Source organism: Nipponia nippon, unplaced genomic scaffold, assembly GCF_047370975.1.
Source record: "Nipponia nippon isolate SJK-2023a ecotype South Korea unplaced genomic scaffold, ASM4737097v1 scaffold_12, whole genome shotgun sequence".
NCBI classification, from domain to species: Eukaryota; Metazoa; Chordata; class Aves; order Pelecaniformes; family Threskiornithidae; genus Nipponia; species Nipponia nippon.
Window position 1 is genome coordinate 21,910,333 of NW_028262313.1, and position 286,481 is coordinate 22,196,813.

At 41.9% G+C, this 286,481-nt stretch overlaps 3 protein-coding genes and 2 long non-coding RNA genes across 23 annotated transcripts; 3 read left to right on the top strand and 2 right to left on the bottom strand.

Annotated features, from left to right (window-relative positions):
• Positions 1-1,156: 1,156 nt before the first annotated feature.
• POU3F4 (POU class 3 homeobox 4) lies at positions 1,157-7,222 on the bottom strand. 2 transcript variants are annotated; one of them, XM_087748128.1, is made up of 2 exons: positions 5,615-7,222; positions 1,157-3,225 (listed from the first exon to the last, which is right to left on the bottom strand). In XM_087748128.1, the coding sequence occupies exon 1, from the start codon at positions 7,150-7,152 to the stop codon at positions 6,034-6,036; it is 1,119 nt and encodes a 372-aa protein (XP_087604254.1). In that variant the 5' UTR covers positions 7,153-7,222; the 3' UTR covers positions 1,157-3,225; positions 5,615-6,033. The 2 variants fall into 2 exon arrangements, with proteins under 2 accessions (XP_087604254.1, XP_087604255.1); XM_087748129.1 differs by lacking the exon at positions 1,157-3,225 and having other exon boundaries at positions 4,007-5,810; positions 6,262-7,222.
• An 876-nt stretch (positions 7,223-8,098) lies between these two features.
• On the top strand, positions 8,099-51,544 carry LOC148056748 (uncharacterized). 3 transcript variants are annotated; one of them, XR_015702745.1, is made up of 4 exons: positions 8,099-8,454; positions 33,827-33,964; positions 43,425-43,552; positions 43,684-43,822. It is a non-coding gene; the product is annotated as an uncharacterized LOC148056748 (long non-coding RNA). The 3 variants fall into 3 exon arrangements; XR_015702746.1 differs by having other exon boundaries at positions 43,435-43,552; XR_015702744.1 differs by lacking the exons at positions 43,425-43,552; positions 43,684-43,822 and adding an exon at positions 51,417-51,544.
• A 1,014-nt stretch (positions 51,545-52,558) lies between these two features.
• Positions 52,559-97,278, top strand: LOC148056749 (uncharacterized). Of its 16 annotated transcripts, none has more exons than XR_015702740.1 (10): positions 52,559-52,751; positions 59,733-59,812; positions 61,528-61,600; positions 62,278-62,442; positions 66,414-66,595; positions 67,653-67,868; positions 88,397-88,700; positions 88,806-88,869; positions 91,322-91,405; positions 94,858-97,278. XR_015702740.1 is itself a non-coding variant. In XM_087749161.1 (6 exons), the coding sequence occupies exons 1-6, from the start codon at positions 52,588-52,590 to the stop codon at positions 94,864-94,866; spliced, it is 474 nt and encodes a 157-aa protein (XP_087605287.1). In that variant the 5' UTR covers positions 52,559-52,587; the 3' UTR covers positions 94,867-97,278. The 16 variants fall into 16 exon arrangements, 2 of the variants coding, with proteins under 2 accessions (XP_087605287.1, XP_087605286.1); XR_015702741.1 differs by having other exon boundaries at positions 66,414-66,521; XR_015702737.1 differs by lacking the exons at positions 62,278-62,442; positions 88,397-88,700 and adding exons at positions 73,997-74,183; positions 76,086-76,116.
• Positions 97,279-98,020: 742 nt separating this feature from the next.
• On the top strand, positions 98,021-168,210 carry LOC148056750 (uncharacterized). Its single transcript, XR_015702609.1, has 4 exons — positions 98,021-98,086; positions 163,769-163,830; positions 166,288-166,401; positions 167,171-168,210. It is a non-coding gene; the product is annotated as an uncharacterized LOC148056750 (long non-coding RNA).
• Positions 168,211-261,252: 93,042 nt separating this feature from the next.
• Positions 261,253-277,611, bottom strand: LOC104012853 (transmembrane protein 182). Its single transcript, XM_009465262.2, has 5 exons — positions 277,411-277,611; positions 274,797-274,914; positions 272,630-272,728; positions 269,836-269,973; positions 261,253-262,009 (listed from the first exon to the last, which is right to left on the bottom strand). The coding sequence occupies exons 1-5, from the start codon at positions 277,561-277,563 to the stop codon at positions 261,780-261,782; spliced, it is 738 nt and encodes a 245-aa protein (XP_009463537.1). The 5' UTR covers positions 277,564-277,611; the 3' UTR covers positions 261,253-261,779.
• Between the last annotated feature and the right edge of the window lie 8,870 nt (positions 277,612-286,481).

The window sequence follows — 286,481 nt, forward strand, 5'->3', positions numbered from 1 at the left end:
CTCGGTAGTACCAGGGGGGAGAAGGGCTGCTGCCCAGCTTCTCACCGTCACTGCTTGAAATATCCACACTTTAAAAAACCCTTTTGCAGCAGCAGAGTCCTCGGTGTGGTTTCAGCGCTGCTCTGTGCCGGCAGAACACTGACCAGGAGCGGCACGGCGCTGCGGAGCCAGGACCCCGCAATCGATAGCGCCGCAAAACCGGGGCGGGCAGCGAGGATATTTGCCATCAGCTTTGTAACTCCTGGTTGACAGGCTCTTACCCATGACAGCTCTTCCTCGCTCCCCTCTTTCTGTCCCCTTCCAAGATTTAATACTGATTTACCATTTTAATTAAGGACGTGATTCTACAAATATTTACAAGCCGGTGTAGCACGTAGCACTGGCTGTGGGTCAGTGAGCCACAGATCCACGTACAAATCCCTTCACAAGCGTGGGTAAAGGGTGGCACCCTTCGCATCACCACCAAGCAAAGGGGTAGTTTTAAACCCTCTTGCTTACTCTGCTCTCCCGAATCTTAAAAATTCAACCAAAAAGCCATTTGGGGTGAGACTCCACATACCCGTCCTCAGCATAGAAGTCTGGCTTGCTTTTCCTTACATTAAAACAAAAGTTATTGAGTTTGGTCCTTTCCATATCTTACAGTGTTAACAAAAATAGATGCTTATTACTTTAGTAAAGGTTTTGATTTGGAAACTATTTACCGTGTAGACTTTGTACGCTCTAATTGCTGTTGATTCTTCAGAATATATGTAATGGAAAGCAGCTGAAAGACTGGGGTTTAAAAATGGGCTCTTGCACATTTGAAGTAAATTTTATCCTGCAATCAGTCGTAAAGATCTTAACCGCAGCTCTCCCATATCCTAAACACGCAATCGCTGCGGAGCCTTTCCAGTCCCTTGGGCGCAGGGCGCTAGAAAAGGGGGAGAGCGAGTACAAATGTGGGCCCTGATCTCTGGGGGTATTTCAGGGGATACTCAGCGGGACGGGTCACCGGCCTAAATCTTGCCTCTACGTTTCTTCTAGGATGGAGCCTTGAATGAGACTGTGCAGGGACGCAAATGAATAATTTCATCTGCATGGAGGAGCCCAGCGAATTAAATAGAAGCGGCTCTGGTGAGTAAAACGATGAATTGTGGCTGGGTTTTGGGACCGGCCCCTCAGCCGAAGGGCATCCCCCCAGCCCCGCGTGCTCCCCGGCTCCTGGGGGAAGGGCTTGCTTTTTAAACGTGCCTCCATCTACATGGGCATCTGCCCTAAAAACGCGTGGTGATTTTGGTCCATCGATGCAGGCCCAACAGGACCAGGTGCTCTAGGCTGCTCTGCCTGAACCTATGGAACTGCGACTTCAAAACAAAGAAAAAAAACCTCAAAATACTTAATTTTGAGGGATTTTAAAAGCATCTCAAACGTAGTCTAGGTACGGATTGACTGGTCCATCTTCTGAATGATCTATAAAGACCACTATGAAGCCAGATAGCATCTCTGCTCACTTGTAGTCATTTTTGCTTTCGAGCGCGCCCCCTCCCGTGGTGCCGGCCCCCTCTGGGGGGGAGGAGAGCACAGCTTGAGAACACTGGAAATTTAAATCCGAAGGAAGCCTCAGGTTTCATATAGCACAAAAAGCAAAGGAGATTCAGCCTCCAAAATTGTTAAAGATGTTTAACACTCTCCATTAAAATCACAAAAGCGGTGTAATTCATTGTTATCAGAGAAACGCTTTCTTTCAAGCCTTTCTTCTTTAAAGGACTGCGTGAGATATTTCGGTACTAAATTAGTATCTTCCATTAGCGGGAACGGCTGCTAAGTACACACCATAAATTCTTCGTACCGGGAGCCAGCCACGTGTGCGTGAGGCACGCAAAGGCAGGGCCGCCCCGGGCCGCGAAGGAGCGCCGGGGGAGAAGCTGCCGCAAGGCCGGAGGCTTGCGGAGGCTGCTGAGGCAGGCGCTTGATGGCGGGCAGCTTATCTAAAGCCGGGATACGTTCGCTCTGGATTTACTTTGTTACAACAAAGACCAAATTTGGAGTCTCTCGTTGTTACGATTATACCTCGTGCTTCTTTCCACCCTCTCTTGAGTTCATGTTTAATGATTTCCTAAACTCAGAAGGTTACCTGACCCATGACTGTGACGCTGAAGTTGTTTCCTGCCCTTGGTCTGGTGGGCCCTTTGGATGCCGAGCATCCCCAGCCGCCCTGCTCGGCACCCGCGGCCTCCCCGCGCACACGGTGTGCGACGGGCAGCAGAGAAGACGACAGTGATCTGTACTTAACATTAGGTGGCACAAAAGAGTTTCCTTTTGCTCACAGGAATACTGAAATACATGGGCAATAACAAGCCGAGATTTTCTTTTCTTTAAACGAAATTCTCCTTCCCTGTATTTTCCAGCTTTCAAGTCATCTTTGAAGGTCTTCTGTTTATCAACTTACCTGATTCCGCCTTTCATTGCGTCTCTTTTGTCTCTTAACGTAATTTGTTTTAAAATAATGCGTAACCCAGCCCTCGCTGTAGTTGTATTTACAGACCAGCCAAAGGGCTCTAAACCAGGCTCCTTTCAGTGCAGCGCCTTCTGTCCTTCCTCCAAACCGGCGCTGGCCACAAGAGCTTTACCCCTCAGCACCCCGCACGCTGAGAGCCAGCGCGGCCACGCAGGGTGCGGTTTAACCCGAAGCTTTTCCTCCGTGTCCTCAGCTGGGGCTGCTCACAGACGCAGCCATTGACTCCTGGTTTGGTACCCGCACTACCTGGTGCACGCTTATTTTGTTTCTGGAGTTGACCGAGAAACGCGGGTTTTGGGGCTCTATTTCCTTCTCCTTCCGTTGTAATCCTTTCCGAAGCAGTTGCAGGTTGTCATCCCACTGCGGAGGCAGCCGGGCTTTGCTGCGCCAGCGCGGGGCCAGGCGCAGGCCCCTCGCCCCCAACGCCGCCGTGTCTGCGCTCTGCTGCAGCTCGCGAAGATTTGCAAAAAAATAAATCAGATTTAGGGTTAAGAAACAAAGCATCGCCCACTGTTTATGTCCCAAATCCCTCTTGCTAACAGGTACAGGACTGTACGTCTGTTGTAACCGGCGTGGGAAGGCGCACGTCCACTTGTGCTCTGGCTGCTGCCGGGCGATTAAAGGCGAGGGAGCTCGCTCCGGTCGCTTCTCGGGACGCATAAAGGTAAATTTTCCCCTCCCCTAAACTATTCGCAGAAGGGTTGGTTATTGTTTTCTCCAAGGTTCAGCTTCAGAAGGGGGGAAAGAAAAAAAAAATAAAAGGCCATTTCGCTGGTGATGCCGTGACGTTTGCCGCTTCCCTGCCTCCCCCCCGGCAGCCCCCTCCTCCCCGCGCCCGGCCCGGCTGCCGGAGCTTCCCCGTTTCACCCCATTAGATGTGATTAACTGTTATTGTTCCTCCCGAACACGCCGCTTCCCGCCCGGGGGAGCGGGGGGCGGCCCGGGGGGGTCGCGACCGAGGAGCCGCGGCCCGGCCCGGCCCCCGCCGCCCCTCCGCTCCCGGCGGCGGAGCGGGGCGGGGGGCGCGGAGGGACGGGCGGAACAAAAGGACCATCCTTCGTGCCCCGTTCCCGCTGCTCGGGGCCCGGGGGGGGGCCGGCGGCGAGCGGGGGGGGGGGGGAGGCGGCGGCAGCGCGGGCGCGCAGAGCCGCGGAGGCGGCGCTGCCGGCACCACGCGCTCGCATACGTTAGCGATACGCACATCCACACACGCGCGCGAGTATTCCTGCACCCCGCATCTCTCCGCGGCGCAGAAGCCCCTTTTCCACCCCAAAACCGAAGCGCCTGGCGCGGCGGCGCGGCAGGTGGAACCCGGCCCTGCCCGGGGAGGGGGAGCGGGGGCGGCCGCGGCCGCGGAGCCCCGCCGCCCGCGCCCCCGGCCCGGCCCGCGCCCCAAGCAACGCGACGTCATTGTTAACCTTTTTTTTTCTCCTTTTTTTTTTTTTTTTTTTTTGTAAAAATGTTTATTTAAACCTTTTTTAAATTTTTTTTCCTTTTACAACAATAAAATATTGCGTCGATATAAACCCCTTGACTAAAACTGGTCGACAACCAAACGTTACAGCGACTCGTGTGTTTCGTTATTATTTTTTTTCCGACACCCATTTAGGCGCTTTTTTTTTTTTTTCTTTCTGAAGCGTTTTTTTTTCCTTTTTTTTTTTTTAAACATAATGAGGAATTTATTGAAAATAAATAATTGTTGGCAACTGCAATAGGCAATTTTGGATAAAATAGTTGAAAAAAGCAACCTTTAATGAAAATAGCGTTTATTATACATCAGTTACTAAATGAATAAACTAAATGATCTTTCTTTAAATTAATAACTTCCAAAAAACGTTTAATATACAAAACTGTACAGTTATAAAGTTGGCAGAAATAGGCAGGTCCTCAGTGTCGAGTTTATTTTTTTTTCTTTTTTTTCATTTTTTTTTTTTTTAGCGCTTACTGAAAAATACTTGAAAAATATAAATGTCGAAAGGAAAAGATCTGACCGCCGGGGAGGGAGAGGGGCTGTGCGGGGAGCCGCGGAGCGGGGCGCGGCCGCGGAGCGGGGCCGCACCGGGCCCGGGGGGGGGGCCCTGGGTGCGGGGGAAGCCCGGCCCGGCCCGGTCCTGCCCGGCGGCCCCGGGAGGGTGCGGGTGCAGGGAGCGAACTCGGCCGTGCACACACACACACGCACACACGCAGCGGTTCCCCTTGGCGAGCGGCTGCGTGGGTGCGTGGGCGTTGCACCCCCGTCCTGGCGTCCGACACCTCCACGGACGGGCGGAGGAGAGGGGGCGGTTACAGCTCAGCACTTCCCTGTGCCCAAAAAATGGTCATGGTTTTAGCGATTTCGTCTTTGTTTTGTTTTTCTCCCTGTTCGTTTTGTTTTTGTTTTTTTCTATAAAAGCTTTTCAACACACCCAGCATCTCCCTGTGACGCGGAAATAAGCTCAGCGTGAACCAAATGCGGGCGTTTTCCGTCCCCCTCCCTCCCCCCGAAATCCGTGAGAGCCCTCATTCCTCTTCACCACCGAAACAAAATACAGAGAAACCGATTTCCGAAGCCAAAGCGCAGAAGTATAAAGGTGTTTTACTACAGACCTCTCAGTCTGGCGCTGATCAAAAAGCCCAACTCATCTTCGGAAAGAAAAGGACTGGCCAATGCCAGGGTTTTGTTTGTGATGCTTAATTTCGGATCAATCGCTTAGAAAGAATGATTATTTTTATTTTTGGTTTTTCCTTGGGAGAAGAGGGGGGGAGGTCAGGACTGCAACCCGACCGTTTTGCGGTGTTGGGAAGTTCTCGGAAAAGGCAGAGAAAAGCTGCAACGAATAAGCGGGTTCCTCGCAGCCCTGCGGGTGCGGCGAGGTTGCGCGGGGCTCCGCGGGCGCGGAGGGGGACCCCGTCTCCTCGGGGGGGGGGGGGGGGGAGGAGGCCCGCGGCCGCCCTGCCCCGTCCCCGCTGGGTGACATTGCCGGTGCGTGGGGAAGGGAGCAACGGTTTGACTGATCAATTCGATACAAATTAGGTCACAAATATTGTGTACAGTTTGTAGTAAAACACCTCAGACATTTAAAAACGCTATATAAGTCTTTAAAAATGCAAAACTAGTCTATTGTAAAACAGATTCACCTGAAATACAGCTGATATAACCAAGGCGCTGGAAGGTTATTCATAGGCACACATCTGTCTTTCCTTTTCTGTCGGTTTTTTCTTTTTTTTTTTTTTTCCTTTTTCCCGTGGGTTTTCTTTTTTTTTTTTTCTCCTTTTTGTGTGGGTTTTTTTTTTTTTTTCCTTCGTCCTAGCGGAGACCGAAAACAAACCTTGTCTGCGAGTAAACACCGTGTACTGATCAGCGGAAAGGTCGGAGAGAGAAAAAACAGAAAAAACAAACAAACAAACAAAAAAACCAACCAAAAAAAAATATATATTGCCCAGGCGGGGAGCGGGGAGCCCCCGCTCCGCCTCTCCCGCCTCTCGGAAAGCATAAGTTAAAGCCCCGGCGGAAAATCCGCGCAGCCCGCAGTCCTGCCTGCCCCGCCGGCCCCCGGTCAGAGGTCGTGGCAGGCCGTGTCCGTTTTCACGCCGTGGGAGTAGACTTCGTGCTGCGGCTGCTCGCCCGGCGGGGTCATCCGCTTCTCCTTCTGCCGCCGGTTGCAGAACCAGACCCGCACCACCTCCTTCTCCAGCTGCAGGCTGTCTGCCAGCGAGGAGATCTCCTGGGCGGCCGGCTTGGGACACTTGAGAAAGTGCGTCTCCAGCACGCCCTTGACACTCACCTCGATGGAGGTCCGCTTCTTCCTCTTCCTCCCCTGCGCCGCGATCTTGTCGATGCTGGTGGGGCTGCCGGTGGAGGAGTCGGCCTCCTCCAGCCACTTGTTCAGCAGCGGCTTCAGCTTGCACATGTTCTTGAAGCTGAGCTGCAGGGCCTCGAAGCGGCAGATGGTGGTCTGCGAGAAGACGTTGCCGTAGAGGGTCCCCAGGGCCAAGCCCACGTCGGCCTGGGTGAAGCCCAGCTTGATGCGCCGCTGCTTGAACTGCTTGGCGAACTGCTCCAGCTCGTCCGAGGTCGGCGTCTCCTCGTCCGAGTGGTCCTGGCAGTGGTGCCCGCCCAGCTCGCCGTGCTCCCCGCCGCCCTCGCCCCGCAGCCCCGGGTGCAAGCCCTGCGCGGCGGCGGCGGCGGCGGCGGGCGGCGGGGTCAGCCCGCCGTGCTCCAGCATGCCGCCCACCGCGAAGCCCGCCTGCGAGTAGACGTTGAGGGGCTGCCCGGCGGCGGCGGCGGCGGCGGCGGCGGGGGCCAGCGAGGCGCTGTGGGCCGGGCTGGCCCCCCAGGCGCTGGGGTGGTTGGCGTGGGGCGAGTGGTGGGAGACGTGGGGCGAGCGGTGGTGGATGATGGCGCCCAGCTGCAGGTCCTCGCGGCCCGGCTTGACGTCGGGCTGCTCCAGCGGGCCGCCGGCCAGCGCCGAGGGCCAGGGCCCGCCGTCGCTCAGGCTGGTCACCCAGTGGTGCCCCAGCGGGTGCCCATTGCCGGGGACGCCCTGCAGGTACTCGCTCTGCAGCAGCTTCTGCGGGTTGCGGAAGGGGCTCCCCTGCTGCATGCCCGCGCCGTCCGCATGGGCGAGCGAGCCGGAGCCGAGGAGGCTGTAGGGGTTGGAGGCGGCTGTGGCCATGGCCGCCGCGCAGCCCCCACGAGTTATACTGTGGCGGCGCCGCCGCTTCAGCCTTTGACATCCACCGGCACGGCGGCCCGGGCAGCGGCCGACCGCCGACTGGCAGCCGCGCCGCCCAATGGGGCCGCGCCGCCGGCGGGGCCGCGCCGCGCGGGCCAATGGGAGGGAGGAGGAGGCCGGCCGCGGCGGAGAGGGGCGGGGCGAGAGCGCCGGGAGCCGCGCGGGCCCGAGGCAGGAAGTGAATCACTCCGCCGGCACCGGGGGCCGGGCGCGAGGCGGCCCCGCCGCTTAACTCCTTCCGCGCCGGGCTCCGCGCCGGGCGGGGAGGGCGGGGGGGGGACGCGGGGCACGGCTTAAATGGGGAGCGATTAGCGCCGGGGGAGAGCGCGGCAGAGGTTAAACGGCGGCGGCCCGGCGGCAGCCCTGCGGGACCACCCCGGCGCGGCCCGGCCCCCGCCGCGCCCCCGGGGCCCTCCAGCCCCGCCGGTCCGGGCGGGCTCCGCCGCTCGGTGCGCGGTGTCCCCTCCGCTCCTCTGCTGCCGCCGCTCCGCTGCTCCGAGCCGCGCGTCTGCCGCCCGCCCCGGGCCGTGCGCTCCCGCCGTGCGCGCCGAGGAGCAAAACCAAAAAAACCCCAAAGCCCCCAAATAATAAAAAAAAGCCCCCAAAGGCCCCCCCGACCTCCCCGCCGGTAAATCCCGGCGGTGCCTCCCCCAGGTTTGCGATGGGAAACGGGCGGGCGCCGCCGGTGCGCGCCGGGCGTGCGGTCCGCGGGCGAAAAAAACCGGGGGGGAAAGGGGAAAATCCCGGGGGAAAAGGGGAAAAACCCGGGGGAAAAGGCGCGAGCGGCCCCGGGCCCCGGCGGGCGGCGGGGGGAGGAGCGCTGCGCCCCCCGGCTGGCCCGGGCCCGGCGGGCAGAGCCCCGCAGCCGGCCCGCAGCCGGCGAGCCCCGGCGGGGAGCGGTGGCGGGGCTCCGGCGGGGGGGAGAGCCGAAGCCCGCACCTCCGAACCACTCCCGAGTTAAAAAATGACCTTTCCCTGCATAATTTTGGAGGTAACCTAGCTGCGTAATTATATTTGCACTTACAGAAGACTGCATCAGAGTTCCCTTATTGGTTTGAAATTCCATTAAATATATTGCAAGAGCTCCTAGGTTAAGCTTGATTTAAATTTGCATACATTTTCATATATTTAGCAGAAATAAAAGAAGGCTTGCAGCTACCAGAAAGTCATTAAGGCATTAGTTTCTCTGAGAAGACAGATCTGAAGAAAATTCAAGAAAATGAGAAAATAGATAGAACTAAGGTGAGCGCTCCTCTGATTCCTTCCTAGCCGCGTAGCATCGCTTTCCTCATTATAATAATAATAATCACAATAATTTCTCGCCGGGGCTCGGGCAGGGCGCAGCGTGCGAGAGGGGGGCAAAGGCAGGGCTGGCCGGTAACGAGCAGAGCGGGGTGGGTGGCTGGGGGTATATCGCGATATATCGGGGAGGCTGCGGGTCTCCGAGCGCGTCCCGGGGCGGGCGGCCGCTGCGCTGCGCCCCCGCGCCCGCTCCGCGCCTGCCGCAACCCCCGGGAACAACTTGGGGAAAAAGAAAAAAATAAAAAAAAATTTAAAATAAAGGAGAAATAAAGTTTGCAGGCGGCGGGGAGCGGGGGGTCAGGAAATGAGCAACGTCCCCGGGAGAGCCCCGTCCTTGCCGGCAGGGCCCGGGAGCGGAGCGGCGGCGGGCAGCACCGCGGCCGAGCCCGCCGCAGGCGCGGGGGAAGGCGGGGAGGGCAGAGAAAGAGTTATATTAGCAGCTCTCTTTCTTTTTTTCTTTTTCCCCCCCTCCCTTTCTTTCCTTCCCCCCCCCCCCCGCCCTCCGCCTTCACACGCTTCTCGAAATAAATATCACCGCAGCCCGCGGAAGAAGAAGAAGAAAGAAAATAATAAAAAATCCGCACTGTAGAAAAACGTAACTAAATTATTTAAAATTAATTTGCACTTGAACTTCCGAAACAATTTTTCAAATCCCATTGCCCGTGAAAATAGATGTTCAGACCCGCCGTTTAATTAAGGCAGAGTCTCTAGCAGGGAAATAAAACCCCGAACGTCCCATTTCATATTTGTTGCAAATGTGTCTCCGGCAGAGCCCGGCTCCGCGGCGCTCCGCTCCTGGCGGAGGAGGCTCTCATCTCGCCTAGAGGAGAGTACGGTGTATTTTAAAGTGTTTTTATCTGCATATAGTTAAATCTTCTTGCTGTTCTAACTAATCTGCTGGAGAGGGTTTCTTTAGCTCTTTCCTGTCAGTCTAACTTCCCAAGTGTAACAGATGCCGCTCTCAAGCGGTCCTTTCTGCTGCTTTTCTTTATTCAGCCTCGCATATTTCTCCCCATGATCTGGGTTTCCATAGAGAGAGGAATAAAAGGGGGACCATGGCCACAAATCCCCTGCCCCATGCAGAATAAAAGAGCCTTATTCAATAGACGACCCCGTCTGGACATGGGAGAAAAATAAGTACATGCAAAGCTACTGTTGCAAGAATTTGTAACTTATTTTTCATAGACTGAAACCCATTAAAGTTTTTAAAAAAAAAAAAAAAAAAAAAAAGTTTGGGGGTTTGGACCGTGCGCTCCAGCCCTCCGGCTCCGGGCGCCTCCGCGCTCGAGGGACCAGCGTTTCCCCAGCAAATAACTGCCTTTAATATCTATTTTTTTCTTTTCCCCCTGCTAAATCTTCGGCATGAAAAAGATCGCACAATAGCTGAAGGCAGCCTACCGTCTTGGGGCAGCTAGAAGTCGCTATAGAGAAAACCCCCGCTTTGAAGTGGAGGAGCTGCGATTGTGGCGAGTCCCCCTCGCCCGGCGGAGCCACGGGCGGGACCGAGAGTTTCGGGGGGTCACCCGGGTGCGTGGCTCCGAGCCCCCCTTCCCTCCGCGGGCGGGCGGCGGCCCCCGCGCCCGGGGCCGGCGGGGGCGCGGAGCCGCGGCGGGGGCGCGGAGCCCCGGCGGCGGCGGGCGCAGCTCCGGCGGGGCAGGGACGGCTCTCCCCGGCTCCCAACCCGCAGATTCCCCTTTAAGAGCCATCACTAAAACGCGGGGTGCGGCTGGGCGTGCGTGGCTGTGTTTCGAAGCGGTTCTATAGGCGCCTCTGGAGGGGTAGGGACCCTCTCGATGGGAGAGAGCGAGCCCAGGAGCGGAGGAACGGCTTTATTGCGGCGGCAGAGCTGATTTTATTATATTTTAGAGATTTTTTCCTCATTGTTCGTCTGCGGGAGGGGTGGGGGGGAAGGTCTAAAAGGGGTTCGTTTTGATTGTGTTTAATACAGCATGAAGCTCGGAGCGGTAAGCTGTGGCTCGGTGTCATGACCTCTATATTGAAAACTTCACCTTCAACACAAGTTCACTTCAGAGACAGGACGAGTTGGATTGCGCTTGGTGGGAACAAGTGCAAATTTAAAACCAGAGTCAGTCCTGCCGGGGGTGGGGGCTGGGAAAGGGCAGTGTCCCCGTTTCTGACGGCAGGAGCTGGGGGTTGCATTGTGGCCACCGCGGCGCTGGCGCTCCCCCGCAGCCCGGCCGCCCAGCGGCTCGGCGAGCGGGGCTGCGAAACGGCTCCTGGATCTCCGGAGATGCTTTGTGAAAGCCTAACCTGCGCGGGGGAAGGTTAGGAGGGAAAGAGGAATTTACAGAGTATTAGCAGAAATTAGCCAATACCGACACAAGCTCAATTAGCTCCTTTTTTTTTTTTTTTTTTTTTTTTTTTTTTTTTTGGTCTCTGTTGGCTGCTCTTGAACGTGAGTAAATGCTGTGCAGGGAGAGAGGAGGGAGAGCCACAGCCACACTGCCATCTCAGAGCCACAGCCAGGAGCTGGACTGACAGATTGCAAATTAAAACACTCCTAATGTAAGAACGAACGCAGCCCCCCCAAACCTCTCCGAGCCCCTTAACAGTAAGCCCGGCCCGGAGGGAGCGTTGCTGCGGCTGGGCTGGTCCTGCGCCCGGAGAAAGGCTAGGGAGGGACAATAAAGCCAGTCCCGGGCAGAGAAAAATCACAAGGTAAATGGCATTTGTATTCTAACTGCTGCGGTTTCCAAAGCGTTTTGGGCGACTCCTCTCTCCTCCGCTCGAATCGCCTGTTATGATGATGATGATTATCTTTTTTTTTTTTTTTTTTTTCCACGTTGGTAATATTTGAAAAATGTACTTGCTGGGGGAAAAAAAAAAATGTCGTTCATTTGTGCACTACCACGTCATGTTCAGGTCACTGTTATTTTTTAGCTGGGTCGGTTTGTAGCAGGTCTTGTCTCGAACATTTGGTTGATTTGCAGTCGAGAGCAAAAAAAAAAAAATATTCCGGGAAGTCTCTCCAAAGTGCACATTTTTTTTTACCGTGGGACCGGTCTTGCCGTTTATTAAATCCACGGGTTGAAACGTCGGGTTTTGTTGTTCTCGATGGAGAAAGAGGGCTGGCGAGCGGGAGCGGGGGCGCGGAGGCTGCGCGCAGGGTTCAGGCCGGGCGCCAAGGGAGCTGCGCGGCGTGCGGATCCCTGCCGCGCAGGCACCGTCCTCACCGGGCCGCTCCCACCGGCGGGGCCGCAAGGGTCCGCTTCTTTCCTCCCGGACCGAAATCCCGGGCGTTTGGGGTTTTTTTGTTTGTTTGTTTGTTTTGGGTTTTTTGTTTTTTGGGTTTTTGTTTTTTGTTTGTTTGTGGGGTTTTTTTGTTTTTTTGTTTTTTTGTTTTTTTTTGCGGAGGTGGTGCCTCCCAGCGAACAGGGGCGATGCGGTCACGGGTGGGCGGCCACAGCCCCTCCGCGCGGGGGGACGGCACCCAGCTCCCTTCCTAAACCAGAGGCCACCCCGCTTATATGCTAGCAATAATTCAGATACAGTTCCTGACCGGACAGATTTCTGCTCAGACATATTTAAAGGGAAGTGGGTTGGATTTGAAAACGCACTAAATGGCATGCTATTTAACCTCTGTTGGCTAGTGAGACATCGAAGACAAATAGCTCTATTCCTTGGGTGACAAATACCTGCATTGTTGTTTGTCAGCTTACTGAACAATTTCAATGTGGTTTTTTTTTTTTTGTTTTGTGTTTTGTTTTTTTTTTTAACTCTAAGTTTTTCCAGCGTTACCATTCAGCGTGCCAAGCACCAGGTCCTGATCCCGCAGAAGGATCTAAACGCCTCCTGCACTCGTCATTCCTAGATTTACATTTCTAAATACGTAGAGGGCACTGCTAATTCTTTGTTTTCTCACAGGCGAAGTGTTTACGGCTTGGTGGAAAGTTTACTCCCCGTTTCATTCAGGTCGCGCCAAGCAAAGCTGTGATACAAATCTGAACTTTCAGGCCAGGCTGGCTCGCTGGAAGGTGCTTCCTTGGCGGATCGCGATGGAGGGAAGCGTGCCGGGGCCGTTCAGGTCCCGCCGGTCCCAGGGGGCCCCGCCGGTGCAGGTGGATGCTCTGCGCCGGCCCTGGTTCCCCGCCGCCGGGCTCCGGCGTGGGGCCGCCAGTGGCGGGAGCCGCGGCCGGGTGGGCGCAGGGCGCCGGGGCAGCGGACAAAGGCTTTGCCGACGCCTGAGCTCCCCGGGAAGCCCCAGCCTCGCATCCCCCCGCCCCGAGCGGGGATGAGCCTCCGGGGGCCCCGGCGCCCCTCGGGCGGCCCGGTGATGCCGGGGGTCCCCCTCTGCGCTTCGATCTGCCTCGGCTTCAGCTTCCCCCCCCCGCAGAAAGGAGCTGCGGGGGCTGACCCCTCTCCAGCCGCTTCTCCCCCAGCCTGCGAGGTCCCCTGGCATCTCCTGGCACCTTTTCTCCCCCCCAGCCCAAGGAGGAGGCCGGTTAAAGCCGCGGGAGGCTGCACCATCCCTTCCTTCCCCTCTTTGCCCTCCCCGGGGCGGAGGAGCCGCGGGGGTCCCGGGCACGGCGGGGGCTGCCTGGGGAGCGGGGGAGAAGTTCACGGGAAGGCGGGCGGGCAATAAATCAGCGCGGTCCGCAGGACAAATGGAAGCGCACACGGGAAAGTCGCCATCAAAGGGGGAGAGGCAGCCCCTCGGCTGCGCCGCCTGCGAGAAAGAAATAGGAATAAATCAAAGTCGGGGTGCTCGGGGCGGGAGGGGGGGGGAGGCTGCGGCCGGGCCCGGCCGGGGCGGGGGATGCCCGGTGCCGGCCCTGCTCCGCCCGGCAGCGCCGGAGCAGAGCCGGGGGCACGCACTCGGCAAACTTTTAATGAAATCGCCGGCGGTATCGATTTTTGGGGTTGGTTTTTGGTTTTGTTTTGTTTTTTTTTAATCGTGCTTCAGCCATTGGGAATTGTCCCTCTCGGGGGTGGCGGAGAAGGGCAGAAGGAAGCGAGGCAACGCGGACTCTATTGGACACGGAGTTATTTCATGTTTTAGAAAATACACGGCGTGCAGGAGGCTCTTCCAGAGAGCAGGGGGGCTGCGGGGTGAGCCAGCCCGGCAGACTGGGGGCTCGGCCATGCGGGAGGTGCAGGTACCGGTCCCTAGGCCCTCGGGGAGCCCTGGCCGCGCTCGGTAACGAAGAGCCCCCGGGAGGGCCGGCTCCCCCCCTCGGACAACCCGTTTCTGAAGTGCCACATTCAAGTATTTCCTATTTGCTTCTTCTCCAAACTGTTTAGAAATTACTAGTAGCGGATAAGTAAATTGCAAGTAAACCTAGTGAATTAGGATGATTCTCTATCAGTTTAATTTATGTTTTATAGTTAGTTTAGCCTTCTGATTTGATTGCCTTAGTAACGTGAATTGCCTACAGCTGCTGATGATACAGCTTTAATTCTGTTTTAAAGGTCATGTAAACATGTGCCTGTAGCATAAGGAATGCAAATTCAATTCCCTTTTAATGCTTCCTCACATTCACTTCACAGCCTTCACCTAGAAAATTAGCAGGATTTAATAGAAAACCGGCTGAATGTTATGATTTCATTAAAAGCCCCTCGCCCTCCCGGGCGCGGCTCCCCCTGGGCCGCCCCACGCCCGTGACGCGGCCACCCGCGCCCTTCCCACGCCCGTTTTGGCGGAGATCGAGGCGGTCCCGGCCCCGGGCCGGGCTCCTCGTCTTCACCCCGAAGCTTGGCTTAGCTGTGGGTAACCAACGCAGGGCTGGAAAACCCGGCGGCACCGCGAATTAACCCCGCAAAGGGGCGAGGACGCCCTGCAGGTGTGCAGCGATGCGTTAGGCTGTCGTACAGCTGCGTGTTTCCCTGACGTCACGGGGAAAGATGGTGCTGGAGAAGAGAAATTGGGTAAAAAAAAAAATATTTGGGTTTGGGCGAGGGGGGATGCAGGGGCTCTCCGCATCGGCAGGAGAAGCTGCGCCGAGACGCCAAGGTGATGGGCTTAAATGCGAGCCGCCTGCGCCTCCAAGACAGGCATTTTCAAATTAATTTTTAAACACAGCCAGGCCTGAGGTCGTGAGAGATTGCTTCACCCTACTGTACTCCAGGAACAAAAAAAAAAAAAAAAGGAAGAGCCAAAAAAAAAAAAAGGAAGAGCCAAAAAAAAAAAAATATCCCTCCCTTCCCCATGTTTCAAAGGGTTTCAGCGAAGTTGCTGGGAAGTTTGGCCGGGGAAGGCTTTGAAGGGACAGGCTCTAACGAGGGGGGAAGAGCGGCAAAAAGGGCGGCTCTGGAGGCGCTTTGAAAGGGGAACGATCTGTCGCTGCAAGGCGAGAAAGGGCCAGGCGATTTCGGAGGCTCCGGGCCCCGGGCGAGCGGGACCGGCTGCGGGGCGAGCGGGACCGGCTGCCGCCCCGGCGCCGCCTTTCGCCCCGACGGCGCTGCCGCAAGAGGCTTTTGGTAACGGGGTGGTCCCCCGCGCTCCCCAAGCGCCTCCCGGCGGGCTGCGGGCAGCATCCCCTCCCTGCCTCCGCCCCCATCGGCCCCCCGTCCCTGCCGGGGGCCCCCCGTCCCTGCCCACCCCCGGAGGCGAAGGGAGCCGGGATGCTGGAAGGCACCTGCCCCCCGCTTTCCTTTCAGTGGCGGTGGGGAGCCCAAGCTGCGCCCGTCTCTCTCCTGCGGGAAAACGAGCGACTTTTGCAAAAAATCTTAATACTTGTGGTAATAGCTCATTGGTGATTCTGTTAATGTTGCACACCTCATTAAATAGCCCCAAACATAAGGAGGTTTAAATGACTTTATTGAATTAAAAATAGCATAGGAAATCACCTATGGTACTTTCATCAAATAATTAATGTAAACTGTATACATATAGCGAGAGATTCCTTTTCACAGCTCTCCTCATGAAAGGCGGGGGGGTTTACTTAATGGCTGAAATAACTTGGAGCAGCACAACTGGCTTGAAACATTGAGCCACGCTCGTGCGCTTCCTAATATGTTCCTGTATGTTTCCCTGAGTGTTTTTCTTCCTTATCTTTTTTATATCTGAAGTTCTATTCCCCTCCTCTACTCCATGTATTTGATCATTTTTTCAAGTCCCTTGGCTGAACCAATCTCTTTTCATGCAGAGGATAAAAAGAGAAAAACTTCAAAGTAGGTTCAGGTAATTAACAGCTGAGGGGAATATAATCTAAACCATAGGCCCTGCTTTGCACCCAGGTCTGCTTTCAGAGCCAGCCGGCAAGGGAGTGCCTATTCCCTATAGCATCCAAATCTGCTTCCTCTGAACAGCTTTGCCAGGCCTCCAGTTATCACATCTGCATTTCAAACGCCATGGCTCTGGCATTAATTATTAATTAGCCTACAGTCACCCCAGAGGATTTAAGTTCCAGCCTGCACATACTTATTCATTGACCTCTATCTTAGTTTTTGTTGGAAAAAACCCACTAGAATGCTTAATAATTTCCTTTCTCTCAGACCCTCTGTTCTAGTTTCATGGAGGGGAAACAGTATATTTTCAGAGCTGGAAAATCACAGGGTTGCCTAGAAATTTGTTTAGAGCAAAACGCTATGTCAAGAGTTTGAACAAACCATTTCAAAAGATTTAGAAGGAATTTTGCTTAAGTATTTTTACCTTTGACAAATGAATTTATGGATTTCCCAGAACTGAGAGGTGGCGGCTGCAAATACAGTGCGGTTTGGCTCTATGCGGAATATCGCTTTAAAAATACAAACTGGATTTAATTACGGGGTAGCACACTTACATGATCAAACTAATGCAAACGTTTATTTGAAAGCTCTGGGGTTACCCCGCTATTGACACTAGGAAGAATGAAAAAAAAATGCTGTTGCAAGGCACGTTAGTACTTGGGCATTAAATAGTCCTCAGGAATATGGAACTGAAGAAGTATATTTTGTAACGTTTGCGTCATTCCCAAGGTAGTTTGGAAGATGCTCTTTAGCCATTAGAATAAGTACGCATCTTACTCCCGCTTTCTTGGCCATCGTGCATCTTGATGCTAAGGTTCCAGAGGTACAAAAATCGGAGTAATCAGGTAGGAACTAGGTTATATGATTCTCTTTTTCGCAATGCTACGTGAAATTCAAAGTGGTTGTGACAGTTTGGATGAGTTGTGTACTGGATACTGCCTTTTGTTAATGCATTTTAATACTACAATGTCCCAGCCCCCGAATGAGCCCTATTTTAACGCCTCACGCAATTATCCGTAGATAAACTTCCTTAAATATTGCCATGGTTTCTCATTTTTATATGTGGTGGTACTATCTCAAATGATCATTGAAACATAAAATATGCTTCCACTTTGTTTCCTAAGGAAGTGTTTAGTCTGTAATCACGAGCTCAGACTGGTTAACTTCTATGCCAGCCTAGAATTGATTTTTGAAAGCCTTTAATCTACGCCTAAGACTCTTTTGAATTTCTATTTAGTGAAGACTATGGAAAAGAGGTCTGATGCACAAACATACGTAGGTAAACTGCCGGGCTATCTCAGTAAACAAAAATGCATTTTTCCAAAATTGCAGCTAAAACAGCCCTTTCTGTAAACTCATAAGCCTCGTGTGCCTGCGCTTCAGCAAATGCTCACCTGAAAACAGATGTAGGGACTAATGCTGTTGGCTTCCGTCAGGGATCTCTCTCCTCGACTTCCCTGAGAATTCTGAAGGTTTGCCTTGTTACTGCTTTTTTGATTATTTTCACATTTTATGAGCAGATCGGGGGAGTGCTCAGCATTAAATAACAAATATTTTTGCCTCTGCTTCAAATACTCAGAATAATTCTTACATATGGTTTTAACAGCGAAAGTACCTCTGTTTCAGAAGGAAGAGAGGATCGGCAATACTTCAAATTTAATTTCCAGAAAGCTTATTCCTGTTTGTAAAATAACAGAATGTATCTTGATGCCGAAGAGGGGAGTAGATCTCGACTATTTTAACAAGAAGTCCAGGACCTTTTAATCACTTCTACAGTGATACTAATACCAGTAATAACAGTGATAATGGAAAAAAAACCTAGTGTGAAACCAGGGCTGGAATCTGTTCTTCGTAAATGTCAGAATGTTTCTGAAATTAAAACTTAGCTGTTAGTGTAGCTCCGTGCCTTATGAATATTAAAGAGGAACAAGGACTAAATTTCTTCCACAGCGGAGTAGAGTGAGATGTTGGTTTAGAAAACAAATCACGCGGCAGCTCGACTTGCGGAGATAGATCTGGCGTGTTTTTAAAGGCTGGCTAAGGCCGAGGGCTGCTGGGTTGGGGTCTTGCCGGTTTGAGCCCTCTGCCGCTGTCTTCCCATCTTCCCTGCGGTTCTCATTTATTGACTGGGATTGCAGGTTTAACCAGGCTCTTGAGTATAGGTCCCATAGCCCAGGACTGCAAAACTCCTGTTACCAGTGCTGTCAAGTTACCTTTTTTGTGGTTATAGTGCCAGGAGGGAGGAACGCATGGATGTACGTACACAGCGGGTTTGACGTGTTCGGAAATATTTGTGCCGTTCTTGTTCCGAGACATGAATTTCCAAAATCAACCTATTTTATGGTTCGTTTTATATATATTTGCATTTATAGTTTTCCATTAAAGCTTAAATGTTTTATTCCATTGGTAAGACCTAACCCTTGGCAAGTCTGGAAATGCTTTGACCCCTGTTCTTATTATACCCTTCACGTTTTTCTTTTAAAATAATGCATGCAATAATTTTACAGTAGTGACTAGCATCCACCAAGGACGGAGCTGTAACTGCATTTTGTATTTTGAATGTTTCGCACAAACATGTTTTGAATTCAGATTTGTAGGTCGCAGATCACTTTTTATTTAGAGAAGCCACATGGGTAATTCTGATTTTAAATTACTTGAAGAGTGATTATAGTAAAACACTGTGGATTTCTTGTGTGTTTGAAGTCCATGGGCATCTCTTGGTAAAGCCCTGGTTGCTGTGTTGAAGGAGTCTTGCCCACCTGTGCACTTGTAGGTGGAAAAATCTTACAGAACGAAGAGTAGGTGAAGGTGGAGATCACCGTAGATATTGCTGTGTCGGCAGAAATGGGTTCTCATTAGATTAAGAAGAGTATGTGGGGCCAGACCTTCAGTTGACATAAATGGGCAGAGGGGTATTGACATTCGGGGAGCTAGGCTGAGTTACGCGAACCAGAGATGTGCTTAGTCTCAGCAAAAGATTGCGTCAGTGACACCAGAACTATTCTGCGTAATACCTGGAATAATCTAAGCCCACCTAAGACAGTTTCCCTTCTTCATGAAGGGAATCGTAATGATGCAGCCTGACCTCCGACGTGCAGAGGCTGTAGCGTACCTAATGAAAGGAGTGCGTGAACAGAGCTTAGCAGTGAGGAGCCAACAAACGCCCGTGACGTAGGAGGTGTCACAGAGATTCAGAGCGTGTGACAACAGCGAGTCACTGGTGACTTTGGCCTGGTGACCACTTCCTGAGGTACTTCTGCAAGTGCTGCATGCGTACCGCGAGCACCGTCTTCCACCTTGAATTCTCTGTAAGACCACGTATCATGACTGTCCTCCTAAACTTTGCTTTAAGCCGTCTCAGTCCTAAAAAACCCCAATGTAACGTCCTTAGGCCCCTTGCTGACCCCAGCCTGGCGCTTCATCGCACAGCGTAAAAAAATCGCTTTAACTATTTCTAAAGAAGCGGTGAAGTGCATTCGGGCTCAGCCTGGCCGCGGTCCAGCCTGCAGCCCCCCTGCTTGCTCTGAGAGCGACCTGGAGCCGGGGTTGTGTGATGGCTCCTGCCGGGCAGCGCCCGGGTGCGGACCTGTGGATCCTGCCTCTTGACCCGCCAGCTCCACCCGAAGCGCCCGGGCACCGTGCCTGGGGCGGAGGGCTTGTGGGGCAGCGCGGTGGCGATCCTCCGCAGCCTTCCCCTGCCTGCCGGCTCTCTTCTTGGCGGTGCCTGTATGTAGAGTTTCAAAAGACTTTATAGAGTTTCCCTTCCTCCACCATATATATTTTCCTTTTTTCTTTTTTCTTTTTTTCCTTCTTTTTTCTCTTTTCCTTATTTTTTCTTTTTTATCTTTTTTCCCTCTTTTTTCTCCCTCCCTCCCTCCCTCCCTCCCCCCTTTTATTTCCCTGCTTTTTTATTTTATTTTTCCCCCTCCATGCATAAATCTCCGGAGCTTCATTTACTTCCTTTGCTGTGGGCTTGAGTTTGTCATGAAATGAGTTAACGGGGCCAGGCTGACACTTAAGGTAAATTGTCACAGTTTGGGTGACTTTCTATCAGCTGGGACCCCAGCCCACTGCTTGCAAATAACACGCTTGCTGCAATTAAGCACGTCATTGCCAAAATGTGAACGGCATATTTAAAAATTGTTTGTATACATAGAACAGTGCACGCATTCTGAAGAATAAGAATGATCTTTGGGAATTTTTGCCTATTAGTATTGTTACTGTAAGTTTTTAATCATAAAACAGAGTGTATGTGTGTGCCATGTAGTTGCTACCACCAAACCACATGTAACACTCGGTGGTAATTGTGTTCATAATTACGGAGTTAATTGAATTTCTGTAATAGTAAAAACTGACATATAAAAAGTCTCTCAAGATCAAATGTTTTAGTTAGGGAAGAATACCCTCATTTGGAATATTTAATAAAAAGAAAGCAGTTCTCATATGCAGGTGAGCTTAAGATTAACAAAATAATCTCCCCAAATGAATCTTCTCCATAAATGCTGTTCCAAGCAAAATGTGGCATCACACAAACCCCGTGCTTTCTTGCAGTGCTCCTGTTTTGCCATTTGAAGGAAAAGCAGTGTGCGCTGAGGTGTTGCAAACTGGAGAGAGATGTTAAAGGAGCCTTCTGCTGCAGCTTCAGCCTCTGCATCTGCCCAGCGCCCAGGGTATTACAAGTGCACTGTGGCAGTATCAGCACCGCTGTTAGCAGTTTAATATCGTAACAACACCAGGTTAGAAAGTAAACTTTTGCTTAGTGTTTGACCTTAAAGGAGCAGTATCGTTCATTTTTTTTTGTGATCCATTGGGTGTTTCACTGCCACTTTAGGCTAACTTCAGGGCTGATTTACAACTCGCCGATTCCGCAGGGGAGTCACAAGATGTAATACAATACAGAATGTGGGCCTGTGTGTCTACTGTCTGTCCTGTGTATTATCAACTGATTTTTTTTTAAAGAAAAGAGTAAGAAAGTAAGGGTAAGAATTCCCAATTTCTAAGATATTAAACCCATAGATCTACCCATGGGCAGAGTCATCCTCCTGAAAATGAGAAAAGGAACGATAAGAACGTATTGGAATGCTTCTCTTCTCTTCTCTTCTCTTCTCTTCTCTTCTCTTCTCTTCTCTTCTCTTCTCTTCTCTTCTCTTCTCTTCTCTTCTCTTCTCTTCTCTTCTCTTCTCTGCTGTGGACAAAGGAAAAACATAAGGGGAAAACATGGCTTTACTTGTTATAGCTCCAGATTCAGCTCTCATTTAGCATCACTAAGAAAAATAACTACTTCTTTTTTCTAGGCAGGAAAGTCTTATTTTAAGTATACTTATTGCAAGAACGATGGCAATTGAACATTTTTAGCAATGAAATAATACACATTTTGAAAAAAGAGCCTCAAATGTCAGCTAACAAAGTAACGACCTGGCCCTGTAGGAAATCCAGCCTTTATACCCCTTTTCCAAAAGATCACGTCTTGAGTTTCATTATTTTCTGCTAAGATTCACGGGAGACTGTTTCTTTTAATATCCTGTTTTTACCTACTGAAGAGATTGGCTTGAGCATGTAAAATATAAAATATTGATAATTAGACCTCAGGTCCCTCATCTTTGGTAACAGAGAGTTTCCATTCACTGTTCTTTTTGTTAAAAAGTTGCCTGTTCGTATTCAGTTACTGCGCTATGTTTTAAGTATTTTTGATGTGAGTTGATGTAATAAAAAAATGTGAAGTCCCCCCAAACTAACCCAAAGTGCAGGGGCTTTATTTTTGTTATTTCTCCCTTCCAAGAGTCGCTCCCCTCCCCCAGCAGCCGCACTACAAAGCTTGTTGTACAGGGACTCCATTAATCCTACATTTCCTAGATGGTATCTGAGGCACAGTGGGTTTCCACAGAAATTAATTTGTCCTGACAACAGGCCTAAAGATTGGAGTCCAGGGATCACTTGGCAAATTCCCTTTAAACTGAGCACAATAATAAACAGAAAGCTGATAACGACAGTTCTGAAAGACCACACAGAGGAAGGACCCTGAGTAGAGTAGCTCGGTGTGGATCTGCGAATACCTCCGATAACCGGCAGCCAGGAGCTTTATGCTCGATAGGAAAATGAGCGCACTGATTTATGCACATTTTAATATCGCAGCACTGGGCAGAACTAGCTTCCTCTAGCAACGTACATTTTTAACTCTTTTCTGGAATAATAATAAAAATTCAGGACCGATCTGTTTTAGACGGTTCTTATTTCATATTTGTATTAATAGCTCTGTGGCCATTTTTCCTGTCTTTCGTATTGCAACCTAGCTCTAATTTTCTCAGTACGTCTTACATGTGTAAACATTTAAAAAAAGTTGAACAGTGGGCAACATAATATTTCAGGGAATGAATCCGGAAAGTTCACCATCTTTTCTAAATATATTTTCTTGGTAACCTTCAAGATTCTGCTAGTTTTTGGGTTCAATCGTCTTCTATGTAGTAATTCTTTACTAGGAATAGTAAAAAGCATTTTAGACAGTGTTATTGCCTCTTTGCTTGTTTTTATTTATCTTTGCCTTTGGTGCATATTTAAATGTTGTTGTTTTCCCAAAGTTAAGGCATGGAAAAGGGCGGCGTTGGAAATGTATACTAATATAGTAAGCATATAAACAAACATTCATTGGATATTTTAGAGCTTGTCTAGATAAGAGCATTTCAACCTCTGATTTTTGTCAGTATAGAATTTAGAGTTTTAATGATAATTAGGATTTGTGGTGTGTCAGTAAGCCTCTGCCAGTTACATTTCTGAAAAAAGCCATCATAATATTAAGAGTTAGGACTGATGGAGTGATGTTAAGTAAGATATATGCTGCGTAACTTTTCACCGCTTAAGTACAGGGTATGTAACAATTCAACTAATGAATTTAAGAAAGGAGGACAATTTAAAAATATGCACAGAAAATGGATTTTGGTTATTGAAAGATACCTTGAAAGTAATGTCTAATTTTCTTTTCAATGTCCAAAATACCTTATGAAATAAGAGCCTCTTGATACAGAGAGGACTATGTAACTATGCTAAAAGAAGGCAACTGGTGTGCTTGACAGGTATGGTTGTACACCAAAACAGCAGGAGTCACGTTCGATCACTTCTAATAGCTGAGATGTTTCTTTTAAGATGGAAATTTGGCAGCGGAGCTCTCCATGATATATCCAAGCTCAGCAACAATCCTTAAGCGCAACGCCGCCTCCGCAAACTTCTCCACGTCCGGACATACGCATAGGCTGGAGATGGGCAGCAATATTGAAGCTGCAGACGGGCCGTGCCCGGGGAAGGCAGGGGCGCGTGGGTGACCCAGCGCCCGTCCCCTCCATCTCCACTCCGTGGCAGGGTGGCAGGATGCCAGCGGCTGGGTAGTTACGGGCTTGGAATTCCGCTGCCCTCGGCATCTGCCATCCAGACAGTTTAATATAAAAAAAAGTTGTGTCTTACATGCTTTTCCGGCACAGCTAACGACAAAACTACCATTGACTTCGGTAAGGGCAGCATCAGACTCGCTATTTAAGGGCTTAACGAGCTGAGAGGTGGGGCTCTATTATACTGCTTGGAGTGGGGTGTGTGCACCACACCTCCTCGCTGAAAAATAAAATCTTTTGCTCTCATTATTGGCTTTAAATTAGTTTGTACACTATGAATCAATCAATTACAGCCAACGTACTTTGGAAATGAAATTCAGGATGAGTAGCACAATTTGTATTTGTCACACTTAAAGAACTCTTTTGTACTGAAACACGGAGGATTTGAAAACAACTAGTTTTAATGCTCTCCAGCTCCTCTTTCTAGAGTCTGATGCAAGAACAAATTGACTTTCTGTGCCTTTTAGTTCTGTAAAAGAACAAGCCGAAATACTCCCCTTCACTTTTTTTATCAAAATCACTCTATGCATTTCAGCGCACAGGCTATTAGTTTTTTTGAATTTGGATCAAATCAGGCATTTTTCCCCCAGCAAATAGTTCTCTAGCGTGCTTTATACATTTGATTTGAAGGACTGTGTATTATTTGATGTTCTTAGGAGATAAACAATAAACTTTTGAATATGTTTTTTCCATTTGAATACAAGCCTAGGGATGCTTCACCCTGCATCCTAAAGCCTGATTTCCCCTGGGACTCATTATCATGCAGCTCACATGTTCAGTCACCTACACTGTTGAACTTACTATCAAATAACCTTCGAAACGTTACTAGTTATTACATGTCAGAGGGCAGATTTATGATAAACTAACTTTGAAACAAAATAATGAATTCTCAGCATTCGGTTTCCAGCAGCATTTCTGGTAATTTTCTTGGATTTAAATTTTAAAACAGTAAGTTGCCTTTTTCTCTTATTCTATCATATAAAACAGCTCCCTCCCCTCATGAAATTTCTCCCTCCTTAAATATGGTTTATGATGATTTGAGCACTGCCTATAAAGAATAAAAATGAGAACATTTGTCTGTGAGCTACCAAACTGCCCACAGGAGTTCATCTGCGATTAAACTTTCATAGCTTTCTAACTTGCTGAAAGTTAAATTAACTTAACCCTTAGCACAGTGTCCAAAATACAGCTGGGCAATAGGTGTTGTCAAACAGAAATCTTTTCTCCTTGCGCTTTTTGCTGCCAGTATTTTGAGGTTTCAAGCGAGGTTCTTGCATTAGAGTGACAAAAATCAATAGCGTCGTCTTCTCAGAACAGAAACGTGATTTATGGCAGATCAGAAAGGCTGCCCAAAAAGGTTTTCCAAAAAGGTATCCTGAATTTCTGTCCCCAAAGTCCGTATTTAGGGATATAAATAATTGGCCAATTTTCAAGAAGGCTGAGCATGACTTCAGGGGTCTGTAGGCACTTGGCTTCTTTTAAATGGCAGCCAGAGCGATTGTGACTTTTAATAAGATTGTATCACAGGAATGAAATTCAGGTAGAAAAATGCTATATAATTGTTTTGGAGGTGATTAGAATAGCAAACACCTGCAGATGAAATTTAAAAGTACACTATATCAAAAATTAAGTCTGGTTAATTTGGAGAAAAATCGATGTAGCTCTTCTTGGTATCAACGGAAATTTTTTTTGTTGTATTTCAGATGGGTATCAGGCAGATTAATGTCCATAGGATTTTCATCTCCTACTAGAGAAAGTCTAGGCTTTGAGATAGTGCTCATCTGTGCTACTGCACGGCAAGTGCCTGACCTAGGGTAGCCCTGTGAAGCGGGGGGATAGAGCCACCATCTTCAGTGCACTCTCTCATCTCTTTTGCTCCACTCGCTGTGATTGTGGTTCTCCAAGGGCATTACGGGCAAAAGTTCCATATCAGGCTGTCTATTAATATTTATGCAGCAATTCAGGAGGTAATGCATTGTTAAAATACAAGTTGGAAATGCACCAAATTTAATCACTTTTAGTACTAGAAATTATCTATTTCTACATCAGATAAAGGGGGGCGGGGGCTATCATTACAACATTTTTTTTAACCATGTTGTTTGCCAGTTCTAACATGGCTTGAATTAAAAGGGTAAGAAATGCTATTGTGCAGATGAAGTTTTTGAAAGGAATGCAAGCTATATACGTGAAATTTAATGTGAGGTGCTAAAAAATATTTAAAGTAAATACATATTGTGTCAGTATGTCTACTGATCAGTGGTGCCACGTCAGTCAGTCACTGTAAGGACTGCTTGCATGCACGGAGGCCAGCGGGATTTGCCCTGTGCTACTATGCAATTCCTCCTGCCTAAACGTAGAAAGAATATTTTTATCACTGATATCACTTCATTTTTGCAGCTGTCTGCTCGTATCAGGTTAGTAATATAAACTCTGTCAAAGACCAATCTCTCCCTTCCACAGGCTACAAAATCCACAATTATTATTTGGAGTTAACCTCCTAAGAAAGTGTTTGCTATTTAAACTGTTCAACCCCCAAAAGAATTGTTAGCTATTGTTATCTGAGGACCTCCTACAGTCTTCCCTTGGTCAAATAAGGCTCCTTTTGTTTTCAACAGGAGGTTTTTTTCTGAGAACAAGCTCCAAGCTTTCATGCAAGCAAAATAAATCCAGTGAAAGTAAAACATTAATTAAAATGTATAAAAAAAATAAAAAGGAAAATGTTCAAGAAGAGCATGGTGCTCAAATCGAGCACTTTCTTTTTCAGGTCACTTGGCTTTCTGATGTCATTTCTGGCAGCTTCGTTAGCCTGGCTCCATCACGTTCTGTTCTGAACCATAACGTGATGGGAGATGATCAAAGTGAGAATGCTAAAGGCTCAGGACATTTAAAAAATGTTCTATTCTGGAAATTGTTCTTTAACTATAAACAGATTACATTAAAAATCTGTGTTACTGAACATGGTTGCTCATCATCCTTTTTTAGAAGGAGCTATTGAGAAGTTTGGGTAAACAGCCTTGAAGTCTTTATGATGGCAGGCTGAAAATTTCTCCAGAGTTTTAGGCAACGCAAGCCTCTCTGAAATGTAATATAACCCATTTCTGCTGTTAGGCGTGTTGTTTTAATCTTTATACTTGAAAGCCGTAAGCATATGGGTCAGATCACCCACTCCTGCTAATGGACACAATTCCGTGGACTTCGGTGTCCAATTATGCCAGCTAAAGATCTGACTGTTCTATGTTTTATTTCCTTATTTTTCTTGTCTTCCTGATCTTTGACCCTTTATCAAAGGAATGCCGTCTATAATATGATAATAACATGAAATCCCGAGCTCACTTTCTAACAATATATATCCCAAAGAATTGTAGAGATGCTCACCTTTATACGAAACGCAGCTGATGAGCTGTTTCAGCCTTGGGATTGTCTTTGCTTGGCACAGGGGCGAGACTCAGGTACTTCTGCCTGGCGTTGCAGTGGAATATTAAACATTTTTGCATTTCCATGAAACAATTGCTCTGCAGGATGAGTGAGTAAATAAACTCATTGGCAAGTCAACAAAATGACAGGAGGTTATTTTTCCTAATTTTAGATGCTCAGGAAAGTGAGAAATTTTTGAGTGTTTGAGGGCTACACACTCTGGTGCTCTCCATCAGTGCTAGGATGTGGCTGAAGCTGGAGGCAGAAATATAGAGGCAGTGTGACACCTTAGGCACATAATGGAGCTACACAAGAGTGTAAGAAGGATTTAGATCTATAAGCAGGATTTGACTATCTATTGTGATTTATGGGCTGAATATAAGTGTGTATTTTAAGGAGCCATTAGAGTTTGTGATTTGAAATATGCAGAGAGCAGGCTTCCCCTCAGCCTTGTGTAGGAAAGGGCGACGCAGTCTTCTCGCACAGGCACACATGCTTCTTTATAGTAGAGAAAATGGCAGAGAATAGTCTGTAGCAAGAAACCTCTTTGCTTCAGACTCTACACAAAAAAAGTGATGGAGTGGTCAGGAATGGCGTGATCCATCACTTGCTGTGGTGCTGGCTGAGAAAGTAGGAAAGGAAAAAGAGACAGGGAATACCTATGCTGTCCTTCACTGTAAAGCGTGTATGCCACGTGTATTTTTAATGTAAATTAGCGTTGTCATTGTTGATAGGGCCATACAGATGCTTGAGAAGGGCTGGGACTTGTAGGTGCAAATAAAGAAAGGCATGGCAGGAAGGAGTAGCTGCTGGGGCACTCAGCCACAGCGTGGCTAGAAACTCGGCTCTACAAGAGGTTGTGAGAGGCATACCCGGGTAAGCACTTGAGAACTGTAGCGAGAAATTTTGGCACCTCCCAGCCTCCCCTGTCCTCCATCCTGCTGCAGACATGGAGCTCCTCTCCTTGGGTGGCAACAGCAGTTGCAGCTGGTGACCCTCATTTGATGCCCTCTGGCTCTGCCTTTGCTGCAGCTCTTATCATTTGGGCAAATGCTGCTCTTGTTTACAATAATGTAAGTTTGGAGTAACCCCTCTGCCATTTCTCCAGCGCAAATATTGCACTCTGTGTAATTCCCGTCTCCTCCTTCACCCAGATGGAGCCTGGGAGGCAAGGGAGGAAGGCTGCTCTTTCCGAATATCCGTGCATCGATCTTTTCGTCTGCAAGCCCCAGGTGACTGCGCCGGCCATACATTCAATCTATGCAGATATGGGAGCTACTGTTGGCCTTTTTTTTCCCCTCTCGACTAACAGCACTTCCTTTCCCAGCTCTAAATCCAGCTGTAATGCAGGAACCATGGATGCAGCCCGCAGTTTCTTTACTGCACCTCATTACTGCTGCTCCAGCCCTGAGAAAAGGCTGCCTGGCCATGACAAACTGTGCGCTGGCTCTGTGATTTGTGTAAGCTCAAATTTTCCACTAATTCACTTATATATACTAGATGGAAAACACAGCCTCAGGGCTGCTATAAACCATGCTGCTGTAGCCACAAAAGGCCGTCCTGCCAGCTGGGGAATCGCTGGAGCATGCCGTGCACGGAGGAAGGAGTGAAATCGAGTTTATGCACTTGCCAGAGGAGCTGTGGCGTGGGAGCGGCTCCGGCCCCTCCGTGCAGCGGTCACAGCCCCGACGGCAGCCGGGCGGCACGGCCCTGTCGGTCTGGGACCCTGCACCTGAGCTGGTGCGGGAGCACGCTGGTTGGATCATGGGCAGGAGCAAACGCCGTGTCCTGGCCGCCGTGCCGGCTCTGGATGAACACTGGCTGCCTAAAACCAGGCAGCCTTTTGGGCTGCTTGTTGGAAAAAGTCGTGGCTTGCTCTCCTTTGCTCTCCTGCAGCCTCGATCCACCCCAGTGCTTTGTTTTGTGCTGTGGTGTAATTCTGCAGCTTTAATTTTCTGTATAACCCACCGATAGATAATTTCAGAGCGTTTTCTTTTAAGAACAGCAAGAGTGCCACATTGGCTGACTCCCCAAACGATTGCTTGTCTTGTTACAGATAGCTGTTGACCTGTTCCTTTCATGTTACAAGTCTGCATCTAACCGCTCTCTTAAGCCAACCTACTTCTTTTTAATGAAATTGTCCCTTTAGCCTTTTTCCTGGGCTGCCTTTTCAACAATAACATTAGAAACAGTCTGCTCAGTTCTTTCCTCTGCTAACACCTTGCCCAGAGCTAACTTGCAGCTTCACTCTGTCAGCTGTAAGATATAGATATACTGTTGTCTTAATTACTCATATTTCTCCTGCTGCTCATAATTCTGCTTGTTCCACCAAAGAGCTCTTCAGAGAGCTTTACTGCTTCCCTTTCCCTTTCTTTGGGGGTTTAAAGGTTGTCAGATATATAAATGATCCTTGTTGCAGAGCTTTGGTGGTGACAGTGTCCTTTGTGGAGAAGATTTAGGGGGATGGGAGGACTAAATACGAATGCTTTTAGACTACATCTCTGTGGAAGGAGAGAATACACACAGTACTACCTTGCATAACAGAGCATCAGGGAGTGTGTTTGGCAAATCCCTTCTCTAATGAGCAGCTAGGCAGCTGTTTCTTCTGCAGCTTAAAGTGTAGATGCTGATTGTCAGGAGCAGGGTTTTCTTTACTCTCTCTCCCTCCACCACTGATTATCCATGGCTGTATCTGTCCAACTGGTATTCCTCTAAAAATACTGTTGAAAAGGGACTGGACACTTAAAAAAAATACCGCTGGGCTGTAGGGAAACTGTGGTCCTTTGTGGTTTCAGCTCTCTCCTTTTATGATCATATGCTACAGTTTCTGATATCTATATTAATTAATCTGTCTGCTGCCGCAAGTATTGCATGTTGAGTAACATAGAGCAGACCGACAACATGAAGTCCATGTTTTTTTGGCAAAGGTTTGAACAAGTTTTATCATAGAAGTGAGCTCTCTAGTGGGTTACACCTTTGGCCAAAGTCCTCACTCCTGGCTATTTGGGGTCCGTTCTCAATTTTAACAGACCTCAGCTCTACACAGTATGATAGTTCAATGGCAGAATATATCTTGGTATTCAGCTGGTTGGCTTAGTTCAGCTGGCTGACAGGTTCAGGAAGCAGTACTGTGAGTTTATTGTTAATTGAATAAATTACGAACCTGTCAAACTGCTGTGGTTGAGCCTGTTTCCATCATAAAGCTTGTTGTGCTGGTAGTGCGGTTGGAGGTGGGACCAGGCAGGGTGTGCTTTCCACAAGTGGGGCTTAAGCCCTCCACTCCAAGTTCTGTTGTGGTTGCTTTTTAATAATTATCTGGTGAAAATGCCGTGCAAGTATATAGGAAGAAATGTTTTGGTATCAGAGCAGTGAGATACAGCAACACCAAATATAACACAGAGCTCTTCAAGGTTTAAACTGACCTGATAGCAGTAACAGGCAAATAAACAACAGGCTGCAGTAGGTCATGACCAAACTCTTCCAGTAGCACAGATGTGACTAAAGAGTCTGTTAGAGGAAGCAAATGGAAATAGATGAGAGAACTCGGTGAGAGGAGTTAGAAATAAAGAGTAATTCTGCTCTACGTGGAGGAATAACATGGAGAAAATAGCTCTTCAAGTTAGTGCCTTGCTCTTGAAGAGCTGAAAGGGATCAGAGTAGCTGTCTTGGACAAGTCCAGTTTCAGGCAAGGTCATGTGAGTTAGGACACATGGGAAATCCATGCAAGTGGTAGCTCATTTCAGACCGGTGTCTGTAGGTAGCTCGTAGTCAGGGAATACCATCTGAATAACACACAGTGCAACTCCAGTCCCAAGATAGGACAAGAGGACTGGTGAAGTTGGCCTTGTTAAAAATCCAGGTTCCCTGATGTCTGCCACAGAAATGTGTTTGTTGCAGAGCAAACGGGCACACGATCTGTGACGCTTGGCATAGGCATCTGCACTGCTCCCATCTGCAGGGTGAGCTCTGCCTGGGGGCAGTCTGCCCAAACAGCTCATTTGCCTTTGCAGAAGAAGGCACCGGGACTCCAGAAGGAAGGACTCTGGAAAGCTGGCGAGGCCCTGGGTCCATCAGTTCAGCCTGATGCTACTGCGAGGGCTGATGGTGTAGCTGGAGGCTGCAGAGTGCGGGTGGCGAGCAGGTATTTCATAGAACCATTTAGGTTGGAAAAGACCTTTAAGATCATCAAGTCCAACCGTTAACCTGGCACCGCCACGTCCACCACTAAACCTAAGCGCCACATCTACACATCTTTTAAATACCTCCAGGGTATTTCGCTCTATTTGCTCAAGGTTTCCTCTTGGAGTTCCAGCACTGTCTCCTGAGAGTGCCTCTCAGGGCATGGTGGCTGGTTAAGTAGGTGGTCATGCAGCTGCTTTGGCACCTAGTCCATTCTGGCATCTACTCTGCAGGGAGCAATTTCCTGCTCTGCGTGTCTTCTGCAGTGATGCTGGACAAACGACTTGACCTTGTGCCTCAGCTCTCCAAACATAAGGATGTTTCCCTATTAACTCCTCTCTACAAACCCAAGGACTGTTAAAAGAAGTAGGTCTCATGACTGTGTGGTACTTGGATGCCATGGTAATGTAATTAGCTGCACAGCAATCTTACTAAAAATGTCCTTGGTGGAGGAGAGCATGGGGTGGGGAGACTCGTTTAGAGGATGGATGTTCAAGGGGAGGAAGTTTCCAGACCTATGCCTTCACCACAACTTGACTGCGTAACACAGGTCCTTCAATGCAGATGTGAAGCCAGAGGTTGAAAGCATTGTGTTTACTACACGTGGCCGTATGAGATATAATGCAGCACAAACTATCTGAAGTGCTAATAGATTATGTAACAGCTTTCCACCCCCAGCAAGCCTTTTAAATTTTTGTATGGTATCTTGGGCTGAAAATCTCTTTGAGCTGATGTATAACTTGCAGTAAACTTCAGGAAAGTATTCCTGTTACCATTACTTTCCCTTTTCCTCCCTCTTTCTCTTCAAAGTTATATCTGGATCCAGGGACTTCTGGGCTGCTTAATCCAAAGGAGAGAGGCACAGGGTTCTGCGCGGAAATCTGAAAGCCTCGGTGCAGGAAAGCTGTGCTGATGATTAGTTTATCTCTGTTACTCTGCCAGACCCCCAGACTTTGGCAGCCTGGGTCTTTTTTGCCTTTTTATATCCGTTAGGTCTTTTGCCTCCCTACCCTCAGAATGACCTCTGTAGCGATGGTTGCCAAATGTTACCCGTATTAAATATGAGGACGTATATCAGCATCCACAAGGCACGCGCTCCCGAGCTGTTAAAGCCCTTCTGCTGGAGCAGCAGCCTGTGAATTGTCTGAAGCTTTTGGAGTTAATGCTTTAGCTCTGGTTAGCTGCAAGTTATTGTAGGATCGTGTCACCAGATTCTTTTCTCAGCTGTATCCTCACTGCTCCAGTAAGGAAGAAATTTGTGTCTGTCATTTATGGTTAACCCTACTGTACATTTATACAAGAATTTGTTGGTTAAATGGAGACTAACCATAGTAATAAAAAGTAAAGTTTCACAGCAATATTCAGTGTATTTTTAAAAAATTAGGTGAGATAATGCAATGCTGTAATGAAGGGAAAACTTGAATTGGGTGGGATTTTGGCGGATTTCTTTATTCAGACGTTGTTCTCCTTTATTCAGACGTTGTTCTCCTTTATCCGGATTTTCTTGCACGCTAGGACAAGGCACAACCAGCCATATTTGCCATCCTGATGAATGAAACAGAGCTCAAGGAGTTTAGCTGAGATTCGCTTCCCCTGCAAGCAAGATTGCTCTTTCTTGCCTGACTCATAATTTTAAGGCATGAAAACTATTCATCAGGAAAGCAGCATTTTAACTCCTTACATCTTGCAGCCTGATCTTTGCAGAGCAAAAAAAATCTTCCTCCACTGAAGTTGATCAGAGTTTGCTCTGAGTTGTAATAAGTCTATAAGGTCACCTTGATTACTGTACCTCAATGTGGTCCCAACAGTATGCTCTTGATAAGACAGCCCATTGCCGTGATTTAATCCAAATCTGTTTAATCATATATAATCCACATAATTCAAATATATTCACCAAGGATCCAGTTTTATAGCTGTACTGAGGGGAGGGAAATCTTGTGTTGTCACAAGTCATGCTGACATCAGTGGGGTTTCTTATTGATGTAAGACTTAGTGCTGGCACATGCAATTACAGCAAAATTTGGGGTTTAGCATATTTGCAATTTGATATATTTTTAGGAGGCAGTTGCTTTGAGGTAAGTGAGTAAATGAACTCTGGGCCATGTCCAACAAAATCTCTGAAAGAGTTGTGCCCAGTCGTCATTTCACAGAAAATATATACAATAACCTGAAATTATTTGTTGTGCAATTAAAAAATCATAAATGTTTCATTTATATTTTTGGCTTAGGAATTTCACTTTAGACAAACTATATAAAAAAGAGCCTGTGCTCCTCCCAAGGCATTCTTGCTGTTTCAGAAATGTTTCAACAACAAAAAAAAGAGATATTTGTCAGCCTAAGTAATACACAGACATTTTTGCAATGTTACTGGTTACAATTTTCACATTGAAGATACCAGTATCAGAGCACACTTCATTTGCATAGCCATTTGTTAAGATGATGCACATGCAACTCTGTGGCCTAATGCCTTATAGCCCTGAATCTGAAAAACCTGCTCAAACCCACGGGTAACAGTAAACATCTGAGTAATTCTGTTGAAGCCAGTCCATGCATCCATTAGCTGTGCAAACTAATCCTTAAAAAAATTATGAAAAGGGCAAAAAGAAAACACCATGCTTTCCAAGCCAATGAAACTCCATACGTGCTTAAAGTTAAGTACTGGAATAAATAAATAGTGCATGATCTGAAAGACTGAATCCGTACTCGTAACCATGGTTTATTGGTTATCCGGAGAAAACATAATATAAGGTGAACTTTTTTCAGCTTGCATACTATATCCCTTCTGATGCATTTCTGACTTGCCTTTTTTTTCTTTGTAGCCATTTTGCAATTTTCTGTGGATTTGTTTTGATTGTAAATAGGCATACATGTTAGCCGAAGCCAGATAATTTCTTCTGGCCAGCTTTGCCAGTAAATCACTGAGCTATGTAATTGGGTTTGTATAAAATTATGCAATGTGAACTTGGGAATAAGTAAAACACAAACAAAAAGTTGATTTTTGTAAATAGGGTACTTTCTGTGCAAAACTTTTGTTTTGACCCTGCTCTTCTACTCCCTGACTTGATAATTTTGATCATTATTTCAGTGTTGAATGAAAAGCAAACTACGGAATAAATCCAAGCAAAACTGGTAATAATTTCTGGTTTGGCTTGTAGGTGGAGTTGAATACAATGCTCACATTTGTGGTTGACTACAAGCAATACATTGGGAAGATGATGGTATTCAGACACATACCCCAAAAATTTGATTCAGACAAATTGGATACAGGACTTTGACCAGTATGAGAAGAACAGGTGAGAACCCTTGAGAATGAAGCTGCAATAATAAGTATTCTGATGGTCAGGAAAAATATTTCTCCAGTAACACAATAGATCTTCTATTAGAAACTCAAAATACTAATTACAATCTGCCTAAAGACTTATTATAAATGAAGTGGAGATAGAAACATGTTTATATTATGGGGAGGCTTATTTGCAGATAAGCAGGAAACCAGTCACACATCTTCACAAACATAATTTTAGCTGTTTTAATTAGCAGGTTTGCTTTGATTTAATTTAATTCAGTGATTCCTTCTATCTTTACTGACACATGTGCAAATAAAATGTGCTGACCTGACTTTTGACATCCAGTTTCCTTTTTCATTTCTGTTTTTGTTGTTGTTGATTTCGGCAGTGTTTACGGTGAAATGATGGGGTCAACACTTCCTAACAGCATGGCCAACAGATGTAGCGTGGGGATGACAACTGTACATTTGAGTGGTCTTTTGTTACCCCAGCACTGACTGATTGCTGAGGTGCTGGAAGCCAGGGTGTCAAAGGCCATCAGAAGTCCTAATAGCCTCTAGATCCCAATTCTATTAAGGGTCGGAATGACAAAAAATGTGCCTTTTTATGTAGTTGCGTGTAAAAGTGCAGCGAGCTTTTTTGCTGGAGAATGAGACCCTAGAAAGAAGCCCCATGTGTGCCTTTAGCAAGTTATTGTAGCGTGTGCATCAACTTTGGGCTGAAAAGCAAGGTTTAAAAGCTGCCAGAATTCATATATTTAATGTTTGGAGATTTGGTGTTTTTATTTAACAGTGAAAGTAGTTATTGACAGAATAAAAATGCGTAGTCCGGAATAAAAATACCACAGAAAAAATCTGTGTTGACTTTGCTGAGCTTTTCGTTGATTTGAGAGCTTGGTAACTATTTTTTCTTCTTTATGTCAGAAAAACAATTGCTAATACACCAGGTGTTGTGCTCCCTGCTCCCTCCACCCCCCCGTTTTGCAGTGTCTCACAGCTGTATGATAGGTAATTAAAACAATCACTGAAATGTTTCAAAGCTGTTGTAGCCTTTAGTTGACTTTTAAAGTTCGTATTTGAAGAAGAATGGTAAAATTAATTTGTATCTGGCTCAGAAAAGTGCTCTTTACTTGAGCAATGGTCTTTACGACATTGCCAACAAAAAGAATGAAATTAATATTATACTTGCCTTTATCTAGGGTTATTCTGTTAACTGTTTTATACTGGAAATTAATTTCAATATCATACAGATGTCTACAAGTCATGAATGCAGCAGTTCTAGCATGCAGTCAGATAGCTCTCCTACTTCATAATCGTGGTAAAAATAATAATCCAAAAGGAGTAAACTTGCCAGGACGATTAAATAATTCTGCCCCTAGATAATGGAAAGACGAAGTTTGTATTATTGGGCTGTAAAACATGTAAGATTGAAAAGTGTTATTAAGGAAGTATTATGTGGTTATTTTGAAAAGAGCGGTAGTTTTACAGGTTCATCTTTCTACTGAGAAAAAATACTTTAGAGACTATGAGAAATGGGGACTTCTGGATAGGCGTATTTCTGATGTTGAGACACTGTTCTGTTTTTCTTCCCTGTCTCTCTTTTTTGTATTTCAGTTCCCTGCTTCAGTAGTAGGCATTAGAAAACTTGTAATTCATTCATTATGGAATGCTTGGTCTACACGACAGGATTTTATTCTTAAAATAAACTTCCTTGTAATATATTCTTTTTGATCCTTAAAAACCCCTTCATCTTTACAAATGAATGTGTTACGTCAGTATAAAGTGGATCCTTTTCTCCCTTTTTGCCCTCCTTTTCTGGTTTGTCCCTCCTTGGAGGTTGGTACTTCCCTGGCATGGGCAGGAGCAGTGGCAACTGCCGCATGCAGAAAAGGCAAATTCAGGAATTTTCAGTATGAATGGAATTGGTTCAGGCTTCAAAATTACTACTACTAATAAAAAAAGCCATGTAGGATGAAAGGTTTTGCATATCCTTCATTGGTTTGTGGGGAATCCTTGCCTGGTATGTACGTCAGTATGCATATAGAGCAAGTGCTTTTACATGTGTACTTTTGAAAATCTGTCAATTACCAGGGAACCAAAAATATCAATACTAACAAATTAAAATAATGACTCTTCCCCATTAATTTTAAAATAAATACCTATTGCTATTTGTGCAAATATTTCCTGTTGATTAAAGACAGCATAATCTCTTCCTCTTTCTTAGCTCCTTTGTGAATGTTTCTAACCACACACAAGTATTGCAAACAAATTTACAAATGTGGATAAAAACAAGACTTAAATACTCATCTGCATCTTTGCGTCAACACAACTCAATTTGACAGTAGATTTTTTGCCAGGTGGAACAAAGAGCAATAAATTAGTTTTGAACATTTATGATCTTGCATTGTAAAGACTGCAACAGACTGTGTTCAAAATCAATTGTCAGAGTGATGGGGGATTAATAACTCTGGTACCGTAACCTTTTACGTACCTGCAGACCGGGTAAGGGCACATTTCAAGATCTGCTGCCATATTTCATTATTGCAACTTATATTTGAAAGACCTTTTCGATGCTTAAAAAAAGAAACAGATTAGTTTTTAGTAGAGCTGGATGAATAACTCATAATTAATAATTCAGTCAGTGAAGTTTGCCTTTTATTCTGTGGGAAGAATAAAAAAATAGTTGTCAAAATTTTTCATGAGTTCTATTGACTAGTTGGTTTTTTTTAATGAAAACTAGAAATCAGAATTCAGGGCGTGTTACTTATTTGTGATTGATAAGTCATGTGGTATTGGTTTAATTCCCCAATTAGTTGAGGACAAATATGCGAATACATTTCATGATTAAATGTTTGAGGAGACTGTGTTTAAAAATCCCTTTCTACACGCATGCAAGCTTAAAACCAATGTTTGAAAGTACTACTGAAAGTAAAAATCCAAGTGTATGAAAATTGTTGGGAAGGAAATGCAAATGAGGCAGGAATATGGCCAAACCAAGTTCATTACGAGACACAAATGAGTTTCTGTAGACTCCTACAGTGTTTCCCAGCTGTAGTTTTCCCTCCTTAAATCCAGTACCCATTTGGAGAGAAGACCACTAACTATTGGGAGTAAATATGGGAGCAAGGTAAATGAGAGCTTTATTGCATTTCCCTAGCTCCCCAGCTACGGCGTTGTATTTTACGGTAGTGAAACGTTTTAGAATAGTGAAACCACATGAAGAGTTGTCATCTTTTGGCTTTCTTCACCTGTCAGCTGGCAAGTTTGAATCACACCAATGCAAGCCCTACTGGGCTAAGAGGCATCTATGGATTCTTCTGCATTTTTTTCATATATGCACTTTATTTTGGTTTCTTCCTAAATAGAGGTAAACCAGTTAAATATTTCCCAACAAAATACACATATGTAATCTCAAGGGCCATGCATACCATCTAACTGTCATTTCCTTTGATTAACCTTCACCTGACCTCCCTCCCTAAGGCAGTTTCAGATCCTTTTGTTCCTCCATTTAAGTATTGCGCTCTATCAGGTGAGTACATCTGTCATTCAAGAGCTGGCCGTTTTACTAGAGAACTCGGTGGAGATGTTGTAATGGAAAACTCTCTGCAGAATCTGTCACAGATTAGACAACCCAGTCTAATGTGCAGAGCTGGTATTGCTCGCTGGATGTGTCCTTTAGAAATGTAAAGGAAGCAGAGCTTGCATAGACACAACTGAAGGTAGCTGAATTTTAAGAGTGTATATTAATTGTTTCATGAATATTATTAAATATTTAAGATTAAAAAAGGATCATGACTGAGATCAACAGGGCTTTTCTGTTGCAACTTCTTAGTGTTGTCAGGAAGTGGCAGTTTGTGGAGGATAAAATTGCTAACAGGAGAGGATCAGAGTTAATGAATCACCTCCTTTACAACAGTAGAGTTTGGAAATTGCCACAGTAGTCGATTTTAGCATTTAGAAACCCAACAGATCTGTGTTGCATCTCAATTTTTTTATCTATAGATAGCAAGAAAATGAAAATTAAAAAGGCCAGAAGAAAGAAAACATTTCAAAATGATTTGTGCCTATAAATTTTAATGAATCCAAACGGAACTTTTTTGGATGGCAGTTTGCAAGAAATGTTGATGCTTTGTGTCACAGCCTGGGACAACTTTTTAATTTTTTTTAAATCCTGAAAATTCATCTAAGGTGAATAATACGAAATGGAGATATTATGAATCCAGTCAGATCACATATTTGGCTGACAGCAATGAAGAGCAAAGCCTGCATTGAATCCATAGCTTCTGCTTATGTTATAGAATATTTTTTGGAATGATAATAAAGGCCCTGTGTGATGAAGTATTTCTTCATCCCAAAGTAAGCTCGTACAGTGGCTCATGGTGGTTCCTGACAGCTAAAACAACACACCTTGATTCTAGGCTTAATTTGACTGTTGTATCTCATATCTTTTCCTGATAGATTAAAAATGTGTTATCAGAAGCCTCAGCATCGTATAAATTCTTATGGATGAGGATTGACTCATCCCTTAAGTCAGTCTTTGATGAACTATATAGGTGAGAATTCCTTAATATTTTATCATCCGGCATATTTTACAGATCTTATATGATTTTTGTAGATATTTTTTGTCCTTTCCTAGTTTGTCCTTTTTTTTTTTTATGATACAGTTTAAAGTTTGAAGAACAGAGTCTAAGTATGCAACATTTCATAATTTCTACTTATCGTCCAAGATTGTGAGACCCATTGAGAAATAGTGAGTTTTAAAATAATAAAGAATTGTGCTGTAAGATTTCTGTGCAAACATTGAACCCTGGATCCATTCCTTCTGCAGAGAGTTTATAATCTATTTTTTAAGCTTTTATTCATGCTGGCTTTTTTCCCATTCTAGTGGGCAAGTTACATTTTATAACTCATGTGGAAGCAGACATCGGTACAGAGGCAGAGCAGAGATGTTGGTGAGAACCATCAACATGACGGGGTTGGTGAGTCTGTACCAGCCAGCAGCACCGAGGTCCCGTTCTGGTGTAAACTGGGGTAGTTTGCTCAATTATGTTTTAACTAATACCTAGAAAAAGTCATTATATAATTCCACAGGGATTGTAAAAATCCCAGTTTTGGAGTAAATGTGACCTGTTATTCTCCCTGCTACAGTTTTTGCAAATGATTCTCCAGAGCAAACATTTTCTATGAAATCCTCTCCTAAACCAATCTGCTCCCTGTGAATATTCTGTAGTGACGGAGATGTACTCACCTGGTGTACTGAAGAATTTAAATGGAAGAACAAAAAGAAACTGAAATTGCCTTAGGGATTGAGGTCAGGTGAAGGTTAATCAAAGGAAATGACAGTAAAATGGCATTCATGGCTCTTGGTACATTTTTAATCATTCCGCTCTCTCTCATAAAAGACACAAAAGACGTACAACTTTTTACTGTTTTATTTAGTTAGGGATGATTTTTATTTTTGTCTTGATTATTTTAAAATATCCTTTCTTTTAGATTTCTCGCATAGATTTAGCTCCTGAAAACTTGCATTGCAGTGCCTTAAAAATGTGTGTGGGAAATCGAGAATGTGTGTGTGGGGGGAAGAAGAATGTTAAGAAAGGGGAGTAATTTTCCCCAGAATATCTCTCATTTTATCTTCTCCTTCTGATGTGATAGATTTTGAAGGATTTCTAGAAGTCATGAGTGTAGGGAATAAATACTCAGAAAAGCTAAATATTCACATTATTACACAAGTGTCAAGCTAAATGAAGTCCATGAATGCAGCTACTGGAAGCAAGAATAGTTTCTTTCAGACTCTGCTAATCTAGAATTAATTACTCTGATTTTAAGTATAGATGTTTTGTGTATTTTTAAGAAAAATCTCAGAATCATCTTTATGATTACAATGAAATTCTGAAGTCACGTCTTAGTTTGTGGGCTGTCGGTTATATTCTGATTTTGTGTGTGTGAAAAGGCCCCATTTAGGAACCTTTATTTTCCAAGTTTGGAGTTGTCACTTTATGCTAGTCACCTTAGATAACTTTGGCATAACTACAACAGGAGCAGGAGCAACTTTATGTAACTTATAACGGCCTGAGGCCGCTTTTAAAAAATGTGAGCAATGCATTTTTTTTTTTTTCTCCCCAAGTCTATTTATATAGCTCCCTTCCCCCTGTAATGCAGAGAATCCTAAAGGGTATATATTAAACCCAAACAGTTCTCAACTGGGGTAGCTTGGCTATAGCAAATATATTCTCCCTGCTCTTTAGATCATACGTTACAAAGCATTATGCATCGAGTACCTTCAGCGATGCAGCTGGGAGCCGAGCTTAGGCGAGACATTGCGGTGTTAAGCCTTCAGAGAGGAATGGGTGGCTTAAAGAAATCTTACTGCAGACCCATGCTATATTACCACCACTGCGAGTTGCCGTAAAAAAAGTGATGTTTTATACATACACTTTCTCCACATCTCAGGGAAAAAAAAAATAATCTGGAAGTCATTTCTTTGTCTGTTGCGCTGTTTATGGCCGTGATTGCTACTGGTAATGTGGCACTTTTCTGCTAGATCCCACATAGCAAACGCTGTCACATGGATGCCAGATGGGCTGTTTGCCAGGGAGCTGGAGGAGGAGGGAAAGCCCCACTCCGCCCTGCAAACACTGCCGAGAAAAAGCCTGCCAGGCAATTATTGGAAAAAATAGAGAATTGGTCAAAAATGGGAAAAATATATCTGAAGTCATTGGGTGGAGGTTGAGTCGAGTTTATGTCTCAAAACCCAAGGCTCTTCAGCTATGCGGGGAAGGGAAGAGAAACACGGCTGGGAAGGCTGAGCTCCAGTAGTTGGCGTGTAGTACCGCACAGCAACAAGTGATTGACTTTGCAGACATAGATAGACGAGTAACTTGAGTATTTTCACATTTACAGGACTTGCCTCTGTGATTTTATGATGCTGTAACAATGTCAATGTTATGTTTATGGAGGGGATTTTTCAAAGGTTCTCAGCATCAGCCCGAGCAGCTGACTATCTCACCCATAACTTCCCTGTCCTGTAAAATTTCTCTATTAGTAATAGACATACAAATAATTTTTGGTGTATATTTGGCAAAACAGGAATATCTGCCTAAGGAAAAGAAGAGTAAAATGTGAGAGAGATAATTTTAAATGAAAACTGAATATCTGAGTTGAAGACAGCATTAACTGCTGACAGCTGGAAAACTATTGGACTGAGAGAATATGATTTTTTTTTTTCATAAACAACAATATGACCTCAGAACTTTTCTGAAGTACATACTAAAAAATCATAGCCAAATCATATATCTATTTTTAAAGCATCCATTAAAAATATTCAAACTATTATATGCCCGCATACCCAAATTATTCAAATACAGGAAGTATTAAGTTAGTTTGAGCACTTTTATTCCAACCATTCAGACCAGCTTCCAAAACATAATTAGTAACTTTCTTTAAAGGTTTATTTTCAAAAGTGGCTGAATTTCTTCAGTCTTTTGTTTTTCCAAAAAAAGCAGAGTTGACTGGAAAAGGTACCAAGTTCCATGGAAGAAACTGAGGATGAAATGAAATCTCCCAAATGTGGTGTCCAAACGCATTTAATTGCTGTGCCTGGACTGGCAGTCAAAATCCTGGGGGCTGGGAAGGGATTCAGCCCCGTACCTCTGGTCTCAGTATCCCAGGGAGCATCCCATGCCCGTGGGGTGGGAGGACCGCTGGGATCATCGCTCCCTCTCCCTCCCACGGATCCCATCCCAGATCAGGGCTGCTTGTGAGGACCAGAGCTTTTGATCTGAATGAAGCTGGATTAATGTTTTTGGGTGTTGTCCATGTTGCAAAATGACTGCGGGATAAAATATGAGCGTTTACATTTTCCCCTGTGGGCAGAAAATGGGGTTTTGTGTTCGGTCTTTGCTGAAGCTGCGGTGAAGGCAGTGAAGTAGCTGAAGATCAGAGGGGAAGCTCTGCTCGGTGTCTTGCAGTTTTGCAGGCTGGTTTTTGCATCTTGCACCAGATTAACAGTGCACCTGCCCTGAGAGGGGAGTTTCAGAGTGAGGAAGCTCATTTGAACAGCAAAGTAATATGATAAAAAATGATGGAGGAAATAACCGATGCTTTTGCGTTTCCTTTCGCTTTCTGTTTTTGGAGAGAAACCTTCTATGCAAGTATTCTCAGGTGATGTGTTGGTTTCTGCTGGAATAAATTGGTTGTCTCTGATCCCCAAGTCTTCTGATAAAAATAACATTTTCTGTACCTTATTAGTAGCCTCGTTGAGTCCAAATCCTGACAGATCTTTGCTGTGTGTGAGGGATCATCGTAGGGCAGTGATGTGCTGAGTACAGCTACGGGCTCGCGTGCCCGTGGTGTAGGTGTCCTGCTGATAAACAGAGGGGCTTGTTTCTGGTCCTCTCAGCTTTCCACCTTCATTTTCCACTCTTCCACCAAGATGCAGAGATGCTTAGGAGGAAATTCACGCTGTCTAATTTCAGACATCCAGTTGAGGTTGTTTCTGGCTGTAGCAAAGTGCAAGCTCTGCTTGCTGCAAGTCCAGAAACGTTTCTTCAATTGCAGAGTCAGCTTCTTGCTTAAGCCTAATGCTGGGTATGCAAAAGGCACAGCGAGGAGCGCAGCTCTGCGACGTCTCAGCCAAGGCTGTTCCCCTGCCAGCACTCCTACCGGGCGACTGGGCTCTGACCTGAGCACCTAAATCAGATCTCTTGTGGGTGCAGAACCAGTCACTTCAGGGAAGTTCATTTTTTGTAAGGGTTTCTGTGCTACATCCTCAATATAATCAAGGTTTGAAAAGGAAATGGGCCAAAGTCTGTGAAAACATTTCTAAGTGGGCAAAGTTTCATGCTGTCTTTGGGGTGAACCACAGGTTTCACCAGATGCCAAGTCAGTTGGGAATAAGCTGTGTGATAACCTCGTGCCAACAGGGTCATTGCTGGTCATTGGATGGAGGCTTCTCCAGGTGCTTTGCACCACTGGTCCTTGCAACACTGGAGGTAGCCACAAGCAGAAGGTAGCCAAGTCTTTTGTCAAATTAGGTGATGTAGATACCCTTCCTGAGGTTATTTGTTGTGTCACGTGCAGTTAATTTAATGCTTAATACATATCAACATGGGGGGTAACCTCTGTTGACAGATTTTAATCTGAAAATGCTCTTAGAGCAGTTACTCCCTTGCATTCTCTGCTGCAGAAGGATGGGCATTATCTGAAAGAGGGCATTAGAAACGGTGACATTTCTCTATGGGGCTAGTTTAGAAACATGAACCACAGCAAGAGCTGGCTGGAAGGAGGTAACTTAGCAATCAGGGATGTTGTCTGTACCAGAATCATCAGAAATTTAGGAGAGTCGTGGCTGCCTGGGCAGCCCTGAGAGGCTTTGGACAATTTGCTGTGGCCACCTGTGGTTATTAGTTTAGAAAATGTGTCACTATTTTACTCTGGCATCTGTTCAAAGTACTAATTCTGTGGATCAGTGTCTTTCAGATGAAGAAAGTGAAATCCTTTTTGGCCCCTGGTGTCTGAGTAAATTGATATCAAATACTCTAATGAAAAGACAACTGTTGTCAGTAGAGGCAAGCAACAAGAAAATCTGGGACGGGAGGTAACTTCATGATGGATTCTACATCCTCAGGGACTTTCTGGGCTCTGAGGATTAATTTTCTATTACATCCACGTGTGGGGCTTTTCTTAAATACACTTCCACTAACAACTTAATACTTTTTTCAATTACAGTGTCATAAAACACTACAACTTTTTGTCATTCTGCCACTTAGAGGCCAGTGCTTTCATCGTCCTGACCGTTGTTGCCATCTTTTACTTTTCCTTAAATGAAGCATCTTTTTGCTGCCCCGCTGAAGCCATGCTTTTGAAGAGAATGGATACTCTGCACAGGGCAACAGCCCTCTTGGGAACAGCACTTCTGTTTGTTAGTGAACTCTCGTTTCCATGATCACTGGCTTGGTCTCCTGCAAATACACCTTATGGACTTGAGAAGCCTTCACCAGAAGTGCCTCTTCTCATTATTTCAGTTCAGTTGGTTCAGGTTATTTTATGATAGTTATTTTATTATATTTATTTATATATTATTTATTGTATTATATTTATTTCATGTATAATAACTCTAAGAATGCATTCACCAAAAAATGGGGCATTTTTACCTGCCAGAATATCCACACACTTGACTACAACAGAAGACAGAGCAAGAGCATGACAGAGCAAGAGTTTGCTGCAACAACCTTGTACTGCACACAAAAATGAATCGTACAGGGTATGACAGCATATGAGCCAATGTTTTATAAATAAGTTGGATTTGGATTTGGATTTGGGTAACAACGGGTTACAGCCTATTGTAGGAAGGTGGTCAGTAGCTAAAATAGCTTGGAGTTCTCCATTCAGAAATGTAGTGGGTTGGACAAGGGAAAATAGATAACATAAGGTGTCTGAAAATTACCTGTGCACTAAGGAGAGCCTAAAGTGTTTGTGAGGCTGTCTTCACCTTCTGGAAGATGGATCAGTGTTGCCAGTCACACACTATCACTTCTGGTAGAACAAGGTTTTAGAGGGCTTGGGGGACTTACTGAACCATTTTGATTTTGTTGGCACCAACGAGGAAGAGATGCATTGATTTTACAAGTCAGCTCAGAATTCTTTTCTTTGGGAACTACTAAGCTAGTCGCCGCCCAAAATAATAACTTGTTTGGTTTTTTTTCTGATTTTATAGCAAACTGTATTTTTAAATCCAGAACAAAATGAACTGAGAAGTTGGAGACAATGTCTGTAGGAGGGACTGGGCAGATACGGAGGTGCCCATGGGAGAGCTTGCTGCTGCTCTGGGTAGAGCAGAGGGTCCTTATGCAGGCAAAGGGCAGGCTGGGATCGGGAGCTGCATCCCCCAGCTGGGATAAGGATGGGTCTATTGAACTGTTGGTACCTGCTGGAAAATAAGGCTGCCCAGCTGCTTTCCCACACATTTTCTACCTCTTTCAAGGAGGAAAAAAGGTAAAATTCTTTCTGAGGTGATGTTCATAAGAAACTGCATCATCATGTGTCAGTGTTCAGAACATAAACTGATCTGAGTTAATCTTTGTTTTCTTCTGCACCTCCATTTTATAAAATAAAATTGGAAGAAAATCATGGTCACAAAACCTGATTTTTGCCTCAGTTCTGGTCTTCAGTACAGAACCACCTGACAATTAATATTTGTGTATACCTTTTGAAATATCTGACCTTTGGGGAGTTGACAGAGCTATAATATTAGTCTTTGTATGCTAGCCTGGCTTTTAAACTCCCTGCCTAGTGGATGTAAGTTCAGTGGATACAGATCTGAAACTTGATTTCCTCAGTATAGCTGCATTAGCATTCAGCTGTGGGTATGTAAGATAATAGTATTAAAAGCAACCTTCCATCCTGTTGTCATGGATGCAGCACAGCCCAATCCCGGTAGCAGTATACCACCAGTCTTTGTACAATCTCATTTTTATCTACAAATTTTAATTTAATTATACCAGAAATTCTGTAGCGGTATATAATATATGATTTTATTTTCTGTTTTTAAGCATTAAAATGTAAGAATTGAGCAGCTCGTGTTCTTTGTCCAGTGCTCATTTTTTTTGCATTCCAAGTATCTGTCAGTATTAGTTATGAGACTGTGTGAAATAAGTAGCCATGAAAGATGCCTGCTTTTATGACAGAATGAGTGGTTTCATGAATTTTAAAGGAGCACATTTGTATTTTCTGTTCTTGAACTACATGGGCTACTCACAAATATGACAGAAGATAATTGTTTGAGGAATTATGATGCCTTTCAAGATTTTGCAGGATATTACTATTTTCATAATCTTTCATTTATCAGGTTATATGGCTTGATTTATTTATGTATGTAATTTGGAAATTAAAGTACTCCCATTCTGTCAGCATAGGTACATGTTTTCTTCGTATAGCTCATGCTCCTGTTAGCAAAAATAATGAATGTGCTAATTTTTTTGTCAGTTTCTAAAGAAACGTGTCAGAATCAGAGGGTAGTCAGGTATTATTCTGGGCCACGTGAGACAGTATGGAACGGTACGTATTGCTCCGTCAATGCCTTAGGATGGCGGGAGCGCGTATTTCAATATATAGCACTAACTGTGCCACCAGGCAGTGTGTGCACTGCAGTTTGTTAAGATTTAAATGAATGCATTGTTAGCACCGACTTCAGCAGGGATTTTGTGTGAGTGAGTAAAGGCTTCAAGCCTTTAATTGACTAAGAAAATCTTTTTAGTTGTGATTAGAGGGACAGATACTCAGCTGGTGAGAACTGATGGTGCTCCATTGAATCAATTTTCATACCCTGTCTGAAGTCAATGGAGCAGTGCTCATTTATAACCCGGTACCTGGCCCGTTATTATAAAAAAAAAAAAACGTTTCAAGTCTGATATTGAGTGGTACGGTAACCTTTTATCGGGGAGCTGCTTGACTTGATTTAAAAAATTTCATCAAAATCAGTGGTAAAATCCCTGGGCTAATAAATTCAGTGTCATGAGCTATTTTCATTCGGTTGGGAGTTTGAGTGTAGAAACCTATGACTCTGTCCTGTTTGCTTGAAAGCATGATGGCCTATCTGCCATACATTCATATTTAGCATACGGTTGTCTTTTTAAAGACTAAAATGAAGCATCTCTATATCTGTATGAAGCATCTCTATATCTGTATGAAGCATCTTTTAATGACTAAATGAAGCGTCTCTATACCCTTTTCTGTTTCAGTCATGAAGTATTTGTATTTTTTCTCTTGATAATTTTATCGCACTTTCCATCCTGTGATAACTGCATAGCAGGATTTTATTTTATGGTAAAAAATTCTGAATATCTTTATGTATTCAACTTGTTCATAACATCTGAATTTTGTTGCTGAAAATCCCCTCTCAAAATTCTGTGCACACCCATAATTAAACTGCTCTGAAGGTGCAGTCAGGAAAACCAGGCACCAACATTATGGAGTGAAAATTAAAGAGGCAAAACATCAGAGTGTCTACTGTATGTGCCTGCTGTTAGACACTCAAGCATGGAGAACAGGATACACCTCTATGGATGGATAGCTTTCCTTATTAAAAAAACACAGTAGGATGCACAGTAGGGGAACACACTAAAACAAGGCTTTGTAGTAATTTCCTTGAAAGAAATTTCCCAAGATAGCAACTTGAAAAGCTTTTAATCTTATGACTAGCTATATAGTGAGTTTTACTGTAGGTGGTATAAAAAAGACCATTAGATTACAGCTGATCTGGTAGAGTTGGTCCAAAGCCTCTTCCCTTCTAGCCTTCCTTCTCAAGGAAAGGATTAGACTTTCCTTGCACCAAAATGAGGGTTGAATAGATTGATGTGACTTCTGGCATATTTAAGAACTTTAAATACCTGTCTCTCAAGTCTGAAATTATGTTAGAAAATAGAAAACCCACCTTCACCATCTGAAATACTCGATCAAATATGCTGCTTTGCAACGCTGAACTGGTTCATTAGATCAAGGTTTCTTCTACAGATCTAAATTTGAAACCACTGTCACTCATATTTTTGAGCTGACATTTTAGTTTGGGTCTCTGAACAGTGTCCCTTACTACCTGGGAGGAACATAAAGTGTTTCTCATAAACTCCCGAAGAAGTATCCTACGCGACCGTATCCTGCAGCAGCTCGGTGTGCTGCGGTGTACCAGCAGCCTACTCGCTTGACTTTGCTTGATTTGTGCTATCTATTCCACACAACTATTAAACCTCAAAGTAAAAAAAAAAACAAACAAAACAAACCAAAACAAAAAACCTGGAGAAATTCCTGTGTGAATGCACCGGAAGGCTGTCACGTGTGTTATGGTTACCTGATAACCCTTACACCAGCGTGCCTGTGGGCTCCGTGCTGCACTCAGTGCCTGTTTAACGTGTCAAGGGCCATACTCTGAAATCCTGCAGCTTTTCCTCAACCATATCTTCCCCTGTTTTGGTGTCCTGACTACGAGGTTGTGGCCCAGAAGTTCAGTACAAGGAGCTGGAGGCTGTAGGTGCAGGAGGTGCTGCCCACCCTCTCCTCCCACCAGAGCCGGCAGGGACCAGCGACCCAGCACCTACATGTGTGAGCATCAGCGGAGATGCCTTAACATCTTGTACCTATCTTGTGTCAGCCACTGCGAGCTGAGAACAGGGAACGAACATGTCTGATAATGTGTTTCACATTGAAATAATTAAAGAGAATTGTTGCTGGAGGGAAATGTGCCTTTAAAAATTAACCCTGACATCTCTCTGACAATTTGGCTTATTACAAGAGAGTCTTTTTTTCCCTCTTTTTTTTAGTTTTACTAAACTTGATATGCATTTTTCAGTACCTTAGAAAATGTAGAGCCTTTGAAAACTTCCTTGTATGAGTAGTCTATACTTACATGAGCAGTCCCATCTATTTTCCACTGAACTACTCGTAGGACTGATGTTTAAAGGATCGGGTCTGAAGTAAATGACACATTCTGCTATGCCCTGGAGCCTGTGCTAGTTATTATTGTTTGAATCTATCTCTTGATTGCATATATTGCAGTCTTCTATCACACGGGGTGCCAGTTTTGAAATCTGAATGTTGTTCCTCAAGTAGCTATCGAGCAGCTTGCTTTTTTATTTCTTCTTATGGTGAAAGAAGTCCTTGGAAATGGAAAGTAGTAATTTCCATAAAGCACTAAAAGTTTAAAAATGGTTTTCTTGATGGAGCTAGAGTATTTGAAAACAAATGTAAATGCCTACAAAAGTGGCATTATTTATTTTTAAAATTCTAGATATGACAACAACAATTATAGGAACTTTTTTGTGATCTATAGGAAGTTAAGCATACGGCCAGGTATTGGTGTTCAGGAAGTTTAGTTTCTTCCTGCCATGGCTGTAACAGTTATTTACCAGTTCAAGAATTGTGCAACTTTTTACCGGGGATGAATTCCAGTATTTTCAGTTCTCCATCTGATCAAAATTTGTTAGTCTGGGGATAGGAAATTTTGGGTTTCTCTCAGTTTGTTTGATCATTTTCTAACTAATTTTAAGCTGCATCTAGAAAGTATAAAAAGGGCGTACGAGGTGGCAGGACTGGGCGCCTGATGCTTTTCATCCATTTGATGTTGCTTGAACTGCCTCGGACTGTGTGGGTTGAAAAGGCTGCCTTCCTCCTGCGCGCCTGCCAGTCAACGGGAGGAATTCCGAGCGCATTATTCCAGCCGCGGTGGTTTGGAACCGTGCGATTCTCTGGCCTGAGGAGTGGCTGAGGTGCTGCTAAGGCATTTCTCACTTTCAATCCTGCAACTAAGAAAACAGACATGCAAATTTTCCTTCTGATGCTGGAAAGTTTTGGTGTTTTGTTGTTTGGTGTTTTTTTGTTTGTTTTTTTTTTTTTTTTTCTTTTGAATAATGTCTGACCTCACGGGAGGAAAACACAGTAAAATATACAGGAGCAAGCACATACTTTTAATTTGTGTTCTGCAGTTCTCAGTTTGCAGGGCGGGTTCCTGGTTGACATGATCTGCACCCGTCGGTACACCCCCATTTGGTGTACTGCTGGTTTACCCCAGCGGAGAATTTGATTGCAGGAGCCAAACCCTCTTTCCTTCCTTAGTCAAGGGGAAAAGATTCAGCCCCGTATTTCCTCTTCCACTGAACTTTTAACAATTTGGTGATCTTGGGCACAATCCTTCAAGACGCTGAGTACCCCCATGGGCGCTTAAATCAGGATAGCAGATGGCTCGTGATACTTCTTAGAACTGGGTGCTTCATTAGCTAAAATTTAAAACATAAAATACTTTAAAAACACTTCTCAAAAACATTTTTCTTGGCTTGGGAAAGATTTTTACCCTTTTTATAAAAACAGCAGCTAAAGAAATATCTGTTAGTTGCTGTGACATTTGCTATAAACCTAGCTGTACACTGCGTTGCTGGTACGTTCTTTCTGGCTATTAAAGGCTCATTAAAAAAATTAAGTCTCCACAATTTACAATATTTTCCATTGAAATAGCATGTTAACACATTTCTTTAATCAGTGTGTAACTGTCAAGGGAAAGAACAATTCATCTAGTATATGCATACATTAGAAAAAAAATTATCAGATTTAATTTTATTTGTTTTATATTCAGGGCTTTTTTGAAGGAATTCCTGCAGGGAAATGGTTAATCTATTTTTAACTAAAGCTTACTTTTGTAATCTATCCAGTGCTTAGAGTTCTGTCATTGATCTATGATTTATGTGATTTAAACCACCTCTTGGCTGTAACATTGGTTTCTATCCAAGATGCTGAGCTGAATACTAATTACGAGATCAAATTTATGCTGTTGGGCTAAGCAGCTGAAGGAGCTTTCCATGCAGGACTCCCTTAAACCATGCCACCGCTGAGCATTAGTGAAATATTTCGGGGGGGGGGGGAGGGGGAAAAATGCTGGAAAAGGGAAAAAATATTGCAGGAAAACTGAAGTGTCCTTTGAAAGCTTTATTTTTAGTTCTCCTGAATGACTGTACAGTGCTACATGCAGATATTCAGTGTGTATAAGCCTGTGAATATGCACATGGTTATGTTTTTACAGCAGAATCTCACTAATTCACCCTAACGATTGGGAAACCCACTGAGAAAAGCCAAATGGCATGAGTGAGCAAACAAATAAATAAGATTGAGGATATTTTATTCCAAGATGTATTTTATGCCTTTATTTTGACAAGTATCATGTTGTCAGAATGATTTATGGTATTTCATAGCATACCAGTAAATGCACTGTAGTATGGTTTCTTACAGTAAGAAAGTCTTAGTAACAATAGCTTTGCTTTGCTTCTCCTTAAAGCATTTTTTCCGAGAAATAAGCTAAGACCACCAATTTTATAGAAAACATAGGTCTTAGGCTTTCCTTCGGTAAGAATGAGTAACACTCTTCCATTTGCCTGCATCACCTTTGCAGAGGAGGTCAGAGTGGCAGCAATTTTCTTGGGTATAGGTAGTCAAAACATGTTCAAACAGCTCTGAATCTGAAATCCAGTTTGAATAAAAATGAAATTTTTTATAGGAACTTTGTTGATTGTAATCAGTTTTGAGAGACGTGTTCCAGTGCATCATTGGACTTTCATCTCGGTTGGTATAATGTTGAAGTGTTTCATCTTGATGATGTTGAAATATTTTAATTTGTTCAGGTTTCTGGTGGTGGGGTTTTTTTTTTTATTTATTTATAGTGTAGTTCTCATGTTTACTATATGCTTTGTCTTATATTTTGTTACATTTGGGTAATTTTAACATTTTCAGACTACCACTGCATATTATTAAAATGTAACATTTCCATAAAATGTCTTTGTAACTTCGATTTTGCAGGAATATTTTAAGATTTCATTTCACTTCTGCACTCATGAAAATATTGGAATTTCTCACAGAATAGAAATTCCAGGTTGTGACTATTTCTCCTGCCTTTTTTACTTTGGAGTGGTGTCCTGTTCTGCCCTCAGGGATCTGGAGATGCAATCTTGGCCAAGAGATTAACGTATAGGATGCAGGTGGCGTCATCAGACGTACACAAGGAGAAGGATTCGGATCGTCTTTTTTTTTCGCTGTGACATCTGTATTGCCATCGGTGAGAATCATTGTCTTGAACCTCGTTCAACGGGATGTGTGTGCTCACATGCCTTCCCCCTCGCAGAGGTTACAGCGTTGTGGCTGGAGTCAGCAGGCCATCCCGCTTGGTCCGTAGGAGGCCCTTTAGTGGGGAATTAGTTTCCTTTTATCCTTATTCTTGCTCACTTTAAAAACAAAACCCAAAACAAATAAAAAAACAGAAACAGAAATAAAACAAACAGAAATCCTTGAAAAAGTTTCTTCCAAGGGCATTTTTAGACTAACGATCTCTGGTTGTGTATCTATTGCTTGCTATCTTCCTCATTTCTTATTTCTCTCATTTTCTAATGTGGAGAAACTCATATTTCAGTTAGATTTTTTAGCTTTTTAAAAACTATATTTATTTATACTCCATTTGATGTCATATTTGCTTCTTAATGCGCATTGTTATAAACAAGTTCATGCAAATAATACACATTGTGTACATTTGGGTAAAAGTTTTTTAATATATGCATGTATATGTATGTATATGTAATACTGAAGTGGGATGTGCTTGGGAACAGTTTTATTAAGAGGAGCCACAGTTCACAATCCCATTTGTGTATATCGTTCTCCCGTGATGCCATCCTTACCGGCCTCATCTATAGGTGCAGTAGGTTACATACCTAAATGCTGCCAGTAGTAAACTCAATGAATTGCCTTACGGTCTTATGTCTACAAAATGGAGGCTATTAAAAAAATCAGGATGAGCCCAGGGACGCTGATGAAACTACACATTGTGGCTGTAATTGCAATCAGGTCACTTTGCCAGCTGACTGTAACCGCTGGATGTGAGACACATTCCCTTATTGCTTATGCAGGGAAATAATTTGCACCATCAGTGATGTTGTTGATCTTGAATAAGAGTAGGTAAAAGAACAAAAGTGAAGATGGGTCTTGAGTTAATTGCTGTCGTGGTCTGAGGGACTTCAAAGGAATTATTTTACTGCAAGCATCATTAAATGGATTGGATATTTTACTATGCTGAACAGGTGGCTGAAGTGCTCCAAAGGGAAGTGTTTGAAGATGGGAACCACCTCCCGGACTCTCTGTACCCATGAAGCTGCCAGGGTGGAGGCGACCTCCAGCTCCAGCGACATCCAAGGTGGGCCAAGGCGTGACCATGTGGCAGGAAGGCTTGTGGGAGCTGCGGACACCAACCACCCCAGTGGGGTCCACACCTTGAGCAGGTGCTTCCCTATTTTGCTTTTTCTTTGAAGCGTGGGCTCGCGGGACTGATGCTGTGGATGCCACAGGGGGCTTGCGTGGCCTCAGGGTGGCTGTGCTGCACGGCCAGGGCTCTGGATGTGATGAGAGCCTTTCTTCCCTGCACCAGGGCTTGCTCTGACTTACACTGTGCCTCTTACGCAGCTTTTACAGAGCAAAAAGTCATTGAGAAGGAGAGAAGTGCTATATAAAATCTAACAAAGTAACATTCTAGAGGAAACATATACAATATTTTGAATATATGTATATATATATGCTAAATATTTGTTCTGCTTTTCTTTATTTGCAGTAGAACTGTTAAATTAACAATTGTGGCTTTGACAATAATGTGGGGGCATTTCCCCTGAAAGTACAAAAACTGAAACCATGTTGATTTAACACGTACATGTGCTTACACATGTCTATTTAAAATGTGATTTATGCATGCGAGATAAGTGGATATTTTATATACCTTTATATATATAAGTATATAAATAGTATACAACATAATTTATGGGAGGGGAGAGCATTTTGGAAAACTGTTGTGGATGGCAGTTAACTCGTGCTGCCTATCGTCTTGATGATGCTAGAAGGCTGTTATGTGCCCTCAGGAGAGCCCCATTATATCCCTGATAAAGACACTTCTCCCTGGAGAAGAGGAATATGGCTGCAGCCATTCTGAGGAGTCTTGCTCAGTTTTGTAGCTACACCACATGCATGCACGCATGCTGGGACGCGCTTGCTGGCTGCTGTCGGGAAGTCTTTTGCTGACATCAAATGTCCCATGGCTCCATCCTCCCTCTAAAATTTTAGCCTTTTCCTCTCAGAAGCCTTGTGTACGTGAGCTCTAACGTGTCTGCTGAGACCTTTGCTGCTCTTCCCACCAAATACCAGTTTGTGTGCACAAAGCTCTCCAGTCCCCAGTGACAGGTAAAGCTTCGTTGAGCTGCCACACTACCCTACTAAAATACTGTGATTTTCTTTACCTCACTTCAGGAAAAGTTTTGGAATGAAATTCCTGTGAACATCATATTTTCTGTTCACCAACAGCCCTACAGCTCGGGTTTGGATAGTCTGCTGAGTGGTTTGCCTGGAGTGTGCTGCTTTCTGTAACGGCCAATTCTGCTGGCTCTTCCAAAAATTTTGTGATTTATGGAAAAGGGAGCAAAACCCCACACTGGATGGCGACAGCAATATGCTGGCCACCAGTTTTCTCTTCTTCTCTGTCATGACAAGGGAAGTTCAGATTTTGTCTGTCTTTGATTACATAGAGATGCTTACTAATCCCACAGATGTAAAATTGTTTGAAGAGTAAAAGGTTTGAAGTCAACTCAGGCTGCTGAACACCCAAAAAGAGAAAGACTCACCATGCAAATCAGTTGTTTGCCCTTGGGAATGCAGTTATCAGCAACAACAAAAAAATGCTTCACCTTAAGTTTAAATCCCAGCAAACAACAGAGAAATCTAAGCTAGAGGCAACAAGGCAAGATTTGGGATGCCCTTCTTATGGAAGTACCAGCACCAGAAGACCTAATGTATCTCTAAAGCACTGCTTGGTTTTCACAGAAAATGGATATAAGTTAGGATATCGTTTATAAATAAGCATAAGAGGTCTGTAATTTCTGCAAACCAGTGAAAATTAATAAAACCTAGGGCTAGCTATTTGATAAAACTGAGCAGACAAAGTGTGTGTAACTATCCGTAGAGTGGCTGACATGATGAATGATGATGGATCCAAACTCATCTGAAGTTCTGTAGGAATAATAGCAGCATAAAGTAATTTCTACAGGGTACTTAAATGTGCCTGAAACAGAACAGTATATTGAAGGTTGCATATTATGCTGAGAATGACAAATATTTATGATTGGAAGGTCTCTGTGTCAGGATTACCGTTTTTTGTATACATTTTCTCTGTTCTTTAATCTTTTGACTTAAAGAAAGACTGATCCGGAGATTAAAAAAAAAAAAAAGCTGATTCCTATAATTGTACTACAGAGATAGTAAATACCCTCTTACCTCAAGAAAATCAGCAGTGCCTGATACTACACAGGTGTTTTTCTTCTGGAGTAATGAACGTCCTCCTTGAGGAGCAGCTGGTGAGAGAGGTGCCTGAGTGGGAGACAGGAGGGTGGGCTACAGCTCAGCTCAGCTAAGCTCAGCTCAACTCAACTCACATCCTTCCTATGAATGGGAAAGAAAAATCCAGCACATAGTGCCAGTTGTGTCATGTGAGTTTTATGTTAATGCAATTGCAGATGTAGTCAAGGAAATTGAAAAAAAAAAGTTGTTTTTTACTTTATGGTCACAGCACTTGGGGCTAAATGTGGCAGCTGAAGAAAAATATGGGAATAAGTATACTGAGTTGACAGGGTACTAGAAATCTGTGTAATCACAAGGGGGCCGAAGTGGAGTTTTAGAAGTAAAATGCCCATTCTGCAGAACTTCTGCCTTCCAGTTGTCTTTGTATCTCTGGAGTGTTGTAGACTTGTTCAAAAGAGAGCGAAAGATTTTGATTAAAGGTTGTTCTAAAAGCGTGATGATTCCAATCTGCATTTGTCTCAGGTTTGGAAGAGGAGAAACTTTTGTGCAATACACAGATTGATTTGCAAGGCCTTAAGGTTTTCAGCTTTCCCTAACCTTTGCTAACATACCGCAGCAATCTGTTCTTTGAACGTGTTGATCCTCCTAGGTCTATAAGAGCCTTTGAGACAGAGCTAATTTTTTCAGTGTTGACTATAGAGGCTTGTGATTTTAGATCTGAATGTCCCTTTTTCAACCCTGCTACCAGTGACCCACTGCATAGTAAGTGTCTCACATTATAAAGTGGTTATTCACAGAGAGCTTTGACCAATGCTATCTGGAGGGTGGGAGATGCTTTCCTGGCAATGGGATGCGAGCATCGTGGGGCAGATTTTCAGCCAGGATAAAAATCCCGCTTGGTCGCTGCAGCTCAATGGGCGTCTGTTAATTCATGTGGAGAATTCGCGACCCCAGCGAGATCACAAAGTTCAGTGTCCTTGACTGAGTGCAATACTTTGTAGTCAAGATTGAAATGTCTTTCTTCCTATAATTCCCTTGAATTTCAATTGTTCTATAATTCCTTTAAATTGTTTTATACCAAAAGCTATGATATTCTCCATGAAACCTTTGAAGAATGTTCCGTGAGTTCTTCCTTTCTCTTTTTATTAGGTTATTGTATTTCCATACGAGTAGGAATATGGAGCCCTGAGAGCTCACCTGGATCCTTTGCTCATAGGCTGTATTCATTGTGTGTAGAGGTTAAACTCTGCTGATTCTTGTATGGCCATTATTACTGTAGTGACGATTCAGGACTTTATTTGCTTATTCTTGAAGAGCTTCGATCTTTTATTTTTAATTTACTTACATCGAGATTTTGAGGAAGCTCTCCTACCTGAAGGAGTGCCATCTATCAGCCGTGTCTGGAGGACAGACCGGGGGGCTGCTTTGCCTGCCAAGGATGTGCTCTGGGCACTTTTCTGTTGTGTTTTGGTGGTCAATTGAAAGGTGGAATTGCCTTGTGCTGGAACGAATCCCATGAGCAGAGGATTTGCAGGGCTCCTTTGCATCGGTGCGGTGCAGCCAAGCACTCTTCAGGCTGTGCAGCTTTCCTCTTCTCCTTTTGAGAGCAAGCAAGGTATTTGGAAAAAAGAATCATCTGCACTTTGCATTCAGCCTGGCGCAAATTCTTTCATCCCTTTCTATAGCAGTATTTTTCTTCTCTTTCGGGCATCAGACTGCAATTAATACTGTAGTTGTTGTACACCTCTCAAGGCAAAGGTAATTTGACTTGAATTAAAAACACAAAACCAAGAGGGTAAGATGCTGTTGAGGAGAGCATTAACCTGGCAACAGTAGTGACCATCAGCATCACTTTGCACTTGATTATGTGTGAATTGGGTAAATGTGTATGAAGCTTTGCTGTTGCACCATAATGCCTGTTTTCAGCCAGCAAACAAGCCCTTTGTCCATCAGTCAAACATGTCAGCTGAGGATCTCCCTCTTCCTTTGTAATCCTCGGTCCCGATCCCACCAACGCTGGAGGCAAAACTGCTGATGGCGTCGGCGATGGCAGGCGTGGAGCGCAGTCCCGCGAGGCTCCCTGACTCCTGTCTCATTAACACCTGGATTACTTCACCCTTTAATCCAGCCATCAGTACCCAAGCACAGATGTGTTTCACAGCTTTACCATGTTTGATTGGTTCTGTTATTTGTATATGCAGCTGTACCACTTCTTTTTTATTTTTTTTTTTAATATATTGCACAGATGCATACAAATGTATCTCAGAGGCTTTCCCCCCTTCCCAGACAACTTCTCATCATGCCTTCTACTGGGCAGTCAGGCAAAGTTATCTTTACTACTGTGGATTTTATCAACTTGAACTCTAAAAAATTAAAAAGAAAAGATGCAGTTTCAGACAGCAAGGTGGCCCTTGAATGCCTCAGTCAAGTTTTGCATTTATGCACTGAATTTTTCATTTCTTTTTTACATGATTTTTCTTCCACTTGTTACTTTACGTGAGTCCATATAAAAGATGAAATGGACTGTTGAGGAGGAAATGTGAAAGCTGTTGGTACACAAAATGCTGTCAAATGCAGAAAGCAAATAAATGGACAGAGGTTTAGCATTTCCCTGCCCATCCCTTCCAATCTCTTTTATTAATGACTTTCCTTATTGCTTAAAACAATTGCAGATTTAGAAAACAGCAGAAAAGCTTAACTTTAGAAATTTGACTATTCAGTGTGCGTGTAAACTTCGCCCTTGGAAAGGTCTGTCACCTTTCATGCAAAGATTTGTCTTAAAAATGGTATCTATATGGAGTTCATCATTGAAAAGCTGTTGGGAGCATGTCATAGTCACGAGCGGTGTGCATTATAAATAGCTATAAGGTTATTGATAAAAAGATTTGTGGGTGGTTGTTCATAAACAATCTATTGCTCTATGGGACCTCAGAAAAGACAATTAAAAAAAAAGATGTCTGTTTTTCCCATGTTCAACACTACCTTTCATCTTGGGTGGCAGGACGTTGCTCAGCGGTGACGAGGTCTTCCCTGCTCAGCTGCGGGCTGTGTGCAGTGATGAAAATCACTCTTAGCAGACAGTGAGCACCCACTGCTGGGAGGGGAACCTGCTCTCTGCTGTTCACAGGTGAAAGGTTCTGGCTGGGGTGAAAACCTATCCCTCGCCTGCCGCTGCCTCGCCATGGCAGTGTTTCCCCCTGTCATCCTGGCAAGTCACATGGGACATCTGGTGAGGCCATGTCCTCTACCTGTGCTGCCCCTGTCTTGCCATCAAGTCCCTGCTCTGGGTTGGATCAAGAACCTGAAAAACAAGATCTGTTCCTAGCATAAGCCCATCAAATATAAACCCCTGTACTTATTTGAGAGCCATTAGTGTCATTAACAGGATACTTAGAGCCAACAATTTTATCTGTAGGCACATAACTACCCTTTTCCCAAACACGACCCCAGAGCATGTATTCTGCACGGCAGTGCTCTCTAGGTCTTCCTCCTTTTCACAAGCAAGAAGCTTTAGCTCCAAGCCAATGTCAACCCTGCTGTCTTTCCTAGTTTACCTTGTATGATGTATTTTCTTGTCTGTGCTATTTTGACCTTCTCCACCAGAAGGTGCGGTAGCCCTTTAGTGGAGTGCTGTGGAAGTAGCCTTGGGTCCACCTTTCTCAACCGATGAGTGCCCTGCTTGAGATGTTGGCCTTTTCTGTTGGCCTAAAAATAAGAATTACATTGCTCTGTTGCAGTCACATCTCTTGGTCAGTAAACAGAGCTTCTTGAAACCATCAGGCTATACTGTATATTCAAGCTTCCTAGATTCCATTAACATTTTGTTAATGAAATAGTGCTTTGTCAAAGAGTCTTGAAAACTTAAAAGGGTATTTAAGCTTCTTCCATGAGTCAATACCATGTAATGTCAACATTACCACGAAGGGATAATTCAGAGATGTCACACAAAGCATGTGTTATGCCATTTGCAGTCTAGCAAAACAGCTCAGCATTTATGTTGTTTAATCCATCTTCAAAAATCTTTTGTTCTGAAAAAGTTTGAGATCAATCTTGTCAGTATTTACTGACACAAAGCTGATGTAAGTCACTGTGCTCCTATTGACTTCATCTGAGTTGTAACGATTTACCCCAGCCTCGAATTAAGCCCAAATTAGGCATATGAAGAACTTGATATCAAACTTTTAAGGAATATAGAGCTGAATGGCACACATCCCGCAAATGAAAATGCAGATAAAAATAGAGTGAAGTAAATGGTTTGCGATGATCTGGGACAGTACAGGCACAGTTTGAAGAGACTTAAAGAAACGCAACATTATCTAAGACACTGTATTTGTGAAATAATGTACTTCTCTGGCTAGAAGTAAATAGGAAATACAGAAATAGAGAGTTCAGATCTGAGTTCTGGCAATGAGGCTGGGGACATGGAGGCTACTTTCCAAAACACATGTGCTGCAGCATCCCAGGTTTATGTCCCTGTCGCAGTGAGTCTGGTCAAGGTATATGAAATCCCTCCTTCCATTTCTCCTTCCTTCCTTTTTTTAGTAATTCTGTAGCTGTACCTACCATATTAGGAAGTCGTTTCATCCTACTGGACATTGCAGTAATGCTGTTCCTTTTACTTTTGTACTTTTTAATCCTTTTCCATTAAAGTTCTATATAATTGATGTAGTTGAATGTAATGAAAGGTAGCCTCAGCTTTCTTTGAAGAAAATAGACTGCCTTACTTCATACTTGGCTGAATCCGAAATGCTTTCCTGTGATTATTTCTTAGCTGCATTAAATCTATTTCAATTTCAGACTTCCCAGATATATGGGGTCAATTCTGCAATACGTAAAGTGATGTAAAGTTCCTTAAAAATAATTCACATATTTTGGTGGCAAAGCTTTGTGTTTCATTCACATTCAGGATTTTTCTTTCAAACCAGGCACTATGGAGACAGGCAGCATTACAGACCTGTTGGAGGAGCTCAGCAGGAGAAGAGCCAGCACTGCACCGACGACGTGAGTGAGTGGGGGAAAATGGTCCTAATGTTGTATTACTGCTGGTGGGTCAGGTACACCGAGGTAATTTGCAGGTTCCTTCTGAGTAAGGGATACTTTCTAGCTTGATTGCACACAGCAGGAAGAAAAATAGTATGAGGCTCTTCATTTGTACTTTTATGCTGTTTTACAACCTGGGAAACATATGGGGCATAAACCAATTGCTCTTTCTGTGAAGACCTATGGAGGGCTTGCAGCTTCATTGCTCCAGGTGAGGTCACTGCAAGAACAACAAAAGTGAGAATAAAATATGGAAAGAAGGAAGCACATTGCAAATACAGGCTTTGAAACCTTCTGAAAGCAGATTGTACAGCATAGTGTGTGTTCTAGCAGCCTTATGGTATGAAAGGGTCTCAAAATGGTTAGCTCTTCTGGAGAGATGCCTCATAGCAAATTAAGCTATATGTCAGTATATGTAGTACATGCATAACTTTGCAATTAAATTAAATTTTGGAATTATCTTCCAGATCCCAATATATTTGATCAGGTGCTTTAAAGGAATAATACATTTGTTAAGTAGGAAAATTTGACAAAAACACAAATGTTACCTAAGAAGCGGAATCAGATATGAAGTTTATGATCCATCTTGGCCTGCTGTTATAAACCAAACTTGGAGTATGCATACTGAATCTAAAATACCACAGTCAGCACTGCAGCAAAATGAAGCATGTGGCAATGGAGGCAATGTTTAAATTGAGTTTAAAAGAAAGACAAACCCAATTATTTCTAATAATAAAAAAAAAAGATATGGAGAGTAATGTAACTGTATATGTGAAGTGCCATTCAGACAAAGACTGTCCCAAAGGCTTTGCAGATTTTAATGAGACAACTACAGTGGAAATCAGAGGAGCCTGAGAAAGGAGGATAGAGGCTGGAGCGTAGGATGCTGTTTATTTTAACCTATTATTAAAAAAAAAAAGTCCTTGAATACATTAGATACTGAAGAACTGGTACAGCTGGTAGAAACTGTATACAGAGATGGGGTTTGTATCTGCAGTAGTCAATGTTTGAAGGAAGAGGGAGGTGGCTAGTGCCAGATGTATGATGGCCGTGGGAGCAGGGATAGACCCCGCTCACTCGGGACAGTGGGATTAAATCCCATAGATGTAACTGCCCTCTCTCAGTAGCCAATATGAGACTTCCTTGCAGATGCAGAGCTCCTTACATCTTATCAAAAAGCAGGCGTTACAAAGATTTACTCTAAATTGTTTTAAAAAGAAGTCAAGTGCCTGATATGAAGCCTCCACAGATAATCTGCAAGACTATTACACTTCTGTTTCACTTAAAATTCCACTTCTGATTTCCTTAACATCATCGGTGACATTAAACATCTGTTGATCTGCTTGTGCCTGAACCCTGCATCTCTCCTTGTCTCAATTCTCCATGTGTAAAATGAAGAGAGCAATCCTTTCTTCCGTATTTTTCTATATTTCCCATGTAGATGATAAATTCTGGGGAAAGCAGCTCTGTATTACTCTGTGTTTAGACAGTGCCCATCCTAGCAGAGCCCTTATATTATCCAGGGGCTTCCAGGTCTGACCACAGAACAGGTAATTGTAATTTCTGAACCAAGCAGACTATTTCCTCTCTATGGGCTTAAATTGGGTAATTAAAAGAAATAATTGTTTTCACCACCTTATCATGTATTAAACAACGGCTTATTCTCATTTCCTTAAACAGAGGTCTGTGGTGGTCCAGCTCGTTGGAAACTTTTGTGCTCAAACCAGGAGGATGCTATAGATGGAGCTAATCTGTAAGTTTTCTGGAGGCCATTATGTCTCCTACAGTTTTGGGTTTTTTTCTAAAGGAGACATTGCTCTGTGTGTGTCTGTGTGTGAGGGAGAGAGAGAAAGAGCATTGCCTAGAGGGTTTCAGTTATCACACTGTCTAAATATCCCTTATTTTTAGTTGGAGTCTTCTGAATATGAGATCCCACTACAGGTAGGTGAAGTGACCTCTTCGGTTTTGAATCTGCTCTTCTCTGGCAGATGCAAGGCTGCAGCTTTGAACAGGAACCCCCTCCTGCTCCACGCAAAGCTCTTTGAATTGCCCCTGATATGCTTCTAAGGCTCTCCGGTTGCGTGTGAGGCACTTTGAAGATGAATGCCCCAGCATAAGGAAAACATGAAACAAAACTTACTCCCTTATGTCAGAGTGTGCGGCAGATTTCTCAAAGATCTTCAGTACAATGGTTGTTCTTTGGTGGGTGAGAGGAAATAGGCTGGTTCACCAGCTTGTAAAAGCAGAACAAAATTGCACAGGGCTATCCATTGGGTGGTAGATCAGGCAAAAGAAAGGCGTTTGGGGGTCTCCACAACATTCAAGTCTGGCAAAACTTATTTCAAGTTGATTTCATTGGATCTTACTTGATGAAGACAGATTTATTATTATTAATTTTTTCTTCCTCCTGAAGTTTGCTATATTTTCAAGTCGACAGATATGCCACGTCCTCTTGAGGGGAAATATTTTTCTCTGTCTTCATGAAAATCCTCACAGCCCAACTCCTTAGGCTGTGTGTAACCATCATAATTTTGGATGTGATCAAGAGTCCTGGAAGCTGAAGGGCCCATGGGTACTTGGGAGAGTGGTAAAATGGTAGGCAGATTTCTCTTATCTATGCAATTCTGCATATTTCTGTGACAATTGGCATGAAACTATCCGTTAATGTGTTTTTTAAACCTGATGGATCAGTTCTTCTGGCCCAGGTGAGTGGTCATGTATGACCTAAAAGTTTTCATTCCCATCGGATGAATGAACCCATTTCCTTGAGAGGTTAACGGGCTTATAATGTAAAAAATTGAACTGATGTCCCAGGAGAGAGTAGGTGTAGAAACAGAAGGGAAGAGGACCAATAAAATAGATCTATAAAAAAGAGAGCTTGGTTAATAGAACGGTGATATTCTTCTCACCTCTTTTGGATGACTACTACAATGCAGATGTGTGAACTCCCTGTAAAGGAAGCGGAGAAAAGCAGAACCCTCTGGGCCACAACTCTTTTCCATATATGATAGATGCTTCTTCCTTCCAATCAATTAATTGCATCCTAAAAACATCTATTTCTCACCATTGACTTTAAAGGGATTTTAGATGACTAGCTCAGATATAGCTGTCTACACAGCAAGTGATTAAAGTTGGGTTAGATGAGCTGGCAGACTACATGGATTTTTTTTCTTCCTTCATGCAAACCCTAAATCAAAAGGCATCTCATCAGAGTATTATAAAATACAGCCTTCAGAGGGGTAGTCTTCTACTTCCATATTCTGGCATCTGAAGGGAGGAGGGAGACTCCCATCAATTTAGAGAGAGGTAAAGATTTCATCTCCCTCTAGAAATCATGGCCATAATGGGAAATTCAGACATTTATGAGATTTGCTTAGCCAAGGCATAGCTGAGCACGTGGCTGTTTCTGTTCTTTATAGTATTATAGCAAAAGCAGAATAAAGGACTATTTTTAGGTTTTTTTTTTTTCTCTTCTCCCCCCGCCTCTCCCTTTTTATTATGCTAATGGCCCAACATGTACCTGGGGGGGCAGATACAGTCTGTGTGACATTATAAACTGAACTCCTTACCAGCCCTCTCCCTGTGACTGCAAAATAGGGATAAACTGCAGGTGTTTATTAATGGGAAACCTCCATTTACCGATCCACCAGAGAGGAACTCTCACAAAAAAACCATGCAAGTTGTGCCTGGTTTATGTTTCAATTTTAAAAACAGGTAAGGTTGCAAGTGATTTAAGCATAACCTACAAGTTTCTGGCAATTGGTGAATATTTCCTTTGGGTTTCAAAAGTTGACAAACCTGGTACATACTATATATATATTTTTAAAGTCAATATGAATTTCAAGGACTGGAGAGAGCAAAGCAAGAGATGACTTATTTTAGCTTTAAATCAGAAAGGGACTCACTATGACGCTGTGCATGTACTAATTTCCTCTAAATGTTAATTTCTTGACATAAGGGGTAAAGTATCAAATTATTATTTAAACATACAAATAAAGCGAGTGTCCCTTTCCCTATCTGTAAGTAATGTTCTTCTGCCAAATGATAGGCATGACTGTATTTTTTCCTAATTGAATCTGCATATCTTCTCCTCTGATAGTCCACTGCCGAATATTGATGGTTGCAATAATTGGCTCTTTATTGGGATATTTTCTCTGGGATGTTTCAACTTTCTGCAGTAAATCCTTTTCAAGCTTTACTTCTTTTGTGGTCTGGTACTTACAGAAGTTGCTAATTCTGGTGGAGCTGTAGGACTGTGAATAAGACTCAGTATTTTGATTTGTTGTGCAAGTCATGTATTGGTAGCTGGTATTTCTCCTTTTATCTTTTCTAGTAGAAGAACCTCAGTTGTTACTGGCTATATTTAGCAAGTGAACTCAATCTTTCTCCTCTATCTGTTTTCTTCTATTCGTCCCTAGCTTCAAGGGTTGGTGGCACTCGATGGTGGATAAATGCAAGAAAATCTAATAATGCCTTTCTAATATACCCATTTATCTAGTATCATATTTTATTTTAACTCTTAATGCAACTGTATAATCATTTCTCCATTGCTATAATTGGATTTGGAAGTATATTCGTGCCATTTAATTACATCTATAGCATTTCTATAAGCTTATTCAGAGTAATTAGTAATCTTATAATTTTTAGTGGAATCATATTTTCTATCCATTGTGCTCATTTTTCTCTTCAAATTCTTCAACACATTTGCACCAATTTTGCTTTTTACACTGGAATTTCTGGCATAAATAATCATTAAGATTTTTTTTTTCCACTGTGAATATGAACTGAGTCTAATCCAGCTTTCATTGAAGTCAATGGTAATCTTTTCATTTACTTCAGTGGAAACTGGATCAAGCTAATAGGTTGCAAATTGCATTCAAGGCAAAGCCACATCTTATCATGGAAATCATTGTCTAGCAAAGCACGGTGTAGCTGATTGTTTCCAGAGTTTCTTGCCAAATAATTTATACATTCTCTTATCCAACTTCATTAATTTTTAGCTCTGAAATTATGGCATTCCAGCAGTTTTTAAAATATTAATTTTAACTTGATCTTTCAGACAAATTAAAAACCCTTTCAGTTAAAGATTTTTGTAAAAGGGACTAGAGCTTTGCTTTCCAGACACCAAGTTAGCTATCTATTCATCTCAATTAGGATAGCTTGAAATTGGGCATTTTTTCAGTTTAAAAAAATATTTTTTCTTCATTTTTAATTGAAAAACAAACATTTGATAATTTTTTTTTACCAGCTCTCTGTTGTGTCACTTCAGAGCTGTGTCAGTTCGTTAATATAATTGGTCCTTTTGCTGCTGAATATGAAAACCTGTTAGCACTTCCATCTAAAAGCGTAATTTTAGCAAATTACATTCCCAAGTAGGCACAAATTTATGTTGTTCACTTTTCCCAACATTTTAATTTTGCAACTGTAGGGTGCTAACTATGTATGCCAAATCAGATTTTATTTTTTTTTTAAACTATTGCAACTTGCTTGTTAAGGAGTTATTTTTCTCTTCTGCACTGCTCCCACTCTGTTGATTAGAGGTTTGTTGCTTTGGTAATGTGTCTCTCTCCTTCAGGCAGTTAATGATTACAGACAACTCTCTAACCTATAATTTTGGGGGAAGGTTATTGAGAAGGTGATATGGCAACAATTGTAATTGTTTCTATAGCTTAGAAATGTCCTTAGTCTTTGCTGGCCGGGTCTCAGGTCCTGGGGTTTAGAGTAGAAGTGGTGCTGGTGTCTGGGATTAAGGATGCTTTCCTGTGTTATCTATTCCCAAATCATGCTAGTTCGTAAGGTTAGAAAGAACATCATGAAAGATGGTAAATTGCTATTTAATTCTTAATAAAATGTCCATGTGAATGGTGCCTGTTTCATCCCAGGCAGAAGGTGACCTTCACAGACTTGAGGATGGAGCCCCTTGGACATCCAAGGAGAGATGCTCAGCTGGTGGAGGGGTGGCCCATAACTCCTGGCATGATTTTAGAGCCTCAGAAGCCTTTGCAAGCTGGAGCATCTTTGGTTTCAGATGGCAGGATAACAATCATTCGTTTGTCCAGCCTTTTGATTGAAAATAGATCAATTGAACACTTCGTATTGGAGATTTTGTTATTCTTCCAGCATGGAGAAGAGTTGTTTGTGAGCCTTAAATGGAAAAATCCTTAACTTTAGTAATTTCATTACTAATCATTTGAATGGAGCGGAGTGAGCACCCATGAACCTGAAATTCAAATCCTAAATACTGCAGTTATTTGCATATTGTATGTAGGTGCCTTGCCATGGGAGCTGTGTTCTCACGTCACAGGGACACTCCTCACCAGAGGTTGGATTTTTCCAGTGGATGCATATGAGCAATTTGTACTGAAATTTTGTCAAAAAATGACTAGTGTTTTGCCACTTTAAAACTATGGAAACATCACAATGTTCTTTTAGAAATGACTCCATGAATTAATTGCAAATTACTTATTAATGAAACAAATATTCAGCTGTCACTTGAACTAAACCACACGATATGCTTAATGATTATTTTTTGAGAAAACACTTTTGTGTTTGTTTGATCTGCCTAGTGTTAACAGCGGTAGAAAAAGAGGAAAGTATTTGGTGTCGGAGTGGAAACTTGAAACTGGCAAAAAGAAGAAGGAGAGGAAAAACATCAGGCACTAACTGCAAAATAGGTGAAAAGCCCAAAGAAACAGCAGATCCCTAACAATTACGTTGGAAAGCCGCTCCCCCAGGCAGCCCTAGTTAGGTAATGAAGGTAAAATATGGTGACACTGGTGGGGAAATCTGGCAGCAAAGGTTTTCACAGTAACATTAATGCAGCCGCATTCCATGTCCGTAAAATGAGCATGAAAGAATTCGTCTCATATGGGGTGGGTAAATGTTTGCGAACTCCAGAGAGACTCTCAAATGAATGCAAAATATCATCTGTAGTTCTGCAAATTATAATAAAAATAAATGCTGCCAATTAGGCAATGTGGATTCCTCGTGGCTCTGGCGTTGTTCTGGGACAGCACCGCTGAGCTTCCCTACCCAGACCTTCTGTGTCCCACTTGAACCAGCTGAGCAGCGGTGAGCCCAACGGGACCTTCACGGGTGACCATGGTGCACCCAGGGGGGATTTTTCCACAGGCAGTTTGCTGAAGCCGTGCATTTTTTCCCTTTGCTCTCCATTGCAAGGGGCTGATATAAATAGGTAATAAAGCCTTTACACTCTTTGCTGCACTACTGATGCTGTTTACAAGAGCAGGAACACGGGGCAGAACACGAGCGAGGCAGGTACCGCCTGCATTTTAAACACATCTCAGGTGTCCTTCTGCTGGTGCTGCTAAATTATTTACCACTCAGCAAGCGTGTGCCTGTGTGAGATATTTAAAGGAGGGAATCTGAGGTGAAACCCCATCAGTTTACCCAGAGCTGACACTGGAATATTCATTATCACATTAAATCTAACCACAGTGATAATGAAGGCTTCCTTTGATTATGTGCTTGCACAAGAGACTTCTTTGGTGGCAAGCTTGTGTGCCAGAGATCCGAATGTAAAATCTAGTAAGTGGAAACCATTCTCCTTATGGTAAATTTGCCTTCTTGGAAGTTATGAGACTTGGCAGGTTTAAATTATGTTCTAAACCTGTGGTGGATTATGTGATTTTTCTAACCAGCCACAAGAAACACTAGATGAGCACACATAACTCACGCCCAATCCCAGCCACAGGCATGAGTCAGGATTTCCCATACAAAGAAAAAAATAAAATGCAGATTTGATATCCAGAGAATGATACCTATTTATCTCGGTATAATGTCAGTTTTGCAGGGTTGGTACGGAGATCTCCTCTTCTGGAGTGCCGGGGCAAACAGCCCTCTCTGCACACACCTGCCTTTCCTTCTCCCTCACCATCTCCAGTTCGTGCTGGAGCAAAGTGAGCAGCACAGCTTGGAGAGGTGTTTGAGGAACCCTTCGGACTTATGATTGTGGACAAGTTCAGTAAAATATGTGGGACTGACCCCAAAAGAGATACAAGGTATTTCCTCCCTCTCTTCATCCATCCCTCTCTTCATCCATCCATTGCTCCCTTCCTGTCCTCCCCCTCCACCAGCAATCCTGCTGAATTTAAAGATTGAATTAAGTTTTCTGCTCTGAGAGGCAGAGAAAATAATAGAAATGATGAGAGGAAACATTTTGAAAGGCCAGCCCTCGAGCAGATTGTCCCACCGGGAAACAGGAGGGCTGGTTGTTCTAGTCAGCTTGGGTCTGTAAATGAGTTTCAAAGAAAAATGGCATAGTGAGGGCTGGGTTTGGTGGACGTGGGCATGTACAGAAATGGGAGAATAAAACCTATTTCTGGTAACGCTAAGAATGATTCACTCACAATTAGTAATTTATTGAAACATGCACCTGACTGCATCAGCATAAATAATGTAAAAAAAAAAAATCAAGGTCCTCCATCCCATTAATACTTACAGCAGACTTTCTACTTTGGCAAATGACAGGTAAGAAACAGCATGATCAGAAGCCAGGCTTGCCTACTCATAAATGGTGATTGATAAAGCTTGTTTTGGAGCGTGGTTGGAATGAAACCATCATCTTCCAGAAGATCATGAGCTTTTTTCCTCAGAATGCTGGAGATACTTTATGGCACATTCTTCTCTTTATGCCTCCTGTTTTCGTCTTTAGTTGGAAGTGTACTTAGTGAGTGAGAATAAAACATAAACATACAGTAGATACAAAAGTGCCAAGCACCTTCAGCTTTCACTGATGCTTGCAGAGAGCATAGACTGAAACAAAATGATATGTAACTATAATTGAGAGGCAAAAAAAATATCTATGTTTAATCAACATTTAATAGAGGAATTACATGTGCCACAAATCCCCTTTTATATTGCACTTAAAATCCCCTTACCTGCCCTTTTAGTTTTCATGGTTTTCCTTATCTTTAGTGTTACTTAATCATATTTCAACAGGATTTGCTTCCTCGCTGCCCATCTGCTTTTCCTTTCTAGTGCCGCGTTAATGCCTGAACACCATCCCCGTAGTTTCCTTCTACCACGCTTTGATGTTAGACACCTAGGGATTTGGATTTTTTTCATTCAGGTTCAAACAGAAAAGAAAAATTCTTGGTTTGTAGGAGTGACGGATATTATTTTCAAATGTAAATGTCTAGAGCTAGGGCAGGGGAATGATGGGAAGCAAACGCAACTCTTGTTTGACTCCTGTTGACGTTGAGTGTTGGTCATGGGGGAGCAGCATTGGTGGGACCCAATGGCCATGACCTGCCCTGCTGCTGGCCGTGGCAATGCTTCTTCTGGCTCTGGGGAGAGGAAACGGGCAGTGTGCTCTGCATCAAGTCTGTGCCTGCAGGAGGGTCAGCCTCTGAGGATATCAAAAATATTAATCAATGAGTGGAGAGGGCAAGGCTGTGTTCTCCTCCGGACACCCACTTCGCTTGTGTGGGTTGCCCAGTTAGATCTGTGTTTACTGAATCAAAGACATCATTTTGAGAGTCTTCATGTGCTTTATTAATCTTAGAAGTATTGAATTAGTAATCTTTGTATATTTATCTGTCTTATTTTCAGAAGTAAGGAAGTCTTTGTAATATTGTGTCTTACTAGTTTAGGAGCTTAATGGTGTGGGTAGGTCTCTTTGAAAGGGGAGAATTTTAGATTTTTTTTCAGTGTTGACAGGAACTCTCCCAAAACAGTTATGTGCTGCCTTCTGCACTTACAAACTTAAAAAAAACCCCTTTTGTATAAATCCATTCTAATTCATCATGTAACTGTGAGTTAGTCCTTGGATCACTGATCAGAAGAGGTCTGTGAGTATAGCTGGGGATATTATAGTTTCTCTCAAATCACTGTCTTTGCTGAGCATTAAGCTCTCATGACAATTCATAAGAAAATGTATTTTTTAAAGATCTTAGTCCAAGACTTCCTTCAGTCTGCAGTGGCCAATATTTGAACCTCTATTCTTGAATTATTTTTTAATTAAACATAAAGTTTTTTTTAATAAAAAGTGCCCCAAAGTACAGTTAATCCAAATTCTGAGGAGTTTGTGCCAGCAAGATCAGTCCTGCTATTTCCAAATAATATTTACATCAGATCGCATGAAGCAGAGCGCAGAACTGCCTTGTTACAGGAATCCGGAAGGTCCTTTGTATCAGACTGGTGAGGGTCACAAGCTCAGAAGATGCTCATTCATGCTCAGTGCTGTAATGGGAAAATATATCAGAAATGAGATCTGCTAAAGCAGGACCGGAGGCTCACTTGCCAGCAGGGCTCTGCCCTTCCCCTCCTGGAGGATGGCTCTTGACTTCAGTCTGGTGTTGCGTGAGCTGGCTTTGGTGGGAGCAAAGCAAAAGGAGAGAGGTACTACCAGAGTACAGGCAAGGGAGGGTGCGCAGGGGTAAGCGGGAGACAGGGCAAAGGGGTGCTTGGGACAGACTCTTAAAAGACAAGTTTAGAAAGAAATGGTTGCTTGGAGAAAGATTAAAGAGGTCTTCTTCAAGACACAGGTGTGACAGCAAGAGGGAAGACATGAGGGAAGGCTGGGAAGAAGGCAGAAGCTGGTGGAGGAAGCTGAAGCAGAGGCTGTTGTTGAGTCTGACAGCTTAAACAAAGAGAGGAAAAGGCTTATTCCACTTTGTTTTGGTTAATGCATATGTGATGAAGAAAGAAACGCACGGGCTGATTGTCTGCAGGGGAAGAGGCTTTAAGAGGAAGCATGGGGCAGATGCCTGAAGCAGATGAGAAGCCACCACAATGTCGGTCATGGGACCAATAGAGATGAAGGAGTTAGAAAAGGAGGGCTGGCTTTAGCAGTAGAAACAGGATTTAGCAAGAAAATAGAAAATGAAGAATAGTATGAGCTGCTTGGAAAGCATTGGTGGTTATTATTATTATTATTATTATTATTATTATTATTATTATTACTACTACTACTACTACTACTACTACTACTACTACTACTACTATTACTATTATTATTATTACTATTATTACTTACTAAAGGCTGTCTTGTTTTGAATCTGATGAATACCTTCTGTCAGAAAAATAGGAAACAAGTTTTAAATGTTGGCTTTTACTTCTACTTTGTTTATTAGAGCAAAGACTGTTAGGGCTGTTTTACTAATATCTTTTAAGTAAACACAGTGAGAACATTCAGTGTGATAGAGAGAGATGATTAAGATGATTAACTATTGAAATTTGGTTCCACACTGAGCACATAAGAAGGAAGAAAAGGATGGCAATGAATACATTACTATAATAGAAACACTACTAATACGTGGTAATAATGGTTCTGTATTATTTATGGTTAATTTTAGAAGAGAGAGAGTTCATTTTTGGCCCAAAGCAGTAGACACGAGCATCGAAGGAGGGGAAAAAACCTTTTAACCGAGTAGAAATTTCAGTTGTGAGCTGTAAAAGGAAGTTGAGCTGAATATTGTGAAAAATTCAGAAAGATAAGAACGATTTCAGTTTGGTAGTTCTTCACTGGTTCTGCAGTTTGGCAGCTGTCAACATCTCAAAATATCATCTCACCCAAACTGTTGAAAGAAAGAAACCCTTTGATTTTTCCCTTGAGACTCCCGAGCTGAAAATGGACTCTTTGTAGTCGCAGCCTCATTTCAGACAATTTTTTTTTTTTTAAAACATTCTTGCTGGCAGGAACATCTAATTCATAAAGAGAGTCTCTGTTAATTAAATAAGTTTTATCGTTTTAACTTGCCTTTTAAAATGAAAAAGAAAGTAAATCTCTAACATTTTCTTTTTTATGACGAATCTTAAGGGACTAAGCATCACGTTTCTTGCATCATTAATAATGCAAATTAGTTTTTGTTTGGGTCTCACATAAGTTTGTAGTTAGGAGTAAATATTTAATGCACAGATCTGGGAAATCAACTTGTATATAGCAGAAAGTTTCCTTTCTAGCTATTGAAAGTTAATGTAAGAAAGATGGGAGGCACTGTGGTTTCTGTTTGTGTAACCTTTCTTGCTCTTGCTTTTCTTTCAGTAGAACTCTTTGTAGCTTGTCATTAAACACTGTTATATTCCTACAGTATCTGTTTTTACTATCTTTACAGTAGCCACAGCGTTCAGCATTTAATACCGTTTTAAAGTAAAGGTTAAACATATATAGCGTACTTAGGGCTATAAGGATTATATTTTTCGTCCTGATTATTGGCAGGAAAACCAGGTGATTATTTACAATAATATCTAAAAATTTGTTGACTTTGCAGCAGTTTTTCTTAGTTTGCTTAATGAAGCATAGTCAGATAGCCAAATAAGATTAAACTTCACTTGGGGCCTCTATATCGTGCATAGTAATGCCTCGTGAGGGTAAAATACTTTGAATTGTTTACTTGTTAGCACAGGAGTAGCCTGCAGTTAGCGTATATAGCCTATACTAGGTTTTTCTGCCCTGTGTTTTTACACATTATTCCTGAAAATATTGTACTTCTCTCCATATGAAATGTCTGTAGGAATGATACTGTTGCAGACAAATTACAGATGTTTCACCACGACATCTGTGCTTTCTATAGTGACTCTTTTTGTGTATGTGGTGGATAACAAAATATAATAAGTATCCTGTTATTTGTGCATGAAGTCTGATAGTGAAAAAGACACCAATGAGAATTCTTCAGTGATAAAAATTTAAATAGACCCATTTATCAATATGACAGACATTTGACCTGGAAGTTAAAGTGTTTGAAAGTTAAGTGGGGTTGTGTAAAGAAAGTTGAGGCTGCGCTACAGATATAGTTATTAAATCAAAATAAAAGGTATTGACAAAACAATAAATTGCCTGTATCACCCTATCTAATAACTTCTGAGAGCACTAAATACATTCTCCACACTAAAGATGTGTGAAGCCTTTCCCTTTCTCATACTTTTGTTCTTTTACTCAAAAACATTCGCGCCGTGGTCGGTTTTATAACAGACTTGGCACCAAATTGCGCCTGTGAATGCTTTGCCAGAGAACTTGCTCGGAGCAGCGTCATGGGGAGCAGGAGTGGTGGCGTTGCTCTGCTGTCAACAGGATTATTAAACTTTGCAGGTGGGGTCCGAATCACTTTCTTGGGGATTAAAAAAAAAAATAATAATGGCACTAATATCTTTACTGGGAGAAGGGAAAGCACACTGCGGTGCTCTTTGCTCTCCTCGGGAGTTCTCAGCACTGTTTCCGTGCTGGAAATCTATGGGATTCAGAGGGGGAGCAGTGTCTGGCTCCTCTTGAACAGAGATTCTTTGGGGAGCGAGGAGCCGTGAGGCAGTTAATGTCACCTGCTTAATGATGCCACGTAAACCCTTTGCAGTGAGCGTCATCTTCCTTGGAGAGGGGCCGAGTTTGCTCAGAGGGGGAAGGCAAATGGTTGCGGGACCCGCTGGGGACGGGGAGGTTGGGGAGTGGGCGGGGGGCAGCTCCTTGCCCCCAGATTCATTAGCTGGGACCTGCTTTTTCTTCTGGCTCCTCCGCCTCTACGGGGTTGGAGGGGCATACCCCCTACCTACGGCTTCCCCACCGAGGAGAGAATGAGGCTGGCGCTCTTTGGCTTGAAAACTACACAGATTTGAGACTATTTCCCCTCCTGCAGATTTTTCCATGGAGAGGAGCATAGAAGACATTACTATTTATAGTGCACAGTACGTGTACACAGCGTGACATCCACCAGCTTTTCAAGCAAACATCCTACCACTTTGGAGGGGGGAGGCTTTCCATCTTGGTGTCCCCGAGATGCCCTGTCCCCCTCCCGGGGAGGTGGGAAATCACACAGGGGTAGCACCCATCTCCCCTTGTCTATAGGTTTCTTTCACTTATTTTTGGATGATGGTACTTGCACCCCTGCCGTGGAGCTGATCATGAGGTTCGAAGTCAAAACAAGTTTTCAGCACAAATAACATGAGTTTTAAGGGAAGGGAGAGGGATTGAAAGCAATGAAGGTACAAGGGCGTTGCAGAGCATCTGCAGAGTCTGGTTTGGGGATGGACGGCTTGTGTGTGCGGAGGGAAATGAAGATGGAAAAGTACGTTGGTTTAACTAAGGATTTTTGGGAGTTTTCAAGGGGGTGAGGGTCAGCAGTGGGACTCAGATTTCCCCACTGCCCGCTCCCTGCCTGACCACTGGGTCACACGGCGTCTCTTTGTGTTCGTGTAGGGGTTTGGGAAATCAGAACATCTTCATCTAAGCTCGATTCTTGATATGGAAAAGATAGCTGACAATGGCAATAAAAATAACAGTAAGCAGTTGGAAAGGCCCAGCTCAAATCGTGCTCTGTCAACAGCTTTGCAATCTGTATAAATACGAGTGGAAAGACAAACAACTCTGATTTCTCTTTAAGAATGTGAGTATCTATTGTCGTAGATTTAAATTAGGATGTTTTACTTGTACTGTATGTAAATTCCTTCTTGGCAAATAACCCATGTCCACTAATGTATGTGTATTTTGGGTCTGTATAGTTTTGGTCTCTGTGAAATACAATGAAATTTGATAGCACACAGAAATACTTGCATGGAATGTCAAATTTTGTGTGTGTGCTTCTCACATATCCATAAAAGAGTTTACACATTTCTAATTACTCATTCAAAAAGAGACTTTATAGCACTTTTAAAAGAGAGCCAATTTTTTCCCTACTGTGTTCTGTTTTTACAGCTTGTGGAAAGCTTATTTAACGAAAGTTTAAGTAATCAGCGAAAGTCATTTCTGAGAAAAGACTGACAGATATGAAGCCTCTTTTCACACTTCATAAGAGGTGGAGATAGTAGCCATAAAATTTACAGCTGAATAGTGCTCTGTTTAGCTTAAGTTATAGAATTATTAGTGTTTCAGGCATGTGAGCGATTATAGGGACGTTAAATATTTTAAATTATTATATATGCTTTGTGTAGCTGAGCTGTAAGTGTGCAATACTAATAACAACCTACACCTCCAAACCCAGCTACCTGCACTCTCCCATGGGGCTGATGTTGTGCTAAAAATACGTGTTTGCAGCTGACTTAGCTTCATGATATATTAATAAAATACTAGCGATATGTTCCCTTTACAGAGACTCACCTCTGGCTATGAAAGTATGAATTCCTGAGCTATGAAAATGAAGAGATGGGCATGTTGGGTAAGAAGGAGGCACTAGGGAGGTCAGCACCATCAGCATCTCTGTCCCAGCTCCTGCAGAGCAGGGACACGCAAATTTTACTGTATGAGAGACCTGGCTACAGAGTGGTTGAGAACGAGTGACTTCTTCTGTAGCTCATGACCAATTATGTGTTGAAAAGAGCTGAATGAAAGAGGAAGAACTTGGTTGTATTATGAGACTGAACAGTTCATGAGAAATCTCAGAAATGGGCATGCCTTTGAGAGATAGTAATAGGCTTTTGAGTGTGAATCTTTCCGAATATTATGAGATGTCCAGATGTTATGGCAATGGGTAACACATACAAATACTTACAGCAACATATAAATAAGCAAACAAAAGCAATTACTAAAGGCATTTGAATGTTATGCTCTGTGTCATCCTTTAAACCCGTTTTTTCTGATAGTGCTTTAGATGTAGCTGCTTATCCAGGAACAAACAGCAGAAAGGCTTTCATAGTTCTTTAAAATAACATAAATAGTGTGAGCTGGAGTCCAGTCCCACTGCAGTTGCTTTGAGGTTTGCTGTTGGTTTCGATGGAACAAGAACGAAACCAGGGAGGCATCGTTCCTCCTCATTGTGGCAGCCGTGGTATAACATTAACACAACGAAGTGGCTCACCGTACAACTTACATCAATATGCAGTTCAAATACGTGTAGCGTAATGTTTATTTTTTTTTTATTCACTTTTATGTGAGCCTAATACAGCCAGCCTCATAAAGCTCACTCTTGCACCAGATTAAAGCGGTGTCTTTGTAGCATTTACTGGTTGTTCATAAATCACGGTGGCACTTTGTTACTGTCCACGAGCTGGTTTTCGTGCTAAAGGTTTCAATCATTAAGATGTACAGTATTATCTCCAGCATAGTTTTAGTCCTAGAGAAATTATGCTGAGAAGCACTTTTGTACGTCTGGCATTTGTGGAAAATGTGTATGTACAGCCTGCCATTTGAAAGCTGATACACACGATACCATTAGCTGCTGTATTAATAAGCACTTTAACTAAATATACAGAAAATTCTCCTGTGTATTTATGCAATGCAGGAAAAGTACGTATCATACCAGTTTGAAAATTCCCAATGTTTATCTCTGACATCTATTTCATCTCAATTTAAGGTTTTCTGGGCGTTGAACACTTAGATTTCAGGTATGAATCGCAATTACAGGAGAAGTGCTTTGATTTGTCAGACCCTACAGGTTTTCAGCTTTGGTTGTTAATACCAACAATTCCTAAATCCTATTCAGTTGACTCTGAAAACTGTATTCGGGAGGCGTTCAGTGATCCTGCATTCAAACGGTTAATTTGCACTATGTTCTGTTAAAGAAAAGGAAAACTGTCACCCTGTCATTTTAGAGTCTGACACTAAGCTTGTCAAAAGAGACAGCTGTTAAACTGAATTACTGTTGACATGCAGAGAAACGGCCCTTGCCAGATGTAAAGGACATCTGCGGCAATGAAGTGGTACAGGGTGGCTTTTAAAATGTGGTCATACTGGTATTTGAATAGAGCGTCTATGGCATTAAAACGTGGCCTTGACTCAGACAGTTTAAGGCAGCGAACCAGAGCCAATGAGAAGCACAAAGAAGTGCTGATCTGTTGCTGTATCCATAACTTATGCATGAATATGAAAACAGTGCAGTGTCAAAGCTATTAAGCTCTTATCTTGTATCCAGGAGGATGTGGGTTTAAAACACAGTAGGAAATATTTTGTATTTCTGGGTCCTTGAATGTGCGGGTAGGTGAGGTGTAAATTCATAAGGTGGATTATGCAGGGAATGAATAGAAATAAGTCTTCTTGTCTTCAGCTAACAACTGCTCAGACAAGAATTGCAAAGGGCATTAAGCTTAGGAAGTGAGGGCTGGATATGCCTCGCCGGTGTTTCCGATAAGGCTGCCGTTGTGCGGAGCGCGTGGGTGGGTGCTGGGGAGGTTGTCCTTCTGAGAGGGGAGCAAATAAAAATGGAAATAGGAGCATGGAGAGGCCTGTAAAATTTTGCCCATGTATCTTAATGTGATTTACATAAAAAGTCAGAATACCAAGTCCATTTTATAAAAAAATGTAGATATTATGAATATTTTATGACCTAGCAATTGAACCAACAGTAGGGAATTCTGCACATTATATAAGTGTGTGAGTCTTTGATTTGCATGTTTTTAGGGTAGAAATAAAACTGTTTTGGAAAAAAAATGTATCAGTTAAGCAATTTTGCTAAATGTATGAAAAATGAAATGTTATGAGATGAAGCATGTATTCATTATGAAATGAAATTGATGTTTGAAGCTAAAAAAAAATATTCAGGCCAAACATCATTTTGAATATGTTAGCAGATCATATCTTGATGATTTATTTGTATGTTTAGTGGTGGCAGAAACCAAAGAGTTTGCCATCTGTGGGGAAGAAGGCAAATGATATTTCTAAATCATATAGGCTAAGCTGCTCCTTTCTGCAGGAAAGCAACAACAACAGCAACAATTTGCTCTCGGCAGCAAAAATGCTGGCAGGGGTGGCTGTGAGAGGTGTTTTCTTCTTTGTAAGAGGAAAGTTTGCTTTCCAAGCACCTGGGTTTCTCTGTGTCGAAAGGCTGATGTCAATCGAGGTGGACTCGTTCCCCTACATGTCCTCTAAAGGCGATGGAAAGACCAGGGCTCGTTTGGGGCTTGAGATGATTTGAGCTGGTGCCCTGCCTTGCTCTGAGAGCACCCCTTTACCACAGAGGCCAGTTAGCATCCCATGCTGCCCAAACTGCATTGCTACGGTTGCCCGCCGCCGTGACACCAAGAGGTGGAGGTCTGTGCCCGTGGTCCAGCTGGACGGCCTCCAGATTGCTGAAGAGATGCATGGTAACGCGTGATTTATGGAGGTGACTCTATGCAGTGTGGAGGGCTGCTGGGCAGTGCTGCTGCCAAATCTGACCAAAGGGCCACCTGCACATGTAACCAGTGGTGCTCCCACCAGTCCATATGGCCGTGGTTGGCTGGGACACAGCAGGAGGCGGCTTTATAACTACAAATATCTGTGATCTAACACAGCCCATCCTGAAACCGCATTTATCAACAGCTGCCAGAGGTCTGCCATGCAGGAGGGAGGCAGTAAGTAGTGTCAGCATTTAACCACCAAGGCATGTGCAGCAAGCAGAGAGTAGCTGTTGTGTCTGTGCAGTCTCCAGGAGTCAGGGATGTGTGCTTTGTCCTGGTCTCTACTGGGAAGCTTTCAAGAGGAGCAGTCAAGATGACCGTGCTCCTCTGGGGTTGGGGCACGTAGGTACATTTTGGGTTTCAGGATGCTGGGACAGTTGGTTCCTCAAGAATAACCTTTTTATGGGGACAATGTAGCTGCTTGACAGCAATTCAAAGGCAACCTAATGCCAGTTAGCACCTAGCTAACTCTGTCCGCCGTGTGCTGCAAGGCATGTGTGTGAGGAAAAACTTGATGACATGGCCATGTTCATGGTGGCATTGTCAGATGGCTCATTTCTCACCTGGTGGGGTTTGGTAAAATCTCAGTGACAAATACAGGAAAGGAAACGTAAATAAAAATGTTTAATTAAAAAAGTTTTGAATGGTGGTTGCCTAGCAGGACCACCACCATCTCATTCATGTGCTCTGGGGACCACTGGAAGCCACGGGACACTGTCCAGGAGCTTCCAGCCTGGTGGAGTGAGAGCAAGACACACCTAGGAGGAAATTACAGTGATTTTCTGCCTTCCCGCTCAGCTGCTGCATGTGCCTTTGCCTGTGCTGACCCAGCCACATCAGTACTGAAGTGTCTGCAAAGGCAGCACCATTTCAAAACCATCCCTGTGGCTGTGCGGGGATGGGGCTTGGGTGGTCGTCTTCACCCTGCCAAACGGGAGTTATTTGAACAAAACATCCACCACCTCTTCAGAAGGATGTTGTATGCTGCAATAAAAAAGGCTGAAATCTCAATATCCACTCTTCACTGATGAGGCAGAGCTGCAGCTCAGTGTCGCAGGTTTTATCCAGTGCAGACTCACCGATTTACATAAGTTTAACTATGCTGTAATTATTAACTTTTTACAAACAAGCACAAGGTGGAACATTTAAATAAACAGGAAGAAGCTTATTATTAGATGGCAGGCTTTTCTGTGATAGCTCTTATAATATCATCATTAGTTTATTAAAGCTTACCATGAAAAATCTCTTTCTCCTAATCTAAGCTCTTTCATACAGCTTCTGATTTTGACTGGCACCAAAATAAAATAACTAACCTATAAATTATAATGTATTATTTAAATGATGTATAAATGCATTATTTGTAAGGCATTGCAAGGATCATCAGTGTGCAACATAGGCAATTTTAAGAAAATAAAAAATATTTTACCAAGATAATAATAAGGCAGAATGCAGCTCTTTTTGTGAATATTCACACTGCATGCTTATGTTAATTGTAATAATCAAACAAACCTGGAAAAAAGCCCTATGTCAACAGCCATTTGAACTTCATAATGTAATCAGTCCCAGGTCAAAAATTAAAATCTATGCAATTCATCTCAGAAATGCACCCCAATTTTGTGAGTTGTCAAACAAGCAGATTTCTGTCATTGAAGTCACCCCCAAATTCAGGTTTTTAAATATGTTCCTACTCACCTGTTTGTTGATGTTGGAAGGGTATCGTTCTCATTTTATTCAAGCCAAGAAATGAAACTTTCTGAGTTTTGTGCGTTGACTGGGCGATGCTCTCTGCCTGCTGTGTATTGACACAGCGAGCAGGGCTGAATTACTCCAGCTGAAGATCTACCCCCAAGCTTTAGTTTCCCATTTCAGTATTGCAGACAGCATGGGAACTAGGTCATTGACAAACAGAAAATAATGCACAATGGCTTGTTATAATCCATCCGCTTGTTTGGGAAACCAGTGATCTCCAGGGAGGGAAAGGACTCCTTGCTACTTTTTAAATACCATATTTCAAATTGGGGTTTCTAATTCAGCTTTTACATAGTCTGGTAACTGTTCATTACTGTAAGAAGGATCTCACACAAATGGAAGTTATTCTGTCCAAAATCATCAGTGCCATGGGCTCAGGCTTTGCTCGGTAAAGCCATCTCCTAACAGTAGTGCTTGGTAAGTACCATCAATGTGCTTTAAATTTGACTGTGCAAGTCCCGTAGTGGAAGACGTGGCTCTCACCCCTAGAGGTCTGCAGTGCAAAATGAGTTAATAGCACATTTCGGGCTAGATCTCAGTGCATATTATAAATGACTAATTTATTTCTTGAATTTAGCATTTTCCCCTGCTTAGGCTGTGATTTCTATGAATATTTTCCTGTACAAAGGTATTCTTTTTTTTCTCTTTCTCTGTGATATGAATGGAAGAAATATATATTTGCAGACTGAGCTGCTTGTTACCTTTCCTTGCTTGGATGTTCATGGCATGTTTCTGGCAAACATCTAAAACTCAGTTTCCAAGGCTGTAGACAGCAAAGGGCATGTCTTGCAGAGACAAAATGAGACCGATGCAAATAAATATCCTCACAGTGTGATGGGAACCCTTCTCGATGTTGAAAACCATCAAAGGAGCTAAGATATGCATGTATGCTGTAGCTCCATGTATGGTCAAAATATGAGGCAACATCTACTCTGGATTTATACAGTTTAACACTGCAGGGAATTTGGTATCTTCGTACACTATAGCCCTGCCATCTCCTAAATACTGTTAGTGGTGCAAAATCTTTTGTGATCCAAGCTAGTTTGCAATGTGACTAGTTTCAAGGTAAGGTCATGGGGAATTATATTGTTTCTTTAGTGTAGTTTTCCCCGTGTGTAATTCTTGAAGGCCAGCTGCAAACTTACTCTTTGCTGACTGACTTGGTAAACCATGTTCTGCATGAATATATTGATATATACCTAGTATGACTTAAGCTAAAGAAGAACCAGAGACGTGCCAAAGAGGAAGGTGGCTCCTTTTTCATCTTTGCATTGAGCATGTTTCTTGTTTCAATTTCTTTTTCACTAGAATTTAATCTTTTTGGAAGCACTGTGAAAAGCCAGGTAATATCTTTAGACCTGGCCCATGCCCATAAAAGTATTATAAGATTAATTTCATGGGTACAACCAGCTTCTTCAAACATCAGCCTTTTCTCTTTTTAACCATAAACGTAGGTATTCTACTCTTCGTGTTTTGTTTTCTTTTTACAAATGCTGTTTATTACAGTGAACTGAGTGACCGTGCACTGAATAGTCTTTTCCTCTAAATTAAAAGGAAAAGTCATTTTTGCGTATATTTTCTTATGTAATTAGCTATCATCTTGTTACAAGTTATCTAATTTCTGACAGAGGAACAGAGTTCTGGTTATTTTTGCTTTTTCTATGGGGATTTTTCATATTTTATAAAGCTCTAGGTATAGGGAAAGATGAGGAAAGAGGAGCGCAGGTATCGGCAGTGTTCACTGAGTAGCTGATTTACAGATATGGGAGTCCCCTGGGGCTGACTTGCAACCAGATGACCAACACACTTCACATTTTATTTATTTATCTGGCTACTTAGCATTTCTTACTGTTTCTCTTATATGAATTAATTTACCCTATAAAGCATTCCTTGCAATAATCAATGACTCATTACACTGAAAACCTTCAGGAAAGATTAATTATATGAGAAGTGTGCGAGAGGAATGTTCAACTTTTGTATTTCTAGTGACCCAGATATTTAGTGCTTTCTTTACACTGAGTTCTCATAAGTTACAGGAGAGGTTTTTACCTTGAGCCACGGGGAGTTCAGATGGCTTAGAGTGTGGTGATATTTCCTAGACATACCAAATCCAGTTCATTTATCATCAATATCCACAGGAAATAATAATCTGTTTCTACATCACATTTCTCTGAGCTCTGCGAGGCTCTTGTTATGAATTCCTTCCAGCTGCTTTTCTCATTCCCACAGAAGAATTGCATGTGAAGGGTTACCGCTTACCCATCAGTTACTCTAACAATTATTGACTGATAACCACTGGTAATCCCAACTCTCTGACAATCTTTGATAAGGATTTTGTGTAGTTATTATGCTCTAAAATGTCGCCTCACCCGTAAAGATCTTGAACTTCAGGTTGGGTAGCTGACACAGCCACCTTTTCTGGATTTTTGAATAGAAAGAGGTTAATAATATGGAACATGGAGCTTTTACAGCTATAGAAATGCTGTGCAAAACGGAGAGTCGGTTCGAAACCTCTGCTTTCTGCCCCATGGGAGCGATTGCATCCTGCTACCTTTGGAGAAGTGATGCCTGCCAGTCAGCTGCAGCTCAACAGACAGCAATCAAGGTTTCTTTTATTCTGTCTGATGATTTTTAGAGAAAGCAAGTTAAGTAAAGCTATAAATTAGAGCAATTAGAACAAGGTAAAAAAAAAAAAAAAAAAGCTATGGCTAAGCTCATTTCCTTGACATTCTTCGCACTGCTGGTTTTGCAGTACCCCGGCTTTCAGGTCTGGTTTATTCCCCCTGCCCCGAATCACTGTTCACCTCTATTAATTTCCTCGTATCTATTGTAGATTTATTTTTTTTTTTAAGTTCAGTTTGTACCTGCATTCAGGCAGACTTGCGCCACAGCAGAGCAGATGAGCTGCTCCCATTCTAGTTTAGCACGTGATCAACTGCCAGCCTGGGAGATTTCCCATCCTGGGGAGGGTCAAGTCACACACACCAGCAATAATTACTTTACTTTTAAAGTAAGCTGGGAAAAGAGGGAAAATAAGAAAGAGAGGAATGAATTCTCTATTCAGTTTTAAGGCAGGAAGAACTTAAGTTAATTTAGCTCAACATGTTAATGAATATGTCCAAAGAACTGTAAAGTGTGCAGGTGACCAACAGAAATCTGGATGAATATGTGACACTGCCTCTACTTTTGGTTGTCAGCTAATAAGTTGCATTAAAAATGGTGGCAATGTGTTAAAGATTTTTGTAATATTTTGTTCTCAGCTGCAAGCAGTTGTCATTGCTGTACAGATATTATACCGTGCTGTAGGACAGGGAAGGCAGTACTGCAAGGGTAAGGTAGGAAAAAAAGATTTCAGTCCCAAATGGATGAAACCTGAGATATAAATGCATGTCTTAACCCCTAACTCTGGGGTTTTAGGGAGAAAACAAACTAAATGGTATGACTACTGTACTGGATCTATTTGTTCTGTGAATCAAAAGCTGAGTATTTTCCTTGCTCCTGTGTAATTTTATTGAAGTAAAATTGTAGAAAGCTTTTGCCTTAATGTTTTGGCCCAATCTTTTCAGTGCTTCAGGGGACTGATATAGGTTACATAGCTGACTTTCAGGCTAGTTTCTCCCTCACCAGCCTTTGCAATTCAGTGGGACTGATGGATTATAGCACTTTGGAAATCAGGCCCTAAATTCTGATGTCTACAAAACATAAAAGAGGTTGAATTGTGTATATTTTGCCCTCAACCTACACTATATTCCTTGAAGACAATAGCCAAAAATCATATAAAATTGTCTCTTTATTTGGAGATACTTTAATATCAGAGGAGACTTGCTTCCAGCTAAGAAAACATTTGTTACAGGACTAAAAATGTTTGATATGCTGTTGTATCAGATAAACTTTGTTAGGGCACAGTAGCACAGCGCTGATAATTTAAGAACTCGCAAGTTTTTCAGCAGTAAAAGATCCCCAATGAGTGCTAAGCTCAGTGGGAAAATGCAGTACATAAATCTGCAGCGAGAGGAACAGAACAGGAGGGGAGCAGTTCTGCACTCAATTTTGGGAACCCCAAACCACTGTTGAAGGACGTTAGAGAGAAGCAAAAGTGAAGAGATGATATCTTGGGGCATAAATGTTAATTTCAATGAATTTTCATGTTAAATATAATGTTGAGCAAGACCCCATGTGGAAATCCTCAACTCACTGGAGACTCATGCTGTTGTTTGGCATAGGGGGAGATAATCTGGTCCAGTGGAGAAATCAGCCTCTAAATGCTTCATAGTCCCAAAGTATATTCTGCAGCGCACTGTTCTGCATTTAAGCCAGGAGAAGTGGTCACTGGAGGTATCAAGACAGATGGAGAAAGGTCCAGGCAAGAAAAGCATGGCCAAAGTTGATGGATAAACTGGTTTCATGTGATGGGATGAAGAACATCAACTTGTAAAGAAGAACTAATGCTTAAGATGAAGTGTTGTCCCATCCAGAGTCAGGCAGACCTGGATGATTTCAGAAGTAATTATGAAGTTGAATCTGGGAAGAGCCGGAAAGGGAACAGCAAAGCCACCAGAGAAAGGCAGCGGAGGAATTTAATAACAAACTCTGGAGAGAAAACACAGTGTCACTAAGGGGGAGGACGCTCGGGCACCTGTTGTGACAGCTGTGACTAAGCATACAGTGACCAGATTAGGGTGAATAATGAGAGAATCTGCTCATTTAAGAGTGTATATACAAACCCAGCAGGGACATGAAACTGTTTTGCTTTGTTTTACTGATAATGTGTTATTGGAGTCATGTCTCTGACTGTGTCCTAGAGTGGGTTCAAAACAATTACTTATATAACACAGGATATATTTAAGTCAGGGAGGACTGGGAAGGGAGAAATGTGTGTATCTCAATTCCTGGTTAAGAAGCAAAATGAAATTATGTTTTTCTGAATAGATTTATTGATTTCCATTTTTCTGACACAGGGATATCCGTCTCAAGGGCTGGATGCCCCTTGCAAAATTTGAACTATAAAGTAATCGATGAATGAGATTAATACACCTCTTCCCAGCTGGTAGGTCATACCCTAACCTGAACTGCATTATTCTAAAAAGTAAACTCCTTAAAAATAAGCTCAGTCATTGCCATTTCCAAAAGTTGGAGCCCACCTCTGGATGGCTCCAGCCTGGTCCATGGTGGCCGGGGCTCGCCACTGGTCAAAGCAAACAGGCAGTCCCTGGCACAGCCCCTGGCGTGCCGCCTTCTTGTAATGCTCTGTTTTAGAAGTAGGCAAGCATCTTCTGCATCAGCTTTGGGTTAGAGAGCCTGATTTTCAAGTGGCAAATGTATGGCTTTAGCAAAATTTCATCCGTATGTGAAAGAAAATTACATTTGCTACTCACTTACAGAGCAGAGTAATATGCAGGACAACATCAGGGAAAACAAAAGCAAAAATAAAACTCAGCAGAGCAGTGCTTCGGGCACCAAGAAATAGCACGGTCCAATGCAACTGCCCGGACTGCAAACCTGATTCACAAATAACGGCATTCTATGCAAGAATAACTGCTGCTACTTTAATTTAAAATGAAAACCGTATTGAGAAACTTTGAATACGAGGACAAGATTTGTGGAATGTAAATACCTGGTGGGTGCAGCCAACCAGCACAAAATATATTTAGAGGGAGCTGGAGCTCAGTCCCTACTAAAGTGCACTGTGCTTACAGATCATCATGTACAAGGAATAAATTACAGCAGGGTTTGTCAACTAATTTGGTGGAGGTATGAATTCTTTATCTATTAATCAATGTAGGGAAGCATGAAGCACCTATAAACCATTCATCTCACTTTAGCTTCTTGTTTAAATTTAATTAGAGTTGTTCTGATTTGATTGGAAAAAACGTAGGTACCTTTGAAGGTAGAGGTGTCAGATGGAGCATCTTGGATAGCACTTACTGCTCTGAGATCCTCAGGGCAATGGGTCAAGTAGTTTGGACTTTTTTCCAAAATGGATAGTCATAAAAATTGCTTACAGGGTAAGACCCCTCCCTCACAAGTAAGTAAAACAGACGCTCATGGTGCCAGCACCTCTCCAACAAAATCTGTAACAGTGTGAACTAGTTCATTTCTGTCTTATGCCTGCAGCGGTTTTCCCCTCTTTCATCAGTTTCTCCATTCCTTTATTGTTATATATATATATGTACAAGGAGGATATTTAACAGGGAAACTTAATTTCTTCACCTTTTATCCTTATCCTAACTTCTTCTACTGCTGTCAGTGTTAAAAATTTCATTAACCGCAGTATGAACAGAGTCAGATCAATGCGCCTTTTTTTTTTTTTTAAATCACTCACAAAATTGTTTACCTTTTCTTCCCATAATTTCCATGGGGATTATAGATAAGGCTGTAACACTTATACATAGTTATGGTATGTTTTATACTGCACATGTAGTATGTGATGCAGACAGTTGCAACTGCAAACATAGAAAGCCCCAGTGAGTCACTTGCATTTCATTTCATTTTAGTTTGACTTTAAATCAGTGACATTTACTTCTTCTTTTTTATAAAAGAATTCTTTAAAATGCTTTTTTAAAATGAAAAGTCATTGCTAAGCCTTAGAGTCCTACATACAAGACCTGAAAACTGCAGCTTCACTAAAAGCCACGCACTAAATGTGATATACGTTGATGTATGCTTATTACGGATAAATATTGTTCTCTAGGTAGTGGCTAGAAATTTTAATTAATTTCAGATACAACCTATTTTTGTCCATGTATGCAGATTTCAAATCTGTGCCTTCGTTGATTTTGACACTGTGCAATGATGTATCTGAGCTTTCAGATGTCTGGCTCTTAGAGTTGTGAAATGAGAAAACAAACCCAACCGTTTCAGCCTTGTCAATCTAGTTCTCAGTGGACAGATGCCCCAGTGCTAGAAAAGCATCATCCCATGCAATACCTCTCGGCAGTGTCTAAAAAAAGCCAGAGATCTTCTAGATGCAAAAGTGAGACAGGCTTCTCATCTCAAAAGAAATCGTGTTTATGGTCACATTGAAACTCCTGGGTAAGGCTGCACGGGGAAACCTGCATAACCTCTGCGCCTGCTGTGCCTCGTTTGTGCATGAGTAAGTGATTTCTGGTGTCTCAGGTAATCAATCTGATCTGCTTCTGGAGCAAGTTACCTCTGGACAGTGATGGATTAATGGGTGAAGGTCCAGGTTTGTGCATTCAGGTTTCTGGAATGAACTGGGTTCATTGTTAGAGTTTGTAGATTGCATCATTAATTAATTAAATGGTATCATTAATTATGGATTTAAATATTTTATTGGATGCTTATCCAGTGGGAATTGACTAAATTTTCTAAGAAGGTGGGAGGTTTTGGGTTTATGTCAGCACATCATCAGGGACAACCCTGTCCCGCCAGTATGTGGCCATGGCTCTGTACCCTTGAAGGCCACCGCTGGAGGCTGCGGCACAGCTCTCCTCTTGAGCAAAGCAGGGGAGGGGGATGAGGCTTCAGGCTGGTCTCCTGCCCACGTAGTCAGTCCAGGTTCAGCTGAGCACCTGGAGATGTGGCAGTCCTGGTGGGGCAGAGCTCCACGGCAGCCCAGCCTGGTGAGGCAGTGCCGGCCATGGAGCACACCATCACCCTGAAAGTCTTGTGAGATAGGTTTAAAAGCATGCACAACCTACTGAATTCATCGTACGGGCAACTGGCTACGACTGAGAAAGAAGACGGTGAATTGTTTTGGTACAGATGAGGTTTTCTTTTGGCTAATGATTTGTTTTTAATGTCACACACGGTATCATGAGAAGTTGCAGCATTCGGGCATTTTTAATGAATTTGTATTGCTTGCATATTAGTAGGAATATTTCCACTGCAGCAAACACCATAAACAGTTTCCACACTGGGGTATGTTATACTGCCACCAGAATTGGTTCTTCTGATGGTTCATTTCTTTTATGCTGAGAATTCAGGACCAATTCAGCTTCGTTTTATGCATCATTAGAGATTTACAATTACTTTGCTATAGTTTCTTTCTGGAAGCCTATCTCTCATGGTTAATGCTATGGGAGCCCTGTTGTGTAGAGGCTGGTATTAGCCACCTTATAGCAATAAAGTGTTTGAGAAGGATTTAGAATTATGAGTGGCTAAATTCTCTGTGCAGCGACTGTAATGCTGTTATCCCTTGCTGAGCTTGGGTTGAAACATTTTTTTTCTTCTCCTTAAATTAGAAAAAAATGTTGTTTCTTCAAGAGGTTTTGAATCATTTACATGTAATTTTTTGGTGAACCGCTGCAGTCAGAAATGAGGAATTGTGAGAAATTCCATTTGGACTTCATGATGCTTAAAATACATTTAGATTGTATTAGTATGTAATGAAAAGAAGGCCTCCTCATTTTTTATCTCACTTTTTAAAAGTGTAATCGTTATTTGGGACTTTCTTTTGATTTTTAGATTTTACATGTGTTGCTAAAGTCAATAAATTTCACAAGCTTTGCCTTTGGACAATAAGCAGTGGATCGGCATGTGTTATAATCCACATCATTCATGTTTTAGATAAGTGCACTATTGCACTGAAACAAACATGATATGCAGCGAATAATATGCGCCCGATCTAAAGGCCATTAAAATCAATGAAAAGATTTCAAATTAACTTTTATAGCCTTTAGATCAGGCTCTAAATGGGCAAATTACAGTTATGGAGTTTCCCATTTACATACCTGTGTGCTGCATTTAATATATTTTATGGAATTGAAATTACTTGCTGCTCTTTTTCATGCTTTTTTAGGATAAGAATTTGCCAAGGGCATCAACAGCAGTTTTCCCAGGCTTCAGCACAAGGATTATATAGTCAATCCACAAATGACTCAAAGCTTTGAAAAAACGGACATGGTTGTCAGAGAGGCTTTGACGACAGCAAGGACGGGAGCGCTATCTGGCATACTCCATCAGAGGTTCTCATTCCCTCTCGTTAACACACTCAGGACATCAGCACTGGCCATCGGTCCCAGAGGAATTGCTTCAAACTTTTAAGGGAATACTTCACCCCTGCGTTATTTTAAATAGATCAAATCAGATTTGTCTTGTGTAAGGTTAGAAGAAAGACTAGGGCACGGTCGCATTAGGGGAGAGATTCAAAGGTTGCAGGGAATTTTCCAATCCATTGTTATAACTTGGTAATCTTTCTTCTTTTACAGGGTTCTTCAGTCCCACCGAGGATGCACAGAGCTGATCTCTAAGTCTGTGATATCTGCTGCCGCTGTAAGTGTGAAAAAGAGATGCCTCTACCTGCTCTTTCTGAGTGCTCTGTAATGAAAAACTCTTTTGGAGCAACACTGGAAATAAGCCATCATGATATCTGATTAAACTTCTTAGGAAACTTTCACTAATCACCTTCTCTGCTCTTGATGGAATATATTTATGCATTATAAATATACTTACTATGTGTGTGTGCTCCATAAATCACATTCAGCACTTGTATATGATGTATAAGCATATTCTATAGAATACACACAAATACAGATGCCAAACTCCCACAGAGTTCATCACTGGAAAATGTTTGAAGGATCTGATCCTTAATATTTAATGAGAAAGATGCTATTTCCTTCCTCAGCTTTTATCTCTGGTTTGGCATAGTCATTAAATTTGTTGTTTCCTTGCAAGATTATATAATTTATGACCTAATTTTAGACTTTTGTGTAACTGCACTAAAATACTCGTGGCGTATCCGGATTTCTTCATATGGAGTGTTTCAGCATTAGACACCAGCTAGAACATGACTGCTCAGCTACGAGCTTCCCATCACTAAGGAGTTAGAGCATTAAAGGAAAACAGCCCAACAATATTCAGACAGCATTACAGGATTATATTATGGTTTTTTTTTTCCCTGTAAAAATATGATTTAGTAGCATTTCCAAAGCCTGCCGTATGCGGCGGTTGGCAGGAATCCCCAGGTAATACAGTAATCACCCAGCAACTCCTATTACTTAAAATATTTTCATGTAGCAGCTTCTGACTTTCAGACCGCTCTGGGACAAATTCATGCAGCCTTCATGGCAGGGAGGGATGTACGGAGCTGGGGAAAGCAGGTGAAGAATGACACTTAGGGCTTTAAAGTGACTATCAGCCCCCTCACCCTCTGGAAGAAAGCATTTGCTCAGCAGCACCAGCCTGGCTGGGGTGATTTTTTGCTGCCCAAGGTGTTGCCAGATAACTCCTAAATGAATTACGCTAAAGCTGCAGCCACATTTTTTTGTGTCTTCTGTGTGTCCAGGGTAATTCAGTGGTGTCATAAATAGTGCCATAAGTTTCAGATATTTTGTCAATTTAAACCATATTGTTTGGGCCAGTCTTTCATCAAATTTAATATATTGGCTATTTCCTTAATGCGTTTTGAGAGCACTTTATTCTGGTGTTTAAGAGGGAAGTGGTTGAGGACAAGGTTAGATGCTTGCTTTGTGCCCGCAGCACAGTTATGGGGCTTTTTTCCTCTTTTTCTACCTTACCCCGAGGTATCTAACACAGATGACAGAGGTGGGGTGCTGCATCCTCAGACCAGCACCCAGAGCGATAGGGACCATGGACGCGCAGCTCAATGCACCCTCTAACATGGCACCTTAATGCAGCGTACGGGGTGAGAGGTGTACCTACATGAAAGAAAAATAATCCTTATGAAAAGGTGACATTATTTCTTGGAATAAGAAAGATTGGAGAGTGTATCTGCTTGGCTTTAATGGAGCAGTTCCAGGAAAGCAGCAGCAACCAAAGTGTTTTCAGTATCACATAATTCAAGAGTAAAATCATAATTCCAATTACCATTTCAGCCATTTCTGGCCTTGGGAAACCTATGCTAATATTTATTATTATATGATTGACCTATGATTTCTTCATCATTTACATTAGCAACTATGATATTCATAGTAACATCCTTTAAATCATATAAGCAGATGTCAACAGTGCACGATGAAGTCACATCCTGCAGATTTTTTATTTACTTAGTCCATTTTTTCCTGGTACAATAACGTTGTGAGATGCATAATCTCACCTCCACGAGGCCTCTAGGGGCATATATAATCACAGAATGCATTTTCTATAATCTCACAAAATGAGTCAATTCTATCTGAGGTACAAACAGTTATACAAAGTCAGTATTTCACTTCCATCACTGCCTGACATCATCTTCCACACAGTGCAGGAAAATATTTACTTAGCTCTTTGACATGAATTGCCACAAAGCCTTTAGAACAAAAACTTGAGGAAAGTGAGGAATTAAAATGGAATAACTTGATTTAAAGAATTTAGCCCCTTTTCTGGGCACAGGACTTAGATTTGTAACTTTGTCAGATGCTTTCTTATAATGTCGGGACTGGCCATAGACACCTCTCATCTCTGTTCTTCAGTGAAGTGCCTATGCACAATTCAATCAGAGAGTTGCCCAGAATATCCAAAGCTGGAAGCTGATCCTCTTTCTTCATCATCTAAATATTTTCTTTGCACAAATGAGCATATGTCTGTGTGAGTCAAGCTACTGCATTTATTTTCCAGGCAACTTCCCGAGACGCGTTGTTTCCGATGCTTTTCCATGCAAAGCACTGCAGAGCAGGCAATACTTGACAATAATATCCCTGAAAACAGCTAGTTGTTCCATACAGGTGTAACCAGCTGTAATTCTTACTAGCTCTAAAATCACTTTTTGTTCTTTCTGCCCTGCCAGCACAGGAGAGGGCACCGACAGGCTCTTTGGAGTTGGACCAGTGAATTCCCAGCCGGGGAGCACAGCCGCTGCTGCACCGTGCAGGTGAGGTGCCATGGGCAGCCTGGGGCTTGTCACTGCCTTCAAGTAGAGTTGATATAATTGTATTTATCCATGAAGGGACAGTAAATTTTTTTCAGATTGTTCTGGTGAGGTGCTAAAAAGTTTTAGTTCTCCATTTGTCTCCTGTACCCACTACTTGTCTTCGTGCCTCAATCCAGCTCCTACTTTTGGTCACCTCCAGAAAGCACAGCCAGCTGCTTTTCCGCATCTCCTCGGGAACTGTGCCACATCCGTTGAGCTCGGGGAAGCGGGACCCATCGGTGCCAGGCAGAGAGGGCTGTCTTTGATTGTCTTCATCTCTCATCCATCACTTTTTTACTGAAGTTAAATTCTTCTGAACTTACATCGCCTTAAAGGGTTTACCTGGTTCAGCAGGTGCCAGGTTTAGGATCTTTCAGAAAGTTTTGGGATCATTTTGAAAAAATGTGAAAAATTTGAAAATTTTGAAAAGTTTGGGAGCCTTATACAACCTGTCAGGCAGGGGGACTCTTTTCTACTCTCTGGGCATGTGGCCCTGAAAACGCCCTCTCATTTCTAGATGTAAGGCAAGGTGAAAAGGTCAGAATACTCCTAGATCATGTTTCTGATGATTGGCGGTGTATAATAATTATTAACAGTTTCTGTAACAGTGCAGGTTACAGACACGGGACCAAACACCTGCAGTGAACCTCCTCAGGCGAAATTCTCCTCGGCTTCAATCATGTTTTTTCCGGAGAAGAGACCGCTGGCTGCGCTCAGGGCGATCCGCCTGTTCCTGGCTTAAGAGGCACTTATAATCTACTGCTAAGAGACTTATTAGCAATGTAAAAATGAATTTGAAGCAAGAAAAGTATTCTTCCTAGAAGAAATATATTTTTTGTAAAATTAGTTTTGCTGACAGAAGTAATTGGGCTAACTCCTTGTGACTATGAATGTTATTTGTTGCCCCTTATCTTACCAAAGCAAAGGGTGCAAACTACTTTGAACTTTGTAAATAATTGTTTCCAAAGTAGGTTTTTTCCTCTATATAAATTCTTTAGAGAAAAGCTGGCTTCTAATCCTTTCTCTTCCAAAGGTTTTACAGCTCAGCTTCTTCCCACTCTAGATATCTTTTATTTTCCCTCTTCGGGTTTTAATATTTCTTAGATATTATGAAAGTCTCTTTTAAGGGTAAATCTAGAGCTTTTGCTCAGATTGGAAAAGCCATTCCTAAAGCTTTAATAGATTGGAGAGAGAAAGAAAAAAATACCAAAATGAACTTCATTTTGAACTGCCACAGATGCTGGGGCTGGGGCTTGGAGATGAGCATGTGAGAGCCTGACTGGTGCCCAGAGCGGGGGTCCTAGCCATCAGTCTTGCCGTTTTTTCTTGCTCCCGGTACCCGGCTGGTGCAAACAGCTGGCAGAAGGGCTGGCCCTTCACTGGTTGTTCATATCTTCTCGGCAGAGCAAGAGCCAGGAGCTGCTCTGCCCCATCCGTCCCAGCCCACCGGTACTCGCTATCCCCTCCTGTGCTGAGGAGAGGGGCACAGTTTTCTTGCAAACACAATTTTTCTCGGTTTTATTTCACTTTTGCAACGACAGCAACAAATATTAACCCAGAAACAGGACAGAAAGCTCTCCCAGAGTGTGCATTATTAAAGCAGTGTCAGAGGCCTGCAGGAAATCCATGCTTATTATTTGCATAAAACAAGCAAACTGATGGATGTGGGAAAACTGAAATGCTGGAAAAACAAGACATGACTTAACTCCATCATCCTGGAAAGTTGAACGTGAATGTTTTTACTTATCTGTCTATCTGCTATCTATTTATTTGTCTGCTTATTTTGGCAAAAGACACAAATAATAAGAAATGTATGTCTCCAACTGGAACAGTTACCTTGCCTTGGGTTCTCGAGGGTGAGAAGGATGGGTATGTTTTGGGCAGACCTGTATAGCCCAGAAAAATAAATGACTGCAGTCAATAAATGACCCCCTGGAGCAGGGGTGGGTGCTAAATCCCAGTCTTCAGCCTAAGGCAGCAATCTAAACCAGGGAGCACCAAAGCCCAGGCATCCATGGGGAACTTCGGGAGTCGCAGGAGCTTCATAGCAGATCCAAAAGGAAGGATCCGTGTTGAGACACCTTGTTGAATCAGTCTCAAACCAAGCACACAAAAACCCCATGGCTCGTCAGCTCTTCGTCTAGTCAAGATCCAGCTGCAGCTGAGGGACTCTGACTTGATGTCTTGTGTTTGTGCTGTGGTGCCATTCCCCAGCTGTCCTCCAACACCAAGTGGGGGAAAGTAATTCCTTTTGAGCTCAGCTGAGAGACTTACTTCTTGAGTCTGCAAGTAAGAACTTGATGATAGGAGGCTTCCATGAAGATTGATCTTCCCTCCTTCCCCTCCTCCAAAGCCAGCGGTTTCAAGTCTTGGATGCCACCAGCAGCTCCCCAGGTGCTTGGTTGATGGTTTGCTCCCTGACCCAGCTGAGTGGGAAGGAATTTAAAATTTCCAGTTTTTTTTTTTCTTAAAAAAAAAAAAAAGTTTATGATTTTTAAGAAGGCACCTTACAGCAGAGCTCAAATGGGAATGTTTGCATTCAGTACCATCCATCAACGCCAAGACACCGAGGGAGCGGCTTCTCCAGCTCCCCACGTCACGGTGGACAGAAGGAGCTGTCAGGGAGCCGCGTGCGGCCGCCGCGCTGAGCAGGGCGGGAGCCGTGCTGGCAGAGATCCCTTCCGCAGAGGGGATTTCTGCACTGACAATTTTTGGCTCCTTTAGGTTACTTTGGAGCTGCACAGAATATGTAATGTTCTGCACTCGCAGAGGGGCTGACAGGGAACTTAAATACAGATTGCAAAGATAGATCATCTCCCAGCATCACTTTGTTTTCTGCTGCTCTAAAATCATTTTACTTGTTCCTGCAGCTCCTATAAAGCCAGAAGAGCTCTCTATATTTGCTTCCCGGATGCCTTTTTCTCCTCTGCTTACAACTATAAAAGCAGCTTTTCATGCTCCAAATCAGAGATAAATTGAAATCGCTGCTGAAGAAATAAAACACAAGGCTAATCAAATTGTAGCACAGGAAGCAGCCTTCAGCCAGTGCATTTTTTGAGAGCTATTTTTAGAATATATTTTTATTTTGTCACTCCATATGGGAAGTCAACCCATATGGTTTGGGAGAATGGAAGGTTGTGCTTTTACAGAGATCTTGCAAACCATCCCTGCTCAGCCACGTACTTAAACATGTGCTTAAATCCAATTGTCTGCGATGGGACTGAAGCACATAAACTCCTCGTGACTGGGGCCTCGGGCCCTGTCTGAGGTTGTAACAGTATTACTCCCTCCTGAGATGTAAAACTATTTTATATTCGTTAAACCAGTCTCCAGTTAACTTGGCTCTTCTTAATTATGACATTTCTCATTCATACACCTTCCTTTTTTTCCTTCATTTCTTCTCCATCGTTCAGGTGCCCTGATGAATGTGTTTGGTCTGGTACCAGCCAGGATGCAAAGCTGAACATCCATAGCCATCGCTCTCCTGCTCTTCGCAGTGGATGTTGCTACCCTGTAAATGCGGTGTTGGGGAATATGACTGTATTCTGCCCACAGCACCGCGGCACCCTGAGTATGCTGATGAAGCAATAATTGACTGGAAAAGGTATTGTACTTCTGATAAATTAAAAGTATAAAATGAGAAACATGTCGTCAGTGTTAATCCACCAGATTATCCATTTTACTTGTGTTTTAGGTTGTTCCATGGGACTTAAGCAAAAACTATGTTTCTTTTAAGGAATTTTGTGGAGTGGTTAAAAACACCAACAGAAAGTTTCTAACCTGGCAAATTCCAGAGGGTCATTTTATGAATATTTTCTATTGTAATCCTGGAGTTTCTTCCCTGTGCAGTTTCTCAGAAGGTGAAATTAAAAAAACCCCAAATTTAAAACGTGTTATTTATTACAATTTGAAAGGCAAAATTTACCTGAACCTGTGTTCCTTGTGCTCCGAACTCTATCACTCACTGCGGTATTGAGGTATCATTTTTACAAGCAAGTAGGGATGCCCCTAAAGCGGTAGCACATGTGATAACAGTCATGGAGGGACTTGAGTTTTTCAGTCTTACCAAGTCCTTAGAGGTGTGGGAGTCCAGATCAGCCTGTCGGCTGCTGAATGCCCAAATCTATAATTAAAAATCATCTTTGAAACTCAAAGGGCTCCTGAGGTGCTCTGCAGGCAGACTTTCGCTGCCTGGGCTCCCCCCAAGCCGGCAGGCAAGCTGCAGGCAGGAGAAATGCAAATCGGGCAGGGTTTTGTCCTGCGGTTCACCCCAGCTGTATGCACAGAAAGCCTGTGTGACAGGCAAGAGGCAAAGTTAAATTGCACGTCGGTTAGTATGCAATGCTTAAGTAACTATTTTAATATGTCTGAGATGATAGCTGACTTTGTCTACAAGTGCTCTGCAAGACATCACAAAATGCAGCTGGATGCTTTTATACGTAGTGTAACGAGCGGAGGCTCAGAAATTTGGGTGGTGTGGATTACACAGGTTCAGCATAGCAAACACCCTGCAGAACTGCTTTCTGACTGAAGGAGAAGTTATTTTCTGTGTTACTTTTGATTCAAGAATTGTATTTGCCCTCAACATGGAAGCAAAGCTAAAGAAAGAGCAGGGCATTGGCAGTTAATATTTTTATGCTGCTATTTTTTTCCCTTAGGAAAAAATTCTCCTCTCTTTTTTTTGGATAAAGTGCAATGGGATGAGGACTGCACAGTGAAGAATTCAGCGTGGCAGAAGGGTGGGAAGCACGGAGATTTCTGAGATGGTTTGGATGCTGCTTCCACCAAGTAGAAGGGATGTTGTACTAAAATTGTTGATCAAAACTAAGACCTCATATGGATTATTTTATTGCAAAGTCAAGAAAACAACCACTGATTTTTTTTTTTTCCCCACAAATATAAAGCAGAAATCTTGTGTAAGAGGAGAGAATGTTAAAATAACCAAGCTCCAGAAGGGGCTGCAAGGAAAAGCCTGAGGTCATAGCAGAAAGAAACTGTCAAAAGTTTTAAAAGAAATTTTATGAAGCCATATTTAGAATCATAGAATCATTTAGGTTGGAAAAGACCTTTAAGACCATCGAGCCCAACTGTAGGTCTTTATATTCCAAATCTATGACCATTTTGAAATCAAAATAACTACTGTTAAACTATTTGCTGAAAGTACCTGTATAGTCAGGAAAACCCCCATCGCTTTTATCCCACTTTAAAAAATATATTGTATACCATTCTGAAATCCTAAAAGACAATAAAAAATACCTGGATTCATGATGTTTACATGTATTGGAATTAGATGCAAGTTGCTGGGTTTTCCCAGAAATGTTATTCTGGAATATTTGAATAACTCAACTTTTGGGCCAGCTGCTTGGGTTGTGTGTGCAACGTGGCTACGTGGTCACTATGAGGTGGACTTGTGATGTCACTGCATTTCCTGCACATCACTTGTCACAGCTGAACATCATGGCCCCAATAAAGCCAACCAAGAGTTTGCTGGTGACTTCAGCGGAGCCACAATTTCATCCCAGGCCTGGAGCAGCTGATGGAGAGTGCCACGGGCTGGTGACCCGGAGCAATTTCAAGTCAGTGATGCAGAACTGAAAAAATTCCTTGTCACATAACTGATCTCATGGGCAACCCAGGGTACCCAAATTTCACTTTGGATTTTCTCCCGAGTTTCCATTCACGTTGCAACTATGTAGATAATATGTTAAGGCATTATTCTTAAAAAAGTAAAGAATTAATTTCTTTAAGAGATGGGCGATTTGTAGAAGACATTTGTGTAATTTTGCATTCTAAATGTGATTTATATTTATAAATAAATTTGCATAAAATCTCCAGCTCTCGATGTCATAGTTCTATTTTATCTTTAATTCAGATGCTCAAGAAATGTAAATTATTTTTACAGCTAAATAAAAGCCATACAAAGCTGCCAGGAAAGAATAATGAGATACACATTGTGCCATGCAGCCATGATAAATCCAGCAGCACCATGGTTACAGTCAAAATGTGAGGCCATCAGCAACTAGGGAATATCAGCACATATAGATTCCTCTGACTAAATTTAGCAAACTAATCTTAACTGGGGAAGCTCATGACACTAGGTCAGCAAGAGAAAATATTTACCTGAAAGACAGGCAAGCACCTAAAATGAGGAGGAGTAGTTGGTTTATACAGCAAGGGTTTATTATAGAGTAAAAACATCAGCTGTATTTGGGCCAGGCGCTGCATATGTGCTTTGCAGAAATAAAGTTATCAGCATTCCTGTAACATGGCGAGGTTTGCAAATTATTGGTGGGTTTGCTATACGGGCTTATAAACTACGGCTTGGTTATGTGGATGGCGTCAGCGTGAAGGTATATTTGCACCCCCGTAGTCATTGTGGTAAAAGGTTCCAGTGTCATGGCTCTGGATTGACTAATAGATTAAAAAATGGGTTCCCCTCATTAGAAATTAGCTAAAACATGAGGAGCTAATTATACCAAACGAGGGTGTGAAGAGACTCAGCTGATGGTAGTCAAAGGAAAGTAAATAAAAGGTGCACTGAGTCCACCTGCCCCTTTCCTGGGGAGGAGGCTTAAGGGATGAGTTGCCTGGATTTTCAAGAGGACAAACCTTGTTTTCCATGACTTGCTGTTACTGGTGCAGGTAGGTCTCCCTGTTCTCTGTTTTTGTCTTGTCTCTGGCTATGTTTACCAGCAATACTTGTTTTTCTGGTGTGTGTTTTTGCTGTTTGTTTGCTGCTGGAAGTGTCTTAATCCACCTTGCTCTTTAAAGTTTATGTAAAATGAACTAAAGCTGATATGCATAGTACTGCTGACTTGTTGCTATTCCCTGTTTGCTGAATTACAGTGGTCTTGCTTTGATTAAACTCGGTATTGAGGTCAAACAGCTCCAATAGTGGTTCCCTAGAGCTAGGCCACAGCTCAAAGGCTCTTTGCAGGAGGAAGCGTACAAAAGACCAGGCAGTGATGAAGGGGTGCATTTGGTGTTTTCTGGATGGCCAACCATGTAGGATGTTTAGAGGAAGCAGCTGTGATGAGCTCTTCTGTGGTGCCTAAATTTTGCAGAATCTGTTTGCTCGAGAGCTGTCATTATAAAATTTTATTTTATGGCAAAGTGTATGGGTTGTACAGCAAACCTTGTGGTTTGGCATCTGCTGCTTTTCCCCTTTGGGTTTCCTCTTCCAAAGGAGATGCAACAGTTTTGTGATAAGTTTTATACTGGCACCAGACAGGACACTGCACGGTGCTGAGCAGCTCATCGAGAAGGTGCTGAGCCTTTTAAGACCTGTGGGTTTAAGGGCTGCTGGGTCCTCAGCATCCTGAAGAACTGAACCCTGTGATGCTCAGTTTTCCCAAGCGCGTGGACAACAGTTCGCAGTGAATAGGGACAGCCTAAAACTTGCGCCAAAAGAAACGCTTTGTTTTGCTGAATCAGGGCAGTGAATGCATGTGCATCTCGGAGAGCGTGGCCAGGCCTGTTGACTCCTAAGGACCACTCATGTGCCTTAATTGAGTATGTGCATGAATGCTTAACTGGTTGGGATCAGCATAAACATCCCTGAATGTCAAGATCTCTTCTGTGTCTATTTTGTAAAGCTAATGACCACCAGGCATTAAAAACATGGTTCTGGTCTTTGGAGATGCTGAGGCATCTTATTTCATATTTTTAAAGGTGAATGCCTTCACCTTAAAATAAAATGTCTTTATTTCAGAGACATTGGAGCATAGAAGAATGGAGAGCTGTAAACTTAATGTCCTTGGGAAGCTTAAGTTTTTTTTTAAATGTCCATAACTTAAAACAGGAACCAAATAATGCTGCTTAGAAACATTTAAAAACAAAAAATCATGCTCAGCAGACAGCTCTTATGACAAGGCTCTGCCCAGAGTGAATTTTTATGCTTGAGTTATAAACCCTTGAAAAATGGGGATCCTAATGCAAAAGCTGACACAGCTTTAACTAAAGCAGCTCTAGTAAGTGCTGCTATAATTATTTGCTCATTAATTACAAATTTTGCAAGACACGAGAGTAACACAAATTGGAAAATAAGAATAATTATCAGTAATAATGCCGCAGAAGCTGGACACATTGAAAGTACCTTCCTCTTTAAATTTGATAATAGCAAGACAGCTAGAAAACTAATAAGAAATACATAATTGAAAATTAACCTTGCAAATCTGCTGTTAATAAACCATGGTACTCTTGCATTACAATAATTTTACAGAGCCCTTAATTTGCATTTGAAGTGTTATTCCAGGTAATACTTTGTGTGTTCACAACAATTAGTATGTCTTTGAATTAAAACAAAAATGTGAAGGTAGGATTTAGTATAGCTGCAGAGTACAGAATAATATATATTGTAGTTTTTAGTAGCTGAGAGCTCAAATGATTGGAAACCAAACGTACAATGGTGATTTTTGTGCCTGCTGTTATGCCTGAATGCTGTTTTGTTATTGTTGAATTCGAGTATTGTAGTGTTTCGTGCTTTCATCCTTAGCTTGTGTAAATATACCAGTTGGGCTTGCACTTTTTCATCCTCTGAGGTCCAAGGCTTAACTACTTGGGGATGCTTGAGAACATCCAGAGTGTTGGCAACAGGTAGTGCGCGGTCCTGGAAATACCCTGCTGCGGTGCATGCCTTCACCGTTGTGTTCGAGTAGTTTTAATGGATCTACTGGGGCAGGCTGCCGGAGGCACCGGGGTTCGCTGGGCGGGGTACGTCGGCAGAGCCTGGGGTTTAATGGAAAGGTGTTGCCTTGCTGCAGGTTGGCGCCTTGTGCCTGAGGTTTGCCCGGGGTTCTCTATTCAAAGGGAAATGGTACTTCCTTGTGGATGTTTTATCTCTTGCCAATTGACAAAAGTCTATAAAAATCTGTTAAAATCAATCAGTTTGCAAGTAAGGATGAAGAGAATTGTTTATTCAAAACTCAGACTGAATTAACTGCTCTTGCTAAATATCTCCTACTCGCAAAATCAACCTGACGCACATTGCTGCCTGCTCCGTGCATTCAGTTGCAGAAAACTCACATATTTGTAGCCAAGAAGTGTTTAATAATTTTGGAGCTCATATCTACCGAGCTCTGAGGGCTCAGCTGAAAAAAGAGGATGGACTGTAACAAAGAGGAACGTCCCTGACTGCAGGCTTGTACTTATATTGCAGTGTTAATGGCAGTGGAGGTATATACAGGGTTTCAAAGTTGTATATGGCCAAGCAGCTTAAAAAAAAAAAATAAAAAAATAACCCGGAGACCTACAGTGTTTGGCATCAGAGCGGAGGAACATTGTACACAAACAATTGGGTTAAGAGTGTGCACTCCAAACAGTGTTTCTGCACAATTCCAAACTCCATCGAGGGCTGCATGTAAAATGTTGGCTTCTTTGTGCAAACCCACAAATCCTAGGGAAAAGGCCATTAGGGGTCAGCAATTCAGCTGTTTGTCTGTTCACTTTATGTAAGAGGTTAGCAGCAGTATGCTTTTTGTCCAAAGCCAGCAATAGCAGGAACAGCTTGTTTCTGAAAGGGCTGTGGCTCCCCTAGTAGTGATAGAAGAAGGGGTCCTGAAATAAACCTTGAATGTGGATAGTCTTTGATTTGACCTTTTGTCCATTTATTTGGCTATAAGGGTATGCTTAGCGCAGCATTTGACTCTTGTCACTTCCTTCCCTAACAGCCTATATAGCTCAAGCACCACCAGCACAGACATTTTTCCTTCATTTCAGTGTGTTTCAGGGAATTTGGAAAACATCACAATGTGGGACAACAAGGCGTTTTGGCTGCCCAAGCTCTTCCTCCCGAGGAGCTCAGGGTGTTGTATGGAACAGCAAACCTCCCATCCCCTTGCAGCCTCTGGGTGAAGTCCCAACAGCATTGCAAATCTCTGTGGCTTCAGCCCACGGGAGGAGAGGATGGCGAGGTCCCCCTCCAAACGTCTTTGAAATCAGTTTCCATTTTTGTGTTTTTTTAAGGTGTAAACTGGCTTTAAAGTCTTTTCTGCTTTGGGGGCAAGTCATGGAAATCTCTCAAAACAGTGGAGTAGAGCTTATTTGTGTGAACTCAGTGTGGCTGTATCTGACTTGAAATGTGCTGCTGTGAGGAGAGCTTCACCTGGTCCATGAAACTTTGTTGTGGAAATGGAGCGGAGTGAGGATGGGTGTTCTCAGCTTAACCCCGGTCAGGAGGTAACCATTGCATTTGTAAATGTAAGAATTAACAGTATGGAGTTAAGAGGTGACTCAGTGAAGGACTGTTGAAGACAGTTTAGGTGCAGCTTCCCTCCCATGTGTGTCTGTAGGTCCTGTGGGAAGTTCCCTGCCAGACCAGAGCAAGTGCTGGGGGCGTGCTGGGTTTGCTGTGGGAACTCAGAAGCTCAGCCAGTGTCCCAGCCTGAGAGAGGCATGGAGCAGAGGCATGTCTTGGGTAGAGAAAGCCTTGAGAGCTCAATGAATGAAAAGGAGCAGGGAGCGGGCAGTCACTGCTCCAACCTTGAGAAAAAGGAGGTGGAAAATACCCTCTCCTCTGGATGAAAAACAGGAGGTTCTGCGGGAAATGTGCTTTTTAATGATGCTCCCGAGGCAGCCTCTGCTAGTGATTCCCGATCAGTATTCTGTTCATCACCGCTTTCTCAAGGAAAGACGTAAAGGAACAACTTAGCCAAAAGGAAGCTATTTTTAGAAGATGGAGAGATGATTTTTTTCTAACCATTCTGCTGTTATTTATGTTGCGTAGTTCTTGAGTTATTTATTTCGGTGGGAGCTGATGCAAAGTGGGATGGTGTTTAATGTGTGGAAGGATGGTGAAATCCATCCTACAGCTGTCCTTGCTATTTCAGGGCTGGGCTTTGATAGTCTTTCCAACCTGCAAATTGGATGGCACTTTTTGGACATTATCAAAGTGTTGCTGATTGCGAGGGGTGTTTGTCATCTCCAGTCCCTTCAGCTTCCAGTGCACTGACCATGCTTCTGCAGTTTGTCACCGCAGTATATTTTTAACCTGCCACTTAACTCACCCATATCCATTTTTAAAACACTAAAAAGCAACTGATAATTCAAAGTGCGCTCCAAGGTAAAAATAAAAAATGTTAATACTTTTCATCGATCGAAGCTAATTTATGCGACCTGGGCTCTGCTCGCAACTGCAGCAAGGTATAAATGGTGACATCATTGAGCATGAGCTCTGCCAACCTGAGTTAGTGTTGGAATGACAATGGAGTGATTTAACTATTATGATCTCACTTAATATTTCATACTTAAAAAGCGGCCTAACCTGTAATTCAGGGTTAGATGAAGTACACACTGTAGAGTTTTTTTCAGAACAGATTTTGACAGAAACTTTGCAGTTAAAGGAAATGTTTGAGTGACACACATACTACATATGCTGTTACTCTGTAAGGCTGGTGGAAATCTCTTCAGAAAGGAAAATTTACTGTAAAATGTTTTCTATTTTATATATATAAATGTGTGCATGTATATAGACACATGCACACAAAAGGGGGAAAAAATCTGGAATGTTGTCTTAAGGCTTCTGATTTGAAATCATCACAGGATAAGAAAATCACTTGGATCAAACAAATATTGCTGCAGCTATTAAATCCCAAATGCCATAATCCTCACAACTATGACAACAACAAAATAATGTAGATGTGATGGGTGATGAGTTAGAACTTTTAACACCAATTTCAGTTTCCAGCCTTTTTTACAGAAACAGTGCTAAAGTGACCTCACATTCGGTGAGGGAGGTATTGCAGCTGGTCTGAAAAAGCATCAAGTAAAGCAGCAGGAAAAGAAAAGCCTGTTTTACTTGATGCTTTGGCTCCCCAGGTGTGCGGCTGATGGGGGAGGTTGTGCTTCCCCTCTCCATGCCTCAGTGCCAGCCTCTGCAGGTGGAAGTCTTCACTTGGTTTGCTCATCTAAGCTTTTTTATTATCTGTATGAGAATTAGAATAACAAGGTTTTACTAGTTGAGTGCATGGTGAGGAGAGGCAGAGCTTAGGCCGAGTGTGATGATGGAGAACAATATCTAAGCTAACAATGCCTGCACTATAGGACAGTCTGACAAAAGAGCAAATGGTGAGTGGTAGCCTTCCAGTCAACACTGTGTAGGCAAGATACATTTCTTTAGGGTGAAACTCAGTGAACACAGGAGGGATTAGTTGCTAACCCTGGCCACTGCAACAGGAGGCTGGGGCAGATAAGCCAGGAAAAGCTTTTCCTATTTGTGTGGGTTTAGCCAGTCTTCTGGCCCTGGCACTGTACCTAAGAGATCTATGGCTCTGTAGACATGAGATGGCTGTGGGGATGACAGCAAACTGGGGGAAGTAGTCAATAAGTGAAAGGACAGGACTGCCCTCCAACATTGTCTTGGCAGGCTGGAGAAATGAGCTGACAACCCTCATGAAGGCCATCGTAGACAATGCAAAGTCCTGCACTTGGTTTGGAGTAACTCCATACAACTGTACAGGCTGGAGACTGCCTGAGCAGCAGCTTTGCAGGCAAAGACCTGGGGGTCCTGGTGGAAAAGCTGAACGTGAGTCACCAGTGTGTCTTTGCAGTGAAGAATTAAATACTTAAAGCTTAAATGGAAGGGGCTCTGCCTTTGAAGTTGGCCCTGTTTTCAACAAAGGGAGAGAGCCTTCAGAAACCCCTTCCAAACAATATTATTCCATGATTAGTTAACAGAGCCCCTTTGCAACTGCCTTTAAAGGATAGGAAGGAATAATTTTGAGGTAAGTTTTTCTCTAGGAATGTGGTATTGTTTGCACCTGCACTTCAATTAAGTCTAAGATTTGCAAAGATTCATTCTTCTTGACCTTAAGGGTCAGTGTTGCTGCTCCTTTTTGTAGAGAAAAAGGACAATGAGTATCCGAGAAAGAATGTGGTCAAGCCTTGAATCTGCAAACTGCCCCGTTGTTTGGGAAAATGGCCTTTTTTCCATCGAAGACTGTCATGTTCTGTGTCATGAAGCCAGGTCTGGTTGCTCATTGCTGGCCACCAGCAGCTCAGATTTGAAAGCATGTTTCAGTGGTTACTCAGCATGTCTGAGGCTGAGACATATTGTACTTAGGGAGGCAGGCTGGATTTTGTTGGGTAAAGTTTTCTGCACCCATGTTTGAAAATGTTTTGCAAAGACATTTTCCATGCCAGTGGAATGACCTTGTCACTGCTATAGGTACTTATTACAAGCAATCATTATTAATCCAAGTGTTTAAAATATAGTGACATAGGGAGTATTCATCAATATGAGTCTTTCAGTTGAATTAGGATAAGAAAAGGAAGGGGGGTGTGTGTGCAAATCTGGAATTCTAGAATTTTTCGTTTATTTAAATGTTACTTTAGGATTTTTTCAGTCCAAAATGAATTTCCAGTGTTCCTTACAACTAATAGAAAATTTTATGGTCTTTCAATCAGAATTAGTTTAAGCCACTAGAAAACATCCTTTGTTCCTATATTGATAGAAACCCAGTATTCTCCTTTCTTCCTGTTTGGCCTCCCCTGCCCTGGATGCAATGGGAGTAAACACAGTAGAAGGATTTGTATTACCAGCAAAGAAGAACAATTGCAGCAGTGTTTAAATTCACAAGGTTTGAGGATTGTAATCGGGGTTTATTTGAGGGGCGGGGGGAAATGTTTGTCCTGCTTTATTTTTAAAGGCTCTCCATTTGTGTTATCCATGCTTATCGCAAATGCACAAACGTTTTTCCATAGAACAGAAATATTTCTGATTCTATTCCAAAGATAGCCTAGAAGCCATGAGATCCCAGGAATAGGTTTCTCCCTCTAGTGGCAGCAGCAGGGAAGATACAGAGCTCAGACAGGTAGCTTCACTTTTTTAGAGAAGCATATGAGGTAAGAGAGCTGCAGTTTGTTTACAACTTCAAAGGAAGATTCATATGGCACGAAATATCTGCAACTTCATGGTTCTCCTTAGTCACTGAAATACTTGTAAAACCAAGATACTGAAACAAGGACGTTTCTCTAATTTTTAAAATGACCTTGAGGCTCAAAGTACAACTGAGGCAACGTGATGAACACAAATGTTAATGAGTTTGGTGTCCTACTCTCTCCTGTTGGGAGAACCACAGAGCAGACATTGCGCTCGGGAGTAACTGCTGGAGCTCGCTCAGCGTCCTTCCCTGCAAATAATGCCTAGCACTGGGTAGCCTGCAGAGAGGGAGGGATGGGTGATCTTCAGAGAATTGCCTTGAGGAGCATTTGAATCACATTTGAGACTACCGTGCTACTTTGACATGTAAAATGTAAACCTGTGTATTCTAAATTACCCCTTGTGCTTTTACAGCAAAGGGAAAAATGTATTGTATCCATAGGCAGAAGAGCCTGACCACCACCTATAAGTCAAATAACAAGCACTGAACCAAATCTACCACCCCTGTCCTATTTCTGCTTTCCATCTCCTGTTGATGTCTTTACTACCTGAGAAGAGCATAAACCCACTAATACTTGTTTTAGACTCGGGCAGAAATGTTGATCTGCGGAGGGAGGCTGGCTGAAACGCTTGATCCCTGGTTGGCTTCTGAATGTGTTGTCAGTGTTTTAGTCCCCATGACTCAGTCGCTGCTGCCTGTGAGTCTATTTCAGTTAAGTGTTACTTCAGTAGAAGAGATTACGTGAATGAAAGGGAAGGTTGAAACAGCATCTTAAATTCAGGGAGAATGTGTCCTTCAAGCTCTGTAGTGCTGAAAATACTGTTCAACTAAAGGAAGTGAATTGTTTTCAAAAGAAAACAGTTCCCCCTGTTTTCAAAAGAAAAAGTCCCCCTGTGGCTGGGGTGCAGGTGATGGTAGACATCAGGCAGTGGAGGTTACCTTTGATGTGGGGCAGCAGCAGAGGTGCCGCTTGCTGGGTTGGGGGTAGCAAGTGTGCAAGCTTGCCTGCCTTCTTGGTCAGCTCCACCTGGCAGTGAAGAGCTCTGTCTTGGGAAGGCCCAAGGAGGGAAATATGGCCAGTGTCTATTGTGCACCTTATTATAGGCATGGTGTCCCCTGGAAACACCTACCTGACCTGTAAGGTCATGTGAATTAGTCCATGAATTTGCAAGTCTTCCATCAGGGAGAAACTTAGCAACTTCAGAGTGAAATGCAAGCTCCTTTCCTTCCAGTCGGGGCTGTGAATTAGCAAGGCAGTCTGATTGCAGCTTCTTTCTGTGAAAGTTGTCAATATATCTTTTGCCTTTTCTAAAGGATGTTGTTTTGGAGCCTGTTTCACGTTAGGACTTCCCATAGGAAATCTTGATTCTGGCAGGTCTGTGTGTGCCTGCTGGATGGTTTTGGCTGCCTGAGCTTGCTGAGGTTAGGAGACCTCTTGGCAAAGGGTCATGTTTGCCTGTCACCTTGTCCTGAGGACCAGGTCAGCTTGCTGCAGATGTTTACCCAGCAGCCATCATGCTGCCTGGAAGGTTCCTTAATTAATTAACAGCAGTACAGAAAACACATTGGGAATTACTTCTTCCATGCTGTCTTCTGTGAGAAGGTTTACATCTTAGTTACTTTCCAAATCATAAAGTAATAATTCAGTCTTAACATGGTCATTTCTTTGGATAATATCTTGCCCTTGCTCTGGCAGACACCTGGACTGCTTTCCCAGCCTCTTGTTTCTGCACTGTACCTGAAAACTGTTCTAATTTTATTTTACCTCCCTATAAAGTTTCCTTTCATTTGCTGCCTTTGCTTTTCTTATCGCTTTTTATGCTCTCAACTTCATTATGCAATTGTTCCAATCCTGCTCTGTATTTGATGTTTTATAACTTGTATCTGTCTTTTTTTCCCACTGTTGATTACTTTTACATTTCTCTGTTCCCTCACACTGGCTTTAAAAATAAAATAGAAAAAAGAACTCGAACATTCCCTGTGCAATTACTGCGAGGTGGTACGCATAACCCTTGGGCATACATTAATTTATCTTTGAACACTTTCTATTTGCACTGTGTCCTTCCTCTCCCCAGCTTTATCATGTTGAATTTCACCCTGCACTTAGTCTCCCAACTTTGCTGTGCTAAAATCTAATCTACTTGTTTTCTAAGTTTTAGTTGAACATTAATCCTAATGAAATCCTTAAAGGCTGCAGTCCTGATGCTCCCCTACACCTGCATCACCACTCATAACTGCTGTTACAGAAGCCTTGCTCAAGAATTGCTCCTTACACAAAGCAATCATCTTTCCATATGATGATGAAATCAATACCTGCAGCCAGGACCCACTGTAGGACTGTACACAGTAAGGAAATATATTTTTTCACAGCATCCACAAGTGTTGCTAAGACTTCTTCCACTCTCCAAATTTTAGACTTTCACTTTGTGGTTGTCTCATTGCACATTTAAGCATCTGATGAATTTTGAGCAACTGAGCAATCTGTCATAACTATAACTATTTTCCTCCGATTAGGAGTGTTGCCCTTGTCCTTTGGGCTACAGCTGTCCTCCTTCTCTGAGCTGATGTCCAGACCTAAGTGGATGAATTCAATGGAAAAATGATGGGGACGAGAGCAGAGCAGGTGCAGCACTGGCGCTCTCTTGCCAGGCGTGGAGGGTCTGTACGGCAGGAACTCTGGGGAGGTTCCCACCACTGCCACCGACCCTGGGGCACAGTGCTTCCTGTGAAAGGTTTTTGCAGCTCATGCCATGGAGCATGCATGATCATGAGCTATGTTGCCTGGAAAAGGAGTGAGTGGAGCATTTAGTTGGATCATGCTAGAATGGAATTAAAAAAAAAAATATAAAATTGCATCAGCCCCTCTAACTCGTTGCTTTGGGAACCAACTGGACCAGGGTTTGATTTTACAGCAGTATGTGAGTTGCACAGGGAGCACTTTAACAGATAAATAAGCAATGAAGAGTCACTTCCATCCTACAAACACGGACTCCTTCTCTGTCAGGCAACATGTGGCTCAGCAAACGCAGTGGCAATCTGATGGGTCCAGTGAGACTTGTGCTGAAGAGAAGGGACACTCAATTGCTGGTGAGGCTGTTCAGTGGGTGATGCTCTGCAGAATGAGTATAGTGCCCAGCTCTTCTTCAGTGCAGAGACAGGAGTAGATACATATGCTACACACCTGAGAAAAGAGCCTTTTGTGTATGACTTCAGATTTACTGGTAAGAGAGTCTTCTGCAGAGTGATTTCAGCAGATAGCTGCAGTCTAAGAAATACCTTTGAGTGGTGGGCAGAGCCAACCTGGCCATGGCAACGTCCATAAAAGTCTGGTGAAATGTGCCTACATTGGACTGTGCTGAGGTCACTCAGGGCTGCAGCAGGCAAAGAATGATGGAAAATGTGCCATCAGGATTGTCCTGATTTCAGCTGGGATAGAGTTAATTTTCTTCTTAGTCAGCGGGTATAGTGCTGTGTTTTGGATTTAGGATGAGAATAATCTTGATAACACACTGATGTTTTAGTTCTTGCTGAGCAGAGTTTACACCAGTCAAGGACTTTTCAGCTTCCCGTGCTCTGCCAGGTGCACAAGAAGCCGGGAGGGGGCACAGCCAGGACAGCTGACCCAGACTGGCCAAAGGGCTAGTCCATACCTTATGACGTCATGCTCAGTATATAAGCTGGGGGAAAGAAGAAGGAAGTGGGGGGGGTCGTTCGGCGTGATGGCATTTGTCTTCCCAAGTAACCGTTATGCGTGATGGAACCCTGCTTTCCTGGGGATGGCTGAACACCTGCCTGCCGACGGGAAGGAGCGAATGAATTCCTTGCTTTGCTTTGCTTGTGCGCGTCGCTTTTGCTTTACCTATTAAACTGCCTTTATCTCAACCCACGAGTTTTCTCACTTTTACTCTTCTGATTCTCTCCCCCATCCCACGGCGGGGGGGGGGGGGGGGGAGTGAGCGAGTGGCTGTGTGGTGGTTAGTTGCTGGCTGGGGTTAAACCACAGCAAGGATCCATGAGAGGGATGACCCAGAGAAAGTCACACCAGCCATAGAAGCAAACTGCCTAGAGATGGGTGGTAGTGCAAGGAATGAAGAGGATTTTATGTCCATAGGATGTAGCTGTACCTGGAAGAAAGGCAGTAGTATGTGCTGTGAGCAGGAACAGCAGCTGGCAAAGGAAGAGACTAGCTGCTACATTCCCAAAGTCTTTCAGTGGGTGGCCAAGCACTCCACTTCTGGGACTTTAATAAAGGCATGGATGTGAGGTGCCTTCAGGTGGATTGTGAAGACAGCTCTTGGCCCAGCAGCAGTCATCACCAGAAAGGTCCCATTTTTGAGGGCTGGCTCTCCTACCAGACATCTGTGGGCTGGCAGGAGGGGACAGTGGCTTGTGGCAGGTTAGTCACTGCTGGGCAGCCACATCTGCAGTGCTGACCCTGGAGCAGGTGAGCAGCAACACAGCAGGCACTCATGGTGGGGGGAAGGCAGCACTGGCCAAAGGCGCTGGGACATGAGTCTCAACACAAGTACTGCACTTCTGACACTTCCATAAATTTCCTTAAAAAGGAACCGACTTGGATTGATAAGCATGAAGTCTACATGTTAATCAACACAAAGGTCTTGAAACAGACTCCAGATGAGCCCTGGACTTTTCTAGACCTGTAAAACTATTTCCTGAAAACTCCCAATGGCTACTTCCATTAAATACACTTCTTTGTAACCGCATAAAATCAATTACCAAGGCATATAAAATAGTATCAGTGTTGAAACTTTCTGAATGTATCTGTCTTGTTCTTCCATATCTTTATCTAGTCCTTGTGTTATCATATGTAATTAACACATCTAATAAAATATTGACTTTAAGTGACCTCATCGATGTCATGGCTTATTAAGTTTTGTTTTTTCATGTAATGTTCCTTTTCCTCTCTATTGAATGATTACATTCATTTGTTCATCATAATTTCTGAGTACATATATTTTGGAAAATAAAATTGAAATGCCAAGTGCTTTCAAGAAACACTTTCAAGCACAGTAAATGATGGATCTGAGTGTATTTAATTTTTTATAAAGTGCAACATGAAAACATGTCTTTACCTTCATTGCTTTTTCTTTTCTATCTTCCACCTACTGCATTTTCCCCCAGAAAGGCAGCAGACAAAAAGAAGAACGAAGGTTTCTTGTGTTAAATGAAAACAACACTTAAACCTCTTTCTTTTTCTTTGGTATTTAATCTCAAGTCAAAATTTGCAATCAGAATGTAGGCTTTCAGTTCAAATTGGAAAAAGTATTTTTCACAAATAAGTGTTTGGAGGGGGAGAAAGCTCTAATTGTAAATGTTGGTTCTCACAATAAATATTTCTGTAGTGTATTTGAATTGATTAATCTGTCACTTTTTTCAGTAAAGTGCAAAATCGGTTCAACCTACATCTTGCTTATTTACATTTTTAATTTATCATTAGTTATATGGAGTGCTAAAGCTTTTAGTGCAAAAGATACCCGTTTCACTTAATGGATAAGCATTTAGTGGAATACAATTTAAAAAAAATTATATGGTATCTCTGCCATGGCTGTAACCTAACCTCAACATGATAAACTTTTCCTAGTAGAAGCATTAGCAGTTTCTGGTGGCTTTTGCCTGGGTATTTCACGATCTAACTTAGCCAAAGCATGCTGTGGTCTGAAATCAGGTACTTGACACAGTAAAAACATTTCTGGTTTTGGCTGTACTTTCCATTAGATCACTTTGTGTCAGGTAATTCAATAGGATTTCAATCCAGATCACTGCATCTTTTTAATTAGAAGAATAAGTAATTCAAGGCAGAGTCTGAGAGAATCGGAGAGGCTGCTCAGATCATTTCAAATGATGAAGAAATCTGACTTCAACCTATTTTCCTCCTTGCCTTACGCTTGCTGAGCTGCAGCAGTCCTGCGAGGTGACAACAGTGGCACCGCCATGTTATACGCCCTGAAATCGGGGCAATCAATCTTAACGCTATTCCAGCACATGGGAGTGTAGGTGGTGTGACAGGTTGAGTTTGCATTAAGGGGCGAGGGTTTCCTCCAGGAAAACCTGCAGGAAGGAGCCGAGAGGTGTGCTGTGCAGGTTCAAGTGTGCATCAAAGCCTTTTTTGTCAGTGGGTGTGAGGATGTTTTCAATTGTGTTTGGCCTGAGAGGCTGGGACAGTGTCTGACAGCAGTTTAGTGAGGAAGACTATGCTGAAAGCTGGACCCGAACTTGCCAGACTAAGGTTTAGGGACAAAAGCTTTGAATTAATACATTTTTCAAAGCTGAACGAGTGCAGCACTCATCAGCAGCATGGGTTGACTTTGCTTTTTGTTCTAAATGTGGAAAATCTAGGCTTCCTGTGGCTTTAATTGGGTTTTGCTTCAGTTAGCCTGTGTCCCCCTGGGTTTTGGAGCTGTCATCACTATGGAGTAGGATCTCCTATCCAGCTCCTGCTGAAGCTCAGTGTCACTTGCCAGGGCATGGCCAAGGTCGAGCATGGATGTGACAGGAAGGTTTTGATTTTTAACCTGCTGCTTTCCTCTGGTTCTTCTTTCCAGAGTGCAGAGTGGATTTCCTACCTGCACGCTTGAGCTCTGGTGCTGCTTGAGATTTGTTTCTTGGCATGGAGAGGTGTATTGCACATTGCATGTGTCTTCCTCTCTCTGCTAAAAAAGAACACTTTAAAAACAAAATAAAAAAAAATAACCCACCACCACCACCACCACACGAAACCCCAGCCCTCCCAAAATACAGGTTGCATTTTAATGATCTCTTCTGTGTGTCTAATAAGCGATATCTAGAAGCCTCATTTTGGAAGGGATTCACAAAGACTGTTTTAATATCTTTCATGTAGCATAGACTGCTGGAAAGAAAAACAACGATCCAGAGGCAGTTATGTTTTCACTGATGCTGGGAATTGAAATGTTGGTTGACTTTTTTTTTGGCAACTTTTCTTCTTGAGGAAAGAACTTCTGAGTGCAATCAATTAAAGAAACGATCTGATTTGCTTTGTAATTGTTTTTCTGTCTGTATGAATGATGTAAGGGCATATTGGAAGAATTTACTTCTCTACTCTGTCTCTTCTAAAATAACAGGTTTACTGGTTGATTTATGGGTTGTTTGTTTTGTTTTTGTTGTTCTGTCTGTAGGTGAGAAAAAGGTTAATTTGCTTGAGAAATCATGTCTATGCCAGAGAAGGTCAACTTGTTCCATCATCGTGTACTGCCATTGGAGGCTGACCTGAACCTAAACACGGTGGTTTAAGGGAAGAATTAGGCATCTTGTTTTTCTGCATGCTTTTCCTAGTATTTGTTTTCTCCTCTTTTTTTTTTTTCATAGTTTCTCAGAAAAGGCAGGAGGGTGTGACTCAGTGGTTAGTTGCTTATATCCTCCCTGGAACAGGTCCTGTTCCCTGTAAAGTCATATTTTTGACATTCTGCTTTAAAAACTTCAAACTTTGCTGTGGCTGCACCAAGCTCATGACATCTCCCATCCTCTGACTGACCAAAAGCCAAAATACCAAGAAGTTCATTTGTGAATTGTGTTAAAAGCAGTGAAGAAATGTGCAAGTATAACAATCGGGAGAGACAGGGAATATTAAATTTGTCAAAGAGCTGTCCATAAACATAAGGACATAGTGGCCAGTGTGGTTCCTGGGCATGTCCCCAGCCTCCTCTTCCTTGGCTGCTTCGCTGAGCTATTTCTGTGACTTGTAGGATGTGGACCACAAATGATGGACCAAGGCATTCTTGGAGTTTAAACCTTTAGCAATGCTATAAAAGCTAATTAAAGTGAAGGGTTTTCTTGTGTGTTTTTTCTAGTAGAACAAGTTTAATATTAATGTAACAGAAGTGGGTGTCTGGTTCCCTGCTCTATCACCCAGCGCTCACTGCAGCTGAATGCAAAACATCAAAGTGTTTGAGTCTCTTCTGTTTTATTTGGGTTTTTTCTGCTCCTTTTTTTCTTTTCCTTCATATGTTTAAGTTCATGTACATAATACATATTTTCAATAAGTCTGTTCATCGTGTGTCAGAAAGCAGAGTGCTGGTGATGGAATATTTTTAGGGTGATAATTTCAGAGAAATGTTAAGTCCTATAGAAACAATTTTGTTTCTATTTTCCAGATATATGGTGAGATTAAAAGCTGCTCATTGGACTTGCTCTGCATATTTTGCCCATGTTCATTTTATAAGGTTATTTAAGTATTATGTTTTGATTTCAATATGCTTTTTTCCTCCCCTCATTTTGTATACCTAATTGCAATAATTCTCTAACTTTATTTTTGTAGAGTAATAATTTGCTTATTTTCATTTCTGGAGAACTGTGCTCCTATGTTTATACAGAGTAAATAAACTCTCAGGGCACTGCTGTCATGCCCAGAAAGTGCATGTCAGTTTGCAAGACTGGCTCTAAGGAGTCTAATTTAGGAAGGGAAAATAAAATCTGCGGTATTGCTAAACTAAATTTGCCGCAGTAGTAATTGTCTTTGTATATATTTGACTATAGTTCACATGGACTTGGGGAGTTAGCCTGTGTGCTGTGCTGCTTGTTCAGATCCCACAGGCCAAAGTGCCGGTGGGCTCAGGCAGACCCCACGTGCTGTGTCCCTGCTGCACCCATCCTGCAGCTACGGAGTGGTGCTGGGAGCATCCAGGTCCTGCTCCTTAGAGCAGTGGGGCTGCAGAGCCTGTTTTCAACTTCTGTCAATGGGAAATGCTCTGGGAGGTGATCGAGAAAGATGAAGCAGTCTCCCAATAGTGTTTTAGCTACAGCATTTAGCGGAGGTGTTGGAGGAAATGTTTGATTAGTCTGTAGGTTTCACTTGCACTCTGGTTTGGATGTATCGGAATTCATGCTGGCTTTTGCCTCTTTTCCTTGTTCAAAAGTCAGCATTTCACCTAAAGTATTGGAAATATGACTTGGAGGTTGTACATCTTGTGCTGATGGGGCTAAATCTGGCTGGCTAGCTGTCTTGGGGAAGTCATTCAGCTCTGGATTCCATGACGTAGATACCTGGTTAGATTTGGGGAGAGGAAAGGGGTAGCATGGGGGAGTAAGAGCCGAGCAGGGGATTGGCTTCAGTTGGGAAGAGGACAGGGACAGGGCACTGTCAGAGGGGAGGTCAAAGAAAAGCAGCGTGGTCTCCGAAGCTGGGACAGAACTGCAAGAAGGGATGTAGATAATGAATGGATCAGTGCTGTCTTCTCCAGGCAAGTCTGCTGCCTTTGAGCTTTTTGCATGGACCACTGCTGTTTTCTGACTTGTGGGCTCCCGGGGAAATCCTGTCTGACCAGAAGTGTGGTTTCTTGGCAGTGGCCAGCCAGAAAGAGGACGTTGTGTAAAGCTTCCATCTGCATACAGCCATGAGAGGGGATTCCTTTGCTCCTCAGCCTCTAGCCAGCCTTGTACTTCAAGGCTGAGAAAAGGCAGACCTTCTCAAGCTTGTCAAGACAAGAGAAGCTGTTGCTTCTCTTGCTGCTGCCTTTGCAAGGTCTGGAAGATGAGGCAAAGGTCCAAGTTCTTCTGCTTGTTCTGTCCCCTCTGCTGTTGAACTGCAAAAGCCAGGGAAGGGTCTGCTGATGGTGGACCTTGGCTTGGCTGGAGATGCTTTGTGCTGGAGTTACAGGGAAGGAACAGGAGCCTGGCGATTCTTTGGGGAGCTGGATATGCAGGGTCAGAAGGTGATTAGAAGAAGCACATCTGATTTGGGTGGTTCTGCTATTACTTGTAAAGCTAATGGAGTTCATGCGTAAAAGCAGCATTATTTGGGCAGATCACAAATTAGGGAACAATATAGTCACAGGTGTAAGTTATTAAGGAGGAATATGAACAATTTTTGTGAGGAAGGGACATGTAGTCTACTATATTAATTGGAAGGGGCTGGATGTAGTGGTTTTGGGAAACTGTAATTTTGACTAACTTAGTGGCAACTGAATGATAATTCAGTGGTGACAGGGGTGTGTTGGTAGTGTACAAATTGGAAATGCAAGTCAGCAGGGGTCCCCTTTGTGTGTGCGCATTTTTGGTGTGTTCTATGTTGTTTCCTGCAAGACTCTCAGAGAAAAAAGAAGCAATTCAAGAAATATCAAGGTTTTTTCTAGCTAGTCTCATTCCTGGGGTCCTGCTTTGTGCTTTTGTGGATGGGCAATTGGTATTAAGGTACAAGGGATGCTGCAGTGGGGACTGGAAATAAAATAAAGACTTTTTTTTTTTCCCTTTTACTGGAGAAGTATGTAAATTATGATTGGAGTTTGTCAGTATGGAAACAAATGTCTTAATTTACTTGCAAGGGCTCTCAAGACTTCAGGATCTTCAACCTTTTCAGGTATAAAACCCCCTGCAGTAAGAAGCGCATTTACTGGACTTTACATAATTTACTATTTTTGATGAAAAATAGCATTGAAGTGACACCCGAGGCACCACATCCATTACCCTTTGATAACAGATGGAAGCTGGTCAATCCTGTTCTTGTCATTTATTAGTACTGATTCACAGAGCAAAGAAATGGCAGCTAGGAAAAGTTGTTATACAGTAACTGCTGAACTATAGTGGTATAACTGGTATAAAAGACTCTCTGATTTTCTTTAGGCTTCCTCTACATCAATACACAACTGTGGTGGTCTCTTCATAAACTTGTAAGTCAAAACACTTGATATTTCTTTCTTTTTGGTAGTTTCTTTTATATGATTTTTTTTTTTAAAAGAATTCTTTTTCTTGAAGTAGTTCTTAAAACATCTTCAGAATAAGTGATTAATTAAAAAAAAAATTATATTTGCACATCCACTTCAAATTTTGGGGATACATAGCACAATACACAATAGTTCCTATTATAGTTCTTAACGACCTGCAGAGTTGCTCTTTGCTTTTCCCTCCTCTGGGCAGATCATATATCGTGCCCTGTTTAACTCCTTCAAGATGCACATGAAGAAATTTCACGTATACAGAGGCAATCAGCCCTCCCCCTGTCCTTGAGCCTTCACAGAAAGGATATACGAGTTGGAATTTTCGACTCCGTATTACGGAGTTTATTGCCAGTGGAGTATGCATAGATCAATATTCAATATAGCTGTAAACATACGTCCTTCAGACGCTTGCTAGACGCCCTTTGCTGTGCACAGCCTGGCTAGCAGCTCACTGAAATACCAGCTTACAGCAGCCCAGCAATGATGATAACATCTTTCTGGTTGCCCCAGCCCAGGGTTTATTGAAGCAGACGGTCACAGGTGAGACGTAGCACTTCTGAGCCATAAAGTTCCACCTGCTGTTTGGGTTTTTTAGGGTAAAATATTTAGGAGAGGCTCTTTCCCCAACATTTCATAGAGCTTTTACATTAGTGGCATTTATTAGCAGTTGGTATTTTCTGTTTGTTGGAGGAAAAAGCCAGCTAGGGTGCTACAGGACATTCTACGATTCTATGTGGATCTTTGCTGTGCTAATAGAGACAGTCCACGGGTAACCAGTGTGCAAGGTCAGCTGTGGCCACGGGTATCGTTCTCTTAATTAGCATCTTCCAAGAAATTTACCCGAAGTCTGAATTTTCCCATTTAATAAACTACAATTAAATAATGCCATATCTTTGGGAGAAGGGTTCTCCCAACCCAAAAAAGGTCTTTATCTTGCCTCTAAGTTGGAGGTTACAAATACCTTCCATATAAAGCCGAGGGGGAAAACTTGTGGTTGGTTATTAAAATTGTTAAGGTTAAACTGCTGTGTATGGGGTTATTTTTTTGTGTTGCTGTATGATCTCTTGTTCAGTTTAAGATTGCTTTAGACTGGCCAGGGAGTGTTTGTAGGGGTCTGAGGGCTGTCAGTGCTGCGAATGTTTTTCTTGTTATGGAGAAAAGGCTTTATCCAAGTGCTTATCATGTGCTAGAAGGGTTGTGCATGAGAAATAATTGGCAGGGAATAAAACTGCTGGCAGTTCTCATTTAACCCACTGCCATGGCACATACTTCAAGTGCCATACAAGCCTAAACAACACTCAAAATAAAACAGGGATTTGTTTCCTTCTGTGTGAATTTCCTGGTTTGAGATGTCTTGTCAGGCAGGCAGAAATAATTATTACTGGGAGAAGATGGGAATTCTTCCCTCAAAGATATTCATTCACCAGGAGAACAATTAATGACAACTCACTAATGGCTGCAACATTTTATTTTCTATTTCCAGTGGTATGTGCAGACCCAGGCTTCCAAGTGCCTGGGTACTCCCTGCCTGGCCCCAATTACTTTGGCAGGGAGGCACGGTATGCTGCAGGGACCGGCGCTTCCCCCGGCAAGACGATTCCCAGCCAAGAATAGGTTTGAGCTTTTGGCATTGAAGCAATGCATATGAGTAGCACTGGGTAGCAGAAATTGCTGATTGTTTCCAGCGAAGGAGTGGCAGTTGTGTTTTAACTATGTAATTAATTACTGCAGATTTGGGGGGGAGAGGGGGAGAGTATTTGGGTTTCAGGGCTGAGCAGAAGCATGGGAGACTTCCTAAGTGAGCAAACATTTCCCTGTAAGATAAAACCAAGATAAAATGTGCAACGAAACAGAAGGATCTTAAAAACAAATCTTCAAGAAAATAAAAATAAAACCTAAATTGTACTCTCTCTAGTTTCCTTGTCAAGGCTTTTGCCCTGAGCCTGTGGGTAGATCATTGGTTGTTACATGGTTAATCTCCCAGTATTCAGCTTTTATTACTTCTGAAGTGACTTTACACGGCTGTAAGTGCACACATGAGATGTTTGGTCAAGCAAAGGACAGGGAGGTTGTCTGAGGTGGGATGAAGTAGAGGTCTGCAACTGTATGTGTCATACCTATGCAAAAGCAAAAAATGCATGTGCTGTGTCTAGTACTTTAATACAGGGTACCAGTCTAACTTACAGTTGGGAGAGACCACTGTCTCTTGGTCTGTTTGACTGGCCTGGTGGCCCACAGAGGCTGCAGACTTGGGTTTGAAAACAGCCACTTGGTCATCTTGGAGCCTTGTCTCCTGGGGTGTCCACCAACCCCATCACTAGGGAAGGGGGAATTAAACAACCTGACTCTGAGCCTGCTTCTATACTGCAGGTGTGGCGCAACAGCGAGAAACCCGGTGACTCAGTTGGTGGCAGCCCTAAATATGTCCAAGCTTTCCTGATCACTGAGTTGTTGCAAAAGTGGCTAAGAATCATGTCCAAGCTGTTTAAAGTAAATCCTGTTGGATAAGTTCCGTAACTTGATAACAGATGTCCATGGAGGCTGGGAGCTTAAGTCTTTCACATCCGTTGAAAATGTTACTTTTAATGCATTACCTCTTCAGACTCGAAAGGAGAAAAACCCAACGCTAGCTAATAATGAAGTGATTAACTGTAATAATATGCTGCGCATTTTGAAGCGAGCAGTATAGGTGCAGACAAATCAGGAATGAATTTGTACATTAATACATATACAAAAGTATGTTTTATGATTCAATTACAGTTCTAAAAGCAGCAACCCAGGGAAGGAACATAATGCCCTGATGTTTGCATTACTTTTGCACAAAGAAACATCCAAAGTTGGCTTATTACCTACATTAATTAATGGCTTCTGTGTAATTTATTTGTTTCTGCACTGCCTTTTTGATTACGCTGCTATGGCTGATCTTGGGAAGCGAAGGAGAGAGCCTGAGTTCAGGAAGGAATCGCTCCTCATCCAAAAAGTGCTGCCGTAGCAGAAGCAGCCTTTGATCCCCGAGAGATGGTTGTGAGATATAGGACTAGCAGCATTCCCATTGCTGAATATGTAATTTAGGTCACTGAACTATGTTTTGGTGGAAGATACTTATCTATTCCACTTCTTGCTGATGTCATGTGCTGGGAAATCAGATGTTAGAGTGTAAAAGTACATGAGAGGCCAGTCTTAAAATGGCAAAAAATATAAATGGCTGGGTGACTGACTGCTTGCACTTTGCAATAGTGGCTGTAGGGGATGAGGGTCACATCACTTCTGTACTTCATTGTCCTGCTCTATCCAAATTCTGATAAAAATAAAAAAACCCAGCCTACCTCTGCCTTTGATTTTTAGTCTCTGTATATGCAGATAAACAGAAGACCCAGAGGAAATATTGTCTCCTGCTTGCTACGGAGAACTCATCTCTCTGTTGTAACACCTCGGTTCAATTTAGGGAAGCTGAGAGGGTGTTAAATTCAGGTGTTTTCCCATGTCTCCTACAGAGTTGTTCAATACCAGCAAGAAAGGGTAATTCAACCCAAAATAATCCTCCTAAAGAGAACAGACTTCTAGATGCGTGATAGTGGGACTTCACTAAGAAAGCGATGGGAGAGTCCAATTTTGCTTGGGTGGCTGCTTGCATAAGTCGTGTTTCTCTGACCTTCAGGATACCTTATTCTGGAAAGCATTAGTTAAATTATTTCATCATTTAACACAGTCATCAGCTGTCAGCAAGTGCTCAGCAGTGTGGGGAAGCGCCTTGCTCTATCAGTCTGTAGGTGAGCTCTCCTCCCAAACTTTGCTGGGTCAGCTACAAAGAAACTGGAGCTTGACTGGCTTGCTAGAAAAGTCTACCTGGACTTACGTAGGTTTTTACTTAGGGGAAATTGTTAACAGGGAGCAAACTTGCAGGAAGATATGTAGGTGCTTATCTTAGTTGCAAAAGTACTCAGAAGTTCAACTGATAATAGCATTGAAAATTTAAGTAAGTAGTAAAGAAACCCCCAAAACCTCACCCTTGGGTAACAAAAGGAAAATATGCCTCCTAGGTGATTCACCAGGCAGCACTTGGAAAACAGCAAGAGAAAAATAATTTTTTTGTGTCTCATGGTACAAACAGTTTTTCTCTTCCCTCTACAAAATTTCAACAAATAGTGATCAGTAATACAGCTGTGAGAAATATCAACTACTTTTGCTAACTAGTATTAGAAAACCCCCCAATTTACAGCAGCAGCCAATGCCAAGATAGCAACCTGGATTTGGCAAATCAATCTTTGGGTTTGTAGTTCCTGAGATCTGAGGTATCAGAACTACTAAGTTCACATTTTCTGTGGGTTTTTTATCGGATTCCAACCTAACTGTATCTATAAAAGCAACCAGCTTTCTAGTATTGTGGCTTTGGAGGACGTATTGAACAATATAATTCAGTACACCTACAAATCAATAATAGTTCACGTTTTCAGTGAAACCTTGAGATTTTAACAAGTCGGGAGCAAAATTTTTCTTTTTTGTGATCTTCCCCCCCAGTCCTCAAAGATGTACATACTGTAAGAATGTTTGTATAAATAATACATATCTATAAGCATTATATACAAATGCACATATTTATTATTACTTGAATGTACTTATTTGTGTTTCCTAATGGTTAATTAATTTGCCAAAAGCTCACAGAACTAATGATGTATATTGTGTTAAATTGCACACTAAATCAAAGATATCATCCTAGAATTTACAGTGAGATATTAATTGCTGAGGTTATCGTCAAGTAGAAGGTATATGCAGCTTGGCATAATTTGTCATTTATAACAACTCTTTTCTTACTAAAAGTTACAGGATTTACAGATGAGTTGATCCAGATCACCTTTGTACAGCAGTTAATTATTAGCCCCTGGGCTACCAGCTTTTGCTTTAAAATTACCTTCTTGCTCATTCAGTCTTGCTTTTAAAAACAGTTTAAGATTATGGAATATATTTGCTACTGAGGCTGCCGCATTTATCTTAGGCATTGGTGACTGTCTTAAACTCTGTGCTAGACACTTTCAACATACCTCAGAGTGAAGCTGTCGCTCTGAATTTGTCTCTCTCAAGAACTGATTAAAGTGATAATTCTTTAGCAGTTGTGGCATAAATACTGCTGGTAATCTCCCTAATGGACAAAAGGCACAAATAACCACTGATTTCAAATAAATTTGCAGAGTTTCCCTTGTCTTCATTAGCTTGCTGTTCTGAAACAAAAAATCATGTCCAAAACAATTAACAACTGTCAGGAAGATTTCCCGTATCTGTAAGAACGTGGCAGAATTCAAACAGCAATTCAAAATGTTCCTGCAATTCTTTAAACACGCTTCTAGCTGCATGCAGCCTTTCTGCATAAACACCGGTACGGCGGGCTGGAAAATAAACGTTGGAGATTATTCTCAAAAAAAAAAAAAAATTAAGCTCATATTCAATGAAATGACAGTATAATTTTCCTGCCGGAGGTGGGGAGGGAGAGCAGGCAAATCCAAAGATTTTCTGTTTAGCACTGCAACTCTATTTCCAAGTTGAACCTATATCTAGTATGTTGCAAAGAAAATGTATTTCAAAACACCTTCTCTCAATCATTTTTTTTGTTATTTTTCCCAGATTATAGTAACTTTTTGTTTGCTGGTAGTTAGTTACTTTAACAAGTAAGATATATTGAGACATAATTCAAAATGACAGGAAAGGAGTAAGCAATATATGGTGCACAAATGACTCCCTGTTAACATGTCACATATTACATCCTTTATTAAAACCAGCCCCTGCTCCGTGTCGGCAAACAGTGCTTACAACCACCACCTCAGCTCAGCTTTGTGATGGATTGTCTTAAAGCTTACTACTAGGTGGAGTAAAATATTAGCATCAATATAAACATACGATATTGTTTGTATTATTTTTTCTTTGTATTGTCTTCATAGGGATTTACATTCAAACAATCTTTTTAATTGCAGCTCATAGTTTTAAATAGGCTTCCCAAGGCAGCCTGGATTCCAAATCTTGGAGGTATTCCAGCATTTATCTTCTGCACAATCAATTAATTTGAGGGCTAGGGCATACCTGACGAACTGCTGTCCGTCTGTCTGCTTCAGGTCTGCAGCTTCCATGCATTCCTCCGACTATCTTAAGTTTTCATACAGCTTCCCTTGTACCGGGGATAGTAACTTTGCGAATAACACTTTTTCTTTATTATGATATGTATCACCCAACTTTAAAGAACGAAAAAAAAAAAATAAATTTTGAAGCTGTGCATAAATCCTGAATTGATATACAAAGGATTGAGAATTCCCACGTGCTCTGCTCAGTTTTACCCTCCGTACCTGACTGTTCTTCTTTGCGCTGAAACTGGAAAATCCTGACTCTCTATTCCAGTGTTAGTGCAACAGATGTCCGAGTCCTGTCCTCGGCGAACTTTTCTGAAGCAGCCAGTGAGCAGACGTACTGTTACTGCTGAATAAGGGAGGACTAAGAAATACATGTTTTTTCAAACCCTCTGTATATATTTCTGGTGTCTGCATGTTTACACACGGATGCCAGGCATTGTTTTAAAACTGGCTGCTAGTATAAACAAGTGTATGTGTTATTATTTATTGATTATGATAATGCCCTTTATGCATCACGAAAGCTTTCATCAGAAAATAGGTTTTGTGGGGCACAACCTTTACAAACATCCAATGCTCAAGAAAAAAAAACCCAAACCCGAGGGGCCTGTAAATGTGGGGAAGAGGATGGGAGGGAAGGAGCAGACCCCGCGCTGCGGACTGGCTGCAGGTACGGCTGCTGGCAGCGCCTGCGAGGGAAGCCCACCCTAGGGTATAGCGCTGGCAGTTTTCCATCCCGCGGCAATGCCAGCACGCTGAAAAAATGCCACGTTCTCTTGGTGAGAAAGGTGATGGTATGTTTATCATGCAGTGAAGAAATAAATGGTAGCCATTACAAAGGTGTATAATTCAGCAATTACAGATATTTGTTTTTTCTGACACCCCCTGCAAACAGTTATCGCTTCAGTCAAACATAATTTGATTATCTTTTTTCCTCTTTTTCCTGGTACTGTATATTAACAGGGCAAATAAAAGGGAAAATAGTGCAGTCCCTTGTAATAAAGAAAACAGCAGCAAACTGTTAATGCTCTTTGAAAAGAGTAGTTTTAACAAAGTAAGCAAGAATCATTTTCTTTGGTTGAGTGTTGATTCCCTAGTGTGCTCTCAGTAAGTAATTAGAATGGCCCAGTGAATGTCAGCATCAGCTTGTTTATTCTCATTATTTTATCATTTTAAAAACCCTCTAGGTGATGAGACATGCAGTATAGAACATAATTACCATTATTAGCATACTAATTGGACACAAAAATAGGCCAACTACAAGGTAGCCAACTGAATAATTTCACATTAATCAAACACCATAGTGAATAAGCCTATTGTTAAATTGACAGCTACAATAATTGGCAATATTTCGCTGCGAAATATAAGAAATTCTTTGTAATATCTCTGCAATGTTATATAGTTTAGTAATTTCCCATCTTTCCAGCCTTAACTTTGTACACCTAGTTCAAGTTCAAGAAAACATCATGATAAGATTATTAGTCTATTATCAAGTGGACAAAGTATATAAAGACCTGCTTGTTAGCATTCAGGAATAGATTCGCACGATAAGAAAATAAAAAGGCTACCAATTTAGTTACTTGTTGCTTCAGCATTGAATATGTATAACGGTTCACGATAAGATTTTTTTTTTAACTGTATATTAAAGTCTAATTCACGTCTTCAAGAACCACAGAAAATGGTAAAGAAATTTTAAAAAGCAAGTGCTAAAATACAAAAAAACCCAGTGGGAACTGTGACTTTCATCCTCTTGGATGATTTTCTGGTTGAGGCTGGTTGGCTTTTCAGTGGTGCATTTGCCTGGTGCCGTCCCTGTCTTGTTTAACAGTGAGGTAGAAAGTTGCAAAGCCACCACCAGAAGTGAGAATTCATGAAATGCTCAATTAGTAGCAGGCAGGAAGGGAAACCTGGCCCTTTGAAAACCTTGGGGGAAATAGGACAGGAAAGGAGCGAGTGGAAAGGCGAGGAGAAACAAAGTTGGGGAAGGTGTAAGCGGGGGAAAATGAGGTTTGCGGCAGAGGGAAGGAGACCGATAAGGAGAATAGAACCAGATGGTGAAACAAGAGGAGCAGAGCTAGGAGAAGACGAGAAGAAAGAAAAACAGTGAGGAAGAAAGAAAATAGTCATCAAGAAAAGGGAGGAAGAGGAGGTAAGGTGAGAGTCGGGGAAGGGAAAGCAGATTTGGAAGAGTATGAAACAATATTCTTCTTCTAAGAACTCAAAGGCGAGGGGAAACAAGTATCTCACTGAAAGAAACGTTTCCTTCCCGCTCCCTGGGCTTTCGGAGATGTGGAGACTGGGAAGAAAGACAGAAAGAATTCACTTTTAAGTTTGTTTATTTCGGTAAGGAAAATGTTTTTGAAAAATTCATGTAAAAACTATATTTCATAAGATTGTTCACGTGGGCGTTGAGCACTCATTAAGGATGGGGCACATGGCAATAGTACCGGTTCTGAGCCCCCCAAATATTTCTGGATGGCTTCTTCATTATAAGTGTGTTGATGAAAGCCAAAACCATGTGGGTAAACTTGACTGATGGCATATAACTTTAAAGAAATGAAAGGAAAGCAAGGTCAGAAGGAGAAATAAAATGTTGACATAGCTTTATGAAGTGCCTGTTTTCATAGAACTGGACCTGGCACCCATCACAGTTGCTGCAAGCCTTTTTATCGGCACCAGGTCTGGCTTTTCTTGCAGCATTTGGAGAAGGGAGACTGCATTGAGCACAGGTCAGCAACTGCCTGAAATATCATTATTTCAGTTAAATAATTGAATTATTTCAATTTCAGTTGCCAAAGAGGCAATTTTGGCCACAGACTGGTTCCGGTTGGGGTGGGTCTTGAGACTCTGCTGATTTAATTAAAGACAGAAGAAGCTTTCTGTAAGAAGTGACCTCTAAGTTTATGTTGAAATTGGCTGCCTTATTTTGAATGAAGCTGTAGGAAAAAAAGCACTGCTTTGCAAGCAATAACAACTTATTTTTTCCAGTTGTTCTTTGCTTATTAATCTGATAACGGGTAATCCTTTGCTAATGATTGGGGATGCCTGTTAATATATCACAGTCCCAGTTTATTGATTACCTGCTTTATTTCCCTTTGTATAGCCAGTCTTTTCAGTAGCAAACCCATGGTAAAAAATATAAGACTGTACTTGGTACAGAGAGGAGCCGCCATGGGAAATGTCAGAGGGTACTAAAGTCAGCTAATATGTGCAGTATGTGCTCAACTTTGTTTTAAGCATGAGTGTACAAGGTACGGCTTTGATTTACTCACTGAACTCGAGAAATGCATCTCTGGGCACTCATTGCCAGCAAGTCTTTCCTTTAGCTGAATCCGTATCTATAAATGACCATAATACTTGGGTTGGGGGGTCTTGAAAGATCTCTCAAAAAGTGATATAATCCACCTTTTATAGAGGAAAACTTAGAGTAGGAAAAGGGAATTATCCTGTGCCAGGTTTACAGCAGAGTTAAGGATAACAGCCAAGGCCGTATTTTTGCTAATGCATTAGGATGGCTCCGAAATGTGCCAACCCCGTGGCTTGGAATAAAGAAAACGACAAAACTGAAAATATCCTTGACAAGACGTCTCTCTTAACACGTTAAGAGGCTGTCCAAACTGCGAAAAAAATCCTCAGCAGTTCCTCTCCTTCTGTCACAGAGTCTGTGCTTTGGTAGTTGAAGTTGTAGGGCTCTGCTGAAATGCTGCATGTTAGATTATACACGAATAACAGCCCGTGGACAGCACGTTTAACATACATCATGTCTCACCTGCTCCTTTATATGCCAGCCACTGAAGGCACTGCAAAATCTTGAAAAACACCCTGGTTAACCCACCAGCTGGGTCTGGGCAGGGCGTTTGCCATAGGTGCACATACATCCATTGCACATCGTAACTGTACCTGTTAGAAAGACATTGCAAATCTGGTGTTTTCTCATCCCTTAAATACACCTAGATGATGAATGAAAGCAATCCCCCACCACCTACCCCCAAAAACCCCACACCAAACCCCACAGCTGAAAGCAAAGGAAAGAAGGATACTGTACACATTCAGGCACAATAAACACAGAAGAAAAACACTGCGAAGGATAGTTGTTGAATACATTTGAATAACAAATACATTTGAGGAAATCCCAGTCTGCTTGGGGACAGAGAAAAGGAAAATAAATTCATCACATTATTCATTGGAAATTATTTGTTCAGCTCTGCTCCTTAATGTGTCAGCTCAAGATGATTTCTAAGAGTGAAGATTTTCTTTTCTTGCTCAAAATGACTCAAAGAAATGAATATTCCAGCCACCAAGTGAGGTTAATATATGAGTTTCATAGCCATTTACTCAACACTGCTGTTCCCTGCAGAGTAATGGCGCTGAGATGCATTCTGGGATTGCCAGGGGTGAAACTGTAGTAGATGTTATTGAATAATTTAGCGATGTATGAAAGCTTATTTCATCATCATCAACACGGTAATACCTTGCACCAATGGAGTGCTTTACATTTCTGGTCTCCAAAGCTGTGCAAGTATTCTCGTTCCCATTTTTCAGCTGTGGAAACTTGAGAATAGAGAGGCAAAAATCATTATCCAAAGGGGGTGAAGGCTGTGGCAGACCCAGGGTAAAGATTCAGGTCCCCAGAAAGAGGCATTCATAATGTTTGGGTTGAAATCTGTGTGGATGAAGATGCTGCAGCTTAGACCTGTTTATGCTTGGTGAAAGGAGAGAAAGAGATCTCAACAGAAGTATTTTTCTCCTCTCTTTCTTTTCTGGTAAAGTAAGAATTAAATGAATTAAATTTCCAGAGTAAATTAAACTTAAATGTATTGCTAATATCTGTGCACTGGATATTCTAAAGTGGCAGAGCAGATTCACATCCAGTTCTTGCAATGGCAGGAGGCTATGCTTACATTATGGAGTGATTACTACCATTAGGCTAAAGGAGCAGAGAAACTCTCGTGCTTCTCTTTGGGCTCTTTACACATGCGTGTAGCTGGTAACTTTTTTGTGTTTAAAGAGTCTAACAACTCATCAATCTTATTCTTCCCTGAATGTAGATTGGTCTTTAATGAGATCAATGAATAGTGCTGGTACTTCGCTGGCCAAAATTGTAAATGTGCCTTCGCATTTCCTATTTACCCTGTAGCACAGGGATTTCGGCGCGTTACTGCTAATGTGTTTTGCATTCTATTGCTCTCCTACAAAATTTATGGCCAGAGAGAGACTGCAGAAACAGTACGGGCAGTCGGGGCTAGATTGTATCCTCTGTACTACACTCAGATTTTTTCAAAATATATGGTTTCAAAGTAGTTGAAGGAAGGGAAGGGGAAATGCAGAGCAAAGAGGGAGCTGCGAATGGGAAAGAATTTCAGATTAGTTTCATAAAAACAAAACTTCTGGTTTCCGAGCTGTATCAGAGATGGAAAAAATGGATGTGGCTTAAAATAGCTTAAGAAAAGTGATCTTAACTGTGAGCTGCAATGGAATGGCCGTTAGTTAGCCCAGACAAAAGGCAGGAGGAGAGAGCAGGCTGTTGGGCAGGGAAATTAGCTGTGGAACACTGTACGTTGTTATTTATAGCTCTGGAGTAGCCTGAAATGACTAGTGCTCTTCTGGCCTGGTTTCTTCTCTTTGCTGTCCTTCTCACCGTATTTGGTCCTGTTCCAACTGTGTGTTAACCTCTATATCTAACACCCTACAAAACATAGGTTTTGTTTCTCTAACGTCGCTCCTATGGCGAGAGCCGTACATACACCCCAGAGGTCTGACCTGGAGGCTTTTTTTCTTTGTGCATGGTGATACAGGTTGATGTTGAAGATGATATGTATCTGGTACTTTTTAAAGTGGCGACTTCTGTATTTTATTTTCTTTTTTGGAGCTTTCATCCATTACCTACCATCCTGAAGCCAGCTCCCAAGGAAGTTGTATGTCCCAAAAAGATACACCTAGAAAGTCTTACTATGCCAGGAAAAGGAGTCGTTATTGGGTATCCTTTACATATAAATCTTTTTTGGTGCATGATGGTCCAAAGCCAGATAAAAGCTATAGTCAAGGCACTGACCTGACTCTGTATTATATGGGAAATCAGTGCAGAGAGCTGAGGCAAGCCTGATATGCTTCTCTTGGCCCATTCAGGCCAAGTTGCATGCTGAACCAAATTTCCTACTGACTGACAGCTTTGCCCCTGGGTGAATGCAGGGGTGATGATCAGAAAGAACAGAAAATGTAGAGATTTTAATTCAAACAGTCAGATGAGTTAGACTTTTCAGAGGGAATTTAAAAGGTCTGAAGCAAGTTGTGGATAAAAACCCAAAAACCCTGAAGGAAGCAGAAGCTGTATGTGTGGAAAAATCTTAGAAAGATGAGAGATGTCCAACAGATGAGCAACAGGAATTGCACGTGTCAAAGACGAGTTGGAGAGCTTGTGTGCAGATGTGTAGGTCAGCGCTGCTCGTGCCACCATGGGATGTTCTCCTGAGCTTGCCCTTGGGGTGAGTGGTTCATCACCCTGTCGCTCTGGTATTTTCCAGCTCTGTGCCGTTTCTAAACATCATTAGCCTCGCTGTTATTGTACTATTCCCAGTGACGCTGCCTGTGAAATAGTACCCGACAGGTGGTAGTGAGGCTAGAGAGGCTGTTTGATTAACTCGGTGAAATGATTTCTGGAGCTCCTGCCTCCCAGATGAAATGCAGCATGGCTATTCAGAGACCCTGCAAATATAGGGGTGGAAAGCATGGTATTGCTAACCCTGACCAAACATTGCAGTCCATGGCACGTTGTGTCTATTAAATCTGAAAGACAGGGAGGACCCTCTCTCTTTGGAAGTCAGGCAAATACTCAACCACATAAAAATTAACTGGGGAAATTTGAGAGCATGTTATTGTACGTGTTATCTGTCAAAAAAAAGTGATATTCTGAAAAGGACAAAACTGCAGAGGAAAAATTACCCTGCAAATCCCAAAGCCTGGACTGATTACAGTTAAATGCAGACACAAAAATCGAAGGGCTCGTTGAAATCCTTCAATGCTGCTCAGTGGTGCCAAGCCTCTGTAAAGCCAGTAGAGCTGATATTCTGAGAAATCCCTTAGTAAGGGGGATCTCTCAGTAGCAAAGGGCAGACTGGTACCTGTTCTTGTCTTTGGCAAAGAGTGGGTGGCTTGGACATAAAGGACAAAGTACAGAGCTGGGGCATAAAAAGAGCTTCTGCATCTTCCTGGCTACTCGAAGTGGTGCAATGGTATGTGGAGGTTACACGTGGGAAGACCCCATTTACTGGGGCTTTGACTTCTTCTCTTACACCAGGGCTAAACTGTGGCCTAAGCTCAGTATTTTCTTTGCTTGATGCAAATTTGCCAGGTCAGCAAAGTTGTGCTCCAGACCATGTCGTTTCATGAGTCAAGTGGCATAATGTAGATGGTGGTAGGAGACAGAAGGCAGATAAAAATGTGAATGGCTTTTTTGGGGAGGTGGCCCAAATTCTGTTCTTGGTTACTGTGGCATAAATATGGAATAACTCCCTTTGGATCAATGGCTTCCTCAGGGTTCATATTAATCTTCATTGACTCTAGTATTTAGCCTTCAGGCTCTGAATAATATGGTTTTCCATGCACTTCTTCCGTGTTAGACATCTGTGTTATATCTTATGCTCTTACCTAAGTTGCCCCTGCAAGGAGCAAACTTTCTCTCCACTGCTTTATCCAGGATTTAAGTGCACATCCTCCCTTTAATTTTGCACACTTCGTTCTTTTTAACAGTCTGTCTTTCCATCCCGAAGTATCACTGAGTTGCCAGATAAAACAGTTATTGTTCCCATTACAAGAAGATTGTAATGGATTTATATAAAACTCAGACAGTGCCATTGTTCTTGAAGTCCATTTTATTGTAATGAAGTTCCACTCTTAATATTCCATGATCTTCAATGTCCTTTACAAGTAACTTTTTATAAATTAATCTATAATAATCTAATTCAAGTCAGTTAAAGTGGATAACTATACTCCAATTACGATATTGGGAAGAGTTTTTACATAATGGGGGCTTTTATATGGATGGTTAACGCTAATACTGTAGTTTACAACATACTGTATGAATCACTAATTAAATGCTTAAGTAGCAATAATGGAAGTGGAACTATCAATACAGAGAAGATATCAATGATGTAAGGCATTAATAAAACTTTATGGTACCATTTAATCTTTTTTTATAGGTACTCCATTATGTCAGTGAAAAGAAAAGGCAGAAAAACAAGAAAGTGAGGAAGAGTGGAACTTAAAGGGACCAGGAGATGGAAATTAAAATGTACTTTCCCTTGTATCTTCCCCACAAAATGGGCCAGATAGAAAAGTAATGAGAAAACTGCCCAGTAGAAATACATTTCTCACCTTTCTAAAAATATGGCTGTTCATTGCAGCTAAATGCTTTAAATGCTACTTAAATAACCTCTATTCTATGACATAAATGAAGAGCAGCATAAATAGTATCTTCAAAAGAGGAATACAAGTTTAGTAACGCACTGACCAAAAAGGAACAGCTGAACTGTTGTTTTCTTGCTATTGGGTAAATATATAAACATTTATATTGGAAGAAAGAACTATTAACAAAGGTATTTTATTTTTGAGCCAAAACCCAAGCTTGGCTCTCGGTGCTGCCCAAGGACCATTCGAGGCGGCCGGGCTGCTCTCCTGACAGGACATCTCCTCTGTGTTCCTTGGATGCTGTCCAGTGTCCCCTGCAGGAAAGCAAGCTGCCCATTTGCATATCAAAGCAGAGGAATAAGCCAACCCCAGTAGACCTCTAAAGGGAAGTGAGAGTATATGTGAATTTTTAGTTTTAACAACTCTCAATAAAGAAAAAAAGACCACCTCCATTCCTTTCATGCAACAGTCACTTCAAATGCTTTTGCAACACATTTGAGCAGAAATAAGTATTTAACCCTTCAAATCCCCTTGCAGGGTGTTTCAGTCCTGGCTGTGTTTTGACAAATAAAGGGGACAGATTTCTTTTCCTGAAAAATGTGCTTGATAGCAGCTCTACGCAGCACTTTGAAAATGATTGCACTGAGACCTCCTGCACACCTTGACATGTATTAGAAGTGTGCCGTAGTCAGGCTAGTGTTTTGTGCTCAATGTTGAGATGACATGTTTATTTAGCACAGGATTTCTAGCCTCACGCCTTTCTGTGCCTCATAGGAGGCATTTGACATCATCTGCATGGGATATCATTGCTGAGGTTTGGCTCTGAGCTTCACCTTTTCTGGATGTCCACTGCTGGGCAAACTGGAGCCGACAACCTGCCTCACAGCTTCTAATAAAAATAAATCTTTCTGTATTATTTTAAAACTATGACTTCAATATGAGTAGATGAAGAAGCTATGAAAATTCTTTGCCAATATCAGTGAAGATTAGATCCAAGAAATAACGTCTCTCTGTGATAAGAAATTCATTACTCCTCTTGCCCATCAAATGCGGCTGTTGGCAACCCTCTGCCTCGAGTACACGGGAGCTGAGAACATCAATAATCCTGCAAATCTGTAAGTGAAACCAAACCTTTGTGCAGACTCCCCCTTCCTCCCATGTGTTGCTTCATTTCATAGCCACCATGTCCGCTCTCTTCAAATACCTTTGAGGAACTGCTGGAGTTTGAGCTAGCTATTACATTTCTGGTGTTTGAAGCTAACCCTGCTTCTACTGAAGGGAGTTTGATGTATTTTGTTGAATGACAAATTTAGCTTAAACACATGAACAAATACAGCTCTGTCTCTGGTGGTACAAATCCTACGCGTGTCATTAGTAATACGATCAAACCTAAACAGTAATTAAAAGGTACGTCAAAAGGATGTAGGGTTTCCCCATAAGTACAACCTTTCCCTGCGTCATGGTTATCATGTGAGCAGAGCTCATCCATGGTCACTTGCTTTTCTTCTGATGTTATTTATCAGCAATTACACTAGAGCAACCATTATCTACTGGCTGCCACTAACAATCAGCCATGCAATAAAGTTCTTACTAGAGAAATAAATGTCATTCAAATGCTTTGGAGTGACCATGGGTTCTCTAGACTTACACAGGAGGCTGCAATTGTCCTTCTTTTTCTGGAGTTCAGTGAAAGAAGTTCTGCTACAAAGCTTCAAATCATTTAACCTTTTCCAGTCTTTCAATAGCTCTTATTTTTTTCACAAATTTCTTGGTAGAACATAAAGAAAAAGGGAGAAAAGATCAATGAAGGTTTACTGCGGTTTAATAGTTTTAGCTCTACAATCCTCTCTCTCTCTTCCACTGTTCTTGTCCCCCATGACAGCCGAGCGCTGTATTGTGTAACATGCCATAAACCTGGGACCCCATCATAGCTTATTTCGGAAATGTAGAAGTAGCACTAATGGACAATAAAAAAAAAAATCAGAGGCATGGAGGTTCAGCCGTGTCAGCAAGAACGGCTGGAGCCCCTGAGCTGAGCGTAGGGACCACAGCAGGACCTGGCCCCACTTTCCTCTGCACAAATTTGTGTAAATAAAATCATGGCGTGCAGCTACACCGAGGTAAGACAACAGGCTTATGCTTAAGCAAACTGAGGTTGTGACCTAACTTTTACCTACAATTTTTACATGAATTTCTTTTTTTAGTATTGTGTGGGGACTATCGTTCTTCTTTCTGTCTGGGAAGGTCTGCATGTTTTGTACAGGGTGAAAGTTTCTGCAGGAGCTGGGTTCAGCTGGGTTAGGAACTTTTTTGCCTTTTTTTTTTTATTTTAAAGAATGTTTGGATATACTCTGAGACTTTCAATGCTGCTTGTTATGCTGTGTCCCTGTTTCCTTCAAACACACCTACACATTCAGCGTCGCCTCCATTTGGTTTATCATGCAATAAGATGTCATGTTTAATTTTATTTATGGGCTTAATATTCAGGTTTTTCAGAAGTAATTTTTCCCATATGGGCCTTTAGAAATATGTTAGAAAAATCATTATGTACTGCTGTTAGGAGTAATGCATTAATAGGCAGATTAGCGTCCTGCTGATGGGCAAAAATCTGGTTTTAGCACCACGTGAAGGTACTTGGTCCAAAATGAGCCACAAACCAAAGAGTTTACAGATTATGAATGACTGCAGCATTATAATACTTTGTGCACTATTAAGTGCAATGATCCCTCCTGTTTTAAGATTAAAATATCCTCTTAAATGTGCATCGTTGAGTCTCCCTGCCTCTGTTAATAAGATTTTCAGCCTGGTTCCTCTCCCCAGAGATGTCCTGTGCTCTTTGGGAGTCTTGCTCGGCTTGGCCAGAGCCAGGGGAGGTGCCTCTGTGTTCAAAGGACTCCTTAATTTCAGCCTCTGGATCGAAGCAGGAGCCTTCTGGGTTTTGAGCAATCCCTTTGCACAGATGTGAATGAATGAAGCTTGCCTGATACTGTATTTTTGATATAATTCATCAGGAAGCAAATCTGGCACAGGCATCTAAAGTGATGACAAAAATCAGTTTTCTGTGCTGGTCCCTTCACTGGCAGCCCGTGATATCTCTGTTGGCTGGTAGAGTCGGTGCTGTCCTTGAAGGGTTGCTGTTAAACTTCTCACATTGCTTGTATGCACCACTTTTGGAGCACTTTAGGTCCTTCCTAAACGAAACCTGTTGCAAGTTCGAGACTGGGATTGACAGGGCAAGGAGAACAGCTGTGATGTTCCTCTAAAGCTAAATGTTGCTGGTTTTGCATAATCTGCAAAAATATGTTGTCAGGATGAGAGATCCAGCTGGCTCTCTGCCACCTTCCCCCTCTGCAGTGTGTGCTGCGGGAGCGGGTGTATCATCTGGAGAGCGGAAGGTTTATCTTTGACACCGAGATGTCAACCTAATATAGAAAAAAGAGAAATATATATGTATATTTTAGTAACTTGCAATTCTTCTGGCATGATGGCAGCAAAAAAGAAACACAGGGAGACGCAGTTTCCAGTTCTGTGATGCTGCAGGGTTAGATGTAGTCACGATGGGAATAGAGGGGCTGCACACTCATTGCAAGCTGTGGTGTTAGCATATGCACACCACAATCTTCTTAATACCCATGGTAAATCCCGCTGTCTGCTACAAGCTCCGTTTTGAATGTTAGGCTTGTTTGCCTTCTGTTTTTTAAGCTTATAAATACTTTGGGGCTGAAATTCCCACAGAAGGTAACGAGCTATGTTAACCCTCTGCAATGGTCTGTTTAAATAAGATTATCTTGGGCAAGTGGGGCAAAAGGACTGAGCGAGCAGGCTGGCAGCTGAAGAGTGGGTCAGGTTTGGGACTGCAGTTACTCCAGATTCGCATTTCCAGCAGCACAGCTGCATTGAATTCAGTGGGGATTTATGGCAAGCATATCAGTAGAAGATAACAACAATTTTGAGTGATTGATAGGTTGATGTTGCTCATTTGCTTAGACCCAAGGGTCAAGAACTGTTGTTTACACCTGAGCTCTTATTTTAAGCATGCTGCTGCTACTACTTGTGGAGGCTGACAGAGGGTTTGATGCGAGTTTTCCAGGATTATCTTTACTAGTATCCATATATAAGGTTTTGTGATGTTATAAAATGCTCTTATGCTCTGAGAAAATAAAATTCTGATGGAGGTTGCAACCAAGCAGGTGATTTGGTGTGGCTCTTTGTTCCTGGTGTTGTACCAGAAATCTTCTGGCTTTGGTGAAATGAATAAGGAATCAAAAAAACCCACTTTGAAAACCTTGCTGCAAGTTTTTAAACAGTCCATGTGAAGGTAGCACTTGGTTATTACTTTTAATTAGCATAAAAAGAAAGATGATGCCAATATCTGCATCTAATTTACATATTACACCGAAATGCTATTGGCATCAAAAGATGTTAGATAAAAACTGAGACGAGGATGAGAGAGTAGGTGTGCTGATCCAGCTCGGGTATAAAGGAGGCAGGTTTGACTTTTGTGGTAAGATTCATGGAGAATAGTGAATATAAATCCTGTAGGAAGGATTCAGAAGTGGTTAAGCTCAATAAAAAGATTGGTCTAGAATTTGTTTTACTGTTGCAAGTCTCTATTAACAAACAAAATTCCTGAAATGGGGTAAATTTGATAGGTGGTAGGTAGAAGCCGTGATTTTCTTGGTTTTGTATGTGTGTGTGTGTGCAAATGCTAGGTCTATGGCTTGAAAAAGAGGAGGAGGACAGGTGTAACAGGCTGTTTCTCAAGACGTGGCAAGAAAATGCCTTTCCTTGGTCTATGGGCCCCTCAGTGAGGTGTTCCCAGGTCTTAGTCTTCCCAGTCCATGCCCATGGACATGTCCCTGCAGACAAGGCTGGGCTTCGCTTCCCCGCACACACGCCTGCAAGAGCAGTGCTCCCAAGTCTCGCAGCGGTGCTCTGAGAAAAGACGTTAAGTGCTAAAATACTGTGAGACTATATAAATACCAAAGGTGCGTTCCAGTTTATCTTACCTAAAATAATAGCAAATCCCTTCTTTTAGTTTATTTATAACCCTTTATATATAGAATGTGCATATATATATATATATACACACCCTGGAGTCTAGTGAGGAGGCTGCTTAGAGATTGCTTGCCCTGTGTTGTGTGCAGACTAATAGCCAAATCTCCCCCAAATTTGTGCATTCTTCTTTTCATGATTCTTGTAGTCTGTTTTATTTGCTACCAAAATATATACTTAATCTGATGGAAACCTGCATCGCCTTTTTTTTTTCATCTGACTGATTTCCTTCCTGTGGGTTGTTTATCCTTCAAATGTGTGTTAAAGGGATGAGGAAAATATTTACTGAGCTGTTAAAGAATGGGCCATAATCAGGAAAAAGTAAATTCACCATCCTCCCTTGGCCAAGTATGTTTCAGAATATCTCCTAATAAATCACCTATATGAATTGAAGGTGTGCATAGCGCCTTCTTATGTACTATGGGATGATAAGAAAATAATACTGCCAGAAGTGGGGTTTGGAAGAACCCAGTTCTTAGTTGTGCGGGTAGGGTTTGCAGGGTGATGCTTTAACAAGGTTTTTTCTACCCAGGCATTTTAGCTTGGTGCTATTATAGTATTACACAATTATATATTCTTAATATATTATAAATATGTTGCTATAACATTATTATTATATTATAATTAACTTGCAATTATTATATTATTACACCCAGTGTAATAATGCACCGATGACTGATTTACAGACTATTTTTAAATCCAAGAGCAAATGAGTCTACCAGAGTTTGAGAGAGAAGCAGGTGCCCGAGTTATGTTGGAGGGCAGTCACCACCCTTATGGAAGAGAAGGAAAGAAGTAAAAGAAATAAAGCAAGGTCTTCAGAAACACTGCAGCTCTAAATCCATGCTAATGCCATTATGCAAAAAATAATTTAGAGGTCTGACGTTATGTAGCTTTTGGCCGAAATTTTAAGCTCGGGTATCTCATGTTTCAAATAGTAAGATTTTTTTTTTTTCTTTCAGTGAGAAATTTAATTACATGCCAATGCTGAGCAATTTCTGTTAGGATTAGCAATTTCTGTTCTGCCTGCTCTACAGTCTCTGAATGTGAAGATGATGATTCTCATTTGCAAATAATTTCAGCATTTCTTCCTATCTGTGAGGCTGAGAAGGATGGATCAAAACAAAATGTGCTTTCAAACAGATGCATGCAAAACAATCGGCTCGTAAACAAAATGACTCAGAAAATACAGTTCTTAAAAAAATTCTTATCTGTACTCCTTGCTAAATGTTTATTAGAAGCTGATAATGTAACATTTTAAATGTGAAATTCAATAGTATCTCAAAACGCTTGTACAATACCCCCCGGCGCTTTAGTATAATGATCTGAAACAAAAGATTTTAAAAACATCCTTCGTCATCTCCAAGTAAAAATAGTACTTTTTCTTTTTTTTTAATTGATTCTTCTGCCTACCAACTAAGTTGCCCACAAAGTTGTTATTAAATTAAATAATGAAGGATTGAAATGTTAGAGGAAGAAAAGGCTACATCCACCATTGTTCTTTCCAATGTACAGAGCTTGGTTAAGTAACTTCAGCTTTTTCATTTATTTTATATATCTCAGTTTGGTATCTGCTTAAGTCATAACAGCTTACCCCTGCCAACAGGCAAGCTCTGCAGAATTTACTACAGTAACATGCAGGCATGCTTCACGTAGCCTTAATTTGTTTTGAGATCCCATCTTTTATCTATGGAAACCTGCTCTCTCAGCAGGATGAACTTCTCTGTGAGAAAGTAAATTGGTTGTAACGTGGCGTGGGTCCCAGCATGCAACACTTACTACGGCTCTCCCTTCTGATGCCTCGCAGAAATGGGTGGAAGAAAGAGTTAAAGCAGCCTTTTGCATCTCGTGTAATTATTCCTGGCCAATTGTCTCCAACTGGAAACTCACAATTTGTTACCACTTAGTTGGTTTCAGTGAATGAAGAGGATTCATTGCTTTTTGCTGGCGTTCAGATCTTTTGTTCACAGTTTTGAGAAAATTGCAATCTCTTTTCTTGCTACTGTTCCAGCTTTAGCCATGCTTGGTTAAGTCAACGCTCAGGTTTCTCTGGATTCACATGCGCTAATCTGGTAGCACGCAGGGATTTTTTTTCTTTTTACTGTGTGTTTTTTTTTTTCTTTTGAGTGTTTTATTTCCCAAAAGGACACTAGCAGAGCATTTATTTTTACAATCTTAATATTACGGTGACTCCACTTTCTAAAAGTTCCCTGTCTTTATGGGGTGGCCGTTTATCTGAATCATATGTTAATGTTTTCTGAGCTTCACCAGGGACTAAATAAATAAAAATAAAACACTGGTATAGGCATAGGGTAATAAAATTGATGTGGCAACATTATATGAACCAGCATCCGTGTGCTTGTTTATAGGTAAGTTCACTTTTGTGAGTGGTGTCAGTAGCTCCTATGGGATAAGCACGGCCTGTGCCTTCACGGAAAAGACCCCAGAAAATTTAGTAACTGAAGGGTTATTGTTTTAATAAAAAATGAATGAGTTGTTGTATGTCGATCCTGATTAACCAACTGTGACAGATGGTAATTTTTCTCCTTAAACGTGGCATAGAGAAATTAAATTCAAGGTGATTTAAGAACTGTTGAAGCCAACTTAAGGAAAAAACAAAACAAACAAAAAAAACCACAAAAAACCAAAAAGCAGAGCAGAACACCTTGAAGTTTGCTTTGTTTGCTCTTGCAGAGGCGTCCCTGAAGACGGGGAGCCAGCTTCATTCCCAGGTAGTCACAGGGCCCTTTCTACTCAAGTGTACTTTCCAGGGTCTTTTTTAGTGCGCTGTAGTATCGGCCCAGGAAATTTGTCTAGTCATGCAACCCTCTTTTAACCTAAAGAATAGTAATTTATTATTATCTCAGGAAATCATGCTACTGAAGATAAATGTTTTGGGGCCAGGGGAATGAATTATTACACGTTTTCTAGGGGATTGCTTAGCTGAGTTCTGCAAAACTTGTGCCATATGTCTTTTGAAAGCCTATTTGTGGGGCTCGGATCAATACAAGAGGGCTGAGACCTTCCCATTGTAATTCTCAAAGCATCGATTTGTATTTGAGATTTAAAGGGATCTCAATTTACCAAGGCAAAACCAGCTGTGTTCATCTGGTTTCACACTAACAATCTATGAATAGCGATAGATTCTTCTTCATCGAATTGAATCATCATAAAGTTTAAATACATTATCTCAAAACTGGACTCAATTTCACTCTTAAGATATCTGAATCTTACTGTACAGCCCAATTAGATTGCTTAAAACAGGGTATGAAACCTCAGACTGAGCAAAGTTTGCATTTCTTCTTATGATAGGTATATGCCAGCATGATTTACACATGAAATCAAATCGTAAACCTTTAGGGCATTTTTGCTAATCACGTTTCTAGAGATAGCATACAAAGACAAATAACAGGCTTCATAATTCTGATTTTTAAAATCATGCAAAAGCAACTTGTAAGATGTGTGAGAGTTATCTGAACCTAACTGGTAGGAGAGCATTTTGCTAATTGTTCCTAACAGGTCAAATACAAGATTGTACCTGGGCAGGAGCACTACTTGTGGCAAGACTGAGCCTTAATATTGAGTCTTGTATGAGGGGATGCATCCTGGTGGGAGCAGAAAGAGTTTGAATTCTTGCATGTACTCCTATCCCTGTCCTTTAGCTGTTATGCACACAAAGAAGAAAGTGAGCCAGCTGTAATGGTGCAATGTTCAAAGTTTTAAAGGTTTCCCAGCTTTCCAGGCTAGCTCTCTTCAGCTATTACTCTTTATGTAGCTGAGCTATTCTAGTACAAACATAAATCTCTTTATTTATAAAACATAGTGTTTCAGCTATTTTGTGTTATCTTGGTGTCACTGGTTTCAATATGATCTCTTGAAATTGCTTTTGTCAGCTGTGGAGTAACTGTGAGTTGGAAATACATGCCTATTTATGTGCATACCTTTATATTTTGCTCTGCACGTGCATATGTGTGCATATATATTTATACTAGATACTGTTTTCAATTAAGTTTTAGTCTAATTCTTGCACTGATTCTATAAATTATTATAAAATTATGCACTATGCAAAATTATCCATGGCACAGTTTTTAAGGATAATTTTTGGCCTCATTGTTAGCTATGGGGTCTGAAGCACAGGTTGCTTTGCTTGCACACAAATGATGTGTTAGTTTTCCCTTTTCTGACAGGATGAGTTTATCCCTCTGGAGAGGTTTCTGGGGTGTATGTTCATAGGTATTAGTTGAAAGTATTAATTTTCTGTACGTATTCTGCAATGTGCACCTACACTGCTGGTTGTTTAAATAATCCTGCTGCTAAAGGCAGACTTACGGGGAAGAATTGTAGAATAGTTTGGGTTGGAAGGGACCTTTAAGGGTCATCTAGGCCATCCGCCCTGGAATGAGCGCGGACATCTTCAACTCGATCAGGTTGCTCAGAGCCCTGTCCAGCCTGATCTTGAATGTTTCCAGGGGTGGGGCATCTACCACCTCTCTGGGCAGCCCGTTCCAGTGTTTCACCACCCCCATTGTAAAAAATTTCTTCCTTATATCTAGTCTAAATCTACCCTCTTTTAGTTTAAAATCATTACCCCTTGTCCTATTGCAACAGGCCCTGCTAAAAAGCTTGTCCCCATCTTTTTTATAAACCCCCTTTAAGTACTGAAAGTCCAGATAGATGACATCCATAGCTCTTCCCTTGTCCACTGATGTAGTTACTCCATCATAGAAATTCACTATGTTGGTCAGGCAGGACTTGCCCTCGGTGAAGCCATGTTGGCTGTCTTGAATCACCTCCTTGTCCTCTATGTGCCTTAGCATAGCTTCTAGGAGGATCTGTTTCATGACCTTCCCAGGGCTGCCAGGTCAGTAGTTCCCAAGGTCCTCCTTTCTACAATGGTGCAAAATGGGTGCAATGTTTCCCTTTTTTCAGTCACCAGGGACTTCATCTGGCTGCCATAACTTTTCAAATATCATGAAGAGTGGCTTGGCAACTACATCAGCCAATTCCCTCAGGACTCTGGGATGCATCTCGTCAGGTTCTATAGACTTATGTATGTTCAGGTTCCTCGGATGGTTATGAACCTGATCTTCTCTTACAGTGGGAGGGACTTTGCTCCCCCAGTCCCTGTCTTGCAGTCCATCCTCTCAAGAGGTGTGGGAAGAGAGGTTGCCAGTGAAAACTGAGGCAAAGAAGTTGTTGAGTACCTCAGCCTTCTCCTTGTCCATTGTTACCAGTTTGCCAGTCTTGCTCATCGGGGGGGGGCATGCTTTCTTTGACCTTCCTTTTCTGGCTGACATACCTGTAGAAGCCCTTCTTATTTTTCTTTGTGTCCCTTGCCAAGTTCAGCTTCAGCTTCCTGACCCCATCCCTGCACAACTGGGCAACATCCTTATAGTCTTCCCAGGATACCTGTTCCTGCTTCCACTGCCTGTACATTTTCCTCTTGCCCTTTAGTTTGACCAGCAGGTCTTGACTCAGCCATGCTGGTCTTTGCCTTCCTTTCCTGATTTCTTATGCCTGGTCATTGAGAGCTCTTGTGCTCTACGGAAAGCGTCCTTAAAGATCTGCCAGGTCTGTTCTGCTCCCTTGTCCCTGAGGGCAGTTTCCCAGGGGGTCCTATTGAGTAACTCCTTGAAGGTTGGAAGTTTGCCTTCCTAAAAGTCAGGGTCCTGACTTTACTCTTTGCCTGACCTGTATCCCTCAGGAAAGGAAGGAGTTCTCTTTGTTTTCTGGTAGTAACTTTTTTCCGTAAGACTTGTGCATGTGCGGTCTTTCAGAGTAATCCCAAACTGCTGGTTTTTTTTGGACATACTTGCCCATGATGGCCAGGGACTAGACTTGAGAGCTGTGACCCTTCTGATTTTACATTCATAAAAAAGATTTAAAGAGTCTGAACAAATTGAAGCAACCACATTAAAAATGTGAAGAAATATTCCCAGGTTGTTGGCAGGTGTTATTTAATGCTGCTGTTTGTTAGCAGTAATGCTTTGTGTTTTGGGTAGTACCTGGTACCCAGGAATCTGAGTCCCTGGCAGATATTGATTCAACCTCATTGTGTCGCAGGGTAAAAGGTGAAAATTATCATACTTAATTTTGAAATGGGCAAACAGAGTCATAGCATGTGTTGTTGTGTCCAGCACTGTGTAAAGCTGAGGCGTGATGTACGCCTCTAGCTGGAAAAAAGGTGCTGAACCACTGATGCATCCTCTCCCCTCGCTCCCTACTGCACCCATACGAGTGGGCTTGCAGCATCTCCTGCTCTGAAAGTGGTGATGTAGATGGGACACAGACCCACCAGCACTCATCCTTGGCTCTGGGTGCCAGCATCATCCATCCTGTTCCTCCAGCTTCTGCCTTCTTCCTCCAACTACCTGCAAGGGCTACCCTGCAGCAAGGATCCCAGTCCCGGGCTCAGGAGCATCCTCTCTTTGTCCAGCCATGGGCCGTCAATGTGCTTTGTCAGACTTGAAGCACACTCTGATCGACTCCGTGGTTCAGGGTGGCATCCTGTAACCTAGTAACGGCAAAGCTGGGTGCCTTTCATTATTTTTAATGCTTGCAGGATGATTTATTAATATGTATTTTATATATATTCTAACATCTCATGTGCGTCATGGAAGAGTACTACAGCTGTTATCAGGCAAATCAAGCAGCCAGTGTTGAGCTCATTTAAAGTAGTACAGCACAACGTAATGGTTGCATTAATGGCAAGCGATAGCATTTGTAGTCTGAGATTTAAATACATGACAATTTCCGTGAAATCATTGTATTCTGCATTTTGAGGTTTTTAGGAAGAAATTACAGACTTAAATTAACACTTGGTCATTATTCTTCTATCATGTGCTCTCATTACTTCATGAGGATTAGTGAGACGGCAATCATATATCTGTATTCATGTGTGCCAATTCAACATTATCGGTATTTACTCTGATTACCCTGCTGGAGAAAATACTTTACATTATCACAAAATAGTCTTAAGTGGGAAGATTTTGCAACAAAGCCCAGTAGTGCTAGTCTGATGAGTTATTGTGGAGTGTTACTATGTTCAATAATCAATATTTAATAAGAATTATGGAAATAGCTCTTCTTCACGAAGGGTATTTAGCGATTGTATTTGATTTTGATAATTGTTTGCTAAGTGTGTTGGATTATTTGTTTTCTCTTCTGCACTGAATTCAGTTTCCAGGGGAGAGTGAAAAACCCCCAAACCTCAAATCTTGATGAATAGTTCTCTGCGCTACGTTAGCTCTGATAGGCTTATACAGTTCTTCAAAAATCTTTTTTCCATCTTTTGCACTTTATTTGCTGTAGAGAAAAGATGTTTAAAGTCATGTTTCCCACCTTTAGAGTTGCATTTATTGGTGGCGAGTGACTAGAAGAGATGGCTGTATAACAAAGTTCAGCTTTATTTGTCTTCCACCTGCAAAGCAAGTGATAAGTGCTACTGAGAGACGGAAAAGTTCATTCTCTCTAGCAAGGTTACTCTTCTTGATGAGCATTAAAAGATAGCTTTAAGCCATTCACAATTATGACCTTGACTAGGAAAATGTAAGTTAATAAGGCTTCAACAAATTATGGTCTTTTTGGTCGATTTGCCTAGTGAACTGTTAATTGTAAAACTGAAAGACATTATGTTCAGCTTTCTCTATCACATCTTTTGTGTTTTAACAGTGACACTTCATTGAGTGCAATTAACAAAGCCTAGGAGATTTATTAACACACTTCTTCATGGCCAATGATCCATTCCACTTAAGACATAACACTGTAAAATGCACATTATCTCCTTTTGGCACTTACAATAATGCTTCATGAACTAGGAAGGCATATGTTAAAGCAGATAAAATAGCATTATTAGCTGACAAATCTTACAATTTATTAGACAGTTAATTTATCAGCTTAAAAGACACTTAAAACAGCTGTGCATTTAATGTCTTTTTAATGTATCCAGTAAAACTTGCATAATTGCCTGTAGTGCAATTTATTTTTAGCTATGTTGCAAAATGTCTGCATTTACTGTTTACATCTTCTTTAATTTTTCCTGCAAGGCTCATCACATCTAGGCACAAGCCCTAACAATGAGGGCAGATAATCAGATAAAAAGACTTCTCGTACAAATGGCTGCCCATGAATGAACTATTCAAAAGTACATGCTGAGCTGGACCAAAGAGTTCTTGCATTTTATCTCCACCCCAAGGGCAAGAGGGAGCAAAAAACCCAGGGGTGCCTGGTAGGCAGCGCGGTCATGGGCTGCCAAGCACGGCACATCAGAGACGGAGGATGTCTGCCTTTACTGGCATTAGCATTTGGAGCCCATTCGGAGCCACATGTCTGGGGTGTAAACTAACAAGGCTCCAAGACTGCATTAGCAGAGGTGTTTCATTTTATAATTAAGGTAACTGCTCCCTGCAGATCAATTGTAGCAGACCTAAGTACTATCTGTGAAGAAAGTGGTGGAGAGGATACACATTTAATGACTCCGATGCATAAATTGGCTGTGTTTGTTTATTGCTCTCTAATTTAATGGAACCTTTTGTTAAATCTTTCAGGCTTCTTTTTTTTTTTTTTTAACATACTGCTAGTAATGATTTCTGTGGGAACAAAGGGTGTTGCTTATTAAAATAAAAAGTCAAACATTGCCGTTTCCATTAATTAAATGTCAGATTAGCTTAATCTTTTTATAAATATTGGATATAATCTATTTACAGAGTGAAATCAGATCTGCAGATGCTGGCATGTGGAGTAGAAGTGTAGAAGTGCAATTCTTCCTGCGTTGCAGAAATCAGGTAGGGGTGGGAGCTGAGGCAGGTTAGACCTCTGTCTGCAGCTGGGCTCCTGAAAGAAAGCAGGCGGGAGGCTTACAAAAGGCGAGGAGTACAGGGGTGTAGGTAACTTGTCTGCAGTAATAGGTGACTCCTGCAAAAGGGAAAAAAGCTCTTCTGGAGAGTTTCCAGATTCAGGAGTCTGAGAGCAGCCAGATCTCCAAATGCCCAGAGATGTGTAGAATCCATCAGCATGGGCTGTGGACAAACAAACAAACAAACCCCCAAAAAACCCCAAAACAAAACAACCAAAAAAACCCAAACCAAAACACTGTTTTGGGAAGGGAAAAGAAAAGAGGCAGGATTTTCAATCATGCAGGGCAATCTTAATGACATGACAATCAGAGAATCCAAGGCTAAATCCTCCTAAAATCTTTTCATCTTGTCAGGATGCCTTTTGTTTTTCCTTTTAAAAGCAGTTATCTATTCAGTATTACTGCATTCGATACAAGTTTACAGAAGTGTTGAATATCTATGGTGGCAACATTATAATCCTAGTTAGCCTGTAAATTGCTATCAAAAACTTTTCCCATAAATTATTTACATTAGTAGTCTGGCAACATGATAAATTGTTCAAATGAGTGGATGGGAGAAAAATGGATGAATTATTGAAGTCAAGTATAATAGGGGCATATGGATACCTATATTCATTACAAGAAAACTTTATGTATTACATTTAATTAAAACCTAAACATGTAATAGTGCATCGTTCATGCAGAGATAGTCATCTAATGAGAGCTGCCTCACAGTTTGATTAGTGCAGCATTGTTGACTATTTTATTGCTGTACAGTAAATTGCTGGAGAGTTGTCTTTGTCCCAATTACAGCTGAATTCTGATGACATCAGGTTTCTGGTGAGAAGTAACCTAGCTGGCAGCTGGTGATTCTTAAGTTACAGATCTTTTTATGAGAGATTTTAAAGGTCACCACTGCAGGAGTAAGGTGCTCTTAAAGTTCTCCCTCATCTCTGTTTTCTAGCAGGACATCATCATCCAGTTCATGTTCTCCCAATTTGTCATTAAGAATTTAATTTCCATTTATTTAAAGAGAAAATATATTGGGCAGGAAACTACCAGAAATATCTGTGCCTATTTAGGCTAGCACCAAAGTGGGGCAATGCTGTAGCTGAAGAACAGCTTCAGATTTAAAGTAGCATTTTCTTATGAAAAGTAAAATCTAACCTTTGAAATCTTGCTTAGGCATAATCCATCTTGTTCCAGTAATAATTATTTTACGGGCTAGTGAAGTTATCTCCTTTCATGAACAGCTTAAAAATAAGCTCATCTGTAACCACAAACACTTGAGAACCTTTTCATATTCTATGTTAGAAAGCTTGCAGACATGGAAAGAGGACGATTTACTGCAAAATGATGGGTTGAAAGTACAGCTTTTCTCATCTGGAATGTTTTCTGTTATTTAATAATGAGTAATTTTATAAAAAGTTAAAAAAACAGGAATCTAAAGAAGTTGTTATTTTTTTGGTCAAAACTTTGAGAGCCCTTCTCTCCAAACCTGGTGGGTCCTTAGGAAGATGGTTTATAAATAAGTCTGGCTGTGGGGTCTAACTCCCCAGGTCCCCGACACAGAGCGTATGGCTTGAGATGAAACCTCTCTTCAATATTTTGTTTCTATCTCATGAACTACGAATGTCTGTGGAAAAAGTACCTCTTGGCTGTAAAATTCAGACTTTTCTACAGACCTGTGCAACCCCTGTCATTTGAGAGGTAAAAAGACAGCATAATTTGTAGAAAGCTCATCTTGACATGAGAGTGCAGAAAAACTTGATACGTGCTTCTGATCAGTTGGGCGATTGAAGGAGGTGAGGAGCTGGAGGCAAGAGGCCTTTCCCCTGTTCTGTAATTCCACCACCTTACTCTTTCCTACTTGTGACCATGCAACTTGGAGACTTCAAGAAAAAATAAGAATAATCTGGAAATAGGTTAATAGCTCCTCCCTGGGATTGCTAGTATATTAAACAACTAAAACTTTAGTTTCTTTTTACATGGGGCAGTTCACTGCCATGAGCTAATTACTTAGAAAGACCTTGTGTCAGAGCCTGAAAATAGTTGGTTTCACTGTTTTCTAATAATATTTCGAGATTACTCATTAGAAAAATATTGTTTAATTTCAAGGTTATTATGCCACACCTCCCTGTCTTATTAGGTGGGATTTGTCTTCCCTGATGTGTGAAATACCTCTCCCCGACACTGTTCTTTTGGCAGCAATCTTTATGAAAGTCTATTTTTAAAAACCTACGTTTGAGCAGACGTTGCTGGTTTTATAAGAAACACATTTGGTCTTGTGGGGAATGGTCCGAGGGAAGCAGGAATGTGTGTGAATCCCTGTCGGTGCTGGAGTCTTTCGGGGAAAGGATCATTGGGGACCGGTGATGCTCCGAGTCCGCCGTGTGGGATTCTCCAAAGCATTAGTTACTTGTATGGCTCTGCTTGTGCTAAAGACCTGAGGAAAGAAAAAGAGGCAGTTCTTCCCATGGGTTTTACAGGGAACAATTAGAAAATCATATCCAGTGAGCTTCCCTTACAAAATCACTTAACACATGTTATACAGAAGAGTGTATATCTCATTCCATCCTCTAAAATAGTAAATAAACTTCTGTCCTTTTTTTCTACTCTTTTGTGAATTTAACCTGCGCTCATAGAAGATGAACCTGTAGTTAAAACTAGTTTTGGATCATGTTGTTTTTCCCCCTGAGCATCAGAAGCCAGATGTTTTCAGTGAAAAGGAAATTAATGGCCTAAATAATGAATATATTGAAGTACTGTAGCCACAGTCCATCTGCTGCTTTAGGCGCTGCTATTAATGAATCAGGATCAGACCGTCTTTTAATGTTCAGGGTATATTTGTTGTATATTTTGTAAAGGTGAATAAAACACAGGTTAACCTACTCTGTGGGTAGCTGTTAGCTTCCATCGTTAACAGTTAGGAGGAAGGAATGACCTAGAGGGGATTGTACCTGCTGGGAATAGCTGGAGAAGCTGTATGGTCCCCAGCGCTCTGCAGCAGCTCCTTGGTGTCCTGTCCCAGCCCTCCAGCCAAGGGGGTACTTACGGCAGGTCCCTTACCAGATCGTGTCTGCTGGCCCGTGTTCCAGCAGTGCCCACCTGGGGATTGCTGTGAAAAACTTTATTTCTGAGAATGTTGGTTTTGTTATCACCCAACAGGAAGCCGTAATGACCATTTCAGAGCATCCCGACAATAATATTTTATATAAAAAGCTGTGTGGGCAGAGACCTAGGGAGGGAGAGGCACTGTAATAGAAAATGACCACAAAGTCTTAATTTGCTTCCCTGGAAGCTTTTTTTAAAGAATTTTTAAAATTATTATTATTATACCTGGAAATTCCCACAGAAAGGAAGGGCTTTTCCAAAGTTCAAAGATGGTGATGCCTTGACAAGTAATGGTCTTTCCAGCTGGTCTTGTATTCTGACAGCTTGGGTGCTTCACTGAAGTGTGGTTCTTTCAGATGTACTATATCCATGATGTGATTCAATCACTTCGATTTCAAGTCCAGTGAAAATTTGCACTTTAAACCTTGGAATTCACCTCTTTACAGTTCCTCTTCCGTCCTTGATTTTACAGCATGCCCAAATCCCTGCCACTGAAACAGCCAGTCTAGTAGAGTTCTACCTCTCCACCACCTTTTTATCATAACCAGATGCATGACTTGCTTAGTCTTAACTAACATCAACTTAAGGAATGACCAGGCTTTGAGGTCATGCAGCTGGTTACAGGAGTACGTGGTTTCAAAAGAGAAAAACCGACAGTGTCTGTGCTCTTTCTCATAGTTATGTTACCACTTCACTTTGGAATTAAGTTGCTAGAGGAATAATACAAGTAGTGAGCTCGATTCACTGCTCCAGCATCACAAAAGTGACAGTACACATAGTTCAAATGAAGATGATACTGTGTTTTCTGCTCTGAATGTCTAAACACAACTGCATTCCAAAACCATGGACCTCCTCTGTCAAATTTGGCACGTACAGGCACAAAAAGGGCTATATTCCCATTGGTATATGGTGATAGCCTAACACTCCCGGAAGGAGCGGGGAGAGTCCTGCTTCTCTGCCAAGCTGTTGGTTAACTGCCGATACACACAGATGTTTTTGTACTCCAGTGGATATTAAATCTAAAAAGTCCTTAGGTTAAAAGACAGCAGAGCGCCTTCTCTAGCAAGGGTACCTTTGGGTCAAGGGTACCTTCTTCCCTACGTCTTGCTCTGACACGACTCAAGGTCATTGTCACAAACTTTTCAAGTTCATGCCAGAAAGCTTCTTGAGCTGTCCCTGGCCACCAGATGGTCGTTGTCCTTTCCAGCCACTGTGACATCAGCCCTTCCACCAGCCCACGTGGTTTTGGTGAAGGTGCAGCTTGTTGAATAGCCTGAGGACAGTGTGTTGGAAAAAGGCTCTTGTTAAGGATCAGTGCAGTCTCTGGTGAGGAAGGATTTGCTCAACCTTTCCAAACCAGCCACCTGCAGAATCTCTGTGCATCTTCTCCTCTGTGAATTACTTCATTACAAGTTCTTAATGGAGGTCTCTCTTGTTTCAGCCCTTTATGCTATTTCGTTGATGGCCTAATGTTTTACCATGGTAAACAATATCAAAGCATGGGAAAAAATACTACAGTGAAGGGTGAGGTTTGGACCAAGAAAATCATCTGAATGAGATAATATCTCCTAAGAAAAATACTCATTTGAAAATGCAATCTCTGCAGCAAAATATTTTTAGCATTAGTTTTTTGTATAAATTATTTAACCTGTATATACTGAGTTGTAAAGATACTTATATTTAGAAACATAAAGTTTGCAGCCTGTACTCTGTGCGCTCAGGATTAATACAAATGCATACAACGTATACTGGGGATTCGGGGCCATTTAATTATGGCTATCCCCAACTTTCTTTAAAGCAACGAGGAAGACTGTTGGGGAGGTAAATAAACTATTTTTTAGAATTAAAAAAATATTCCTGATCTAGCTATTTGCAGCTGATGAGTGATGAATTTGCATTTTGCATGCTTTTCAGCCTGAGGATATGACATAGACAAAATAGCTTGTTACATTGTATTGTGTCATTAATTTTCCCATCATAATGAAATATCACATCAAACTTGATGTCAATGACACACAAAATTTTGGACCATCCAGCTCGATACTAATAGAGTCCTAAATATCTACACAATGATGTAAAAGCCCTTCCAAGTTGCAGTACTGCAGCTAAGTGTAAGTCAGACCAGTTGGAAGTTCAGCTTTCTGCCGTTCTGTGACAAACCTAGAAATGAGCCTTTATTTGCTGAAAGTGTGTGAGAACTTCACACAGATACAATATTAGAGGAACAGCAGAATCAATGATAAAAATAATTTTTTTTGTTCATTTTAATCCCATGAGCTCAAGATTGTTGCTTATAGAGGTTGGCAAAAATAAATACTTTTAGTGGGCTGGGAGGGAAATCTGAAAAACACACACAGGTATAAATGTAAATTGAGAATTTTAATGTATATAGTGTTTATTTATATTTTGAAAACATCAGGGGGTCTGCCTGGGTAAGGAACTGGGTGCTCCAGAGAGTGGGAAAAGATGTACAGTAATTATTCAAAGTTTTGGTGGTTTGAAAGTCACAGGAAGGGAAGAGGTCTGCCTCCTATGGAGAGAAAATATTTTCTTGCACCAGGTCAGTGATCTTCAAATGAACAAAAAAAAAAAATCTTTAAGTAGGTTTAGAGATATTAAAGCATAACATCTCTTAAGAAATCGTTTCAGAGAATTGGCCCAGTGGTCTGAGTCAACAACATGCTTTTATACGGCTACAGACATAGTGCTGGTGCTGGAAGAGCCTGTTTGGACTGCTGAATAAGCCTGCAATTGTGGAAATATTAATCTACAGACTTGTAATTGGGAATGTTTCCACAATCTGTAGAATATAGACATGAAATCAAGGCAATGACATAAGCCAGCGGTGTGTTATAAAAAGTGGGAATTTAAGCTCTCGTTCAGGCTCTTGTACCTTTCCCCTGACCCCAGTTTTGTTCAGTTGGTACTAGTGTGTCAGCCTGGATTTTCATTCCATTTAATCATCTGCCTCTACCTTTCCCCTTGTTTGTTTCTATCTCCACGCTAAAAAGACTGCTTCTAATGTGTTATTGAATAAGGCAGCGCTCTGTATGCTGCGGAGCACTTTCCCTTAGTGGTGATAAAATAGTGATAAAAACGAAAAGTGACACTTCAAACGCAAGCCTGCTTTTGAGCTTCAGTGCATATTGCTTTTTCTCTCCCAAATGCAACTCTTTATTTTTTTTCCTCTCAACAACTGATCATTTTGAAAGAGAATAAGGATGCACATATGGTACGGCAAGTCTTCCCAATATCTAGCGGTGTGATCTGCAAAAATGATGTGACCCATCAACATATTTGAGCCTACGGTACTGCTACTGATATTTGGAGTATTTTCTCTGCTAGAAAGGTTTCCACCTCTGCTGTTTCTGTGGGTTGGACTTGTCAGGATCCTGCAGCTGCTTTGTGGGAACTTGTTTTGACTTAGCCCTTTAGTTGGTCTACAGTGTCTTCGCATCACCAGTGTAGCACAAAAGAGCTTGGTTTCAGGTGCATCTGCCCCTGCCTCCCCTCCCACCATCTCTCTGATGGCCTAAACCAGAATAAGAGTTGCTACATTAATTATTCTCTCTTTTTAATTAATTAAAGAGACTCATGAACGAGGATGTGTTGAAGTCTGGCCGTGGGGATGGTTGGGAGAAAAAATACAGGCTGAGAGAAAGCTCCCTTGGGAGGCTCAGCAGAGCTGCCCTGCTGTAACACCACTGAAACAGCCCCGTTGCCTGAGAGCTGGGGGCTCTTTACATTGACTTGGCTCTATTTTCTGTACAGAGCTTCTCCAAACCCTGCTCTTAACCTCTCTCGTCTTTTCTTTCTTTCCCTCTACATATTAAGCTTTTTGGTTGTCTAATAGTTTGTATTTGAAAGAAGAAAACATTCCTTTGCTCCCCATTCTCTCCCCTCTGCTCATAAACCTGGGGATCATAAAGCGATGCTGGGAGGTGATGGGAAAAGCACTGTCCCCTGTAATTTATTTTGAAGTTATTCCTCTTATTCATTTCTGTTTGTGCTTAAAACATTTTTCCAAGATGCCTCTACTTTTTTTCTGAAGCCTGGGGGCAGGGCAGGCTGTTGGTGCTGCTGCGGGCTTGGCAGCATCCATTTTTAAACACTGTTCTTTAAGGATGCTGTGCAGGAGTCAGAGCTCTGAAGAGAACCAAAAATGATGAAAGATTCAGAAACAGTAAGTTGGAGACAGGGCTGAACGAGCTGGGTTTGTTTGGCAGAAAAGTCAATACCTCTTTCTCCCTGTTGGGCTTGGGAAAAGAAGAAATTAGCTTACTTCGCAGCAAAGATTTTGGATAAAAAGGCTAGTTAAACATTAAGACAGCCCTGCTAGGAAGGTGAGGGATCCTCTTTTTGGTGAGTTTTTGTGAACAGGCTTGTCAAAGTCCTGCTGGGAATAACACAGGTGAACTCCATCCCCCTCGGAGAGCAGGGAAGTTAACTCAAGTTTCCTACCACCTTTCTCTGCTTCTAATGCCTATGTAAACATGGGAACATAAAAATATTGCCTTTTTCCACACTGGGCTGTGAAAAAAAATATGTATGATATGGTTAATATTTTATCACTGCTCTGAGCTATAAAAAAATCGGCACTGCTTCCAAAGTTGTTGCAGAAAGGGTGGATAATTATAAGAAAAACGTGGGGACCTTCCCATCTCCTGTTTTTAAAATTTGGCAGGTTGAAATTATGATACGTGGACAAAAGGGGTCCATTTTTATTTATGGAGGGGTAAAATTGATGAGTACCTGAACAGTTGTCACAATAACCTTGCAGAAAACTTCATTAATGTGTAAATCCCATAGAAATGTCTAAAGATTTCCTTCTCGTGTATTGGGCACTTAATGTAATGGCAGCCCATGGCAAGTAAAAATGCAAATAATTCTGTAGAGTGCTAAATGACATTTGTTAAGTACGGTGATTGATACTTAGCTGCGTAGAGGTCTTATAATAAATGCCCAGATGTTCTTTAAAAATTTAACATTTAGAGTGCTGTATTTGCCATGGTTTATTGCAGTTGCCCTCTTTCCTCTGGACGCTTCCTTACATGTCCCCTCCTCAGCCCTCTGCTACATCAGCCCTTTCTATGCCCACAGCTCACCTTGTTGCATCTCCCTGCATATCCCAGTAGCTTGAGGTGAGAGAAGAAAAAGCGATTTTTTTAATTTTTTTTTTTTTAGTTCTGTCATAACCTTAATGCAGATTTTAAACTGAATTTTGCATTTCATGATTTGTTCTTCCCACACACACACACGCACAGATTCCCACTCCCCCTCAATGAGGTAATTGCATGACAACTAGATTAATATCTTTTACATACTTATTAAACTCAATAAGTGGTACTGCGCAAACAATTGATATTTAATTACCGTATTATCATCCTACTAAATTTTAATTACTATTCATTTAAAATACCTCATGTTATCATTCATGTTAATGTGGATTTGTTGCTCTGTAAATCCTAACTTTAAGTTGAACTAACCTGCAAAGTAATTGGGATTTCTCAAGGTAATAGTATGTTTAATGCAGGTCCAAGGCATTGCCAATATGCTATAGAATGGGAAAATGCGGTATTGGTTGCATTAAAGAGCATATGCTTTTGAACCAGAATTCAGAAAAGGTTGAATGACTTTACCTTTCAAATCACCTTGCAATGTAATTTCAGCTTAAAAGACCTTAAGCCAGGAGAAATTAATATTTAACAGCTAACAATAAGCTGATTTTTAAGAACCAGAACAGTTCCAAATTTGGTGAGGAACGTGAAAAAGGACTAAAATCACAATCCTACGGTAAACTCGCCTCTTCCACTGATCGTTGTTTTTACCTCTGACAAGTATCGATTTTCTAGATCTCATCCATGAGTCACTTAATTACTCCTCAGAGAAAGGAAAATACATGATAATTTTTGTAGTGAAAAAACAACCACCTCTGATGGGTAAAATCATAACATCTTGTCAGTTCCTGCAGCGGGAGGCAGAGATTGTGGGGTCTCGTGATCAGATTCGGTTAGATCTCTTTGGTTCTGTAATTTATTGATCGAGGATATTTAAAATGAAAAGGGATTGTTTGCTATATTTCTATATATAAAGAGCTGGTGCAGTTGTTGATGGCTTGACCGAGGAAGGTCATATCCTCTGAATCAGAGCACTTTGCTCTGATCAGCTCCTTCTCGCTGTTACGTTCATTGAAATTAAATCTCTTCAGATAGCTCTTCAAATCCATTGTGCTTTTCCCAACCAGGCATGTGAAACTATTAATATCTGTACTCCAGCAGCAAGATTTCCCAAATTTCTGCAGAATTTCTATTTTTCTCCTCATTTTTGCAGTTTCTATAGGTGGTACTTGATTCCATCTATTTCTTTTCATTGTGAAGAACTGAGATTCAGCTTGGTTCTTATTAAAATCATAAATTTATAAGGTCTTTTTTCCCACCTAAAGCATAGATTATAAGAAGGAAGTTCAGTAACAGCTTGGAAAAAGCTGCTTCCGCATGGTTTGGTAATTTGAGGGGATTCAGTTTTGTGGGGTTATTTTTGCTGTTGTTGCTTAGTTATCTTCCAAAAAAGTTCACGTAAGGGATTGCCCTTCTTGTATCAATATGCTAAAAAGATATTTTATTTACGGCAACCAGGGGATTTTTCTTCGGCAATTAATTGTGTGACTCAGTCCCATAAACTCCTGTAATGACTTTATAGCCTGTCAGTGATATATAAGCTACTGACTTTCCTTTGGTTATAGGACTATTACTTTCCTGATTGATTTAATCATTCCATGCTACCTTTATCTATCTCCTTGCTTTTATGAAACTCTATTGACTAGCCGATCTTTTAAGGACTGATCCAAGGGCAAGTGAAATCCAGGGGAAGACATGGTAGCCCTCAGACCTGTCTCTTGGATCTTGTTCCTACATGAGGTGGACTTTACTCATGGACCAATTCCAAAACAGACCTCTTATATATAATTATTATTTTATCTACACTGTTTCTGTTGATGTATTTATCATAATGGAGAACAGGCAATTTTCCCTGTTCACAAAACACCAGAATTGGGTTCCTGTGAGAATTATTGCTTTACTAATTACACCAGCTTTTGTTCATATTTTACTCAGGCAAACAGCCCCATTCCCTTCAGGTGAGTTTATTTGCATGAATTGTGATGTCTCTGGATTGGCATTTCTATAAATCAGTCAGAAATACTGTTGTTTCTAGCCTGTGTATAATGGGCATAATAGAGCCTTAATTTTCTTAGAAATACTTAGTATGCAAACACCTTCACGAGGACCAATTTACTTATTGGAATGAAATTTGTACAATATATTAGTGGTAGGAACTATTGAACTAAAACATTTAAACCAGTGCTGGACTTTAGAGGAAATTAATCACACGGCAACGAAGATATCTGCTGGGCAGAGCCTCGGCGCGCTTGGGAGGCGGGGTGAAATCCAAGCCACGTTGCCATTGCGTTCATTTGGCCTGAATGACAGAAAAGACAAACTTACCGACCTGGGCTCCACTGTGCTTAGACCTCACATATTGTAATTTTTGTAACACATATTCACTATAACACTTTAACTAAGAGAGTTTGTGTATTAAATGATGTTAGATTACGATATTTAACGGCTTATAGGATACAGCTAGTACCCGGGAGGCTTAATTTGTTTGCATTAGTTGGACGGGTCAACTGCTTCAAACATGCAGATTATAGAACTACTGGTAGATTGCATTACACAATTTAAATAAATAGTAGCAATTTGTCAATGTCATCTTAGCTTCAACATTTTCCTTTTAAACCCCAGGAAATAGTAGTTCCAATTAAATTGACCTTTTCTTTTCTGCATCTTCATGTTATTAGTAGATAATGCTTAGTCTTTTAGCAAGTTAAAAAAAATAGAAATAAAAATACTTCCAAAGCAGCGATGCGCCTGTAGTAAACTTTCCAGACAAAATTACCTTCTTTATAAACAAATGAACCAAATTTAGCCACCCAGTAAATTTTACAAGCCAGATATATATGTATACGTCAGTAATAGGTTAAGACACATGAATTGCTGTATCTCAATGATTAGGTCTTTGGTTTCAGGGGACAATTGTGGGTCCTTGTCACTGTAAAGCTTTAAGTTGTACTATTCTTTTTGGAGACAAAACAGCAAAAAATACATAATGGATGAACCGTCCGTACATGAACCACCCTCAGCAAATCCTAGACATCTGGAATGCTAGCTTGGTTTTGGGAGTCCAGTGCAGGTATCTACTTACTTAATTTTGTGGAGCTAAATGAACTGGATTTGAAAACCTGGACCTGAAAGTCTCATAGTAAAATGGAAATGGTGAAATACTTAGATTGTCATGTAACATGGAAGAGTTTGGCTACAAGCATCATCTATGCAGTAATACACACCAATACTGTGCAATGCCTGTTTTCCTGTATCCATGTGCACAAAAAAGTGTTTTACTTCTTTGATGTCCTGCTGACAAACGTCAGCAGTAAGCCTGATGGATCAGAATCAGAATTTGCTCCAATTTTGGTAGGTAATGCAGATAGTTTTGAGAGGTTTCTGGGCTAAATTTGGCCAGAAGAAGATACCTAAAGCCTACTCGGTGCCTGAAGCAAAATACTGGGACAGGAACAGTAGTATAGCTGTATCTTTGTGGTCTTGAGCTAGGGAAGGAATAGCTCTCTGTATATTAGAGCTTCTCAAAATTTCAGGTTTTGATGAAAAGGATTGAATTATTTTTAACTCTTAAGGTTGAAAAGTGGTTTTGAGCTATTTTTCTTGCACCAAAATGTGGAATCATGAAAAAAAATTATTTCTTAAGGAAGATGCTAATCATCTCTGGAATCCTAAAAAAAAAACCCAAAACACCACCCAAAACAACAGCCACACCGTTGTTCACCCATCTTCAGTGCCATGGACAGAATGGCAGTTCTCATGAGAAAATCCAGATTCAAATTGATCTCAATTATCATTTGCTTTACTCATCTGCTTTCTTGGAAAATATATCTGTTTTCTAATACTTTCCTTTTGGGGACTGTGCTAGGCATCTCTCACTTATTCTGTTGCTTCGCTTCAAGCTGCATCGGTTAGCTTTGCACAATCTTAGCATTTGGGCTGACAGGTTTCCATCCATTTCTCATGCCACGTAACAATAGATCCTAGAAACAGAAAGGAGCCAATTTCTTGTGCTACCCTTTATCACACCTTCTGTTTATGTGATACTTTCTTTTCATAGCGTCAGGAACATCCAGCAAAGTTCCTTCTTACATATCAGAGCTTTTCAAACGTTACGATAGCATTGACTTTATATACTCACCTACTAATTAAAAGGACTTTTTTTGTCTTCTGAACATGTAGAATTAGCACATTCCAAGGCTGAATGGTACAAACACAGAGCACAGGATATTTAAAGTTTCACTTTATTTAGTATTCAGTGTGTAACATTCAGCATCCACCATTTGAAGAGAGGCCAGAAAGCAATTTTAACAATATCACATGTGAGAAAATAATTCAAAGGTTTGGAGAGAGAGATAATTCTGTAATCTCTGTGATCTAAAACTGAACAAAGGACGTGACGTAACATATTAAATGCAAGAAAAACAGATTCCTGATACTTTCATTTCTGACTCCTCAGAAAGTAGACATGGTAGGCATGGATCTAAACTCATCGTATTGTAACATTGTCTGAGCAGCTGATCCTCAGCAATTCAAAATAGCTCAGCAAGTGGGTGCAACTGAAGGGGCTGACCTACCCCTTCCTGCTTTTGACTTGAGGGACACCCCATTTGGCTGATCCCCAGGTGCAAGGTAGCAGCATAAGGGCTGCTCAGGCTTCTCATGTGTTCCCTGTGGCTCCAAGAAGACCAAAGGGCAGCTAGCTTTTGCTGGGAGAAAAAAAATGGAGAGGTGAAGGACAATAACTTCTGGATTTTCCTTCTTAAACACAAATCAAGGCAAATATAGCTGATTAGAAAAATTGCAAAATGCAAATTTGCAATTTGAGAAGACAACTGCTAACAAATATTTTAAGGTTATTTGTAGAATTCTTTGCTTGCATGTTCTTAATGTACTATTTAATATTGAAGGTGATACTGCACTTCTTTGCATCTTTTTATGCTCTTTCATCAAGTACACTCTTTTTATTTGAATCCAGATACAAAAATGCAGCAGTAAATTTTGGTTTTTTGTTTGCTTTTGCATTTTTTGTGGATTTCACAAATTTCTCATTTGTGATCAATCAATGTTTTTTTTAATTTCTTTTGGAGAATAGTTCTTTCCAAACATATAGTTCTTTCCAAAAGACAAGAAGAGGGTAATAACTTTTAGGAGGCCAATCCTGACTGTTTCTGAGTATCGTCGGTCTTTGGCTGGTAAATGCTTTGTAGGAAGCTTCAGGGATTCCACAAACACAAGGTGGCAAAAATGTGCCTCACTGAAGAATCGTTATCCTTTTTCTTTTTTTTTCTTTTTTTTTTTTTTTTTAAACTAGTTGGCATGCCCCAGATGAAAGGCTTGTTCATTTCTGCTGTTATCTGAAAAATTTGAGTCGAGAGCTTGAGCATGTACCCGACAGATAATCAATGCCACATCCGTTTAAGTGGCTGCTATGGCTGGTGGGTATCAATAGCAGACTTCTAGGGCTGACACTTCCTTCATTTACGTGTGTAGTGTATGGACCTCATCTATTCCTAGGTACAACACACTTTGTGTCAGTGCAAACTCTTGACTTCAGCAGAGACAGATCTGATTTGCAGTGGAATTAGTTAGCAAAGAATCAGGTCCTGTGTATACACCAATGGTTTCATGCCACTCCACTGCTGTCACTATTCATTGCCAAAGAACTATATCCTTTTATTATCAGCTGGCAACAAAACAAGAGAGATGCATGCTACAGAGCAAAATAAGTCAGAACCAATTAACATTTGTACCATTTGTTCTCTAAGAATCATTTAAGGCTAATTCTGGAAATTCCATGGTTGTAGGTTATCTGTGGCGTATTCTCCCTTATTAACCATAGACAACCGAGACTGGAGCAGAGATGTAGCTGAAATGAAATGGCAAATACACAAAGGTTAGTCAGCAAATTAAATAAATTTGCATTAATGACCCATTTTTCTCAAGTGACTCCATATTGTAACAACACTTGGATAAAGAAATTCTCTTTTCCCCATTTCTGTAGTTTTCACATTTCCAGACAAAATAGCATGGCAATGTGTTAGTTGGTTACTGAGACTGAATCCACATAAACCAGAGTTTTTGGTCTCTCTGAATCTGTTCAGAAAGGAATTATTTTGGTGCCTTTGAGTGTGCATGAATGTAATTATCATCATCGCCTTTTAAAGTTCAACTCTGCTGCCAAAGGGGAAGTTTCTCAATGTAGGGAATGAGTAAACAGTAGCTTTTGGTTGCTACTTCATTCCATATAAATGACACATTTTAATTGATTCCAAATGCAATTAAATAAAATTATCTATAAATTGTTAGACATACCCATGACTGCAAATAAAAATTGTGCCTGCTTGAACAGGCTTTCGATAAACATCGTGACGTCACAGGCTTTGATTTTGTGACTAATTGTATGAAGCAACTCCTTCCAGATCAAGGCAGATCTTCACTCAAGCACACCAGAACTTTTTCACCTTCTGTTTCAGTGAACAATAATCATGCTGGAATATGCGTAAGGATCTTTATGAAACCACTATATGTACATTCTTTAGATACTGTTGAGAAAATGAATGTGTCCACAGCCTATTTACAGACCTATGGTGATATAATGGACATAAAGTGTGTATGGAAATGCAGGAAACTTTTTACATGTTTGGACAAAAGGATGGATCAGACGGTGCAGGGAGATATTGAAAAAAGGCAGATTGAGATACTGGTTTTAATCAGCACAATCTAGTCAGAGCTCAAGTGAAAATGATCCCAGCATTCTTGCATGGCTGCTGGGTCGAGCTCTCCATCCCAGCACACCCCCCGCCCTGTACCTTGCCCCTGAGTCCCAGGACAGCGAGCTGGAGAAGGCATATCGGAAGACCTAGGGAAGAGGCTCCTGTTAATAAAATGGGAGACTCTAGGAGTTTTTATTAAAAGAATAAGGTTCCTCTGTTAAGTTTTGCTATGCAGAATTTTTAAATTATGCACTAAGATTTGGGGAAATTACTCCTAGGCGATGCATATGTCTATATACTGTACGAAGGTGGTTAACATCTCTTTGGGTGAGAAGGACCTGAAGGAAGATAGCACAGAGCACGGAACAGCCGAGCTCAGGGAGGCTGGTGCCAGTGTGGGTTTAGACACTAGCTCAGGGGACAAGCAGGTTGAATAAAAATTTATTCTGCTCATAGTGCTTGCTCATACCTGGCACTGTATTCATATAATTCATACTTCTTTTCATGTTGATAGTCATTGCCAAGGCTTGATTTTGGATCCACCGGTTATGCAGGTTTTTGTTACTGTCCTTTTATATTAAGATGCACTATAGGGATTTTTTATTTTTATTATTTAGCATTTATATTGATTTTTTTTGAAGAGTGCCTTTAAAAGAATTACTCCTCATCAGCCATGCTGATATAAAAGCATAGTTACTATAATAATGGCCTTTGAATACTGTCCATTAAACTTTGACATTTAAAGTGTTTACTGTGAATACATATTAAGTTTCTCATTAAAGACAAGGTCTGGCTTTCTTGATGTGACTCTTAGATTAAATCAGTCTAATCCAAAATAAATACAAAGATGGAGAATTCATAACAAGCCGCCTTGTAGATTCTCTGTGTGTAAAACAGCAACTGCTATTGTGGCAGAAAGATTTCATTTTAGTGTCTCCTCTTTGGCCCTCAAGAGGGGAAAAAAAAAAATCTATTCGTTGTGTATAAAACCTTTTGCACTTTGACATAAGTCCTTCCAGCAGAATCCCTTTTTTTATTGAAACAAACTTAAACCATATTCCATTTCACAAAAGCGAAATGTGCTGAACATGTGCTTTTTAAAATAGAAGCATGTGCATCAACTCTTCTACAAGAAGATACTTTCTGAAAGCAGTCTCCTGGGAAGGTCCATTACCCAAAATCCAGCGAGCACAGGAAAAGGGTGAAACAGTATTAGATCAAGCTTTACTAAGCTGGATGGCCCAGGCTGTAGAATAAGTGATATTTAATATGTGCGCTTTGAGGCTCCTGTTGAGTGCCCTGTTTGGTAACCCGGATCAGGATGCTTGTTTAGTGGATAAAAGTGTAACTTTAGAAATTGGCAGGAACTTTCTGTGCTTGGCCACCTGTACTCTCAGCCAGATATGGTGTAAGGAGACTCAGACAAGCACACTTTTCAAAGTTTGTTCTGTTTCACTTCCTTACAACTGCCAGGTTCAAAGAACCATTTATTTAAAAAAAAAAAAAAAGCCTCGCTCAGTTCAAAGATGCATTTATAAAGCTCACTAGTCTTTATGATCAAGCTCATACTTTGTCTTCCCGTTACTAAAATAATACTTTTATCCTGCCCCCTTTTACCCCTCTCGTCTGTTTTGTTATGAAAACATAACTATAATGAAGATCTCAGGCATTGTGTTTTTCAGACAGTATGATACCATAAGTAATATAAAAAGGTGATTTTTTTTTTGCTGTCAATAATAATAATAATTGTATCAAAAATAACGTGAACTCCCACTGAAGCCTGCATAGTCAATCAACATAAAGCATTAGCACTTCAGGGACAGAAAGGCTCTGAGCCTGATAAAAGAGATTGGACTGAGAATTTTGACCTAAGAATATAATAATGTCTTCCAAGATCTCATTATGCCTATGCCCATTCGAAACCATCTGGGGCCCAGAATAATAAAAGGAGTGGTGTGAATTTATGAACCCATAGATCTAGCCATGCCCCCTTGGATATTGTGTTGGATTAGTAGATTTACTGCTAATCCAAACACTGTGGGCAAAATTATGTCTTTACATCTGCACTGCGGATCTCCGAGAACTGCAGTAAGTTAAATGTTTGAAGGGTTGACAGCAGCTCCCCTGCTTTAGGCACAATCTTCTGGCGTCCTGCCACCTTCCCAAAAGTGCAGCTCCTCAGATGCACGTCCTCCACGTCTGCTGTGGCAGCTCTCCAAAGGGAGATGCCGCCTAGCAAATGAAAGGGGGCTAGCGAGCGAAAAGTCACTGCTACTGCTTGTAACAGGTGGGAGCAGTGTCAGCTTGGTGCAAATAAGGCACAGTTGGCACAGGGAAGATTGATCCGTTGTCTTCAAGTTGCCTCAGGTGCAGAGCCTGAAGAGAAGTCTCTACATTTAATTGGGGGTGTCTTCAGCTAAACAAAATAGTCAGATGCAAATCCTTTTCCTAAGGGGCAGCCTTGTGGACTTGTGACCTTTCTTTGAATGGTTTGGGGCCCAGAAATCAATGATTACACTAAATCCATAATTATATTCTTTTCATCTGTGGCAGGGTACTGATAGCGTGACAGATGTGAGACCTTGAAAGCATGGAAACTTCAAAGACCGTTGAGATGTGTTAGACACCATGGACATGTGGAGCAGTAAAAAATAAAATTAAAAATAAAAAAAGACTGCTCTGTCAATGCTTTAGGTGATCTCTCTCCTTCACACGTACATGCACACGCATGCACACACATGTGTGCATGTTTATGCACATGACTTGAGCCCCTGGAGTCCCTAGGGAGGAGGAGAGGGAGTAACTGCTGTAAATCGGAGAGCTTTGGCCAAGTAGAAGAATTAAATATTTTAATAGTTGTCTTGTTTTGGCTCGAGAGCCTTCATAAAGAAAGAAGGGGGATGGGCTGGGTCAGGAGATGTGGCTGGAGACACTGCCTGGAATTAAGAAAGGTGAATGTGTGCCAGTATCTCTTATGCTGCTGCTGAGTAACACTGCTGAGCTGGTTTGTTCTTTTAGGAGATGTTTCTCAAAAATATATTTTTCCCTTTAAAGAAGCAGAATTATATATTATGGTTATTTTTGTGTCTTGTAATGAGATATTGCAAGAAGAACTGCTGGGTCAGGGTGAGGAGGGTGGTTTGCAGTGGACGGTAAGGGAAGCTCAGCCTTTGCGCCCTGGTCCCCAAGCAGAATGATGCAGGTTCACACCTGGGAAAGATGACGTTTGGGCATCCGTGACCCCAGAGATGTTCCCTGGAGGAGGCCGATATGAAAGGTATAGTTAACCACAGAGCCGTGACAGGTTGTATTTTTTCATTTTATTTCTCTTTTAAAGCGTGAGGAAACCATAAGCGTCCTGATCTACTTAGGTGCCATGTGAGAGGGGAGGAGAGTAGATAGTAACATAAAAGAGACAAGGTTTTCAGGGAGGCAAAACAATTTGTATTAGCCCAACTGTGTTAGAAAATCAGATGCTTAGGTGCATACAGGATCTTCACGTCTTCGTAACACATTGTGCTGTGGTTTCTGGCATGGAGAGCATCCCCTGGCTGCTGGTGCTGCCCTGGCACATCTTTAATTCCAGTAAGCAGCACGCCATGTTCCTACAGGTGATGTAATTTTTGCTGCAAGTATATGAAGTGAGATATGTTGGCTAGGGAGGATTGTACAGGAAAATGAGAAAAGAATAACACAGGTCATTTCAAAAAGCCCTATACCACCTTTTCCGTTGCTACTTATGGTTTAGCATACATTTGAGTAGAACTGCACGTGAAGTGGTCAGGGAATTTAAGAGTGAATGGATGTGACACATTGCTTATCTGCCAGTGGGGAAGCTGGCTGCAGTAGAGCCACGGGCCCAGGTACTCCGTAACTGAGAGGAGGTAGAAATCCGTGAAAAAGAAACAGTGTTTCCCATTTATCCCAAATTAAAAATTTTAATTTTTTTTTATTTAGTCTAGTGCCTCACAGTCTTTGCAGGTGCAGAACAAATCCTTTAGCAGGGAAAGGAAAATGGTGTTCCCAACGTTTCTTTGGTATTTGCAGCTGTGAATGTAAATGAGTATCTTACTGCTCAACATACTGGAATAGTTGAGGGGTACAACGTGGCTATTTTTTATTTATTATAACTTCAATAAATAATAAAACTATTTAATGTTAATCCATATTATTTATTAATAATGTTTGCTTCTTGAAAAATTCCGTGTGAATTAGAAATTTTGTGAGTACTGTGAGAAATTCATTTGCCTGAACTGCATGATAATGTGTCAAAAGCACATGGTAAATATAATTATTTATATGTTCCTGGCATTACATGTTACATGGATACTCGTAACTGCAAATGGTGGATCAGGAAATGATGGTATGAAGTACACGGATAAGATAAACTGAAGATTTGTGGAGGCTACCGTCAATGTAAGAAACTTTATAACCACATAATTCAATCTCACATGCAATTTCTTAACATTAATGATATGGAGACATAAGTTAAAAAAGATTAGGATTTTGGGTTTTTTCTGTAAAATTTGGGACTTTAATATTAGATTACTTTTTGAGTTCCGGTGTAGAAATTTCAGGAAAAACAAAACATGTAAAAATGCAAAATCTCCTCAATATTACAAGAATTATTTACTTTCTAAGGCAAGATCAGATGGTTTTGCTCTTTTGCCTGATCCTGAGATCACAAAATACTGGACCGCAACTGATCTAGGAGTCTGAAATGCCTGAATGGTCACTTGAGCTAGTGCGCTTTCTTGGATAAAAAGCCCAGATTTGGAGGAAACATGCCTTAAGAGGATGATATTTTTTTATAAGTATCTGTTGTTTGAGGCTGGTTGGGCATCTCTAAGACTGGAAGTGTCTCACCAGAGATGCATTAACAAGCGGAGTGTAGCACAAGTAACCAAGTGCACGTGGAGTTTATCTCATACCTGTACAATTTATGGATATCTAGTGAAGCTTTTGAAAATATCCAAATTTGAACACACCAGTAACTCCAGCGGTTTCTCTCCACTCTCCCTGGGCGGTCTGCAATCTGAGACAAGCCCTTCGTGTCATTTCTTCTTTGCCATGTTTAATACCCACTTACAATTCTTTTTCCAAATGATCTTTCATTAGTTTCTCTCCTCATTTCTTTCCTTTGGTTCTCTTTCTTCATCCTACTACTCCAATTGCACTACTTAACAGGCACACCGAGTGTTTCTTTTTCTGCTCACCAAAGGAGCATCTTCTGGAAGGCCACTCATGTAAAGTCAGCCAAATACTTGCAGAGAATTTAAAGATACCTGGGCAGAGCCGGTTACTTATATCTCTTAGGTTTGCTTCTTCAAGGCAGACCAATTGTTGAAGTGATTCACCAGTTGCATGTATATTATATCGTAATTTTATCACTTGTGTAGACTCCCGTGAAAGCAGTATCATACCCATTCCTCAAAAAATTCAAATCTTACCTTTCCTGACTAACACGGGGGGCACCAAGATGAACAAACTAGTTATACATGCATGGAAAGTAGCAAGCTGAAAGTAATTGTGTATTCAGTTTTAATGGAGCTGAATCTCCTGCTGAGATTTCAATATCTGACAGCATTGCTTTCATTGCCCCAAATGCCCAACCTTTTTCTCATGTTTGACCTTGGGTATGATTATATTTCTGTACGTATCTCAAACGATGCAAAATCATTTGCCTATATCAGTCATCTTTCGCTGACAGTCCTGTTCTAGCTCATGGCAGAAGAGAACAAGTCTGATGGCAGTAACAATAGCTAAAATGAGCTTTAATAGATGTTTCTCCCCTTTCAATAAATACATAAAGCATCTCTATAATGTCATTTTGCTAACTGATAAACAACAAAAGGATGAAGGCATTCACTTTTAACTCTATTGCACATCATTATTTTCTCATTGCCTTTACTCAGTGTATATAAGTAATGTGACCTGCAGAATAGAGGACAGGACTGTTGCTTTCAGTGTTGGTTATTTATTTTCTTTTGTATCCAGAGGCCCACCTGCTAAATGAGAGCTGTGCAGTTGTATGACAGGCTTTACCATGGCAGTTTTGCCCCAACATATTGACCCACAAACCTGAAGGTGTTCTTGGTGTGCCCTCGATGGGGTTTCCCATAACCCGCAGTGCCGGCTTTACATTTCTCCGTGCCTGAGGTCAATGTGCCGTACTGGCTCCTTGCAGAAATGCAATTCTCTGTGCTTACCTTCTGGTGTTTGGTTTTTTTGTTGTTTGTTTTGTTTTTTTTCTCCAGCCGATCTAACCTGTACTGTTATTAGCCTCGTACTACTTATTCTAGAGATGCTCCTCTATAAGGCATCACACTGGGCAGGGCAGAGGTGTGTGCAGGAGGCAGCCCGTTCAGGCGCAGTGTGGTGGATGGCATTTACGGATGTGTACAGTGGTTTGGGGATGATATAACAACTGAATTACCAGGGTTAAGGAGAGAAGGAGAAGTTGCATCCTGCTCCTTGTACCCAGGCGATGAAGCAGCCATTGGAGAGGAGCTGGGAGGCGGTGGTGCTGGCAGCCTTGGCAGGAGGGATGACAAGAGGCTTCCAGCACTGGGGCGCAGGATGGATGGGGACAAAGGGACTGTTTTTAAGTGCAACTCCAACAGGCAGTCTCAGTGTGATTAATGTTCCCGTACTGGTAACAGGAGCGTATCCCTGAAGAGAGAGAATTTGATAGGCGCCTCTTTTTTTAGGTCTGTGTTAAGCCGGGCACATTATTTTAATAGTACACCATTAAGGTATTTATCTTAATTTAAAAAAATAATATTTCCCTTGTTGTTTGCAATTGCCCACTAGAAATGAAATCCCTTTCCTGACCGAGTATCCTTTACAATCCTGTGCTGGTTGTTATTGCAGGTTGCCTCGGGAATACCCAGTTACTGAGTTTCAGACTTTCTTCAAAAATACTGAGGGGAGTTTAACAGCATTTGAAAACACAGATACGGAAATACATGGACCATGCAAACAAAAGTAAGTGGGATAGAGAGAGATGTGTTTACTAGAGTGGTGGAAAGAAAAAAAGGTCCACAAAGAAGCCTCGTGGTCCGATTACAAGACTTGCTAGGGATGCAGAGCACTGACCAAGTTCACTGGAGTCTGAAATCCCAAGGGCAGTTTTGGGTTTCCTTCCGCAGACTCCAGAAAGTGATTTAATAATTCATTTGAAACTGTGCAAAACTTTTTGTTGACTTACTTTACTCCCTCTTGAAGCAGTTTTTTAGTTTTGCTCGGAGATTTTAACGCAGTAGAGAGGAAGCATAAACAGATAGAGATCTAAACCCCCAGACTAAACAGGGAGTGTCACGCATGTCTAGATGAACACGGACAATCTGACAATTGGTTTGTCTGAATTTGCAAAGAAAAGAGGGCACAGGCAGGCTCTGTTAAATCTGCTATTGCTGTTCACTGGCCTGCCTTAACACAGCCTCTCTACTTCCCAGGAACAAGGACTAAGAGAAATTAAGGCAAATACAGGTGGTGGCATGTAAAAGGGGGTAGAGATTTAGTGCTGTGCGCTACCGCTAGACAGCAGAATGTAAACTGCGCTTGTTTAAAAAGAACAAAACAAAAACAGACAAAAAAAAAATCATCAGACGCAGTAGGTGGCTGGTGTGTGCGTCTCCTGCGGGGCCATTCAGAAACTGGTGTTTTGGAGCATTTTCTGTCAACCTGTTAACACTTCCCATTGTCCTGATTTCATTTTGGAGCCCTGACCACGCTCACCCCTTGCAACCTGCAGGGTGGCCTTGGCTGAGCACCGCTCCATGCTGACATCCATCAAAAAGGTATCGCCGCGGAGGTGCGTGCTACATTGCTTTCACTCAGGAACAAGCCCAAGCCTGATGCCGAGGCGGTGCCTGTCTCCCTGTAACCATGCCACAGGACACGATACCTCTTTCCCAGCTGTGCTGAACCACAACATCCCCGCTGCTGCGGCAGTAGTGGGGCTGTGGCACAGGACCGCAGCCAAAACCAGGCATATATGCCCCAAATACTACACAGCGTGAGGACTCCTTTTGCCAGCTGTAGAAATGGAGGAGATAATCGCAGCCACTAAGGCTATAAAAAAAGCGTGCTGCTTGGACTTAACTCACCAGCATCAAGTACAAAGTGGGCTTCAGAGATGGTGGTGTTTAATATTGTGTTCAAGGATGCTGGTCCTAATATCAAGATATTAATAGGTGCATCATTCCAGGAAAAATGTGTTGTTTAAACATAAGAGAAGTGTTGGCAGTAGAATAGATACAGTGATAAGGTGTTAACTCTGACCTCGTAATTAAATGTAAATACACTGTAAGAGCAAAGCAGGGGACTATGTAAACAGGTAAAGGAGGAAATATGGCCTGGCTCTTTTCTTAACAGCTTTGTTTGGGCTATAACTGTATGACAGGATTTATTAATCAGAATAAAAAAGGCTTCCATAAAGAATTCATTAATTTATGCATTTTACACAAATGCAAGATATTGCCTTCGACGCCGTTCTGCTTTTACTTTTAATAAATTTCCCTGGTAAATTTACATTTACTTCTCACTTGCAAACCTTAGAATGCTTCATTAGTTATTGTTGCTTGTTTTTTAATATTAACAGTCTCTCCTCCTGAGTGTCTTTTATTGTAGCATACAATCTTAATAATTTGTGGAAAAGATGACATTTCCAAACAGATCAAAATGCTTATTGGCCACTTACTCCATTCTTGTGCCTGCCTCGGTGGTGGCACAGTCCTCCACCTTGTCTCTTAAGATAATGTATTAAAACTGTCAAGCTACCAATCATTAAAGTACCACAGGCATCCACAGCATGCAAAACTATTCTGCTTTAAGCACAGTTTTAGGTGACTTTCTTCAGGTTTCCTTTTCCCTAGGATGTGAACCTGGCTTCCAGTAGGCAATCAATTTACACAAATTTCTGCAAAATATATGAAGAAGTGAATCCATTTATAAGTACATCTTGGAAACAGCCTTTAAAATAGAAAGAAGTCTTTCACAAAGATAAGGGGCTCTTGTTTTAGGGAGGAAAAACCTGTCTATAGGTGATCTCTCAGATAAAAACATTAACGTATACTCAGTCTATGAGTAGCTGTCCAAAAATGAAATGCAATCCATGGTAATTTTTTTGTTTCATGCGTGTGCGTTTCTTGTGAAAAATGGAAGTTCCTACTCAGAAAGTCAGAACAACATGTACAAGTGGCCCAAATTGTTTTTGATTAACAAGGTTTTCTGCCTGGAAGTCACTTTATCTTCATCCCATTAGCTGGACTCAACAAAACAAATGAATCTAATGCATTAGGCTGAAACGTTCTTGCTGTGTGAATGCAAAGAAAAATCCTCTCAACAACCATACAACCATCTTCTATATGTAATGTAGTTTTTCAGCTTAATATTCCCCTTTGAGTTTATATGAAGAGAATGCAAAGTTTTCTGCCTCCTTTCGCTGTCAACTCACATTATGCTTACGGCTGTTATTCTGAAGCATGAATTGTGCGAGGTTGCGATGAATTGGCTGGTGCGACATAGGACTGCGATGACCACCTCTCACCTTGTGTGCTCATCAAAGCAAAGAATTCACTTCCACGTCTTAGTTTGTTTTTCCTCTTTTGCAACTGTCTGTGAGGAAGTTTATTTCTTCTCAAATACTATTTCAAGTTGCATGCTTAAAAAGTCAGGTGTAATGTAATTTTTATTGACTCTGAAGAAGCATCCATTTTGGCAGTTGTCATGTGATTGTTCAGGAGTTATTCCAAATATCTAATTTCCAGGTTGATCAATTGTTGTGTTTCCATAACTGTTCCAAATAATCTCTTTTCCAGGCTATTAATAGACAGCTGAAATGAAGAAAGAGGAGTGGTGTGAATATTACCAGAATGCTTCAAGGCATTTTGCCCTCTAATTCCATTCTATCCTTAATATATCTACTATAGAAAATGTATTTACATTCAAAGTTACCTGGGGAACTATTAGTATGTTCACTTGAATTCATTTGGTGTTCTGCGTAAGTAAATATGAATATCCAGACAGAGACTATGATCATGTACCCTAAACGAGATCTATTCTTGATTATATAAAACCTGAAGATGACTGAATTTTCATATTTTTTTTTAATTTCTCTGAGCAATGTAATAAATAACTTTGCATTATTCTTAGGAAAACAGTTATCGCTAGAAAACAGCAATTAGAAGGGACTCTTCCAAATTGTGCTGAACGAGGTGGTGATATCTCTCACCAGCGAAAGAAAAATCAAGTGCTTAACCAAAGTGCAGTATCTTAACTGGAAACCTAGTGGGAGTGCTAGTGCTTTTTCTGATTATACTGTAGTATATTATCTAAGCCAAACAGCCAAGAGAATAAATTTGCACATAATATGTGTGTTTCCTTAGTGTTCATTACCTTGTTACTTAAAAACTGCCAGTGAAAAAGTGAACACGTTCATAGGAACATGACTAAAATACTCTTAATAGAAAATATATGAAAACAAAACGTTTTTCAAGTTAAACAAAATATACAATTCAACTGCCGCTGTTGTGTTCAGCTCCAGTAGGTACACGGAATTGTCTTTTTTTCCAAATGGATAATTTATTTAATTAACCAAGATGCAATGAATTTTAAATTGTATATTAAAATGGAAAAATTAGGTAGTTAGGAAAAAATATGATGTGGTTTACATTCTTACTCACCGCTAGGAAATTTTTTATTGCATAATTAAAAATTGCATATGACAGTTTACACGAATTTTGTCCACAAAGAATGTTTTCCTTGACCATGTTGACCTGATGGGTTTGAATAATTTTTGAATATTTTTGAAATTCAAATTAATACACCTGTAAGAAATTATTCTTGCTCACGTGTAACTTTTTGCAATGGATAATGAAGCTTTTCTTTTTTGGTCATTGTTTTTCATCTGGGAATACACTGTACACTTAACGTCAAGGAATCTAAATGCGCTTTATGTATATCCAGTCTTTTACGTTTAAAACAGATCCAGCATGAACAAAGTCCTTTTATCCAGAAAATTTCATATCAACTTTATTCTGCAGTTTCTATCAGGAATTGTACTTCATTGCATTACACTGCTGATCCTGTTTATCTACATAATTCAAATGCAACCCTGAAGGATATAAACACAGTGACAGTTTTTAAACATACTTTCTGATAATCAGCACAAACTATTACTTGAACCTATTCAGTAACATAACACTGACAGATGGAATTCAATGACCCTCAATAACAACAGATACAATCTCATTGTATAAAATTATATTATGACATGATTGTGTTGTCTTGAGTTATGACTTAGGTTGACTGCAATATGGCATGTTTTTTCTTAAGGAAAAGATGATACTTATTGACATTGAGATAATGCAGGATCTAAATTGTGCAGCCCAAGTTTCTGTAATGAAAAAAGCCCCAAAGAGTAAAAAGATGTGTGTGTACAACAGGAGGCAAACAGTTAAATACTAATTTAGTGTTTTGTTAGCAAGAATATGACTTTAACTTCATGCAGATTTCTTTGATGGGGCAGATTCTTTGGTAGCTGACATTGACAATCAGTGGCTCAGTTTAGTTTAGTCTCCAGTAGGAAAACTGATCATGGCAGAGCCGATTGGCATTGGAAATCTCTGCAGGTGGCTGTCAGCAAGAGGTCTTCTTCCAAAGGATCTCGCAAACCAAGCTGATTCCTAGAGTAAGATGGCAGCATATCATCCAGATGGATGTTTAGTGGTCAAAAAAGCCAAAGGGACTTAAGAACATCAGGTTCCCTTAGCTGTTGGGGGAACTCATACTGCTAAGATGGTACCCGTTCTTGGCCAGGAAAGACAGTGTTCCCACCTTCTGTCCTTCATCTCTCGATCTGAGCTCCCAACTCCAGAGAACACGGAACCTTGCAAAGTTGGCGTGCTGTAGGGTGTCTGGTAGGGTAAAATTACTGAAAGGGCGAATAGTACCAAGGGCATCTAAGTCTCATGTTTGCCCATCATAAGTCTTTGGTTAGGCTCCAGATAACGTGCAAATGAGTAGGGTAAGGTCCAGAAGAGATTGCTGCTGGTACTGCTGACAGGGGCGAGGCCAGACCTGGTTCTTGGTGTCTTGGAGATTTTGGAGATTTCTGGAGAGACAGGTGATTCTTTGCCCCCTGCCCTCCACTCCCCCCCCCCCCCCCCAAAAAAAAAGGAAAAAACTAAACATGCACACAAACAAAAACCACAACTCAAACCAACCAAAATAAAAAAAAAAAAAATTCTTGCACTTTTGGGAAAGGTTTTTTGGTATATAGTGAGAAACTTCCTAATGTCTTCAATCAGCCTGAATATGGTAAAATAACCATTAAAAAGTGTTGAGCTGGGTAATGCTCTTTACTGTCCATTTGAGAGGAATAAAGCTTTTTGTCAAAAAAGCCGATGCTTCTGAACATTGAGATTCCCAGTGCTTTCAGATGATGAGGGGTTTGGGTTTGTTTGCCCTCATCGTGCAGTGTAGCCAACGATTGTATAAAACTTCATTATTACAAGCAGGTTAGAAACACAGAGCTTGTTTATGAATAAATAATTCTGTATCTGTTCTGCAAGGTAGCAAGGACACTTAGGACATTCAACATCTCTACGGATGCCGTGAGCAGGAAGTATATGTGGCAGAAAAACAGATTTATGATCAGGTAAATATAGGGGAAAAAAGGCATGCACAATATATAGCATTACTTGGGTTCATATAGAAATACAAGTGAGACAGATACAGAAGCCATAGCCGTTGCATGTATTCACAGGTTAAAATTTAGTATGGATAGAAGAGTGCAATATCTTGAGCCATTTCTATTACTGGTGAGATAAAACCAATGTCCAAATACTTCCTTCCTGGCAAAACCCACTGAAAATACTAATCTGCTGAATAGTATAAAAATCCAATGCTATTAACCTGAGAGAGGATACCAAACTACATATTGCCTTTAAATAACTGTTTTTGTTATTTCCTTAAACTTGGTTTCCACCAAATCATTTCTTGGAGAAATGTATATTGTGGCTGTGTTTGCTTTGGTGGCCTGGAAGCACCCAGCCTGTCTGTTGTGATCTGCCATCAATCCAGGGACCCCAGAGTGATGCTCGGCTCTCTGCTGCCGCCCTGTTATCAGAGAGGGTTTGCTGGGAAGAGGGGCATGGGCTGTTATATCCATAAATGCTGTGGTCTAGAATGACCCGTCCTAAGTGATCCGGGAATAACCTGATTAGCTACAAGTTTTCTGGAGTGATTGCACCCACCGAGTTTACACATACATGCACGCACGTGTTTATCACGCCTGTGAAACGTAAGAATGTTGCTAAAGCCCTGCCTACCCTCCACGACGGCTCTGCACTGTGGTGCTGCCCGGCCGGGGGCTGCTCTGCTTTTGCATAAATAGTCTCTCTTACCTCTGAAGGTTTTCCTCCTCTCCTACAGCAGTGCTAGGGGTCAGGCACACAAAGGTGCTGTCCCCTGATTGCAGCAAACACCGCCATGTGTTGTATGTTTGATGAATTAAAAGGATGCTGCCAACTTAATTACACTGTAACCCTTCAATAAAGGAAGGGCAGAGCTGATTAACTAGTGAATAATTGGGGGCTGATTGATGGCTTTCTCCCTCACTGCTAAAGGCTGTATATATAATTATTTTGCCTGTGGGCCTAATTTTGCCACTGTTAGCTTCCACTTTTGTCATCAGCTGTAATTTATGGATGGGGCCTGAAGCCTTAAAAAAGGCTGGAAAATGAAATAGCCCCGAATCCCCAGATATGTCACCTGGAAATGGCCAGCAGGCAGCCTTTAACGTCAACATTTGCAGCCATTTAGCAGCATTAACACCTCACGCTTAGCCGGAAAATAATATTATCATTTGTCAACAACTATCATAATATAGATTTTTTTCCTGACATGTAATAATGTTACATCACTCACACCAATGATTTAATATATGTTTTAAATGCAAGATCAATTTATTGTAACCAAATAAAAAATTCTTCTAGGAATGCACTTAAAGAAAAAAAAGAGAGCAGGAGAAGGAAGACCCATGTCCCTTTATTGCATTGGCAGGTTGGTTACAGAATTAGTATGTGAGTCTCTAACAAACCCCCAAACCACTGCAAACTAAGATGGTTTGTGAAACTTAGTTTAAAAAAAAAAAAAAAAAAATCTTTTTTTTCTTTGAACTTTGAAAGATTCAACAGCAGTTTCAAAGAAAATATGGTTAATAAACTAGTACACTTCTCTCCGCTGTACTTAAAAAACATTGCGGGACAATTTTCCATCTACTGTCAATCAGCAGAGCTGCATATGAGCCCGTATATCTGCACTGCTTTGTACGGGATGTAGATCTGGCCCTTTGTATTTTAAATGGAAATAAGAATTCTTTTTTTTTTTTTTTTTCAGAGAGACAAAAGCTAATCGTTAATGCCCCAAAGTAATAGTAAAAACCAATCTGTTTTGAAGGATTGAATTGCTTCAGTGGCAAAGAGGAGAGATGCCCCCCAAAAGAAAGCTTGTTTTAGGAAAATACAACATTCTGATTAGAGCTGCTCCAGCAGCCGCGTGCAAAGAAGCGCTGCCTATTTTATATTCCACAAAGATTTTTTTTTCAATAAAGTAATAACAACTTACATTCACATTATTTTTTTTTTTTGTAACCCATATTTAAACATTGCAGAGTGGAGGCTTCTAATTTATAAGCCAAGATATACAAATCCTCTCTCTCAAATTTCCTTTGTTGTTTTGTCCTCACGGAGCGCTCCCTTGCCTATGAATCACAGAAAGATTTGAAGAACCTTTCAGTCAAAGCTCAGTAGTGTGCCAGTGGGCACTGGCCAGGAAAAAAAAAAAAAAAAAGATTGATATTTGCCCTCTCTTCTTATCTGCACTTGATTTATAAGTCAGCGTGAGTATGCAAGAGAAATAAAGGCAAAGACCTTGATGCCTCCCTGTGGAGAATATGCACCATTTGGATTGAAGGCATGAAAGAGGAGAAATTAATGGTAAGCTGTTCATCTGTCACTACTGCCAGCCTGATGGTTTTGCAGGGAAGGAGAGGACTAGATGACATGCCCTCCAGTCAAGGGCACGACTGCCCGCTGTTCTCATATTATAAACACAGTGCTTTGGGTTTCTAAGGGATTTAAATTTAAATTATACTGTACTTTGGATAGGCAAATCTTTACACAAGTTTATTTTCTTGAAGTATTAACATGCAGGATTTCGCTGGCTTTATGTGGAAGAAAAATAAAAATTAAGTCCCCCTATTTGATAAAAATGTGTAGCAGACTCTTAAAATGTATCCGTATTTTTAAAGCAGTGTGTTATAGTGTAATGAGATTTAAATTTATATATGCATTGAAGATTTAGGCACATGCATAAATAGATAAGCTTTAGTTATTCTACTTTCTGGCACATAGGAAAAGATTAAAAAGTTCAAAATAGGAGTTGAGGTTTTTAAAATGGTATAATACTAACTGCTGCTATCGATGACAATATTAGGAACACATCTGGAGGATAAAAACTGACACAAAACTTTCATGTTGCGCTAAACGACAAGAAAAATGTACTTATTGCTAAATGACTCATTTTCAGTGCTGAGCATTCGTGTACCCTCTTGCTGCTGTTGAAAGATTTTTGTAGAGTACCTAGCACAAAGGGGCGCCGGTCTGCTCGAGTCCTCGAGATGCGTCTGCAACACTGATGAACCGTTTTGTGTGTCACAAAACGGATCGGTGCCAACAGGAGCGATTTTCGGTGCCTGGCGTGGTTTGGATAAATGCACATAGGCATGAGAACTAGTTTGCACTGTGCACAAGTTCAGGGTTTGGATTTTGTGACGTTACTGCCGCCCACCCACCAGCTATTTAAAGCCCTCTTTGCTGAGACCCAGCAGTGGGATGGGAATTTCTGTTTTCCATTAAAAAAAGGAAAAGTGAGTTGCTAGTCCACTGGTTTCAAATGACCTTGGGTTTTATAAACCAGAAGCCAAAAAAAGACTCTGTTGCTTACTTATGTTAAAAATCTCTAGAGTTTGCAGCTAATTTCATTATTTCCTGAGGCTTGAGTCATGATTCCTGAAATCCTGGCTTAGGCAACAGAGTTCAATAAAACAACTGTGCTCAAGTAAACTAATGTTCTGTTCTTACTACGGCAAACTTAATGACTTGAATAACACTTCTGAAAGAACTGTAAATCTTCCACAAACCTGACAAAGATAAATCAGTCAGAGAAGAGGAGATGGAGGCTGGTCAGGTATGAGATGGTCCTCCTGGGTCTTCAGGAGGGAAGGGGCATCTCCAAAATATCATGCTTTGATTTTTTTGTCTTTTCTACCTTCCTCCTGCTCTGTGACAGGAGGGGTTACCCTGCCTCTTGGTCCGGTGTCGGGGCACCGAGGCTTTGCTTTCCTGGGCTCCTTCTCCTTGTGAGCCCGTTCACGCCGTGCCTGAGGGCTTTACTCCCTTGGGCACCATAATCAACCTTCTCCATCACCTGTTGGGAAAACCCTCAGTGGAGTGATTTCTAACCTGGGTGATGAGGATCAGGGCATTCACAGTCTTAATCAAAATTTTTGGCTTCAAAAATTTACGGTTGCTCTTATCTCCCCGTTCCCAAAGCATCTCCTCTGCAGTGGTTACAGGCTCCGTGCTTGCGACGGCTGCACAGTGCTCTGCGTTTTAACTCCCTGCTTGAAGTTGCCTAGAGTTTTGGCAGACTTCAAATGTTGGAGGTGATATTTTCCATGCCGGCTGCGCGTTAAGCATTTTTTAGACGTTTCTGCTGAAATGAATACGGGTTTTTTTCTTAATTTTTTTAAAAAGAGATTGTGGGAAAGTATGTTCTTTCATAGGCTTCAAAATTATACTAGTTTTTCTGAGCAGCTCCAGTTCCTTCAGGCTTCGGAGCAGGTAGTTAGTTACTTTGGTGCTTTTTTTTTTTTTTCTTGTCAGAAAAATCCTCCTGTGCCCTAGTTTATACGCACGTTAAAAATGTGTTTGCACTTGCTGAGTCCATCTGCAGTGAGGCTGATCCATCTCCTCGCGGTTCCATGCCGACCGTAGTGCGGATGCGGCACCCACACAGAGCGACGGTTCTTGCACCATGCATCGGCCGTGCTGGAGGAGATGAGGAAAGGACACTTTTCCCTCTACTCTCAGGTCACCCCTTGCTGATTCAGGGACACCATAAAACCTACCCAACTGAGTATTTTTTTCTCCGAGCTGAATGTTTGTGGAAACATTGGCAAACTGTATGTTTTCTATGTCTATGGTGATGGGTGATGTACAAAAGCTTTCTACTGTCACAGGTTATGATGCAAGCGAGAGCGCAGGAGGTGGTACAAGTCTAGGGGTCCCAGTTTTGCTGATGAAGTGAAGGAAGGTTGAAGCAAGGTCCTGCAGGCTAAACACGTTTAAGTGTTGTTAGTTGTTTGGGAAGTTGCATACAAAAGAGAGCAAAAGAATACAAAGGTTGTGAAGTTAAGCACTGAAAAATAAGAAAATGTTAATGCAGACATATTTACATATATATTTATATGTACGCAGCCATATTTATATATATATATGTATATGTACGCATCCTACAGTATTGGCTTTCGTTATGTGGTGTGCACTAAAACGTGTTCAAATGGCAGCAAGTGCAGTCTTCTCACCCTCATGATCTGTTATTTTCTGACCACTGTTGAAACCTTGGGCTTTTCCTCCTGGATTTTCCTCTGATGCTCTCATCATGGCTTTTGAAAATTAACTGATCTTTGCTGCTTGTGTGAATAGCATTAGCGAAGTATCCCGTTATTGCGGGAGGAATGGATTATCTTCATTTTGCATATTAGCAATCAGGCACGGAGATTAAAGGTATTTCCAAAGCACCAATAAATTGGCAGGGCGCAGATGCTGAGATACCCCAGGTTGCTTTTGCACAGGCGTTACCCCAACAACTCCTTGTTGTTATTCCCCCTTGGTGAATGAGCGCTGCTGCCAGGACAGTTTCTTTAAAGCGACTTGTTGCACATCTGGAGCGGAGCAGCTGCCGTGCCGGGTGGCAGGGTACGGTGCTTTGCCGAAATACTGGCTTTGGTCCCCAAAGCAGCATACGCGTATGGTCACCACTGAAGCCGCCTCAGCTCCGACATAACAGCGCGCTGATGCAGCGATGCTGCCTTGGGGACCCAAACGGGCTTGTTCAGTGCTAGTGATGGGATTTGCATTTCAGCGCACAGACAGTCTTAAATGGTGACGCAATTTTTTTATCTTTCTGGCTTCTTTCAGCTCATTCACTGAGTATCCATCAGCTACAGACAGCAGCAAAATAAAAATCCTGGTTTATTTCCATGCACAGTCATTCCTATGCACTTATGAGACTGGGTTTCTCTGGAAAGAAAAAAAAAGCCGCCTGTGAGCAAGTAATTAACAACTACATCATAGCGAAGACAGGCAAGGGCCAAATTAAAGTTGCAGAGGGACCTTTAATTCCAGCATTTCCTAGCTATTGAGTACTTCGGTATGCGGTATTAGCAATCTTTTAGCCTAGTTTTTAATACAAGCACGTATCACCATGAAACGAAAGGTGGTGTTTTCGACGTTACGCCACGTGGTCTGGAAGGCGGCTGGTGGTCCCACTCCGACTGATCAGCCTTGCTGCAGCAGCGGGTGATGGCCAGGGAGTCTTGCACACACCGTGCTGCTTGATCGACGCCTTGTGTCCGAAGGCAGGAGGACAGGGAAAGCACGGGAAGACAGGGAAACTGCAGAAGGGATTTATGTACCGTGGTGGGAAACTGGGTCAAATCCAAATTAACTGGGAAGCGATGTGGCGGTCCAAAGTGGAGCAGCATCACTGGCATGAGCTGAGCTTACTGTTGGTGGACCAAAATCAGGCTGGTTTAAGGGTGGCTTACCAGCATCCTTAAAAGCCTGTTTTCTGTTTTGGCATTCTTTTTTTATTCTTTTCATTTTAGCTCTTCTTATTTTGCAAGCAATTTGCTTAACGTTATCCTTCCAAAAAAACCCCTATCAACAGAAATAAAATATCAATACAAAGAAAAGTAAAAACTAAATTTATTTCTGTTCACCTTCAAATAGAAATTCTTAAGTTTCTTTACCTAGGGTGGCCTAGTTATGAAAATATTTTAGATTTTTTAGGAAGGTGTTTTTATTCCTCTAGAATGAAGATATATTTCATTGGAAATCCATTTTTTCCCAAGAGGAAGAAAAGAGTTCAGTAAGAAAATTTTAAACCAATTTGAATACTTTGTTGGATATTTTCAGAAAATTCTTCTGATAAACTAACAAGTACTCTCTCAGCTTCCCAAACAGGGGGATATTCCCGTGTGTAACTAACAGCGAAATGACACTTTGCTTATCCTTGCAGGAGACTCTGTCACCATCATCGCCTCGCTGTGCATCAGAATTCAGGGATTTGCTGTTACTCTGTATGGCCACAAAACCACCCAAAACTCGTCATCAGATTTAACTATGAGTCTAAATGGGAGCACAAGTATACCCCAAAATTCAATTCTAGATTTGATAACATAAGGGGCCAGTAATATTTTCTCTAAATATTTTAGTGTGTCTGGACTACATTGCTTAGTGTTCAGCTGCTTATTTTAGTGTAATTTTTTTTCTGGGCACTTGATTAAAACTTAGGAAATAAATGCATTTTTTTGTTTGTTTTTATTTTATCTCTGAAATATGATTATAAATGACCTTTGATAAAAAGTTAACAGAGAATATGTCAGGAAGCAGCTCAGAAGGAAAAGATTAAAAGCAGACAGTCTAGAGAGGTGTTTAATTTCAATTTTCTTTGTGGTATAAGAAATCTGTAGATTTTAAAGCCATCATGCCATAGTTACTTTTATCAGGAGGGCTCTTTTGTTTTGTTCTGCCACCTAATTCTTTTGATGACAATGAGTCCACAGTTTTCCAATGACTGATTTCGATTTGCATGTTATTGTCAGCCTTTTATATTTTATCATATCTCCACTTTGGTTTTTATGCAGATCCTCACATCAGAAGGCAAGGGCAGCCTGAGCTAAACAGCTGGCTGGATTTGCATGAAAATGGACTGCCCTTTTTCATTTGTTTGTTCTTTGGAAATTACAGTAGGTGAGTATCTGACTCAAATTTCCCAAACAAATAAAGATAAAACTTCACAGATATTAAACTGTGGAGCATTAAACTGTATCATTTTACATATAAAAAGAAAAGGATTAAATAGAATTAGTCTGTTGAGCTGACTGAGGAGAAACAATGTGAGTGACGGCCTGAAAACTAAAGATACAAAAGAACTGTTGTATCTTCAAGAGTTTTTTCTCTCCAAATATTTTCCTTTCCTATGTTTAAAGGATAAACAGTAATATAAATATTTCCCTTATGAATTTGAGATATTTTTGCTAGGAAAAAGAAAACTGTAATCTGTTTTAAGTCATTGTATATTTCATAGTATTAATGTATTTTATGTACATATTTTATACACGTAGCAGTTTACAGAAGCCCCATAGCAGTGGATATTCTTTACAACTCGGGTTGGCGGTGTAAACCAGCCAAGGTGTAAACGTGACCGGGGGCAGATGACATTAAGAAGCCCATATTGTTTCCAAGAGGCCAAATCTGTAGGGTGGGGTGCGATCTTTTATTAGACTGACTGATACAGATGGAAAAAATGAACAAGTTTTGGGGCACACAAGAACTTGATAGTTGACAGATAGGAGCTTTATAGATTTGAACAGCAAGGTATCAAAATAACACATGGCACGACTTGGAGTTGTCAACAGACTTATAAATTATTTAGAGCATGTGTGCCCTTGTGTGCCTGCAAGCTTGTCCGTCTCTTTCCACTTAGGCTGCTTGGGCTTAGAAAAGACATAACTGCTCCCTGCAAACCTTACCTCTCTTCTGCCTTTAGACCATCTCAGAAAGAAGAACACGACTATAACTTTTAGTTTCAACAACAGTTTGGAAGGAGTGAATTTTATGATACCTAGCCATATTATGGGATTTAACTATTTTATGCGTAGACTCTCCTGCTTTCAACTTACGGTAGGAGCTTGGATTAACAGTGATGCTATACAGTTTCTAGGCTTAAACATCTGGGGCAAAGAGTTATCAACTCTCAGTTTCCTGGAAAAGTGGTAACTGCTAGTCTTGCATTAGCTCATTCTTTTCTCTGATGGAATTGGGTACATCGAGTCACAGCCACGCGGTGCGGGGAGAGAAGCAGTGTCCCCAGGGAGAAGCACAGTTAGCTAACAGCCAGGAGCCCAGGCAAAATTTGTAGGGCAAAAGATGTTCTTGTTTTTTTTTTTATTTTATTTTATTATTCAGACTTTTTCCGTAATCTTTTCTGAGTACACATGGGAAAGTCTGGAGACCACTTTAAATCCTTTTTCTTTTAAATGCAGCAAGCCCATGCATAGCTTTCATTACACCTATGCATTGAAACTTATTAGCGAAAAGTCCGCTAAATAATTCATAAGCCTGGTGACATCTCTAGGCTTTGCTTTGTGGTGGTGTGAAACCTTGCTGCTCAAATCCACAAAGCCTGTACCTGTCAGCCAGCAGGTGTTGACACGGTTGGTGTAAAGCCCTATAAGGTCAGTGGAAAAGACAGTACGTATGGGTTCTCACTGTTTTGAACATTGGGTCTTTCGTACAGCTGTAGGGGACGCAGAACTGCCACGGGCTAAGCGTATGAGTAGTGCTTTAATAGATAAAATAGACTTGCTGTTGCAGGGCAGCATTGCTGTAGTTCAAGAAACAGCAACAGAAGACGACAGCTAGTCCCAGGTAAGTGCAGAAGGTCCTAAATCCACCTCCTGTGAAGCTGAAATGATTGTTTTGTGAATGCTGGGACTCAGCAGATGACAGAATTACAAATAGTTGAAAGGACACCTAGTCCTGGAAGGCTAAGGATATTCAGGAGCATGCTGCGTCAGGTGGGGCAGGAGCCTTTCTGGAAGGCAACAGGCTGCCGCTGGGAACCTGGTGGTCTTGGGACAACTGAGGACACGTTCGGCTTTTGGGAAGCTGTGTGTAATGGATATCATGCCTGGTGGACTGGGCTTGGCTTGTCTTGTAGTCCTTTTGTTGTTTTCAGCTATTTAAAAAACTTAACAAATATTGTTTTGTTTTAGGAGAGCCACATAGGGAATTGCTCCCACTTTGCTCAGCTCCCCGCGGATCTGAAGGCACTGTTGTAAGTTGCACTTGCTAAGGACTCACCAAGAATATTTCTTATCTGTAAGTCAAGCCTCTGTTTGAAGGTAAGAAAATTGTGTGGTTTTGTTTTGAAAGTGGCAATGGGTTACGGTTCAGGAGCCGAGAAAGGATTCTCTTGGATAAAGCAGATGAACCCTTCACTTGGCTTTTGAGCAAAGAATATCGGGGCGAGTGTTTGCTGTCATTTGCACTTCATAAGAGTTGTATGGAGTGTCATACAGCCGTGTTGCACGTTAGTACCCAGGCATAGAGCTCCCCTCGATACCTGCTAAACTCCTCCAGAAAGCACCGTTAGAAGATCCTGCCTGTCAAAGTCATCGAACCTGCAGAAATGTGTCGTACAAAAAGCAGAGGCTATGTAGAAACTTATTACAATTCAGTATTTATAGAGGCATCATAGAAGTACAAATCATTTTTGGTTTATTATTTATTTCCTGTTGCTTTTATTTTGTTACGTCGTATTTCTGGACTTTTTCCTGAAAATGTCGCGTTTCCAAATTCTTTGCTAAATATCACACACAGATATCAAAAGTTGTGTTGGCATTTTTGAAAGTTTTCCAAGGTTTTGCTGTTGTTACATTTGTAAAAACCACAGCCCTCGCGTAGCTGTGAATGACTTGAATGGCAGGCATCCAGCCTGACAACTACTCAAATTACTCAGATGTTACAATGCGTAAAAATAATGCAGAAAACAAGACATTTTGGCTTTGGAACCTGACCTGGAAATGGATTGCTGGAGGAAATGGAGTATTTGACTTGCTTTTCATTGTAATGAAAAGGAACAAACTGTCTCAGAATTGGCTAAGTTTAGCACTTTGATTTTTTGTTGGGTTTTAATCTGGGCTCTTAAGAGATTTCCTTCAGTGCTTGGATCTGTTTGAATGAGCTTTTCCTGCTATAACTGTTTTAATCAAACTGGGCTGGCATGCCCACGGACAAATCAGCAACACAGAAAGAGCTAGCGCATCGAGAGGCAGCTCACGATATCTAGCTGTGATTTTTATCTGGACTACTTCATTTTTGCAAATTGTTGGTGGATATGTGCTATGGCTCCAGTGTGATAAAGAGGAATGGTGTGTAAGCGTAAAGGGTCAGATGTTCATCTGATATCAAACAGTTGCTTGAACTACGTGAATTTACACTTGGTGAGGGTCAGGTGGAATATGTGGGTTTACAGCCTGCAGAAAATATTAGTCAGATTCTATTTTAAACCCCATTTTTATACTGACTTTGTAATGTAACTTCTTGCATAAATCCACAGCTATAAATAACAGTGAAGTACTACTGCCATCCTTACGGAATCTGGTGTAATTTGGGGAATCAGCACTTTTTTCAGTATGAAACAAGGTAAAACCCCTTGTCCTGCCACCAAACCACCTGTGGCAAAGCCCATGCATCCACAGCAGCGTCTGTAGCGGCCGCGGCTCAAGTCCCTATTCCTGTAGGACAGCCTCAATTCAAGTAACCTTTTATCCTTTTTCTTGATGTTTTCTTGGTGTGACGAGTTGTCTCCTGTGGCTCTGTTGACCTAAGGGTAGTGTCAGGAATCCTCTGAGCTTGTCACCTTTGGGTTACCCATCTTTTCCACAAACAGCCGGAATCCGGTTGTTCGCTGGGCTGATGGTGTCTCCAGCATCACCCACGCAGCAGGTAGATGATGTGGATGGGAGGTCGCGCATTCCTCCCCATGGTTGAGAAAGGGAATAGCTAAAGTGTAGATTAACTTGGATTGCTCTTGGAAAAAAAAGTCTATCGTTAGAGTTTGTTATGGTGTGGTCACTTCCAATTTCCACGCGTATTACGGGTGCACAAACGCAGCTCGTGCAAGCTCATTTTTCTCACGGTTTTCCCAGAATAATGGAAAAATAAGGGTCTCCATAAACCTGGGCCTCTAAGCTGTTGGATTAATTGCATTTGTTTGCGAAAGTGTTTTGTTTTTAAAGCCTTTCATAATACTGAGAGGACATTGGGAATGTCTTTGCATGTTTCTTAAATTTCCACCAAGAAAAAACAAACGCGGCCCTTCTATGTCAATATTTTATGTCTCCGTAGGTTTTGTGTTAAGCTCCTGTACAGAGTTACTGTGTGTTATTGATAACGGGAAACTGGACTTGGTGGGTTTTAATGTCTTTTTTCATGTTTATATGGAACATTTTGAAGCAGCAATTAAAATAATTAAGGAGGGTGAAGAAATCTTTAGCATGCAACAAAGATTTCTGCAAAATGTTAATTTCTGTCAAATAAGTGAATATATGCACAGATGCCTCCTGACAGAGGCTGTGATTTCTGAGTGCTTTGCATGCCAAATAACTTGTTTACCCCCTCAATGTTTGCCAAGTTTACTGTCAATTTACAAATAATTTCCATTTTGCTGTTTATTCTGCTGCCTTTTGATGGATATGTCTTCCAGACTTTTATCTTGCATGTAGACAAACTAATTAATATTTTCCCTTCAGGCAAATATTTTTTTCTTAGATCTAAATGTGGGTTAGATTCTTCTTCGTTTCCATATGCTTTGTTCTGTCAATCATTTCTCTTCTATGTTACTAAAAATGTACCTTTGTGGATGTCATTTCTCATGTTTTACAGATTTATTTCACCTACATCTATATGGGAGTGTGTGTATGTAGAGAGACATATTTGTTATATATGTGTTCATATATGTTTAAGCAGAGAGAGTGAAAATACTCACTTCATATTAAGATTTGGTTTTTAAGACGGAATGGAAATACATTTTGTCTTGCCTGTTGCTGCCATTTCCCAGGCTTGACCTCGCTGTTTGTGGTTACTGCTGTCCATATGGCACACGCAACACTGAGTACATCTCTTCTGCAGTGTCAGGCCTGATTCCTGCACGTCTTTTTGACCCGGTCCAGCCCTACCAGCCTCATATAAAATATTCAGTATATCCCATTTCCATCCTCCTGCTATCATCCCAGCACAGACCACAGTGGGCTGACCCTTCTGAGATGAGCAGGCAGATGCAGAAGTGGTCCTGAGCTGTCGTGGTCCTGCAGGAGGGATGCTTCCCCCTGGGCTGGTCTGACAAGCTCTGCCAGCCTCGGTGCCAAAACCTCCTCCTAATGCATCAGCACAGCCCCAGCCCCAGGAACGCCCCTCCCGCAACGACATCTAGGTATGTTTAAAGATCTCCGATAGCTAAATATTGTTGTATTCAAGGAACAAGATTTCCACATAGTCTCTGCAGCTTCCACAAAGCTTTTAGGAGGTATTGGAAGACACAATGTAGGATGTGGGATAAAAAAAAAAAAAAAAAAAAATCTTATTGGAAGCCTGCATGTTAACCACGTTCTGCTGAGAAAAACACAGGTGGTAACTGAGAGTGCAGATATTGCGAACAGATTCTTGCAACTTACCAGTCGTAAAAATATCTCTGCAAAAAATACTCCCAATGACTCTGTTTACAGAATGCTTGGTATTTCCTATATCTGGAAATATTCTCGTTGTAGCTCCATATGTCACAGCTAGTCTGACAAGCTTTCTTTTGAACTGTTTGCAGGTTGCAGTCTGTCTGGAGGGCTGGGTGCTGATGCCTTCAGGTTTTTAGGCCCTGCGTTATGGGCATGATTATCTTGTTCACTTTGCAGGCATAGAAAAATGGAGCTGGGATTTAGCAGGATTTGAAGAAACTTCCTAATTATGCCAAGTAGAGAGCTGCCTGAGTAAAATCTCATCCAGAACCCCAGTTTTTTTATTACTGGTTCTGTTTTAAGTGTATCTCTATAATTTGCTGTGTTTCTGCTTTTGTTTATATCATCGTAGTCAGCGGGACTGAGAGATTAAAAACCAAAATATATTATCTTCGCACATCCTCAAAACCTGTCGAGAAAGGAGGAGAAATTAAACAAGGACAAAAACTCACAGTGAAGTGAAGCTGTTTCCTTTGAGCTGCCTTATTAACCAGTCAAGTACTTGACTGCCACTGTCAGCTAGATTTCTTTAGAGAAAGAGTGGCATTTTGAAAAATACAAATTCACCGCCTGCACAAGTTAATGAGGCCCTTCAGCAATGTTCATTGATAGTGTAAATTCATCATAATACAGTGCTACAAACCATAAATGGGATATGCATACAGGAAATCATCCACTATTAGAAATTTGCCAGACACGAAAAGAAAAAGAAGCCATTGATAAGCAGAAAACTCATCTCAACTGCGCCGTGCTGATGGGTGCACAGCACATTAGTAATGCCAGATAGTGCCATGATGAGAACTTATTAAGGTGAATTGAGGTAGCTCGTCAAGTATATTTTGCTCCCCTTTGTTCGTGTTTTATGGACTCTCCCAGCTGCCTCCCTTACATTTGCCAGTGCCAGTTAGATAAAGTTTGCTGTGTAAGGACTACCATCAGCATAAAGGGACAAATGTCTCCAAATATGTTGCTTTTCTGCGTACCGCAAATGTGCTTATGCATTTAATTGATTTTCAGTTGCATTTGCAAGTGATAGCTTTATAGAAACCAAATTATCTTAAGGGCTATATAGTATACCAGGAGTGGACAGTAATAAAAATTGGCAACACCCCAGAAAACATATATCAAGGTGACTTCCTGATCTCTTAAATAATTATCGAGCTGTGCTAGTTTGCTTTCCATATCAATGAATAGATCTCTCTGCAGTACAACACATTTGGTGCTCCTACCCTTATTTGAAGAGTATCAATTTAAAAATCACTGGGACCATTAGGCCAATACTTTAGTGTGATTTTTCTGTTGGCCAGTTTCCATCATCCTCCTTCAGGGAATGAATAGAAAAATGAATAGCTTGCATTGTGGTCATAAAATTGTGAGCTTCTTGAAGAGAAGAGGTGTACAAATTTGTTAAAATCTTGAAGACCATGGCCCCTGATGTGGAGGACTGCACCAAATTATATGAACTAGCTCTAGGAAATAAAGCAGATGGGTATGAAAAGGCTTTGAAACATCTGCATTCATCTCCCATGGCTTTAATTCAAAATATATGGAGATCTGAGGAAAGACTGCATTGGGTTATTCTCTGAAAAGTGTCTGGAAAAACAGAATCACTATTCCAACACCCTACTGTCCTGATCATCCTGCTGTGGAATGAATCTGCTTGTTGCGGAGCCACAGTTGACTGGGGACAAACAAAGGACCATCAACAGAGGAACCTGAGAAGATGCAAATTCTGGTATTCCAGTTCCCACAGTGTCTTTGGTTTCACACATGAAGACAAGGTCGAGGGAATAAACTCTGGTCTTCCCTCCCAGGGGATCTACTTCCAGGCATCGCCCGTAGCCTTCCCACAGGAGTTAGTTCAGAAGTCATTCGAATCCACGGAAACCCCAAAGCCCGACTCCCCTTCTCCCAGTGTCACCCGTTTCACTCGGCTGACATGTGTTTGTGTCATCAGCCGCACAAGGCATTGGGCAGAGTAGCAGAAGTCTAAGCAAGCATGTCTTCTGTTTGTAAACAGGGATAATGATGTTGACTGGAAGATAAGGAGGAATAACTGATCAGGAACTGCAGATGTTGATGCTTTCTGTTCCCTCTGCCTTTCAAACCACTTTGGTAGCTCCTTTGCACTGCTCCTCTCCCCTCTCCTGGAGTCAAAGTCCTTATGGGCAGTTTTTGTGAGCCCCTGCAATGTCATTTTTCATGCCTCTCATATCCTTCCCATGTTGCAAACTATTTCAAAGCTGATAGGCCAGAGAGATGCTTCTTGGTCCTCTCCGACCTCCTGTGTTCTTCCTCCCCTCTACCCTGCTCCAGCAACTCCTCTTTTCTTTCCCCTTTGCCCCATCTGACTCTCCCTTGGCTCTGGTCATCCCACTCTTCTGAACTAGTTTTTCTCTCAACTCCTGCCAAAGTCCATACGATGATCTCCAAAGGGATCTCAGAGCTTGGCTTCTGAAAGGGTGGTTTTCAAATAAAGCTGGAGTGCACGTTGTTTAATGCACTGTGGACTGTAAAAGATGAAACGGAGCTAGATACTTTTGTTCCTTTTGCCCGCCACTCAAATCCCCAGCTGATAATTATGAACAATAGATGAAAATGTGTTTGGTATATATCATAAGAAGAAATCTTATGGAAACATTAGGCAGCCTATTATTGTAAGGCTCTTGTAAATACTGTTTTGTAAGAAGAACCTATCTAAGATGATGTAAAACTTAATATTGCTATTAACAAGATGTACTATACTATTTCCAATTCATATCAGTAAAAATGCATTTTAAATTACCAAGTACTCATATTTTATCTAAGCCAATGTTCTGATTCATATGCCTCCTCTTTAATCCTATTTTCATTCAAAGTTTCACAATTCACATCATCTTTTACTTATTTTATGTAATATTTTCTGTGTCTTCAAAATGTAATCAAAGCTTGTTAGCTTCTACCCAACCATGTTTGGTTGAATGGGAATATTAATAATACCAGCTATTGATGTCTTTATGTTAAAATTTGATTTATTGAGCAAGTGGCACATAATCTGTGGGGAAAATACCTAGAGATAACACCTTGAGATGATTAATTGTGTTTACAGTGCATTCCTGTAATAATTGTTTACAAGAAAATTTATGCATGAGTTGCTGCCCCAGTTCAAAAGAATAACTCATCAGATTGTCAGGCTCTCTGCTCTTGAGTATTCTAGCTAATTGCTATCTTTGCTAGTTGAGCATCATAAATCCTTCTTCCACAGAGCTGAGAGCAGGATTTTTGGATCATGCTTTTTCATGCAACGAAAATCTTTTCATCCCTGGGAACATCAGTTTTCTCATACAGGGAAAAAAAATACGTAAGGGGATGATAGCTACAGGAGATTGTGACAAGTTGCCCGGTGGCACTGGGTATAACTTCTGAAATGAGCTTGTATAACCATGTGTTAAAATCTGTGTTGGGTAAATTTGCCAGTAATGTTATTGATAATGAATAACATATGAGGATGTAGACTTAGTCTTCTATGTTTAAAAAACATTAAATTCCCAGTTCTGCTGCTCTCTGCTTTTGTATTGCTTTCTCCTTCGCAAGTGCTGCAGGGTAGCGATGGTAGGATGGGTTGGAGAACGGTTCCTTTGCAGCCATCTGTGCTTATTACTGATCTAATAACAATTACACAATTCCCCCTTTTGGAATTAAATCCACCCTTATAAATTCGTGGAGATAAACACACTTTTCTTTTGCACAGCTTCGTGTGTTTTGGGTTTTTTTTGGTTCTATTTCCAACTTTCGGGTTTAATTATTTCATAACTAACTTTACTGCAGTTACAGGAGTATTATCCGAGCAACAAGTTGCCAGGAAGAAGTTGATAATGTTGAATAATTCCCAATTACATTCCTGTTCCAGTCCATGATCATGATTATACAAATGTTTCTGGTGCTATTTTTCAGTACAAATCCTTCTTTTCAGGTTTTTTTCCCTTCCTTGTTGACAGTGTATTGGTCAGAATACAAGAGAAACCGACCTATTTGCTAGTTTAATTAAAGATGTCAGTAAAATCCTTAAGGTTTGCCTGGGAAGGAGCAGATTTACTTGCTGCTTTTATGCACACTGTGGGATTTAAACATTTTGAGAATTGCTTTGGTGATTTTTCCCAGGAGATAAAGGAATGGATTAAGTGAAGTAGTTTCTGATTATAATTGGTCTGGTTTAAACACTTAAAAATAACTTTAAGAAATAAGAAAACACAAAACAGGTTTTTCAAGTAGGGATTTAACTTTTTTTTTCTTCCCCAGCTATGTGTTTATTTCAGCTTTGGTGTCTCATTGTGAACTATCAAAGTGTGCTGTACGTAAGGTGGTATATATGTACTTTAGCTGCTCTGAACAGCAGTCCAGGCAGAGGACAGATGTCTGAAGGAGAAGAAACAAAAGGACTAAATCTGAAGAAACAGCGGGGGAAGAGAAAAAGGAGATTGGCGGGGGAAGGAGGCTTTCAGGCTTTGGATAGGTTATTTGCTCTTTTCAAACAAAGTGGGCTGTGTGTGCTTTAAACTTTCCCAATGTTTCCCGGCAGCCTAGCAAAGCCGGCTCCATCAAAGGGAAGGCTCCCACCACCTGTTGCTTAGGTGTTTCTGGCACACCACCTCTGCGGCTGGCACGCCGCTGCTGCTCCTCTCGGCTGGTAAATTCAATCAGTTATACACAAGGGGCATCGCGGAAAAGCTGTTCTGTCTATTTTTCTAGGCAAACACATGGGTTCTTCTTTCCGCCTCCCTTTGTCTCAGGTAGGTGAGCGGCCAATAACAAGGAATTGCTGCCAAATGATTCATGTCATAGTCATTTAGAAAGACAGAGGTAGCTTTGGCATAAATCAAAATCTTCAGATGACTAAACCAAGCCTAGCACCGTAACCCCCTAATACGATCAGGTCTTATGATACCAGCTGCACAGGGCGAAGGCAATAAAATGCACTGCTGAGCCATTTGAAAATATAAATTTAACAGCTAAACTTAGGCTTGTGGTCCAAATAAATGTGGGTTACTACTACACATACAGTAACTACAGTTCATCAAAAGTTAGCGATAAGGGAATTCTTGAGAGAAGAGTAAAAAAAAAAAAAGCCAACCTGCTTTACAAGCTGGTTTTCATCAAAAGCAGACGCAATAACACAACACATGAAGCAGATTCTGTAGGAAATATTAGACTCTGATCTTACAAAATATTCTAATCGTGCCTATCAAGAAACATTAATAACAGTGTTATTGACAGAGTATTCATTTAAAGTCTTTCTGTTGGATACAATTAACATTTAGATGAGAGACAGTTATAGGTACTGAGATGATATATACGAAAGAAACAATGACTCATCTCTCCAACAGTAATGGTACCAAACCTCGCAGCGGGGAAATTGCATTTCTTCTAGCTTCAAAAAAAAAATTTCCATGGACCTTACAGAAGAAATCAGCTTGTCCCTATCAGAAGGATTGCTGTGTACTATTTCCTTATTCAAAGAGGAAATTTCTCTGTAGTTTGCCAAGTGCTGGGATGAATGTATTTAGGGCAAGAGTAGGTAGTGCAGCAGGAAAGGGCTGAGATGGACAACTCGGCTCTGGGGTCAGGAGGAGGCTGCTGTGCTCTTCTACCAGGTTTTTCTGCTAGAAGATCTTTATGTAATTAGATTAATCTTTACATCGCCCACATGAACGTCAGCAAATGATGAACCTGTGTGCAACAAGGGTGAGGGCAGTGATGGTGTCTGTATCTCCCTCTCCTATATCTGTGCTTTAAGGCATAAAGCAGGACTCCTCTCTTGCTAACACTGTGTCTCCCTAATGTCAGACCAGACTATTTAGACCTGGATGGAAGGTGGCTAGGATGCTGGAAGGATACATTCAGACAATGATTTCCTGAGATTCACGATGTCTCCAACCAGATATCAGATAAACCTTGGGGGCTAGATTAATCTCACCAGCTTCTAATTCTTTAAAAGTTAGTCTAGGCTTGCTCTGAGCTTGACAGAGAGAATTAAGTTCGGTCTGAAAGCCGCTCGTGCCAGCTGTCTTCAGATCCCTTATTTTTAGAAGGCTGAAGAGGTACCTGAACGCAGCATAACAAAAGCGTCAATGGCAGTCACTAGCCTAAGCCTCTTTGAACATGACCATGGTGAGCTGGCTCAGGAGCCTTTGTGTTAGCGAGCCACCACTTTCTTCTCTGCATCTGTGCCTGCCTGGAGGTCTCTCCACCTGACTGGGTTTTGTGTTGTTTTAGAAGACGCCTGATCAGATAGAAGCTAGCAGAAAAAAAAAAAAAATCGCAATCGACAGATTCCGAAAATCTAGAATTGTGGCAAAACTTTCCCCCTTAAACACTCTCTGCACCAGCAGTCACTGTTTTGGTAACTTAGATCATGACTGGGTTTAGAGAAAGTTGTACGATAATAATGAATTGAAAAATTGCCTTATAGTCCAAACAAAAATTTTAGATGAAATGGTGCCACAATAAGAAGACTTGTAATTCTTTAAATGGAGTTATCTCCAACCATGCTGCTTTAAATCTGATCTATAATAGCCCGTTAGTAGTTTGTTTATATTAATTCTGTACTGTATATTTTACATTTTGTAGAAATGCCTAGAGCATGCATATTAAGCAGTTAAGAAAATTAATCTACTTGAGCAGTGTTGAAACATTTGTAGAAAGAAATCCTCACGATTAGCAAGACATTTGAAGAAACCATGTTAAAAGGTGCTGAAATGTTCTTGAAGAAATGCCACATGTTGCTGCGGGCAGTAATGAAACATTTCCATATAAAGTACTACACAAACACATATAAAATGTAGACATATGTTAGCAGATTATGGAGTGTGAGAGTGATACAGTAGTGATGATTACTTGCAAGTGTTAATGTTACCAAACCTTAAGGTTATCTCCTGGTCTTGGACCCTATATGTAAATAATTATATCTGAAAATATGCGTCTCTGAAGCTATCAAATGTAATATACGTTCAGCACTTCTGAAATACTGTAGGGTTTATTGATCTACAGTATATGATAGTAAATTCCAGTAGATTTATGCTCAGATATCAGTGAACATATGGCTTAAGACATGCAAGTTTGAAATAAAGTTATTCATATTACATATACTTCCACATGGTTAAGTATCTGCAACTCAGAGAGTGATCAATATGCAAAAGGTGAAGTCAAATATACATTATCCACATGGAGGTAATTTTCTATGCATACCACATAGCAGTTCTATCAGCACACCACAGAAATTTTATCTCTGCGTTCATCTATCAGATGTTTCCTGTGAATATGTCCATCTACTATGTAAATAGATCTGTTTTTCTAAATATCTGTTTGTCTAAGTGAGAATAACCTACATATTTCCATAGCCTACCGGACCCAAAATAGTACCTCAAAAAAATGAACGTACAGCAATCTGAGACGCAGCAGTAATGCCTTCAGCTTTGGGAATAGGGTCTTAGTGGACCTATGATTGGGGGTTTATTCCAAACCTATTCCAAACCCTTTAAAACTTCATTTTTTCATTGATGACTTTTGCATTTGTCCTTATATTAAAAATGCTGTACATTGCTCACACTCCAGGATCTAAAAGCACAACTACCAAATCAAGTAAGTTGGTTGAACGTTTCTACTGAGATTTAGTGTTGTTTTCCTAATGAGCATTTTTTCACATGCTTTTTTTTTCTCAAAATGCTTGCTTGAATTAAAAAACAATCTCTGTATTCAAAAGTGGCAAATCACTTGAAACTTGTTTCTGAAGAGTGCTGAGAAATCCCTCTTTGCATATCTTTAAAGGTGTTGCTCCAAGAAAAACAGGAATTTGTAACTTTAAAAGCTTCATAAGCCCTGTAATTTTGAAATAAATAGCTCTTGAAGGAAGTCAATACTTATCAGGCCAAGCCTTCTAGTTGGTGTGCACTGAAGCTACAGAAATTCAAGCAAAACAAACTTGATGATCTTAATCTATTTAATGGAAGGTGTTTGTCTGCATCACAGAATTACATCACCATTTTCCATTCTCTAAAGACGAGAAATAGAAAAATCAGAGAAGTTAACAATATCATTGTATTGCAGAAAGCCTTATTTCCTTTCTAACTATTTTTATCCATATATATATGTATTAAAGACTGCAGTTGCACGTAGATTCCCGAGAAACCTGCTGTGTGTTCTGTCGATATTGGTCAAGAAAAGCCCCTAGTTGTTTCCTTTGGTTCTGGATCAGGCCTGTTCTTGCACAAATAGGAAAAATATGCAGACCAATGCAGAGCAGATTAATTATAAATTATAAAGGCATGATAGTATTAATTTGCATTTCATAGCTTGGTGCTATTCAGTTATCAATCCAATGATTCTACACTTATTTTTTACTACTCATATACTGCATTTCTGTATTGTGTTGAAGGCACATAGACCTTAAAAGCGAAGTGGTATTTTTGCCACACTGCTATCAAAAACCATGTGCCACAAGCTGTCTGCAGAATCCAGCCTATGTACACCATTTGAGAGAAAGGAATAGATGTTGACAGCATTGTTTGATCTAAATTTCAAAGGGAAAATTGAAACCATACTTGGGGTGCAAAGAGGTTCTGTAAACAGAATAATCCACACCCTCTCCTTTTTCTCCAAATTGATTCCCACGTGAGATGATAAGCCCAGCTTGCACATTTGATGACTCAGTGAGCAAGTTATCGCGTGTCGGTGCTGCAGGAGTTGCTGGGATGAGCTCCCGCTCCTGGGCACCAGCAGGTCTCCAGCACCCACAGCCCTCTTGCCCACCAAAGTGGTGGGGTCAATGCCAGATTCCCACTTGCCAGAGACAAAGAGGGAAGGGGTATTTATTTTCATTTGTTATGTGACTTGCCCATTAACGATGATAGCCTGTCAATAATACGTTATGTGTTAAAATCTTACTAAATATAGCTAATAGAAACTCTTTTGCTAAGCACTGCACACAGTGCATCAACAAATGTTGAAAAAGGATGCATTAAGATTTGCAAACAAAGAATCAGGCAGGTGTATTTTCCAGGTACGCTTATTTTCAGAAACCCATCTCCTTTCCAGAAAGGAGTTAACTTTCACGATGAATCTCTCTTTTCTTCATTAGCTCTTTATTAGAATTGGGCTATTCAGGTCAGGTAGAAAAAAAACTCATAAGAACCTTCAGCTAAAGATCAGAGGAAGCCATTTTTCCTTTTGAAAATTACATTTCCTTTCTTTTATCTTTTTTTTTTTTTTTTTTTTAATTTCTGTTCCTCCTGTCATCATACAGGAACAGATGTGAATGAATTCCCCAAAGAAAATTTGTTCTTATGGCATTCTGATTCAATTTCTTTGTCCATACCAATGCCAAAAGACAGTAAACAGATATTATTTTAGGAAGATTTGATGATCTGGTTGTTTCAGATCCTTTTTGTATTTAAAAAAATATGAAGAAACCTAACTGTTCTCAGTAAGGATAAAGAATTCAGACTGAAAAATATTAAAAATTCTTCTCATAACAACCTAATAGGGTAGATAATAGCGGTAGTTATCATAAGAGGTGTTTTAATGAATGTTTCTAATAACAAAATATAAACCGTATACTATCAACATGACTTCTTGTCATGCCTGCATGACCTGGACCCTATAGTGGTTTAAAACACTGATTTTGAGCTTACAGGTTTGGATTCTTGTGGGTGAATGATGGCAAACTGGATCCCTGCACTGTCGCTTGTAGTACGATCGCTTGGACTTCGAAGGTAGTAGCTGTAGATACCACTTTGGGTCTGGATTATGAGTGCCTTGTCAGGTGCTTCAAAAGTATGTGGGATATATTTATGATAGGATATATATGTATTTAAAGGGTTTGCTCCATTTTTGGTAGGAAATGACCTACTAGAAGTAAGAAAGGGCTTGGAGCTTTCTGAGTGAAAAGCTACCTGCTCTTCAGCAGACCATGTCCTTGTGCTGAAGCAGCTTATCAATTAGCAATATTGAAATAGCTAAAATTGTCAAAGCTTTGTCAGTTCAAACAGCACGCATGAGAAAATATGCCATTTTTGGTATCTGTTATGGAAAGGTCTGCAATGAATATTGATGTTGAAGGGGTACAAGATGCTCCTCATGATGCCAAAAGGGGTACGGGGATGCTGTTTGTCATGCTAAAGGGATTTGGGGATCCATCCTAATCCATCCCAGCCGGCAGCTTCTGTCCATCCCATCTCCCTCATTAATTTGTCTTCTTGGATTCCTGGCTCTTCTCCCTGGGATCCTGCCTTCTGTTAAGATCTGTCACTTGTGCTGCAGCAAGAGCAAACCTGCTCTTACCCTACCCTGTTCAAAATATTATCCATTACTGTCTCCTTGCCTTCTGTATCCTCCTTTCCAGCCCACTTTGGTTCTTAACTCCTAATTTCCTCATTCATGTTTCCCTCCTCTTGTCCATTTTTATTATATCTTTTTTCTTTTTCTTCTAAATATCTGTGTTTGTCAGAGGGGCAGCAGTTGGTGGTTTAGTGCAATCGCGTGTATTTTACTCCTGTCAAGGTCCTGCTGTTTATTACTTAGGGTAGCAAAATATGATCTGTACCTGAGAGACTTATTAGCTGTGTAAATGCCATATTTTTTTTGTAAATATTTTTACAAATAGTTCATGAACACTCTCGTCCCCAGCGTCAGGGACATGTGGACACCCATACTGTCCTGGGCTCTGGATGATCCCTGGGAAGGAAGAGGCTCTGCAGGCAGAGGCACGGGTGCTCAGGGGCTGCCCTGCACCTCCTGGGCCACTGCTTGCCCATGGCACCTCCGAGGGAGTTTTCTGGAGGCCTTTCCAGCCCAGGCAGGGCTCCGCAGGAGCTCCCCGCACTCTTCCAGGCCGCGCAACGCAACTGCACAGCACAAAATGCTCAGCAGAGCCGGTGGGAGGGTCCCCAAGGACCATCTGCATCAGCAAGGCAGCCAGGGCAGGCAAATTTAACCATACATGAAAGTGCAGGAGAGTGGAAAAAAAAATCCTTCAATATTGATTCATTAAAAAAGAAAAATTAAGTGTAATTACATTTAAAAATTAGATTGATTTTTTCCTCATTCTCATAGGACCTGATGACATCTAAAGTTGTAATCAAACATAGTCTTTAAGAAGTTTTACTCATTGAATATTACAGGGTGTTCTGAGAAGTGCAACAAGTGTGCTTAAATATCCTCTTACATTCAGCAGGTATCAGCACATAGCAAAACAAAATGTACTGGCAGACCAAGTCACAAGTTAAAGAAGAAAATCTCAGTGAAGGTTAACTTAAATCAACCTTCAGATGTGAGTCAGAGCCCCTAAGCTCTGATTTTAAAAGCCTCAAACATTGACCTCATAGTATCCTTTAAACAGTCAATTTTAAGAACTATCAATATCTGTACAACAAAAGAATTTTTAAAAACCTGAATGAGATTTTTGAAGATCTTACTAAGAAAAAAGTCAGTTTTGGAAGATTCAAAGAGACTTTAACCCTTTAGAGTAGGCAGTGGGCTGCATTTGTAAGAGGGACTCCGAAACACAAGGAGCACAGCAAAGTCGGAGAAACCCTTTACATCCTCTTTTAAACAGAAAAGGATCTTTATCATTGCTCTTTGTGGAGACTCACAGAATCTGAATATTCAAGTTAAAAAGGATACACGTGCTAGCTAACATTTAGCCCTCAGTGAGTAATGGATGGCGTGGTTTTCAAAAGAGATATGTATGTCCTCGTTCGTATTTTATTGTAAAATCTTATTATCAGATTAAAGTAGCAAAAGGATAAAACTTAAAGGAGCTCATTATTATGAGATCTCATCTGGTTGACTTAATAATGAACTCGGGTGGTTCTGGAGGGATTTTCCTGATTGGGGTTGGAAGGATTGCTGGCTCACGGTCCTGTTATTAGGATTCTGGTGAGATACACATGCCATCCTTGTCACCAAAAGCACTACCAAAATGACCACTTTGTAGTTTAGGAGTTTATGTTTTTCCAGTTATATATTTCCTCTGGCTTGTGAGACTGCTTACAGATTGTGTCTTCTGTGAATGATTTAGCTTCATCTACAACAAAGTTGCTTTCAAAAAAATGGAAAAAAACATGTAAGTGCTTTAAATGAGAGAAAAATAATGTCTCCTTTAAATGACGGTGGGATGGTAGGACAGAGTTGGAAAAGTTGCACACTCACATTGAACGCAAAGGCTCCAGGGATACACCCAGAGCCTTGTACTATTTCTATTTTTTCCTCCCACAGCTGTATAAACCATACAGTGATGCTGGTAATGATGGCATTAATCACCCAAGAACCACAAATGCTCTGTAGTGCAAACAGCAAACTCTCTTCTAAGTCACCTGGTGGCTTAGAAAAATCAGTTTAGCAGCAGAATTTCAGGAAGTCCAAAGAAATTGCAGACCTGATCTCAGCTACCCCAAAAATTGCTGAGCTCTTGGTGGAGGAGGACCGAGGGAAGGTCAGTCCTGCAGTCTGAGAACATGATCAACAAGCAGGAGGAAACAACCTGGTCTTCTGCTGCATCAGAGCAGCTTTCAGACCTTACTCATCTTGCACAGCTCTGGTGACCAGAAACTATAGCACAAAAATGGAGCTTTTATGGTTGTTGTGGTGGTGTTTCTTGTTTTTAATGTCATTTGGTTTATAATGAAGCAGACACAAATCTGGATCTAGCTCAACCTATTTAAAAAGTGCTGAGGCCCAGGATATACTGTGATTGTGCACAGGCTAGAAAATAAGACTCCTGGGGTTGTTTCCAGCTTTGACGCTTAGCTTTCAACACTCACTGAACAGTATTTTCAGTTTTCTCGAAGGACAGGTTACATTTTCTGTCTCAGAGCAATGTAGTGAATTCACATTTCTTGAGGTTTGAAACATTTCTAACTCTATAAGTGATGTTGTGTAGAAAACAAATTATTGACAAGGTCTGCAGTTATGCTGCTTCTGCTGTCAAGAATAACGATACAGTGCTGTGAGCTTTCTGACCCGAGTCTGTCTTCTCTTAATCTGGAGACTGTTTCATAAGTTTGCAAATATGAGACACCATATTTGTGTTATTATTGATCCCCTGCTTGATGTTGGCTAGGTTTAACTGAGTTGTATAAAACTAAGCTATTCAGAGCAAAATCTGATGCACACATAAAAAACTTGGCTGCTTCCCCATGTGCTGCTGAGATGTCTTACCACGTTATTTTTGTGGTTTGGTTTGGTTTGTTTTTTTTTTTTTTTTTTTTTTGTCTTAATAAGGCTACTGCATCTTAGGATGGGCTTGACGCTGTCCCAAGCAATGCTTTTCTTGACCTATAGGGTAACACAAAATAGGAATTTAAGAATCTAATAGAAAAGCCACGGAAGTAAATTCGGGTCACTTTGTTGACTTTACAGGGCTTTGGAACAGGTCTGATATATTCCTGCAGCAGAATTCTGTAGAGATGTCTCATCAGACCTTTGGAAAGGTCGTTATACTCCATCAAATAATCTGCAGCAGATCCTCTATGACAGGGACATTGGTACGCTAAAATGAACTGACATCATCAAACAGTTTCATAAAGAATAGCCTTTAGAAAATAATAGCTTTTTGTTCCTTTTGCAACAGGCCTTGAACCAAAGCAGCAGCCCTGGTCTAGGGTTTTGGTTGGTGCAGTTTCATTGACTTCAGTAAAAGGACAAGCTGGTGTGAGACCTCTGTGTCAGCTTCTTCTCTAAGTCCTCAGCCTCCAAGACAGCAAGCAATATGATTTTTAAACCCACTTATGCCATTTTATAAACGTTATTTCTCTTTTTTCTCTTCCCACTATATTAATTATACAGTGTTAGATCTCTTGAAACATAAATACCCCAGCTGCCAAAATTAGAGCACAGTAGTGAGAATGCTGTAAGAGTGGGGTTTTTTTTGAAAAGAAATAATAGATTTTCACAAATGCTTATTGACCTTTTAGAAACTCTGTTCTTGTACTTTTCAGCACTCTTCGATGTGCAGCAAACACTTTGTTATTTGACCACCTCCTGGTAGGGTTTCCACCCTCAGCACTCAGTGGAGCAGGAGACCTGATACACAGCGCTGCATACTCCAGTACATCACTTTAAACCAAGCCTTTACCATCTGTTTCAACCTCTAATTACAAATGCAAAATAACACAATTCACAATTGCATCATAAAAAAGTAAAATATAAGTGATTTAAATGCATGTGTGTGTTCCTTATGCAAGGCAACATTCATCTGTTATGTTTTACCATCTTTTAGAAACAACTCCGGGGTGAAATCCCTCTTTGTGGAGGGAAGAAAAATTATTTCATTGTAAGAAGGTATTTTTTTAAGGTATGTTTGCAGGTTATTATTGCACTTTATATATTTCTCTCTCTACGAATTCTCCTTCTTCTGCCAAAATAGCAGTGTTTATGTCGTGGTGGGATGGATGGTCTGTCCAGAGCAGTCTGCTGCTCTTGAATGCACAGGCTGGGGACTTCCCCAGCTGACCATGCTCTCTCCTGGCTTGCCACAACATCAGCCATGTGCTACCGCTGCTTTACCCCCTCTTATAGATCTGTATTTATTTGTATCGTTATGTTTCTATAGGCTTTTTTTAACCTATAGATGGAAATATCTATTAGTTCCAGCCAGTTTACCCCCTTCCCAGTGCAAGGCATTAGTCATTTCAAAGGCAGCCTTTAGTTATTTCTCATCGTGGAGCTTTTCCATGGTTTGCCATCCTGGGTGATGGCACTACAAAGCCGCGGTGATATGTACCCAGCTTTCTAAAAAATGACATTAATTGGGTTTTTTTTGTTTAAGATATTTGTAAAATTCCTTTATCACTGTAACACATGCATGCTTAACTTTTAATTTCTGTCTGAATTCACCGTTTCAGTTCACCAGCCATGTCTCTTGGTCTTGAATAAGCATCTTGTGATTTCTCAATACCTTTTTGGCACTGAGATACCCCAAACCAAAGCTTGCATGCTCTCTAGACCTCCCACTTTCCTCCATCCACACCTCTGCCTTGAATAGAGATGGCACCTCAATCTGGGAGAATAGCAAACCAAAAAAATTAGTTTCCTGGGGAGAAACAAATGATTTACAGTAAGCAACTATTGGGGAGCATCAGAGTGGCTTTCTAGGCTCAGGTCTGCCAGTAAGCAATGAATATTTTAAATGTGGCATATACCGTGATCTTCTGAACCCTGCAACATTTGGAGCCTTTCTGGATAGTAAAATCCAAGCCACGCGATGTATCAAGCCTTACCATATGGTCTGTATAGCATACATACTTGCAGCCTACGCGCAGCCCTCTGTCCTGGGCTTTGAACTCCCCTTCCCCTCCTCTCTTCACCAGCATACTTAAAATAAGGGTCCAATATATCAAGGGATTGAACTTCATGGATTTAAAATGAAAGCTGAAGAATTTGTTTTCACTCTAATGTGAAAGGAACAATTAGCAAGGGCACACACCCCTTCCCATCAATAGGAGACTTTTCAATTACTTTGAAAGGCTTTGGATCAGGATCTAAAAGAGCAAAGACTTACTCCTAACAAAGATGCTTGAATAGGGATGGAAAGCTGTTAATCAGACTCTTCTGGCACACTAAATGCTAAAACAAAACGATCAGCACAGTTAGTATCTTCGCTTAAACTGTGCCATAGGCAAAGTGATGATTTTATAGCTAAGGAATCCTGGAGGATAACTAGTTGTTATTACAATTCTCACTACTTATTTCTAATGCATGTTAAAAGGTTACAAATGCAACTTGTTTATTCAGTCTCACAGCAAACACCTGGGAGAGTCCTTGTTTCAGCTGCAATCAGCTGTGGGAATGGGGAGAGGAGAATGCCTGCTGCTGGGGAGCAAGAGGAGAGGGGTTTAAGGAGTTACGCTGAGCACTGGGTGAGTGTGGGCCACTGATATGTACTGGTCCTTACCTGGGGGCTGGGAAGGGTAGTAAGGCTGTGGGTGCTTGATGCTGTCTGACAACGTGCTGTCTAACAGGGATGCTCATGCCATCCCTGTTCTTCATCTTGGAATTTTGTTTGGCAACTGAATAGGATTAAAAATCCTTATTATAGTATCAGAGTCTAAAAATACTTATTATGGTATTGGATTGCAACTGTGATTTGAATTCTGGTGAGGCTATGAGATACGAAGAAGGGGGAAAAGAGTTACTTTTTTGGGAATGTTTTACAGATTTTCCCATTGCCCGCTCTAACAATTGCCAGCATTTGGCATCCTGGCTAGTCACAGCCATTTTGGACTTGCCTATGTCCGTTTTCCTTTTCTTCCAGTCAGCTGGAAGCCATTCTGTACTGTTACAGATCTGTGGATTTTTTAAAAAGCTTTGTATCTGAACTTTATTCTTTTCCTATATGTAATTTGGTTTTGAAATTGTCAGGGAATATTTCTGTTAAGAAAAACAACAAATCCACCTATATTATGAATTAGTTTTATTTGAAGAAAATATAGTTCCAGATGCACCAAGATTAAGTTATTTGGCAATAAGAGGTTTTGGGTCCATTCCCTCTGGCATGACAGTCGTGATGAAACAATTGCTAAAAGGAATTTATTTTAAAATAACATGACCTGTGCTTAAAAGAAATTGGCTTCAGATAGTCCAGTAAGTTGCCTTTTCCCAGGCTTGCTTATTGTTTTATTTAAAAGCTTGTTCAGAGTAGACCCATTAACTGGTCATATTCACTAATTGTGAGCTTGTCTTTTCTTTGGCTTATAAAGGCTTTGGATTGAGGTCAAAAAGAAAATGGATGTAGTAGGCAATTTTAAATTGCCAATTTTTCTCATTTTCATATCAGTTCTGTTTGGCTTGTTTGCATTACGCAGATGAAGCTGCGGTACCAGAGCCTAAAACTCTGATGGTGTCCACGCATCGCGTTGGGCTGCTGAGATCCCAGTATTCAGCCCAGAAGCTTCTCTTGTAGGCTGAGGGTGAGACCTTGACGGTTGTTCTTCATCATTTCATTCCTTTCCTGTTATCCTGGTTTGCCTGTGATAGCGTGATCTCCTGTGTGCTGGTGATGCTGCCTTATTTTGTGCCATAAACAAATGTCATCAGTTTTCTTATTTTTCACACCACATTAATGCAAATACCAAACAAGAGTTGTTTTTAGTGAGTCCTCTTCCAGACGGGTATTTTTTTAACCTTTTTTTCCTTGGACCTAAAGAGAACTTAAAAAAATAGTTACTTTTCTAAAGAAACATGCCTGGAACCTGTGAGAAGCTTTACTGCTATTGCTTTTTCAGGGCTATAGATTTTCTTGTGAGAAAAAACAATAAAATAATTGACAGTGTCTTTCCATTACGAACATTAGTCTCGAATCTCCAGAAGTGTTACATGTTATAAATTAAGCTGTAATTTGAACTCTCCTTGGTTATGTATTTCTACACATGTTTGTAGTAGTGTAGTTGGGCATTACAAGAGTCATTTTAATACACAATGAAGATTAAAGAGTGGTAGTTTACCAGGCAAGTTTCTATCCAAATACGGTGCACAGCTTTGGCTTCGGTAAACCAGCTGAGGCAGGTGGGATAATGTCTTGAGAAGGAACCAGCAGATGATTGTAGCATAATTTGAGGGAGATTTTAAACTGAGCTTTGGTGTACTTTCATGTTTTTTCTGAAACAAGGCAGCCAAAACCATAGGCAGCTGCATAGAAGAAATTACTCTTACAAAAGTTTACAAAATATTTCTTTAATAGCTAGGTAGTCTGGTCTTCATTAATATAGCTAAGACGCTTTTGTTGTACCACTTTTAAATGATCACCTGTGTTACATCTCTAATGCAGAAGTAGACTCATGGCTTACCCTCACCCTGGGGAGAAGCCATTTTTATTCTGAACTTTAAAAAGTTCTCTGTATGTATGAAGGATACATAATGGTTGGGGTATTTTCTTGGAATTCGCGATAAGTGTATTGAGATGTTCTCACTGGTATGATTTTGTGGGACATAAATATATTCTTCTAAAAGAAAGAGCATTGTGGTGAAAGCTTTAAGATGATAAACAAGATATCGGTACTTTCTCACTGAATAGGGGACTATATATACTATCTCTGCTCTCAGCAATTCACAGCTGTGTTGTAGCAGATCCAGTGGTTTAACCATTTTGGGGACATCTGCAGCCGTGATGTGAGGCAGGGTGGTCCCCCCGTGGATGGGGATGGACTCTGCACCGAGGCACAGGCTGCTTCTTGGGCCGATGACAGCAATGCAGTAATGTTTACTCAAGTCAGATTGCTCCCTTTAGGAAAAGTTAAACAGTTACTTTGTGGTTGTTAATCTGATAAAACAAATTTTGTATTAGGTTCAGACTCCAGCCACCATTTTTTTATTTTTAAGAAGTGTAGAGAAAATATTTTTTTTTTCAGAATTCCATCTATTTTTAGACCAATCTTTATGTTAAATATTCTCTAGCATTACATATTTTTCTTTTTTTTCTTTCTTTTTTTTTTTTTTTCTTCTCCTAAAAGCACCATTTATGCTAGTTGGAGAATACTGCTGCCTACCAGAATGTGAAAATAGGTTTCATTCAATTAATGAACTGGAAACAGGAAGACATTACACAGTAAATGAGGTTTACATATGATAATGTTGGATTTGTCATGTAAAAGATTGCTTCCTTTCAGCTCCCTGAAAAGACTAAATTTTGCTTTTGTATAGATTGCACAATGCTAATAAAAAGAGAAGGCTCTATGGAAAGTATAACAATAAACTAAATCTATAATTCTAATGAGTAGAAAAAAAGACGATGATATTTTAATACACAAGTAGATTAGAGTTAGGTAGTAGCGTCAAAAGCTAAAGGCTCAATCGCAGCTTTGCAACAGACTCCGTATGTAGAGCAGCGTCTCTCTCCTATGCCGTGAACGGTGCACGTTGGCTGGGATGGGTGTGGAGGGGGAGCTCAGGCTTCACCCACCCCTTGCCCTTTTGCCCCCATTTCAGTGGGAATAAATGACATCCAGTGACCAGAACCCAATGAGCCCCTACCCAACACTGCCCGAAAGCTGCTTTCCCTCACGGGTGGTACCCGGTTGGGCAAGAATGCTGCCTCCTCCAAGGCAAGTGGAGGTGGAGCAGTGTGGGTTTTATCTATTATGATCCTGTTGTGGTTTAACCCCAGCCAGCAACTAAGCACCACACAGCCGCTCGCTCGCTCTCCCCTTTTTTAATCAAGCCAATTAAACTAAAGTAACAAACAATAAATGTTCTCCAATTAGTTCAGTGTCACCACCTGTTATGATCCAGTTGTAAGTCTTGTACAATTTTGTCTTTTTTTCTTAAAGTTGGTATCATAAAAAGGGCTATTACAGAATCTTGGTACTTTTTAATATGGAAGCAGAAGAAATATTGAAAATGTGATCTGAGGATGAAAAACTCAGAAAGTAGAAGAGAAATAAAATCTGAAAGGAAAATCTTAAAAGATGTCACGAGTTGCAGATAAGTCTCATTGCTCTGTATGCTCTGACCCACCCTTTCTAAATGCATATTGACAATATTTTTTTTTTTTTAATATGAGTTTTAAGCAGCATCGTAGCTAGATGCGTTTAGTTTAACATTCATCTCTTGCTCCACAGGGACTATGGGGTTTTTTGTCTTTATCATTAGTAATTGTCCTTTGGTAGTTCCCATCTCTGAATTTACCGCTTCTCCCACCAACCTGGAGCAAGCGAAGCTCCAGTAGCGCCCAGCACCGGGGCTATGCTGACCCTGCCCTCCTTTCTCTAAAGGGAAAGAAGCTTGTGCAAGTCATCTCCTGTGTGTTGTTGTGTCAGGGAAGTTGTCTTCAAATCTCAAAACAAATATGCTGAGCTGCTTTGCCAGAAAAAAGAGTCTCTCTCTGACTTTTCTTCTGGAGGACATCGAAGGCAGTTAATACGCATGCTTGTAACAGTAAGCTTTCACCAACTGGAAGACTGTTAATTATATCTCTCTCTAATTTTCTCATTATTAAACTAAAAAACATCATCCTATTCCCATGAGTCATACTTCTTCAGCCCTGACCATTCTTGCTGTTCTCAGTTGGACTTTGTTTAATTCTTTCCAGTTTCTTTGCACTTTTTTTTTTTAAACATATAAGCTCAAGACGGGACATGGCATTCTAGCTGAGGCCCCATCTTAATGAGGGTAGGATAATTACCACAGTGGTCTCATGTAAGACGCTCTTGTTAACAAATCCCTGAAATTACCTTTTCTGGAGCAGTTTCATTCCTTTGTTTGATACTGAGATCGTAGTAAGGTATATCTTACTTTATATAACTTACTATAACTTTGAAACTCTTCTCTGTAATACAGCTCCTTTATTGGCAATTTCCCATTTGCATTTGATTTCTCCTCTGTAAGTGTAACGCTTTACACTTGGCTTTATTGAATTTCATCTTAATTTCAGACCATCACTCCAAACTGTTAATATCTTCTTGGATTTTGATCCAGACCTCCCAAGGGTTCCCACCATCCCAGCTCCTCAACATTGCAAATTTTATAAATGTAATCTCTTTTCCCTTTAACTGAGTCATTATGAAAATATTGAACACAGCTGGAGCAAGGACAGATCCCAGAGGAATCTCACCTGAAATTTCCCCTGGTTTGACAGTGAACCATTGATAACTACTTCTTGAGAGCAGTTTTTCAGCCAATGGTTCCCTCCACCTTATGGCAATTTTATCTAGTTCTGGACCATATTTTCTTAGTTTTATTGTAAGAGCATCATGTGAAACAGTATCAGAAAGCTTACTAATAACAAGATGTATCACATCGACTGTGTCTCCCTTATCCATAAGGCCAGTTATCCTGTCAAAGAAGGAAAATAAATTGGAGAGCTCTGTGCATGAGACTTTTTTTTTAATCAAGCCATTTGAGTTATGACCCCTGCAATAAATTTTTCAGAAATAACAAAAATGCTGTTTTTTCCTAGTCTCCCACTCTAAGACATTTTGCTTGTTTGTTGTTTGCTTTTTTTTTTTTTAATAATCTGGTGATGTGAGATTAAGAATAATGGTTTGAAAGCCAAAAGCCATTATCTGACTGTTACCAAAGACAAAAATTAGGGTGGGAGCAACAAGCCTTCCTCCGTAATAGTGTTTTCTCCATTTCAAGCTGATCAGTAGGAAGTGGATTTAGAAGTGCTTTAAATTATTTCACATCATTTACTGGTAATCTAACCAGCATGTACTGCATGTACCCTAAGTGCTGATTTTTTTAAAAGCATAAGAGGAAGAGCAAAAGAACTTTTTATTCTAAGTCATTCTGTAATTTACACATTTTTGTATCAACCCACTTACTAGTGCCATACATAAGTGTTTCCTCTGAACAGATTTAATTTTTAATTTTCCTGAATCAGTGTTAACCAGGAAAAAGGTAATTGTTGTCAAGAGTATTCAAACTGTCAGAATATCATTCAATCTAAAAGCTGTTAGAATCTGTGCAAAAGTAATTACTGAAACTCTATTCAACTGTAATAATAACCTGCCACTGATGACAGCAATTACTGGGGAAAGTGTAATAGAAATCAAAGGCGCATTTTTCTCTGACAAGTACATTTCTAACTAAGGTTTACATTGGTTGAATAGTGTTGACAATGATGATGTGCTGTATCACTCTTAATCACGGTTGGCATGATGTTACAGTTTGAACTGCTCACTGTTAGAGGGGGACTAATTGCGTGTTTCATTTGACACTGTCCATGCTTTCTGTACATAGGAATATATATTATAGATGAGCAGAGTTTAAGTGTTGTGCCTCATTGCCTGACTCGCATCCTTTTTAAGTGTAGGTTATAAGTACTTTTGCATTTAACATAAAGGCTCCAATTAGAATTGGGATGAACCAGTTAGGTCAACTTCTAGTATGTACAAAACACAGAGGGACGGGAAGGAGCATGGTGGCAAAAGTCAGCCCGCCTTCTGCTTCCCAGCTAACAAAGGTCATGCAGAGTCCTGCTCCTGGATTTACCTCCCTAGGAGGTATAGCTGTCTGATCAAGTAGACTTGAGAAGATGGTTCTTTGGTGCTTCAAGTTAGTAAGAAGTCAGTGAAGCGAGGAGTTTGCTGTTATTGTTGTTGTTATTGTCAGATCTAAGCATCAGTGCTTCAACTCAAATAAAAACCAAGACCTATGTTGGCACACACAAGGTGCCAGTAGGAAAAATTGCCCTGGCTTTGGTGGACTTGTGTTAGGAGAAGATCTAGCTGTATGCATTATTTCGAGAGGGAGAAAGGAAGGACATCCTTCTTTACAGCATTTATTCCTCTGTTGATGAATTTTGTCCACTTTTTCAGCAACAGATGAGAAGTTTCCTCCAGAACATTTCCCTCTTGTGAGAACTCCTTAGGAACAGCTCAGTTTCAGAATAATCCATTCCCAAATATGTTTCGGGTACCCCTTGTGTGCCTCCCACAACAGCCCTTGTTCCTGAGAACAACCTCAGGAGAACTGTCCTTTGGGAACAATACTGGGGCAGGAGTCCAGAGTGCCAAGTGTGTTGGTCCTACCCAGTTGTTCTCAAAATAATTCCAAAAACATGTTAAGACATCACAGAGGGAGCTAATTTTAGCAGATATTTTTGCTGCCTTTGGGTCCATCACAGTAACTTTAAGGATTGAACACGTGCAGGAGATGACATGCAGGACATGACGTGCAGGTCTGGAGCAAAGATAATGAGAGCAGTTTCAGAATACACTAATGGTCAGGTTTTCATGCAAGAAATTAGGTCCATTGATTTTTATAGAGTGGAAGAAATGAAGATAACTGGGTGACATCGTGCAGTTAATCGCATTTCTCATGTGAGGGTTGTTTTGTGCTTCGTATAGTTCCACAGACCATAAGCCCACGTTCGCTACAAAGGCCAAAACTCATTATTATTTCATGTCAGAGCCAGCTATTTCCACCACTGAAATTCGGTAGGAAAATGCAGGGCAGAATTCAGGTGGAGAGTAAGGAGACACAGAAGTAAACACTCTTTCCGAGGCCACTAAATAGGCTATATCCATTAAAGTCAATGCAAAGTGCATTGCAGAACCTTTTTACGCTTCCAGGAGGCTTTCTGAAATGGCTTTTAGGTGGTGCCACATCGCAACAAAATCATTGACTGTCCCTGCAATACCGTTTCCCAAAGATATTTCTGAGCTTTTACAAACTACTTGCACACAGTTTAATGTGTGAGTAGTCCCAGTAGACTCCTAGGATGATCTTGTGGACTTAAACACATGCCTAATTGTTCATTGAATCGGGGCCGTGCTTGGCTCCAGATAGGAGACTGCCAGGAGGAGTTCATTGTATCGTTCTACTTATTGCACTAATTGCCTGTTTATGTTTTCTGACAGCCAGCACTACCCAATAATTTTTATAAACAGAAGCTCTTTCACAAAATCTACTAAATAAAAGTCACAGCTCTTGAAAACCAAAATGATTTTAAAGGAAACTTGATATTTCCCTTCTGATTTTCCTATTGATATTTAACAGTTGCATCAGATTGGGTCCCTGGTGTTCTGTTAACATGTGGCTCTCTTTTATTATAACATAACAATAATGCAATTCAACTGAAAACATGTGTTAAAACACTCTTAGATTTTGTGCACACCTTATTAATTATACTAACTGCAAAATGATGGGGTCTTTGACAATCGTTTCTGTAAACTCTTTGGGTTTCTAAAATGATGGACTACCTGAATGAAGGTAGTGCTTTTCTGGTTTATTGAACGGTTGCAGACAGGCGCTTGCGTAACTAGGTGATACGTATATTTCCGTACACAGTGCTGGTGAGCAGTTGTGCTTCATTCCTTAAGTGAAATAAAAGACATGAGAGTGACGAAAACCAAAAACATGCCAGGACCTCCTCCCTGATTGGAGTTTTCTACCTAAGAGAAGAATAACGTGAGCGGCATCTGAACTACCCAAGGAAACAGCCTGTGCAAATTGTCTGCTCAGCATTGCTCTTTGCTAATTACAGATGCTGGATTCTTTACTTTGGAGGGCTGCAACCACAGCAAGGTGGCACATAGGGGTTTCCATATAGCTCTTTCCATAGGATGAAAACACCCAGGGCAGAGCTCTGCCTCCACGACAGTCACTCCACCGGTGAAGTTGCTGGTGTAACCATCAGTCATCCTTTTTACAAGGTAATAGGAGACAACATAGAGTTTGACAACCTTATTCTTACAGAGTTCATGCAAACTCTGTTGAGTTTGTATGCTCGTGCAGTTTGCACTTGCATGTCCAGGTGGAGAGATTAGGCACGTATCTATGTGACTTACAGGTGCAAATGTGTGCACTACATATAATCAATTACACAAAAGGGTTGTGACCTCTCCCGCTATACCCATGAAAATTTGTTTGGGAACTTAGAGACATTATTACTACTGATGGTTTTCCCTTCACCCTTTTGCCTTTCCAATGCTATGCTTGCTGACAGCATGTAAGAAATCCCCATCATCAAGTGCTTAGAAATGATTAATCAGGTCTCCCCCAGATTAGGACTTACTTGCTTTCTCTTTCTTCCATGTCCTTACAGGTTCATATTTTAAAGCTTTCCTCTGAAACCCTGAGGGCCATGTTTTTTTTTTTTAAAGCAAGAGAGCTGAGATTAATGAAGATCATCTAGATAACATAAATCCGTTGTCTCAAGAGAGCTGAGACTTTAAGAAAAATACTAATGATCACAACTTTCTGATAAAATTATCAAGTCTGACAATCCAGTGTGCTTGCTAGAAAATTGTAAAGGGTAAATTATCAGGCTCTTTTGAAAACGGCAGATGCAAGAGACCACATTTTAAACCCAAATCTCTTCCACTCATTCTTCCAGCCCATTCCCCTCTCTCTCTCCCTTTGTTGCAGCTCTACATTTTTTTGTTACATTTCACCATTGCCTTCTCAGTTTGCTTTAGCAGCAAACAAAGGAACTGGTAATTGCCACAAAAGGGTAGGAACAAAATTTGAGAGAAGCCAGAGGAAGGTGGGCAGTAACAACACAACTGTGGTGGTTCCTCCAGCCCAGCTACGGCCACCATGGACCAACAGTGCTGCTGGGGTGGGCTGCAGACACGAGCGCTTGGCCGGGTGGTCTTCTCCAGTCATGTCACCCAGGCACCAGTTCACTGTGTCTGGATTGCAGCTGTACCCTGCCTGGAGCTGGTACCCCTCCTGGTTTTGTACAGTGGGGAAAAAATCAGGGAAACTGAGGAGCTACTTTGGGGATCTACCTCTTTCAGTGTGATTAGTGTGCACCCATGGGCTTAAATGTCTCTTTGGTTCCCATCGCTTAGGACTCTGACCTTTTTCAATATTTTGCATTCCTTTCCCAAGTTTTTTGTTGTTTGGTTTTGTGGTTTTTTTAAATACTTATTTCATCTGATGGTTAATATGAGATTTTGCTGTTATGGTGAAGTGTTGCTACTTGCTGAATTCATTAACGTCGGTTGAAGCTGCACAACTGACTCTTCTTCCAGGTGTGTCAAATGGAACCATATTTACCACTTGTTACTGAAATTTCTTATCTAAGCTAAGGCCCAAAGCTGCGATCAACTGGTATTTGTCCACTGATATCTAATAACACTATGCTAGTTTACCCAGGCTGACAATCTGCTCAAAATAAGGGAGCAGTGGTGGGGATTTGTTATTGGAAGTCAACTTCTCCAGAGGCTTCTCTTACTACAGCAGGAGACTGAAGAGGAATAAAAAACCTAAAAAACAAAACAATGAAGTGGAGTGAAAGTGCCCATTATATGATTAGGCTTCTGGAGACCTAAAGCAAACTATATCCAATGGAAATGAGATAAGATGCCCTTTGACTGTAGATCAGGCTGATAGCGACAGCCCATTTTCTCCTCTTAAATATTGCACTCACTGCAGGGCTGAGATAGCCCGAGAGCTTTAGTTGCTCTTACTACAGGGATACTCCATTGCTGATGTTTTTGCTTTTATACCAAGTTTACATTTAGTCAAATTGAACACCTAATAAGTAGGAGTACCTGCATTAAAGATGCGTCATTACCATCTTATCCTGGCGTGACCACCTCAAATGGACAATCATAGAGAAGATGGTATCCAGGCCAGTGATGAGACTTCAGTGTGTGGCAGTAAGGACAACATCTGCCTTGCATATTTCTGCTTGCCTACATAATCATGCATAGCTTTCTATTGTTCCAGGAGTTACTCAAGCATATAATAGAGTTTCAATGAGTTCAAACCTCCTGTTTTAGATGGTGTTTTAGTGAGTTGTTTTTCTGCCTCAGCATGGACTAGAATATTTTTTTTTTACCAACCCTGTCAGATCCAGGGAAGAGAGAGTGTGAGGGAAATCAGGGATTGTAAATGCTGACTACACAGCTGTATCACAAATTTTAAAATGTAGGAAACAAAAATATTACCTGAAATATACTCGTGACACCTGCTCAGTAACCCTCTGCCTGTTAGGGAGAAATACCCCTCTGGCCCCAAAAGCCTCTTGTGCCGTGCACAGATTCTGCACCCGCAGGTGGAGTTTCAGCCTGGTGCAAATGAACTCACATGGCAGAGCCAGGGCTTCGTCCAGGGAATGGCAACCCCAGACAGGATTTGTCCCCAGGGGTTTTACCTGGTAATTTGGATTGCAGATTCATAATGATGGTTCGAGGAATCAATCCAATCTTGCTAGGGTCTCATAACGAGCCATGGGCAGTGATGCTGGATCGAAAGGATCCTGTCTCCTGAGCCCTGTGCCACGTCCCCTGGATCTTGTGCAATTTCTGTCATCGTAATTTAATGAGGAAAAATATTAAAAATAATATATTAAGTGTTTCTGGGACTATGGTGTAGTAAATACTTTTAAGTACACAGATGATTGACTCACGAAACAGGAATGGGAACACAGCATGTGTGCCAGCTGAGGCAATACCCACCCGGGCTAGTCGATGCCATCCTCCCTGCCAGTGGTCGCCTCTGTTAGCCTGCTGGTCAAGTAGTGTGTGCTCGTCCTCCTAATTCTTCTCAGCCAGGTTGATTTAAACTGTTTGAATTACCAGTGCTAACTATCCCAGCTGATTTTTTTTCTTTTTTTTTTTTTCTTTTTTTTTTTCCCCTGAAGAGAATTAAAGTGCTCATTTGAACTGCTTTGCCAACAGATCCGTTCAAAACCTCCAGCAAGCAGGTTTTAATGAGCAGCTGGGGGATTAACTTCTTCCTGGCACAGGCTGCTCCTAAAGAGGCTATCTGTGCATATCCTTAAGACATTTTAAGAGACTGAACATTTTTATATCTTCAAATCATATTAAAAGTGACTTCAGGTGTTGCACTGCTTTAAGTCATTTGATTCCTTAAGACTGCATGGTGCCCACATCTGCCATTAGCGTATCCCTTTAATGATCAAGGCTGGACTGTTCAAACGAGCTTAAGCAAGTTAGCACTCAAATCCCTTGGGTAGCCAGCAGGACAGATTTGAACACATCAGTCCTACTTCTTAATTAGATCCCAAAATCTCAAAGTAAAAATCAAGTGATGTTTGAAACAATTCTTGTATAATTGCTATCTTAGTTAATTTTTCCTAAGGATTTTCAACCTCGATTTAGATGATTACATCAGTTGTGCACTTAACATTAGGCATGTAAATAACCTCGTCTCTCCACAGCAATAATTTAAGCAGCCGTTAAGTCATGCGAACACCTTTAGAAGTTAGGTGAATGCTTAAATGTTTTGCTCAATAGATGTCTAACATTAAACAGGTATTTATGTGCTTTGCTCCACCAGGGCCTTAAAGATACCATTTAAGTAGACAGGTGTCTTCTCCTAATGACTATAATAAAAGATCAGTGAGGGAAGGTGGTGGGAAAGTGTGTCAGATGCAGTGATGGTTCTGAAGAGCACAGGAAAGGATTAGAAAATTTTCCATCTCTTACTTTCATTTTTTAAGCATATAAAAAAGGAATCTCATCCTTTTCTTCAGGTGAGTAAATGAAAGGACTGCTTTCAAAACAGCTGCATGTAAATTTTCAATTTCTTTCTGTGCGTTTGGTCACTTGAAGAAAAAAACAATCTGTCTGGCAGGCAGATGTGCTTTGAGAGACTTCTCTGCTTTTGCAGAGGGAAAACGTTTAAAAATGAAAATAAACTCACTAAGGGCCATACGATGCGCAGTGCTTTATTAGCCATTGTTCTATTATATGACCCATCATTCTGCCTTAATACGTGCACAGGAGCAAGCACCCGTGTTTTAGACATCGCAAACCCGTGCTGTTTGTCTTGTGTTTTCTCCAGTGGACAGCATGCCATTATTGTCACACTCTCTGGCTATATTTAATGCAAGGAGGATACAAGTCCTTTAAAAAAAAAGTCACTTCGGTGGTACTCTATGCATTTTTATTCCTGAATATTAAGTTCCAATTTTTATAGCCTTAGCTCAATCTGTGGCTTCATAAAACATCATAAATTGGAGCTTAGCTTTACAGGCAAGCAAGATGATTTGATAAGCATGGGATTGCCCCTACTACATCAAATAACGCTTTCTCTCTTAGTATCCAGCAGCACTGAGTTATGGCACTGGTTCAGTAGCCAGCCAAGAGATATAAGAAGCCCTATGCAATTAACTTCTTGCATCTTGTCTCTTTTTTTCCAAGAGGAAAAAATGAGGAAAGTTCTTTTAACCAGGTATTTTCTTCCAATTTTACCTCGTAGCAGAGTCAGCTAAGTGCAACCTCTTGTCAGCACAATCATTATCCGTAATTTACATGCAAGAAGCAACAGAAACTTTTAGGATGAAATGGATGTAAAACCAGAAACCTCTGCCTGTTCCATCATCCAGCCTTGCAAGTACAGTAGCTATGTCAGTGACTGTATTAAGAGCTATTAAAATAGCTTTGATGTATTGCTGGGTTTTGGTATGATTTTCTAGGTTTTATTATTCCTCTGACTATCATTTGCTATTTTTAAATGGAATCTACTATTATGGGATACAAGCAGTCTGTCCTTCAGAGGAGACTCTGCACCAATAACCCTTCTGCTCATCTTCAGTGGCGTGTACAGGGGGACGCTAACGATCCCCTGGTAGTTCAGTGTCCTAGCCACCATTTATACTATTTCTCATCAAAGAAGATTCTGATATTCAAGGTTGTGTGCCGGCACAGGAGCTGCATACATAATGGCTCTGCTGGTTGGTGCTGCAGCCCGAGAGCTGCGCAGGTTTAACTTGGTGCGGATCCCCATCGGTGCTTACAGACCTCCGCCGGTCCCTTTGCCTCTGCCCCTGTTAGCGAGCGGCGTGGCCCCACGGCAGCCAAGTGAAGGAGTCGGTGCCGGTCTCCCCAAATGCTTTTCCTTGCTCCAATCTTATTCGCTTTAGAAAACCACCTTTCTCCATCTGTGGTCAGGTAGCGCTCGCTCAGCCACAGCTGCTTCATGGGTCTCCTGCGTGGGGTTTTGGCAATGTTTTTCCACAAAGACCTGCACGGAGTTTTAAGGTTAACTCAATACCTGGGTGACATGCAGCTGTGAGAAAAACAATGAGATTATTGAGAAAAGAATAGCGTTTAATGAACACTAAAATGTATTATTCACTTTTTAACAGAGCTGCCTAAAAACTATTGATTTTGCTACCCACAGAGTTCTAATAATAAAAAATTTAAAGCCTTACTATCATTCCCCCAAATCAGGTTTATTTCCAGCATGACTGAACTCATAAATTCACCAGTCAGAACTATGGGCCTCAGATCCTCCAAATCAACAAATTTCTCTTCAAGTCTAACAAAACGTGCTGTTCATCTGCACCCGCATCCTGGGAGTCAGCATCGCTTAGCGAGAAAAACAAGCCAAAACTGGTTTGCCTTGTTCAGTGTTTGGCTGCTCTTCTTTTTCCTTCTGGCTGAGCCACCTTAATGAACTCCTCCCCATGCGTACTTATTTTCGTAACTCTATTTACAAATATTCTTATGTGACATCTCTTTGACCAAAATTAACAATAACGGGTTGTTTTATCCTTGCCTGTCGCTCTAGTTAACCTCCCATTAAACTTCTTAGGTCAAATCTGGAATGACAAGGCTCTAATAGCAATATCAAGGTACCTCACCTGCCCCTTGAGCCACTCTGTTGCAGCTACATCTGCATTCATTTTTACTATTAATTTGGCTTTTTGTTTTCTTCTTTTCACCACTGATAAGAAGCCACAAAAAGACTTTTGGCCAAGCTGCTGGTTTTCCTTGCAGAGCGCTTATCCAGTGTATTGCTGGCAGTGCCTTTAGGGGGAAATACAGAAGTTGGAAATCAAGCTTCCAAAAAAACAAACAGCACTTCTGATTAGTATCTCATATTGTTATCCTTCCTGCTTCATTTGTTTTCCAGATGGGCGAAATAAAGGTCAACAACCCTAGGGCGATGATCTGATCTGAAAGAAATGTGATTTCTGAAAGGGAAATTTGCAAAAATAGCCATAACCAAGAAATGAGAAACATTTTAAGAAATTGGCAGTTCAGACTAATCTTCCCTGTAGTTTGTCTTTGTGAATTGGTGATATTTTATTGTCTGTGCAAATACACTGATAATCCAGTCCTGTTCTTTTTGTGGCATTTTTAAATCATTTTTCTTTATTCAAATTTCAATATTACTGTCATTGTGAACAAGGAGATAAAGGGGACCATCATGCACTTAGTTAAAAAAGAGGCACGTTGTAGGCTACTGTAGCCATAGTTTCCCTGGAGGGGAAAGTTGGAGCTGCCACGTCCCCAGGTTGGCTGGGAACTGTTCTTCCCACCATCCATCCCCTCCCGTTTCCATGCGTGCCTCCTCGTGTGCTCGCTCCAGTACATCGTGGGATGCGCTACGCCGTGGGCTCCTCCTGCATCCTTTGTGGCTACTCATAGACCAGGCCAGCACTGCCTGTCGCTTCTCCAGCAGGTTGTCAAGTACCGCACATCCATCACACGGCGAGGAGGGCTCCCGGCAGAGCCGTGATGAGGGGCATCCCTCCGCCGTGGCTCACCCACTGGGGTCTCGGGAGCGGCTGCCTGGCTCCCATGCATCCCTCCTCCTAAACTCTGGGTCATGTCTCCCTCTAGGGGCTCGCAAGGAGGATGAAACCCACCTTCCCCTGGCAGAGGAGGCTTTAAACGCGCTGCGAGTCTCCTTTCGGCAGCGAGCCTATGTCAGAGAAAAAAGGTACTTAAGCTTGTAGAGGCTGTAATGTAATACAGAGCGTGTACCGGTGGAAAATACAGGTTAAAAGTTTTATGTTAATAAAGTTTTCTGGCAGAAATGAAATTCCTGCCTCCTATCTTGGCTATGAGGATGTTGAACTATGGGCCAACATGTTTTTGCTGTATGGATGGAGGTCCAAGCGGTCTTGACTTTGCTCTGTGCCGTGTCCCCAGCCTGGGCAGGGCAGTGGGTGTGTGCTGGCCATACTCTGCACCCCAGACCCATGCTGGGTGCCCGTCACCCTCCTCTGCAGCATCCTTAGGTGCTTTGGAGGTGGATGCTGCTGTCTGCTGGGGAGAGATGCTCTTCCAGAGAGTGCTTCTGGATGCTTTGCGGATCACTGATGCAGTCTTAGCGCAGGCACAGGGGAGAGGATGGGGACATGCACATGGTCCCCCAGAGCAGAGAGTGAAGAAGAAAATTGGGTAGAACGTCAGGCTTTTATTTCAATGCTTTGTTGAAATGGAAAACCAGAAGGGTCTGATTGGTATGATACAGTATTTAAACATAATTCATTGAGATTAATTTTGAGTTTTCAGTTTAATTTGACAACTTTGTGGACTTTCTGGATAGTTTGTGTTTTCTGGTTTTACAGTAACAAGAGCAGTGGGAATTTTCCCCTGTTTAGTGGCCAGGCAGCCATGATAACCGTTCTGTGCCACCATTGACCTGATATTGATCTGAAAGTCTGGGAAGAAAAGAGGTCTAATAAATAAATATAAATCAATAAATTCAATCAAAATATGAAGAACAGTCTTCCTAGAGGCACAGGTGGGAATTGCAGAAATTGAAAAGCAGCCCATGTAATTTGAATGACTCTGCTGGTTTGGTGAGAGAAATCAAGTACAGCTCTCAAAGATCTTGCTTTAATTAGGGAACACGGAGATTCATTTCACCTACTGTAATCATCTAAAACTTAGACGAAGGCTTCCTCAACAGTTAGCTGAGAGACGGGATGAGTCATCTTCTGGAGGAGCGTGTTTGTTAGCTGCGGTACGTGATCATCCGGACAGCAGGTGTCTAATTTTTAGATGGTCAAAGTTAGGTGCAGTTCATCTCATCCCTCTTGACAATTTCTTTGCGGGTCTTTGCAGCCGCTCCCTGAGGAGTAGCAAAGAATCCTGTTTAACACAGCAATTATTTACACCGAGATGATTTCCCATTGCCTGAAAGTAATTCATCTTTTTTAAATTATGGTTGTTCAGTCAGCAAAACTAAGGATCTCTGTAAAGATGTAGTGGCAATGTTGCTGATAAATAATCTAACAAATTTTGGAAAAAGCCAAAAACAATTTGGGTGCAATTATTTTTTTCATCAACTGCAGTGTAAATCAGGAATAGCTCCTGAACACCCAGCTTGCATACCAAAGACTTTGCGTGCAGCTCATATAATGCTGACGAGCCTTTGGGTCTTGCAGGATAACTTCACGGATGCTATGAAACCAGGATACGTCAGACAGATGCAACCCCTACATAATAATTACTACCTGCTTGTTTATATTAACCCTAATTGAAGAATGTAGTTACGCTCAAAATGAAGCTGAAGGATTTTGCTGATTTGAGGGCCTGAGGATATTATGCACGTCTGTGCTGCAAAATGAAAGACTTTGCTCCAATACGAGCTCTTGCAGCCTAATGGGAAAGACAGACAACTGACTGTAAAAGTCTTGTATTGGGGCTAGAATAAGGAAAAAATACTCCATGATTACCAGGAAGTCAACCCTTATTTGGTGTTTTTGCTGAATGTGCGTTATGGCTATAAAAGCAATCTCCGTTACCATCTCCGTTACCATGAGCCCTGCAAGATGCTCTGGCTTTGCCCTGAAGCGCTGTGTTTAGGTAATCACTCCTGGGAGAGCAGAGACCTGCAGATAGTGGGGCAGGGGTTGTGATGCAGGTGCTGGGGGAATTGTCCTCATCCCACCTCAGGTGCCACCTTCAGCAGATCCACACCAGGGAAGCAAAGCGTAGATGCAGGAGATGTTTTACCTGGTCGCTTGTCTCTCTTCTGCCTGTCCCAGAGAGAAGAGTTGAGGGTGAGTTTAGCTCTTAAATTTTCCTTTCTTTCATTTTGACTCTCCTGCACGTGGATGTTTTGGCTGAGGTCCCCTCTCTGGGGTGGTGGGAGCAGTCCTGGCTCCGAGGTCTCAACCTGCAGGTCCCCCATGGCTCCTGGCTGCACCCTGACGATTGAAAGAGAAGTATTAGAATTAATTTTATTCTCTTTATATATCAGCTAAAGAACATATTCGAAGGAGATGAAAATAGCTAATGACACCGAATTGGGGGCAGGCGTACAGAAGGAAAGCTCGTTGGGTTAGCGACAGTGTGCTGCAGGCAAAGCACGGGCAGATAAATGTGCCTTGAAACCAACCCTGACAAGCGGCGAGCAGCAAGAGGAAAGGCTCTGCCAGCGCGTTAAGAAAAGCCTGTGCGTGTCCTCTAGCACCGAGCAGGAAGGAGCCAGGCATTCACATGGTCAGATTCGGGGATGCGTAAATAAGAGGTAATAAGTATAAGCCAGAGAGAATGATGCTGGCATTGTGTCAGGGACGGAAAGTGACTTTTTAATTTTTTTATTTTTAGTTACAGAAATTCAGAACCAGATCTAATAAAGGCTTAGTGTCTAAACTGGGCTTAGTATCTAAACTGGGCTGGCCCGCTTGGCAGTGATGTTTGCGTTCAGGCCAGGCAAGGACAACTGGGGCTCAGCAGGGCGAGGGGACCCTCATGGTCCCTCTGACCTGTCGGGGCCACCATGAACCTCCAATTTCAATGGGAACAGAGTCCCTGTGACTTCAAGAAGGTGGCCCAAGTCCAAGCGTCTCTGGCGGTGTTTTGTGGCTGCTGTGGGTGCTTTCTCAGATTTTCTGCTGATTATGCTAGAGCAATATTGCAAGGAATTTATGCATAATGGACATAAATCTCACTATACGAGCCACCTGAGAGGCAAGAAAAATGGTCTCTGTCAAGGATCTACATACAGCAATACATTAAACAACAGCTCTCTGTAGAGCAGGAGCTTCAGTTTCGAATGTAGGTTTAGGGGAATAACGAAGAATAAAATTAGCTCTTTGGTAATGCATTAAGCCTTTTGGGGGGTTTTCACTGGCAGATTTTTATAGCCTTAAAGGATAAATGGTGATGATAATAAATTTTTCTAACTTTTAAACCAATCTTCCAAAGGAAGATGCAGAAAGCTTTTCCCGTGCCATTGTAGAGCTGGAAGAGCTGTTCAGCTGGGACTTCAGACCACCGTTGTAACTTCCAATTAGTAAAACATACATTAAAAGCAGCTGCCTACCAGGATGGGAGGGTTTCTGATGGCCGTGATGAATGGCTGCGCACCCCGCGCTATCGCTCACGTTTCCGCGCAGGGTCTTAACAGGCTATTTGTGAATCGTCCACGCAAAGTTCGTCAAGCCGCGGTTATCCATCAGAGGGGAGATGCCTTTCAGTGTGGGATTGCGTCTGTTAATGACACTGCCTCTTCTCTTCAACCAGAACGGGCGTGATATTTTTTCAGTGACTGAGAGCTGCCAAATGGTGTTGATAAAAGGAGTTTAAAAACAAAATCGTAAAATGAAAGCACGCTCATTTCTTTCAATGTGTTAGTTATTACAAAGGGAAGCGTGATGTTATTAAAGTGTGTACGAGCCTCTTCCCATCACATTTCTGTGGCTCTGGCTTTGTTATACATATTCTCATAAATTATTTTGTTGCTATAGCAATACTTTTCTGTAGGCCTAATCCTTTCTCATTTACAGTGAAGCCCTTTGCTTTGCTCTCTCAGTGCAATGGGGCCTTTACTTTGGCAAATTACTTTTCAAATTGCATCTTGAGGTTACGTTTGCCTTCGCTTTTCAGTGCTAATCTGGATTAGGGAATTCTTAATTTGGGTTAAAATGGATTTGGAAATTCTTAGTAAAATAAGTGCCAAGAGATCACATCTGTAAAACTAAAATATATATGTCATGTGTGTGTATATATGTGTATGCATGTGTGTCTGCATCTTTGCAATCAGAATGGGTCTTCTCATCCTGTAATGTCTCCTGTATGGAGAAGAAAGTGGTGGGGAAAACAGAAACGTATGATAAGAAACTCTGTATGTCCTACATGTACAGATTTCAGAATTGCATTTTCTCTATAACACTTCTCAGTGTTTAAAAAATATCTTTCAGTCAAAAAATTTTTTCCCAGCCGTACAGCAGGAGGAGCAGCAGGGAGGATCACGAGATGGTACAAGGCAGAGGCAGCGAGATCTGATGGGTCCCAGCATTGGTGGCTTTGTTCTAATCTATAATTTTTCTTCTTTTTCTTTCTTCTTTTTTGCGTCAAGGTTGGGTTTTGTGGGGGGGGGGGGGGTATATATATGTGTGTATGTTTTTTATAGTGCTCACAGACCAAGTGTCTGCTGTCCCTCATGCTGGATCATTGCAACTCTTAGCAATCCTTTGCTGTGTGGTTTGTGGAGCAGCAACAGGGGTGACGAGATTTAAATGCCAAAATAGATACTTATGATTTTATACATGTATGAAAGTCAGGTTCAAGGCGAAAGGATTAACTTATTTGCTTTGTATTAAATAATAATTATTAAATAACGTTCTCTTATATTATTTTGTAAATGGACAAATTTAGGAATGAGACCAGGCTCTGGATGATCTTTCCTTAATACCCTAAAAGAGTAATTATAATACCAGCTATGCTGCCACAAGCATGCAAAAGTAGTAATCATGAAAGGTTAATAAACATAACTTGAGTTGTTGAGCACCAGAAAGCTGCTATTGAAGGGCAACAACGGGCTGGATTCTGATACTGTTACTTCAAATAAAAGCATTTAAAGTCCAGCACTGAATTTATTGCAAAGATCTGAAATTCAGCCAGAGGGTCTTGGGTTAGTGGCAAGGGGTGGCTATCAACCACAACCGCCTGGTTAGGCTCATGCAGATTGGCACGCATTTGAATTCAGCCTATTTATTCATGGTTGCTCTTATAGGCCAATCTATTCGGATGCATCAACTCCTTCAACTATTCCCATTTGAGTAAAAGCTTCCAGCTCCTCCAGCCTTCCTAGCTGACAGATGCAGGTGTCTTAGCTTCTGCTGCACTGCTTTAACACCCTCATGTGCTTCTTCCTTTATGAATAAGGTCCTTCCTACAGTGAAATGAAACCCTGATGTCTCCCTGTTTGAATGCTCACGGTGACAGTGAGGTAGGATGAAAGAGGTGGGTGCGGTATGGATAAGCAAGAGCCATAGGCATAAGGAATAATAACTAATTTCTCAGTTTGAGAAAGAGAAAGTACAGAGGGGGTCCATGAGTGACAGGTTTTTTTCCCCTGAAATGTGTTGTTTCTAACTTCCTCTGCATTTAAAGAAAAATACCAGCATTTACGGAGAGAGAAACAAACTCCCATAGTGGCTGCTGAGCCCACCTCTGGGGCCACCGTGGCTTTCTCTGGAGATCTTAAATTTCCTTGGCCTCAAAACTCTCTTTGTTATTTAAGCTCGTAGGATGTTCCCACTATGTATACAGAATACTGTTTTAGCATACTGTCTTAAGCATACCTGGAGGGAGCTGTCTTTGACATCTATTGTAATAATTTCCCCTAAGGGCGGCATGACTGGTGTGCACTTTGACCAATCTCTGGACTGATCTGCCTTTTTCTTTTGCCCTCCCCCAAATGCTGGCTGGTTCCTAAAATCCTAAAATGTGGACACTTCATATAAGATTTAAATATTGTTTACAATGAGAGAGGGAGCCGCAGAGACCAGATTGCTTCTGAGGGTTGCAGAACAGAAGGCAGGAGGAGTCCGTGCCATGTGTGTCAGATCCTGGATCTGAAATATCATAATGACCCAAAGCCCTTTCTGAGGTGGTGCAAACAGCTTAAGAAAAAGAAGAAGTGTGCTGAGTTCATACCTAAAGTCCCTTTGTTAAATTTCTGCTCAGTGTTTGCTCAGGCTCCCGTGATACCTGAGCTTATACCCATCTCCATCGAGTACCTTAATAATACTTTTGTAAACTTGGTGCTGTGAATTATCTTTCTAGAATAAGATTTCCAAATGTACATTTTTGGTAGATGTTTTAGCAGTCTTTTTTTTTCATATTGAGTGTTGCATCTTTTGAATACTAATTTTTGGTGACCAATTAATTTTTATCGTGGCCATATAAACAAACTAAGATAAGCATCATTTTTTGTAGTTTATTTCCCAACACAACAAATCAATTTTACATTCTGAGTAGGAGGAAAACTAACTGAAGCTAGGAGAAATATAGATAACTATGTATCTTTGTTAGGCCACAAAAATAAAGATATCTCACAGCTTTTTAATCATGGATTCTCAAGGTCTACATTTAATATCTGGGATTTAGCATAATTAATTTCATAGCAGAGTTTATAATCAAATTCATTAATTTTCATCAGAATGCAAGTGATAAATTGTTCTGGATAAATAATCATCCATCTATGCCATTGTTGAGAGAACAGCCCTAACTTGGGCTTTGGGGCATTGGGAATCTTCCTGCATCCAGACTTGTTAGATGGAGGCTTTGGTACCCAGCAGCCATCCCCGCTGCCAGCCTACGCATCTCCGGCTGCTCCAGGTGCAGGTAATCTCACACCTCGCCGGACACTGGGACATCTTCCGACAAACCAGGGGGAAACCACCCAACGTAGCTGAAGTCATCGCAGAATGGCATATCCTGATCTGATCTGTTACCTCTGAGCAACAAATACATATGTATGTTGCATTATTTACTCTCTATCAGCAAAATATAGGCCAGCTTTGAAATGCAAATAAGCTTCCTCATCTACCAGCCGAAGCGTGCAGTAGACTGAATGTACCAAAACGTACCATTTTGTTGTTCAGACAGTTTTGTTATCACTGGCAAGCCAAGCTCACCGAGATACAGCGCTTTTCTTTGGGACTTCCAATGAAAAACCACCTCTGCTTTTCATTTGTTCTCCTCCTTCCGAAGTTTCAGGTTTTTTCCAGGTACCCTTTGCTGGTCTCCGTTTATCATGAAAATGATACACGTTTTTGCAGGGCAACCCCAGTCATGTGCTGCATCTGCTCCCTGAAGTCTCATACAACAGTGTGCTCTCAACCGCTAACAATTCTCAGGTGGCATGGCAATGTGTTCTGCACATGGTCTAAATTGGGGCTTTTCACACAGCCATCACATTTGCTTAGGAAGAAAGTTCCTTTCCAGAGCAGAAGCACAACATCGTCCTTTCTAGTGCCATCTGGTAAGAATAAACTCTGTAGCAGAGTAAATCTGTTGTCCCTATGCATCCAGGCAGAAGTTCCCACCTTATTGCACCTGAAAACATGTCTCCTGTAATGGCCATCAAATAGATTTCCAACACGTGCAGACAAGCCAGTAAGCGTTATTTTGACTCCATGGTAAATTGAGCAAAGAGTAAGGGAATCGGACAACAAGGGAAGATGATCTTGCTAACAACACAAGTATTGGAAAATAGGGAAAATATATCCAGTAGAGCAGATGAAGATAGGTTATGAAAATACTAGACTTGAATCTCTATGCACTGCTTTCCAGCCTCGTGGCTCAGTGGTATAAGAAAAAATCTGTTCCTCCCTCAAACCCCTTTTTACTCCCAAAATAAAATTATTTCTCAGCATTATCACATCAAAAATAGTTGCCTCATACTCCTATCCCCAAATGCTTAAAGTTGCTGTCCCAAATTTTTGGCTACACACTTGCAAATAAAGTGTAGGCAAGAAAGTAAACTCTTATAGCCCTGTTTCCTTACCATCCGTTATCCTGGGTGGTATTCTTGGCTGAAATTCCCAAGGAAGGTCAAAACCTAATTGTATTTACATTTGACAGTCCTGATCCACAATCTGCAAGAGCCTGACTACGACGGTGGATCCCCCCGCAGGTGCGTGCTGCTGGTGGCAGCAGAGAGGAGCCCATCCAGCCGGGTCTGCAAGGCAGGGTACCTGCAAAACATCGGCAAGAAACACATCCCTTCCTCAGCAGTGACCTGCAGCCAACGCAGGGTGCGGAGAAGCAAACTGGGTAATGTTGCACTACTATATCGCATGGCAGTTCAGTGCTAGAAAGGAAAAATGCTTGACAGTTAGAGCTAGAGAAGGAATTAAAGAATGCAGATTTATTAATCCCAGTTGTTCAAAATGAATTCCAGCTCAGATAACATCTCTTTTCCCATGAGCTAAGATTTTTATGCTAAAACTCCTCTTTTGGAACCGTCTGGAACATTTTTCTATTACTTAGTTGTTCATGCTGAGCTATTGATTTTTTTCTTGGCTCTAATCAGACGTTATTGTTTTCTCTTAATTTAGTTTTATAGCTCTTTAATGAATGCTTTTCCTAAATAGAAGAAAAAAATCCAGAGGATTTAAGGAGCTAGAAAAACCCTTGGAACCTGATTTGTGGTGTATTTCAGGTAGGAGGGGGCAACTACTGCTAGCTCTCTATCTTCAATAAACCTACGCAGCACCACAGATGAGACCATTTACTCAGTTAAAAATCATTCTGAAGCAAAAACAACTTCCAGATGTTTCTCTAATTTTGCAGGACACTGAACTGTGAACAGTTGTTAAACTTTACCCCTTTGGCTTCCTGAGTTTTCAGAGGGAGAAACAGATAAAAGAATGTGAAAAAAAAAACCCAAACCACTGCTGAAAGATAATTGTGTAAGGGAAAACTCTGGACTAAATACGTTTATTGTGGGCATGGCCAAAGAGAAAAGGAGGCAAGGTGCAAGAGTAAGGCCTGGGAGTACAATCATTGCACTGAAGAGTGAGATTAATCCCATGTCTTGCAGAGGCTCGGTGTTGGTAAAGCCAAGTGTTGGAAACCTCCCTGCAGAGAGAGATTTGTTTAATAGTTATCACTTTCTCTATCGCTGGCTCTGATTGAGACTGCGAGATTGAGATCTGTCAGCAAAAAGGTTTTTGCTTTTAAAATTAATTTTTACTTGCTGAAGAACAAGCTCCTGAGTTGAAGTCCTTCCTAACCCTAAGTGAGAATCAAGTGTATTTTCTCTAAAAATGCGGTTTTCAGGACTATGAATTAAATCCTCCATAAAATTTTGATAAAGATCTTGAAGCTTCAACTTTAGAAAGCATGTACTTATTAAAACTCCTCTTCCTAGATGTTTAATACAATATTGACATCCAGTAATTCATTTATCCATGATAGCCTTCAATTCTTTTCTGCCAATTAGTGCTGCAGTATTCATTTTTGTCTGGCATAGAAATAAAGAGAGAAGATACCATAAGATTTTATTCTGTTACTTTTTTTACATGGTTTTCCCATTTCTTTTTCATCCATTTAATGCTGGAAGCTGTACTGAGATGTGGAAATTTGCCAGTCGCCGCGACATATACCTTGCAACAGCTCTTTTTTCGGGAGAAACAGTTTAGCTCTAATCTACCCAGACAGTAGTGTCCGTAAATTAGCGCATGCTCAGTTTGAGTGACTTGTTGTTGTTGCTGCTTTAATGTCTCACATGACTGTTGAACGTAAAAACCAAGTGGATTTTTAACATCTCTAATTTGTATTTACCAATTAAGAACCAATAAGATCAGTTCATGTGGTTGCAACACTGTTTGGAAAAGACCCAATACAGCCTTTTTTCTATATTTTCCCCGTAAATGGTGTCATTTTACACTAATATCGTCTCTGGTTTTGTTGAAGCAGCTTCTGTGTTTTTTTGTTGGTTCTTTGGATTAGACTGGCTGTTATGAATTTGACAACAGTTATCAAATCTCCCCTGCAGCGGACTGACTGTCAAGGATATGATGGTCAAATGTTTCACATATTGCAATCAAACCATTTGTGTTTGGTTTGAAGAATTCCAAAAGAAAGCTGTCAGCTAAGAAATGAAGTTGAAGTAGCCTGAAGCTTTTGGAGCATGTTGATCCAATTATGATGATCCACTCATATCCTTCAGCTTTTTTTCAAAATCAATTTTCATTTTAGCTCAGGGGACGTTTTTTTTTGTAATGCAGAGAAACATCTGTAAGGGTATTTCAGATGTGTTGTTTCAGGAAATTTCTTTTTTGTGCAAGAGAGCATTGAACTCTACATGCGTTTTGCAAGCGTCTTTTGTCTCCAGTACACACACAGGTACATTTATGTTATATATTGTCTGCCTGTACATACATGTATACACACGCAAGCAACATATACTAATCCGAATATGAATTTTAAATTAGTTTACATGTGTTCAATCTGGTTGCTTCAACCTGAGGGGAAAAAAAAATACAGCAAAACCCCAAGGGGTTAAATGGTCAGCATGTAGAGATGGATGTAAAGAAACCTAAACCATGCGTGTTGTAGACCAGATTCTCAGCTGTCCTTTAACAGCAAAGCTGTTTGTCACCAGCAGGGCTACGTCCTGGAGAGACACTGCTGCATGTGACATGTTGACACAACAAGTCAGTGGTCAGCTATCTCCTTTCATCCGTTTAGCTGAAAAATAACATTTGAAACTGCTTAATATTTGTTATTCTGCTGCTAGGGTGTTGGTGCTGGTGTGTCTTGGTCTCTGTACCTAGTGCAGGCTGAGAGTGATGCCACGGTGTGACCGATGTGATGACGAGTACCAAAGCCATGCTCACCCACGGTACCTGCCTGCCATGGGATCAAGCCATGGGCATGCAACATTTATGAGTGAGGACAACAGAGCTGATCCAAGATTGCTGTGCTGTTCTCATCCTAGATAACAAGTTGTCATCTTGTTGTTTTCACGTTATATGGTAAGTACTTAATAAATTTAAATAAATAAGGAGATATTCCAAGCTTTTGCCCATGGTAATAAGAACTAGGTCTGGGTGCTGTCTTTGGGATGATGGACATTGCCTTTGGGATGATAGACTCTCCAGTGTCCAACAGAGAAACACGAAATCAATGCTGCTGGGAGGAGAGCGAGATGCAAAACAGGAGCTCCATCCCTTTGGTCACCTTTCCTGTTAGATCCAGTTCTGCTGATGGTTCCCTACAGCCATATCTACCCACCATCACCCACCACCTGATTCTCTTCTTGGACAGGAGCTCTATAAATTCTTCAAACTGGCAATTATTTCACAAACAATCTATACACCCAGCAAGCTGCGAGTCCGATGACCTTTCAGAGATCCATAAATGCTGTTCAGAAACCACCCGTATAAAATCTCGATCATTTAACCCAACAGTAAGAAATATATAAGTCCTCCAAATCTCCAGGAAGTGAAATTTGACCTTTTCTTCATGATTCATCTTCGAGCTTCATTTAATGACAATTCTGCTATGAGAATACACTACTATGAGTTAAGGAGAGGGAGCCTGTCTATAATAGCAAGAAATATTTCCAAGTTTAGCATTCATGCTCCTAGAGAGAAAACCTATCTTAGTTTTAGTAAAGACCTGATAGGACCAAAGGTTGTTTAATGGGAACAAGTGCCCCACCACCATGAACGTGCTGTGGTCAGCAAAAGTCATAAAAAACACCTGATACAACTGCTTCAGGGGAAAATAGTAGACGTTGCAGTTCTTATCCGGCACCTGATTCCTTGAGCCATTTCACTGCAGTAGCAGAAAGTCTTTTATACTGTTTATCGTTGATGCCATGGGCCATCCTTCTCATTCACTCGAGCACAGTGAGCTCAGGATCCATTATATCAGCTCTTTTGGCTCGTGATTTACTGAAGACCACAGAAAGCTATTCAGTATTGTTAGGTTTATTAAGGATTTTAAGATCTTAAATGAGATGTTTATAGAGAAGGTAATCTCCTTGATTTTTATGCCAACATACCTAGAGCTGAAGGGCAAATCTAACCACTCTTTCAGCAGTATATTTGGTTAAATCAAGATATTGATATCAATTGAATTGCTTATATTTTCTGTGGTATAACGTAAGCCAAGGCATAGCTGATGGTACTTAAATATCTTTGCACCTTGCAATACTGGATTTTAAGAAAGATTTTGACAAATGCTGGCTTTCAACTAAAACCAGATTTATTTTCATTTGATTCTGAAGTCCTGGCATTTCTCAAGGAAATGAAGAGTTTATTTGATAAACCCCAAATACCCAGGAACAGACTCCAAATGCTGACTTTAACAGAATGATGCTGATTTGCACCGGTTGAAACTTTCAGCCCTTTCTCTCCTATTTCATACACAAAATTTGCTCCAAGGCAGTGCCAAATTCTGTTATGGTTTTACTAGGAACTGGATCAGCCCCATAAAAGCAGTTACCTGGAAAGGAAAAGACCAACAGACACTGAATACCTTGCCAAGTATTTTTATTAGCTGATGATGGAGAACTACGCTGGGATCAGAGATCACCTTTCGAACCTTTTGGCCCAAATGTACTTTATCTTGGACTTAGAGTATGTTCATCAAGCTTTGAAGTTAAAAAATGAACCAGTAAGTTTTTTTGGAGTCCTTTCACACTGTACAGTAGCACTGCTGTTCAAAAGAATTATTCAAAAATCATTTAAGGTTTTATTCAACTGTAAATATTTATTTTTCATCAAAGGAAGGCAGTCCCAGAGGCCGGCTAGGCATCCAGCTGGCGGGTTTTCAACAATATATTAATTTTTGTACACCCTTTTCCAAGCTGTGCAGTCAGCAAGAGTCAGTAGCTGTTGAAGACAAGGTCTCCTGCAAAGGCCAGGAATAAGAGCAGGTTTCTCATAGATAAACACGATGGGCCATATTCTGCTCTAGAAAGGATTTATTCTGATTTTCTTTTCCCCCAAACCAAAGGTTAGATTTCATCATGAGGCAAAGCAAAACACTTGTTTCCGGTCAAAGCAAAACATTTTGTAGGCTCCTGAATATTTAATTATAACATCTTTCCCTACTTTAGGTAAATTTTCAACATAATTTTTACCATATGATAGGAATGGAAGATGGAGTTTGATGCTTCTCCAGGAGACACTAAACCTCTGTGTTTGCAAATGTGATAACAGCACTGCACAGATGTTTCAGACAAGCATGGACCTGCATAAACACAGAAAAAAACTTGTCCAATCTCTCTAGATACTAAATTGTACAAGGAGTAAAGCATGCAAAATTAATAAAGCTTATGATAGTGAAATAGGGAAAATGCCAATCAAAGTCTCCAACTGCTGATATGAAGTGTCCCAGAAACACAGGATTTGGACTAAAACCTATGTCAGCAGTTAATGACTCACTTGCAAAATGGTGTGATTAGTTATTTTTTAGTATTACAGCATGCGGATGCTCTAGCTACGGCCTAGGACAGATCTGTGTTAGTGCTGCATGAAAGCCTACTTCAATATGGGATGAAATACAGGGATGCAATTAGTGTTGTACAAGAAAATACTGAGGAAAATATTAATTGTCTGCACATCATAAATCTCACCTGTGCCAATTTTTTCTGTAGCTGTTCCAAGAAAGGAAAATTTTACAGAATTATTTAAAGAAGAATCCAGTCACTCTTCCCACATGTGTAGAGTTGTTTGGATGAACATGTGAAATTGCTTATTTGAAACTATTGGCCTCCCAACATTGAACTGGGTGAGGTGGAGAAATTCAGAGCTTGGCTGGACCAGTTCCTCAGCAACCTGCTCTGGCTGAACCTGCTGCAAGCAGAAGACGACTGGCCTGGGTGGCTTCTGGAGGTCCACAGGGGTCCTATCAAGGCACAAAATGCTAATAGTTTGCTGTCTGGATGAACAGAGAAGGCCATGTATTAGCTGTATCATGCAGGAAAAAAAAAAATCTGAGACTTAAACATAGCCTGGAGGCTTACATAAAGCAAGATTTGCAAGTGAATATAAAGTCAGTATTACATAAATACAAGCTAAAGGATCAAAAGGCAAAGAGCGTGGCAGTGTTTTCCACGATGGTTAGGTATTCATATGTCTGATCAGGCTTGGGAAGAAAGATGAATAATTCTGTTTAAATCATATCGAATGCAAATAGGTGGCTCAAGATCTACAGGAGGACTAGAAAGACGAGAAGAGCAGCAAGACGAGTAGAAAGATGACGTGAGGTTCAGGCAAACCCACGCAGGCTGAAGCTCAGCCCTGAGGCACGTGCTTTGCACCATGGCATGGAGTATCTGGGCAAACGTTTTGGGGCTATTGCGTTGGTGTTATCTTCTTGAAGGGAGGAGGAAGATCCCTAGTGCTGTCTGTACCTTTGACCCTTCGTGCTTTCTGCTTTGAGCATAAAGCCCTTATCAAATTCATGCATAAATATTGTACAACTTTTAGAGTTGTGTTTGGTTGCTTAAATCTCAAACCCGAGTAAATGGAACAATTTTATTTATTTATTTTTCACTCTGCGCTGCTGCTCAGGGGCAAATACAGAAAGATGATGCATTTCAAAATTGAAGCTTTTGACTCAAAGTTTAGCAGAGTCATTAGTCATGTCACACATGCCAAGTCTGGTGGAATTTGGCATAGCTGTTTAAACTTTAACAAGGGGTAAATTAAATGAACCTTTACCTAAGATATACTGCTGAGGACAGAACGCCTGTGGTTACAATACGGATGCTAATTTATCAAGAACTGTTGAGTACTCAGCTTTGTATTAAAATACCAGTGTCAGCCAGGATCAATCCCTACAAATCTGCCAAGAAAGATACAACTTGGATCAAACAATAACATTTTTACTCAGGCTGCACAGACACAGTTTGGCTCTGATGTGTTTTCCTGGGTGAATTACAAAAGCAGGATTTGGAGATTCTTCCGTCTCGGGAATTAAATGCTAAGAACTATTGGCTGTCAACTTGAAAAATGTTAGATCTGCATCTCTCCACAATTGTCTTAAGTTTCTTGGAATTGAGCCCAGCTATTAGCAGGGGGTAACTAAGACAAAAATTGACAACAATGTGCATTATAGGGTGAAGCGTTGAAGGATGAGTTTTAGATGTGAACGGTTAACAGATTTCTTAGGACTGTGGTATTCGATTTGAAGCTTACCATGTTTTTGAAGCAGATTCACCTCAGTTGCTCTCTAAAAATAAATAAAAAAAATTTTTTTTATTCCTTTTGCAGTACTGAAAAAAGTGGGGTAGTGTTTAGTAAAAATTTGTTTTAAATGTGCAGCATTGTAAGTTTGAGGTCAGCTGGATTCAATTTGGCTGTTGGTGTAGATCACCACAGTAAAATGGAAATTGCTCAGTGAAATAAGGGTTAAGTATCTATTATTTCTAAGTGCGTTCACATTATTTCCAAACTCCTCCTTTTGTTTTCATAATATACTGTGCCCGTATGGGTACTTTTCTTTATTATTTCTGCTGACTTTTGTGTTTGGACAGTAAGAATCCTTCTCCTCTTCCATGTGATGCCCTGGGCTTTCTATCCTACATCATCTTTGCTAGGGTAGAAGAGTCCCAAGAAAGAAATTATAATTTTACCACAGAGACAATGAGTGAACAGGACAACTAAAATAGGGCAAACTTGTAAAACATCCCATTTCAACAGGTTCATTTGGTTGCATGCGATGGGCACGAATACGGACACCTTGACACAAGCCCCAAACAGCATGAACAAACCTAAATACATATTAAATATAAATACATATAAATACATATAAAGCTCAGTTCTGCAAGGTACTTCAGCCTGAGGTTATTTGAAGGCGCGTAGTCCTGTTGAAGCCAGTAGGTATATTTACCTCCATGCACAGTTATGTGTGTACGAAAGCACTTTGCCAAGCCGAGGACTGGGAAGCAAAACAAAGCCTTTATTCCTTTCTTTTTAGTTTACTGCTGAAGCAAATGAGTGATTTTTCTGCCTCTCTCTGGACTTCCTTTCTTAGGAAAATATTTTCTTTAGTATTTTTCTTTAAGTTCTGGATGTGTTTCTGGAATGGCAATGAGTTCCCCACCCTTCCCCGTGGCAGTGCTGCCTGATCCTCTCTCCAAAGCTGACGGAGGCTTTGGGTAGAGCCTGGCTGCATTTACAGCAACTTGAGTTCTTTCCTGGTGTCAACACCAAATTCACTTTGGAGCTTGAGATAGGTTTCTACCCAGAGCTCAAATAAATTTGCAGGCAATAATGATGAATTTAGGTACACAGATCCTAAAAACAGCGTGCACATAATGCCTTTAAAATTGACTTTCCTCAATTGGGAAACATCAGCCCCTGCCCTGTCCTGCCTTTAGTAAACTGTTGTTATGTCCCAGTAATTACATTTTATATCTGGCAGTTTGCTGGTTTTTTCCATATATACAAACAATTCTTGATTTTTTCAGGAAGGAAAGGAGGATTTTTTTAAACGTTGTGTTTCCATGATTACAGTTATGCCTTATGGCATTTGAAAGGAAACGACTTCCACATATATCTGGTTGATGGAGACCATTCGGGGGTCATGATGTGCAACAGAGAAAGTTTCAAACAGTTTGTCAACGCACAACTTTAGTAAGAAACATAAGCCTGAGCCTGAACATAGGGTTGTTCCATTTGATGAGACCATACAGCCAACAAGACATGGGCTGAACCAGAGTGACTTGTCTTCTGTTTTTACCAAAGGATTACCCACCTGGGACTAAGACCCTGTAACAATATAAATTAATAGCTTAGATTCAGTAGTTGCACTATCATTAGGTCACTGGGTTAGAGAAAATGTTAAATGGAAACTATTCAGAGTACACCAGCAAGTCCCAGCAAAGTACGGGAGCGGACAGGTTAGATGCAGCTAAATCAGGGTTCCCATAAGCGAGGAGTTTACAAGTTCCCATTGATCATTTATCTCTGCAACATGTGTATAAAATAACCATTTGAAGTTTCAGGAGTGTCATGTCTGGATGATGAGTCCATCAATTTTCTTTGGCTGCAGGTTTCCCTTCAGTGGCTGGAACGTAAATTATGAGAAGCTGAAGGAGAAAGATGTAAATTATTGGGCTCTGCCAGCTTCAATATCCTCAGCCTGATGGATCCTTGACTTGACAACAATCTGCTTGTCAGTCACTCTTGCAAAATATTAACGCGCTCAATTATCAAATGTGTTAGCCAACTGTTAAATCTAACAGATAGAGCAGTCGAAAGTCCAGGGACGCAAAGGCTCGGTCATACTCAGCTTGCATTCCTCCTGCAAAGCATCCGCTGAAGCTCAGGAGCTGCTCGTTGTTGGCCTGTGACAGCAGAGTTTCTTTAGGGTTTACCATATCTTTTAAGTTCTGGCGCTTTGTATGAGAAAACTGGAAAGAAGGGCACAAACATTGTTGCCCAGTTTCCCCAGGTGCAATCAGAGTTTCTGCTCATGGTCAATGGGAATGGGATGTGCCCAGTGCTCCCCAAAATCAGTCTTGCTGAAGATGCAGAAAACAGATTATGTGCGTAAACAAAGTCCCCAAGTTTGGGAGGAAGAGCCAGGTTACCTTCATTGAACAGTATTTTATAACTAGTAAACTAGTTAAGCTGTCTCCTAACAGCCAGTGCAAAAAGCTCATCTTCACCTGAAAGACCCCTAGGGAAAACCATCCTACTTCACTGTGATTTTATCTGGCCTTCTGTATTTTTTCCCGTCTGGTCTGTGAGCAGCCATGGCAGCGCCTTCTCTTACTGCCCACTTCTACAGCACCTGGTGCCATGACTCAGACCTAAACCAGTCTGCGAGATTACAGAGAGAGTGTGGGAAGCCAAGCACCAGGTTTCCCCAAAGATTATATGAGCAGACCAGAAAACTGTGCTCTCTTCAGAAAAGCAGGAGCAATGGTGCATTGGGGAGAGCTGTGGGAGTGTGGGTTAGCAGGAGGGGAAGGAGACAGGACCACAGGGAAGGGGCCACCGGTCACTAGTTCCGTCCCTCGGAGATAGGGAACAGGCACTTGGGGTTGGAGAAAAATCCACAATGCAGTAAAGGTGGGTTGCTCATTCCCACCCCCAAAATATGAATTTTAAGAATATTTTATGGCAATAACAGAGGGAATCCCCTCTAGCATTACAGCGCAAAATGGAAAAGGTGTGTGGTAACAGCCTCCGGCACCTCTGCTCATGGAGCTGCAGTAGCAAGGTGGCTTGGAAATACCTTCTAATGGGAGTGCCCGTCCTTAATAAGCACTGTTAGTTTAATTGCCCCCATTACAGATGTTAGCAGCAGCAGGAAGAAGAAAGGAATCGCCTGTCAAGCGGAGCAGGAACGCCAGGACAGTTGGCAATGGGGACTACTGCGCTCGGCTGAATGCATAATGAAACTGCCAACCAACACAAGTAAGGAATTATGCATTTAAGCTATAAGACCTCTCCAAAAAATTCCTGCAGCTTTTTTTTTTTTTGTATGATTATATATAAGTCCTCCTAAAATAACGTGCCTGCAAATACACACTGGCCGTTGGTTTGGAAAGCTCTGAGACACCTCCCACCAGTTCACATTGGCAAGCCTTTTATAGATGAGGTATTGATCAATTATTACATTTAATTGCTTGTGTGGAATTTAAAAAGAGTCTAAAAGTGTCTTTAAGCATACTAGTCTGCCTTAGGAAATTATGATTAGCATTAGTCTGTCTGCTCATCTGTAAATTACGATGGGCCACTGTAGATGCGGGTGTTGAGCTAAATATAAAAAACAGTCACCTGGAAACAAATAACCAAATGCAAATTTATCCCCCATTTATAACGTGCTAGTAAATGCTGACATTCAGAGAGAGGGAATGCGGTGCAGCAGAAGGATGTTGGTTTTTGCAATTACAGTCCCAATCCATTCTCAAAAGATTAAAGTTTTACACAGTGGTTGTTCTCAGGAAATTTGCTGAATCCTAATATTTAAGATGAAAGAATAATAAAGGATGATTTTTTTAAAGACTTGTCTGATAGATTTGGTTTGCCAGTTCTCACTGAAGCAAAACTTTCTACTGACTTCAATTATCAGTAAATTGTGTTGACCTCAATAAGGGGTTTTGCAGAGCTGGACCTGTAGCATGAATAGGCTGTTCTGCGCAGAAAAGTGACTGCATGGAAATGGAATCTTCTTACTCATCAGTTTTGCTTCCCGAGGGCACATCGAGCTGCTGCATCTGACTTTAATGACAAAAATGAGGTTTTGCTGCTCTTTCCTCCTGCAAGACCTTCAGAGCTGGTGGAACCGGGCTGAGAGTTTGCACAACAGAAGCGGAATTTGGGCGAGAACCACCAAGCAGACTGGTCACGTCTCATGCTGGGGGCACCCAAGAGCGGAGCATCGCTTGTCCCCCTCTGCCGAGGCAGACGCCCCTGGTCCCACATACCCAGAGAGGCAGGAGCCCCAAGGTTGTCCCCAAACCCCGCTCCCCGTGTGACAGTGAATCAACCGTCATTTTCCCAGTGGGCTACTCCAGTCCGGGAGCTCTAAGTGCTCTCTGTTTGACATCCTCCTGATCTATTGCATTTGTAAAGGTGACCTTAAATATTTTAATGGTAATAATTCTTTCAAGGGCTTGAATCAGTAAATGTGCTATGTTCATATTTTGGCATTATATACTGTAGGCAATTTAATCCATATAAGCAGTTTCAGTGATATTAACACTCTAGGCAAACTGATACTAAAGTTTAAATGTCAGAGAGAGTTTTCATATTACATCTAGTGCAAACAAAGCATTTCTTCTCCAAGTACTGAGGCATAAAATACCAGGAGATAGTAAAGACAGAGAGTGCCAATGAATCTGAAATAAACAGGAGGTGAAATTTATAGTATTTTCAAATATGTGCCCTATCCAAGGACTGCTGCAGCTGCACAGATCTATAAAATTAGAGATAAGAGAAAAACCTTGTAGCACTCACAATAAATGCACCTCCACCAGGGTATCTATCTGGATTTCTGTAACTCCTTGGAGATTTACTATTTCACCTTGGATTTATTACCCCACGGTGCATACTGTGGATGGCATTTTATATTTCCTCCATTGCCCCGCTCATTATTTAATGACAGGTCCCAGTTATAATCACCGTGCAGGAACGTGCTGCCAAACCATTGCCCACCCCTTGCAGGAGGCTGTGAGCAGAGGAACGCTAGGATGATCCCACCAGTAATTATCCAGTGATGCTATGGGAGCTGTGGGATCAGGCAGGTTTCCATCCTGTGGCCCTGAAGCTCAGAGTGCTTTCTCGCACTCAATGGGCAGCCAAGACTCTGCCTTATTGGGGAGAAAAGCATGGACTGGGTAAAAAGAGCCATCTTTCATGGTTTCCAGCTTGCGGTGAGGGGCCGGCTGCTGCCCGTGCTGGGGTAAGCAGTGCCTCTGGCTCTGCAGAGCCACTGGCCCTGGTTAGGTGCACCCCACAGGGACACCTGAGCCAACCAAGCGCTCAGGGGCACCAGCTCATAAAACCTGTGACAAATGGTCAAAAAGTTTATTGACCATGTACTGCTGCTTATGACCCCATAAACCACCGAGGATAACGTCCGTGGAAACGTGGGCTGTTTGTTAGGGTGTTTTCTTGTTGAATAACCTGACCTGCTTTGAAATTTCCTGCTGCCATCCCTGGGCAAAAAAGGGGTGGCTGTAGGTAGCAGCCCCCTAAAAATAAGTGAAGCAGCCCATGTGTGTGCTCTATAGGATATATAAATAATATACCTTAAGCTTTCCCCTTCCTTTTCCAGCAGGAGAATTATGCATATATGCAAAAGGTAAATGGTGACAGACAGGACAAGAAACCTGTCCCTACAAGAGTGCTAACGCTGGTATGGCCGCCATTTGCTTTGCTCTGCTAACATAAAGGACATGGTCTCCTCCAAACCAGATTTCCACTAGAGGAGGAGAACACGAGCATGGAAACAACCTCTACTTCTTTATGAAGCTTAATCATATTTCAGTACAATCAGTCACAGTTTCCCAAACTGTAGTAATAGGAGTCCTTGAACTTGGACGGGTGTGGGCAGTGCGATGGTGCCTGGGTAATGAAGTTTGGGTGCATGGTGTCAGTGCTGCTTCATAATCAGCCTGCATTGTGCAGCACGTATTTTTCTCCTTTCTTCGACACTTTGCCAATCACCATTGTGACACTCAACACAATTGTTAATCAGTTTTTTTTAGAAGTGGGATGAAGCTGGCAAGCTGTCTCCCTCAGAAAGCACACGAAATGGTGTGGAGTAAATACGGCTTTACGGGAGAACAACTCGAGGACTCAGAAGTGACAATTTTTGAACCATTTCTCCAAGCTACCTTGGAGAATGATGTGTACAAAATCACAGGAGGAGGAAACACAAGTTTTGCCACGTGGGAGATGAGAGCAGGAGGGGAACAACCAGCGAGAATCAAAATATATGAGCCAATGGTGCTCCTTTCTTTAAGGATTTTGTCCTTTTTGTTGAACGCAGAAGGTTTAAACCCCCTGAAGGTTTGGCACAGCTATGGTGACCATGCCTCCTGGGTATGTTCATCACTATCACTTAGATACACGGGATCACAGCACTGGACTTGGCAGCACCCCTTTACTCCAAGGTATTTTGAATACCTTGAATATTTTGAATTCAGGCAAATTTAGACAGCTGTACTTAAGGGAGAAAATCCTATCCCAGCAGGGGCAACGGATCTGCAGCCTCCATCCTTCCCTGGCAGCTTCCAAGTTAAGCCTTGCTGAGGTGTCCCAGATGAGAAACAAAAAGAGCTCAAGACCCTCAAGACCCCACAGGTGGGAAGGAAGAAACAACCTCTGCCAGGAGCAGTTTCTTTCACTTTTCAGAAAGCTTAAACATAAATAAGATCTTCCCAGCAGTGTAATTGCATCAAGGTGAACTTTTTTTTGTTCCAGGCTGAAGGACTTTTCTGGCACGACGATTGCTTCAGGAGCCCTCAACAGCAGATGCGACTGTCGCCTTTTCTGGCCACGGCCCTTGGTTGAGCAAGCGACCCGTGCACAACTTACAAACTGCAAACCCTCTAAAATTGATAAGAAAATGAATGTGCTCAAAAGCTAATTACAAATTTCAGTCTTCTGCTGAAACAAAGCTAAGATCTTTAATTAATATTCAGATCTCTAATCAATATTTCAAGAAAATCAAAGTGTGAAGATCAACCTGTATATTCACGTTTGTGTCTTCATCCTGATTACACTTAATTTCATCAGGGTCACACTGAAGAGCTCAGGCTTGTTTAATTTTAAGCTCCAATGACAGTCAGAGGAACCCAATTTTAGTTGCCTCTCTGCAAAATTTTTTTTAGTCAAAAGCAATTCTTTATCTTTCTTCAGCCTCCTTAAACTGACAAACTGTAAAGTAGGTGTTATCATAGCTTGTTTCTCCAGAGAAGATGCTATCACCATACTTAAAAACATATAGAGAATGACCTGTGATAACTGCTACTACATCAATAGATGATAAACCAATAAATTAAAGTAACGGTGCATAAAATGATGAATTCTGATAGACTTAAAGCAATATAAAATAATTGGAGACTTTATTGTTATTTCCATTTTTAATGGGGTACTATGGCAGTACATTCTTGCAACGGGGCTGGAAAGGTAAATTAATCTTTATGCATCATCATCAAGCGGTGTAAACATGGCCAAACTTAATTACGATATAATAGATTGTTAAGTGTCTGCCCCACAGAGGTGTGATTGCTCTCAGGCAAGTGATTACAGCAGAGATGACTATCAGATGAGGTTGTCTTTAAAAGGCTGGTAGTAGCTTTTGCATGCCTCCGACAATAAATCCGACACAAAAGCTGTGCCAGAGAGGTAGCTTTCCACGGTCAGAACCGTATTCAAGGGACAAACACAAATTTACGGGGGAGCGTTAACGAAACATGGCCTGAGATTGCAGTACTTTGCCAGTGAAAACTCTTGTTTCACTGCAAAAACATGATGGGAGTCATTGAAACTGCAGCCTGGGAGCCCCCCTGGCTCGTCTCCCCGCACCCACTGGCACCCCGTCCTGCTGGACTGGGGTCCCGCAGGGCTGAAAAATCACGGAGAGGGTGACTGGGTTGATGTACAAAAAAAGCAAATATCTTACTTGATATATTGTCTTTTAGAAATTATGGCGCATTAAGGAGAGAAATGCAATACAACATGTATTTTCCACTTCTGTCTCCGACATTGTTTTCTGTCATTAGCAGCTCTGTTCCTGACACAGATGTGTAATTTTATGAACCCATTGTACCATTATCTCTCTTTCCATGGTAGCAGTTTAATTTATACTTACATATATAAGTATATATTTGTACTTGCTAGACATGGACGAAGATCACTAAAGGAGCACAAGGTAATAATTTATGTTTTAAATGTAGCTGCAAAATGTAGTTCATAAATCTCACATTACAGTTTTTTTGTGAGAAATTTGGGGGAACTAATTCTGAGAAGAGAATATGTGTTATTGAATAGTTTCAGTTGGTCTAGATTTGATGTCTGTACAGTGTGGGTGGCAGAAAATCCAGGCCAGATAATATCTTTTAGTCTCAGGGAAATTTTAGTTACATCTGCTTTAAAACTCGTAGTATATGATTTATGTTTCAATGTCATGATGGTGACAGTGGCGTGAATCGGTCAGATACGGAGTGGCAGATCTTTTTCACAATGTCAAATACTGAAAGGTGTCTTAATAACTGGAAATCAAACAACAGCATGATCTTGAATTCCTTGATTACTCTAAGCCACTTTTTGGAGTTCAACATACTTGTGTTTATTTCCTGATAATTGTGCTAAGAGTTTTCTGCTGCTAAATTGCCTCAGGAATTAGGATATGCTTTTGAGAGCAGTGGAAGGACTCCCCTGATAGCACACCTCTCCAGAGCAAAAAACATCTCTCATTATGTAAATTATCATAGCTGGTGTGTGAAGAGGGAAAAAAAGAATTTTTAGAGCTATGGCAATGGTCCACTCCAGACCACCGAAGAGGCCTATGGCGGTGTGCTCCCCCTGCCCCCTGACGTGACCTTTTCCAGTAACTCTGATCAAGTGATAACCACCAGTGGTGCCCATGATGGGTGCATCTGGTCTTGATGGCTGCATCCAGCTCAAGGCTCAATGTGGATTTGGGGGTGACAAATAACACAATAGCCAAGGGCTAATTTAAGGTAATGTGCCCACCTGACCACAGTGCCGGTCCATGCCAATTCAAGGCAGATTTGGAAGAAACCGGCATCTGCGGTCGGTATGCAAATATGACTATAAATCAATCATCTTACCCCCATAGATAGCGAGCAGCCCACGAGCCCTTTGAGCTCTCCTGCATGGCAGCAGGCTGCACGCTGGGATCTCCCCTTGAGCAGGGACGCCTCTCAAGGTTACTCCTCGAGGCTGAGAGAATCCTTATTGCATCAGATATTCAGTAAGTGAATTGGGAAAAAAGTGCACTGAAACTTTGTAATCTTAGCTAAGTAATATAAAGGATTGATTGCACATATATAATCCTTTAGACATATACCATTGACCAAGTCTGGGACTAGGATTGGATCCAGCCACACCTAGACTCCTCTCTGAGGGCCCAACTGTATGAGATTCAACAAGGCTCAGGTCCGGGTCCTGCACTTTGGTCACAACAACCCCATGCAATGCTACAGGCTTGGGGAGGAGTGGCTGGAGAGCTGCCTGGTGGAAAAGAACCTGGGGATGTTGGTTGACAGCTGGCTGAACATGAGCCAGCAGTGTGCCCAGGTGGCCAAGAGGGCCAATGGCATCCTGGCTTTTATCAGGAATAATGTGGCCAGCAGGAGCAGGGCAGTGATCATCCCCCTGTACTCGGCACTGATGAGGCCGCCCCTCGAGTCCCGTGTTCAGTGTTGGGCCCCTCACTACAAGAAGGACATGGAGGTGCTGGAGTGTGTCCAGAGGAGGGCAACGAAGTTGGTGAAGGGTCTAGAGCACAAGTCTTACGAGGAGCGGCTGAGGGAGCTGGGGTTGTTTAGTCTGGAGAAGAGGAGGCTGAGGGGAGACCTTATTGCTCTCTACAGCTACCTGAAAGGAGGTTGTAGAGAGGTGGGGGTCGGTCTCTTTTCCCCAGTAACAAGCGATAGGATGAGAGGAAACGGCCTCAAGCTGCGCCAGGGCAGGTTTAGGTTGGATATTGGGAAAAACTTCTTCACCAAAAGGGCTGTCAGGCACTGGCACGTGCTGCCCAGGGAAGTGGTTGAGTCTCCATCCCTGGAGGTATTTAAAAGATGGGTAGATGTGGTGCTTGAGGACATGGTTTAGTGGTGGACTTGGCAGTGACAGGTTAACGGTTGGACTCAGTGATTTTAAGGGTCTTTTCCAACCTTAACAATTCTATGATTCTATGATCATATGAAAGCAAGAGGGTCTTCTCTGAACCTCGGGACTCAATGGTAGGGTCTCCCTGACAGTCTTGTCTGACCCTGTCCCCTATGCAGTAAATAATCAAGTGTACCTTGCCATCGAATCTTGTTAAACCACCGCTGCATTTACTATCAAACTTTGTTATCAATAAACATATTGCTGCTTCTGTCTTAGGCGTGCACTCTCACTCTGTCCGCGACAAGGCCACTTGGACCCATCTTGATAATCAGAATAAAACTGCAGAGAAGACATAAAATGGTAAGATCCCAACTTTGTGTGGTCACCAGTGTACCTTGCAGAGGAGTCTTCTGTACTTTAATTTCTATTTTAATTCTTTAATTATTTTTTAATTCCCTCTTTGCTCATTTGTTACACCACTTTGCTCATTGTTTGCACAACCTAAAACTAAACCAGTTTAATTCACGTACATCTCAAAGTCAGACTGCATCCCTGCATCTTGCTTTTACATTTCCGCTCTTTGATAATAGCTTTTACTAGCAGCCCAGTTTAAATTCTTAATTTTATCTAATTCCTCTAAATGCACAATGATTCTTCAACTGGAAAGGAAAGAGAGTAGCTCTGAATGATCCATATGTTGAAGTACTGTATTTTCATCGTTTAAATGATAAACTTCCCATCAAATATCCACAAATGTACATTCATGACTCCCATCCAATGATCTATTGGCCAGAGGCACATACATTGTTTTAATTTATTTTGGAGTAAAGGTGCTTTCCTGCCGAGTTTGAATAAGCTCGCTATGTACCAAACAGATGTTCAATAAAAGAGAGACTTTACTGAATATGACATATAAACACAGGGAAAGAGGATGAAGGAAGGAAAATTACAGGATGTATGGATTCCTGGTTCATCAAACAACAGGCCACAGTTTTAATTGGGGCCCTTTTATGGATGGAGCCATAATGAAACAGAAGGACTGGGGATGTCTCAGGAGAAGGTAACATCTATGCGTTGCTTGTGGTGGAATTAACTTCGGTGAACCCACTGTGACACCACACAGTTTCCTCGTCCTCTGCAGCAGCGCGATGGCTTCTGTAGTTGCTAAACTGTTCCTCCCATCACAGAAGAAAAACCTAAAAAAATTCAATTGCATATTCTGGAAGAATTAAAGGGTCTGGAGGTGGGCACATGAGGGTTTCTTCCCACCATGTAAAATACCCAGTTTTGCTCTTGCCAGTCTTAAAATGGCCAAGTCTTGCATCTGTTCAGGCTTTTCCTCTTTGGAGGGAGGTGCTATTTAAGGAGGCATTGAGGAGAGCAAAGCCAGTCTGATTCATCGGGAGATCAAAGAGGGAATGCTGCCTTTGAGATAAAGATGTCTTTGCTTTGAAAGGTTTCTCCTTTGTGCAGGAGTGTTGCAGCGGGATGTCCACCCACCAGGGAAGGTCTCTCTGGGTGGGACACCTCCTCCTAAGAGACACACAAGAGGAGAAAAGTACCTACTCTGCCTGCTCCCAGTGATCTTAACCTTGGGGGTGAAGTCAAATTTTTGGATGTTTCCGTCAAAGTAGGACTTTGTGCCTGACCTTCTCCAGACCCACCTCAGTTTCACGGCCAGATGCGAGCAGGGCAGCACAACTGTGTGTATGAGGAGCCTCCACCTTTGTGACAGCTAATCAGACTCAAAGCTGCATCATTTAAAACTGGAAAATTTTTAAACTCCACTGAAAACTTTCTTATTTGCAAGCACTCGCAGATGTGAATCCCAATGTTGATTTGCTAAGGAAGATTTATTGTCATTTTAAGCCTAGCAATTGCCATGCTTGTCCAGGGGCAGTTCATAAACAGTTTTGCCTCACTCTACCTTCCAGTATTGATGTGTCAAAGTGGTGAAAACTTGAAGTATTTAAATACTTTTGTGGGCATTTCAGTAAAATCTGATGATACAGGTGGCTGACTGGCTCTTGCAGATGCTGCCATCAGCACTCTCCATCCACATCACTTGGGACTTTCAAAATCAGTCCTAATAGTAGTGATAATGTCCTGGCATGCAGTGTGAGACAACCTACATGAACATCATTAAACTTCTGAGGCTTCCTGGAGAAGGATAGCAATCAGTTTATGCTGAAGACTAAGAGGACTGCACATTCTGTCTTCATTTGTGTTTGCATGCAAATTTACTTCAGTTTTACAGTCTGTAAAGACTCTCAAAATAATATGGAAACTGCAGTATCCCCAGCCCCACGGACATTGCTGAGAGCCTGGAAGGGCTCCTGCTCTGAAACCATCCCAACTTGCAGATGCTGGTTGACGAGGTGTCAGAATACATAGTTTCACTGTATAATGGAGTGGAGAAAAAAGGTAAGCAGCGGTTACTGGTGAAGACATTTTTATCATTAAATTGTATATTCAGAATGGGATCAGCATTCTCCAAGACCAAAGCTTTGGTCATTCTGGCAATATCTAACTGCTTCAAGCTCAAGTGCTTTTCCCTCGGGCTGTGCTCTGCCGTGGGACCTGGGTGTCACAGGATGGGCTCCAAATACTTACAAACAGGAGGAAGAGCTTATTAGGGAACCACGATCCATCAGACTATAGTCTGTCTGGCTTGAATCAGCAGGGACGGAGACTTTAGTGTCCTGATTTTTATTTGTTTTAAGTCACCATGTCCATCAGCAGGACTTCAAAACCCTTGGAGTTAGCCAAGAGTTTTACGGCATCCTGTAATCCTATGTTTATAGCATCCCTAAGCCAAAAGGAAGACTGTGATGAACTTTTGGGTTTTTTAACGTAGTCTTTTTGAGACTCTCATTAGTACGTTTGAGCTAGAGAATATATTTGCCGGTATCTTAAGCTCACAGATGAACATAACCACTCACTGAGTGGGAGCGGCATGTAAATGGTGGGGGCTATTTTGGTGGGATCTGTAAGTGGCAAGGGGAATCACATTTGGGAGCAGAAGATTTGAACAGAAAATTGTAATGATGAAGCCAATCAAGCTCATTAAAACTGTTATTTTAATTCCATTTTACATGCCTGAGCATATTTAAAACAGCCGCGGCAGAGGGACCTCTAGTCTGTATGTGAATGAAGACTTTTAATTCTGAAAGGGAAAAAAGTAACTCAGTACTTTCCGAGCTTGCCACTGACACTGTTGAAGCTTTGCTGCTTCTTCTTCTTCTTCCCAAGGGTCAGGCTCCTGTCCTGACTCAGAGTAAAAACATTATTATCAATAGTGATTGAAGGTAAATCCGTGTGTGTGTTATTCGGGTAGGAACATGCAGGGACTTACAATGACAAACTTGCTTTCAGCAAATTCTCAGCTTTGCTTAACTCTCTCTTACATTCACTTTTTTAGAAGGAACTTGCTTTCTACAACCTACAAAATGGGTGTTTTCATCTAGACATGTGCAAAAGGGTGATCAAATAGTGATCACTTTTCAGCTGCAGGTGCAAAAATCCAGGTGCATAGTTTGCAAGGAACAATGGAGCTAAAAAGAAAAGACTTCTCTTCTGAGCAAGTCCTAAACACATTTGCTTCTTTTCCCTCTAACTCACATGCCACTGTACAGCCAGGAAGAAAAAGAACCATCTCGGGCAAACTGCTGCTGCGTATGCACCAATTGGTCCCAGCCAGCACCACGACGGGTTGTGAGCCAGGCGCTACAGTGCAAAAACGCCTGCTGATGTAATGTGGCTGGGTAAAATAGTGGGAAATGGGTGCTACAGACAAAACAAAGTGCCACAAAAATGCATAGAAACTGAAAATGGGAGGGTGAATTTTTTTCATCCTTTGTTGAGCACATTAGGATGAAAAATGGGAACACTGGTGAAATACTCAAAACTTTTAGAAGTCTTTAAGGGATGGCAAGAGGTTAAGAGACAAAGGTTGGGGTTACTGTGAGAATCAGAGGTTCAAGGGAGGCATTTATCAGTCAAATTCTCAATAAAGGAACACCAACTCTAAAAAAAGTCATTCCATTGTGAGCAGTAGGTGAGAATATTCAAACACCAACAAAATAATAAACATGAGACTGAGGAAAGTGAGTAGGATATATGCGGAAAGAAGATGGCCAAAATTAAAGGCAAAAGAAGAGCTGAAGAAAATAAAAGATCTAAGTGATAACCGGCATCAGACCCAACTGTACTGTTTTTTTTTAAGAAGACGCTGAGATGTTAACCTGGAGATTTATAAAGCTCTTCTTGGGCACAACATGCTAGTTACCTTCCAGTTGAGATGAGAAAGTAACTCGGGTGTGGAACTGCGGTTGGTTTCTCAAAAATACACAGCAAGATTTGTTAATTTGCAATGGGGAAGCAATATTGTCCCTTTAATAATAGATTATTTTATATCCCAGTCCTCAGCATGAGCCACCAGCCATTCAGAACCAAGCAGTGAATAAATAGGAGTTTGCAACATCAAGTGCGATAAGTAAAGAAAGGCCCATGTAGACTTATTGCATCGTTACTATGTGTAAGTACCCACAACCAGGAGCACCACATCTCCTACACCAGCTGATGAATTCAAGTATGATGCTGAAGTTTCAAAACACTGAAGCCTGGGCAATATTTTTAACGAGATGGATTGACAGTTTTAATAATTCCCAGATCCCAAACACATATGAAACGAGCCCTTGATGAGAAAGGTCTGATTACAAATAACCTGCAGAGAGATGAAAGTTTGCTTTTAATATCTGGGTTTTTTTAAGTCTGCTTTAGACTTTCAAGAGGCTTCAAAAGAAGGCAAAGACTAGAAAACAGTGTGATTTAATACTGTTAGATGTGTGAAATAAAATGCTGGACAATAAGAGATGTAAAACAAGCAACAAGTGCAAATGACTGAAATCAAATTAAAGAGCTAATTGAAAATAATGGAATTAAAAACCTTTTTTGGTGGTTTTTATTCATCTGTTTTTCATCACTGTTTGCAACAGCATTTTTTTTATCTTCTTTACTTTGAAGAACAAACTTTCTCCGCCATAAAAGACAATGATTTTAATCAGTATCTGAAATGTCATTCTATGCTAAATGCCAGTCAGGAAGAGAAGCACCATCAATGTAAGCCAGCAGGACAGCCCGAGAGCTATACGGCCGTTGTCTATAGAGCTTTCTGATACAACATCATGATACCGACTTACTTTATCTCCCATTGTAGTGATCCTCACTAACATGTCTTTGCTTTCACTCTCTGTACCCTCTAAAGGAAATATTTTTTTCCCCTGTTGTACCATACACACTCATAGCTTCAAGTGTGCAAACCTCTGCCTCCGGTGAGTAACCACGAGGTAAGGGCAAACTGAAACCTGTTTGCTTTGACAACAGTTTTTGCTCAGGTCACCCAATATGGACTTACCTTTTTTTTTTTTTTAAAAAAAAAGAACTTTGGTGTGTGCTTAAACAACTGAAGAGAAATGGGGTTCACATTAGACTATGTGTTTTCCTTTTCCTAGTAGCAAATGAGTGATTCCACGGCGGAGGGATTGGTATGAATGCAAACCTGCCTGCGCTGTAGCGACCCACTCTTCTGGGTCCCTGGTGCAATGCCACCGTTATGCCGGAGACCAGTTGTCCCAGCAGGAACGCAACTATCCGTATGGCTCTTCACTCTCCAGTGCCATTGCCCTGCCAGGTTGACATCTCCTTGCTCTTCTCTCTCCCCTCCCAAGCCCAGTGCACCTTCTCCACATTCCCCCAGCCATTTCTGAGCTCCAGGCAGGAATGGCTCAGCAAAGATGCATTTGCCCAAAGGGTCTACGAAGGTCAGAAGTCTGCAGTGATAGAAAAAATAGAAAAATAGAGTTGAGTAGCACATGACTGCAGAGTGCATCTGCATGGGGATGTTACCTACAGCCTGGAGTGAGGGAACGCTTTTCAGAGAAAAACTCAACCTGAACCCACCAACCTGTTAAATGCATTTTGTAATGCAATGAAAACCCCGCCACAAATCCCTGTCATCAGTGTTCAGGAATTTTTCCTCCTTTTTTTTGAATGGAAGCTCACAGAAATAACATCCCCATGGGCATCAGCGCTGGACAGCACAGCGGGGTCAGCTGCCGCATGGCTTTAGGATTTTTTTGTGCTTTACTCCATCCTGCACATGAGCAAACTGTACTGCCTTTCTCATGGGCAGCTCCATTTTAAATCTTCAAGAAGAACGGGGGAAAAGCCAACTGACAAAGCACGAGGACAATTCCCCCGCTTGTGGGAATGGCATTTTTTAAATGAAATTGTTTCCCCTGTGTACAGCTATGCCGCCTCTTCATTAGAGGGAGAGGAGAAGCGTGTGCGCTTGCCCAATACAGAATGCTCATGGTATGCAGGGACTGCATAAAGAAAGCCTTTCTGGGACTAAAAACCAACCCGTCACTGCTCACTGCTCCTTAGGTTTGGTGAAATATCCAATCAGTCTCAGTGGGGTTTTGCAGGAAAAGGAATTAACAAAAAAAAAAGGAAAAAAGAGGAAGAGAGAAAACCCACCAACCCCAGCGCATTCCCATAATGAAGCGTCTAAAAATGCCCCACTCATTGATGCAAAATTACCGTTATTGTTTATCCTCCTTCTACTTCACACAGCTTTATACAATGCGCACGACGAAAAATACAAGCAAACAACCGACACATTAGTTAAGAGACCTTCCATTTTACTTTGGCAGTTCACGATAATGGAATTTAATTGTGGAAAAAGCTGAATAATTTTAGCTGAATGTCATTTGGTTCATTCAAACTGGGAATCAGGGACATTTTTAACAAAGGTTTTCAAACTTCTTTTGAAATCAGGAAGCTGCTGTGCACAGATAAGGGGAGAGGTTTGAGGATTCTCTATCAGAAATTTCAAGGTTTTTTCCATCTGTTTTTTCACATTAACTGGTAATTATCCAGAAAGGCACATAATAGTGCAGAAATGACAGAAGCTGACAAAGGTTTTCCTAAGATATGTAAATTGTCAGTGATAGGCAAGGTGCAACAGAAAGGCTTTCTACAGCACAATTATTTATGCCAGTTTCATTTGCTTTTAGGTAGCACTGATGGCATACCGCACCGCCGTGCTTATCACAGCCGCTGCACATTCCCTCCACCACCAGCACACAGGAAAGATGGCAAAACCCAAGCTTGAAGGTTGGTGGTCTCCTCCGACTCTGCTATTTTGTATTAAATACGTGTGCGCGTGTGCCTGTGTGTATAGATATTTCTGAGGACTCTCTTGTTTATTAGAGCATTCCCCTTCGTTTATCACGCCGCATAAATAAATAAATAAGTGGGACCCTTCCCACTGAAACAGCTTCCACATATTGGTTACGGTTGGTCTACGAGTCCACCTTCCTCGCAGCAGCATTATTTGAGGGAGGATGTGTTAAAAGAGGCACTCAGCTGTTTGCATCTGACGTTCGTTAGCCCTTTTCACTGATTGCATATTTTCAGCAAATAGGTGAGCCTGTTAAAGGTGCTCAGATAAAATCCCTCCACCAGCTGACGAGCCCAGCTCTCACTGCGCAGTGCCCCCCTGGCTGGGGTGGGTGGTGAGATGGCCACTCCTTCTGCTTTTAAAAATTCAGGGCTGGGATGGCCTGATTTGGGTACTCTGAGCTTACCCTTCTTAAGGGAGAAAAGACCCTCTCTCCCTAAACTGCCCAGTCGCTCTCAGGAATTATTACACATAGGAGTGCAAAAACACCACCCCTCCATCACATGTCCCTGCAGGTCACCTGGGTGGGCTCCAGGTCTTGAACAGGGTTTTACACAGGTATTTTAGGTCTCTGCTGTACAAGCAGAGGGATAGAGGGTGGAGGTTTGATAAATGCCCCCTTTCAGAAGGAGAAGTTGGGCTTCTGAGTCCCTCTGGGAGGTTAATTTTTGTTTAAATAAAGTGTAAGGGGCTGTGCGCGGGAGAAATTCCTGCCTGACCCTCGCCACATTCGGCTCATACTGGAATTACGGGCTTTAATTAATCTTTTCTGGGAATAGGACTTCATATGTAACTACATATGTAATGAGAGGTTATAAGATCTTTAATGGATGAAAAGACTTTACCTATCAGTCCCTGATGTAGTGCTACCAGAGGTATTATGGCGGTATAATTACTTTACATTACCACGTGAGTGATGTTAAGTTACTGTGATGGGAGGTGTTTCCATGTGTGTGGGGGGGTGGAATTAATTTCCTTTATGGTAATATTAACTTAAGTAATGGGGTCTGTGAGAAAGTAAACAAGGGTGCAACACAATAGATTTATATAGAAAAAAAACCCCAAGATTACATTTGAAAGTCAATGGGCTTAGCTATTAGCTATAAGGACCTTGTCTCCTACCTCGAGCTTTGTTTTCCCAAATCAGGAGGCTGGAGATCAAACCCATGTAAAAGGCTTCGGGATGGAGGGGGAGGATTCGACCCACCAGAGCCGGCGGGGCTGGCGGCTGCTGCCCGAGGGGGTTCTAGCCCTGCAGGAACCAGCCTGGGTGGTTACCTCTTGTCTTTCTTTTTTCTTTTTTTTTTAAGACATATTTTCTTTCAGGTGCTTTCATGCTATAAAGAACAAACAAAAACTTTCAAGAGCTGCTTTACTTGGTCAGTGCTTAACTTCATCAGGAGGTGTGGGGTTGGAGGCTTTGGGTGGAACGTCCCAGCTGCTGAGGAAATTGCGGCTGATTTATGGGGGCTGCAGCCCAAAGACGGCTGCTGTGCTCATGGCCCCTTTTGTTCCCCCTCCTCACACGACTCTTTCCTCTCCTGCCTACAGCTGCCTTCCCCTGCACAGCCCTGGTAGTGCTGGAGGGACAAAACCACCAGCCCCAGCAGCTGACACTGGGCTGTAGCTTCGCTGCATGCTGGTGAAGCCCCTGACCTTCTCCTTTGCCTCTGAGCTTCTCCCCTTCATTGCAAGTTTGGGCTAAGTGGCCACACTAACATGAATCAATCAATCATGCCTATTTTTTTAAGTAGAAGCTGATATATTATGCATTGCAAGGGGAGGGAATCCCCAGAGGAGACCCCAGCTCAGTCCCAGGGGAGACCCCAGGACAAGACGAGGTGGGGGACCAGAGCCCAAGCCTACCTGGTAACAGATTTTGGGAATACACAGGTTATAAATCAGGTGCCTGGCCCAGCAGTCTGCTTCTGCTATTTTTACAAAGTATTTAGGATATTAAAACATTGCCTGACCGAATGTTAACTGTTTCATTAAACTTTTTGGATTTGCTTTGGTTTTACTTTTTAGGTTTTTTGAATGAAGTTTAAACTAGATCAAAAACTGTCCGGCCTGTGAAGAGGGTCTTAGGTGGTCTATGCATGGCAGAGCTGAGGCCAGTGTGCTATCCTCATGGGCAGACGTCAGCTTAGAGCTGGCAAAAGGACTTTGAAAAGGCACAAAGGCACTTAAGGACAGAAACCTCTTTTACTGGGTAACAGACAGAGCTGGGCAAACCCCTGAGGATGATCAATAAACAATCACGGGAACGGTGGTGTGCATGCATCTTTGCTATCATTACACGTTTCTTGCTTGTAGTGACATTTTGGCTGCCGTGGCACTGGCAGGGGCACTCCTGAGCAGAGTGAGGATGCTGCCAGCCCCCAGCCCTGGGTCCTGCCCTGAAAGCAAGTCCTGAGTGAAGTTTTTTAGCCTCAGACTACCACAGAAAGCCTGAAAAAAAACAGAGGACCATCTGCCTGAGTCTGCTGCCAGCTTGGAGCCTGATGTCCCCATCAGGCAATGCCACCCATCTGCTTAGAGAGCGAAGAAGGGGAAAAGCATCAACACCACTCATGTGAGCAGTTGTACTTAGCCAGCAGAGCTTAAATTTTGACCATTAAATAATTATGGCAAAATACTCACCATCCATCTATAGCCAGAGAATTATTTACTAAAGCTATTCAGCAAATAATTGGGAATAATGAATCCATCAAAGGAAACTGTATACAAAAAAAGAGGTGAAATTCACTGGAGGGATTATTCTCTTCAACTTATTCACTCAAGCCCTGCTAGTAAAGAGTTGAAATATGGGCTTCAAGGAGACTGTACAGGCATGGGGGACTGTATGCAGGGGAGGGAGAGAAGGGTAAGAAAAAACACAGGCTGAAAAAAGGCACTGCACCAAAACATACTCATTCCCGTGGCTCTTGCTGTCCCCTAATGACCCTAATGATGCTAGCACCTGCTCAGGAGTGCCAGGCTTCTGGCAAAGCATGGCTTTAAGCCCCCAAATATATCTTCTGGTGCTTGACTTTAAGGTTGACTATAATATGGCAGAGAGGAGAGCATTGTGCCAGAGTCCGAGCTCAGAGTAGCAGCTCCCCGTAGCCATGTTACGTACCCCGGGCTGAGAGCTGTAATGATACAGGAGAGTTTTCTTTGCCTGCATCAATTTTCTTTGTAATGAGATGCAAGTGGTGGTCAGTTCGGCTGTCATGGGATTTCACTCTTGGAGACCTTCAGTTTTATATATCCGATGAGCTTCATGTTCAAATAGGATGAGTTTAAAGTACACTAAAAGCTTTGATTAAGGAATGCGCAAGAAAATCATCCCCGTTTTTAAAAACAATGTCCCCGTGCCCAAGCACTATTGTCTATAAAATACCCTGCCCAGTTTTCCTTAACCTGTTTTATTCAGGGACTCTGAATTTCAGAAGTGCTTCTGATTTACCCAGCGTGGCAGTGGAAGGGCCAGAGTCAGAAGGGATTTCTGGAGGTGATGTGTTTTGCCTAAGTCCCTTGCTGCAAAATTTTGGCGATGCTTTGAGCAAGCAGTGCCCCTCCTGAGACGTCTCTCCCAGGGAAGCTGAAAATCATAAAGTAAATGCTCATTGGGGATGGCAGGAGCTCTGCATCTTTCTAGGTCATAAAAGGATGAAAAAAAGCAATGTAGGAAAAAAATGCTTTAAAATATCATGTTTTCATTGACTGAAACCTTCCAGCTTCTGCAGTGACAGAGCTCCCAAACATCATGCCCAGTGTTTTGACGGGAAAGGGGAGGGAATCAGAACAGGCAAATGTGGGGGGCAAAATGCACAGAAATGGCCTGAATGCATCATCTGGATTATCTGGATTTTTTTCTGCAGCCTCTTGTTAGACTTTGAAAGAAAAAAAATGAAAAAAAAACCTAAACATATTTCAGAGTCATTGAACTGTGCTCACATTAACTTAGACTAAAATTATTTTTAATTAAATGAACTTCCCCTGTTTGTAGCTGGAAGGTACTTATGTGAGATAAAAACTCTGTTCTAATAACGCTGAGACTCACCACCACTTAATTAGCATCACAACTCAAGGCAGGCCGAGCAGGGAGGCGAGCAGGGAGGTGGGCTTGCGCTGCTGGGTGGGATTTGGGGGCGAGATGCTCCCTCCTACGGCAGCCCCCATCCCAGAGCCCACCCAGCGCCATGAGGCACGCCGGGAGTAGAAATCACACCTAGTATTTGACACAGTTTGGGGCAAAAGCAATTATAATTAACATTATATTAAATATTAAGTCAAGATCATAAAATGTTGATTGGTACTGATTAGCTGTATAATCCATAATTAGAAATCACTGCACCCTTCACCAGGTACTGTAGTGCTGCGCTTATGATTTCACCGCTAAATTAAGCGAGTGATTCAGCTTTTGCCCTGAGTTTTACTTTTGCATTTAATTTAGGTCAGAACCACATTCAGGTGAAGAAAGGCACAAGCCTTGTTCCCGCTGGGGCTGTTCCCGAACGCTCCATCCCAAAGGCAGCTCCCCATCACTTCTGCGCCGGTGGGAAGGCGACGGCCAAATTCTCCTTGACCAGCCCCAGTACTGCTTCGGTTGTGGGTGCAAGATATAGGAAGATGAAAGCTCCTTGTGTATTCATTCACCCTCAAAATGGCAAATGCAAAAGGTAGAGCCGAGGCCATTTGTGCCCCCCTGGCTGTTCTCAAGCCAAGGCAGATAAGTCAGTGTTAAGCAGCTCCGAGATAATGACTTATTGCTAGCATAAACTAGGAGTACACTGGTACCTTAGCAAGGAGGGAGCGAGAGAAGGCTCTTTAGTCAGATGTGACTTTAGAAGACAGAACCCATCTGTGCATCATCGTTCATTAATGGGATGGAAACACCAACCCTTTGGTAAAACAGTTTGGAGAGGATGGTGGCTCTGGGCTGGCGAGCTGCTGTTTTGCTGTTACATATAGGGTGAGTTATTCCAGGTGTTTAGGAAGGCTGGCTGCAGCAGCCCTGCCTCCCTGACCAAGGCCTTCCCCTGACTTTATGGGTCCATTTATCATGGATAGCCATTTATAATGGATAATGTTGTCATTGCACACTAGGAAGCATTCAAGTTTTGTCACAGTGAAAACCAAAATACGCTCATTATAAGATTTTATGTCTTTGCTACTGTTTTTCAGTGACTGCCCTGGCTGAAGACTTATCCGTGATATTCCATAGCATTTCTGGATAAAATTAATAAAATTTGGTGGATAAAGTCCCAAACCCATGGCAGCCTGGCCATCCGGAGGAAACCAGCTGTACCTGCTTGAACTCCGGCAGCCTTCTTGCAGCACTGCAGGCGAGCGGGTCCAGAGGGAGCTTCACAGGCCGAGCTCGGCGCCCGCTGGCAAACCCAGGGCTAGAAAAAGAAAATACACTGCAATCATTTTTCTTTTCCAAGGGTGCTCTTTGGAGCCCGATGGAAGAAAACTCTTTATTCCTTCTGCAACTAGAGCACACGCTGTTATCTTTTGCACCGATTAATATTGCCTGGAAGTGGAGATGAGATGCTGGGCAGAGCCTGACGCTCTCAATCAATTAAATCAATGCAGTCGTGACGCTCCACCGATTTTCCCTAACCAAGGGTTTGGCCTAAGAGGCAGTGTACACAGCGTTACGGAGGACACATGGAATCACAGATAACGTGGCTGGTGGTCAGGCTTAGAAAAACAGAAAAGCTGTGCTCTGGGTCCTCATTTCCCTGCGACGGGCACCGTGGGATGCAGCCCTGGACCAGGTCAGGGAGGCACTGCACCCCGTGATGCTCACACACTCATTCTCACACCCTTTTAATTATTCTTATTATTATATTAATGGTTATAGTTTTATTTAAATGATGGCTTTAAGCTTGGATAGCTTGTCTCCTTCTTTTAAGATCTGCTTTGGGTTAGTCCAGGGAAACTCCACTGCGGTCTGTCCTTCGCAGGGACTGCCCTTGCTGAGCTCCTCCAACAGCCATGTGTCCTGGGCAGATCTTTACCTATCCTGCTACAAAGCATCCAAAAAACCCAGGGTCACTCACCTCCTTCCCCTGAGCATCCGGCAACCTGAAAAAAACAAAAAAGAGGACCAAACCTTGTGTATTCTTTGCTGAAATGTTTATAGTGTAGGGATTACCTCTGAGTCAGCAGATAAATAGGCAGATATTTGAGAAGATTCCCATGCCATGACTATCCAAAGCAAGGTATTTCTACTCTTTCAACACTTTCATTAGGGGAAAAAAATAAAAGGGGGATGTAAAAAATTGCAGAATCCCTCCCTTACGTGGGCAGCATCGAGTGTAGGCGGCTGCCACGCTGCTGGGCACAGGGTGCTGCAGCCTGCTATAAAACTGTGTTTGCATCCACTTTACAGCCCTCATCTCCTACCTGTGATGTACAACAAATCCACCCACCCAACAGCCAGCCTGTTGGCTTGTGTAATACTAAAAAAAAAAAATGTCTTTTTTTTCGCCTGCAGAACCAATGCATTAACTCAGAGAAGCGCAGCAGAATGAAAGCCTGGACTTGCTGCCCACCTGCCTGCCCACCTCAGGGGGCTCCGACCGCTGCCACGGGGCTGTGCGGGTCTGCCCGCCCTGGAGCCGAAACGCCGCTCTGTGACGGTGGTGGGATTGCTGCAAAAGAAAGAAAAAAAAAACCTCCTCTCCAAAATGGCTGCAAAGAGTAGGTCTCTGCAGTCCCTTCTTAAACACTGGATATATTTTCATTTAAAATTATCTACTTAAAGGCAGGTTTAATCTCAAAATGGCATTTTCCAGGTTTAAAAAAAAAAAAAAAAAGTAAAAAATGTCTCAAGTTATTTCTCCTTCGGTTTTTTTTGTCCAATTAAATTAATTTAAAATGAGCGAAAAATGTTTCATGCCCTAAGATCCTGAAACCTCCGGTATCAGCTGAAACCGGCACTTCTGCTCTCAGCTTCAGCCCTCGCTGCAGGCACATCTGCTTTGAAGCCTTTGAAGTGTTTGTGGCACAGGCAGAGGCTCTCTGCAGAGAAAGCCAGTCATTTTATATATATTTAATGTGTAAAGTGTGTGAGTGCGTGTGTTTGTATTAGTATAACATGGATTTTCACAATGCATATGGAAAGATGTAGAAGAGTTCTGGACTTGCAGAACAAAATTGCAGGAAAAACCAGTGCCTGCTTTGCTGAGAGCATCCATAAGGTGCCTTTTGCCCAAGCCTGGGTCACTTCAGCATCGTCCTGAAGATCCAATTGAAACTATCTATCTGCTGACCTTCAGAGAGACTGAAACAGTTCATTTAGTTGTGCCTATAGGACTCACTCGCTAGCCCCTCTGCCAGCATCAGGATTCAATCTTTTAAAGCTTAGAGGAAATAATGCCCCCAAGAAAGCACAAAAACACCAGGAGCAAAGCGGCTGCGAATGCCTGCCCTGGCTGGGAGCTGCCAAGCAGCTGCCATAACTGCCCTGCATTTATTTTGGGGATGTGACGCAAGAGCAATGCAATAAATTTGAGTAACGGTTGGGTTTTGGAGCTAATTATTTGACTCACGAGGTAACGACCTTGATTCTGGAAACGAGGTGTGTGATTTGAGAGGCAGCATCTCTGCCTGCATAAGAAATGACCTGATGGGAAGGCTCCACCTCAGCAAGCGGTAGGACTAATTCGGTGGCTGATTTGTCTAAATTGTTAAATTTCCCTACTTTTTTGGCAGGGACAGAGTCAAAATTGATGCCTCTATTTTGGAATGAGCTGCATTTATTCACCATGCACTGCAATTATTCCAGCTTGTAACTGATGAGTTTTAATCAGTAATAAAAAATTCAGACTTTAAAGCAGCCAGTTCAAGCTATGTTATTTGCGTAGCACTTCTGAATGGTTTGGTGAACGACTTCTCCCATGAACTGGTTTTTAAATAGAAGAAAAGTATAAAAGATTTCTAACAACATCTGAAATGGAAAAAAAATTACATTCTGTGACTCTGCAAAAATATTTCTGAGGACTGGTAATATATTTTGCCAGGGTAATGTCCCTATTCTAGGAGTGGTCCTTTCTTCTCAGCATTTGTTGCTTTTTTTAATGTAAGCCACACAGGGAAATATTGGAAAATGCAGAGGGAAAATATAATTGACCCTGTGTTTTTCACACAATCGCCCTTTGTGCTACTTTATTTTTATTTTTCCTAGCTTTTAGGAAGCCATCATTAATCTAGTCAGCCAAGGTCAGGCGAAACTTTTTTTCTTCTTTGCAGACCCTGAAGCTTATAAACCTTCAATCTACTCTTCCATAACCAGATGTTTAGTACCTACCGGTTGGGTTAATTAGAGTGCATTCTTTACAGCTCTGATAATAATCACTACTACACCATCATAGCAGTGGCTGTAGACTATTTTTTCATTTGTTATTTCTTCTTACCAGTAAGCATTTACGTAGTCTCGCTGTTTAAACCACCGATTCCTTTGGGTTCAGCCAAGGGTTCATGTGCTCATGCCTGGAAACATCGAGTTGCAGAAGATAAGAGCATCACCTGCACTCATGACAATTCCCAAACTAAATGCAGCATAACATCTTGGGTATACCTCAAAAATAGGTAACTTTTCTTTTTTAAGAGGAAGCGAGAATATTCATAGGGAAAAAAAAGATAGGAAGAAAGAGAGAAGATCACTGAATGTCCAGCATCGATTTAGAAACAGGCTTTGCCAAGCAGGGTGAAAAGGAGCCTTCCCCGATCCATTCGATGTATGGTTATTAGCATAGATAACAGGGCTCTGGCTCCCAAGAGAAAGAGTGGTGAATGAATTAGGAAACAAATACATTTCTGTAAATAAAGTTTTTCCAATTCGGATTTTTTTTTTTAAGAAGTGGGAAAAAAAAAATCTGCTTCTCAAATGTCAAGTACTTGAAAGACTAAAAATAGATCACCGGAATAAATAAATTAACCCAGAATACAGGACTGATGCTCTGCAGGCATCAGGGATTAAATAAATTCACTAAATTCAAAGTGGTATTCCAGATAAGAGCTCTTTGTGCTGCAGCATGTACAGCTTATTGATTATAGGATTGAGGTGCTGTGCACTCTTGTAAAATGTACTCTGGCTGATATGACTTAATCCTGCAGTAATGTACAGCCCGGTGCACAAAGCATGGAGTTAGCTTATATTCTCTTATTTATTTTAATTTTGTTTGTGTCTTAATTTGCCACACCACATCTGTGCCCTCTCCCACCAGCACTTCCCTGGGCAGTGTTTGCTCAGGATGAGTGACGAGAGGCACCTCAGAAGGTGCTGACTCAGCAGGATGAGGGCTGGGCTGCCCAAGGGAAGCCCATAGGACACTAGCCATGGGAATCTTCCTTGGTTATCTTCCATAGGGACATAAAGCCTGAGCACTTCACTTTTCCATTGCGTTGCATGGGCTGGCTTCAAGGATGAGTTGCCCGGTTGATGTAGGGAGCCTTGGGGAGGAGCTCAGATGCAGACACTTGTTCTTCAGACCTCCGCATTTTGTTATGTGAGTCCACCAAGGCAGCAGAAGTGTGTCTAACCAAGGAGAAAACACTACCTGTCCAGATAAGATGGATTTTTCTGGACAAAAAGAAAAAGTAGAAAGTTTTGGAAATCCTGTTGGTCAAAGCAAACAATCCCAGAGGGGCTTTTATACACCTAGCTGGAATGAATTTTCGTTAAGTTCCAATTAACCCGTTTTTCCATAGTAGAGGATGCTTTCATCCTCCTGGTCAGATGTGGACCTGCCAAGGTCACTTCACACTAGTACAGAAAGATATTTCTTTCCTCCTTTAGAAGCTCTCCTGCCTCTGGTGCTCAGCCCAGCTCTCCTCTGCAGGTTGCTATGAAGAGCCAGCAGACCTCTCTGAACATGGACTTTTACCATCCAGTTTACCAAGAAAGAAGAAAACCTGCAGGCCTCCAGTGGTGTGGGAGAGAGCTGGGCAGTGCAGTGATGCTCTCATGGTGCGCTGGGCTCCTGGTGCGTCTCTCCTTGGGGTTGCTGCTCATCACCCAGCACCTTCCCAGCTGGGGGGCATCCTAGTTTTCTGAATTATTGGTTAAAAAGTTGGTCTAACCAAGAGGAAAAACTTTTATCATTAATTTTTGTCTCCTTCGTGTGAGGGAACAGCTGAATGAAGGATCTGCAGGGGCTTGGTTTTTTGGTAACCTCCCCAAATCCCCGTATCTCCCACAGGTTTAGCAAATCTCCCAATATCTTACTTTACCAAAATCAAGCCTCTTAATCTTGACATATAGCCTCTACTGTGTAACACTGCTTCTTGAGCATGATCCACAGGGCCTGTATTTTAACACCCAAGATTCATTAATATTTCCTGCAGAGCATTCAGTAAGTAGCAAATAAAGCAGGAAGTGTCCCAGATGTTGGAAAGAAAAAATGGAATTATTCATTGCTTACTAACGTCAAATGCTAATGTGAGAAAAGCATCCTTGAAGAAATCCTTGACTAAAATTCATCAGAGTGATATGAAATCACAGTTTTAATTATGCATTTTTGAATGTATTTATTAGTCCCGGTTCTGATCTGACTTACAGATGTTTAACAGTGATAAGGGTCTACTGCAGTCTTTGGAATTACTCATGATTTATAATGACGAAACTTGGATCAGAATTAGGTCCTTGTCACTACTCTATAATATCCTTTCATTAAACTTCTTCACATTCAACAGATGAAAGAGGCGGTGGTTTCCGCAATTTCAAACCCTACCACTGAGTCCATTAGCTTGGTTTTTGAAATTATTTCTCCTCCAGAAATGATGATTCTCACACAAAATTTTGTCTGCTTGGGTTATATTTGCCACAAGAAACTTGAAAGCTAAGGAATTAGACTCTTTAGTCCACCAAAATGATGTGTTTAGTTAACACTTGTACTGGCTAAAAATGTTGCATTTTAATGGCAGAGGCAATTAATTTAGTTACGCTAGTCTATAATCTCATTCTCTGTATCCTTATTGTTGTGATTATTAGAGTATGCTCAACACCAGAGGGCTTTTAAAAAAAAAAAAAAATCTCCATTCAAGAATGATTCAGAGAGTCATGTGTTTTTCAAAAGAATGATGGAGTTTTGAACTATTGCTTGTTCTAGAGCTGATCCAGAATGAGCAAATCTCTAGGGATGGTTTACTCCCTAAGGCATGAATGCATGATTAAGCTAAATGTATTCCATAAATGCCTTGATGACATTAAACTAAATTTTTTAAAGAACAGATGGAGAAAGTTAATAAATATTTCATTCTATAATATAAAACTCACTTCTATATTCACAAATTCAGGGATCCTCAGCTTCACAGATATCAATAAGTCTGATGGATTTCTTGCTGCATTCTCATTCTTCTGCCCTGGTGTCTCTTATGGGATCATCATTTCTGCATGCTTGGATTGTTTTATGGGATCAATGAAAGGCAAGTGACTGTAAATCTTGACCTCTTCTGCTCCTGGATTATATACTTTTATTCTTTGTGACCATAAGTGCTCATCTCTACACTGAATAGATAATTAAATGACAAAAATTATTCAAAGGGAATTTATAGTGAGAAATTATCACTTGAAGAACTGATGGGACGCAGGCATAACCCAAGGAGATACTGTGAAAAAAAACAGTTTAGAATGGCCAAATAAAATACTGAAATATCTGTGTATTTGTAAATGTCATGAAACATCTATTCACCAGGAAAAAAACCCATGCTTTTTACCTGTGTATACCAATTCTACTCAAATAAAATTTCTATCAAGGGAAAAGAGTGTGAATTTTGTTTAAGAACTGTAGACCAAGCCTGTTACTCATATGAAAGAACTAATCTTTACATGTGGGAATTACAATTTCTCACTCTATGTTTGCCATGAATCTTGTAAAAGAATAATTAGAACTTGCTCCAAAAGGAAAGAAATGCCAGAGTTGAATAATATTTTAGAAAGAGCATTAACAAACATTTTTATACTGCCAACAATCTTCACTGCTTTCTAGAAGAGATTTACATTACATTATTAATTAACCATACTGAGTCAATAGTACGACATAAAGCTTTGGAGATATATGTTTAGCACAAGATATGACATTCAAGAGAAAAGCGTGCATTTTTAGGAAGTTTGATTTAAAATTTATGCAAATGACTTCAGCAAGCAAGGGCCCAACAAACTACTTCAAAGCATCAAGATCCAGCCCAAAAAAACATGACAAGATCAAATTTTTGTCATTTCCCAAGTGTCTTTACAAACCTCTGCATATACAGCATAAATTACTTCACCTCTGTACTTTGATAGTTTGGTATAAAATTAGCATGCATCACTCTGTGGGACCGCTGCAGTCTGTCAGACAACGTACACTGGAGCAACTGCAAGAATTTAAAAGTGTCTAAACAGTACATAATTTGTCTTTTTGGAGCTGACTCTTGTGCTACGTCTGTAGAATACAACAAGGTCCAGTGGCTTACCATAACAAACCAAAAATTAATAGTGCTATTGCTCCCACTCCCTTTCCCTTACCTCTGACCATCTTCCAGTTTTTGGGTTGAGAATCCCCACAACACTGCTTCCGGGGCAAATATTAAACGGAAAGTAATGTGGTGCTGTAAAGAAATACTAATTAATTCATCTTATGTTTCATGCCACAGAAATTGGTTTATTCACTTATTGAAAGTTAGGTTAGGTCCAGGTACATTTGTATCTTCTGAATCAGGGCTTTTAATGAAAAAAGTTTCTCATGTTTCCCGACATCCCATTAAAATGGTTGTCCTTTGACGTCAATTAGAGGCAGCTAAAAAAAAAAAATCATCCTTAATTGCTTTTCAGAAATAGACATTATAGCGTACACCATCGCAGCCAGATTCGATTACCTTTTACAAGAAACAAGGATGCTGGGAACGCCATAAAACTCCAGCCCTGCTGAATATGGATGCGGGGCTCCGCCAACAGCCAGGGGAGCTGCTTTTCGCAGCGAAGGCTTTTCCTTGGGCTGCAGGGAAAACTGATGCAAAACCCATAGACACATCTAAATTTCTCCAAAGTGTAAAAATGCTGAAGCTGGACCTTCAGCTGGGGCTGGTTTGGGACTGACAGTGGTTGGCTGCTCAGTGCTCCATCCCTGCCTCCACGTAAGAGTGAGTGTAATCATGCACCTATGCTGACAATTATAGCTACCAAAGTGATCTAGTCCTCAAAACTTGCGTGTGTTTCGTTACAAGGAGCATCACCAATTTTCTCAAAGGCCTTCTCCAAATTTGTCTTACTCCAGGGACTTCATAATGTCTCTGCCGACCAGGTAGAACAGGAGTCCGGAAAGTAAAACCAGGGGCACCCCCACCGCAGCGAACATGAACGACCACCCGTAATACACGTGCACAGGTACGTCGTCCATGCACTTCTCGCTTCTCTCCAGAAGGATGTACTTCTGAAAATCAGCCGCAAACTCCTTCCATATCACGAAGAGAAATATGAGCAGGAGAAATAAGCCTCCTGGAAAGAGAGACAAAGATGAGTTACTTTCTGCTTACAACCAGCATATGAAACACAGAAATAAAATTGAGAAAAGATCACAACAGATTTCCATTTATTCTTGCATGTCCTTTGCATCAAAGCTTAGCATTGCAGAATTATTATTCATGACATTGCTCTGCAGGTTCCTGTGAGAGCCAAGCCCACTCGCCGTGGGAGAGACCCACACCACCGCGACCAGCTCCTGCCCAGGCGCAGCACGCTGCCACCGCGTGCTTCAACCGCCGGCGCTACTGAGGGCTCCATTACAGCTGGATACCGCCATGGAGAAACCATCGTGAACACGGCTCATGTTCACAGCAAGGATCTGCACGAGGCTAACTCTGCATTCCTGTCTTAAAGGTGAGTTGTTTTGCCTTTTTTATTTTTAATTTGTCTGAGAAAAGTGAGAAGGCGAGACTAAGACTTACTTTTTCCTTTTTTTATCTACCCTTCCAAGTAGCGTCAGATCCAATTTCCACCAGAAATGCAAAGATGTGGGGATCAATCCTGCTGATGGCAAGCATTATCTGGCATCAAACCTGCTACTCCCAGCACCGGCGCAAGCACAGCCCGTCCGTGCAGGCGCCGAGCGGCTGCTGCAGCTCGTGGCAGTTCCCCTTCACATCTTGTATTACCCTTCCTTAAACAGAGCTTTGCAACCAAGTATTAAAACACAGGGCAAGGAGTATAGATGATCCTGTTTTGCAGAGAAATAACACATAATAGAGTCGAAAAGGCATGTAGCCATGAGATATTAATCTCAGATGGGCTACTAAATAACAGAGTAATAAAAAGAATAATAAACAGCTTATACCACGAGGCTAGAAAGTCTTTTTATTGGCAAGTGAGAGCTCCTTTCCCTCCCCTGGAGCCAGACAGGAGCAGGGCTGAGGCCACACTCAAGCCCATGCAGTGAGTGCAAGGTCAGCATCTCGCTTAGAGAGGGTCCAGTCTCCTCGGAGCCTCCCAAGCCTTGCAGGATGCCTGTGACCCGAATAGCACATCTCCCACGAGATCTCACAATCTCGTGTTTCCAGATGCATACCCGTCGAAGGTCAGCGTCTGCAGGAAGAGCTCGGTCACATCTGAAAAGCACGTGGTGAACAGGCACCTCCCAGACCTGGCGCAGCCCCCGGCGGGTTTGGGGGCTTCGGTGTCTTAATAGGAACCTCCTTTCCCATAATTCAAAGTGATGGTGGTCGGAGGCTGCAGGTCTAGCTCCCTCGTATGAAGCAGATGACAAAAACTAGAGTGGGCCCAATATTATTTACTGTGTCACATTAAAGAATATATATAGTGCATTTTAAAGTCAACATATATTAAAACTAGATAGTGACGGTGTGATGACAGATCTGAAAGCGCTTCAGTAATATCTGATCTTGCTACATCACAGCTAGAAGCTTGCTATTTTTAAATGGTGCCATATAACATATAGATATACGCACATATGCACATATATATGAAAGAAATACATCACAGATTATAATATTTTTATAGTAGAAGTGAACAGTTCGAAATTAATTCAGTTGACAAGTTACCACACAGTTCTGTGGATGTGTTGTGGCTTCTGCTGGATTTAATTTCTCCCCTTGCAATTTTTAAATCAAAGGTAGCTTGTACTATATTTAATTATTCTTCCTGGCAGCTTATATACTACAAAATCCAACTCCCGTGCTAAGCAAAGGAAGCGAGTAAAGCTTGACATTGATATATCCGCTTAGCAATGGCGGTTCCTGAAACCTCGGTCAGAGAAAACACATCAGTATTTAACTGTATTTATGCTTATAATGGATATAAGCACAACTGCTGCCACAAACCACTGCTTCACATCTTGTGGCCAAAAATTAGACTTTTGTGAAGGGACAGAGGGTTCCAAGTCCTCACTGCGTGTTATATAGAAGTTGAAGCTACCCATCCTAAGCTCTCATGTCTGTTAAAATGCCTCCTGTACCCTAAGACTGCAAATATTGAATCTTAATGATCAAAAATTGATGTAACCACACGAATATACTTTACATCACCACACGCTGCTATTTCAAGCCGTTCTCCCTTACATGGAAAAGTCCTCATGTTTGCCGGAGAGGCAGGCTAGGAGTTAAATAGCAGCTGCTGTAACATTTGCATGTTCATTGAGATTTTGATACCACTTGAAATTAAGTGCACAAATAAATATTTTACACTTAATATGATAGTTGTATGCTTAAAATACCAATTATTCTACTATAAGAAAACGATTGCATGTTTAAATAGTCACGTCCTTTACAAAATACAATATATTGATAAGAAGGCAATTAAGTCTTTATTACTGATGTAATTTAAAATTAAATTAATTAGATAGCAACTGAACCTTGAAAAGTGCTCTTTTAAAGATCAATTTCTATTTCATTAACTTATAATACCTACCGTAAGAGACGCAAATAAAAACGTAGCCCCAGCGGGACAGAGGACACAGGTACAGTAGCGCACTTTTGAATTCTACTTTTCTTTAAATAATCAGGAGTTTTGCACTGAATTGTCCCAGGACAATTTAGATGGCCTAAGCCTCATTTGTTGAAGAAATCAGATTAAAACTGAGGAGGGTGCGGGGAAGCCCTGTGCGGGTGGCACCATCCCCGAGCTCACTAGGAGCCAAGGATGGGGAAGCGGTCCCTTCCCTTGCCCCAGGAGAAGCACCAGCTCTCGATATGGAAGGATTTATTATTAAACAGATACTGGAGGTGATGGCACGGCCACAGCATCTAAATTAAGAACACTTTCACACTCTGGGAAAATGACAAGAAAATGTAAAGTAAGCAGCCTTCTTCCCTGGAATAATTACAGCTGAGTGGCGAGGAGTCCCTGGGATTTACACCGTCTCCTCGGCGAGAAAAGAAAATCAAAAGGGCAGGTGCAGCCGAAGAACGACAGTGGAGGCGCAGAAAGGGCAGCTCACTGAAAACTCTTTGGCAAAAAAATGCTTACTTGGAACAATCACAAATATTCATGAAACTGCCTAAAATTTGTCACGCTTTTAGACATTAGTAGACTCTTCGTAATAAGAGTATCAGGATGTTTCACTCCCATATTACCAAAGTAAGTGTTCGGTATTTTTGTTTTAAAATGCTATTTTATTTTGGATATTTCATCTTTTGAACAGATCTCACTTTACCACCTCCTTTTTAGGGCTTTTAGTCTCGGCCACAGCAGAAGGACATCTTCGGTTCCTCCCAGCCCCAAATGGCTTTTTATGTACAGAGACAGGTTTCTTCCTGCCTTGGGCAGCAAAATGAAAAACTGAAAAAAATCCGGTCTTCTGCCCAAGAAATGAGCACGGCGTCGGTACATGCACCTGAGACACAGGACATGTGTTGGGTTTGGCTAAGTGTAAGTGAAGACCTCATCAAACCAGACCATCCCCACGCTCCTCTCGCCATCCCTGTGGTTTATACCACTGGAAAATTAGCCAAGTGATCTTTCTTTCTCTCGCTTTCCATCTTTGCCTCTGTTCATTAGGATGGTACGGAAAAAAATTAACTGCAAAATTCTGTCTCATAGCTGATGAGGTCAACAGCCTCTTCTGGGGAGGGGCTAATTGCAAGAAAATTGAAGTAGGGTATTAAATCTTTCTCCTTCATATACTGCTAACTGCAGGACGAGGAACCCCGGTGCGCCATCTCCCCCTCCCGGGGGAGCTGCACCTTCATTGTGAGTAAATTGGAGTCGGGTTTTTTCTTTCTCTCACTTTATATCCTTGTGACACCTTTATAGCTGCTAATTGTAGGAACAGGTGAGTGAACTCAATCTTTAGCTCTTATTCTGTGGAAGCTACTGAACTTTCATGTAATCTGCTAATTACAAGAAAAATGAACTTTGACTCATTCGCCTTTCTCACTAGTTGCCTCTTAAGGATGTTAATAATGAGGAAACGGAGGAGTGATCTTCAGCTGCCCTTCCATAACTGTGAGTTTTTACTGCACGTGGGGAGCCTGAGATTGCCAAAATGGAGATGCTTGATTTGGCAAGAGGAATCTGAGCACAAAATTTGGCACTTTTAGTCATAGGACTGGTAAAGTGGCCTTTTTTTTAATGCAGTCAGCTCACACTGAAGAACAGGTTGGTTTCAGCACATGCCGTGCTCTTCTTGCAGGACCACGACACGGCTCTAAAAGCACGGGCGAGGCTTTGTGCTGCCTTTGCCCGCTGGAAACAGCCCACAGCCATAGCAATCCTGTGACTGCGGGACGGCGCGAGCACGCCCGTGCGTGCCACACAAGTGGGGATGCTGGAGAAACAGCCCTGGGACCACAGCAGCCGGAAGAAGTGTAGACTGTACATGGTTCACCATGTATTTGGGCTTTCTGGCGTAAGGCAAGCTGATAACAAGCTCCTCTTTAGGTTGCTTAACATTACCTGAGACACGCATCCTTATTGCTTGCTTTGAAAACTCGCCGTACACTCACGCTTTGCCTGTGCATTCCCTCCGGAGCAGCCTCCCCACTCCTGAGCAAACCACCAGGTAGAGCTCAGGTCATTTTTTTCACTTAAGCCTACAGCAATGCAGCTGGTCCAGATGTGTTAGGGCAGTGCTGCAAGCTCAGTAATTGCCCTAGGTCTGGATGAAGCATAGGCTCACTTCTAAGCTAAAATGCCCAAAGGAAATGAAATCTGAGGAGCACAAGTACAGAAAACCAAGGAGCACAAGAAAAGTTGTCTCGGCAATTCAAACAGTTTCCAGAAGCTGCAGTGCAGCGTTCACCCAGCCCTCTCGGTGACATTGTAGTGATAATTAATCATATTGTCATCTGACTATTGAAACAAGGGGACAATTAGTCAGCAGGCAGTATCTGCCTGCCCGGTGCAAGCACTGAAGCTAAGTCTGAGATGGCAAATGTTGGAAGGAAAGCAGCATGCCGGCTATTTGCTTGTGTAATTCGGGTGCTTTTGGGAGCAGGCTGGCAAGGATAACTGCTCAGCTGGGGCAGTAGATGTGCAAATGCAAGCAGCAGCAAATGTCAGATGGGCTCCGACTGTATTTCCCGAGTCGCCCAGCAAAGGAAATCAAGGGGGATGGCTCCGGTCCTTTGAAAGGGCTCTCAGAAACGCCACCCACAGAGCACTACATTTGTTACGGTAGCTGGCAGACAGTCAGATTTGTCCACTTGAAGGTACAGTAAATAAAAGGCATCTCAGAGAGGAAACCCAAAGGGATCTAATTGAGCGATAACAATCTTCACCCTTAGGCACTGAGTTCCTCCCAGCAACGGAGGGGCACACGTAACTCCTCAAGATTGTGTCAGGCTGGTTATCCATAAATGCGCTTGGGAGTGCATTTGCACCAATAATGTCTTTAGAGCCTTTTAGTGGCAACTGTTGCATCATTTTGCAATGATTAACCATGGCTGTGATTTCATGACCTCAGCATGGGCTGCTACCAAAAGGGGGAGAGGGAGTTTATGGACAGAATAAAGTCGCAGATAAAGGATGCCCTGAGAGGCCGGGGCATCTTGCAGCCGTGGTGCCCCATCTCACCATCCGACTGCCAGACCACGTACCCACTCTACAAATTGCCAGCATTTTCACACTTCCTCAAGGAGAGATCATTTCTGCAAGGGAGGTTAATTAACACTGACCCGCAGGCCATGATTAGAAGACAAGACACGCTTTCTCCTGCGTTGTGTCTCCACATCCCGCTGTCCAAAGGAAAGGGATGGCTAGGGAGTTGAAGCTGTATTAAACCTATTGTTCCTACTGCTTAGCGCAATTATGCAAAATATTTTTAGAAGGGATAGCAATAAAATAACCATGGAGGGATGCATCCTGAATCCATCAGGAAGCCAGTGTCAAGCAGGATGCAGAGGTCTGAGTTCGGGATACCCCCCCAAAAAAAGGATCAGCTGAAACTCTAAGCAAACTTTGCTCAAAATGCTGAAATACTATTGCATTCTCCTAGCTATCATTTAGATTGGAAATATAGCAGGAAGTCTCTTCCAGCTGAACTCCTTTCTCCTAATGACAGTTAATAACAATGATCGCTGTTCAGATCGAAACTGCATTAATACAAACTTCAATTTAAACAGCAGCATCTTTGTCTAATGCCAAGAGGTTTATGTGATGCATAATCAGCTCTTCTAAAAAGTGTCACATTCTATGCCCCAGCCTTTTAATCAAGAAGTAGTCAAATAAAGTGCAAAAACAATGAAAAAAAATGGAATACGGTGATTCAATATTACTCGGCATCCTTTTCTGTGTGATATTTCACCTATCATCTGGCCAGTGTCAGAAGGTGACCAATCTCAGTTTTTCCATTTGGGATGAAAGCTGAGTGTTTTGAAGAGGTAGCCAGAGTGTCACATCTGAAAGGATTCAAATATTCAGCCCTAGTCTCAGAAAAAGAGACTACTTCAACACATACATACTTCAAGTGGCCACCACTACTCCGCAGACGGCATTGATACCGGATGGAGATCTGATAGCAAGACGTCAAATGAAATCTGTGTGTGTAAAACCGCATGAAATTTGCCTTTAGAAAAATTAAGCCCAGCCAAGCATTTATTAAACTATATAAGAGAGAGATAAGCAGATACCCACAGGCTTGCTGCCCTCACTTCAATAACTGAAGACCTGGAGGCAAATGGAAAATTGGACAAAATGCAAAGCGAATTAGAAGAGGCAGGTAGGGCCACATTGATTTAGTGCCTTCCAGATTTTTTAGACAAATAGATAGTCATCATTAATTATTAGTACAACTGGAGGAGATAGAAATTAGGAAAGGAGCTATAAAATGGATAGGAAGGTAAATAATGGGGGAAAAGAGTAAAAAGTAAATATGGTAGGGCACAGTGAGATTGGAAGGAGTTTAGCTGGAGTTCCTCCAGGGTCGGTGCTGGGACCTCTCTTGTTAAATCTTTTCACTGCTGTTTTTGGCCCCAAAACACTTGAGCACACTCAAAGCCCAAGCTGGGAGCAAAGACACTAGCTTGTGTTTGATTCATGCCATGTATAAGGAAGCAGGACCCGGTACAAGATCCATAACTAAACACTGTTTTTTCAGAGAAAGGCCTGACTTCATTATGAAGTTCTTCACTTGGCATGGCTCAGCTGAGCTCCAGCCTTTAGCTGCTTGAGTCGCAAAAAAGCTTTTTTCTGAGTTTGAGTCACAGTTATAAATCAAGTACTTCTACTAGTTAAGCCAGTTATTCCTCCTCAAATACAAAAAAGGAAAAAGCCCAAGTGATAATTCAGTGGAATCATTTGTAATGGCAGTGGGAATAATGAATAAATGCCTATTTTTAATTCATTTTCCTGCTGTGCCACTGCTTTATCTTTTCAGGTTTTATTAAGCCAGCCCTCCCATTTTGAATCGCCGGGTATGCCTTTCATCGCTCAGTGGGTTTCCAGCTCTACCAGATGTTAACAGCAGAGACAGGAGAGGCCCAAATGCAAAGACTGACTTAGGGGAACAGAGCGTGGCTGATTGCTGCCCAGGGTTAACTCTGCTACGGACTTTACTAAAATAAAAGGCTTTGCTCCTCTGCGTTGCATAGAAGAGTAGGGGAAAAAAAAAAAAGTATTTTTCCCAAACGCTAGTCTTCCTAGGACTAAGAACTGTATCTTGCTAAAGCTTGGCAGAGCATAGAGATTTACTTCCAGTAGGGAAAGAGGGAAATCATTTACTCCAAGTCAGTGCAGCTCCCATCAGAGCCCCCACGTCCCTGCAGCAGCACCTCGTCCCTGGGTGCCCCCCCTTCCCCTGCATGCCCAAAGCGGAGCACGGCCACTGCATTCCTGCCCCAGACCTATCCCATAACCGCAGCTCGGCAGCTTACCCGAGACAAGGAGAAATCCACCTCCGACTTTGTAGGACCGGGGGCTGACGAAGGGCACGCCACACACCAGCAGCAGCCCTCCCACCAGCCCGGCAGCGATGGCCAGCATGATGAACGCCGTCCAGAAGCCTCTGTACACTGCACAGTCAAAAAGAGTAAAGTCAGGGAAAAAGAGAAGACAAGCAGTTTTCAGAAGTCCATGCTTAACTCCTGCTTCAGCAACAGTAAAAGCAATAACCTGTAATGCTGCTCTATGTTAGGCAGAGCTGGAGCTCCTGCTTTGCTAACTCCCTGCCACGGCATGGGTGCAATGTGCCTGGAACCGGTGCAAGTTCAGGTTGAATGTCATGCCCTACATAATGGGATTGGAATGGGTAGAAGGGGTTGGAAGGGTTTGCCAGGGAAGCACGCCACAAAAGGGGGTGAGAGTAAAGGACACCGTCCTTAGCTGTACCTGTGGGGGATGGAAGAACTTGGCAAGAAAGGAAAGAAAATAGCAAAATTTGGAGAGATGGAATCAGACCACATCTTTGTTCCATTTTAATTAACACTTACAGAAGGTGCCAGATTCCTGGTTTAAAATAAAGGCAGTTTTTGTTAGCAGGACTGCAGGGAAAACAGGAGCTCATGATTGCCCCCATTAATGGCCTTGCTTGACTCCAAGTAAAAGAACAGGGCAAGAGAACAGCTGCCTCTTCAGCCACTGAATTTGGGGGTTTCGCTGTGACTTCATGCAACCACACCAGCCAGCGCCGAGCAAGCCTGCATCCATACCATCCCATGGGATGGGACGTAGCCTGCTAATTTCAGTCTCCCAGTAGCCAAGTCTCTTCCAGTCACTGCCGTAAACCTTGGCCAAGGGTGGTGGCCTTCAGGCAGAGATCCTCTGATACCCTGTTCCCCGTTGCCCTGATTTATCTGATCCCCTCGGATGACTGCAGCTCACTCTGCCTGTTGTTTTTCAGAAGCACTAGTTAGAGAGATTTAAGCCGAGCACGAGCAAGTGGGTAATGCTGAAATGATTCACACTTGAAAGAAAAATGATACCGAGAAGATGCGTTTTACTCATTTGAAACCATTTTGTCAGGAGAGCCACTTAGGGAGAGATAAGTATCTTGAACTCTCCAAAACCACAGAATTCATTTTCATGTTTAACCTCCTGTCACCCATTTCTCTCAGGGAGCCTAAGAGGATGCAGATAAGGCAGAATTATCTCTGGAGCAGGTAATAGCTGGAGGACCCCTCTTCTTGGACGGCCTCCTGTTTTGTCATCATTTGCATATGAGGATGGACTGGTTTGAAATAAGATGAGTGTCAACGACAGAAGCGTCTGTTCTCTGCAGATGTCTGAATGCTTTCCAGCAGGGTAGGTGCAGCAGAGGAGCCCAATGCTCCCACTGCCCTAAATGTGGGTGCTGAGGCATCCTCATCTCCCCAGGGGCCATAGCGGGGTGGGTGCCGGCAGCCTCCAGGCAGAGCCCCACAGCACCCCGGGGTGCAGGCACTGTGCAGAGCCCCTGCCCGGCACCCTCCCGGGACCTGTCCCAACAGACATTTCCGAGAAGCAGCTAGAGAGGGTTTCATAGCAAGGGCTGACAGGCAGGGACAGATGCCTCCAGGGCCCTTTATTTAGTACAGAAAAAATAGTGTGTTTATCAGCGAGATCATTCAGAAACTAGACGTCATGCCTGCCTCTCCTAAGCTGAAAAAATCCCATTGCTTAACCCACATGGTTGCTGCACACAGCCTGCGACGGGCTCCTCCTTCTGCCATCGACAGGTCCTTCGTATCCATTTTACACTGCAGCGTGTTCCCCGAGGCAGGAATCCTGCACAACGCAGCAAAAGAAACTAGCTGCTCTCCCTTGCATGCTCCTACTGACAAATGTTTTGGTTTTTTTTTTAATTAACTCCTCATAAAAAAAATATAAAAATAAAAAAGGTACTGCTAAAGGTTAAGGAAAAGGTCAAGATGTTTGTTTGTGCAGTATGCCTGCCCCAGATCCCCGGAGGCAACGCAGAGTGATGCACACTATTTAAAGAAATCAATTCATTTCAAAAAAGATCATTGAATTAATTCTAGCTGCTGCCACCAATTTAGCAAATTAAAATTCCTAACAGCAGCTGATTCATTAAAGAACTCTGAAAATACAGAGAAACATAAATAAAAAGGGAACCAGTTGAAAGGAGAGCTCTCCAACTGTGTTGTATTCGGTGTATTAAAAATAAGCCAGTCACTTACGTGGATCTTCTAACAATTTCGTCTTTAACTGATTTTCCAGTGCTTGTTTATTTTGTCTTGCAACAAATCAACACTAGAGCAAGCCCAGGAAGCCAGACTCTGGAAACAAATCAGCGCTGTACTGCCACAAGCCTGCAGCTCAGGAGAAATTATTTGTGCTGCTTGCCCACAGGGTCTGGATTTGGCCATGGGGCAGAAGCCCTTTCCCTCCAGCTCCTCCCAGCAAGCCAGGAGGCGGGAGGAGGGAAAGGATGGATTTATCATCCTCCCTTGCTCATAGGAGTAGGCACCGAGCACCCAGCAGGAAGGTGCACGGCTCATGGCCAGGCATGGCTGGCTCTGGAGGAGAGAAGATGAGGGAGAACATCTCGATGTGCTCATGGCTTGGGGCAGTCAACTAAGCAAGGCCATTTTGTAAAGGAGCTTTCAAAAATCTTGGTCATGCTTGGCCACGTGCATTTGCAATGGGAGAACCACAGCACAGACACACATCGTAAATCCCTGCCCGGTTGCTTGGGAAAGGAGCTGCTGAGGGAGCCGGAAAGAAACCCACCTGCGGTCGTGTCGTAGGAAGGATGGGGGAAAGGTCCGAGCGCAATTGGCATGGGAAAGAGGTAGCCATGCATGCAGAACTTGGGGTGTGCTTGGCTGGCTGAAAAAGAACAACAACAAAAAACGGTTTGCTTTTATTTTCTGCAAGGTCACAGTTACAGTATTCAGAGGGCAATGCCCTAGTCTGCAAAATCTACAAAACCCTCACTGAAGGCAGAAGGCTGGGGAGTAAAGAAGGATAGTAAATCCTGGTTAGAAATAAAAAAGAAAAAGGAAAAGAAGACTGATGAGAGAGGGGAGACATAACAGGATCTGAGACCACTACCTGTACATCATCTCATCTTCATAATCTGAGTCTGAGCTGGACACAAATCATGAAAGATGGAGCAACTCAAATTACTGCAAATATTCCCATTGCTATTTTCCTCCAGAAAATGGGTCAGACCGCCTGGAAGGGACAAAGGTATTTGGGTACCAGAACAAGCTACCTTATGAGACCTCCAGTTTGTGAGAAGGGAAAGCACAATTAGAATGGAAGTGCTCCATCAATATTAATACCACTGAGGCTTATCATGATTAACGGTAATAGAATGAATGTTAAATGAATTAATTAATGGTTGGCCACTTATTTAAATATGTTCCCCAGCTCAAAGGAACACTTTATAATAGGTGGACATTAGTTCTTGCTAAATTGACTATGGAATACCTATTGAATTAATTATTACATCCATGAGAGCAGCAAATTAATTTGCCATGATCAATCCTATTATAATAAATACCTAAAGAAGTAACACAAATTTGCCAGTTATCAGAAAGAGTCATTTTACTTCAGGTAATGTTATATTATATCATGTATTTCCATATAATGTAATGAGATAGCAAACTCCCTCTCTCAAGCCTGTCCTTTTTTACCAAAAAATTTCTGTGTGAGAAATCTCACGTTGTTCAGTTGAACAGTGACAGTAATTGTTCCTGCAAGATTTTACAGGAAATACGGGTCAGGGACTGGGAGACAGCAAAGTCATCTGAAATTTTAATCACTGCAGAGTAAATTTATTGTGGGAACCTGCATTATTTGCAGCCAGTTGCCCTGTGAGGCGATCACGCTGCTCCACAGGCAAGTAAGCATCTTTGAGTGGACCGAAGGACCAGTGAGCGCAGGGTCAAGGCTTTTGCAGTGTTTAAAACCTTTGCAGAACTTCTTTAAAAATCTCTTTTTTTCATCCTCGATACTCCTCCAGGGTTGTGGCATCCCAGGGAAAGGCTGTCCTCTAATTACCCACTGTGCGCTAATGCAAGCGCGCTGGTTGCTGGCTCGGCCGCCGGCGGGGCTGGTGCCAGGCATGTTGTGGGGTGGTCTCACTCCTTTGCTCTTTCTGGTGGGAGCACCTGGTTCACTGGGCCAAGACCCCACACTTCACTGCACATGGGCCACCAGTCAGCACCAACTGGTGTCTCAGAACAGGTTTCACCTTCTCCTTCAATTTTTTTTTGAAGAGTGAGTGTGCTTGCAGAAAAAGAATGATTTTGCATCCATCTCTGTTTATTCACATGTGTAATTTCAGCGACCTTAAAAATCAAAACAGGCAAGATCTTAAAATAAAGGTCTTGTGTGCTTAAGAGCATAAACGTGTGTGGTTATGGCTCTCCATGGCCCACCACAGCCCACTGCAGGACCTCTGGGTCCTGAGCACGAGGGAGACCACATGCGTGCATGTCCAGCCTTCCCCGTGCTGAAATCAGTGGGAGGTGGGAACACTCTGATGGCTGAAACTGCTAACAGAAGAGCAATGCCGAGGGCCAGGAAAGGCATGGGCTCAAATTTAGCAGACCTCAGCTGAACACAAACATCAAAAGATATGGAGGGGGGAAGAGGAGTCCTTACTGGTGGAAGCCACCACTCCATAAGACTTTGTAGGTGATATATTAAATGGCATCAAGAGGTTCCTACATTTCTGCAAACAACCCTCTGAGAGCAAAATCCAAGTCAAAAAAAGAGCACAGAAAGGGTGAGCCAAGTTTGCTTTTGATAGAGAGACAATGGGAATGAGAAAAAAAAATGAAATAAAATAAAATGTCTCCTCAGCCCTGGGAGCCCTTGCTGTGCTTGTTTGCAATTCAAACTGTGAGCGAATGCTGTGAATGTGGTGCGGTGGCATCGTACTCACTGTACCAGAAGGTCCAGATGGTCTCCGGGTGGCCCTCGCCAAAGAACCAGCACCGCCAGAAGAAGCCTTCGTGATGGAAAGTGAGGACCTCCTTCCTGACCTCTGTCAGTGTTTCAGCCTGCGGAGGAATGAAAGCCCAAGCTGATATGGGGATGATCATGATGGAAAGTGTGTATTTTTTGCTTAGACAGTCGCTGCTTTCGTTTTTTGTTGGGGTTTTCATTTGTTGTTGTTTGAGTTGGTTTGGGAGGGTTTGGGGAACACAGAGGCAGCTGCTGTCCTTGACTTTCTGCCGTATCAGAGCTACAAAATATTCTGATAACAAATCATTCTGCAGACCTTCACAAAACAGTTTCTTCTTTCTCTAGTATCTTTAAACCACTGATTGCCAGAGCTGGACAGGTATGCCAGGCAGCAGAGCATGCTGGCTGTATTCTACTTAATACTTTCCTTAAGGGAATTTTACTGCTGTTGTAACCAGTTGGAAGAAAGTTGATTACCAGGTAAGCAATTTTAGGGGTGACCCAATGCAACAGTTCAGATGTCCTTGCTACTCTGCAGGATCCGTGTAAGGTCTGACTTAACCCCAGAAGGCAGCCCAACTCTAACATTCCCACTGAGCCTCTTCCAGTCACCAACCCAAAGATTTTCTTCTTTCTCTCCCTCTGCTGAGCCCAGCAGAAGTTATGCTAAACCTACATGAGACAGAAATCACCCTTTGCCCACCCCAGCCTTCTCATAGACCAGGAGAGGAATGTTGACAATTTTTTCCTTTTTTGGTGAGTCTACTTTAACCCCCAGACCAGACCCACAAGCACAAGGTTTAGGCTATAGCCAAAATCAATTTTGCCTTTATCACATACAGTTTGGTAAAGGAGACATGACTGTTATAAAATCACATTTTGTGGCGGATGGAGAAACTCCACACAGGATTGGACCCTGTGAACTGGAGAAAGCAGACGGGACTCAACGGGGAGTTGCTAGAAGATACCTCCCTTGCCTCGAGGTTTTTGTGCATCAAGTTATGACCGCTTGCAGAGCTCTGACCTGATTCTCCTTTTACTTTCAGGATAAAATACTAAGACAGTGCTAATGTGCAGCCCTCAAACTTCATCAGCTGGATGGCTGCTGACTTAGTGCATCTATGGCACATTTAATTGCTGTTTGGCAGATAGTCGAGACTATCCTCAGACAGGATTTGCCAGTTTAAGAAAGGGCAGAGAAGGTAAAAACACAGCCTGTTGTACACAACTGGTAACTGAAATAGAGATAATAGAAACAGTGTCTGAAACAAGTAAAATAGCTCAGAGGAAAGAGTCAGAGCAGTTCCTATTTCTGCCTGGCACTTTTGAAGTCGCTCTGCCTTAGTGATAGGCACACTAACACTTGGCCAAGAGCGTATCTGAAATGTTTGAGATGCTTATTTGTGTCGCGCAGTGCAACGTCTCTAGTCTCTCCACTTTAAAAGACAACAGCACAAACAAAAATCTGAAACGATTAACATTGCCATTTCCCAAGTGCACAAAAACTGAGCGGCACTCCTCTGTCCGTGACACTCTGCCATCTCCAGGGCTTTACTGTGCTTCTTTAAACAGTAAAGACAGTGTCTTCTGCCAGGCAGTTTTTCTATCAGAATTTTTTTTTCTATAGAGAAAGTCATTTGGAAACATGACTCAAGCGAACAGTGTCCTACATTTGATTATGGGATTCTGAAATGAAAGAAAATATTTCTTGCTGGCATCATGATGCTTACCCAGTGTGACTCACCACACCAGAAAAAAATCAAACCTAATTGGATTGAACTTTGGAGTAACAAAAAGTCTGCACACAACAAGGATCTTCCTGTCACTTTGTAATTGAAACCACACATTGATTGGTGCAAAAACATTTTTGAAGAGTGGGTGGCTCAGGGAGCTGAGCTGGTTGTTATTTCATTGAAGAGTTAGATAATAGCAAGTGCAGCTAAAATCAAACTTTCAAAAGGATCTATAAACAAGTGATACCAGCAGTTAGCACTAAAATACCAAATTGTCCTTTGAAAATTACATTTCCTGCTAACTAAAATCCTATATAAATCTTAATTTTAAAATACATAGTCCTCTTCTTGTTAGACGGGCAGGAATTCTTGACTACTCCATTCTGCATCTGATGTTTGCTTTTGTTTTCTGTCTGTGCTGTAGTCATATCACTTCAGATGTAAATGATTGCCAAGTCCTACACTTTAAATGATGAACTATTTTTAAATGAAGAAACTACAGAGGGAGAAGTCTTTTAATGGCAAATATCAGGAGATATCTTTTGTCTTTAGAGGCAAATGCTGTCAACAAGTAAAGCTCTTACATTTTTGCCTTTCGTTCCCTAATGTTCATATCTGCCAGATTACAGAGGTGCTGTCTTAATGTTTCCTAGACGCGCTTTACTTTAGTCAAAATGCTAGATACTATGGAAATGCTGGTTTGGATTATAAAGTTAGCTCAGGCTGACATTTTTGCACTAGCAGGGCACTTTCGATGAGCATAAATATTATCACAGATTTAAAACTATAAAAATCTAAAATTTTAAATTATTTAAATAAGTCAATTCTTTCGAAGTAAGACAAGATTTCAGAGTTTACCTCCCCAGTCTGCAGAGTGTTATTCCCATGCTCAAAGACACCGCAGGTCTCCGTAGCTAGAAGCCAGTAGTCCGTCCCGAAAGCGATGAGAAAGAGCAACACGCCGGTGCCGCCGAGGATCCCGGCTGCGAGGGCAGCGACTCCAGCCTTCATGGGGCAGCAGGTAAGCAGCAGAATTGGAAATTAGAAAAGAAGAAAACCACTGAAGTTTCCAGGGCCACTGGAAAAGGGGGACGAGAGAAGTGCTATTTTTGGACACGGATAATAATCTTCTCCTGGCTGGTGTGAGTTTCAGTGGGTGGTGGGAACTGGACTAATAAAAGCAGATGACCTGGCATAACCAAACAGCTGTGGCATTAAGGAACATGACAAATAGCTATTGAGACAGAGCAGGAAGATTTCCAAATAAACACATGGCCGTTCATTTCAGGAGAGCAGTGCAGAGAGCCCTTGGCCTCGCCTGGTCCGGCAGCGTCTGTAGGTCACAAGTAGTTACGATGCAGAACTGCCCAGGACACTGGGGAGTTTTTAAAACCCCATTTGTGCATGACATTAGCAGAGAGGCTGTGCACGGCTTGAGCAGAGCTGAACTCAAAGATCTTTACCATGGCATGGAGTCCACAGTTTCTGCAGCAATTGCTGTAAGATACCTTTAGCCATGTCCTCACAAGTGCAGTACAGAAGTGGCATTTCTGGAATATGCATCTCCTTCAGCTCCTGCTTCTCTGAACAAAACGTTAATGGAGCTTTCACACAAAGTAACCCCAGAGATCCAAGCAATAACATTAAAACACTGGTGATATCTTAAATATCTTGGTGCTCTCAAAAGTGATGCAATCAACCCATGCAAACACATTTAAATCAGGCAGGTCCACCTCTAGCTAGACAAGGAGCATTAAAATGAGGTGTACCAACCAATATACCTAGAGTGTCTTGCTATGCAGTTGTAGAAAGATGTTCTCTCTCCTGTCACAGAAGAGCAGACTATATAGCATCCATACCCCTCCCATCTGTGGAAGAAGTGTCTCATGGGGACGAGGACATTCCTGCATGGAATTTTGTTGCCATTTGGTTCCTAATGTTTTTGTCTTCTGCTGGAGCATCTGCTGTAGATCACTGCCAGGAACGGGATGCCAGACTAGGAAAATTATAATTTCTGTAGGGCAATAACTATATTCCTGTAACATGCCAGGAGGCCGGGGGAGGAAATTTAAATTATAGTGAAAATTCAAGTTCTGATTTTCTAACCTTAGCCTACATCGTGACCTGTTCTAAAAAGGGGGATGGACGAAGATGTTGACTTCCTTATCCTATGGGATTTTGTGTTGCCAAATTAATTTCCAAATCAATTTAATAGTTAAAGTTAACTGTGAACATATGGGTATCTCAGAGAAACTGCACACTGGTTAGGGAAACTGGAGAGGGTTGGGTAAAATTTTGACTACACTTCTAGCCAACTGTTGAGGCATATGGACTGATGAATATGCTAGCTCTTCCTCTATGAGCACAATAGACTTTAAATTATAATAATTTATGCTATCCTCTGCACAGTTCTTCCTTAAATATTACAGGCTGGGATAGCTTTTAAATAATACATTACCCCTCTCCTCCTCGCTGTTGCAGGGGCAGAGCCGCTGTTTGTTTAACCTGACCGTGAGCACGTGAGGCACCCACGAGGATCCAGGAAAGAGGTCCCTGCCCAGAGGAGTCCCTGCACTGACATGTGGAGATAGTAAAGGTGGGCCAGGCTGCAGACTTGCCATCATGAAAGGTCAAAACCCATCCACAGTCCCCACAGCCCCATTAGTTCGAGCTAGAGTGGGGCTGCAACGGGCAAGAGCACAAGGAGGGCAGAAGATGTTGTTGCATCTGGCATGGTGGGGCAGGCAATGGGTGAGCAAGGCAATGGGGAGCTGCGGGACAGGGCCAGCAGATTGTCTCAAAGGTTAGGTTTACATCTTGGTTGGTGGCTAAAATGGAAGAATGCCTTCTGAGGTTTGTATAACAGGATGAAAGTCCTCACAGCAGGGCTGAACGCTGCTCTCGGCAGGTAGAAACATCACTGTGTGGCCTTCAGACAGGGAGCAGTGGATGCACATCTGATGGGAGAGCTGCAGTACAAAAGCCATTTTCAGGGAAGTGAAAATATACATCATGTTTTTGGCCTGCTTAACCGTCCCTTTTCTTCCAAGCAAACTATTTAGTCAGCTAAGGGAGAGGAGAAATTATTCTGACATGATACAGCCTCCCACCGAAACCCTTGGCATGCCCGTGGGGGAGCAGTGAGCAGCTCCGCTCCTCCCGCGCTCTCTCGGCAGTGCTGCTTGGGAAACAAGCCCTCCTCAGCCCTGTAATTCTGCATGAATAAACACGCATTGTCCCTCCCCGGCCCCTTACTCGCTCTCCCACGTTGAGCTATCATCTCCGCTGGAAGCAATCCCTGCTACTGCGATGCGTTTGCACGTAGGTGCTTCTGGCCAACCCTCCCATCACCTTCGCTCATCCCATGCCTACATGTATTAACCCTCTCCCAGCCCATCCCTGGGCAGCCCAGCACATCAACTCCTTTTCCATAGTTTTGAACTGCAATAACATACCCATCTCACAGTCACTCGGTTACGTCGCAGGCAACAATTGCTGCAATGAGATGACCTCTTTGTATTGAACATAAAATGGTTGATTAAATACAAAATGCATTATATCTATCACCTAATTAATCCTCAATAAGTGTAATTTCAATCAGTTGCCATTTAACTAACATGTAATACTGGTTAAACCTGTCTGAAGTGACAAGGAAAATCAGTTGCCGTCTATTCTTCTGATCTCTATCTCAAAGCTGAACACGACTGATGGGGGAGCTTTGGCAGTGCTTGAAGGAGCTCGGTGAAGACAAGGGTTTGCACACCAGGAGTGAGGACTTTTTTTGCAGATTGCACTGCAATTGCATAAAATTAAAATGCAAAGTGGGCACTTGTGTATTTAAAAAAAAAGGATTAATGCACACTTCCACATTTATGTGTGTGTTTTTTAGTCAGCTGTATTTGGCATTGCTGTATTTATGCTAATGTGTATTCGCAAGTTAGCGCTGTTTGCCATTTGGAAGGTGTCCTTAGCAATTCTCGGGCCCATTGGCAGATAAACCCCTGCGTGGCTGCGGCAGAGGAGTGCTGGTGCCCAGCCTTGGCTCCTCACGGGCTATTATGTGCCCAGCCAAACATTTTCCAAATTCTTAGGCTGTGGAATAGGAATTGAGTTTGCAAGGTCAAAACATCTCTCCATGCAATGAGTTTTCCCTCCTCCTTGGCACACCCCCAGGCACGTGCTCATCACCATTGGGATCTGAAGAATTCCTGGACATGATGGACAACGAGACCGTGCCTGGGGCACCGGCAGCTGCAGCTGCACCAGCAGCATGTGGCGGGAGCACCCAGGCTTGCTGGGGACGGCTAATGCACTTGATGGGGCTACAGCCCCCTTACATTTCCTTCCATTCAGCTTGATTATTTTTTTTAATTAGACGTCAACCCCATTGCATCCAGCCAGCCCAGAAGGTGCTGGCTCCGCACACCAGCAGGCTGTGAGGGCTAGCAGAGGAGCAAACTCCTTCAGCCCCGCTCGGCCAGGGGTCACCTCACATCTGCACCCCCCTCGCTTCTCTATTTCCCCGGTGCTTGGGGAAAAAAATGGGTAAAATTAAAATTCCTGTAATAGGGATGTTTTTTCATAAGACTAGTAGAAAAAATAGTTCCTTTACTCTTCAGAAAAAACATCTTTATTAATTATAAGATTCAGACCCATTCTGGTTTCAAAGCGTAAGTTGTTTTTTTTGTTTTCTTTTGTGCAAGCATTTTGTTCATATAGATTTTATACAATGCAGTAGACAGCCTTGTTAATAGACAGGACGCACATATACTAGAAGAAAAGAAAGGGGCAAAAAAAAAAAGAAGAAATGGCAAGAAAGCCACCAATAAATCATTTCAGCCCCCCTCTCTTCCTCTGCAGTTAGAAAGGGCTGGGGATTTTCTGATGAACTAACCATAAAATGTGAGGTTTAAAAACACACATCATTTTTGAGGAAGGGCTGGGGTGAGTGAGTGAATACCTCTGGAAAAAATTTAAGAAAGGCGTTTCTTAATTTTAAATGTTTCATTTCAACATTTTCAAAGAAAAAGTTCCATTCTGGAGAGCAAAACACCTTTTGCTATCTATCAAAGAATGAAAGCAATTATTAAATCTGTAAATTGATGTAAAATTTTTAATAAAACATTTTTTTAAATTATGGTTGACTCATCCATATTTTTTCATCTCGTTGTTTTCTGGGCTGCTTTATGATGTTACCTTTGCATCTGAACTCTGTGTGGAAATGCTGCCCCTGTGGAAAATGTGTAAAGCATTGGGGGTCAGATTGCAGACCTGGGGCCACACTATTAACAACCAACGGCCGGCACTTGTTACTGGGAGGCCATAAAGAAAGCACAGTGGGGCCATAGGGACAGCCCAGTATCTGCCCAGCCTGAGCTCCACAACCTTCTGTGTGTTTCCAACATGTTGTAGGATGGGGGGAGAAAACAGGAATAAAAATGTTTTTATTATACAAAAATACTGTAGAATAAATCCTGAAATCAATAGTAGTTTTTTCAATTTCCCTAACATAACGGGATTTCACTCTCCATCTCTCAGCCTCACCAAGGGCTCAAGGAGCCCTGATTTTACTCTTCCAGCAGAGGTGATCTTTAATTTAGAGAAGGAAATAAATGATTTCCCAGCCAGGAACAGCAAGCCCTGGTACCCACACTCACCCCGCTGGCCCCAGGTCCTGCAGAGGCTCTGCCTGGTCCATCCCACCCCTCAGCACAAGGTCCAAGAGGCACTTACAGAAGATGATGCAGCTCTTGGTTGGTCAAACAGGCTACCTTCTACACAGGCGCTGGGCAGACCAGGAGCTCCTCTGCCTGCAGGCAGGTGTTTGTGTGGGGGAGTCATGGAGAGGAGCAATCATCCCAAACTAGTCTACAGCCTCCTCTCATCACTAGCCGGTGTCTGAGTTAATATAGCACCCGTGGAGCACTACAGCTACAGGCTTAGGACCCCCATCCTAAAAAAACCCAATCAACCAACCAACCAACCAAAACAGTAAAAACAAAACAAAACAAAACAAAACAAAACAAAACAAAACAAAACAGAAAGTAACATGCTGCCACACTTTCTAAGCCTACAGAAAATGTTGATGATGTTGGTTGTCCTTTGTAGCTTATGTCGGGATCTCTGGAGTGCTACACCAAAGCCAGGTAGGTGCATTAACTGACCATCGCCATGATCTGTGCAAAAGTCAGACACAAATATCATTTAATTACCAAGGAAAACAACCCTCCCTTTCCTCCCTTACCTCTTCTGGTGCCAGAGGGGAGCTGCCTTCAGGGTCTCCTTATCCAGAGAGGTCGAACGAGAGTGCCACCATGGACAGCACGAGGACCTAGCTGTGAGGAAAGGGAAGTTGTATCCTGGGCATTTTAGTGACCTTTATTTCCTAGTTGACCCTGATGATGATATTTTTTTACCCCTTAAGCTTTTAAACTGAAATTGTGAATCCAAAACATACATACTTAGCAAGGAACTGGGGCTAGTCAGCTCAGATTTTTCACAGAATCAGTGTTTTACATTTTGATTGATGAAAGACTCCATCAACACAATCTGAGTTATCGTTATTTTTTGTGTTTTGATCCATGCTTGCAGAAAAATTATATATTATGTAGATAGATCAACATATTTTCACCTTCTCATGCTGAAAGCTGAGGGTTTCTTGCAATTTTATAAACAGATGTGATTTCAGGGCTGCCTTCAAAGACTTCCCCGAGTCCCTTTGGAGATCTGCATACCTTTCTGCATTGGCACTTACCCCGACGATCTGTCATGCTCTGAAAGATGTTCCACACGGTGTTTCCTTAGGTAGATGGGGTGAATCTCGCTCGTGGGTCTCTGCCGTTACTGTTGTCTCCACAAACCTCAGAACAAGAAGAAACCCAGCAGGAGAGCAAAGCCATCCAGACCACAAGTGCTACCACCTTTGCCTTGGAAATGCCACCAACATCCCCAGACAGTTTTGCAAAGAGCAACCCCCCAGTATGAACCGCATGGGAAGGGAGAGGAATAGATATCCATATTGACATTTGCCCCTTTAATTCTGCATTAAATTTATAATCACCGGTACATCTCCATCACATGCTCCTTTTTCAACTCTCCCGTCTACGTGTCTCTTGGAAGAAGCACATAAGCCTGGATGTTGAAAGATCCTTAATGTTTCTTATAAGGTTGAATACCCCCAGTACTTGATGTCAGGAGAGAAAAAAGCTCAAATTTGCCTCACCTGCTTCTTCAGTGTTGCCAGTACTTTCCAGCATTAAGCCATTATAATCTCCTTAAGCAGTCGTGAAATAAAATGAACGCAAGTGTGATTTTCTGGTCAAAATAAAAATAAAAATAAAGTCCACGTGCTGAACACAAATGCTTTTCAGAGTTGTGAGTGCAAGGGAGATTTATAGCCTGATTTTTAAATGCGGCTGCTTGATCTATGTGCCCAGACTTTGCTGATGTAGTTTTTGGGCTCTCGCTTTGCCATTGAGCTACTCCCCATCATTAGCAACTCTTGCCTATTTTAACCTTAACTTTCAAAAGACTCCTGTAAACTTCCAGAGTAAGCAGAGCGCAATAACTCTCTGAAATACTAAAGGAATCAAACTGATGCAATTTATTTCCACAGAACCATGCAATATTCAATGATACACTGAATCCATGTTTTTAACACTTTTTAAAGGACTAAAACCCTGGAAAGAATTAATTAGGCATGCTCTGAAGCCTGAGCATTTAACCGTTTTCCACTCGGTTGTAGAATTTTAAGACCACCAACACTGGATACTGGCAAAGATTATCAAAGGTATTCTGGGCTGAAATACATACTAGTCAGAGGGCTTGGCCACTAAGCAACTGGAAAATGCTTCATGAAAGCTTTAGCTGTGCTATTATATTTTGTAAAGAAACTTTAAGAAAAAATCCATAGTATCTAGAAGGTTAAATTTGGGGCAGAGTGACTCATTGGGAAAGTATGTACTGCACAGAATATTGTCTTCTCCGCAGATCAAGCAAACTGTTAATACAGCAGGGAGGTATTTATGGTCCCAGCACTGCAAAGCAGGGTTGAAAGGGATTAATGGGCTAGGATCTGTGCAGGATCCGGCCAGTGCATGGGCACAGGGACGCAGGGCCAGCTGGAGCAGCCTCTGCAGCCACGAGCCACCGAGCCGCACACCCGGACCCAGGCAACATCTGGAATTGCTAGAAGCTGGGAGATCTTGGCATCAAAGTGTCTCTTGTTGTGCTAAAGTGAGAAGAAAATGTACAATTTTGAAAAAAAGTAAGCAAAATGATGTTTTCTTTTTACCACATCAGATAAAATTTCAGTTCCATTTTCTGTAAGCGTCCTGATTTGTCCAACCATTTCTGTTGCCTACGACAGTATTACAAAGAAATCTACACATGCCAGAACAGCCACCACTTGATAAGGTCCTCGGTAGCCTGTAACAATATTGCAGAGAACTCATTTTACATGATGGGAAACTCAAATGGAAAAAGATCATCAGTACCCAATGCCCAGAAGCATGATGGATGCTGTACAAGACAAAGATGGTACGGACATCTAGATATTTTGGACAAAAGCAAGACAGTTCAGAGGGTGAAAGTTAAAAACAAAACCAAACAAACAAAAATCCCCCAAAACCCCCAAAAAAACCAAGCAAGAGTTGGCCAAGGGATTCACAAAGTTTCTATCCTTGATTAAAAAAAAAAAAAAAATTTGATTAAAAACTCTTCGGCAAGCAACTTTATTAATTTTCCATTCTGCTCTCCAGCTACAGAATAAAAAGGACCCATCTTAGTAAACCTTTCCATGGCTATTTACTGTGCAGAATTTAAGGAGAAATTGTAAACACTGTGGACATTAAACTGCAGGTAAACAGTAGACATTTCAACTCCAGATAGGCGAGGACCTTCAGATTCAGTATTTTTTTTCCTCTCGCTTGTATTCAATTGCTTACGCCAATAACCAGACCATTTTTCTCACTCATTCCAATTGCTTGCCTTGCCCGTGGTCTTGTCATCACTGACCAAGGGTTGCACGGGGCAGAGCTGAACGCGCCACTGTTCAAAGCGGATCTGCCGGGCCTGCCGGGCCGGACCGATGACACCTGGAGAGTCACCCCCACGTGTCACCAGCTACCGCTGACATCACCACGAGCATGTTGCAGATGCAAGGAGGTAATAAGTCTTAGGTGATCTCATAACACAGCATATTTAATTGAAATAGAAATGTAGTACATTACAACGTATTCATATATGTTGTATATTACAACATATCCAAAGATGGGCAGTTTTCTAAACAAAGTGTAGACAGATCCACGACTCTCATGCAAGACTGACTAAATGAAGAAACAAGCCAGAATTTTAATAAAGTAACTGAAGATGACAATGGACTTATATTAAAATCAATAAATATAGACATATATATACACACACACAAAATACACATACAAGGCTAAAAGGTCCAATTTTCAATTGCAAGAAGGTGAATTTCCAGTGATGGGGCAGTGAAGAGTGGCCTTCAAGTCAAATCGAACTGCATCAGCTTATGTCAGGACACTGTAAAGGAGTTTGTTCAAATGAAAATGAGACCTCCACGTCATTGCAAAGCAAACACACACAATTTTGTGTCTTTAATTTAAAATGAAAGCCCAGTGTACCAGGCAACGGACTCCTAATGGAGTACTTCTGCACACAGGAGATTGGCTCTGGAAGTCCAAAAATATCATGGAGGGGAGTATGTGAATTCCTAGTTTCTTTTATTTTTATTTCAGAACGAGCCACTTGTTCAGGTTAAATACTCTTTGATCCTTCAATGCAGAGGAAGGGGAAGAGAAAGAAAAAATGCCTATGTTTGCAATGATAAAACTTACCCTCTCAGGTTCAGCTAAGGACAAGAATTTGAAGGCTTCAACACTTACCTGGAGTTTCAAAGAAAATTT

What these genes read in the sequence shown, in the direction of transcription:
- POU3F4 (XM_087748128.1), bottom strand. Translation starts at nt 7,152, where the DNA reads ATGGCCACAGCCGCCTCCAACCCCTACAGCCTCCTCGGCTCCGGCTCG.
- LOC148056749 (XM_087749160.1), top strand. Translation starts at nt 52,588, where the DNA reads ATGGGAACCACCTCCCGGACTCTCTGTACCCATGAAGCTGCCAGGGTG. An exon ending in GGGGTCCACACCTTGAGCAG is followed by an intron (nt 52,752 to 59,732) that starts GTGCTTCCCTAT and finishes CTTTCAAACCAG; the next exon opens with GCACTATGGAGACAGGCAGC. An exon ending in GCTATAGATGGAGCTAATCT is followed by an intron (nt 61,601 to 65,729) that starts GTAAGTTTTCTG and finishes GTTTCATCCCAG; the next exon opens with GCAGAAGGTGACCTTCACAG.
- LOC104012853 (XM_009465262.2), bottom strand. Translation starts at nt 277,563, where the DNA reads ATGAAGGCTGGAGTCGCTGCCCTCGCAGCCGGGATCCTCGGCGGCACC. An exon ending in ACACTCTGCAGACTGGGGAG is followed by an intron (nt 274,915 to 277,410) that starts GTAAACTCTGAA and finishes ATTCCTCCGCAG; the next exon opens with GCTGAAACACTGACAGAGGT. An exon ending in CATCTGGACCTTCTGGTACA is followed by an intron (nt 272,729 to 274,796) that starts GTGAGTACGATG and finishes GTTCTTTTTCAG; the next exon opens with CCAGCCAAGCACACCCCAAG.